The following is a 288,358-nucleotide window of genomic DNA, read 5'->3' on the forward strand; positions in this document are numbered from 1 at the left end:
AGGGCAGTGTGTGTACATGCCACTGCAACACCCCAAACAGCTCAGGATCTATGGCAGCAACTCCATAGTACAATGCAGCTTCGTATACAAGTCTCGCCATCACATTTGATGGGAATTACAGCTATCTAGCTGCAAAGAATGCTTCAGGATTTTATCATATAGAGAGTGAGATTCATTCTTAAAGATTGTGGAATAAAAGCATGAACTTACTCTTTCAATGTCACCACTGTGTGAGGGATGAGGACCTGAGAGGAAACGAAAATGCAACATTAATCCAACTATTAACATCAAAGCACAATCAGAGTCCAGGTTAAGTGCTGCATAAAGAATATTTACACCCTGATGCTTATCTTTACATCTCTGGAAAAAAGCATGACTGAACAGATGAGATCTATATGAAGGGGTCATTTTAATAAGAGACCTCATTTCCATCAGTAATATCCCCCCTTCTGAGAGTTAATCGCAGTATCTCAGTTTGAACAGTAGATGGAGATCACTGCAATAAAAAGCAGCCTGATCAGGATGTAGGTGACACTGTGACAGTTTCAATTTCATTCGAAATTTTCTACAGAGAGACTCACTTGTAGGACAGATCATTGTCATGCACCTCTCACTGAAACACATGATACATATCACACCATATGAACCGTACATATCATTTAGAAGGACACCTTAAGAAGAAATTAAGGGTCCCCTTTTTATGTGATTTGCTCATTTTGTTTCAACAAACTGTTTTGACATCTTTATCAGACCGACTCCAGAGGCTTTGCTGAGCTGTGAAGGTTTTGCAAATTCATCTTTGGTGCACATCCAGACTTAAATGTCACACTAATTGGCCTTTTTTGTTGCTGAGTGACACAGCATCATGTGCAAATCACAGCCATACAGAAGACACCGTTAATACAAGCCTACCTGCAGAGTCCATGCATGTGACATCTGCAGGCGCATGCATGATTTCCTGCATGTGTATACAGTATCTTACCTGTGGGGTGGGGCCTCTCGGTGGGACTTGTCCTGCTGTGCTTGGAGCAAATGCCCCTTCCCTGCAACAGAGCCTGCAGGGGGCTGTGCTCCCTCGGCGGGGGGACACAGCGGAGCCCCCTGGCACAGCTCAGAGTGTACACACCACAGGGCTCTCCCTGGGCCAACACGGACGTGCTGCCGGCAGCATTATGGTCCCTGGGGGGCCGGCCTGCCCCCAGTGGATCTTTGCAGGAGGGACAGACCTTGAAGGGGCCCAAGCGGTTTGCCCCAGTCCAGGATCCGCAGTGAGCAATCAGCAACAAAGCAATGGTTGTTAAGTTAGAAAGGATAGGCATTTTGTGTCCAGGTCTCAGGTTCTCCACTCTGTCACTCTCTGTCAGTTAAATGTGGCTGATGCTATTTCTGGATGTATATATTTCTCCCTCTCTCTCTTTCCCTTTCTCTTTCCTTTCCTCCCGTTTCTATACAGTAGCTCTCCTTGGTGCTTTGCCGGTTGAGTCCCCTGCAGTGCCAGAGGAGACAAATGGAGATCGAGAGAGACACAGCAAAGCACCGGCTTTTAAAGATCTGAAAGGCGGTGATAAAGAGTGAGTGAGAGAGAGAGAGAGAAAGAGAGAGCACAGTTATGACACCTTCAGGGGCTGGGACTCAGAGAGAGAGAGAGAGAAAGAGAGAGAGAAAGGGAGGTGGCAGGGAGGGAGAGAGCAAGTGGGGGGTGGATTATGTTCCTTTCAGAAATTATCAAAATCTTCCCACCCCTTTTTGTTCTATACTAACACATACATCCAGCTCGTCTTCCTACACTTGCGCTCAGTGTTACAAACGCAGAAAGAGTAGTTGTCATATTCAGCTTTGTGCACTTTTCTTTCCAATGTCAGAGACCTTTCTGGAAAGATATTTGCCATGGTAACACATACAAATGTATATACAGTATGTGCTCAATGAGCCGCTCTACTGCAATGCCATATGTACAGCAAATGCACAGCTGTGTGAATTCTCCTTCTATAGGGAATACATTTCCTGCACATACATCTATTAGAGCTGATTCTGCACCTGAGAACCCTCTGTCAAACCACAGACACATATCAAAGTTCAGCAAATGAAGAGACAGTAAGTCATTAATCCCCTGAATATACTTCAGAACTTTTACCAAACACAAAATGATGTGAGATAACTGGATGTAGCATGCATTTGAACTGTGCCTCAGCATATTCAAATCACTGCAGAGTCAGTAATGCATTGACTCTACAAAAAAAGGCTAATCCGGTCTTTAATAGAGCTGTCCAACTTCTAGATTACATATCAGCAGCCTTCAGATATTAACTGACTTCATGGAGTGGTGAGGCCAGCTGAGGGTATAGCTCGCCAGTTGTTTGAATTGGAAGAGTAATCATCTGGATAATTAGGAGGAACGAGGGGGGGTGGGGGGACTTACTTTAGGAGGAATGCACATCGACCAGCCCGAGCCAAACTGCTAATAGTGTAATCCATCCATTGCTCTCCACTCAGCCAGTTTGGATTTTCCATCTTCAGAAAGACCAAAAGTCCTTTACCCTTCAGCTCAGCACACCATCCTGACTGCACATTTCTGTAAGGTATTCTGAAAGTAAAAAAGGTTATTTAGCTATTTAGGTACACTTATACATGCAATGCATAGTTATCTTATACTTAAAGGCAGTTTCAGGAAGTAAATTTGCTTGTTTTGGTACTAAAATATGCCAACCTCCATTTCTGGAAGTCTTAACATTAAATCAGTCCGTTGTATGTTGAGTTAATTTAGGGAGACATCTTTCATGTCTTCCACAGCACTAGAAGATAATGTACACACAGTGCATATTGCAATAGAAGCTGAAGAAAAGTCCCTGATCTAAACATAAAAACCTTTTAAAAAGACTGGGGTTTGAAGACTTTAGAAGAATTCCTCTCTTATCTAGACTCCCTTTGTCCCCTAGTGTTATCTGCTGTTTCCTTGCTGCCATGGGCGCTCTGAGGACAGATGCAACATGAACAAGAAGCCAAATATTTTCACAGAGCGTAAACACAATTTGGGTATCTCGTTGCTTTAAAAAAAAAGCAGAACAATTATGGGCAAACACAAAATGTTCTGGATGCCGTTTGCCTGGTAATGGAAGTAGTACTTAACGCAAACATGATGGATCACACACTGAGGCTGGCAAAACGTTTGGTATCTTGATACTTTTTGGTGCCATGTGCTTGAAAACGACGCAATCTCTGTCATTTTAATGACTCATAGAAGTGAACAGTACAAACACTTGAAAAAAACTTCATAAATTTCACAAGACGATTGGTAGGAGAGGAAAAGTGCAGACAAACTTCTGCATAATGTCACACAAAAACATTGGCAGGATTTTGGTGCAGAATCATTGCCAATGTTTTGTGCAATTTAGACAGTGTGCCTGCAATTTTTCAAAAGAGAAATTACCCAATATTGGGTGACTAGGACTTCTATTTTTGTTGCTGCTGTGTCAAAACAAGCGTTGATTTTGTTTGATTATGAGAATGGTATTAAAGTTTAAAATTCTATATGCTTTTCATTGGTGATATGTAATTTGTTACTGAAGCAGAATTTAGCACAATCATGACAGATCACATACCCACCAGCCTGCAGGAATTCAGGGCTATATGAGGCCAAAGTCTGTTTTGCCATCAGCCGCCTGTTGTTCTGATTAATCTTGGCACAGAGGGCAGAAATCACCTGCCGTCTTGTGTTCCCATCAGCTTGCAAGCTTCAGCTTTCCACATATCAGGAGAATGTTCCAAGACACACGCCAGACCAACGGGGGCTCTCCTTTCCTTTCCACCCTGGCCCTGGGTTGTACATTTTTCCTTCTCCAGCCAGCCACACAGTTTCTTCATCAATCTCTTCCTTCTTCTGTCTCCCAGCACAGGTCTGTCCCAGCTGGCTCAGAAAGCCTCTCTCCTGCCACTTCTGCTTTCAACATAGAAATAAAAATGCTCACAAACCTTATGATGGAACACTTAGCTGCCCTTTTTAACAGTATACCTCTGGCTTTCTAGTTAGGTGAACGACCACCTACCTAAAGACTGCCATTATGAGATGAAATCATTATAAAAATATTAAACTACACTAGTTTATAACCATTAAGTCCATCAGAAAGACATGTCGAAATCCTAAAGGTGAGGAAATATAGCATATTGAGGCAAAGTCCTAACAGTCCAAACATATGTATATATTTCGAGAAACACGATTGGCTGATTGCTTGTCACCATTTCCCAAAACTACACCCCATTGGCTCATTCACTAACGGTAACGTGACGTCACTGAGAAGCGCCGAACTCTAGTTTCCAAAGTTTTCTATGAGGAGCTATGGGCAGCTGATAATCAAAGGTGAGATTTTTTTCATGAACAGCAGTTTAGCTACAGGTAAGGGTAAGATTTAAAGACATTAACACCCACAATAACCTCTGTTTCAGCTTCCAGGAACAGTCACTCGTCTCTCTCTTTCTAGGCAGCGAGCCTCAGCATCAAGGAAAGAAGCTATCGTGTTAGCCGATGCTAACGTAGCTTTAGCTTCAGGTTAGAGTGACCCGTCGTCACCAACTCGTCCTTACATATGCAATGACAGTTTTCATATTAAATTCAACCGACAGTAGCTTCTAGATATTTATCGGTTGAAGCGGTAACTGTCAACAGTCAAAGCGTTCTTGCTAGCATAAGCTAGCTCTAACATTAGCACGGCGCTAGCCTGCTAACCTTGACAGCGCAGGATGTAAACAAAGGCACGCCCACCTTCCTCGTTGCTGCGTCTTTACATTTTCTGACCTAAAGTTAAACATATTTATCCTTTGAAACGCTGGAGTAAATTTCTGATGGTTTAAAAACTAAATTATACACGAACTGTAAGTTTGGCATTGTTTGCAATGATCTCACTGGAATACCTCCTACAACTGAAGCAGCCAAATTTATCCATGTACTCAGTTAATATCGATGATGGTAATTTGGTGTTTGTGAATGCGCTGCTCTAGTAATACCTGATTCTTTTTTTAAAGTACATGGACCAGGAGGGTTTTTGAATAATCCTCTTTTGTAAACCAGTGAATAGTAATAGCATGTAATCTGGGAGCAAGAAATTTGAAATGGTATTATTCTTCATCAAAATCAGCTTTATTGGCCAGGTATGCTTACACAACAAAGAATTTGACTCTGTTGAGCTTTGCTCTCAATATAATAGAATGACATATTTAATACAAGAATACATAACACTGGAAAAAAGTATTAATAAAAATTAAGATTTAAATATGTACAAACTTTTATAGGTATATTTTCGAGTATATATAAGTACGTGTGCATTGATAGTGTGGTTGCAAGATGTGCAAAGGGTGCAAAATACTGAATAGACATGATCAGGATGAGTATATGTAAGAATGTGGGCATATTTGCTTGAGGCAGATAAGATGTTTTTAGATAGTTTACAATGATTGTGTTGGAAGTGGAAGTGAGCATATGAGGCGAGGCATTTTTCCACTGTGAGCTCCCTTACAGTATTTGAGTTGCAGTGACAGATTTGACTATTGTGACAGATCCAACCCAGACGGTGATGAACGTGCAGAGAACAGACTGGACGATGGCGGTGTAGAAAATGATCAGCAGCTCCTGAAGCAGGTCGAAGTTCCTGATTGGTGATTATAAATCCCAGAAAATTGAAGGTTTCCTCAGTAGACACTGTGATGTTCAGGATCGTGAGGGAGGGTAGAGTAGGGGGCCTCTGTCATCTCCACAGTTGAGCGGGTTCAGCCACACCAGAGGACCAGCTGTTCCACCTCCCCTTGGTATGCAGACTTGTCACCGTCACATATGAGACCAATTACAGTGGTGTCGTCTGCAAACTTCTGGAGTTTCACAGAGGGGTCTACTGAGGGACAATCATTTATGTAGAGTGAGAAGAGGACAATCATTTATGTAGAGCAAAAGAGGTGCTGGATGTGATGCTCTCCTGCTTCTGCCTAGATTCCCTGATTGGTGGAGGCTGGCACTGTCAATGCCTCACTTTAATACCTGTACACAGAAAAGAGATGCCATCTGCTTTAGTGTTGAATGTAGAGATGGGCAGATTGTAAAGATCAGGGATAATGCCAAAACTGAGGTTTAAAATAACAATTGAGCCTAGGGATGCACGATATTGGATTTTTGCCGATATCTGATATGCTGATATTTTAAAAACCATTTAGGCCGATACCGATATTTAATTACATTTTTTCCACTGTAAAAAACACCAATTCCATTCTGTACTAGATATGTATATATATATATATATATATATACATATATATATATATATATTTTTTTTTTTAAATTGGTGTCTTTTTTTTTTTAAACTGACAAAACATTTAATTTTTTATCAGAAATGAAGGATGTTTTTTTTTTTTTTTATCTTTTCAAATATAGCCATACACTAATGAAAAACTTACATGGGTTACATGTGCATTACATGCTACATGTATTTTTGACAGTACAGCCAAAGTCATCTGCATCTTTAGGGGTAATAAACAGCAGCAAAATAACCTGCTGACACTGAGCTCTACAGTGCTAAAAAGAAATAGCTTATACATTTAGACTGATTCTCCTTATTACTCAGCCAGTTTACAGGATGGCTCCCTGAGATACTCCTGACAAAGTGCTTTAAATAACAGTAACAAAAAGACAGATTCTTAAATGCAAAAAATGTAGCTATAGTTCAGATCTTAAATATTCTTTAAAATTTTTGAGACTCAAGATGTACAAAAGAAATCTCCTGATTCTTAAATAGCACAAACTAACCAAGCAACAAAGTTTAATGGGCATTTCACTGTAAACAGCTCTGTAACAACACAGTGACACCCACATCTCCAATGCCAGACACAGAGCACCTACATGCACCATGCACGGGAGATTTGGCACACAGAAGTCTGTCATTGCTTTTGCCATGTTTCTTGCACTGTCATGTAGCACAACATGCGCCCTCTTTTTCTCTATTTTCCATATCTGAAACATGTTATCAAAAATGGCTGCAACTGCGGCTGCTGAATGAGCACTCCTGTGAGTGAAGGACAGACTTTTTAAAGGTAGAATATCTGACATTTTACACTTAAATGTAATAAAAATCAAACATATGCTATGTAAATGTTTTTCTGAGTGCAGTATGAACACACTGCATTAAAACTTAGATACCCTGTAGTTTTGTTTATATGAGATGTTTATAACTCTGTCCGGACCGGATTGGAGCGGTAACCTTCTCCTCTGGCACACGCCCCTCTCCTCCTAGAAGTGCCCCCAGGGGTATAAAGTCGCAGTGCTGCTGCAGGTAAACGTTTCACCCTAACAGCTGAAAAGAGCGCAAATGGCAGACTCCAGTCTGAAGTGTCCGACCGAAGGCCTGCCACCGACTTCCCCTTCACCTAAAAAGCCTCGACATTTGTCTAGGAAACCCTCTGACAAAGCGAAAGGAAAAACTAGAGTTAATATTCATACGCTAAAAAGCTCTTGCATGACTCAGAACTGGCTTTGCTTCTCCTGGATGTGTAGGTACAGCTTTTCATTCATTGTGCGCATTGTCTCAACATTTGTCCAGTGTTGATTTATTGACACAGCACTATTCTTATGGTTGGACATTTAAACTGAGTGTGATAGTGCGGCTGAAATGAATGGAAGCTAGGCATGCGGAGGTAGCTCTACTCAAATCAGGTAGTGTCTCAAAATATGTTTATCTCAAATCACCCAAGTCTTGTTTGAAGCTGATGTTTTCATGTTTAACTGATGCTGTAACATAACCGGCCAGGATAAGAAGAGCTTGTGAAATGGTTTAGTGCAGCTGAAAAACGATATTAGCAGTAAAGGTAGCGCATTTGCCTTGAACGTTACATATAAACTTGTATATGATCATTGTTTAGGATCAACAGAAGCTAAAGTGGCTAAAGGGGGAGGCTTCAAAATGGTGGAGGTGTGTCAAAAACTCCTCTTTGTTTACATTTTCAAGGCTGTGCTCTCGTACGACACCTAGGGGAAAAAAATTTGCATAGTCTACCTTTAAGAGCGAAATCCTCATCTATCCACTGAGACAGTGAGGCTCAACATGCTAACAGGACAGACGCTTGATGTCCATATATCCGTGGTGAAGCTAATATGTTTAGCTTTAACATGGAGCTTCTCTGTGTGACTGGAAACAAAGTTTTGAAGTTCAGGTAAGGCTATAAGCGCCTGCTAGGTAAAAACGTAGCGGGACTTTAAATGCATCATTAGCCCGCGGAAGCCAGTATGTTCTACCACGCTGAAAGGCTGATTATCAAGAGCTATAAATTCAATGATTTTCCTGTTCAGCTCCTTACCTTTGGGTGGTTGCTGCTGTATTTTTTAGCTTTGTCAAATGACTGAAGTAGAGGCTGTTCACGAGTTTTCCCTGGCACAAAGTTTTGTCATTCTTTATCTTAAGAAAGCCCTTGTAGTCATCAGGGTGACAGTTTTTAAGATGCAGAATTAAACTGGTGGTGTTAAAGGCGTGTTGTCAAGTCCTCTTCACATCACATGTACTTTACAAGAAATGCAAACAGCTACTTTGTTGTCTTCTTCCCACACCTCAAACTTCTCCCAAACAGCTGACATGTTGAGTTTGTTGTTGCTGCACATCTGGCGTCATAGTGTGTCATAATTATGAGGTAACATTATCTGCTGTACAGATTGGCGTAAGTTTTATTATTTGCCGATACCGATAATTAACTTTTTAAGCTATTATTGGCAGATACCAATATACTGCCAATAATATCATACATCCCTACTAAAAAGGGAAATGTACAGATGAGGCAGGGCAGAACTGCCATCTCTACTGCCAAGGTGAAGTGTCACTCTGGGAAACACTGTCTTTGTTAATAATATCTTTCTTCTCTGTCCTCGTAGATGGATGACATCAATGTACTTCACCACAGATGCCTCCTGAATTTGAGGCGTCGGATCAGAGATATCGGGGATGGGCGGCCCGCACAGGAACGATACATGAGGTTACACAAGGAGGGAGACATACTCAGGTCAGCCTGTGTTTAAATCCACCTCTCATTGAGTTCTGCAGTATGAAACACTTTTAGAGTCTAATATTTGATCGTTTTAGTAATGCACAATTACTCCAAAGGAATACCTTGTGAATGTGGTTCCTTATTCCAAAGATGCTGTCCTTTTATCTGCTTTATAAATAATCTGTTTAACGCTCAATACAGTTGACTGAAATAAGGCTTCAGAAACTCCAGTGGTCCCCAGCATGGCTGAATAATATAGATAGAAAACTCATATTTATGAGTTTGAGACATGAAACATTTGTGAGAGTTTGCGCCAAACATAAATGTTTTCACGAGAAATTCTTTGGCCAGGACTTCTCAGCAGCACTTCAGTACCTGAATATAAAATGACATAATAGATTTGAGTAATCTGGCCTATTTCGAGTCACCTATTGTTAACCTGTCATTTCTTCCCCTTAGTTACCAAGGGAACTCTGAGGAGGTGGGTTGCTATGTGGCTGGCCATCCTTTATCAAAGGGAAATTGCTACTTTGAGGTAAGACTCATTGATCAGGATTCTTTTAGCATCTAAAACTGTAACTGCTAACTTTCTTGGAGGATTTTTGTGTATCTTTAATTCATGATTGCTACCGATTGCTCCGTCCAACTATCTTTATGAGTTTCTTCTTTTTTCAGCAGTATGGTAATCATAAGAAAATAAGAGCACTGTTGTTCCTTTTCACAATTTAAAACAGTAAGGGGTGGGTGGGGGAATTATTTATGATATGATACCACATACCATGGTCCACGTGTGTGGTGTGCCCAAGATTGCTTTACCATCCAGCAGCAAGCAATTTTATCCCCTGGAATCCCATCGCTGAAGATTTTCTCAACTTCATATTAAATTCAGAGTGCCCCCATGCAGTCCCAGTTCAACAGTGTAAAACCACTACCTCAAAAATGTCCTTGCTGCACTGGAATGAGGAGGAGGGTGTGGGTTAGGTGGTATCTTTGAGCACAGAGATTAGTCTAATACTCGGTGTTTCTAGCAGACTAGCAGACAGACTGACAGCAGGAGGATATTTATTTACAGGCTCTCCAAACAGCTTCAAAAGGATGGGTTTTGGTTTTGTAATTTCTAGACAAAAATGGAGCCAAAGAATTGCTCTGATTATTGTTTAATTTTAACGAGTTTCAAAAAAGAGTGTTTTGATCTAAATAGCCCTCAAGCGGTCTGTAGTTACATTAAATCTTACTCTTTTGCTTCTTATTGCTGATATCTAATATTCCAATATACAGATTCATTTGAGCTAATACCTGTATTAGTGTGAATATATAAAAGTAGTTCAGACCTGAAAATTCAGTTCAACGAATGAAAATGAAGACAACGAAAAGGCTTTAGCTGACATACGTCTGTTGGTCCTGCCTAAACTCCACAAACTTATTAGTACAGAGAACCAGTATTTACGGCCGATATAGGCTACTGGTTCTAAATATTGGCAGAAATGTTGGTACTGTTGGTATTGATGAATAACTTTAAAGCTAGCATCCGCCGTTACAGATATCATGCTAATAATAGTGTGGATCCCTGCATGCGGATATTGGAAAATAAGCAGCTGTCACCAACAAAATGTTTTTGTTTCTGCACAGAGTGAATCGCTTGACCAGCTGGCAGAGTAATAAAGCATCATCTGATTTATGGCAGAACACAATGTCATTGGAATACTCCTTATTCCACTCTACAAGCAGAGCCAGGTAGACTTTAGTTACCACAGAGCCTTGTGTCAAAGCGGTTTACAGGGACAAGTTGAAATTTTCAGTTGCTACAATTTGATGATGAAAAATGTTGCAGTTTAGACCTTAAATGGAACAAAATACGACTGAACAAAGAGACAGGATAATCAAACATGGTATAAAGTGCATAGATACAAATAGCATGCATACATTTTATTTTTACTCCCTTTTCCCTGGACAGCATACAATTTTAGTAAAGCTAAGCTGTTTCTCTGTCTGTGGCTTTAAATGTTAATGAGCTGTCTGACTCCACCGCTGGCCACGCCCCTCGCAGGAAATTCATGTAGCTTAATGGATGTGGCTCTCCTGATGGAAGCTGAGAGGATAGTCAGGAGAGGAGGGTGGAACTTTCTTCCAAGAGGGGAAGGCCAACCGGGCCTGGGGGCGGGGCTAACTCCCCACATGACTTCATGAGGGGAAAATCTGAGAGTGGTTTGTTTCAGCACACATTTTATGAAAGGTGGAGAAAGAGAGAGGGGGAGGGAATGGATTTTTCTGATTCTTGGGGGGATTGTGGACAGGCCAGGGGCACATATTTTTGTTAGAAAAACCTGAAAAAGTGTATTTTACATGATATGTTACCTTTAAGTTGTTATTTTTGGTTCTTTATATCACTGGTCTGCTATACAGGCTGTGGAATCCCCTAATTGGTTGATCAGATTTAAGTATTCAGAACAGCCTTGGAATAATTTTCATTGTTGTGATGTATTTGGAAGAATCCTGGAGATTTACCTCAGGAGAGTTGCAAAAGTGCAGTCATAAGTTAAGTGAGGTCTGGCTTAGGTGTATTATTTATAAGGCAGCTTGTTTGTGGAGGGAATGGACTTTGTGATGTGAGGCAGACATGTTTCCTTGTTTGGATTTTTGGGTGTTAGGAGGACAGCTTTGGGCTACACATTACCCTGTGAACCGACATCATTCTGCTGACCTGCAAACAAAACCAGACAGGACTTTGGTGCAGAGGCACAGTTTGTAGCTTTAGCCAGCTCTCTTTTTAATGAGTCACTTCTCCTATGAAGAGCCCTACTTCAGACATGCGTTGAAACATTTCAGATCTATTTTAGTTTAATTTTAAACATGATTTTTATGTTTTTGTAATCTGTAAAGCCCGTCTTAGATTTGTGCTGGATGTGACATTTATTTTTAAACGTGATGTCAAACTCTTACCTGTCGCAGGTCTCTCTCTCCTTCCTCCAGTAGAAAGTGTGCCCAATAAGAAAGTTTGTATTAAAATGAGATTCACATTTGGAGCTGGATAGATCTCCCTGACATTTAAACAAGGGGATTGTAGTGTGGTCATTACCCAGAGTTTTATGCTACAATATGCTCCACTCAGTGACGCACACGCCGTCAGTTCCCAGATATGTTGAATTTTTAAGGAGAGTTTATTGAGGTAAAGGTCAGGCCTCCGTCAACAAATGCGTCATCGGAATCCTCGTGCTTCTCCCCGTTCTGCTTTCGCAGGGAATCTATTTCACCTCCGTCATCGCTGCTGCACATTCCCCGGCTTTCGTCATCCATCTTCTTCAAACGCAGCCGAGCATCTGCAGTGTTCCACTTGTTTTAGTAGATTTATTAAAAAATCCATATAAACCCAACTTAGCGGCTCAAGAGTGAGCACATTCCTCCTCCTCCTAGATCTCAGGTATTTCACAGGTTTTTGAAACTGATTTATATCAAACTGACTCAAATGGTTTTAAACAGTTTAAGTGTGCAAGTGGTAACCTGCCAAGGCCAAGAATTCAGTTCTCTAACAAAGCAGGGGTATAGAGTTTTATCCTTAGAGTACCTGGAAACTGGAACTGAATCAGTACCTGGAATTTTCAGTTCAGGAAAATGTAGAGGTTTGGTTTCACATGAATTGATAGCGGTCTTACAGGATTAGTGATGTTTGAGTCTGGGTTATGAGGGAGGTAAAGGAGAATGGGGGCAGGAAAGACAAAGAATGGGAACAAATGCAGACTCATTCTGGATGGGCTATCCTCCTGTGTTTGCCTGCATTAACCTTTTCAGGAATTCAGCTGGTGTGTCATTTGCTGTGATTTAATTAAACTAGAATACTTTAGGGATCTGGAGCAAGGATGAGTTAGTTTAACTTTATCATGACTAGAATGGGCTGCTTTTTTATTGGAAAGTTCATATTCATGAATAATTTGATTGAATGAAAATGATTATCAGACATGATCAATGGATGCATGAATGAATGGATAAAACATGCACCATAAATATGAATGCCCTTAACAAATTTCATCATAGCACCTGTTGGTTGATTGGATATATTAGATGGCAAATTTACATTTTATCATCCAAAGTTGATGCATTAGAAGCAGGAAAAGCGGGCGAGTGTAAGGCTTTAAGCGAGTTTGACCAAGGCCAAATAGTGATGGCGAGACTACTGGGTCAGAGGATCTCCTAAACTGCACCTCTTGTGGGGCGTTCCCTGTCTTTAGTGATCAGTATCTGTCAAAATGATCCAAGGAAGTGACAGTGGTGAACCAGCAACAAGGTCATGGATGGCCACACGTCTGCACATGGGGAGCGAAGGCTGGCCCGAGTAGTTCGATCATAAAAATGACAATCCCCTTCAATAAAGTAATTGATAACAAATTTGCAATATGAGAAAAAATAACTGCAGATATTTTTTACTCGTTCTGCTCTAGTTCATTGTATCTAATATTAATGAAGCTTAGCATTAGTTTACAGAAATCATACACCCAGCCACAATCAGCTGCTAGCCAAATGATCCCAATTATTGCCTCCCAGCACCCACAGCCAATCACAGCTCTTTCTTTCAACACAGCGGTCTTTTAAATATGATGTACTTTCCACTAATCCCTGCTGGCATTACTGTTGCTGCTGGCAAAGCTTAACCCTCTCCATCCCAGCTGCCTCCTTTATAGCTTAAAACTTGTTGCACCCTCATATTCATGCTACTATGGATTAAATGCTTCAGAAATAATGTAATTGTTTTCAATATCCATTGTCATAAATGTATCTGCTTGACAAACCCAAGGAGCTTTTTTTGAGCAGAGCCTTCTCCGGCATGTAAAACTGTATAATATATATATATATATAGAATGATTTATTGTTTGAATTTGTTGAAAAATATAAAAGATTAGGAACCTAAGAATAATCGCAATCACAATATTGGGAAAAAAAATTGTGATAAGATTATTCTTGCAAATCGTTCAGTTCTACATTACAGTTTGTTGCATACGGGGCTGCATAGCTGTAGACCAGTCAGGATGCTCATACTGACCCCTGTCCACCCCAGTAAAGGTCAACAATGGGGACGTGAGCATCAGAACTGGACCAAAGAGCTTTGGAATAAGGTAGCCTGGTTTGATGGATCACGTTTTCCTTTACATCACATGGATGGCCGTGTGCGTATGTGCCGCTTACCTGGGGAACACATGGCACCAGGATGCACTACGGGAAGAAGGCAAGCTGGCGGAAGCAGTGTGATGCTTTGGGCAATGATCTGCTGGGAAACTTTGGGGCCTGCCATCCATATGGATGTGACTTCGACACGTACCACCTAAGCATTATTGTGGAAACAGAATTCTCTGATGGCTGTGGCAGCTTTCAGCAGGATGATGCACCCTGCCACAAAGCGAAAATGGTTCAGGATTTTGAGGTGTTGACTTGGCCTTCAAATTCCCCAAATCTCGCTACAGTGAGCATCTGAAGTAGGTTCTGGACAAGGTTATAATGTTATTATTATTCCGTTGTTTTTATTGTTTTGCAAGAAAACGAACAGAACAGATTCCCCACAACATCAAAAGATATTGCAACCCCCCCCCCCCCCCCAAAAAAAAAAAAACTGGCAGACAAAAGGTGAAAATAAATACATTAAAAGAAACATGAAAAATGAAAATAATTACAATAAAATGGTATGAAACAAAACAGAGCAATAAATTAGGCAATAATTACATAAGACTTCCATAAGAGGTGGCAGAAAGCACTGATTTATTTTCTTTTAATGTATACAATTTCACAGTAGTCCAGGAATGACTGCCATATTTTGTAGAATGACCCATGAGTTGTACATCTAATCTTTTCCAGCTTCAAATGAACCATAACATCATTGACCCATGGACTATACAAAGGTGACAAGGTTATAATGTTTTGGATATTTAGTTTAGTTTTTATTTTGCAAAAATGCTTTGCTATAGTATAGTGTCATTAGTTTTAGTGTTAGTTTGATTTTTTTCTGCAAAATGGGATATCTGTCAGAGGCGAGACCCTGAAGAGCCCTTCACTTTTTTGTTTTATTTATTCGATTTTGATACAGCTCAAAACCTTAAATTATCATTGTTTGAAATCTTCAATCAAATCAGGCGGTTTTCCTCTCTCCAGGTTAAAAGCAAGTTAACACTATTAAAAACAACAAGCCTAAAAACCACCAAAAGCATGAATATTTAAAATAAATTAGCAAACAGGATAAAAGGTTATTGCACATTAAGAAGTCTGATGGCTGCTGACAGAAAAGACTTCCTGCAGTGTTCAGTCCTGCACTTTGGGGGGAAGTGCTCTGTTGAAACACCTCAAGGGCGTGAAGTGGTTGTGAGGAATTGTTTATTATTGAGTATAGTTAGGAGAGCACTGCTGAATCATCTGAAAGTTTCACAGGAAGCAGCTGTCGGAGTTGGAAGTCACATGTTAAAAGTGGGATCAGGAATGGATGCAGCACAGTTCCTTGAGGGGCCTCTGTACGGCTCAGGAGTGGACTGGACAAATGGTTTTCATCAAGAATCAGATAACTGATTCATTTTACAACATCTACATCATCTGTGGAAAAATGCACAACAAATGCACCGAGGAAAATGCACAACAAAAACTAGAATTTAAGCATGTTTTTGTCTAATTTCCTGTCTCATTATATCTCGTTACACTTTATTAACCCATATTTAACTGACAAGTCCAGATGAAAATGTTGGCTAAAGTAAAAATGAGTTTAAGAATAAATAGTTTGTAATGAATAAAGAAAACGACAAATAGGGCAAGCAGATCCATTTAGGACACCAAATGTCCCAGGTTCTTACTCAGTGCAACCCACGAGTCAATTTCAAATAATAAATTGTAAACATGAAGTAAATCCTGATTGAAATCAGCCATGAAAGCATTTAAAATATGAATATTTCCTTATGTCTTTGATTACTTGTAAAGAGTGCTGTGAAAAAGGATTTTTCATCTTTCTGATTTCTTATTTTTTTTCATATTTTTCGCATTTAAATGTTTCAGATCATCAGAGAAATTTTAATATCAGACAAAGATAACCCAAGTAATGCAAAATGCATTTTTTAAATGATGATTTCGTTTATTAAGGGGAAAAAGTCATTCAAACCTACTTGGCCCCATTTGAAAAAGGAATTCCCCTCCTTGTTAAATCATGAATTAACTGTGATTAACCACATTTTTTGGAAAGCTTAGTTCGGCTTCACTATCCACACCCAGGCCTGTTTACCGCCAGACCAGTTGAATCCAGAAATCCCTTAAATAGAACCTGTCTGACAAAGTCAAGTTATCCACAAATGGAGAAAACTGGGAACAGTGGTGAACCTTCCCAGGAGTGGCCTGCCCAACAAAATGACTCCAAAGCGCATCTACCACTCATCCAGGAGGTCACAGAAGACCCCAGAACGTCTAAAGACCTGCAGGCCTCACTTGACTCAGTTAAGGTCAGTGTTCATGATTCAACAATAAGAAAGACACAGCAAAAATGGCATCCATGGGAGACCGAAAAGAACACAAAGGCTCATGTCACATTTGACTAAAAACATCCTGATGATCCACAAGACTTTTGGAGAAATATTCTGTGGACTGATGAGACAAAGTTAAACTTCTTGGAAGGTGTGGCAACAAACTGAGACAGCATTTCATTAAAAGATCATAAATTCTTTAGACGCTAGAGGGGTGAGAAAAATGTTCTGTATTTAAGGACTTGGTGAGAGAGCAAGTTGACAAGTTGGTGTGAGAACGAGTTCACAACCCCTCAACAGCTTTGACGTACATGCACACCTTTAAAGAATATCAAGAAATACCAACCCCTGCAAAAAGGAGGTATTTGTGCGGCAGGAAAACCAAACTTATGCAAAGAGTACCAGGAAACAGAAGGAAACTTGGAAGCACAAAGACTTCAGCAATGAACCGACACAGAGGAAATGCAACATAGGAACTAAATCGACAAGGAGCGATTAGGATCGGGGAGGCAGGTGTGACAAACGAGACAAAGGAAAGGCAACTACAAAGCAGGAAACATGGAAAACTTCACAAGGCAACGATTGCAAGGAAACACACAAGAACCAAGGGACTGAAGGAAATACATAAACACATTAAAAGAGAACACTAGAATAAAAGGTGGAAGGTAACAGAAACAGGAAATACAATAAATCAGATTCTTAAATATACTTAATCAAAACTCAGCATCATGACAGTTCCAAAATGACTGCCCATCCTGTGAGGTGTTTTCACCTTGCATTTCTGCAACAGTGCCATAGTGAAGCGTCTCCATCATCACATTTTGTAATATTTATACTGATACCAAGAAAGCATGATGTTTAATGTCCCTGTCGGCTGGAATAAGTTTGGAAATTAATCATCACACCAGCTAGTGGCAAAAATAAAATGTCATGCATAAAGTGATGAATTATAATGACAGCAATAATTACTGTTATGCAGAGATGTGACTTATCTCTTGTGGAGTTACATAAGCCCAAACTATCCTGCTGTCTTCATATGTCGTCAGAAAATAGCGTTAATTGTTGCAAATTTTAAATGTTGGCTGGATTATCAGAGACAGGGTGTGAGAAAAATGACAGATCTCTTGTTATGTACAGTTGTAAATCTGTGCAGAGGATCAAAGATCTGGGGGATGTGGGCTTAGAACAGGCAGAGATTTACTCTTTTTTTCCTGAGTGGATCTTTCATATTATTGAGGATTTTGGCTCCTTGTCCTTGTCTTTGACCTCTGTTGGATACTCAAACTGCTCAGCCTCTGTTTCAGTTCTGTTTAAAGGATTCTCTCTCTCTTTTTGTAGGTGACAATAGTGGACACGGGGGTGAGGGGGACCATCGCTGTGGGCCTGGTGCCTAAATTCTACAGGCTGGACCACCAGCCTGGCTGGCTGCCATACTCTGTAGCTTACCACGCTGACAACGGCAAGTAAGTGAAACCACAGTCATCTATACTCTACTGTACAGCTTTGGTTTCTTGCATGGTTTGACATAATGGATTGTGGCCGATTGACTCCGCTTCCACATGTACAGTAATTCATTCTCCATTGCTCTTGCTCTTTTTTACATCTTAACTGAGAAAAAAGATCCTGGTCACAGAAAAAGAATTTTTGGCCGTGGGGCTGTGAACCTTGCACAGTTAATAATAGTTTACAGGACTTAAAATAATGATTATTTTTATTATATAACTTACTCCCTTTAGATTTACTCTCTGGTCCTTCACAGATGACAATTTAAAAATACTTTACTCAAACATTTCTGGTAAAAACAAAAATCAAGACCACGTTAGATTATAATTATTTCTTTTAGATATGCAGATGAGGATGAAAACATAACCCCCCTATAAAAATGTCAGTTTTTCTCAGGTATTTCCCCTGTTGTTAAATAGAGCAAGGAATTTTTAGTACAGCTTTTCATAATTTTCTAGTTTACTTTGGATACTTACATTATTTTACTCTGCATACAGAAAGAAAATTATTTCACAACAACTAAAAACTACCATGGTCTAAATTATTGGCCTTCCTGATGCCAATAGTTGTGTTGCCAAACATTGACATGGTTATCAGCCTGCAGTCGTTTGTTGTAGTTATAGTCTCTGATACGTCTCTTGAGGAATCCCAGCCCACTCTTCTTTGGTGAATCTCTCAAGCTCCTCCAGATTTGATGGTCTTCTGGCATGATCTTGGTCTTCAGTTCACTCCACAGATTTTCAGTGGGATTCAAGTCAGGGCTTTGTGCAGGCCAGTCAATATCATTCCCTTTGGTCTTCTGGAGGTATTTCTTCACCAGGAGTCACGCATGTTTTGGGTCTTGAAAGACAAAGCGACTACCTAGACCCAGTTTTGCCACTGACTGCTTTAGGTTTTCTTTCAGAGTCTTCACATATCCTCCTTTCTTCATGATTCCTTCTACCTTTATGAGATTGCCAGTTCCAGATGCAATGAGGCGTCCCCACAGCATGATGCTGCCACCACCGTTCTTCACAGTGAGGATGTTGTGTTCGCAGTTATGTGCAGCGTTTGGTGCCCGCCAAACATAGCGTCTTCTCTGATGGCCAAAAAGCACCATTTTGGACTTTCTTTCACTGGACCTTTTGGTGAACTCTTGAATTTAAAGAGTTTTCGTCACCAGCTTTGGCTGCTGAAGAACCCGGGAAACAGTTGTTGTTTGCAGAGTCTCTCCCATTTCAGCTGCTGAAGCTTGTAACTCCTTCAAAGTAGTCATAGATGTCTTTTCGGCCTCTCTCAAGGTGTTTTCAGACAGACACAGTTCTGATTCTGGCTCTGGCTCTGGCTCTGGTTCCGTTCTGGAGTCTCAGAACCTTGGTGCTGAACATGCCAGCCTGTTCAAAATTAGGTTCAGGAACCAGAACCGCCACGGAGCCCTGCCAGTCTGAAAGGCCTGTTACTAGTCTCCTTTTTGCATGGTCACTCGGTTAGTGAGGACCGTCTGATCTCAGCAGATTTACACATGTGCCATATTCCTTCCATTTCTTGATGATGGATTTAACTGATTTGGGGGATGTTCAGTGCCTTTGCTTTTTTTTTATCCATCCCCTGACTTATACTTTTCAATAACTTTTCTTTGAGAAGCTTGGGATGTTCTTTTGTCTTCATGGTGCAATGGTAGCCAGGAATACCAATCAACTACTGGACCTTGATGGTTGATTTATAAAATCATTAAAAGGGTAAAACATCCAGTTGAATACTTTTTATAGGCACTTTATTCTCCTGCTATGGTGGTGTTGAAGATTAACCAACTCCTACATTTGCATATTGCTTCACTACATCAAACTTTATATCTGTTCATTAATTTGCTCTTCAAACCCTTGACAGCAAGAAAGCTGTACTGTTTTAGAATATAGACAAAAATTAGCCCTAGATTTACATTTAACAATTTCTTGAATCTCAACCCAATATTTTAAACTTTAGAACAAATTTTAACGGAAGAAAACACAACAATTCTCCCAACCTAGAAGCTGCAGAGTGTTTTGTATTTTGTTTGACTTCTGTTTTACTTCATTAGTCCTGAAAAGCTGCAGGAGAAAACACAAGCAGGAAGCTAAAAAAACAGTTAATGCTCTCCCTGGCTGGAACGCTCTGTACTCGCTGTAGTTAAACATCTAAGAAAATGCATATCATCTACAGCTTAGCCCACACGCGTAGGCTTTGCTGCAAAGCCATAACCTCCTATTCCATACTCCACAAATTCAGCTTTAGGGTCAATCATATGTTTTTTAGAGAGGTGGGAATCACGTTACTGCACCAGGCAGAAAATAATTGCAGTTATAAAAACATTTTTAACATTAACTGAAAGGCGTTTGGGCACTGATGATTTGTTCCTCCTAATTCTCTGCAGGTTGTACAATGGGAACCCCGTGGGTCAGCAGTTCGGGCCGAAGTGTGCTCGTGGTGACCGAATCGGCTGTGGAATACACTCAGAAAATATCGAAGCAGGTCTTACAACAGTCTTTTTCACCAAAAATGGAAAAGAGGTACATGTGACACTCTGTGATGTGCTGTTTCAAACATGCAGCAGTAGGACTGTCTGTACATTTCATGTTTTTTTTAACCATTATTCCATAATCCCTCCTGGGGCAGGTGGGTTCAGTGGAGGTTCCTGTGTCTGCAGAAGGGCTGTTCCCTGCAGTAGGGATGCACTCCATGGGGGAGGAGGTGAAGGTCGACCTGCAGGCTGAGTGGTTCCTGGAGGAAGACGAAAGTATGATGATGGTGGACAGCCACGAAGATGACTGGGGACGACTTCATGACGTCAGGGTGAGCGGCACGGTAAGAAGTACAATAAAATCCTTTTTTTCTCCGTCTCTTAAAGGAGTATGCTGACATTTTGGGGACATTTAAGTTTTGTGTATTGAGGACAGAAACAGCTGTGCTGTGCCACGCCGAGCCTAGCTTTGCATAAAGATTTCAAGGATTGCCCCTTAAATGATCATAAACTAAATAATCAGCTCAGAAACCCCCCTGTTTGATCTCATGATGCTGAATCACTGCATTTCTTTTAAGCTGAGTCATCGAACATGGAGCAGAGCAGGAAAACAGCATGGCAGGCTGTAAGCTTTTATGAACAAAGTTGTGTCTAATAAAGCAAAACTACAGAATCTATGTTAATGTAAAGAGAGAAGGGTAATTAGACAACCAGAGCACACAGCTCCCATCTATTTGGAGCTCAGTATACAGTATGTAAAGTATGTATAAACAACCTTTAAATCTGGTGTAGTAAACCTCCTCTTCCTCCCATCACTGAGGATGAGTCTCCTGCTGACAGAGCTGTCAGCAGCCCTGCAGGAGAAACATCCCCATGCTGTTTTAGGAATTTTATAACTGAATTATGACAACAATACTCGGTGAATGTTGCAGGTAAAACAGGCTTTTATATACTGAAGTATGGTTTTGTTGCTGTTCTGCAGGATAACTCAACTTTACTGTGCATGTGTTGACATAAAAACAAAATCTTATGATTGTTAGTGGGGATGTCAGGATATCAGCTGTCTAACTTTCAGTACAGTACCAATAAAAATCAATCAATACTGATAACTGGTTTGATACCACAGCAACCAAATAAAACAGTCGCCAACAACAGTTTCAATACCAGGATGTTTTCAGTGTATTTGTGCTGTTTAGACAGTTCCACCTCTTCTGCTACTGTTAGTTAGAGCCAAAATGTTACTGTGCATCTTCATGAGAGGCCAGTAGGGCTTGAGAAACACCACAAGGACAAAAAGGAGCACACTCAAAACAAGTAAACATGCCTTAACGTCACAATATGTCGATTTTTTGGGGGGGGCAAATAATTGAATAATGATAAATGATACAAATCTTCTTAAAACAATGAGTACGGTAGCTACTCAGTGACACAAAGTAATGCAAAAAGATAACCAAGTTATTTAAGTGTATAACCTTCACTTTAGATACCTTTCTTTTAATCAAAAACGCTGACTGTGGCTTGAATTCCAGGATGACCTACATACCGATATAAATTGCTGATACACGCAACGCCATTGCCACAAGTGCGTGCAGCCAAGGTCACCCATAAGGGGAATAAATTGGAGAGCTTTCAGGGGCCAAGCAAAATCAGGGGCCCATAGAGGTCAAGAAAGTCATGGTCCATTGTAAAGTTAAAGTTAAACAAAAAAAAAAAGAATTTTATTTATTTATGCTGTAGTATGGGCACAATGACTAAACCATATGAAAAGTAATATCAGACTTCATAGCTACAAAAAGGGGGAAGAAAGCACTAGCACCAGTGCACTTATATCATCAAAATCACAGCTTGGAAGGGCTCATTCACAGGGTTTTTAAGGGGCCCAGCCAATTCTGTCTTTATGCGTGTGTACAGCTGCCACCGTCACACAATGCACAAGACCTGACATCATTAAAAATTCACTCACATTTATTGTGTACTGCAAGCAGCCACTTTGCCTTTGGATGACACAGACCACACTGGCAGGGGCTGGTACCACTTTTTAACTGCTTTCTTCCTTGTCACGTCATAACTTTGTATTTAAAGAAAATGCGGACTATCCTGTTGGGTACATCAACTGCATGATGGACTGGTTTGACAGAAAACACCCCTCAGTGAGGGCAGTGGTTGATAGTTGGAGGAAGGCAGAGCAACTAGTGGTCTGAGTCTGTCTCATCAATGCAGAGCTCAACTACCATATTATAGCTAGAAGATGCACAAACTCTGTATGTCGAAAACAGATGGTGATTAAAGAGCAACACAGCTGCACAGAAACTGCACATTGTGGACTTTACTGTACCTGAGTAAACCTCAGTCCTTCTGGGAGAACATTTTATGGACAGATGAGTTTAAGGTAGAGCTTTTTGGAAAAGCATGTCATTCTACTGTTTACAGAAAATGGAGGCCTACAAAGAAAAGAACACAGTACCTACAGTCAGACATGGTGGAGGTTCAAGGATGTTTTGGGGTTGTTTTGCTGCCTCTGGCACTGGGTGCCTTGACTGTGTGCAAGGAATCATGAAATCTGGAGACTGTCAAAAGATTTTGGGCCGCAATGTAGGGCCTAGTGTCAGAAAGCTGGGTCTGCGTCAGAGGTCATGGGTGCTCCAGCAAGACAATGACCTCAAACATACCTCAACAAGCACCAAGAAATGGTCGGAGACAAAGCGCTGGAGAGCTCTAAAGTGGCCAGCAATGAGGTGTCATTTGAGCTGAAGGAGTCATCCACCACCGTCCTCACCATCAACACAGAGAAGAGCGTCATGGTGTCCATGTTGCTCCGAAATGTCAAGCAAGCTCTTGCCCAGGCACAGACTTCCCTTATTTTTTCCCAATTGTGTGCAACCAAACATTAAGTTGAGGGGGCCAACAATTTTGTCTGGCCCAATTTTTTGAGTTTTGTGTAAAATTATGTCAGTTTTGGCTTTTTTCTTTGTTTTTTATAGTGTTGTTCCAATGCACATATAGGAAATAAACATGTGTATACCAAAAGCATTTTCAATTGCAAACAGTTTCTGGGAGAAATGGTGTATTTTCTGGAAAAATTTCCAGGGGTGCCAATACTTTTGTCCATGATTGTTTTCCTGAGTGCTGACTCTTCCGTTTTTTTGTAAACACCAGTAATAGCCAATATGTGATTGGAATGGATCAGTGGGTGGGTCACTTCATCTGCAAGCAGATCACATTTCTACTCTGACATCCTACAACAAAATAAGATTTTATTTCTGAAACCAACGATCTGGCCTGTCTTTAAATCGTATCCATGACATCTTACTCCATATTTTTCTCTTCCTTTTATACTGACATCCTGCAAACAGCTGCATTTAAATGAAGAATAGCTGTGTCTTTCTGGGTTCTTAGACAAATGCACACACTTACCAGAGCAAGATCTTTAGGACTGCATGCATACTACTTTTCTTTGCAAGGCCAGTCAGAGAAAGGAAAAACACTTAAAAACAGATGTGTTTATTGGCTTCAAATAGGACTAAAATGAGGTATAGACCTATGAGTGTGCGGAGACGTCTGCCCCATATTGTGGGTTAATTAGTAAATGTTTTTTCAGATGGTGAGGAAATAACAGGGGATGCATACATTCTGTCAAATAAGGTAACGCAAACTGGTTGGCTTCATTGCCTTAAGCGGCTGACTCTGAGACATGCAAAGCCCTGTGTATGTATAGTTTGTTATTCTAACATATGTTGTCTGAATGAGGAGGATTAGAGAGTAGCTTGTCTTCTATGAGGCTGTTGCCAGTCCCCCATGTTTGTTTTGTACTTGTACAAGATCCTTCAACTGTCTGTTCTTCAGCAAATCCCTCTTTGTTGACAACTGTACTTAAAGCTCTCTGAAATTCAGGGGAAACTCTTGACACAATTACTCTAATAATATTTTGTCTCAGTCGATGTAGGGTCTTGTCATGACTGGATTTGGGTCACATTAAAGGAGTTTTGAAGACAGCTTCATTACATTAACCCTCCACGTTCTGCTGAGAGCAAGTTTTAAGATAAAGAACAGACTCAGAGAAAACAGTAAATCTGTTTTGTTCCCTCTTTGCTGCTTTAGAGTCAAAGATTATGCAACAGTTTGGCAAATTTATCTGCAAAGCTCAGGCACATAATCAGGGTAACAAGCTAACTTTTTTATCCATGTACAGAAATACAGAGAAAGCTAAATGAGATCTCCAGACCTGACATCAGACCTGGTCATATCCTCTCTCTCCTGCTATCTCTCTCTATCACATACATACAAACTAGGGCTGGGTATTTCCCTCAGCCTCACGATACGATTCGTATCATAATACAGAGACCACAATATGATATGTATTTTGGGGTCATAAACATTACGCAATAAGCATGTCCTACACTTCAGCAGCTTGTCATTATTGTAGAGCACAGGTGTCAAACTCAAGGCTTGGGGGGCAAATCTGGACCATGGAACGATTATGTACGGCCCGCAAGATCTTATCATATTTGTATTATAACTGGCCCACCAGTATGGGGTCTGCAGATTTCCTCAAGTAAAATAATATAAACTTCAACTTGATTATTTAAAATATCCTTGTTAAGCCATAAAAAACTGAAAAAGTAAAGAGTAAGAAAGATTTCATAAATAGTCAAGAAGGTGGGTAAAGAAAATAGTTTGTTTTTTTCATATTTTCAATTTTGCATCTCAAGATTACAACTGAAACTTATGATTTTGACTTTTCATTTCATATTTTGACCTTTTCAACTCCTTACTTTGGCTTTTTAATCCCATATTTTGACTTTTAAAAACATAATTTCAGTTTTTTTCTCGTATTTTGACATTTTAAATCAATTATTTTTACTTTTTATATCATATTTTGACCTTTTACACTCCCAGTTTTGAATTTAAGTCATATTTTTCACTTTTTAAGTCATCATTTTTAAATCTAGCTCATATTTTGACATTTTTAACTCCTAATTTTTGGCTTTTTAATCCCACATTTTGAACTATCAAACTCACAATTTAGAATTTTAAGTCATATTTTGACTCGTAAACTCATGATTTCAATATTGATTTCATAATTTCACCTTTAAACTTACGATTTCAACTTTCTCCTCATAAATTTGCTCTTTAAAAACATTCTTTTTCTATTTTTAGTATCATGTTCTGATCTATTGAACTAACAAGTTGGAATTTTTATCTCAGATTTGAGCCTTTAAATTTATCATTTTAATGTTTTTGAATTTCCAAACGATTTATCATCAGTGCTGTTTTTTATATTTTATTACTGGTGAAGGTTGACAGTTGTGGTTAAATATTGACCCTGCTAGGCCCTAAGGTTAGACCTGAATCCGGCCCCTGCTGTGATTGAGCTGGACACCCCTGTTGTAGACGATAACAGGAGAGGTGTAGTTTAAAGGTTTCTACACTTTTAAAGTCTATTATAATAATTAAGCTATTAAGAAATCCAAATACGTAATCTTTAACCTTTTAAACTTTATACTGCCCGGTGATCAATATGTACTGATATTTGGCCTTGATGGCGTTACGGTTAAGGGTTCAGGGTTGTTTTCTTCGAAGCTGTGATTCAAATTGTTGGTGTTAGCTGCTTCAGTGAAAGCCATTGTTGTCAAGAACTGCCGTGTCATCAGCGGTATCACAATGCTGTACTCCCACAGATGTACAGAGGTGAACTGTAGCACCTTTGTTCTGCGCTAAGGTGTGAGTTCTCATCTCCACCCTCCTCTGACTTTTTCTGAAAGTAACCACAAGACTTAAAACAGGTCTCTCATTGACATAAGAAGGGTGGAGGCCAGGCTGTGTGTGGGTCCCGTATGTGGTTACGTGATAAACGTGGCTGTCCGCGGCAGTACAATCATCTGCCACACACACAGAACAGAGGCTATCGTCTTTTCTCAGAGCAGACGGGTCATAAAAGCAGAGGGGGATGATTCAACTAGCAGTCTCACTCTCCGTCTCCCTTTCTGTTTTTCTGGATCGAGCGGCAGCGATGGCATGAAACCCGTCAGTGGAGCCAAGTGCCTGGCAGTCCACCAGGTTGTAAAAATTCAATAAGTGGAGTAACGGGACTCGCAGGAATCTTTTACTCTCTCTTATGTGGTTGGAGGTTTTCACAGCTGGGGTGCCCGGCTGCATGGTCCGCTCAGACGTCCAGAAGTTTTTGTTCCTCTCTCTCTTGTTGTTTTTCTCCCATGAGTAAGCTGCCATTAGCCCCAAGGCCCATGATGATGTGGTCATCATCCTGCAGGTGAAAATACTCACGCCGATAAGGCTGTCAGGTTTGAACAAGCACAAGTGTAGATAATGATGACAGGAAAGGGTGTGGGATGAACGTTTGGTTTGTGGAGCAACAGGAGGAAGAAAGGGAAAGTGTTTGAGAGGAAATGAACAGATGAGGGGAGAAGTGAAGGGAAAAAAGAGGTTTGTTTCCAAGGTTAGAAACCTTTGAGTAGCAGGATTAGTCTGAGGTACGATTATGTTTTAGGGCAGAACATTCTGTCAGCCACACGGTGGTCTCACTTAATCTCCTCAAAGGTTTAGACTTCTAGTTCGTTTTATTCATCGTGTGGTTTGAACCAGAACCTTAAACTGTCTCTGTTTGCCTCAACTTTTCCAACTTTGAATCTCTGAACAAACAGCATCTTCTATACCATCATCCCCACCACAAATCTCTTTACCTTCCTCTCCTTGTTCCCTTTTCTTCTGTCTTCTCCTACTCCATCCTCATCTTCATTTTCAGCCATCATATTTCTTTGTCTTGTCTGCCACTAGCTTATCTAATCTCTTCTATACTTCTTTGTTTATTCCCTGACTTTATCTCCTTTCTGTTTCTCTCTTGTATCCTCATTCCCTCTTCCTCAACAACACTGTCTCCTCTTCTCTTCTATTTTTGTTTTTCCTCTGTCTTCCCCTCTTATCCTACTGTGTTTCCTCTTGTCTCCCCTCCTAGAACTTTATCTTTGTTTCTTTCTGTCTTAACTTTTTTCTCTCCTTTCATCCATTCAGCCCTCCTTGTTCCTTTGCCTTTTCCTCTCGGCCTTTGCCTACTCTTCTGTCCTTCTCTTCTCTCCTCTATCCTCATTTCCTCTCCTGATTGCTTGTCTGACTGATGAGCATACATGCAAGAGTAAAGTGATCTCCAACTCTATCATCTGGCTGTAGTTGTCTGATTTGAAGGGATTTGATTCAGTTCAATTTTAGACAGACTGACATGTTTCCATGCATTTAAAAAGTTTAGTTTTAGGGGTGTGGATGGCTTAGCAGTTCAGGATCAAGCTGCAACTGTTGCTCCCTTCCTGCATGTCATACCCCAGTCTCATACCTGTTTTGCATTCCATATATATCATGCACATTCACAACCAATATTGGCCAATGATTACAGTTAATACAGGTCAATATCAACAGCTGACACAGGCATATATTTACAGCCAGTATCAGTTTATGTTTACAGTCAATATCAGTCATAATTATAGCCAAATAGGCCAATACTTAAGTATAAGTTTAAAATTTGCAGCCAATGCAGATTGGTATTTCCAGATAATATAGGTTGATATTAACAGTCTATAAAGATCAATATTTACAGACTGTACAGGCCATGTTAACAGCTGATATTTACAGCTGATATAGGCTGATAATAATTGCTATACAAGCCAACATTTCCATTTAATATGGGCTTTATTTATAAAGACAGATACTTAACGACCAGTATAGTTCAATATTTACAGCTGTTATAGGCCAAGATTTGTAAACAGTATAGTTTAATATTTACTACAAATTTTTGTTTGCTTTTTAATGGCAATATTGGGTGATATTTACAGTCAACCATGTAGGCAGATATTTATTGTCCATATTGGTCAGTGTTGAGAGCCATTATGGGCAGATATTTAAACCCAGTATGTGTTCTTATTACCCACGCTGATGAAATAAGCAGGGGGTTATGTAAAGGGTTCCGTATCTTTGTTTGTTTGTGTACAAAATAACTCGAGAACGGAAAGTCGTATCTTCACCAAACTTTCAGGGAATATTGGGATAGTGACAGGGAAGAATCGATTAGATTTTAGTGATGATCCGCGCACTGGTTTGGTTTTGCTCGGACTTTGAAATTTTGAACACCATAGTAATCAATGGGAGCGTGAGTTCCTCGGTGACGCTGCTTAGGCGTGGATCTGCCGCCTCAGACGGCCATTCTAGTTTACAGCTGATAAAGGCTGATTTTACATGAAATATAGACAGCCAGTATAGGTCAATATTTGCAGCAGATGTAGGTTAATATTAACATCAGTATTTACAGTTGATTAAGGACAGTATTGAAAACCAATAAAGGCCAATAATTCAAACTGATCTAGGCTGATATTTACAGGCAATTTAGGCCAATATTTATAACCCATGTAAGGCTAATATTTACAGCTAATACAGGTTGATACACTATATTGCCAAAGTATTCACTCATCCATCCAAATAATTGAAATCAGGTGGTGAGAGAGTCTCTTGCACTTCAGCCCCTCCACTAGTGGAGGTCAGTGCTCACAGAAGGACCAGCAACAAACAGAGGTGTTTCAGTGGGTAAACCAGGTAAACCCAATGAAGAAACTGGAGCACACGAATCACTTGATGACGTTTAATCAGGTGCAGAGGACTAACGTTTCGACGCGCACTGCGTCTTGGTTTGACTCTGATGAAGACGCAGTGCGCGTTGAAACGTTAGTCCTCTGCACCTGATTAAACGTCATCAAGTGATTCGTGTGCTCCAGTTTCTTCATTGGGTTTACCTGGTTTACCCACTAAAACACCTCTATTAATTGAAATCAGGTGTTCCAATCACATCCATGGCCACAGGTGTATAAAATCAAGCACCTAGGCATGCAGACTTTTTCTACAAACATTTGTGAAAGAATGGCTCGCTCTCAGGAGCTCAGTGAATTCCAGCGTGGTACTGTGATAGGATGCCACCTGTGCAACAAGTCCAGTCATGAAATTTCCTTGCTCCTAAATATTCCACAGTCAACTGTCAGTGGTATTATGACAAAGTGGAAGCAATTGGGAATGACAGCAACTCATCCACCAGGTGGAAGGCCACGTAAAATGATGGTGCAGGGTCAGCATGAGGCGCATAGTGCGCAGAGGTGGCCAACTTTCTGCAGAGTCAATCCCTACAGACCTCCAAACTTCATGTGGCCTTCAGATTAGCTCAAGAACAGTGTGTAGAGAGCTTCATGGAATGGGTTTCCATGGCCGAGCAGCTGCATCCAAGCCATACATCATCAAGTGCAATGCAAAGCGTCAGATGCAGTGGTGTAAAGCACGCCACCACTGGGCTGTAGAGCAGTGAAGATGCGTTCTCTGGAGTGACGAATCACGCTTCTCCATCTGGCAATCTGATGGATGAGTCTGGGTTTGACGGTTGCCAGGAGAACGATATTTGTCTGACTGCATTGTGCCAAGTGTAAAGTTTGGTGGAGGGGGGATTATGGTGTGGGGTTGTTTTTCAGGAGCTGGGCTTGTCCCCTTAGTTCCAGTGAAAGGAACTCTGAATGCTTCAGCATACCAGGAGATTTTGGACAATTCCATGCTCCCAACTTTGTGGGAACAGTTTAGGGACAGCTCCTTCCTGTTCCAACATGACTGTGCACCATTGCTCAAAGCAAGGTCCATAAAGCCATGGATGAGAGAGTTTGGTGTGGATGATTTGACAGGTCTGCACAGAGTCCTGACCTCAGCCTGATAGAACACCTTTGGGATCAATTAGAGTAGAGACTGAGAGCCAGGCCTTCTAATCCAACATCAGTGTGTGACCTCACAAATGTGCTTCTGGAAGAATGGTCAAAAATTCACATAAACACACTCCTAAACCTTGTCGAAAGCCAGAGGAGTTGAAGCTGGTATAGATGCAAAGGGTGGATTGACGTCATATTAAACCCTATGGATTAAGAATGGGATGTTACTTAAGTTCATATGCGAGCTAAGGCAGGTGAGCCAATACTTTGGTAATATAGTGTACGTCCATAATTACAGTAAATATATACCCGTAAATACACCTGATATAGGCCTGTATTTACAGCAGCTAATAGCTGATATTTATATCCAATATAGGCCAATATTTACAGCCAACACAGGCTGATATTTACAGCCAATATAGGTCAGTTTTAGATTTAATATAGGCTTATATGCACAACTAATATAGACCAATATTTACAGCAGAAATATCCTAATATGTACAGCCAATATAGGTCAGTATTTAGATTCAATAAAGGCTTATATATGCATCTAATATAGGCCAATATTTACAGCAGAAGTATCCTAATATGTACAGCCAATATAGGTCAGTATTTAGATTCAATAAAGGCCAATATTTACAGCCAATATAGGTCAATATTTACAGCAGATATCAGTATATATATACAGCTGATCTAGGTTGATATTCACTGCAGATTTAGGCCGATATTTAACTCAATAACTAATTTTTTCCCCAAACTGCTGATGAACTTCTTGACTCCTCTTCTATCTTTGACTTCTACCTTCCTTACGCATCTCCTCTCTTCTCCTAGTCTCTTCATATCTCCTTTTCTTCTGTGCTTGACTCCTTTTTCCTTTCCCTGCTCTCCTCTCCTCTGTCCTTATCTGTCCTCTGCTGTCAGTCCTCTTCCTTTGTCCTCCTGCCTTGAATCCTTGCCTCACTTCAAACATTTTAGCATTTTTGGTCTCCAAACAAATCTTTTGACTTTCTTTTAACATTCAGTTATCCCATACTGTAGTACTGTAGCTGAGAGGTAAACATATTTAACATATTTTATGCAATGGAAATATTTTTCTCATCTCTCACGTGCAGCTAAGCAACAGATATTTCCAGTCTGGGTGGTTTCAGATGACTTGGGGATCTATCATTGGGTTGTCATAGATAAATAAAAGCTCTCCGACCCTTCAGCAGTTTATTTCAGCTCCTCACTAAAATTCAGTCATAACAGAGAAACCGTTTTTACATGTTGCTATTTACCTATTAAGCGTTGCAGATCATAGCTGCCCTCACTGATTGTTCAGAAGGGGAAAGCGGGTGACGAAGAAGATGGCTGGAAGATTAATGACTTCTCTTTCTGGTATGCTTTTGATGAGAAAGCACTGACAGTGCAAAGCCGCAGAATGCACACAGGACAGTGGTGATGGCAGTGACTTGTCTGCAGCTGATTCTAGATAGAAGGGTATCTGATCACAGATTTCTGCCCACTATCATCATACCAGTGTTGCCCAATAATTTCCTCCGCTTGCTGCCTTTATTTGTTTGCCTGTTTTTGTAACTCTCTTCTGGCCTACTTCTTCTATCAAACATGGTTACCCTTGAAACCAAAAGTTAGTACAAAAGCAAACTTTCAGGGAGGTTTTCTGTCTGGCCTCCCTCGTTTTACTTTCATCATCCTTTATTTTGCTCTTTGTTCCTTTTGAGTTTTTAGTCTCTCATCTGAAGGCTGTTTGTCTGGGGTGCTGAAAATTCAGCCCTCCTTGTTCTTTTAGTCTGGAAACTGAAGTAAATGGAGTGAATTTTTAATGGCTGTGCTCTTGTTGGCTCTGTTTTTGCCTGTAAAAAGTTTCACTGGCAGCTTGATCTGTGATGAAAGCTCATTTGTCATTATGTGAACTGTAAACATAGTCATGGTGCTGCCTGCCAAAGCAACGAATTATATCAACTTATCAAATCTTTTAAAGAGATTAAAAGCTTGAAATAGAAGTTTATCTCTCTGTGGTGTTATGCCAACATGGTCAGTCTTAATTTAGCTTGTGATTGGCCATCAAAAAACACATGTAACTTGTGGGAAACGCTTACTTTTAACAGCAAAATCTGGTTTAAAGAATATGAAACACATTACTACTGCTGTGTTTATCTTAGAAGAGTTAGTAAGAAATTACAAAACATTCATTTGGCCAGCTTCGCAGAGGATAGACAGATGAGTTTCTGTCTTAAGTTCTCTTTTTTCATTTGTTACACAACCACTTGTGGCTTTTTTTCATGTTAACAATTGAGTGCAATACTTGAAGACCTTCCAGAGGAGAGCGTCTGAAATGATGCCCAGTATCTCTCCTCTCTATTATAGCTGGCTTTCCTCTCTGCCTTCAAGTGAGACAGTTTGGAAAAACTATAAACACTTTGGATTTCCAATTTTTCCGGAAAAAAACATCTTACTAAAAAGTTCTGTCAAAGCAGTACCCTTTTAGAAATAAAAAGATATCAGTTTGAGAGGTGTTGTTGGCTGATGCAGCATCACTATGGAGTAACCTCTGGGACATTTGGATTGAATTAATTATTGTAAATGTTATCCAGTAAACCAGAATTTTTTTTTTTTTGTAGGTTGTTTGCAGTCATGTGATTGGGATGACACGTGAGTGTCAGATGGGGGGCAGGAAGTGACGAACACTGGTTAGTGATCAATGGGGATGGAGGAAAGTTATAGGTCATTTCCATGCATTTTTTTGCATTTCCATAGAGCAAAAGTTGGAAAAGGTCCCAAAAAACTGACCTGTACCGTCCCACCTTTCAGCACCCTTCCGTAGGGGTACCAGCCTTACCTATCTGTACCAAAAAGGTAGCGCTACACACACAACGGTAGGGGGTTGCACTGAGGTCATGTCAGCGTGTGACACAGCTGCTCGGCTCTGGGCTGCAAAACACGGAAATCTGCTCTCTGAGTAGTGGGTGAAAACAGGAGTAAAACGGACTAATGTCTGCTTAAATCTGAGATATTTGGACTCGACAGAGATCCAAACTGATTCCTAGTCGATGGATATTCATATCTGGCCACAAATCAAGTTTCCTGACGTTTATCTGGACCTGATTTTAAGAACACAAAGCAGAGCCCAAAGGCTCACATCAGCCTAGTCTATCAGTGATGGATGTGAAACTAAATTGATGCTGAAGTTTTGTGAATATGAAGCCTTAGAACAGTTGATTCTCTGTACTGTCACTAGTTATTAATCTACTTCTTACGTTACGGTAACTTGTGAAAACATCGCTCTGTGGTTGTTGGACATGTTTGGAAAAATTCGGGCTGCAGCCTATTTTAAAATGAGACCAGCACACCCAGGATTTCTGACTTATTTCTACTTTGATTTTAACACCAGCTGAACTTTTACTTTATTTTTAATGAAGCGAATTCTCACAGTACAGCTCTGAACTTTTATATTTGGTTGTGTAAACTGTTATAGACTAGATATATTCACTTATTAACGTACAATTAGGACTCAAACCATCTCTGTGCACTTAATCCATCAGCTGAGGAGCTGTACTGACAGCGGTTAACGTCATTAAAATGTAGTTATTTTTTAAAAAACAACTTGCAGCTGAAATGAAGCTATTTAATGGTTATTCCATTACAGTACTGATTTCTGTCACTCATTTTTTTCTATAACTCTGTGGCTGGACCAGCTGACTCGCACTGACTGTGACTTTACATTCATAGCTTTTACAGCTGCCCACCAAGTGAGGGCACGGGTGTCTGTGGAAACGCTAACTGTTTTGGGGTTTAGTGTACCAAACCATACCAAACCATACTGAATCAAACTGGACCCCCTGATCGAAACACAGCTTTAGAAAGATGAAGCTGTAGGTGGAGCTGCACGCTGCAGTTCATCTGAGTCCCGGTCTCAATTAGGGCCTGACTGATATGGATATTTGGGAGCTGATGCCTATGCCTAATGTTAAGCTAACTTATCCTTTAGCTTGCCAACATACATAGATAAGCCTGAGTGACACAATGAGGCACGTCATGACTCATGGAGTGTTGAACTGATACAGGGAACTTATGGAGTTATTGTTAATCTCATAAACTAGTTAAAAACGTATAATGATTGATGCTCAGCCATGCTGCTCTGAGCTCTAGTCTCTTTGCTAAAGGAGATAAATATGGAACGTGTGCCATGAAAAGAGTCAGAGCGCCCTCTACTGGAAAAATAATAGAACTTGGACTGAGACATCACATCTAAGCGAAGCCAGCCTGCGCTCATTTTTAGCAAAATCTCTGGTGTTCACATTGAAGTCTATTGGCAAACTTTTGGCTGATTACTGATTATTTTTAATAGGCTATAATTGGGCGATTAAATCGGCAGTGCTTGAGTTCAAAGACTTGCATCTATTTTATATCCCTCAAATATAAATACAATCTTCATATTCACAACTATGTTTATTGAAGTTTCTCGTCAAAAACTAAATTTTCCCATTTTTATATGTCATTTAAACATATCATAACACATAGAATATAGTCGTCTAATTTACTGAGGTTACCTGAACACATCATATTTTCTGTTATTCAACTCGTTAAGTTCACTAATTAACTTAAATTCTGCTGGTTCCACCACGGATTTCTACAATGGATTAATATTTTTGACAAACAAGTCTTGATACAAAGTTTTGGAACACTTTTCAGCATTTATCTGAGCAGCTGAAGAAAAAAACTGTCCTGAAGTAGCTGAAGAGTGGCATGAGTGTCTATTACTCCCAGCACAGGCAGATATGATTGAATGTGACTTGCAGGCCGAGTCTTTTTTCCTGTAGCCGACAGTTGAAGGTACCACATTCTGGTTTAATGTGATGCACAATATTGATGTGCATTTAGTTTATGTTCCCCTTGAAAGAACTGATGTATGTTTTTACACCAGTTGTAAATTAAAACAACATTATGTCACAGAGCCTGTGAGACTCGATAGCATTGTCGATAAGCTAAAACATTATTGATTTTCGGGTATTAGATAAATACATAACCAGGTCCTTACGGACCCAGGTTTCGATCCCTGTCCCTAGTCGGCATATGTGCAGTGTGAGGGATTTATCCATAGTTCACCTGTTAGCAAACGCTATAAAAGCAAAATGAAAAAAGTGAATGGTAAACAAAAACATGGAAGGTGCAGTCAGCGTTGATGCTGCAAAAAAAAAAAAAAAAAAAAAAATCCTTTATGTATATTATATAAACCAGCCTTCTTCCATGGAGGAAATAGGTCTATAGGCAATGCACGCTTGTTTTTATCTTTGTTTTTATCCCTTGCAGCCTCATGCATTCAGTCACTTTCCAGGTAAAGTAATGAAGTCCATAAGGGCTCAGGGTTTAGAGAAGAGATTGAGATTCAGTCAGAAAATTACAATTTTACTGTAGTTTAACTGACCTGCTCTGCATAGAGGTGATCAGTATCACATATGACTTGGTCCTGCAGACTTCCTCCTTCATATTTGACCAGGTGAAGGTAGACAGGAGTCTTAAGCAGTCTTGCACTGAGCTACACACCTGGACTAAATATTTGGTATACCCTTCCATTAAAGAATAAAAAAACACAATGGTCACTGAAATAACTTGAAACTGACAAAAGTAATAATAATAAAAAAACACAGAAAATTAACTACTGCTTTTGCTATATTGCTTTTGAATTGTGGTTCAATAGATTCATTAAAAAAAACTAATGCAGCTGGCCTGGACATGATTGATTCATTGAACATCTGTGGAAGGAGCTGAAACATGCAGTCTGGAGAAGGCACCCTTCAACCTGAGACAGCTGGAGCAGTTTGCTCATGAGGAGTGGGCCAAAATACCTGGGACCGGTGCAGAAGTCTCATTGAGAGTTACAGAAATTGCTTGATTGCAGTGATTCCCTCAAAAGATTGTGCAACAAAATATTAAGTTAAGGGTACCATTATTTTAGTCCATTAGTTTGTTTATTAGTTTGTTTTTAAAATGGTTCTGTTGAAACACAATTCAAAAGCCACAGTCACCATGAAAGTGCTGTGAAAGGCTCCCACACTGCTTCTACTAGGAATACTGATGATAATGGTCACAACACTTAAACTGTATATACAAATCAGCAATGACAGATCTGATTGACATAAGCATTATCACCAGTAAGTTAAACACTTCTCTCCATCTGATCCGACATCTTGATATTTTAAGTCTAAATTGTCCCCAGGTGTGTTGTTTTGTGTTTGCTTTTTCACGACTTTCAGCCAAAGGTGTCTTCAGGTGAGCATGTTTGATAAAACTCCACATGAGTGGTGTTTGTCTTTTGCCTGCCACCATGCTCCTGCTCTGCTGTTTTTCTTGAGAGGAGACATTTGGCCTGCTCCCCCCTGCGTACGTGCTGCTCAGTGCGAACACGAGCCTCCAATCCTCTGCCTCCTGTTGTCACAGCAGTCGCTTTGCCCACTAACTTAATCCCCTCAGCTGCGGATGAGCGGGCCCATGAGTAAGTGGACAGCACCTGAGTCTGCAGTTATCAGTCTTCCGCGGTCCCTCACTGCCCATATCTCGCCTCGCCCTCTCTACAACCCTCCTTCATGGGGAGATTAAAGGTCCTCAGGATGTTTGTGTCTTAACCCTCTCACACACTTTCTTGTGCGTGTATAAATGCACAAAAGTTTTTCAAATGCCTCTCCAGGAATCCTCTGCCCTGGCTGAAAGTTTATCAGTGTCAAGCTACAACTATGACTGCTCTGTTCCTGGTTGTGCCTTTCCAATATCCAGAGCCCGTTTGGTACCAACGCCCCTCTAAGGTTGCCTGCTTCCTTCCTTCCTTCCTCTGGAAACAATAGTCATGATTCCCAACAAGACACTGCTCTTGAAAGAAAGTTCACAACTTTCTCATCATGTTGTTGTGGTTCAAACCTCCCAGGCAGAGCAGTGGCACCATCACAGTTGCCACCAGTGCTGTGAGCTGAGAAGCGTGAGAAAAGAGGAAATTTTGAATAGTTTTATCCAAAGAAAGTCGGCCAAGAGGAGACTGGAAGGCTGCTTTCAGCAGAGTGATCTGCGTCACACAAGTGGAACAGAGAAAAACCTGTTTAACAAACTCAAGGGGTTAACAGGATCCCTATTGGTGGAATTCCAGCCCTAACCGCACAACACATATTTATTTGTTGATCATGACAAGGCAAGATCATGTTGCATCTTACCAAAAGCTTTGTGTGCCTTTTATTTTCTTTATAGTCCGCCAAACACAAACTTTGTTAACCACATGTTAGAAAACAACTATCACTGAAACAAGTATCTGTGACCACAAATGAATTCTTGAAATGTCAATATAATTTGGCTTTTTTGACACAAAAAATGACAAAAAAGCCCCTGTAATGTGAGAGTGAAAATAAATGACTACAATGTATTGTGCCAATAAAGATATGTAATGTAAAATAAGTGCATAAATCTTCAACACCTTCAAGTCAGTATTTATTAGATACACCTTTGGCTGCAATCACTGTACTGACTCTGTGTGGATTCAGTTTTACTCCATTCTTCTTTATAAAACTGCTCCAGTTCTGTCAGGTTGCATGGGGATCAGGCATAAACAGCCCTTTTCAAGCCCAGCCACAAATTCTCTATTGGATTGAGGTCTTGGTTTTGACTTGGCCCCCCTGAACATAAACCTTGTTGTCTTGAAATGATGTCTGTGTAGCTTTCACTTTATGCTTTGGGTCATTGTTTTCCTGGAAAATAAATCTTCTCCCAAGCTGTAGTTCGACTGAATAAGACTAACCTCAAGGAATTTTCTATAGTTGCTGCATTCATTTTACCCTCTACCTTTACAAGCCTTCAGGGCCAGCTGCAGAGAAGCATCCCCACAGCATGATGCTGCCATCACCATGCTTCCAGAAGGAATGGTGTGTCTGATGGCAAAAACAGCACCACTTTGGTCTCATCAGACCAAAGAACTTCTACTTGGAGTTTCTCACATGCCTCTTGGAGGACTCCTGTCCAGATTTGATGAGGGTTTTTTTCAACAGTGGCTTTCTCTCTGTTGCTCTCCCATGAATCTTTGACTGCTGAAGAACCCGGCCAACAGATGTATGCAGAGTCTCTCTCATCTCAGCGGCTGAAGCTTGGAACTCCTTCAGAGTAGTCATAGGTGTCTTGGTGGCCTCTCTTACTAGTCTCTTTCTTGCACAGTCACTCAGTTTGTGAGGACGGCCTGATCTAGGCAGATTTACACATGTGCCATATTCCTTCCATATCTTTATGATGGATTTAACCAAACTCTGGAGGATGTTCAGTGCCTTGGAAATGTTTTTGTATCCATCCACTGACTCATACTTTTCAATAACCTTTCCTCTGAGTAGCTTTGGGTGTTCTTTTGTCTTCATGGTGTAATGGTAGCCAGGAGTACTGATTAGACAATTACTTTAGATGCATTCACTGCACTCAGGTGATCCCCATTTCCCTAATTGTGAGACTACTAGCACCAACTGACATATTTTTGTGTAACTGACACTTTGTAGAAACATCCAGTGGGGAATACTTTTTATAGGCACTGTATATATGTGATATAATTACAGTTAATTTTTTTGTGAAGTCATTTAAATTAAACAGCTGTCTTCGCCAGAACTAAAGAAAGATTCACATGTTTTTAAGACAATGATAGACAATGATTGCTGACAGGTTTTGAGATTGTTATTTCCTTTTTTACTTCACATGTCCTCTCATAAAAGTGTCTTCTCTGGGCTCACTTGTTTTTCAGTGCTGCAGCCATCCTGAACAACAGCAGCTTTCCTGAAAGATACAATTAAATCAGAACAGGTCAATATGTGCTAGCGTTGGAGTTACAGAATGGTTTGGGCAGCACCATCCCATCTGTGTTAATGGAGATAACAAATGAAGTGAATTAAAGGGTGATGAAAAGCTGCAGGTGGCCAGTGAATAATGACGTGACAGTGAAGAGCAACAAGGCTGTTTTTTGGTTCATACAGGTTCCAACAGAAATCTCAGAGGGACGATTGATTGATTCAAAGTGATCACGTGTCTTTATTGTTTCAGGGCGTTGTTTGGTTAAATTGCTTGTGGTGGTTGCATAGTGCTCAAATGTTTTTCCTAGACATACCACATGCAATCTCAAAACATAAAGGTTGTCACATGCAGAGTTTAAACTATGTTGATGTGGTGGTGATGTTGCTGCATGTATCTGGAAAATATCTAGTCTTCCAACACTCATACATGTTCACTTAAGTCTACTAAATTTTCTTTTCACTGCTATGGTAGTAGTTTCTTTTGTTCAATGTTTTGGTAGAAAGCAACTCATTAAATTCTTGGTTATAAAAAACATCCACACTTGTGGTTAAAATAATCAAAAGAGTATTAAATATTAAGGCACAGTTAGGTTATGAGTCATGTGAGAAGACTATGGTCTTCCATGTGGACAGGCTGGACTCAAGTCTTAATCCCTGGCTCCTTTCCCACATCATTCCCCAAGTTTTCTTCCAGGTTTCCCTGCTCTGTAACTGTACCTTGAAATTAAGGCAAAAAGGCCAACAAGTATGCCTTAAAAGATGTTAACTATTCAAAATTTTTGTTGGCAGTCAATATGGATTATTTTCAGTGACGTAGTTTAGCTTGAGCTACTTTATGCAGGGATGTTCCAAGCAACTAAATCCATTTGAACAAAAATTTGAATTGTTTTCAATCCACTCATCTTAAGTTAAGAAAACACTCAGAAAACAGCCAAATTTTAACCCTTTTTTCTCAACACAAGATCACGGTGTTAGGGTATGTGAATTTGATTTGCCAAATGTGGCTCATGTCAAGAGTGTTACCTTCAAATTCCACATACTCAGTGCTTATAGTGTTGCATGTGCACTTTGGTTTGAGGGTTTTCGACTTGCCCACCTCTTTTAAAGACCCAAAGGCTAGACCTGAGCTCTTACATGAACCTGCACACATGAGATGCTACCCAACCACGAGGCCATCTGTATGCAGACTGGTTGCATTTCTTTTTTATGTGCTGTGGAGCACAGTCCTGAAAAGCTGGAAACAAGAGATCACAAGAATTTGTGAGGTATGAATTCTCAAGCGGGAATGTGTGGGAATTGCAAGATTACACGATGATGATGAGTCAAGCTCAAAGTAGTATTAAACAACTGATTGCTATACCTTTTGTGAGGATAATTTTCCATTCATTTTAATATTAATGCATGAATTTTTGCCTCTACCATTCTAGAAGGAAGGAACGTCCATCTGTCTGTCTGTCTATCCATCCATCCATCCATCCACCCATCCATCCATTTTGTTCCATTCAGCCCAGTCAGGGTTGTGGTAGCAGCAGGCTTAGCAACCCAAATATCCCTCTCCCCAGTGACATTTTTAACTCTTCCTGGGGGATCCAAAGACATTCCCAGACCAGACAAGATACATAATACCTCCAGCGCAGAGAAGGCATCCTGATCAGACGCCCAAACCCCCTCAAAAGCCTTTTCCGATGCAAAGGAGTAACGGCTCTACTCTGAGCTTCTCATCCTATCTCTAAGACTTAGCCCAGCCACCCTCAACTTGTATTTATGATCTCATTCTTTCAGTCATTACCAAAACCTCATGACCACAGGTGAGAGTTCGGAGAGTGGATTGACCATGAAGTCGAAAGCGTTGCCTTTCAGCTCAGCTGCCCCTTTGCCATGGACTTACCGAACACCTGCAAAACTGTTGATGCCATACTCATCTGCTTGTTCATCTCACACTCCTTTTTACTGTCACTCGTAAATAAGATGCCGAGATACTCAAACTCCTTCATTTGAGGCAGACTCACTTCCCACCAGAGACCAGAAATATGGCCTAGGACTTGGAGGTGCTCACCTTCATCCCAACCGCTTTGCACTTGGCTTCAACCACCCCAGTGCCCACTGGAGATCCCCAGCATAGGAAGCAAACAGAATCACATCATCTGCAAAAAGCAGAGACGGAATTCTGAGGTTACAAAAAGGAAACATTCCTGTCCATCCTGTATTTTTCCATCTCAAAATTGAACCTTTCCTTCATCCATGGCATCGTTTTACCATCTGACCAGCTGATGACCTGTGGCTTGTGCTACAGTATGGGACGAAAGGTTGATATGGTGGTGAGATTTACTACAGGGAACTGAACTGTGGGCGATTTGCTCCAGAGTGCACAGATAGATTATGTGAAATGTGGGTGTTAGCACCGCCAGCCTTCAGTTGTCCCTGCAGGTTAACATCAACATGCCTGTGCTGACTGTGGCAATTCATTGCTTCAGTTTAGTTGTTATGCCACAATCTACAACTTTATCTCCATTTTCTTCATCTAAAGACTCAGAAAAAATCTGAATTCAGGGAGACAGTATGAAGGATTAGACACAAAAGGATACTTTTGTAAGGCCAACAGATAAATTTACAGTGGAATAAGGCTGCAAGTAAGACACAAGGATTCATTAAACAAAGGAGTGCTTTAAGAAGAGGCACCAGAGGCATTAATCTCAGTCATAATTTTTACATGATGTGTTAAGGGTCCAATTTCATTGGGGAACTTGGGGAAAACAAAATAAAGGAGATGTCTCTTAATTTCAGTCTCAAATTTCTTCTCCCATTAGGTGTGACAGGAAACTGGCAGGACCGCTCACTGGGCGTTACATCTGTTTCCCCAGCAGCAGCTTAACAAAACACAGCCTCTCACACCACTGTCACCGTCCTCACAATTACAGGAGCAGCTGAGAGGAGCTGTCTCAATGAGGCATGCTGCGCTCAAGGCTACGTCTCCCTGTCTCTCTCCTCCTCCTCCCATTACTCAGCAGCTAGAAAAAAAAAAAGGCGTGTCTGAGAGCTCATCACACCGAAACTCTTTCCTCCTCTCCCAAAAGAAGTGCAGCTGTTCAGGCATGAAAGTGCATCAGGTTAGGGAGACACAAGAGTACACATGACAGGGCAGTATTTAACTACAAGGTGGAGGCTAATACTGTTATCCACATGAACAATTAATCAGCCTACTGCTGTAAAGGAACTATGAAGAAATATAGCTCTGGTTCCAAGGAAATTTAAAGAGATTTTCTTTGTCTCTTTTAATTTAGAAATGCATAGCAACAAGCCTTGCCTGAGGACACAGGTTGGCATGAACCTGATCTCTATCTAATATTCTAGAGGTCAGCTCTCTTGTAATTGGAAACTGAAAGCTGAAATGAACAGACTAAAGCAAAACTAAATGTTTTTAACCGTGTTAACACTGCACAAATACATTTTCAAACATATCAGTGTTGTTGACATTGTGTCTGATAGGCCTCTGCTGTAGACTGCTACAGAATACTTCTGGGGTCTATGGGCCCAGGATAAATGCAGTTAATGACATAAACAGGCTTTAAGATGATGCAACGCCAACTCTGGAGTGTGCGCTGATTCTAATAGTGTTTTATGATCATGTCAAACGGTCTGATGCATTTATTTTTGAGAAGTCTTGTAAATAATGCGAAAAATTCTTACATGCTTTTCTTTGGAAACATCTGTTAAATTTCATTTTTATTCCAGTTTTTCTCAAAAAATGTTTCTTCTTGTTTTGGCCACCATGATAACGACAGACAGATGCTTTTTGTTTGTTTTTATTTTGGCCATCAAACAACTAACTATTAAAACTGCATATTGCTGACCTTGATTCTTTCACCATTAATCTCTTTTTTATTTCATGTGTTAAATGAAATTATTACGTATTTCAAAACTCACTTTCATAAGTTTATATTGGCAACTTGAGGCAATTCATACTAGGGCTGAAACGATTTCTCGAATTATCTGAGTGATTCGATACAAAAATTCCTCAAGGCAAATTATCTGCCTCAAGGCTTTGCTTAAAGGGGACATATTATGCAAAAATCACTTTTTCAGGCTTTTCTAACACTAATATGTGTCACTAGCCTGTCCACAATCCCCTCAAGTACCAGAAAAATCCATTCCCTCTCCCCCTCTCTTTCTCCACCTTTCAGAAAATGTGTGCTGAAACAAGCTGTTCTCAGATTTAACATCTAGTGACCTCACCAGGGGCCTAAGCACCTGCCCCCAGGTTTGGTTGGCCCTCCCCCACTTGGAGGAATGTTCCGCCTTGTTCCGACTGATCTTCCTCTCAGCTACCATCTGAGATGCTGGATAGCTCAGTGGGTTTTTCTGCTGGCTACAGTCCGGGAGAGTGATGGTTTGAGTCTCAGTCTAAACTTTGGGGAAAAAGTGTAATATCACGAGTTCTGCATCTATTTCCTGAGAGGGGTGTGGTCAGGGGCAGAGTCAGACAGCTAATTACCATTTAAAGCCACAGACACAGAAATGGCTCGTTCTGAGAAGGGCTGAAATAGAGGGGTTTTAGACATCCAAAAATCCAATACTGGGGTGTTTTTTCAGCAACAAACTTCACAGACATGTTTTGGGGACCTCTGAGAACAATATAAACTTGTCTTAAAAGCGTAAAATATGTCCCCTTTAAATCAGTCATGTATCCATGTGCGTCCATGCAGTAATCTTGGACATTGCGCCGTATGTTGCTGTGTTTCACACGGATGGCTATTTATGTGGCACAATGCACTTGTTTTGGCTTTTACTATAATGTAACATACATGATTCGAGGCATGGAAATCACAAGGGAAAAGAAGTTGATGCAGTGATGTTTACAGGTACCCGTCCTGCGTTTTCACACATCCACTGCCAGCCTTCATGGCAGATATAGCACTATGCCAGCACCGGCGAACCTACGCAGATTGCTGAGTTTATGCGCTACCTGCATGGCTCACTGGTGTGAGACAGTGCTCAGTTTGTGTCTGCAGACTTCAGGGCATTTCATAAACTTCTCTGATTGACCCGATGGTTTCACAGAACACCGTCAGGCTTCACAATTCAAGTCCTGTTTTGGTGCTTTTCCTCTCTCTCACTCTCTCTTCTGTGTGCGCACATTATACATTTAATTTCAGATCATTTAAATTCAGTGCACTGACGTCTTGATTACACCGTATTTTTCAAAAAGTTTCAGCATCCCCAATAATTTGATAAGACTTCTATTGATAATAAATTGACACTAATTAAATAGAAACGCCCTATTGCCACAGTGACTGAGACTAAATAGGTTGAAGTTCATCATCATACAGTCAGGATTCAACAGGTCATAGAAGCAGCTTTATCCCTTTAAATGTGTTCTCTGGTCTTAAAAGGTCATATTTTTATGGTGGATGAACTCACAAACAAAAATGTACAAAAATTGAAGTTGAACACCTTTTTAAAAAATCAACCATGTTCCTGTAATCTCAGGCTCACCTTTCAGACGTCATCAGGCCGCTGTGTGAATGATGGAACTTTATTCTTGCTATATTGTGAAATATGAGATTTATGCATAAAATAGAGGATTTTAAAATGATTGAGTGTCCCTTTGCTTTAATGGCAAATTGGAAAATAGAAATAAACTACAATAGAATAAATAAATTTTAAGCACCATTTCCTGGGAGAGGATCCCTACAACCCCAAATATGACATAATCTAATGTCATTATTTAACTTTCTTTCCTTCTAACTTTAAGAAATGTAAATTGCCATCAGAACTTCATTGCACTTTGTAAAATATATCTTCTTTGGAGAACTTGTAAATAGCATTTTTTTAATGTAGAAGTAGTTAATTTTAGGGGCCCAGCTTCTTTTCTCATTTGTCTAGTACTACTTCTCTTGAAAAAGCAAAAGTGACTGATTAAAAAAATGCAGTGTTTCTTATTAGAGTACTCGATTCATTACCAGAATAATCAATAGAATACTCCATTACAAAAAGAATCGTTTACTGAAGCCCTAATCCATACTAGCATCTTAATCTTGGAATTAAATAAGAACAAAGAAGTCTAAAATAAGTGCAACACTGCTACACTGGTGTGATTTAAAAACATGACTCAGAGACAGGAAGCAGCTTTATGGTGCTCACTTTGTCAAATGCCAAATACGCAACAGTGTATGTACAAAATGACTCACTAATGTCTAATGACCCCTGGTAAATGTGCCAACTTGTACACTTTCAGGAGTTTATAGTTATTTGCTTTCTCTGTGCAAGCCACAAAGTTAAAGTTGATAATTAAAATAAGGGATTCTCTCAACAACTTGTTTTTGATATGCTTTTACTTTATCACTGTCTTAAGCTAAGGGTTATTAATTTCCTGTCTGGATTAGCGTGCTTTTATTTTAAGAGAAAATAAGGAACTTCTGCTAGATGGAAAGTTCTGACATTAGCTTATCATGGAAAAAAGAGCTTGCTATGGATAGAAAGGTTATCGTACGTAGGGATGCACAATATCGGATTTTTGCCACTATCTGATATGCTGAGTGGGCTTCGAGTGTGGCGCCATAGGCAACCATCTATACCTGATAGTACAGTTGTTCATTTTCCCTATTTTTAGGACAGATATTAGATTTCTACTGCCAGATTTGTAGAGACATTTCCCTATCTGCTGATACCGATATTTAACATGTGTAAGTTATCTTCCAACACTGATATCATGCTGATAATATTGTGCATCCCTATATTTTAGGATTTAAAGTTAACAATGTAAGATAAAAAGTGTGATATCACATGGTGCAGGTTACCATCAAATCCAGTGTTTAACTTGTACCCTTGATACCTGTTTTTCATCTAAAATGTTGGCAGCAGCTTATACACAGATGTGACCTTATTACCATAGGTGGGTGCCGCTGCCACAATCACACACTGCGAGAGACTTGAAGCAATTGAAAATTTATCCCCATATATAGCAAGCCCGTTTACTCAGAATGTACTGGAATACATAACAACGGGTACCAGACCGGTGGGGATTGGTACCCCTTTTTAACGGCTTTTCTACCTTGTTAGGTCGTAAACCAACGTTTAAAGAAAACAGGGAGTATAGCATCAGAAAAATTAATCTTGTTGAGCATTAGTTTGTCTGTAAATATTCCTCAGTAAAGATAAATGACAGACAGAGGAGGACAGAGTGACTTTCCACAGGGTGGGCTGAGAGCTTAGCTGCCTAAATATAGCTAGTGTATAAGCAAACTCGATAAGCAATGTTTGCAAAAACCTATGCACTATTAAACACTTTTGAGGCATTTTATTTTTTACCCAAACAGCCTGTATGTTGCAAGGGCACATAACTGGTAGCCAAAGCATGCATTGCAAAATAGTGGCAAAACACAAAAGCTCTCTGGTTATGAAATGAAATGCATTATACATTTTTGATAGTGCTTACATTTTAGTCAACATTGTTTTGTGGCCCATTTTTATCCAAAACTCGCTAAATTCCATGGTAAAACTGTATCCATCTGTTACACTGCATAGCCGAGCTTCCTGGCCGGTACAACCAGTGAGTCCTTCTTAAAGGAGCAATGCAGACTGAAATCACTGGAGGCTAATGCCACTTGTACTGCTATGTACCTCAGACAACCCAGCTTGAGATGGGACATTAAAATAAGCAGTGGTAGTAGAGCATCATGCTGGTGAGTAGTATTCAGCTGCAGCTCTGCTATGGTAGCTTAGCAGCAGTGTGCATAAATGGACAAAATAGGACAGGATTAATGCCATTTAAATTAAATTAATACTTAAATTTAGGACTTTGTGATTTATGCAATAAGGCTGAAAGCATTTGTTTTTATCTGTAGAAGGATTAAGGTTGTAAAACTTGCTTTGAAAAGTGTGACTTATAAGGTTGAATTTTGTGTGAATTTTGTCAATATCCAAAACAGATGGAATAGGCAAAAATCAGGATGATAAGTTCCATGCCTGTGCTCTAGTGCAGTGTGACTCAACCCTGCTCAACCAAAGAGCCAAATTGTTGAGAAATACCTTTGCAAGAGCCACAATTTAAGTAGTGAAAAGTAGCAGAAATGGGTAGAAGTCGCAAATAAAAAGTAAGAAGTGGCAGAAATGGTCAAAAGTGACAAAAATTGGTGAAACAGGGATAAAATGAGGAGAAAAGGTGGGAAAAGGTCGGAAAGTAGCAAAAACAGGTGAGAAGTGACAAAAATGAGTTGCAGGTGGCAGTAAATGGACCAAAAGCAGCAAAGATGGGCAAAAAAATGAAACAAGTGGTAGTTCATGGCAAAATGTAGCTTAAATGGGCGAAAAGTGGCAAAAAAATGTGAAAAAGGGGAAAAATTGAGGAAAAGGGGCAAAGAGTGGCAAAAAAGGAGGAAAAATGCTTTACAGTGGGAAAAATGGGCAAAAAAATAGAAAACAAGTGGTATTTAATGGTAAAAGGTAGCATAAATCAGTGAAAAGTAGCAAAAAATTGTGAAAAAGGGCAAAAGTGTGATGAAAGCGGGAAAAATGGTAGAAAAGGTGCCAAAAAGTGGTGAAAATGGTCAAAAAAAATAGAAAACTAGTGCTATTTAATGACAATAGGTAGTTGTAATGGGTGAAGAGTGGCAGAAAAATTGTGAAAACAGGCAAAAATGGGATAAAAGTGATAAAAATGGATTAGAAGTGCCAAATGAAAAAAGAAAAATTGGCAAAAATTGCAAATAAGGACAATGAAAATACACAGACAAAAAATAAAGGTTGACAATTAAAGCCTTCTGTATAAATATGGGAAACAAACTGGTTAATGTTACTTGCAATGTTTAATTTCTGAGGTCAAATCTTCCTTTTTTGGGGGGGTTTCTGGGGGAAAAATTTTCAAATGAAGACCTTAAAAGAGCCACAAATCATCACAACAGAGCCACTTGTGGCTTAAGAGCCACACATTGAGTATCACTGCTCTAGTGATATTACTGCCCTGATAAGTCCTTATTATAAATAACATGTTAATTGTTTTCATTACATGCACCCAAAGTAAAAATGAGTGATACTAACAGCCCATCATATTCTGCCCTTTAATGCTGATTTAAAATAATTTAAAGTCTGTGATAAACAAATATTTTCAATACTGTGCAGTGTTCTGTCCATTTACAAATGACCTGATTTGTTGAATGTTCTCTTACATTAACTAAATTAGTTACATTTTGTAGGTGCTCTGTCCTCAGTGACCAGTGAAATCTATTTACAGATCAGAATGACTGTTTTAATGTCTGATGCATCACCAAGCAACAAAGAATAACAAAGGGATCAAACATGGTAATAACTGAGCCACTTTGTGCTTTTTATGACGTACTTGCCGAATCAGGTGTGCCCCTCACCTTCAGGTGTCTGGCCACTTAAGCGCACATTCACAGTGACTTCATTTTGTCCTAACCCTTTTTCATCATCCTAATTTTTCCCTTTGGGGGAGTTTGCTTCAAATGGCTCACACTCACATTCACTTGGGTGCACTCTGGCAGTGGAAACCCTGTCAGCCTAAAGGCTTGTGGTTGCCTAGCTGCCCACCTACTCACCTGTTCCCACCCGTCTTCACCTGTTCTGATACTTAAGTCCAGAAAAGACCTGAAGTTAATTGCGTTACCATCCGGTGCTCGACATGCAGCCTCATGACGCTGTTTGTACTTGTTGGAAAGTCACCATGGGCGGCCCGATAAGGGTTTGGAAGTGTCAGTCTGCCATGGTGCCCACTCATTTCGGACACTCTTGCTAAAGCTAGTTGCGTGGTAAGGTTGCACGTCTCTGGGGTGCGGATCCTGCCCAAGCTTGATCTGTTGTGTCTCCCTTCCACCATCTCACTTATGAAGGCTTGAATTAGCCTTGGGCCTGGTCGCCTTAACAAATAAGACTAAGAAGGAACAAAGAAAGTCAAGAAAACCTTATATAACAGCAATAAATAGGTTTACTAAGAAACTAAAGGCTGAGGTATGCTTGAGACAAAGTAGTTTGTACTGCATGTCGCCCCACCTTGTCTGAGGGCAATATCATTTATAGTTGCTCTGAATGGCCACTATTATAGGCAGGTTTGAACTCTGCTGCTATAGAGAGGGCGGAGGCACAGTGGGATGGTTTCTCTAAAGATTCTCTAGAACCAAGTTGGTGTTATAGCTAAGAAGCTGTGCTTATGGTAAACCCTGTCACAGTAGAAGAAAAGTCTGCTTTTCCCCCCCAAAAAGCCATGGAATAATAATGCTTTTAATTGGACTTTTAACCAAAAAAAACCCCTTTTTGCAAGCTCGTCTCATGCTTTCTCTCACCTGCACTCCTGAAAGTTTCTATAAATCATCCTGAGTTCCTCTTTCACACAAGTACCTCACAGAGGAGGACTTTATCCATTGGATGGGAGTCAAAATGGGTCCATGGTGGCCATGTGATCGCTGGAGCACAATCTAATTTCATTTTTGCATGCATGGTATAAAGATTATCACCCCTCAGATGTTTTACCCTTTTATTGATCGTATATGTTAATCATGGTCAATAAAATTATGGCCTTTTTTTTTAGCAAAAAAAATCTTTAATGTCAAAGTGAAAACAGATTTCTACAAAGTAATGTTGATTAGACAAAAATATGTAATGGAAAATAGTGACTGCATAAATATTCATCCACTTTAAAATGACTGACTAATTCAACAGAGTTCCAGCCAACTGGTGCGAGTAGTCTCACAGTTAGTGAAATGGAGATCAGCTGAGTGCAGTGAATGTGTGTCAAGTGATTGTAAAGACACCTGTGTCTGGAAGGTCCAGTCACTGGTTCATCAGTATTCCTGGCTACCATTACACCATGAAGACAAAAGAACCCTCCAAGCAACTCAGAGAAAGGTAATTGAAATGTATAAATTTGGGGATGGATACAAAAACATTTCCAAGGCCCTGAACATCCCCCAGAGTTCAGTTAAATCATAATGAAATGGAACGAATCTGCTTACATGTGTAAATCTGCCTAGATCAGACCGTCCCCTCAAACTGAGTGAGTGTGCAAGAAAGAGACTAATGAAAGAGGCCACCAAGACACCTATGACTGGAGTTCCAAGCTGAAGTTCCAAGCTTCAGCAGCTGAGATGGGAGAGACTCTGCAGACAACAACTGTTGGCCAAGCTCTTCACCAGTCAAAGATTTATGGGTGAGTGGCAAAGAAAAGCCACTGTTGAAGAAAACTCAGATTCAATCTGGACTAGAGTTCATCAAAAGGCATGTAGGAGACTCCATGGTCAAGTGGGAGAAGGTTCTTTGGTCTGATAAGATCAAAATGGTGCTTTTTGACCATGAAGCAAGATGCTCATCCCTTCAAATACACCATCCCCACTGTGAAGCATGGTGGTGGCAGCATCATGCTGTGGGGATGCTTCTCTGCGGTCATCCCTGAAAGGCTTGTAAAGATAAAGGGTAAAATGAATGGGACAAAATATAGGACAATCTTATTCAGTCTGCAAGAGAACTACAGCTTAGGAGAAGATTTATTTTTAGCCATGACAATGACCCAAAGCATACAGGAAAAGCTACAAATAAATGGTTTAAAGTCAATAAGATGAATGTTCTGGAAAGGCTGAGTCAAAGCCCAGCCTTCAGTCCAGTAGGGAATTTGTCGCTGGACTTGAAAAGGGCTAGTAATGCTCAATCCCCATGCAACCTGACAGAGCTGGAGCAGTTTTGCAAAGAATGGAGTAAAATTGCAGTGTCCAGAAGTGCAAGCCTGATTGAGACCTATCCACACAGACTCAGTGCTGTGATTGTAGCCACTTTGACATTGAAGTGTTTTTTGTCATGTATTTTGTCAACAAAGCCAAATTATATTGACCATGATTGATTTATAAAAAAAATAAAAAGGGTCAAACTCCCAGTGGGGTGGATATTTGTGGAACTATAAATGCTGATTTCTTGGCCAGGACCCCAAAACCAAAAAGCTTACAAACTTACTCATGACATCTACGCTGGTGGGCCTCATCTACTTGGTCCTGTAGAGATTCGTGCCTTTTCATGGAAATCCATCCATAGAAATTTTCCTAAAATCCACAAAACACCAACCTAATGGTTGTGCTGAAGGAAATGTGAAGGGGATCATCACAGTCAGTTGGCTGCTTCATGAAAGAGCAGAAATGCATTGAATAGTTTTGGTGGTGGACAGATTAAGTGCTGCTAGTTGGCTAACAAAGGGAGAGCTTGAGAAAGAAGAATCAATGCTGTGTGAAGTGAGTGTGATTGTTGGATTGGTTTTAAAAAGTCATAAAAGTTTTTAGATCTAGACCTTTTGAAGGTGTGAGGCGAGGGGGTTTGAGGAGATCTCTGAGACGGAGGCATCTGAGCTCCCAGAGCATGGACACAGTTGTATTATATAAGTTAGGGCAGCTTGGACAGTGATCTTTGTCTTATAGGTCTAGGGATGAATGAGTCTTATGGTTGGAGTTTATTAAGCCATAAAAAGTGGTAATGTGAGCCAACATATTAAACCACTTGTGTTAAAGTAGTCCATTTTGATATTTATTGTCCTAATATATTAACCCCTATACTTTTCTCTCTCTTTCCTTAGCTCTTGGAGTACGTTGGCAAAGGAAAAAGCATCATGGACGTGGGTTTGGCTCAGGCTCGCCAACCACTCACCACCCGCTGCCACTACTATGAACTGGAGATTGTTGATGCTGGGGAAAAGTGCTACATAGCCCTGGGCCTGGCAAGAAGGGTGAGCTTTCTAAGAAAAGAAAAGCTTCTGACAAATTTACACACACCTACGCTCAATATAGAAACAGGTCTGTTGCATTTGGCCTGTTTCCCTGTTTTTCCAAGCTGTCATATATTGGGCTGCGACTTTAAGACAAGTCAACTGCAGGAGGCCTGTATTCTACTCTCTCATGCTCCCTTAGCCTCTGATTGCCTTTTTTCAATAAGTCCTGAAGGTAACAGCAGACTAATGATGGAAAACTTTGATAGAAACCTGATTTGGGAAAAAGGCAGGTTAATAGCAAGTGCAAAACTTTCCTGTAGCCCTGACATGGAAATGGAGTAAACTTTTCCTAAATGAGGAGCAACAGAAACTCTTGTTATGTAAAAGGTAAGATCCCCCACTTAGTTCTTTATTAATGCAGAAGAAAAGTACCTACCTGACATTGAAATAAAGGCATCTACAAAGTCCAGAGTTTCCCACACATCCTCAGGCTTACTTACACAGGCTTGCCTAGGTGTATAGTTGATCACATTTAGGTAAAACAAAAAACAAGCAGCAAATTTATTTCTAAGGTTCAAGAAGAAATGTGCCAGTCGACCTTTTCTTTTACTTCCATGTGAGTGTCCAGAGTCGCTTTCAGATGGCTGACCCAGTGTGGGATTTTTGAAATAGGAATATGATTTAAACCAAATAAGAAAAATTGAGTGGTGTGAGTTAGGGCTGAACGATTTTGAAAAATAATCTAATAGCATTTTTTTTTCAATATTGTGATTTGATATGCAATGATTCCTTAACTGTCTTTTATTCCTAAACAAGGGCAGAAAAATTCTTTAAAAATATCTGATTACGATGACTTGGACTCGTATTGCAAACTGGATATAATTGTTGCATTGAAGGGGTTTGTCATTCTCATATTGAATAAGAAAAAAGTACAAAAATGAAGGTAGGATTTTTTTGTAGACTCTTTTAAAAGCAAAGGTACTTGAATGATTGCGTGATATGTCATGCAAAGCATCTCTGCTGCAAAAACAAAGTTTAAAACTGTAATTTTGACCCACATTTCAGGTCAACGAAATATTTCACTTTCTGCGATTTGAAAATTGCAGCAGACCAAATTGCAATTTAATCTAATTTTTGATTAATTGCCTAGCCCTAGTGTGAGTTAGTAAATAATTAATGTACAGTGCTGTGAAAAAGTATTTGTCCCACTTAAATGTTTATGATCAACATACAAACTTTATTATTTGACAAAGATAACCAGAGTTAATATAAAAGTCAGTTTTTGAATGGTAATTTTATTTATTAAGAGACAAAAGCAAACCTACCTGGGCCTATGTGAAAAGGCAATTGCCCCCTACATGAATAACTTGTTGTTACATCCTTGGTGGCAACAACTGCAGGCAAGTGTTTGTGATAACTGGCAATGAGTCTTTCACATCGCTATGGAAAAGTTTTGTCCCACTCTTCTTTGCTGTTGTAATACAGCCCCTTTGCAGGGTTTTCCAATGAACAACCTGCTCAAAATCATGCCACTGCATCTGAGTTGGATTAAATCCCGGCTTTGACTAGACCACACCAAAACCAACCTTTTTTTTAAGCCATTCAGAGGTGGACTTGCTGGTGTGTTTCAGATCATTGTCCTGTTGCATAAGCCAAGTGTGCTTGAGCCAGTGTTAATTTTTTTGACTGAAACTATGACAAAAAATGTTTGTCGACAGCCTTTTTTCCTGAGAAAAAATAGGCTGTCTAACCAAAAATAGACCTGTGATGACTAAAACTGTCTAAAAGTAAGTTTAGTTTTTTTCCAGATGACTAGAACTAGACTAAAATGTAATTTAGTTTTCATCTAGCACTTTGTATTTTTGATTGATTGATTGAACTGTATTCATGAATTTTAAGCCTTATGAATTAATGTTTGTTTAATTTTGTGAACTGCCAAGAGACAACAGATGTGAATTAGCATTTTTGCTAAGTCTGACGCATTTACAGTATGTACCTTGTATGTTTGTACATTAATGTGCACCATCCCTTTTAAATAAACAAATGAAACAAAATAAATAAAAATAAATCTGACAATCAAAATCCACAATATTTCTCCACTGTGGGTAAATATGTCAAAAACAATGTAGCTATATTTCTTTTGCCTCTCAGCTGCAGAGAGCAAGGACCCAAGGTTTGGCATAAAACACACCACCATGACTTGGTACCAGATTTAGGCAAGAACATAAATGCTTGAACTAAAAGTAATGACTGAAATGTGAGGACTTTTTATGGACTAAAATTAGAATAAAATGTTTTTGAGTTTTTGTTGACTAAAACTGTAAAGGTCGAAATAACTAAAATGTAACTAAAACTAAAAGACATGTAATCAAAAGACTAAGATTACGACTAAAATTCACAAACTGATGGCTGGACATTCTCTTTCATGATTCTGGTAGAGAACAGAATTCATGTTTACAACAATTTCAGCATGTCGACAGAGCAGCCCCAGACCATCACAGTACCATCATCATGTTTGACTGTTTGTACGATGTTCTTTTGATAAAATGCCGTGTTAGTTTTACTCCAAACATAACTGGACATACTGCAAACCTTCCAAAAAGTACAGCTTTTGTCTCATCATTCCACAGAATATTTGCTGAAGAGTCTTGGGGATCATCAGAATGTTTTTGGCAAATGTGAGAGGAGACTTTGTGTTCTTTTTGGTCAGCAGTGGTTTTGGCCTTAAAACTCTCCCATGAATGATTTTTGCCTAGTCTCTTTTTATTGTTAAATAATGATCACTGACCTTAACTGAGTCGTTGATGCGCTCTTGGAGTCATTTTGGTAGGTCAGCCAGTCCTGGGAAGGTTCACCACTGGTTCAAATTTTCTCCATTTGTGGGTAATGGCTCTCACCGTGGCTTTGTTGGAGTCTCAAAGCCTTAGAAAGGCTTTGTCACCACTTCCAGACTGATGGATGTCAATGACTTTCTTTCTCACCTGTTCTTGAATTGCTTTAGATCGTGACATGATGGTCTTTGTCAGCAGAAACCAGAACAGAAACATGTCAGGGCAAAGAAGACACCATACAGTGTGGTGGAAATGACGCTTTTATGTTATTGTTTTTTCTGGAAGCCCTGCTATTGTTAGATGTAAATACTAGCTACTTTTGGCCAACTGAAAAAGTTAAACAGTGATTATTCCCTCTTCTCAACATGTGTGCCCTACTGAGAAGGTATATAACTTACCAAATAACTACCACATCCTCTTTACCACCTTTAACAGACTCTGGCTCCTGGCTCTGTTTAATCAAACTCCCCTCATTGTCAGAGATGATACTACCCACTCCACCACATGGTGGTGGTGCTATTATAACCTTTCCTTCCCATTATCCAGCATCTGATCTGTTCTTTTAAGAAGATCTAATGGCCTACTCTGAGGAGATGAAAAAGCTCCAAGAGGAAAATACAATTAGATAAATTTTTACACCTCTCATTTAAACCCTTATTTCTTTTTCCAAAGAATGCACATGCTGTTCCCATTTCTGCATTAGCACTGCACCTCTGCAAATGAATGTTACCATGTAAAACTGCTTTAAGACAGGAAAACCTGTTATATTTCGAGCTTCAAGTAGATATAAAATCATTTATAAGTGCAGAGGAGGATCAAAAGACTTATTTATAGAGTGTATGCTGTAAACATAGAGGATCTTGGTGCAGTTTTACTTAAGGTTTTTTGAATCAAACTTGCAGAATTAAACTTACACTGATGTCTTTTCTGTCTTATGATAAACTCTCTTACATACCTATTTCCCTTATATTTCCTTGAGTCTCAGAAACATTTCTTCGACAGTATGGGGTCATGATTTGTGAGTTTTTTTAAACGCTGCAAGTTCAGCCTCGAAAGTGTTATGAATGTGAAATATTAGTGAGTGCCAAAGCCAAGGCCTGTGGAGCGCTGCCAGCACCGTCTCTCCCAGGGTCAACACTCTGCTCCTTTTAATAACAAAAATAAAAGATGAAACTTGTACAACAGCTTTCAAGGTCTCAGAGGCAGTTTATATAACACAGAGGGATGCACAGAGCGAGCTATAGATGCATACAGACAAGGGAGGTAGAGCAGGAGAAGTACACTGTCACTGTGGGTGTGCACCCCACCTAAAGCTGTTCATCAAGACTTTAGCAGAAGCATTCTGAACGGCTTGTTAGGTTTGTTTCCCTTACAAGTGTGTTGATGTCTCCATGACACCCTGTATGTTTACACGCAGTTAGACTGAATCGGTTTATTGTGTTAGTGTGACTAAACTCTTCTTTGTCCTAATGACATCATCTAAATTGTGTTTCTCAAGTTTGGAGTTACGCACCCTGATAACATGATTGAAAATTGATTTACTTTGCTTGCGCACACCTTAATTGGACCAGAACTGGGCTAGGCATCTTGTGCAGGCTCCACAGAGTACAGACTGGGCTTGGACCTGGAAGAGTGAAGTTGTACTGTCCCCTGCCTCAAGATATCATTTTTGGGTGCTTTCACAGAAGGAGCCCAGCCCAGATCTGAGTATATTCAACCCCAAAGACTGGTTTGTTTGGACATTATGAATGCAAACATTCCAGGCTTGGGCACCAGGTCCATGTCTGCTTGCATAAGTAGTCTTGGGCATGGTTTAAATGACTGCAACTCACCGGTTCTGCCGTTTGTCCACACTTTTTTTCAATTAGTCCATCCGTTATCTACCCCTTTTATCACATTCAGGGTCACAGAGGCTGAGCCAATCCCAGCTGGCATTGGGAAAGTGATGAGGTACATACAGAGACAATCACACTCTAACCTGTGGGCAATATAGAGTCACCAATGCTTTTGAGCTATTGGTGGATACTGGAGTACCTGTAGAGAACCAATGCATGCATCCGACCAGGATTCACACCAGCACAACAGTGCTAACCACTGGATTGCCATGCAGCCTCCTATTCTCAATGCACAGTGGAAATCCTTAGAATTTAGTCAATAAATAGTCTACCTTGACTCAGCTTTTGGATGTCCCAGACTTGTTGTCATTGAGTTGAAGAGGCAATTCTGAACACCTCCTGTCTCTTAAAAAGGGGCAGTAGGCACAGTCCATCCTCTGAGCTGCATGGTAGATGTGTAAGTACTAGGATTTTTGTTGTCGGCATCTTGAAAATGATTAAAAACCATCCATGGTAGCAGGATGGACTCCTTTGCTGGCAGCAGGTCATGATCTGAATGGTTGCTGTTGTTGCTTCTTTGTATTTCCTCTTGGTGGATTTGCAAACCAGCCTTGTGCATACTGCCATCTGCTTCATAGGACTGTGTAAATCTGCAAGTATAATCTTGCAAAGCAGATGAATTGGCCAAAATCCATCTCCATCCATCTTGAAAAGCTCCAATCCACATTGTTTGTGATGAACAGAAAACAATTCTGACCAATCAGAGTTGTTTGAGGAAAACAAGGCGGTAGCTTCAGGCGGGATTTCATTGTACTGTGGGCCAATAGCAATGGCTGCTGCCAGTGAAGCGGTTAGCTTGGATCTAGCTTTCGTATAGCAACAGATTTATCAGAACTAGACCACATTTTTTCTATTTGATAAAGAGCAAAGAACAGCACTGAAAGTTTTTTTTGACTGAAAAAATGTTTTCATTCTTTTTCCAGCCCTGACAACGTCATGTCGGGGGGGTTGATACGATAAGCCAGTAGCCATTAGCTTAGATTTAGCTGTGGAAAAGTGGCAGTTTATTACGACCCTCAACTACACTTCATTATTAAAACAAAAGCAAAGAGCCACACTGAAAGCTTCTCTTAGCAGAGAACATATATTTGAACATCTCCCAGTAAGCTTCAGCATGAATATTTTTTCAACAGACTATTTTCCCATGCACATGGTAATATGCATGCTCTGGATGTCCTTGCATATTACCATGCACATGGTAATATGCAAGGACATCCAGAGCATGGCTTGTGTTGTGTCAATCCCACCTGATGGGGCCCTCAGCCTGCTTACTCACCATATCTGCACCTTGCTACAACCTCAGTTTCTGGCCAAAACTTGCCTAAAAGTTCTGCGCTGTACTGTATTTCAAGCTAAAGAGGCTACGCTGCAGCTATTAAATCACTTCCTATAACACATAAATGTTCTTTCAGATGTCCTGACCACATACAGGTGGTGCTCCCATGGATGAAGACGTTGAGCGTTATCTCTCAGCGTTATTTCCTCCTTACAGATCCCTCTTCTTTCTCTCTGCTCCACTACTTCTCTCTCTCCATCTGGGTTTCATTACAAAGACATTAAGCTCAAGTCCAGGAGAGGTGATAAAGCAGCAAAATGAAGGTCTCGGGTAATGACTGTTTACTCAACAGCAGTCCCAACTTTGTATGCTGTTTCTTTTTCATTAATGCCCCCCAGGCTGCCAGATCCAGCCTGTCTGTTCCTCGCTCGCTCTGTCTCTCTCTCCTCTTTGTTGTTGTTTATGACTTCTGGCTCAACTTTGTGCTCGATTTTACTCACTTTAGAAATCCTCCCCTTCAATGCCAAATCGCTCTCTCTTCCTGATTTAACACCCTCAGTGGACGTCACCCTGCTCAGAGGGACATTTATTAATCTGAGGAATAGTTCTTGCTTTGGTCACTCCGTCAAAAAAAGCATGCGAGTGAATGCATCAGGACGATGCCTGAAGTTTGGGTAAGTCATTTAAATGAAACTACTATATTGAGTTTGTAGTTATAGACATAAATGTTGCAATGCTGACATGAATCCATTATCCAACACCTCTTATGATGCTGACTCTAAGTTGTAAGTTTGACCCGTTTTACTGCACCGTGACCTAACTATTAAAAATCCAGAGATGCCAATCCCATTACTTGATTTAAAAAAGGCGGAAGTACATTTTTATATCCCCAAACCCACTGCTGCCAGTTTCCTTTCCAAGAGGGAAGTCAGAGGAATTTGTGTTATGTGATAAGTTTGAATGCTCTGTGTGTTGGCTAAGTGTGTTGTTTTCATGTGTTTGTAATCTCACATCTGTTTTGACCTCACGGCAGTATCCAGACCTGGCATGACCTGTAGCTTCCTCCTCCATTCCTGTGAAGATAAGAGTCTCCATGAATGTACAGCATGCATACGCTTGGTAACACAGTTGTTTGTCATCCGGTACACACAGTGGTTGCTATGCTTTGAGACAAAGAGAGATCTCAGTTCAGTGATGTGGTGGATGAGTGGGGGGCTGAGGAGATGGGGATGCAAGGCAGAAAATCATGAGGTATAAAATTTAAGGGTTTGTATCAAGGTAAAAGAAGGTAAGGTGAAGGTGTAAAACAATAGAGGACACAGAAGTGAGGAAGCAGATTGAGGAGATGAAACAAGTCTTGGAGGATAGATTGATGGATGTTGCTGTGATGAATTCACAACGATGCAATACCTTTTATTCCCTCCTATAAACATATATATATATTGTCAAAAGTATTTGGCCACACCTGTTGATTATTGTGTAAAGGTGTTTCAATCAGATCCATTGCCACAGGTGTGTAAAATGAATTACCCAGCCATGCAGTCTCCATTTTCAGATATTTGTGATCCTAAATGGGTCACTCTCAGTGATTTTAAGCATAGTACTGTGATGGATGCCACCTTTGCAATAAGACAAATTGTGAATACTGGATATTCCACAGTCAACTGTAAGTGATATTATTAAAAAAATGGAAGCGTTTAGGAACAACAGCAACTCAGCAAAGAAGCAGGAGACCATGTAAAATCACAGAGCGTTTTTTTTGCTGATTACTATGGCATTAATGCAAGCACAAAAGCTGCAGCAGGAGCTTCATGAATGGGCTTCCATGGCTGAGCAGCTGCATGCAAGCCTCACATCACCAAGTCTAATGACACGCATAGGCTGAAGTGGTGTAAAGCACACAGACACTGGACTGTGGAGCAGTGGAAATGAGTTCTGTGGAGTGACAAATCCTGCTTTTCTGTTGGCAGTCAGGTGGGTGAGTGGGTATAGAGAACGTTACCACCCTGACTTCACTGTTTCAACTGTGAAGTTTGGTGGAGGAGAGAAAGTGAAATGGGACTGTTTTTCAGGGTTTAGGCTGGGCCCGTATCTCCAGTGAGGGCCAATCTTGATGCTTCAGCATACCAAGACATTCTGGACAATGCTATGCTTCCAACAGTTTGGTGAAGGATGTTTTTTTATTCCAACATGACTGTGCCCCAGTGCACAAAGCAAGGACTATAAAGACATGGTTTTAAAGGTTTGGTTTGCTATTGGGTAAAACAACACCACATGTTTGCATGCACAGTTAGGTTGAACTGTCGTGTCACAGTTATGACCCTGCTCTTGTTCCAGTATACATAGCTAAATATTTTTTGTGACTTAGCGTAAAATGACCCCTTTAATAATGTTACTATTGGCCCACCTGATAACTGTGTCATCTGATAAGTAATTTGCTAGTTACTAGAAATTATTAGGGCCTGGATTTGCTGCGTTTCATGTATGCTGCGCTTTGCCTTGCCCAGTGGTAACGACTTTACATGAAGGAAGACCTTCGCAGTGTGGAGCAGCTCAAGCCTGGAGTTTGGGGCTTATTGGCTAAATGAATTATCTAAATCAAATCAAATCAAACGTTATTTATATAGCACATTTCATACACAGGGAAACATAATGTGCTTCATCTAGGTGAACTGGACTTTAGAGATTCAACTTAGTATGACATCAGTGGTACTGAAATGTGTTAATATATTATAAAACATCCAGTTTTTAGTTAAACCAAAACAGTGCAATGACTTTTTTTAACATTATGTAATCATACCAACTATCAAGTGATTGCTGACATTTTTCCAACTTTAGATAATGTTAAACTCTCTACAGGAGCCACACTGTTTGATATCCTAAACCAGTTATCTAGAGATGATTAGTTGTGGAGTAATAGTATTGGAGTGTTCATTGGCATTCTCTTAGATTCCTGGTACAACATTTGAAGCAGTAGCAGAGTCTGATACCCATGTTGGTATTGGAAGAACTCCATAAGAGGCTGAAGGAGCAGCTGTGGTTCAGAGGCCATCAATGTCTGAATAAAATTGATGGTTTTCACAGTTCTCCCAGTACTCCCTTTAAAACTGTACTGACGTCTGTTCATGTATACAAAGCCATAAACCACACGCAGACAAACAGTTTGTACTCTCACATAAGAAACTGTTCTGGAGGCTGGAACGGCAGCGTTTCCTCTGTCCTAGTTTGCTCCGGATTTTCGTCTTGTGAACAGCTCTCTTCCTCTTCCTCCTGTGATACAGCAGTCCTGACCAAGTTTAAGTCCAGCTTCCGCCGACCTGTTTATTTTAAGGGGGTCATTTAGGAAAAAACAAAGGCAAGGTCACTGTGCCACTGGAAGCTAAGGAGCATGTAGAACAACCAGTACATCAACAATGTACAAGGTGTTCCTGCGTGTAATGGTTTCAGCTGTGGGAGGCAGCTTTCATCAAGGAAAAAGCTGTAAAAATGGGCTGAATTACCGCTCGGCACCAGACCGAAGGCGGACACAGGCCTCATCTGAATGTTCAGTGTTTTTCATCAGCATCTATTTAACTCTGCACGGGGATGAGACAGCAGATTTCAAGTTAATACTTTGGTGCCATTGTAGTTTTGCATTACCGTTGAGAAAAACAAGGCGGATTCTTTGTTATCAAGAATTTTGGGGCGTTAAACCAGTAAAGTCTGCACTTCAAGTTGAAACAATAGAAGTCTTCAGAAAGTCTGGGAACTTATTCATAATGTCACAAGTCTACAGGACTGGATAAGTCAAAAAATTGGGATTCAGCTGAGTTAAGTGGCTATCCAATGCAAATAAATGGAACTATTAAGAATCTAAACAAAGTGTGTTGGCACACCTGAAAGGCTGGACCAAGGTTTACTTTTCTGTTTCATTGTATATTTTTGGTTCGGTTGGTTTCGGTTTCTCACTGCAAGCAGACCAACAGACTTTACATGACAATATGTGATATCATCATCAACTGCGTGGATTGTGTGTCTCTATAGTTTACAATGATTGGTTTGTTGGATGGCGGAGGTCTGACATCACCATATTGAATAATGCTTTTAAGTTGTAAACAATGAATGAAATAGTGATTTTCAACATCATATTATTGTTGATTTACTTCTACAAACAGTGCCAACCTGTCCTGTCAGAGACAGGAAAGAAGACAACATTATGCAATCTTGCGAGCCGTAGAAATGCTGACTCAGGAGAGAATGTGAGTGTTGTGATTAGTGGAAGCACCACTTTTCCACAGAGCATCACACACACCTCCATAAACTGCTACACAGTATCTTTATCTTTAGGTGGTGCTGTTCTACCTTCCTGTCCTATCCTCTCTCTTTCATCCCTTGGAAAACAGTTGGAAAGTTCCCATATTTGTATGTGTTTTCCCAGTTGGCCCCTAAGAACACCATCTTCTTCCAATGTGCCTGTGCGGCTCATTCTGTTTTGGTGATGGATTTCCTTTTTCTGGTTCTCATTTCCTGTCATTGATATGAAGGTCAGAACCTTCAGAGTAATCCTTTTACATTGGGCATGAATTGGATTCTAGCTTAGTTTGGTCTTGATCAAGACCACCTCTTTTGGTCGGAGCAAGGTCTGCCCATTTGGTCTGGACCATAGTCCAGGTTTCACACCTACCATTTTGGTTTAGATCAAAGTGAAAGCTCTGGAAGTCTGAACCAAATGATGCAGATGTGAAAGCACCCAAAAAGTCACTTCTGATGACTCCTTTCTGAGTAACAGGCTGCCCTGGAAGTTATTTTCTCGTAAGAGGTAACCACGCCCTGTAGGTTCTTTGCTGATGACATCACACTGAAGCAGACAACTCACCTTGGGGGGCAGGTAGGGATTTCTGCATAGAGAAATGCAACCATAAAGACCATGTTTGGAACTGGTCACAACTATGCCAAGCTTTCAAAGTGCAAACATATAAACATTCTTATTTCTTAAAGTACTTTTGTGTTCTGAAAGTTGTGAAACATTCTGGCTTTTTTATTTTTATTTAAAGTTTCTTTAAAAGGCAGAAATTAAAAAAAAAAGCCTACATCTGAAGCCTAGTCAAACCTGTCACACAACATGCATGTAAATGGTTAATGATCTTGAGCTTGTATAGCACTTTTCTAGTCATCTGACTACTCAAAGCGCTTTTACACCTACCCATTCACACACACATTCACTCACTATGGAGAACTGGCCATCAGTATTAGCAAATCCCATTTGTACGCTTCCATACCCATTTACACGCCACTGACGCAGCAGTGGGAGCAAGCTGGGTTTAAGTTTCCTGTCGAAGGACACATTGGCATCGGCTCCCCAAACCTTCCAATTGTGAGACAACTGACTCTACCTACTGAGCCGCAGACGCCCCGAGTATGGTCTGTCTGTTATTCTAGTTTGGTTCAGTACAGTTTTGTCATGGTTTAGCTTTAAACTCTGATCTTACCTGTGCTTCCTCAGCTGACGTCCGTCTTCCCTCATCCTTTGTGATGGGAAATCCGTCTCTTTCAAGAGCCCCTGAACATTTGGCTCAGCTCAGAAGAGCTGGTTGTTTGGCTCCCTAAAAGCTTTTCATTTTGTACTAGTTGAATTTTAGATGTAGATTAAGCAACAACATGGGATAGAGGAAACTGGCACTCAGACAGAGGCTTGTTGAACCACAGGCTTGTTTGTGAACAGCTAAACATCTTTTGATCACTCACCTCACAAGGTTTATCCGGTTGATAGTGTATCACAGTTTTAATTAAAAGCATGTTTTTTATATATGTTGAAGGGGCTCAGCTAGCCTCTTAGCTCAGTACAAGACAGACTCTTGTCTCCCTTCATTTTTCTGGATAATGCTAGGAAGTCGGCTGGAGCAGTACTGTGATATTAAGTTTTATGTATAGTATTCAGTGTATGTAGAAATTTTCTGATGATGATTGCAACGTAGAGGTTCTTTTAGAGCTGTTAAGTGCTAACTTTCCTCAGGTCCCATTCATTCCATTCATGGCTGTCCCCCAGTTCCTGACCCCCTACGGACATTCTGGATCATGTGATTGCAAACAACCTATTTAAAATGTTGACTCTAGTCTATAGATACATTGTGTGTACTTTGTGTGAGATAAATGGCTGCAGAGTTGGTCAAATCCTCCAGCCAGAGTTTGAAAATATCAAAAACGCCAGTATTGACTCTGAGGCAGGAATTTTTGTGAACTTGGCTGGACCCCCAGCTAAAACCTTGCAATCAAATCACATTTAGGCTCCAACACTGAAAATGCAGATATTACCTCAGTAGCTACCCTAAAAGATTCCAAATGCATGAAGAAAATGAAATTAAGCTAATTATAATGTGGAAATTTGGGCAAAATAAGTTCAATACCAGTCAATTCCTTAATTTGTTTCAGTTTGTTCGAACACTAGACACTGAACAAATTGAGCAGCTCTATTTCAGCACAACAGCGCCAAGCCAAACACATTGTTGGCACTCTGTCCTGTCAACTTTTCCACCACTCAGTAACAATAACAGAACAAACCTGTTAATATTAGTCTAATGTGTTTGCATCAGGCAAGCACTTGCATCCATTAAGGGTGATGAACATGCCCAAACACAGGCTGTTGTTCTCCTAACTCCTCTCAGATCATCAGCTAATGTCAGACGGTTCTGCTATCGCGTGGGGAGCTGGAGGTTTGAGCCCGATGACACGAGGTTAAACAAACAGACCTGCATTAGTTCACAACACCGTCTGTGCCCAACCCCTATAGGTGAGGTTGTGTGGGCACGTAGGAACAGAAACACACTACTTTCCATCCCTAACTGTAGTTTCAAAACACACCCATACGCTCACATCTGCAGTAAATCATGACTTGAGTTATATTTTTAGACAGCACTGAGATATCCCTGAGTGATACCTGCTGTGGATGATGGTTATCAGCTTCTGCGTGGTACCTCACTCAGCCCGCACCCTCTGACTTGTTTACTCTGCCACCGTGTGGAAATGCAGGCAGCTCTGATGACACCGATGTAGCAGATGTGGATCAGATATTGTAGATTTTTGCCCAACCATGCTGTGGACACATTCTCTGGTGTTTATTGTTCTTGCATTTGCACTCATGGCCTCTGCAGGGCAACATGAGTAGTGACCAAAAGCTTATAGTACTTGAAAGTTGACCTGCTGCTTGACATAGCGTCCTCTCTGTAAAATGCATTCCATCATATGTTGATAGACAAGGAGCATATGCATGGTTTAGTGGCGCCACCACCAATTGGAAAACAGAAATCACAGCATTAAATGTTGTAATTTCCAAACCACAATAGGTTTCAGTGTTTCTTTTATGAAAGGGAAAGCCAAGTCCCACAAAACAATACAATATAATCTGCTTTACATAATCTATGGCTAGATATGAGTGCATGGGTAAGGAAAACATCATAAAAACACCAAGAAGAGTCAGATGATTAAAATCTTATTTTTACACCCTCAAATTGTTTTTTCAGGTACTTGAACATCCTGTATAAAAATGTTTTGCCCCTACATGCCACAGTGAATGATAAAGACTTGGCTAAAAGGAGAAGATTTCATAATGTTGTCTTTGTAATGGTGTTTCTGTTGTAACATAGCGCAGTGAATCATCCAGCCATGTCTTTTTAGGTGTCAGTCGACTTTAACAGCTGTGCTTTAAGAAATTAATGCAAAGATAAGATGCCTGTTTTTGTACTCGGTTGACAGAGCTGATCAAAAGTTTATATCACGGTATTTTTGTTGCTTGTTGCAGCCCTGATCTCAGAAGATAACGCATTCAAATGCATATTCAAGCGTTACTAGCCTCTTCTTTCTCTAAAACAAGCCTGTGATGGCATATTTATCTCATGTCTGAGCATAAGATAAGTCTCTGGGTGTTCAGTTTCTTGTAAACGCACCTGTAGTTTTAAGTTTCATTTCTCTTCTGCTAAGGTGTGTCAAGGTCAGGTCAGGTATCGGGGCATATGCTGATACTGCTCTCCTGATAGGCATCCTTCAGGGCTGCACCAGGCCCATGCCCCATCTCTCCAGGTATCCTCCTAGCTGTCCACTCCACAACGTATGCAGTCCTAGCATGCAGTGAGCTGGATCAGATCTGGGAAAGCATGCCAGGCACCCATAAAAGAGCAGCTGCTGTTCCCGTATCAGGCAGCTAACCCTTTCCATCCCTGCTCTTCTGAACACATCAGCATTAGGTTCAAGTTCTTGCCAACAACACCCAAAAATGCATGGAGATAAGTTGTCACAAAGGAGTCAAGCTGGCATTTCTGGCCATCAGTCAACATCCAGACCTCATAAGAGTATAGTAAGACCAAAAGGCTCTGACTTTCATCCACATGTTCAGATACCTGCCTGGTCAGTGAATCCATCTCCTCATACACAAGTCCAAGTCTGCGGTTGATCTCAGCCTCACAGTTAGTGGATGGAGGGATTATGCTGCCAGGGTAGCTTCCACTCTCTCACCATTCACACACAGATTCAATGGCAGCATCCAAGGCATCCCCAACTGCCGGGGTCTTTGTTTTGGTCCAGGAGACGTGTATTCCCAATGTTTCAGCCTCCTCACTCAGCAAGTAAAGAACCCCCACAAAGACATCTACAGTCTCCACAACAACCACAGCATCATCAGCAGAGTCCAGATCTGGACATCGCCAAATGACACTTTGCCGTTGGCGGCCCCTGTTACCTGCCCCATTATCCAGTCCGTGCAGGTACTGAAGAGTGTAGGGGCTAAGACCATAGACTGTAGAAAGAATTGGACAAACCCTGTGTGATGTCAGTCGTCTGCTTACAATAGGTGGCTCTTGAAGCCAATCCGCGGAGGCTTCCATACTGAAATCGCGGTCTCAACCAAACTTTGGATCAACCTAACGACCCGCCCACCAAGCGCAACTTCCTGTCAGCTAGCTAGCTAGCATTCTGGTTGACAGAAACGGAGCCTCTGCCTGCCGAGCTGTCTGTCAATCAAATGGGACACCCCAATCACTGTGAAGTGAGGTTTATCCTAAATATAATCCAAACAATCGTGGTACAAAAAAATTCTGCCCCCGTACATGGAGAGCACAATAAGCCACTAGCTAATGAGACATGTTTAGTTTTTTTGAATCAGGTTGTAAACCAGTTTATTTCTAGTGTAAAAACCAGCTCTTTAACAGGTGTCCAGACAGAACTTACGGTGTTCCTGCAGCCAGCCTCAAGTGGACACCCGTGGTATTGCAATTTTATTGCACTTCTGCATTGGCTTCATTTTTCAGGACCGGAGGTTGCCACTTGGCTAAGACCTTACCCTAGAATCAACTGGGAAGAAATCGGCTGTTGTGTCTGTCAAGCTGCTACTGATAACACATTTCCTGATATGGGTGTCCACAATATAAGCAACCAAATAAAATAACAACAAACTTAAATCATGATAAACCTGTTCCAAATAGTATGTTTATTATTTATTTAAAATGACATTCCGATATTTTTGAAGATGGATTGTATAAGGTACTTGTGGATAGTAGTAGCATTAAGCTACTTTAAGCATGGGGGAGCAAGGCTATACAGTGCTACAGATGGGTACAAGTTTTCTGTCAAATTTAGTGAGTTCAAGATAAAAATGCGCCACAAAGCAATGTTTGATCAATTATACGCTATATTGAAAAGTTTACAAGTGTTGTGTTTTTCACCTAGAAAGCCTCTGTGGTACTTTTCTGCAGTGTCAGCGCTGGCTACCAGCCACGTGTTCTTGTGCCTCAGGGTATCTGGTCAGCTGCTTGAGTCTGTATGCTTTGAAGGTGTTAACAACAACCAACTTAGCCAAAACCAGTAAACTGTGCATAGTTTTCCACTTCAACAACTGACGGATTGTTTTCATGAGGTAAACATATCTTGCTTACTGTCGTGTATCTTGCTATCAGCCATTAGCTTTGCTTCCTCTAGGGCAGCCTGTTTGAAGGGGCAATGCACACTGAAATCACTGGAGGCTAATGCCCCCACTTTTGCCAAGTACCTTATACAACCCGACTTAAAAAATACCACAATATCCCTTAAGCTAAAATTTAGCACTAGTACCGATGAGTGTATGGAGCTACCATGTTTACAGCTTTAACGCCATAGCCTGTGCCTGTTAACCATCATGGGCTTAAAAGAAGCAAATTATGAATTATTACACTCCTTTGAACAGTTGTTTAAGCTGTTAAAATACAAATCACTGCAGCACTGGGCTTATGTCAAACTGAGATGGTCCATTGTAGCTCACAGTTTGTGTTAAATCCCCAGAAAGGTATGCAGAGACACTTTGCAAAGTGAGAACACTTCCTGCATGCTGCTGTTATTACAGAAATCCAACTTGAAGATGAAAGAACACACTTTTTACCTCAGTACTATGTTGAATGTTGAATAAACTGACGAGTGGTTAACGTTTGGTCAGTTTAATTGCAGCTCTTAAGTGTCAGAACAAAACATGCTGATGATGCAGCTCAGATTGAGCTGTTGTCTGTCACGAATCACTCTGTTAATGTTTTTTTTATTTAACCACCACTTTGACCACTAATTTGAGCTACTGGTGACAGTAGTTATGCGTTGTGTGTGTACTAACAGTAATAATACATTTTATCCTAAAGTGCTTTTTCAAGTTTATGGTGTTTGGGGGCTTTATGAGTAAGGAGCAGGAAGCCAGCTGCTCAAATGATACCCGTTGTCAAAAACTGCTGTATCATCAGCGGTATCACAATACTGTTCTTCCACAGATGTACAGAGGTGAACTGTGGCACCTTTGTTCTGTATAAAGGTGTGAGTTCTCATCTCCCTCCTCCTCTGACGTCTTCAGAAAGTAACCACAAGACTTAAAACAGGTCTCTCATTGACATAAGAAAAACTGAGGCCAGGCTGTGTGTGGGTCCCGTATGTGGTTACATGATAAGCATGGCTGTCCACAGTGGTGCAGTCATCTACCACACACACAGAGCACAGGCCAGTGGGTAGCAGAGAGAGCAGACAAATTAACTGAATCTAAAGCCTCAGCCTAAGCCTGCATTACAGCTTAGACATAACATCCTTCTGACATTGTGGGCCCACATTTATAGAAAATATAAAAAGATAATAATTATTCTTAGCACAGCTTTTCCAAACATCCTATTTTATTTTGGATGTTAACATTATTTAACTTTGTATACAAAACCAAATTATCTCCCAACAACTACCAGGGTCTTAATTATTAGCCCTCTTTAGAACTAACCTTTTTGTTGAGCCATAGCACAAACTGCTGTTGTGCAATTATGTGTTTTAACTTTGTAATGCCCAAAGCTTGAAATATGAAGTTAAACTGAGGGTTATCTTCCATTTCACACAGTCTAAAAACTTCAGTAAGGGTTTGAGCTGCCACTGGAGAAAGCATCATAGCAAAAACAAAGTTTTGACTTGAGAAAAAGATGCTGATGCCTACAAAGCAGAAGGAAATGCTAAGTTATCACAGTGTTTCCAAGAGTCTAGAACTGGAGTGAGAAGGTTCAACAAGAACAGTCCAGAACAAGCCTGGCAGAGGTAGGGAGAGACAGATTTCAAAAAGACACTGGAAAGAAAACTAGTGAGAGATGTGTCCAAAGACCCCAGAACAACTGCCAGAACACTACTGAGGGACAGCCAAGTCAGGAATTGTAGCCTCAAAGAAGACCATCACTAGAGCCCTGCACAGGAATAGACCAAGAAAAACACTTCCGCAGAAGAAACCCCTTCAAGCCAGACTGATGTCTGCTAAGGACAACCTGCAGAAAGATTCTGATACTGGAAGCGTGTCCTTTGGTCAGATGAGACTAAACCATAGAGGGCCATAGGCCACCTCTAGGCCATAGTGGTGGCTTGTTTGAAGAAAGAAGAGAGAGGTAACCTGACACGCCAGATAGATCTTTTTCACACATCCATTTGGGAAAGCTTCATAGGAAACGTTTGAGAAAAGGCAGAGGCTTTGAAAAAAAACTGAGAGTGTGATTGGATGGACATTCTGTCTGTTGCATCTCTATGGGCCAATCAGAGCAACAAAACGTGTTGTTACAGCTATTGAGCTGCGTGTGCGCAGCTACCGAGGAATAATGCGAAACATGGCGCCTAAAGACATGTAAATACTCGACTTTTATCATTTTTGAACAGAAAACAACTCACTGCTGTTCTTTGTTCTTCTTTGATGAAGAAATGTTGTCAAGTTCTGATAAAACTAACCGGGCCCGAATGGTTCAGATGGGAGCTTAAGATGGATTCACCAGTGAAAAACAAGGAAACGGGCATATCCATTTGCTTTGCAAGGTTACGAGAGAGGCGTATCACCCAAAGAACACCGTCCCCACAGTGAAACACAGTGGTGGGAGTATTATGCTGTGGGGATGCTTCAGTGCAAACTGGGAATCAGGTACAGGTGGAACATATCATGAGGAGAGAAGGATATGTGAAGGTTCAATTGAAAAATTAAGTTGCAGTAGCTGGGTTTCAACCTGTAGAGGGCACTGGCCAAGCATATTTCACACAAAAAGTACAGTTTAAATACTCGAATGTCAGACTTTAGACCCTGACTGATCAACAACATGAATATTTTTTTTTTTCTTAAAGATAATTCTTTGGGCTTTTGGGCTTTATTCAGACAGCACGGCTTAAGAAAGACATGCACCACCTGATCTACCAGTATAGCTAAACTCGCACCCAACAACATGAATACCCTATACATTGGTTTTAATCTGATAGAAGTGGTCTCATAGTTTAGTTACAACCTAAGACATAGAACTTGGTGAAGCAAAAGTTGTAATATGTTGGTGTTTTATTGTTGACTTTGGTAAATAAATCCTGGTTGTAGAACTATTGTAAAGGGCCAATATTTCACATGAGGTCCAGCTCACTCCCACTTGTGTTATAGTTCTTGACTGAGTGGTTCTTACTGTAGTGTAAGATATTGTAAAGCTTACTTTCAGTGTAGCCACAGCAGTGCTGCTTCAGTTATGTGTACAAGTGATGAATCTTGCAAACTGAGTAGATATTTTGAATTAGAGATGATGGACACAACAATTACCCAGAAGACAGCTATGAAAACAGGCATTTAACAGTTGATCCATTTATCAGACACAAGTCTGCGGTTTAAATTAAAGCCCTGCAAATCCACCCATTAGTTTTGTTGCCATTCCTGGTGTTCGTCCTCAAAATGTCTGATTAGAACGGTGCCTTTGGGTCATCAATCAGGGAGCAAGACACCCAGACGTTCCCATCCTCTTCGTGGAGATGCTGCCCACATGCCAGTCAGCCAGAGGAATCCTCAGGCTTGTGGTCGAGACAAGGGGGGAAGAGGAGCAGACTTGGCGGATCAAGAGGCTTTTCAGGCTTGGACCAGTAGCTGCATTCCTCCATGTCTCTCTGTCTTCCTCTGCTGATGTCTCACTCCGTCCTTTTCCCTTTCTCCCTCTTGATTTTCCCCCATCCATCTCTATTTCCTGTTCCTGAAGCCCCAATGGGGTTGTCAGACAGGATCGTGGATGTTTCCCCGATGTCTTGTCCTCAAATGCTGAACTCCGTCTGCATGGCCCAACCAAGCCATCAGTCTGTCCAATCTGACCACTTAGAAATATTTTTTCCCATCCACACAGATGATTTAAGTAATAATTCAGCACTGTTTTGTTTTTGGTAATGTCTTTCCATCAGTCATCAGTGGCTGTGCTTTGGTTTGGATAAAAGCATATTTATCTTGACTATGACTTACTTAAAGCTGCCATTTCCTTTTTGGGCGTCTTCCTGATCCTATTTCTCTTTGCAGTGCCTCAAGTAAAGATGACAATGAAAATTTATTTGGATGACCTTGACATAAATATCCTTCCAGCATTTGTTTGCTGTTAACAGCTGCAGCCTCAAAACAAATAGTACAATAAAACTGTTAAATGATATAGTTGAAAGGACACTGATGAGAAATCTGACTGTACCATGAGCTCATAACTGCTGGTTTGTTGTAAAATGGACTCGTATTTAAACTGAAGGTCATTTGCATAAAGCAGTGTTTCCCAACCATTTTTCCTTGGCGTCCCCCCTACATGTACCTAAGAAAAGCAGACCCCTGGGACCAAAGAGAGAGGAAAAAGTGACACTGCCGCCAAAAATCAACATAGATTTTAACTGCTTCTCTGATAAAATCCCTAAAAAAGGCCTATGCATTTTATTTCTTATTGAAAGACCTTTGTATAAGCTACTTAATAATTGCTTTATCATGGTTTTAGTCAATATTTACAAATCTAATTTTGGCAGCTTCAGAGCAGACAAAGCCTCGTGCGCCTCCCCTGGGCGGTCCTGGACCCCAGGTTTGGAACCAATGGCATAAAGGACCACCTCATTGTTATCAACCAGTCATCAACCAGCATAACAAAGGTACAGCCAATTGGTGCTAGTAGTCTCACAATAAGTTAAATGGGATCACCTAAGTGCAGTGAATTTGTCTCAATTGACTGCAGTATAAAGACACCTGTGTCTGGAAGATCCAGTCACTGGTTAATCAGTATTTCTGGCTACCATTACACCATGAAGACAAAAGAATGCCCCAACAACTCAGAGAAAAGGTTATTGAAAAGTTTGTGTAAGGGGATGGACACAAAAATATTTCCAAGGCTCTGAATGTCCCCCTGTCCCCCCTGTGCTCTGGGGAACCTTCAGTGTAGCCTTCCTCAGATCTGTGCCAGTCAACAATCCTGTCGCTGAGCTCTGCAGGCATTCCTTTGACCTCATGGGTTAGTTTTTGCCCTGATATGCATTGTCAGCTGTGAGGCCTTCTATAGAGAGGTGTGTGCCATTCAAAATCATGTCCAGTTTGTTTGTTTTACCACAGGTGCACTCCAATCGAGACGTAGAAACATCTCAGGAAAGATCAAGAGAAATGGGAGGAACCTGAGCTGAATTTACAGTGTTGGTCGCAAAATTGTCAAAAATTCTGCTCCACTTTTCCATGATGGGGTACTGAGTGTAGATTAATGAAAATAAAAACTACTGTACTGCACTGTAGGCAGGTAAGGTAGGCAGGCGGGATAGCACTCATCATCTGTTGTTATTATTTTGATTGAGAGCCCCCCTGTGGCTGAAGTTACATGTGCCATTAAATTAAGTTTAGACTTGACTGTTATAAATTGGAATGTTATTGAAATTGTGGTTTATTACAAAATAAGTGTGCTACTACAACCTTGGTGAATATTTTCTAAAATGTATATTAGAAGAGGAAGATTACACACAATTGTGAACATGTATGTTTTTAAAGATGAAGTCCTCATAAAGATAGAAAAGCCTGACTTCATTACCTCCGCCCTCTCTTTCTGGGTCTCTGGTACAGTAGTGTGTTTCTACAGTAATAGAGGTGCAGCCTAGAAGACAGATAAAATCTCTGGTAATTATATCTGAGTCATACTCTGATCTTATCCGAGTATTGACTCACTGGTTATTTCTATTGGCAGGGCAAGACGTGGAGAAAGGCTTGCATACTGTACGGACAGATAGATGGAGAGAGAAAAACACATCCTCACTTCTGCAAGAAAAAAAAAGATACTGACAGATATCCAAAACATACTCAGTAAAATGACAACAGTAAAAAAAAAAAAAGAAAAAAGTACAGTAACCTGCTTTAAAGCTGTACTGGGAAACCCTCTACACTGGCTACTGGTTTTCTACTTTATAGTTTAGAGATGATTGACAGAGTCAGGATCTGGACTCATGCTGAAGTGGTGTGAACTTTTCTCAAACAAAAACTTTAGCAGATGTGTCGGGTATAAAGAAAACCATGTTTCAGGCTGTTTCAATCATAAACTATAAATATCAACATTCCCTGCAAACTCACTGTTCCAACATTTTTTAACAAGAGGAGTGTGGGATCTCTCATGTTCCTCCTTTCTTGTTTTCCCTGAGATCACCCTAAGAATTTTTTAATTTGAATAAGATCTGGAAAAAAGTACTTTTTAATGTTTTTACAGTCTTTTTTTTTAGCACTTTGGGCTGCACTTTTGACAGAGATTTGTTTGGACAGTGCCTGTAAAAAGTATTGACCCCTCTTGTGTGTTTTACCTTTTTTATTGATTTTATAAATCAATTTTGGTCTTATGGTAAAACTTGGCTTTTTTGACAAAAAAAACTTTTAATGTCAAAGTGAAAACAGATTTCTATAAAGTAATATCAATTTTAAAAATATGACAGACCTTCCAGACACCTGTGTCTGCAAGGTCCAGTCACTGGTTATTCAGTCTACCTGGCTACCATTACACCATGATGACAAAAGAACACTCAAAGCAGCTCAAGTGTCACTCAGGGGTGGATACAAAAAAATCCCGAGTTCAGTTAAATCCATCATCAAGAAATGGAAGGAATATGGCACGTGTGTAAATCTGCCTAGATCAGGCCGTCCTCACAAACTGAGTGAGCGTGCAAGAAGGAGACTAGTGAGAGAGGCCACCAAGACCACTATGACCACTCTGAAGGAGTTCCAAGCTTCAACAGCTGAGATGGGAGAGACTCTGCAGACAACAACTGTTGGCCGGGTTCTTCACCAGTCAAAGCTTTATGGGAGAGAGGCAAAGAGAAAGTCCTCATGGTGGCAGCATCATGCTGTGGGGATGCTTCTCAGCAGCCAGCCCTGGAAGGCTGGTAAAGGTAGAGGGTAAAATGAATGTAGGAAAAATCCTGTTCAGTCCTATCCTATTCAAATCTTATTCAGTCTGCAAGAGAACTACAGCTTGGGAGAAGCTTTATTTTCCAGCAAGACAACAAGCTGAAGCAAACAGCAAAAGCTACACAGAAATGGTTTCAAGACAGCAAGATGAATGTTCTGGAGTGGCCAAGTGAAAGACTAGACCTCAGTCCAATAGAAAATTTGTGGCTGGACTTGAAAAGGGCTGTTCACGCCTGATCCCCCTGCAACCTGACAGAGCTTGAGCAGTTTTGCAACAATTAATGGAGTCAAATTGCAGCCTGATTGAGACCTATCCACACAGACTCAGTGCTTAGATTGCAGCCAAATGTCCATCTATTAAATACTGACTTGTAAGGGGTTAATATTTATGCAGGCAGATAATTTATATTACATATTTTTGACATTGCTTCATAGAAATCTTTTCTCACTTTGACATGAAAGATTTTTGTTATTCTTTTGTGTTGAAAATGTCAAATATATTGACCATGATTGATTTATAAAATCAACAAAAGGGTGAAACATCCAATGGGGTGAGAACTTTTCATAGGCACTGTAAATGATGTTATTATTGACATTAAGTATACAAGCAACAATGTAAACTGTTTTGTGTGATTTTTTTCTGTGTGCAGGATTACCCCAGAAACAGACATCCAGGATGGAGCCGAGGGTCGGTGGCATACCATGCTGGTGAGTGATCCAAAGCCCCTGTCCTTTTTTGTTTAACCTCTTTATATACTAAGGTGGACACCTTTCACTAGGTTGGTCGATATGCTCTCATCCCACCAAGATTCTGCTGTTCAGTTGGTCGCGTATACAAGTGCACATGTGAGAATGAAACAGCGATGCAGCAGTGGAATATACAGGCAGAGAGGTACACTGTAAATCACTTGATAACAAAATCTTAAACTCTTCACAAAGATGCAGGCTGAAGCGCACAGATGTATGAATTATATTTTCTAATATCAGCTGCAGTCTGGTTGGCAGCAACAACGCTGTTAACCTCAGCAGCTATTTCCTTCCACATGTGGTGTTTCTGATTCACTTTAATGCCATTTTTCAGGCTGAAAAGAACAAATGTTAAACTTTCCTTCACTTCTCTGACCTGGAGACTGAAACCATGATAAAGGGAGAACAGTTCAGCCGGCCTCACACCCTAAGTTTAAATTACTAACCTCCATGTTGTAAACTTGGAGCGAGACCGGCTGAACCATGACTATTTAGGGGGTTGTTTTCATTGCTGTGATTGGCCAGATATGCATGTTCATAGATCACATGTGGGCCTTGAAGAAAGATGATTTTTACTCCCAAATCTGCGCTGGTTACTGTGCAGGCTTGTTAAACAATGAGCGCATAAATTGTGTGCTTTAGTTTCTGATCATAAACAATTCAGTTGTCCAGTGTTAATTGACATTAAACAACAGCATTACTGAAATTGTACGAGCCTAAGTGGAAAAGTCCACCTAAACCTTGGTATCAAAATTCCGCATAATCATGCCGACAGATCCCCTACTTTATTTGTACCTATAATTTGTTTCCTGCCTTTATTGTCTGTTGTCTGGCTATCAGTTGACATTTTGAAATTCAGCCGTACTTTATCACACAATCATGTTTTCCACAGGGTTTTATTTTCCTTCAAAATAAGTTGGTGTATTTATTTATTTAGAAAGTTTGGAATTCCCCCTGAATGACATAAATAACACAGACATACTTCCTCCGAAGCATCTCTGCTGCCTTTTTGATGGAAACATCACAGAGAACCATCTCTGAGGATGTGAAGGTGGCTGGCACAAACAGATCAAGGAGGATTACCCAGAGATAAAACAGTGACAGCATCAGAAAGAGGAGAAGGGTCTCATCTCCCTCGCTTCTTTCTCTATATTTTTTTACGTGGGAGTTCGGTTATCTCTCAGAGCAATGAACCAAAAAACACAAGACACAAGAAACCGAGTTTAGATATCTTTATCTCCCTATGAATCCTCCCACTCACACGTTTGTTTGTGACGACAGGCCTGTGAACGTTATCCATACAGGCATCTACAAAAGCTCTCTGTGCAGGCTTCACCCCCTCGCTATCAGCGCTAAGAGATTAGCTATCAAATGCTGCGCCGTGATCCGAGAATGGCGGCAGTGAGGTAGGTGGTTGTTATTACAGTGGACCACGTACAGTAGGTAGTCTTCTCTTTATCTGTGAATCCGCTGTCACAGTCAAGGTCGTCTTAGTTTCATCAGACACTGCCTCTTTTATTGGTGTTATTTTGGTCTGAAGCATCACATTGTTCAGGGATTTCTCCAGGATATCATGGACTTTTTCTGCAGTTATTGAGGCCTTTAATGCTTGATTTTGTTATTATTATTATTTATTAGAATGCATGTGACACACAAGACATCAACTGTGGGTGACTGGGACCACTGCTCTACTAAAAGCAGACTTCGGCTCACCAAATGTTCAATTTGTGTGTCAAAACATCCAGAAACTGATTAAAACATGAGAAAATTAATATTACAAAGTAATTCCATGCTGCAATTTTACATTTCTGTGCTTTACAGTTCAGCTAAGAATGAACTTAACATTATTTATCAGTTAGGCATTAATTGTGCGACTTTTTCTGGGGTGCTGTGCTGCTGTAAGACTTTAAAACTGCTGATTAAGTCGTTCTAAAATGTATCTCTTCAACACAGTGTTAAAGACAATCTGAGTCAATCTAAGGCAGCTTGTGTTAAAGCTCTGGACAGGCCATCAGAGACACTTGCCCATGTTACTGTTATTACATCAGTGTTAATTTCGTTGGCTACAACTATGACTAAAAATTTTCATCGACAGCCTTTTTTCCAGGACAAAAACTAACCGAAAATAGATCTGTGATGACTAAAACTTAAAAAAAGTAAGTTTAGTTTTCATCAAGATGACTAAAACTAGACTAAAATGTTTTTGAGTTTTTGTCGACTAAAACAAGAAAAAGTGACACACTACTGTCAAGAATCAACATAGACAGAACCCTGAAAAAGGCCTATGCATTGTTTTCTTATCTAAAGACATTTGTATAAACTACTAAATAACTGCTTTATCATGGTTTTCAGTCTGCCCTCCCTAGGGGGTCCCGGACACCAGGTTGGGAACCAGTGCCTTTTACTGCAACATGACATGCATATAAACTAGTGATAACAGTTTTACAAAAATCCATTTTACCAGTGACGATATTCATACTAGTTTACTGCTCCCAATTAGTCAACCTTACACCAATGCACAGCTGTTGGCTTTACATAAAGCACAGCGACTCTTTAGCATGCAGTACTACAAAAATATTAATAACAGAGTTAATTATAGAGTGCCTATAGAAAGTATTCACCCTGTTGGATGTTTTACCCTTTTGTTGATTTTATAGATCAATTATAGTTAATATAATTTGGCTTTTTTAAATAGTTGTTTTTAAAAAAACTCTTCAATGTCAAAACAGATTTCTACAAAGAAATGTCAATTAAATGTAAATATATAATGTAAAATAAGTGACTGCATGAATATTTCTTTCAACTCAGTATTTAGTAGATGCACCTCTGGCTACGATCCCAGCACTGAGTCTGATAGGTCTCAATCAGGCTCGAACATCTGGACATTGTAATTTTTCTCCCTTCTTCTATGCAAAACTGCTTAAGCTCTGTCTAGTTACACAGGGTTACACCCTTTTCAAGTCCAGCCACAAATCCTCTATTGGATTGATGTCTGGCCACTCCAGAACATCCACCTTGTTGTCTTAAACAATTTATGTGTAGCTTTTGCTGTATGCTTCAGCTCATTGTCTTTCTGGAAAATAAATCTTCTCCCAAGCCGTATTTTTCTTGCAGAGTGAAAAAGATTGTCCTCCATAATTTTCCTATATTTTGCTGCATTCATTTCACCCTCTACCTTTACCAGCCTTCCAGGGCTGCTGAGAAGCATCCCCACAACATGATGCTGCCACCTCCATGCAGTGTTTGGTGCCTGCCAAACATAGTGTCATGTCTGATGGCCAAAAAGCACCATTTTGGTCTCATCAGACCAAGAAACTTTCTTTCACTTGACCATGGAGTCTCCCACATGCCTTTTGGTGAACTCTAGTCCAGATATACTCTAAATTTTCTTTATCAGTGTCTTTCTCTTTGCCACTCTCATAGAGCTTTGACTGATGAAGAACCCGGCCAAAAGTTGTTGTCTGCAGAGTCTCTCCCATCTCTTCCGCTGAAACTTGTAACTCTTTCAGAGTAGTCATAGGTGTCTTGGTGCCCTCTCTCACTAGTCTACTTCTTGCACGCTCACTCAGTTTGTGAGGATGGCCTGATCTAGGCAGATTTACACATGTGCCATAGTCCTTTATTTCTTGATGATGACTTTAGCTGAACTTGGAAATCCAAGTGTATCCATCCCCTGGCTTATACTTTTCATTAACCTTGTCTTTGAGATACTTGGGGTGTTCATTTGTCTTCATGGTGTAATGGTAGCCAGGAAGACTGATGAACCAGTGACTGGACCTTTCAGACACAGGAGTATTTTCCTATTGTGACAGGTTGATTGAAGAAGTAAATCTGTTGACACCTGTTGGGATGATTGGATGATTTGTAAATGTGTAAAAGAAATGGAAATTGGTTGAAATTACAGGGTTGTGGAGAAATGTTTAGATAAATGTGGTTGAATGTGAGTAAATTTGACTAAATTTGGTAAATTGCTACTTCCTGGAGGGACAGATTTCAGCTGCTCTCACCGAGCATTTCATGTGACACAAATGTCACTTTCTGCTGCAGGTTTTTTTCTCTAAAAATGAGCGCGATCTTATTTTTAGACAAAAGTTTATACACTTCTTCCAGCTGACCTTCGAATCTATCGAAACAGTTTTTCTTGTTCACTCGGCACATTCCAGTCATGCTTCCAGATGATGTTTATACTCCTGAATCCCCGTATCCCTTTGCAGATTCCATTTATACTTCAGATACTTTAATAATAATAACAGTTGATGCTGTACGTCCTGCCGGGGCCACGGATGATACCTCACTGCTGAGTGACGGACGGGGCCACTCATTCACAGGGGCTCACCATGCCAGTCCCAGAGGTCTTACGCTGCGGTCTGCCTGGTTTGGCCGCTGTGCGTCCAACACCACAGAAATGTGCACGCCCCAGCACAGCTCCCATTAATCTTATTTGTTAGAGACTAAAATGATGTGTGCGGTTTTCCACGCTGTGCGTATGAGGTCTGCCTTCCCCATGCTTGGGTTAAGGTGCCGGCTCTGATCCAGCTACTTAAAATCAACAGCCGTGGCCTCTTCTTCATGTCTGCCTCTCCATCCTTCACGCAGATTTTCACCAAGCAGCTCAGGAACCTCAAGAATTTCATGCAGCAATCTTTGGCGTGGAGACAGAAACTTAATGTATACACAGTATTATATACCCCGGGTCATATAACCACAGCAGAAATTGCTTAAAGAAGGACTGTCTTTAGCTTTGTTACCTTGGTTTTCTTACTCAGTGTGAGCCAAGACTGCGGCAAAAAGGTGTTTTCATGTCACATGGTGTCTCTGTGTTAACTTTTATGTTCAGATTTTGTGTTGAGCTCAGTGTCTAATCTGCCAGATTACTCTTGGCAGACTTCAGCTTCATATAGACTGTTTAAACTCATTGTTACGTTTTATTAAGCTGTTCTCCAGTGCTCTCTGGGTGTTTGTAAGGTTTTTAACATCAGCTTTAAAGAAAACAGTGGCTGTAGATTTATATTTCACAGCCTGGAGGCAAAGACATAAATTACATAATGATCCAATGCAGCGTTCCTTTCTTATTTCTACTATGAATGTACGGATTGACCACTGAGCACCCTGATTTATGGTGCGTTATATTGGGCACGCGACCAGTGTTGACCTCGATCTGTGTATTATAAACTCTAAAGGTTGTGATTTTGCTCCAGATATATTCCAGTTATACACACAGGCGGCTGCCAACCGTATTGCTGCTCCTTTGTAAAGCTTGTATAGTTTGAGAGTTCTTTGGCCAGCGCTGGTGTTACCGCGAGTGTTTGTGTTGGGAGCCGTCCCGCCGCGGACCTCCATCCCATGTGTTGGCTTGGCCCCGGCTCCGCAAGTTAATGGGCCGTGGGGCACTGGCAGGCCCTCGTTGGGCCCCTGTGGGTCCTATCAGGAGCAACCAGCCATCCAACCAATGAGTGCTCCGCAGCAAGCCTCATTAACCCCGTCACCTCTCCAATCCCCTAATCAGTGACTCACACGTGCAGTGACTCAACACCCGCAGCTCACGGTGGCCGTCGTCACCCACCGGCCCGAGATAACAGACCTCAGTCTAAATTCAGATTACCGCCGACATGGTCTAATCTGATCCCAGCTCAGGTTCTGCAAAAACAGATATTTAACACCAACATATCTGCAAAGAGATTAGATTACTGCCTGACCTAATGGGACAAAAATGGATGACGATTTTCACGAAGAGATTGTGATCAGAGAATCTCACACCATCTGATCTGAGCGTAATCCAAAAAACATCTGATGTTCCTATGAGCTGTTGAAAGGATTATTTTCTATTAGTCTTATAATCTTTAGATATTTTTAAAATTTATTAAGGAAATTGGTTTAACATAAAGTGTTTAAGATGAAACCCTAGTTCCAGGAAAGTTGGGGTGCTGTTTAAAATGCAAATAAAAACACAATGCAATGATCTGAAAATCTCATAAATCCACATTTTGTTTTCAGTAGAACATAAGAAAACATATCAGATGTTGAGACATTCTACTATTTCATGAAAAATATGAGCTCATTTTGAATTTAGTGGCAGCAACACTTCTCAAAAAGTAGGGACAGGGCCATGTTTACCATTGTGTAGCACCCCCTCTTCTTTTAACACAGTCTGTAAACCTCCTGGAAGTGAGGAGACCAATCACTCGACTTTAGGGAGAAAATTGTTGTCCCATTCTTATCTGATGTAGGATTCTAGCTGATCAACAGTCCTGGGTCCCTTTTGCAGGATTTTTCATCTAACAATAATTCAGATGTTTTCTGTTGGTGAACAGTCTGGACTGCAGGCAGGCCAGTTCAGCATCAGACTCTTCTATTGTGAAGCCATAATGTTTGTGATGGATGCTAGGACAGGGCATTTAATCAAAAATGAGATTACAACATGACCTAAGCAAATTTCAAATCTCAGACAGCGCAGTATTTATGCAGATGTGCAGATGTTATGTTCTTCACATTGTGCAAACTACAAGCATCTTTTTTAGAATAGTTTGCCAAAATCCCAGTTTTCTTAATTTGTATGTTTTTCTTATTCTAAATGAGAATGCCATAAAAATGATCATTCCCAGAATGACAAATGTGTGTCATTGACAGTTTGAAAAGCACGGTTAACTCATTATTTGTCAGAAAAATTTAAATTTAGGTTTAAATTAAAGCTTAGAGGTCTCCTTTAAAATGTTACTAAATACAGATCTAAAAATATTCTTAAAAAACTCTGAAAAATGTCCTTGTGATGACCCGAAAGCAGGAAATGCACCAGCGTCTAAAAGGAAATTTCTAACAAGGGGTGGTTGACTTCAGCATCTGATAACTCTGACTCAGCTACCACTCAGGAAAGACTATCAGACCAAAACAGAAACAACAGACATGGACCTTTTCAAAAATTACCACAGTCCTTTGCCACCTTGTGAGGTACTGATATCTGGTCTAGCCCATGACTACCTCCATTATCAACCTCCAGCCTTGTCCATCATTCACAGAGATTTCTCCAGATTCTCTGAATGTTTTGATGATACCATGGACTGTAGATGGTGGGATATTCAAAGTCTTTGCAATTTTACATCGCACTTAATAATCAGATCATTGTGCAAAAAATGGGTGCCTACTTTTCATAAACCTCTATTAGCCTTTATTGCATCGGTTTTCAAAGTGTGTGATGGGCCTCCCCTGAGGGGCACCACCGAACTTCAGGGGAGGTGTGGAACCATAAAAAAGGAGATTTTGTTTGCTAAGTTCTGCTGTGTGTGGGACAAACTGGCTAGGTTTTTTCCTGCGTTGGTCCTGGAGATACTCGATGCCCACAGTGTTTAATTTGCAAAGATGTATAAGCTAATGACAGCTTAAGGCTGTGTGAACCCTGGGGTCATACTGAGACAAAAGCACCAAGTCTAGAGATCAAACCAGGGGGATTTTTTGACAGGAAATAAAAAAGAATTTCAGTCACTGAAGATAACTGAGACATTTAGCAAACATTTAGTGTTGTAAACACTAAGACAGCCTGTGCAAAAGCAGATTTTTGGAACCAGCAATGATCAAAAGTGAGGACCAGGCAAGGCTGAAGGTAGAGGATGATCTGTTATGCAATCCTACATCATTTGTAGAGATCCGAACTTAGAGTTCCCACTAAATTAGAGCATAAAAATCAGGTCTAATATGCAACAAGTTCAATACTGAAACTAGAACTGATTGCCTGGGTAAGATAGGTGTTTAATATGCAAACCAAAATATTAAAATGTTCAAAATAAAAATGTTTAAAGATGAGACATAAATGTTTGAAAATAAAGTTGTTTATGTTTTTTAAATCTTACTTCTACAGTGGTGGGGGTCCGTGGAATAAATGATTTCCTTCCAGGGGAGGCTCACGCTCCCACACTTTAAAAACCCCTGCTTTATTGAAATAAGAATATTTGAATATGCTGTTCACATAACTTCTTAAGTAATTAGGTAACTCCAGAAATCAGGTTGGTTTATGAGTGTGCATATAAACACGCTAGTAAATGCATGTCTACTCCACTCTCTTTCCTGCTTGATCCTTGTAATTCAAGAGAATAAAGGCAGAAAAATAACTTAAGATGCATTATTCCTCAAAAATTAAGTGGCCTTCATGGAAAATTATTTTTACAGCTGCCTGTCAGAAAAGATTAAGAAAAGTGGACAAGCCTGGTACCTAAGAAGACTTGGTTAAGATTTTAAATTTGTCTGGCATATCCAGCATAAGGCTTCAGCCAACAAGAATTTCCGCTTAATTTGGATTAATTTAGATTTTTAATGAAGGCTCTGCCCATTAATTTCTCCTGTAGAAACACAAACTGTCCATCAGTGTCTCAGAAATCTTTTTACACAGTGATTATTGAAATCTAATTCTGCAAAATAAAGAGATTTATTGTCACATTATCTAAAGAGTTTTCTTGTGAGAAAGTATTTGGAAAAGAAACTTTAAACGTTGTCTATTATTTTCTGCTGATCAGCTGCTTCGATAAGTTTGGGAAAGAAATCGAAAACCATAACCTTATAAACCAGCTCCCTGTATCTACAGCATTGGTACTGGGTCTTAGTTGCTCCTGGTACTATAATTTTATTTAGCACGTCTAACCAAAGATTATTTCGTATTTATATAAACTCACATGGCAGCCTCAAAATGGAATTTATAGTAAATTCTTAGAAACCAGTGCTTACACACGTGTGTATGTGAAATCATGGAAGGAATATAAATATTTAGTTTTAATTTCCTTGTTTTAGGAGTCTGTGAAGTCATTGTTCCCTGGGCAGGGAAGCCTGCTCCTTTCCAGACAAACTCTCATATTACCAGAAAGTCTGTTTTCTTCTTCCCAGCTGGTCTGAGTGCTCAGCCAGGTTCTCGTAGCCGTGGAGCCGTCCCTCTTCCTCCTGCGGGCCCGGCTCCAAACCCCAAACTCAGCTCCAGTTTTCGGCTTCCCATTGCTGCCTCGATCCCTCGAAGATTCGGCACCTGGTGGCGGTCACAGTAGCTGCCATTGTTAGCTTTACAGCTGCCGGCCTCACTTTATGATCTTGACTTTTGCATTAACACCATCACCAGACCTCTGCACCACACACTCACCAGAACCAGAGCCAAACCTTGGTCAACACCTCCATGCTAATTTTAAACTCTGCAGACTCCAACATAAATTATAACTTTTTCCGCCTCAGCTTTACTCCAAGTTTTGAGTCTGCTTCCTGAATCTCGATTTCCAGTAGTATAAGAACCAGAGCATATTAGAGAGAAAGACAGAACATTTTATTCTGGGAGCTAAAAATATAGCTGAGCACATCTGCCAGAGTTAGTTCTTGTATAACGAAGACTGTTTTAGTGTTCACTGTGCTGTTCTGCCAACGGAAACATGTATTTAAATCATTTAAGCTATTGTTTAATTCTTTAAAACAGTTAACCACATTTTTGTAGCTCAGTAACATCTTTGTGCAATAAACCAGTGGTCTTGGTACCCCTAAGGGGGCACCAAAGATCTAATGGTGGGGTGGTGTCTGGCCCCGTCTGCTCTGATGTGACAAAATGAGATGTGCATATATGTAAGCTTGACATAAGTCAACACATGAGTGTCTCAGCAGCCAAAGACAAGTTTGATGGCATCTCTTTACACCTCTGGTAATACACCAGGAGACTACCGTCAGTTTTTGGGCCCTTTGGACAGCCACAACACAGCCAGGGGTTCGTGGCTACCCTTCTACCCAGCCTAGGCCATGCTTACTCCCCCCATCCACCCCTACTGTGCACTAAAGGTGTGGGTTGTGTAATTTTTTCAACAGATTCTTTTCCCATGCCCTGTGGTGATATGCGAAGACGTCCAGAGTACAGGGGTTGTGTCAGTTCTCCTTCGCAACAAGGCCATTCAGTCAGTGAGAAATAGTGTCAGATAAATAAGAGACATATGGTGTCATTTTTCTGTTGATGAACCACAAGAACTTCAAAAACAAAAATTCCCAAATATACAAGACATTCTCAAGAATTTCTGAGATTTTTTTTTTTATTAAAAATCCAATCCAAAAAAATCTTAAATATTCCCCAAACGTTTCAGTAAAACTTGCTTAAAAGGCCTAATAATTTGAAGACTTTTTTTTTTTTTTTTTTACCAGAACTACCAGAAAATTTCACTGAAAATTTGAAGCAAATTCCCCAATATTTATAAATAATTTCCCTGTCGCAGATAGTCTAGTGGTTTGGTCACATACCTTGAATAAAGGAATTAAAAGCCCTAAAAATACATATAATACATATCATATTCCCAAATTCTATGGAAAATTACAGAAAATTTCAAGATTTCCTGAACAGCCAAAAAATCCCCTAACATATCCAAGAAAATTCTGGACATTTTCAGTGGTTAACCCCCAAAATCTCAATAATCAGATTCCTAAAATGTAAAAATGAATTTCCCAAAAATTCCTTGGAAAATTATGAAAACATTTCCAAACAAATTCCCCCATTTGGCTGAACAGTCCACTAATATTATGCTCTAATATTATCTCTGTACTTGGCCGCATTCATCTTTCCTTCAATTGCAACCAGTCGTCCTGTCCCTGCAGCTGAAAACACCCCCACGGCATGATGCTGCCACCACCATGCTTCACTGTTGGGATTATATTGGGCAGGTGGTGAGAGGTGTTTGGTTTTCTCCACACATACTGCTTAGAACTAAGGCCAAAAAGTTCAATCTTAGTCTCATCAGACCAGAAAATCTTGTTTGTCATAGTCTGGGAGTCCTTCGTGTGTTTAATAAATTTGCAAAAATGTCTACAGTTATGTATTTTTCTGTCAAAATGGGCTGCTGTGTGTACATTGATGAGGAAAAAAAAAATCAACTTTAATGATTTTAGTAAATTGCTGTAAATTAACAGAGTGAAAAATTTAAGGGGGTCTGAATATTTTCTGTACCCACTGTAAATTGTAGTAGGAAAGCAAAACTGTAATGTCCTCATGTGTACATGCAGGGCCTCAGGATGAAAGCATTGCATGGGTTTACACCTTTATTTCTGTCATTGTACCAACATTCTACAGTTAGAACACTGAGGTCAACACATCAGATGCTTCTTTATGTTCAAAGATGAAGTCTGAAAACCCGAGGTGACAGAGCGTTTGCTGTGGTCACTCCAAGACCGTGGAACAGTTTACCTCTTACCACTAACTTTCTACCTAGTTCTTTGGTCCGAAGAGACTGGCTTTTTGGCCATCAGACGAGATTCACTGTTTGACAGACACCAAACACTGCACAGCACCACAAACACACCATCCCCACTGTGAAGCATGGTGGTGGCAGTATCATGCTGGGGGAAGCTTCTCGGCAACTGGCCCTGGAAGGCTTTTTAAGGTAGAGAGTAAAATGAATGTAGGAAAATATATGAAATATAATGATGTAGGAAATCTAGGACTAAAGGATACTATAGAAAATCTATGTACTTTCTGAGTAATTTATTGAGCTTTTATTGTTTATCTTATTCTTCCTTTGTTAGCAGTGTTTGAAGCCTCTGAAGCACTTCAGTAAACTGAAGTTGTTTTAAAAGTGTTGTGTAAATAAACTATGACTTGACCTCTTGGACTTTAGAAGGAAATAGCAGGGAATGAGTTACACATTCGTCTTGTCCTGTCACCGTAACTGCTTATACAATTTAGCCTCATCACATGTTCCCAGAACCCCTGTTTAATTTGTCTGATTAAAACCCAATCTTCAGTTAAAAATAAAATGCTTAAAGCCATCGTGTCCTCATAAATGTAGAATCTATTCAGTTCTACTAGAGTGAGGTTCTCTCTTACGTTGACTAATCCTACCATCACTAATCTCATCAAGTATTGAGAGCACTGAAGAATTAAGACTTACAAACCCAAACAAAGTGATATTCTCATAAAAAATCACATGGGTTAAAAACAGAAACTTCTCTTAAGTAACAACAAAGACCAACAGTGATGTGCTTTGACATTATTTACAGGCTCAACACATCGATTTAGAATTAAACTCTTCAGGAAGTTGAACTCAATACCAAACAGCCATTAAACTGTGCATGAAATCTGAGGATTGGTCCAGTCACTGCAGCAAACGTCCCTCCTGCCTGACTCTTCCAGGCTTCTCCTCCCTCCTCTGATCCAGCCTCCATCCTCAGGCTCTAACCTGGACGTCCACACCCCAGCTCACCTCCAGATCCAACCCTTCTCTCTCCAAAGCCTTTCTTTGCTATTTTTAGATCCTCTTCGCCTGTGCCGGCGTGGCTCCACTGTTTGCCTAGTGTGTGGTGTTGTGACAAGGGCCCGCATGGGAGCCGTAATGATACAGTGTCTCCGTCTCCCTCACGGTGCTCAGATACAGATTGTTTAAACAGTATCCTGAGCCGGGGACGGGTCCCATGACAACTCCATAAATATTTACCAGCTGCAGCCACGCCGCTCCGCTTGACGAGCGTTGATCTGCAGGCTACCTCTGCGATGTTTTTCTTTTGCCTTTTTTTCCATTGTTGTCTCTCACAACTGTAGTATGCGTTGTTTTGATGATTTCCTTTGGATTGTTGTTGATTTTTTAAGTGTTTTTACTAGCGCCGCTTTCACCTTTACACATAATCGTCTGCCTGGAATGTCAGGATGTCCTGACTGTTAGCACTCCAGCGCAGCGCACATGTTGCATGCTTTGGTAAACACATTAAAAGACATGGAGTAGTGCATGTCTTGCAAGTCACAGTAAGCAGTAGGATCCATTATAAAAGGCGACCTCCAAGGATTTTTCCAAGACTTATGCTCTAGAACCTAAGGTGAAAAAAGTACTGAAATTTAAATTATCTGAATTTATTATTTTTTATGTAACAAAACCTTCCTGTTTCACACAGTTTGCACTAATGTTAGTTGCACAGTTTACTTATGTAATGTACGGTGTATGCATGGCATATGCAATGTGACAAAAGATTTCAGTGATTCCATTTATTGTTTGGTTCTTCTTGCTACTTTTGATTTTTGAAAAAACAAATTTTTATTAGGACCTGTGTTTACAGCTGCTGCTTTTTGTGCTGACAGGGCTGAATTTCAACAAGGTTATAAAAAGTATTCAACCCTCTTAGATGTTTTACCTTTTTATTGATTTATATATATATAATCAATAGTCAATATAATTTGACTTTTTTGACAAAAAAAACATATTTCGACGAAGTAGTGTCAAATAAAAATTTGTAATGTCAAATAAGTGACTGAATAAATATTCACCCTCTTTAAAGTAACTGACCTAATTCAACAGAGGTCCATTCACTTGGTGCTAGTATTCTCACAATTGCTGCAGTGAATGTGTCTCAGTGGTTGTAGTATAAAGACACCTGTGTCTGGATGGTCCAGTGACTGTTTAATCAATACTCCTGGCTACCATTGCACTATGAAGATAAAAGAACACACCAAGTAACACAAAGAAAAGGTTATTGAAAAGTTTAAGTCAGGGGTGGATACCAAAAAAATCCCCAGAGTTCAGTTAAATCCATCATCAAGAAATGGAAGGAATGTGGCACATCTGCAAGAAAGAGACTAGTGAGAGAGGCCACAAGATACCTATGACTACTCTCCAAGCTTCAACAGCTGAGATGGGAGAGACTCTGCAGACAACTGTTGGCCGGGTTCTTCACCAGTCAAAGCTTTATGGGAGAGAGGCAAAGAGAAAGACACAGTTGAGGAAAACTCAGATTCAATCTGGACTAGAGTTCACCAAAAGGCATGTAGTAGAGAAAGTTTCTTGGTCTGATGTGACCAGAATGGTGCTTTTTGACCATCAGACAAGACACCAAACACTGCACATCACCACAAACACACCATCCCCTCTGTGGAGCACGGTGATGGCAGCATCATGCTGTGGGGATGCTGCTTGGCAGCCAACCTTGGAAGGCTTGTAAATGCAGAGGGTAAAACGAAAGCGGCAAAAGATAATAAATCCTGGTGGACAATCTTATTCAGTCTGCAAGAGAACTACTACTACTGTTTTCTACTAAGACAATGAGCTGAAGCATACAGAGAAAGCTACACAGAAATGGTTTGAAGACAACAAGGGGAATGTTCTGGAGTGGCCGAGTCAAAGCCCAGACTTCAATCCAAAAGAGAATATGTGGCTGGGCTGGAAAAGGGCTGTTCACGACTGTTCCTGTGTGCAGCCTGACAGAGCTTGAGCAGTTTTGCAACAAAGAATAGAGTGACATTTCAGTGTCCAGATGTACAAGACTGATTGAGACCTTTCCACACAAACTCAGAGCCAAAGGTGACTCCTCTAAATACTGACTTAATGGGGGTGAACATTTGTGCAGTCAGCTATTTTACCTTACATGTTTTTGTTTAGCTAACATTACTTTGTCGAAATCTATTTTTACTTTGACATTAAAGAGTTTTTGTAGATTTTTTGTCAAAGAAGCCAAATTATTTTGACCATGATTAATTACAAAGTGCTGCCAGTGCTGGCTGTGGTCACAGATACTTATTCGGTGTCATGTTTTATCCCAAAGTGTCAGAAATTTTGATAACCTTGTAAGAAGCTCTTTTCCTGCATAGCTGGGAAGTGCTGATAAAATCTTAAATGTCTTTGCTGTATTGTGCCTGCTGGTTTTCCATCTTGCTACATCATAAAAACTCATGAAAGCAGTATGACACCACATTTTGTGTGATACTGATTATTAATAATTGGTTTGATTGTAACTTGCAGACTTGAGAAACACCCCTTACAGGAAATGAAGACTTTAAATCCCTTGAATGTCTCTCTTGTCTGATGCAGATGACGGTAAGATCTTCCATGGCAGTGGTGTCGGAGATGCTTTTGGTCCTCGCTGCTTCAAAGGCGACATCATGGGCTGCGGCATCATGTTCCCACGGGACTACATCCTGGACGGAGAAGGTGAGGGGCGAGGGTTTCAGGTGCTGCTCTTACAGTCAGTAATGTCTCTGTGGGAGGTTTCGCCCTTAAACCTGCTTATCGTGGTTTAGCGTAGGCAACGTTCGGTCTTAACTGAGCTTGTGCTGCGTGTGGGAAAGGAATTGGATTCAAACGAAGATCTCCCACATGGAAAAAAACAAACGTTTAGGGGAAATTCTTCAGCCCACTGCTCCCATTAACAGGGCATTTATAGGCCTTTTGGCTCTTAAGGGGGTTTTAGAACATACATTTTTATAAATAAACCTCTGAAACTATTCAGAAGTAGTACATTGCTCTAGTTTATGAATAAAATATTACAGGAATCTTATAAATCCCCCCCTAACAACACTGACGTCTAAGGTAGTGGCATTACCCAACATGTTTTGCTGCCTGTCTCTGTGTGCTCTCTGTTTCCTGTCCTGGAGTTTAATCAGCGAGTACAACCTGCAGCACAGCGGTCTGCTCTCACATGCTGAGCTCTGTTTGTCCTCAGGTGACATGGACGACTGGCTGGAGGTCCGACCGGGGCACGCAGCCGTCCAGAATGTTCTGTACCTCAACGATGAAGACGAGGACGAAGAAGAGGAGGAGGAGGAGGAGGAAGATGGGGAGGAAGCAGATCAGGGACAGGAGGGCAGGAAGGTCACGGTGAGGAACACTCATAAACATGCACACAAACAACTGTGGTTACCGTGGTTACATGTATGTAGAGATTACATATTTGAGAGTCATCATGCTCGTGGAAGACATGTCTGACTAAAAGTGGCTGTGAGGTAAATGAACCTGGAGGTGGAAAAACACATGAAAGCTGCAGGAAAGCTGGCTACAGCTCAAACACTTTATGATAAACATCACTGATCAACTATACATTTAAGGTCAGTTCACTTAGATTTATATTTTTTTTTACTTAAGCAATAAAATCAAAGTTTTTTTTCTTTACATCTTATTTCTCTTCTTGATTTTTGTAATTAGCCTGTGTTTGATAAATATCTAATAAATACATAAATTGTATAATAGCTGACAGACAATAAAAATCACACTCTGATTTTATAGGTGATCTTTTTATTGAAAGTTTATAGATGCAAGCATTATAAAGCTGGACAAAATCGTTTGTGAAGTATCAATAAAGCATCTGTAATATTTTCTACATAGCTTATTGATAATTTTTTTAAGGGTCTTTTGGTCTGTAAATCCTCTACAAACACAACTTGGACTAGAGACGCCACAATTGATCTGTAACCGATCATTATAATCGGCCTCGCTCTGAGCCTTCTTGTCTATGCTGTCACTCACAATTCCACACCCTTCTCAGTCGAGGCCACGCCCCTCATGCCAGAACAGGGCCAAAAGTTTGAACCTGAAAAAGTACGATCTGAAAATGAAACAAAAAAAGTTGGAAACCAAAAAGAGTGTGTTGAATGTGCAAGTCACAACTTGTCCACGGGAGCATTTTGGAGTTGTTGGATTGTGTATACATGTCAATATAAAAAAGTTTAAACACCACTTAATTCATATTCCATAGCAAAACTAATAATAAACAGGAGAGAATGAGCTCTTCATTTAAACCTCTAGGATACTCAGTCTGTACATGATGGATCCAGAAGGCCTGGAGGAGTTTTTTGTCTCTATCACCTCCTCTCAGGGGTGGCCCTCACAGATTCAATCCCCATGAACCTTAACATGCACACTCCATGTCCAGCTGAGTTCAAATTTCGGGCAACTACAACCAACAGTGTGCTGCTGCCCTGCTTTGCATCAGGTGTCACGTCAGAGTTGGCTTCACGTAACTTCCTAAAGCATACCGGTGTGGCAACCGCAACAGCGTCACCTGTAGAGGAGACGCAGAGACAGTGATCAGTTCTCTTACTGCTGATGGTGATTTTAGCTAGACTTCAATACACGTTGGTCACAGACACAAGAAAACGTGCGCTTTCGTTTAAAATCAAGACGCACAGAAGAGGCAGTCTAACGTGGTTGAAGTCACCTGACTATGAAAGTGTTGTGCAAGTACACATCACCTTAGTGTCTTTAACACATGTTACAGTGTGTTTAGTTGTTGAATAGCTGTATAAATAATGTATGGTTGTATAAATTCCCTCAGCACATCTAGATTAACATTAGTGCACGCTATCATGCCCCGTCACATTAGCTGAAAACTACTGTGTTAATGCAAAACAGCCTGAAAAAGCAGAAAACATTGTGTAGAGTTTGTTCCTACACTTGGTAAGAACAGGATTATCTTAGCAGCAGATTTTTTGTCTTAAAGCTCTTCTTTGATATTTATTTATTGTTGCATAGCGGGTTCATTGGAACCATTCTTCCACTGCCTGCTGCTGCTTGAAACTGGGTTAATGAGAGCTATGAGTGTTTGGTAGAGCTGAGTGGATCTGCAGAGCTGATTCATGTTATTAGATCCATTTTGCTATAGAAAGCATTGATCACTGCAGCTTCAAACATTAACTCCATGAACAAAATGTCAGTTTTTGGTCCCTAGTATATTCCAGACCACAACAGGAAGAGCAATGCCAAAAAATAAAATGTAAACAAAATCAGAAGTGACCACTGCATGAGAAAAATGCAAACAAGTAAACAGTACTTGGACGGATTTTCTAGATGTAATAACCTAAATTAGTGGTTACAGAATCTGTCCTGGAGGAGGATTTAGCCTGTTTTAAACTGATAATAATAGTTTGTGGCTCAGCTATGTATAATGGATTACATTTTTTATGCTTATGTAAAAATGCCTTTGACCACAGCTGTTACTGAGAAGTACTATCAATGCTAGAAAGCCAAAGTCATGCTTCTCTTCTTTTCTGATCTGGGTCAGATATCAGACTTTAAGGTCAACTCTTTACTTTCTGGTTTAAATTTTAGGTTTACCTTCACCAGATTTATTCATTTAGGTTGTAAAAAAAGTGCTCTGTTGTTGTTACTTCAGCAATGCTAGGTTTTACAAACCCCAATTCCAAAAAAGTAGGGACGTTGTGTAAAATGTGAATAAAAAAAAAGAAAACAGTGATTTGCAGATCCTTTGCAACTTATGTTCAGTTGAATACAGCACAAAGAAAAGATATTTTAGGCTGTAACTAATAAACTTTTTGCTTTTTTGGAAATATAAATATATTCTAAAAATGTTGGGACAGGGTCAAAATAAGAAGTGGAAAATTGGTATATGCTTAAAAACACATGAAACATTTCAGAGGCGAGTAGGTTAGCTGGTTACAGGGATTAGGAACATGACAGTAAAGTGTGAGGGTGTGTTGGTGCCATGATATGGTTAACATGCATTTCTGTGAAGGCACCATTAATACTGAGAGGTACATGCAGGTTTTTGGAGCAACGCTCCTATTCAAATGACATCTTTTCAGGGCCGTCCCTGCCTATTTGATTGAGACAATGCTCCCCACTCTAGACTAGCCTATATGCAGTCCAGACCTGTCTCCAACTGAAATGTATACAACAATGTTGATTAAATCTTAATATCTTTAACTTAGGGAGGGGTCTGGCTGCAGACTGTACATTTCTGTCGGTCACCCTTTAGAGGTGTAACAATTCATTGATGTATATTGATATATCAGTTGGTTTATTGATGATCCAATCAGATCGGTGGAAAGTGGAAACATCGTTCTAATTTGATGCTTCAAGCTACACTTTTATTTTGAAACTCCCCCTGCATGTCTGTTGACAGTTTCCGCCCCAGGCAGCATCCTCAACAAGCTAGCTGCAAGCTAGCTAACTAGCAGCAGAGGATTTCCTCTCCTCTCTCGGCTGTGGACATATTTCAGACAGACACTACTGCTGGACGGGTTTCTCCCCTTATTTTGCAGACTACGTCTACATCTTTATCTGAATATAACCGCCGTATGAGAATGTTCACAGATAAAAACACTCCACTCATTATGGCTGAGGTAGAGCGAGTGCTGTCTGCAGCAGAAACACAGAGAGGGAAAAGTTCGCTGTTGATACAATGATTTTATTTCACCGTCTCACGTTAGATTTATAATGAAAATATAAGTTGTCCAAACTTAACGTGGTTCAAGCAGGAAAGCTGCTCTCTTTATACCCCCCAGCCCCTCTCTCTTGTTATGAGGCTGCTCATCACAAAAGCATCTTTTATAATAAAATTTTGCTCCAGTCTGAACTCTCCATTTATTAAAATCAAGGTTGCAATAAATAAAAAATAATAATGTATCACTATAATGTCATATGCCCCATATTTAACCTCATTTAAATCTTATAAGATGAATAAACTACAAAAATGAACTATCTGCCACATTAATAGCCCCTGTGTAAAGTATGAATGGCTGATACAGAGCAGAAATGTATGTTGAAGTCCACGTGTATATAAATAAGTTTAAGAAAAAAAATCTAAAATGGGAAAACAGGCCAAACATTTCGATCATTATTATAAAGGGTTGCATAAAAAGTCCATATTGGTGCTTTAGAGTGATCTGAGGATGTGAGGAAATAAAAATGTTTGGCACTGAAAATGTTTGCTGTTTTAAATCAACATGTTTTAACACAAATGTTCATAGTTGTGTTCCTCATTTAAAGGTAATTTCAGTCTTTGCTGTTTTTGTAAAAGAGATGTTTTTATTAAATACAGAGACCTGTCTATAATTTAATTGCAGAAACTGTGTGAAATTTTTGCATAAAATTGCCTGATATCAATCCTGGGCCCTATATCGAATCAAATCGAAATCATATCATGGCAGAAAATATCCTATCGTTGTCCAAAATACCGATACCGTATCGGGATGAAACTGGTGATTTACACCCCTATCACCCTCATAGACTGTGCTTGACGGGGTATATCTCAGAAAGGCAATGTCATAATATACCAGAACAGCATATTTCCAGATTTAGATTTTTATTTTAATTTAACTTTATTCATAAACAAAGTCTGGCAGTAAAATTCATGAATTAAGCACATTACCAACTTCACAGACTAGGAAACATTTCATAAGCCTTCAGAGAAAAGGTCAGAGGTCTAATCAGACATTTAAATTATAGATAGACCCATTTTAGAAGTCAATACATGCATGGTGGCTTGCTTTAGCTTCATTAGCTTTAGCTAAAGCTAACATAGCTGTGCTAACTATGGATTTAACACTATTACATAAGCTAGTGTAACTAAGTTAGCTTTAGCAATGTGACCTTAGGCAAACATAACTAAAGCTAATGTAGCTCCATACAAAACCTACCTTCATAGCTTATATAACGGCTTTGTGAGCTTAGCTTCAGCTGTGTTAGCTACGTAGCCACATTTTCTATAGCTAAGTTAGTTTTAATAATGAGAGCAACATAGCTTCAACTAACATAGCTACTTTAGCTACGTAGCTCTGTTATCTATAGCTCAGTTAGCTTAAAGAACATGAGCTTTAGCAAATGTAGCTAAAGCTAACATAGCAATGTAGCTTAAGTAGCTGCTTTGTGAGCTTGGCTCTAGCTCGATTAGCTAACAGAGCCATCAGAGCTATGTAGCTATGTTTGACATGATCGCTGTGTTGGAATGCTGTCAAGGGGGACGGGCTTTTCTCCTGTAAGCAGACTGTTCATTTGCCTTCATTAAACTTTTTGTAATCAGGTGTTGCAGGTCAGATTTTTGACTTTTAACTTTTGGTATCCTAACTGCTCTTAACCCTAAACAGAAGTCTGATTTTATTTTGAAATTTTCAGCATGTATTTGCATTCTGCAAGTTTTTCAAAGGGATTTGTGATAATAATTCCTTTACCCAAGTTGGAAATGATGGGGGCTTTTCAGGCTTCCAGTAGATCTCTGAGACAGATGCCAGACCATCTGCTTTTGTGTTTTTAGACAAAGAAAGACCATGAACGAAGGACTGTGTTGGCTTTTTTAGACACCTGTGGATACCCAGAAATCTGTGCAGAAGTTAATTTTCAGTGGGGTTTTCATATTTCCTCTTTAAACTTTGTAATCTGCCTTTTAGTCCAGACTTTACAAATATTATCTACCAAAAAAGTTCATTTTCTCCTGAATAACTCAAGTTTTTCTGAACCATTCAACTAGAACACATCAGCAGCATCATTAGGAAACAGTTTCCTAAAAACATGTATTTCATGTCATCATAAACTGGACGGTAAAACAGGAGATTAATGTTATTCTCCATGGCTCCTAAATCATACAACAAAAACATCTTTCCTCCCCTGTGGTGGCATTAAACTTTTAATTGAAGTTTATAATTATGTCTTATTGTAGTCTTTAATTCCAACAAACACCAATAATCCAGTCAGGAGTGCAGATTTGACCTTATTTTATCCTGCAACCCTTCAGGGCCCAAATCCAAGTATACTGGTGTGTCAGCAGGTTTTAAAGTCTCTAAGAGACTCTTTAGACTGGCTCCAACATGTTGGCGTTCTTAAATATATGAACTTTTATTTTCTATAGGTGAAAAACAAGCTGGCAGTGGTTATGAATAATATAAAGATCTGCTTGAGGGTTTTCTAGGCTGTCAGCTGCTTTTGTGAATAATTTACTGAGTGTTTAATCCAGTTTATGAGCTCTAGCAGCAGAATCAGTGCACATAATTGAAGTGTGGAGACCTCAGCTTGCATCATCATGTGTTAGGACACTGAAACCTTAAAAATAGTTTAAGTATCTCACCACATTCATCCAGGCAGTAACTTCACACTGATGCTCTAACTGCTGAATGTTCTGTTTGTTTGTGATTGTTTTTAATTACTGCACTTGTTCACTTTGTCCTGACTCGCAGCCGCTGGAAAAAGTTGCCCACACTGTTGTGCAACTGTAAGGCCGGGGGGTCACTGAGCGGGTGTGAGCGCACGCAGCGTTGAAACCCAAGTGGGTGAGAATAGAGCAGGCCGAGTCGTAATCCAGGGATCTATCAATATTTACTCAGCAGGACAAATTAGCCTGAATGCAGCGCTGCTCGACTTTAGCGAGGTCTCTGTGGGCACGGCTGCACGTGTTGGGGGGTTACACTCGCCCTGCATCTGTAACTGAAAAGCGGTTAAGCCTTTCTTTTTTTCGAGTGGGTGGTACAGTAAATGTTTGATAAGTGACTCAGCCTGATTTATCGGAGACACACACTCCTCGGTACTTCACTTGTTGTTTCAGTGTGTCGGTATTTGCTCTCAGACTTGGAAAGAAGCCCTCGGTATTAGCACTGAAAAGCCTGTTGATGTTCGTTTGAGGACAGCTGGATAATGTTTGAACACTCGCTGATTTAGTAGAGACATGTACTTTAAACACTGACTCTTTTTCCTCCATAAGGAGGCAGACATTACTGTGTCACCTGTTTGTTTAACGATATTTCCTAACTGCACATAAGTCCTATCTCTATCTCCCTTAAATCAGGTTTCCATCAGTCATTTTTCACTCCTGAGGCTTTTGTGCTCATTAATGTTGAAGTTAAAATGACAATTGCTATTGTTTGAAAATTAAGCTTGTGCTAAAGTAAAAAAAACAAACAAACAAACAAACAAAAAAACTGCACTTCCTCAAGTGTCCACTTGGGGGAGGCTCCAAAAATTGAGGAATCCCCATCACGTTCCATTTTATAATGTCAATTTTTACAGCAGAATCTAACATGTTTAAAGCTTAGTGAAATTAACAAGTTTGTTCTTGATATCTCATTTCTTTAGTGGTTCACATTTTAAAGGGGAGGAAAAGTTTTATAACTTAGCTGTTCTGAGTACACCAAGGCTAAGATTACTGTATGCATTTTAGAGCCGCCAGTATATTCATGTAAATGAATTGCCTCGTGTTATCAAACGTTTACCTTTTATACCATTCTTTCATTTTCATTTTAGATCCCTAACACTTTCTTTTTGCAAGATTATGTAAATTTTATAATCTTTATCCACCAATAAATCTTTATTTTCTTCAAAATAAAAGCAGGTCTGCATAGTTTAGCGAGAAAAATGGGCCAAAAATCAATGTTGGTTCAATTGTACGCTACATCAAACATTTTGAAGTGTTTTATTTTTCACCCAGAAAGCCTCTGTGTTTGGCACTATTTTGTAATGCGAGCTTCAGCTACCGGCCATATGCTCTTCTGCCTCTGAACAGCTGTTTGGGTCTGTGGGCTTTGCCCGAGTATACAACAAATACCTAAGTTAAAACAAAACTAAAATGGGCGTCATATTGTGGCCTCTGTGTCACAATTCATATTATTTGGGGCCTTTTTATGGCAATCTGTATCAGATTGTGGCCTCTCTCTCTCTCAAAAGCTCAAAAACTTTTGGTCTAGTTTTAGTCCATAAAAAGTCCTCACATTTTAGTCATTACTTTTAGTCCAAGCATTTATTCTCTTGCAGGAATTTGGTACCAAATCATGGTAGTGTGTTCTCTCCACCCTGCCAAACCAGGGGTCCTTGTTTTCTACAGCTGAGAGGCAGAAGAGTTACAGATGCATCGTTTTTTGACAGCTTTACCCACAGGTGAGAAATTTCACGGAGTTTTATAGTCTGATGAAAACTAAATTACGTTTGAGCCTAGTTTTAGTCATCTTAATGAAAACTTAACTCACTATTAGTCAGTTTTAGTCATCAAAGATCTATTTTTGACTAGTCTTGTTCTAGTCTTTCTCATGGAAAAAAGGCTGTCGACGAACATTTTTAGTCATAGTCTTAGTCAACCAAAGTAACAATGGTATGGTGCTATACCATTAAACATGTGGCTATTTCTCTGAAATCCTAGAGTGATTTAAATGAGTCAGTTCAGCATTTTCGTATGTAGACACCGTCTTATCTGAGTGACATAAAATCCTGTTTAAATGAACTTCCTGTTTCTGTGGTAGTGAGAGAGTTCATCCTAAGGCTTCGAGCTTTATTTATACTTTGACAAAGGGTACTTCATCCAGCTTTTTGCTCCGTATGATGGAGCTGGTGTGTTGGAAGGAATTTTTTAAAGTCCACAGTGTATGTCTGTGTTTTATGCATGGGTAAACTCTTTAACTCACTGTCACCCCCCTGTGGTCCTGCAGGTATTCTTCACCAGGAACGGGAAGCTGATGGGCAGAAGGGAGATGGCAGTTCCTCCTGGTGGCCTCTACCCGACCGTGGGGATGCTGAGCAGCGGAGAGAAGGTCAAAGTGGACCTGCACCCCCTCAGTGGATAGACTCGGAGCCCTGAGTGGACTCGTGACGCCCTGCAAACAGCTGGCTGCTCTGTAGAGCTCACCCACGGTAGCCTAGCATGCTGCTAACACTCGCCAGAACACGTGCACGTCTTCCTGGGCACTGCCTCGGCTTTAATTTATATCAAGACTTTTACATTTCACATCAGGATCAGAGCGTCCTCCTGGTTGTGATGTAGCAGAGGATAGAGGATAGGATGTGTAGCCTGCAGATGCTACTCAAATATTGGAAAAAAAAAAAAAGCTCCTGAAGGATATTTAACAGTTAATTCTATGCAATCTGCACCGCTCTCATCCTCACATCTAACCCCCCTCTGCATGCACGCTGAGCTGTTAAATCCCTCTCATGAGGCCTGGCACACTTTTGTTTATTTTATTTGTCTCGACCCCAAGCAAAGCAGAGCGAGGCCAGGAGCTGTGCCGAGTCAGGGCTCGCTGACGGTTTATGTTTCAGGGAATACACCCTCTCTCTCTCTGTCTCTGTCTCTGTCTCTCTCTCTCTCTCTCTCTCTCTCTCTCTCTCTCGGGGTGAGGCTGCCCTCCTGTGAGCGATCAGGGACCTGCTGTTGCCCCACCTCGCTTGCTGCTCTCCCGGAGCTCGCTGGAAGTGAGCCGTGGGTTTGTTTTTCAGAAATGCATCCAGGCTGACTTTGTCTGAGATTATAAGAAAAGAGGATTTGTCCAGGTTTGGAAATCATAGTCGAATGAGACGTTTCCTCACAGTGAACAGATTTCTGAGTGTTTTTATAGTTTCATGTTGGAGCCCGACTCTAAATAAAAACACTTCAGGTATGTTTTCTACAATCAACCTCCAAAATATATGTTCAAATATACTTCTAGGGCAAAAAAATCAGGGAATGTGTTTTGTTTTTGCACTTTGAGAAGATTCTTGATGCAAGTGAGAGAGAAATACTAAATAAAGGTGCATTTCAATAAATTAGAATATTGTGGAAAAGTTCATTTTTTCTGTAGTTCAATTCAAAAAGTGAAACTCAATTATTATATTGATTCATTGCAAACAGAGTGGAATATTTAAAGTGTTTTATGTCTTTTAATGTAATGATTATGGCTCACAGCTAATAAAAACCCAAAATTCAGTATCTTATAAAATCAGAATATTGTGGTGTCTAATTAATGCTCACACTCTAATTAGCATCTCAAGTAGGGCTTTTCCACAATGACTTTTGGCCGTGCCAATCCAAACCAAGCTATGCATTTCAATCACCAGTTTGGCTGCACCAAGCCATATCCGGAATGGTGCTGCTCTGGAGCCCAAGCGCACCACCCCACCTCCAAGCATGCCCCAGTGACACCACAGCATTATGCATAATTCAGGACACCTGGCAGACGTGTTTAAGGAACAACTGTCACACCAAACTTTGAAATACCTCGGGACAACAGCATGGACAGCTGAACCAAACAGTACTTCTTCTTCCTCTGGCGAAACAAAACAATACTTACTGATGCCCAGCTATTTAACATTATCGATTCAAAATGAAGCACCATCAGCTCTACACGCAACCTCAAATGGGTAGCTCGGTTGTGGTGGAAAAGGAAATCCCCTGCTACGCTGGGCTGCTTTGCTGAGTCAGATCAAGTAGAGCCACGCTGTTCAATGCAATGGAAAAAACCCATTAGTCTGGATCAGTAGGCTGCACAATCATGGGGAAGACTGCTGACTTGTCCAGAAGACAGTTATTGTCACCCTCCAAAAGGAGGGTAAGCCACAGAGAGTTATTACAAAAGAAGCTGGCTGTCCAGAGTGCTGGCTCCAAGCTTAAGTAGAAGCAAAAGCTGCAAAAGCAACAGGGATAACTGCAGCCTTGAGAGGATTGTCAAGTAAAACCCATACAGACAGATCAAGGAATTTGGCTAGAACTGCCACATTCCTCGTGTCGATGCAATCCTGAACCAGAGACGTCAGAAGCGTGTCAGCTGGGCTAAGAAGAAAAAGAACTGGTCTGTTGCTCAGTGGTACAAATTCACGTTTTCAGATGAAAGCACAGTTTTATTTTCGTTTGTAAAATCAAAGTCCCAGAGTCTGGAGGGAGACAGTAGAGGTACAGGATCCATGATCCTTAACGTTCAGAGTCAACGCTCTCAGCTGTCTACCAGGAGATTTTATAGACCTTCATGCTTCCATCTGCCAAGAAGCTTTATGGAGATACTGATCTCCTTTTCACTTGCCCACAGTGAAGCTAAAACTACCAGAAACTAGTTTGCTGGCCGTGGTATTACTTAGGGATGCACGACATTGGATTTTTGCCGATATTCGATATGCTGGTATTTTAAAACTCATTTTGGCCAATATGATATTTAATTACATTTTTTCCACTGTAAAAAAAACACCAATTCCATCCTGTACTACAAATATATTTTTTTAAAAATTCATTGTCTATTTTTTTAGAAACTGACAAAGCATTTGATTTTTATCAGAAATGAAGGATGTATTGTTTTTTTTCAAATATAGCCATACACTAATGAAAAACTTACAGTAATGTTTTTGGGTTTCATGTGCATTACATGCCAGTACAGCCAAAGTCATCTGCATCTTTGAGGGTAATAAGAAGCAGCGAAATAACCTGCTGACACTGAGCTCCACAGTGCAAAGAAGAAATAGCTTATAAATTTGGATTGATTCTCCTTATTACTCAGCCAGTTTGCAGGATGGCTCCCTGATATATTCCTGACAAAGTGCTTTAAATAACAACTATAACAAAAAGACAGATTCCTAAATGCAAAAAATCTAACTATAGTTCAGAGCTTAAATATGATTTTAAATTTTTGAGACTCAAGATAAACAACAGAAATAAAACTTCAGCTGAAGTAGTTCTCCTGATTCTGCTTTAAACAGCACAAACTAACTAAGCAACCAAGTTTAATGGGCATTTCACTGTAAACAGTTCGGTAACAACACAGTGACACCCACATCTACAATGCTGGATACAGAGCACCTACGTGCACCATGCTTGGGAGACTTGGCACACAGAAGTCCGTCATTGCTTTTGCTGTGTTTCGCGCACTGTCACCTAGCATGACAGGCATGTTCTTTTTCTCTTTTTTTAATATCTGAAACATGTTATCAAAAGCGGCTACAATTGCGGCTGCTGAGTGAGCACTCCTGTGAGTGTAGGACAGGCTTTTTAAGAGTGAAATCCTCATCTATCTACTGAGGCAGTGAGGCTCAACGTGCTAACAGGACAAACACTTGATGTCCATATATCTGTGGTGAAGCTAATATGTTTAGCTTTATAACAAAGAGTTTCTCTACATGACTGGAAACGAAGTTTTGCAGTTCAGGTAAGGCTTTAGGTGCCTTCTAAGTATAAACGTAGCGGGGCTTCAAATGCATCATTAGCCCACGGAAGCCCGTATGTTCTACCACGCTGAAAGGCTGATTATCAAGAGCTATAAATTCAATGATTTTCCTGTTCCTTACCTTTGGGTGGTCGCTGCTGTATTTTTAGCTTTGTCGAATGACTTAAGTAGAGGCTGTTGACGAGTTTTCCCTGGCACAAAGTTTTGTCATTCTTTATCTTAAGAAAGTCCTTGTAGTCATGAGGGTGACAGTTTTTAAGATGCAAAATTAAAATGGTGGTGTTAAAGGCGTGTTGTCAAGTCCTTCTCGCATCACATGTACTTTACAAGCGATGCAAACAGCTACTTTGCTGTCTTCTTCCCACACCTTAAACTTCTCCCAAACAGCCGACGAGTTGGGTTTGTTGTTGGTGCACGTCCGGCGTCATCAGGTACGCTTAATTATGACGTCACATCGGCATATATCAGCCTATACGGATATTTAACTTTTCAAGCTATTATCGGCCAATACCGATATACTGCCCATTATATTATGAGTATTACTGTGTTGGATTGGCCAGGCAACTGGTCTGACCACATAGAGAATCGCTGAGGAATGTCAAGAGGAAGTTAAGAGACACCAGACTCAGCCATCCAAACAAGCTGAAGGTTGCTATCAGAGCAACCTGGGCTTCATAATGCCACGGACTGATCGCCTCCATGCCGTGTATCATTCATGCAATAATACACACAAAAGGAGCTCCAAATAATTACTGAGTGTATAAATGAACATAATTTTCCAGGTCAGCCTTAAGTATCCTTTTTATCAGTCTTGTGTAATATTCTAGTGTTTTTTAGATACTGAATTTTGGGCTCTTATTAACTGCAAGCAATAATGACAGAAATGAAAGGAAATAAAGATTTTAAATATTTCACTCTGTGTGTAATGAATCCATATAATATCAGTTCAACTTTATGAATTGAACTACTGAAACTTTTCCACAGTATTCTTATTTTTTAGAGACGCACCTGTATATTCTAAGTGTCATGCAGTCCAATATAACCTCTTAATTATAAGCCATTAAGAGTTTGATAAAAAAAAAAAAAAAACTATTTAACTGTGCAGACTGTTCTCAATGTGGACAGCTTCATACTGTAATACTTTAACTTTTATTATACTCTGTTTTCTTACCCTTAAATGTTTATTTCCCCCTCACTCTAAAGGACTGTTCCCCATCTTGGTTTTCCTTTTCCTCTCCCAAATATAAATATATATATTTTGTGGATAGCTGAGAATAATATCAAGAGCCAAGCCAAGAGACTTCTAAGGAATCAAAGTACTTTTCTGCTTTTATAATCAGAGGATTCTTTCCTCTCTGTGATGCCATATGTGATGTTAAATTAACTGCTGGATGCTTTTCTCTGTTTTGAAGATAAAGACAATGATATTTGGATGCAGTGTGTGATGCATGTTAAAAAAAAACACTTTGTAAATGTGTGACTGCAGCTTTGGGGTCTGTATCACAAAGCCACGAGCTGGTCCACTATGTCTGTTTTTTTGGACTTACATACTTTGTGCATGTCATGGTGTCGATATTAAGTAGTTTGATTTGGCCTTCCACTCTAAGAAAGAGGGGTTTACATTTTGAGGCAAAAATATACAAAGCAACAACATATACATGTTTTAGTATCGTTGCATGCTTGTGTTATAATGATGTTCCATGTGAGGTTAAGGTTTAGAAAGGCTCAGCATGAGTTTTATCCACCATACAACTCTAACAGCGCCTGTTTGCCAAGCTCACATTACTTCTCAGAGCTGAGCATGTCTACTACCTCATTTTTTCTTGTCACTCTGATTGGCCCAAAATGAATTTGACAGACAGAACGTTCGTCCAATCACCTGAGAATTTTTGGACAAGTCCTGCCCTTCCCAGACACTTCTTATGGGACGTTCCCAGATGGCTGTAAAGTGTGTCCCACAATGGATTTGTGCAATGGTCTATTTCGTGTGTCAGGTTACTCATGTTTCATCTTGAGTCAAAACTGCCCCATTCTGAATTAAAAACATTGGTTATTGTTAAAAATTTTAGAAATTTTGAGAGAGGTCTGGCTGCAGGCCCATCATCTGAAACTTTCCATCTTTTTTACAAATTCAGCTTTTTTCATGAACAAAGTCTGGCAGTTACATGCATGAAACAACCACATTAAAAACAATACAGACAAAAAAATAAAACAGAAACAGATTAGAGATCTAATCTGGGATTAAATTATGTATAGATCCCACTCAGGAGTAGTTATGCAAACAGTGATTCACTTAAGGCTAATATAGCTACACTAGCTACACAATAAATGTTACTACATAAGCCAATGAAGCTACGTTAGCTTTAGTAACATGAGTTTTAGCAAACATAGCTAAAGCTAATGTAGCAACTTAGATAAGAGCCACATAGCTTACATAGCTGCTTCATGAGCTTAGCTTTAGCTATGTGAGCTATGTAGCTATGGTATCCATATAACTATATTATTTAGAGCTAAGTTAGCTTCAGCAACATGAGCGTGAGTAAAAGTAGCTAAATCTAACTTAGCAACTCAAATGTATCTACGTGGCTTGCATAGCTGCTTTGTGAGCTTGGCTTCAGCTATATAAGCTATTTAGCTACATTAGCTACTTCGCTATGTTATGCTTGGCTCCATTCACCTTGGAAGTTGGATATTGGAACTGGGAATGACATCAAGTTTGTCGAAAAAACAGATTTCCCAGTTTTTTGCGTTCTTTTTGTTACAACCATGACAAGTTAGAAAAATGATAGATGTCGTCTTGCGTTAGCCTGTCATTGTTTTTAGCAACAATGACCAGTGCACCATTGCACTGGTGCAATCTTGCATTACAAGACTGTTGCTACACACTACATCCACCCGCAGGATATTGCTATGTCTACAATTTCTAAAAATGTGCTGACAAACAGCAAAAGGTTCTGAAAAGAGGTCTAAATTACAGCTTTTACTAAACTCAATGCTTTGTGCCGCCATGTTGTCTTGTAGAGGTCGGGGTGCTCTGTGAAAGAACGAGTTCATGAGTTGTAAATACGACTTACTGATGAGATGTTTCATTTGCCACTTCTGGTCAGAAATCAGAAAAAAAAGTTGGAATACGAGTTACAATGACATAAGAAATGCAGCATTAGCTGCATAGCTTATGTAGCTAATATAGCTAAGTAGCTACGTTAGCTTCATAGCTATGTTATCTAGTACTAAGTTCGTTTTAGCAACGTGAGCTTTAGCAAATGTAGCTAAAGCTAACTTAGCAACACATAACTTAGACATATAGCCTAAATAGCTGCCTTGTGAGCTTAGAGCCAACTACAGTAGCTGTGTAGCCAACTTAGCTACGTTAGCCACATAGGTTACACTGCTAAAGATCCTACAGAAGCTATGCTTGTGGTGTTTGGAGTGTTTTCATGGATGAAGTGGGTTTTTTCCTGTAATCAGGCTGTTTAATCTGCTTTATAAAACATTTTGTAACCAGGTTTTTCAGGTCTGATTTTTAACTTATTTCTTGTTGAATCCTAACTCTTACCCTAAACAAACAAAAGTTTATTCCAGTTTTATTGCTAAAGGTTTGCAGCCAGACGGTCTTGGAAATCTGGGGCACAATTTCTCATCAAAGAGGTGGTGATGGGTCCTGACACTGAGCTAGCTGAGAACTACTGGTCTAAATAAACATAAAAAGGAATATAAAGAGGTTTTTGCAGCATTTTAAATCATTTCTAATCTCATTATGTTGTACTGAAGTAAGAGATGACCAGCGTGCACGTTCCTCTACATCAACACAGCATGTTAACAGCTTAAAATCTTGCAGCCTACCGGTAGATTCAGTGTTCATATGCAGAATATGTTCATAGAGATTAGACTCCTGATGTTTTTGGCTGCTTTTCTAACCTCTTTCAAATTTTTTTACAACCAAAAACCAACACATTCATGGTGAAAATGATAAGCTTTGTAGCTCCTGTGCCCACCAGGATACGCCTGTGCTGATCTAAACAGAACCAGACCTCAGTGGACCGGCTTTGTGATAGAGACCTTGAGAGCTAAACCAGTCTGCAGCTGAATGAGAAATCCTGTTTGTTTTATTGTGAGTGGGAGCTGGTTTCCACTCAAAAAACTCAGAATGATGACTGTTTTCTTTCTGTCTGTTTAAAGGGAATGTTTTTAATGTTATTATAATAATGTAAGTTTAGACGGTTTTACTAACCTCTTCATGGTGTTTCCTCTAACATCTGTATCTGTCCTTTACAACATCAGCAGCCCCGAGCATAAAGTCAGCAGTACAGCCCTCTGAGCCTTGACAGGAAGTCAGTTCAGCAGCTTTATGTAGACCAATCATCATTCACGCTAGGGCTGGGCGATTCTAGACAAAACCCTGTCAAAAAATACTGTGTTATCCTATATCTCCTTTAAATATGTATCAGCTTATCTCCAGAACTGGACATGTTGCCCAGTCCTACTCTACACTAGCTCACTGTCATGTTAGATGTTTAATACTTCACTATTTGAAATGTGAAGTCCTATATCTGCTGGAGACTGCCGATTGCTTTAAAGCCGTTGTTTTGTGTTTGTTTTGGCTCCTTTAACAACGATGTTAGCAGATCTACGAGATGTAAAAATCATCAGTCTTCTCCTGCAGGGCCGGATCGAGACTTTCAAACAAGATTCTGCCTGAAACTCAAAGTTAGAAGAGCAGAGATGTTAATGAGACACCGATGTGGACGTTTGAGCCGTGTCAAAGTTCAGGGTATTAAAGTCTCTTCTTTTAAAGTTTACAAAACCAAATTAGAGCTAGATCAGATTAATGTTTCTTTGGCTTCACTCACCAAGGACTCCTGTAATAGTCGCTCACCTTGTTGACTTGCACTATAATGATCAGAACATGTACGACCATCAATAAAAACTTAAACATGACAGAGTGATGCATCCTTTTATTTTACAGCACTTTAATTTTGTCTACTTTTTAAACAACTTCTCAATTTTTTTAACCATCTATTGTACTTTAAAGACAACTGTCTAAGATGGTGGTTCCCAACCTTTTTGTCCCTAGACCCCCCCTTCTCATAGCAAAGATAAACTAAGCCAACTCCTGAAAAAATTAACATCAATTTCAACTGTTTTCAGTGAGAACGTCCCAACATTAAATGCCTATTTACACTTGTTTTTGATGAAAGATTAATGTATAACCCATTATTAATGAAATACCACTCAACAGTCACAGAGTTCCTCTGATGACCATTAGGCAGTCACAGGGATACTCTGATGACCACTCAACAGTCACAGAGTTACTCTGATGACCATTAGGCAGTCACAGAGTTATTCTGATGACCATTCAACAGTCACAGAGCTACTGTGATGACCATTAGGCAGTCACAGAGTTATTCTGATGACCATTCAACAGTCACAGAGTTACTCTGATGACCATTCAACAGTCACAGAGTTACTCTGATGACCATTCAACAGTCACAGTTATTCTGATGACCACTCAACAGACACAGAGTTACACTGATGACCACTCAACAGTCACAGAGTTACACTGTTGACTATTAACAGTCACAGAGTTACTCTGATGACCACTCAACAGTCACAGAGTTCCTCTGATGACCACTCAACAGTCACAGAGTTACTCTGATGACCACTCAACAGTCACAGAGTTACTCTGATGACCACCCAACAGTCTCAAATACTTTCAGAATAGTCACTGTGGTAAAAGCCTCATCTCATTTGCATATATTCTATCTGTAACCACTACTGTAAAATGATTCACCTCAAATGCATGTTTGCAGTAATTCATCCATGTACCATACTCATTAATAATCTAATCTACAAATTACTAATTGTATCTTTTTGTCGTGGTTATAACTGATTTTATCGATTTACTGTACCCAAATGCTGTAAGAAGGCTCTCTGTGTTAAAATGCCTGACCTAATATCCACATTATACTTATCAATCTACCAACTATAACTTAAATCACTGCTGTAAATGCTCATATGTAGATTTACACTCATCAACTTTCTTAAATTATCTTACCTCTTGTATGTATCTTTGCTATGCTATCGCTCGCAATTCCACACCCTTCTCAGTCGAGACCACGCCCCCCACGCAAGAACAGGGCCAAAAGTTTGAACCTGAAAAATACAATCTGAAGTGGAAAAAAAAAATCTGAACCCAAGAAAAGATTTGAATGTGAAAAAAAAAGATTTTCATCCGAAAACATTAAACCTGCGACTGAAAAAAAACATCTCAAATGTGAAAATACACACGTGGACAAAATTGTTGGTACCCCTCTGTTAATGAAAGAAAAACCCACAATGGTCGCAGAAATAACTTGAATCTGACAAAAGTGATAATAAATAAAAATTTCATTAAAAATTAACCATTGAAAATGAGACATTGCTTTTGAATTGTGGTTCAACAGAATTATTTTAAAAAACAAACTCATGAAGCAAGCCTTGACAAAAATGATGGTACCCTTAACTTAATATTTTGTTGCACAACCTTTTGAGGCAATCACAGCAATCAAACGATTTCTGTAACTTTCAATGAGACTTCTGCATCTCTCAGCAGGTATTTTGGCCCACTCCTCATGAGCAAACTGCTACAGTTGTCTCAGGTTTGAAGGGTGCCTTCTCCAGATGGCATGTTTCAGCTCCTTCCACAGATGTTCAATAGGATTTAGATCAGGACTCATAGAGGGCCACTTCAGAATAGTCCAATGTTTTGCTCTTAGCAATTCTTTGGTGTTTTTAGCTGTGTGTTTTGGGTCATTATCCTGTTGCAAGACCCATGACCTGCGATTGAGACCAAGCTTTCTGACACTGGGCTGCACATTTCTCTCTAGAATACCTTGATAGTCTTGAGATTTCATTGTACCCTGCACAGATTCAAGACACCCTGTGCCAGATGCAGCAAAGCAGCCCCACAACATAACAGAGCCTCCTCCATGTTTCACAGTAGGGACAGTGTTCTTTTCTTGGTATGCTTCATTTTTGCGTCTGTGAACATAGAGCTGATGTGCCTTGCCAAAAAGTTCCAGTTTTGTCTCGTCTGTCCATAGGACATTCTCCTAGAAGCTTTGTGGCTTGTCAACATGCAGTTTGGCAAATTCCAGTTTCGCTTTTTTATGATTTGTTTTCAACAGTGGTGTCCTTGGTCGTCTCCCATGAAGTCCACTTTGGCTCAAACAACGACGGATGGTGCGATCTGACACTGATGTACCTTGACCTTGGAGTTCACCTTTAATGTCTTTGGAGGGTGTTCTGGGCTCTTTTGTTACCATTCGTAGTATCTGTCTCTTCGATTTGTCATCAATTTTCCTCCTGCGGCCACGTTCAGGGAGGTTGGCTACAATCGTTAAATTTAATGTAGTCACAGGAACATCAAGCTGCTCGGAGCTGGTCTTATAGCCGTTTCCTTTAACATGCTTGTCTGTAATTTTCTTTCTAATTTCCTGAGACAACTCTCTCCTTTGCTTCCTCTGGTCCATGTTTAGTGTGGTACACACCATGTCACCAAATAGCACAGTGACTACTTGTCACCCTTTCAATAGGCCAACTGACTGATTACAAGTTTGTTGACACCTGTGATGCTAATTAGAGGACACACCTTGTTTGAACATGTCCCAATGGTCACATTATTTTGAATCTTTTCTAGGGGTACCATCATTTTTGTGGAAAGAAGAGGACAGTGGATAGAGTTGGAAACAGGGTCAAGAGTGGGGGAGAGACATGCAGTAAAGGGCCTTGGGCTGGATTTGAACCCGGGCCGCCCGCATACATGGGGAGCGCCTTTAACCACTAGGCCACCTGCTCCCGATAAGTTTGCTTTTTAAAATAATTATGTTGAACCACAGTTCAAAAGCAATGTCTAAATTTCATTGGATAATTTTCATTGAATTTCTTTTTTTAATTTATTTTCACTTTTGTCAGATTCAAGTTATTTCTGTGACCATTGTGGGTTTTTCTTTCATTAACAGAGGGGTACCAACAATTTTGTCCACATGTGTATATTCAAGAGTAAAAAGTGAAAATAAATTATTTAACCGAAATAATTACATGGCTAAAGAAAAAATATATTTAGATTGAAAAAACTTCTCTTATGCTTATTTGTACTTTCAGTTTGGTGGGTTTTTAAATTCAGGATCAAACCATACACTTCTAGTTTCAAATGTATTTTTTTCAGTTACATTTTTTCTTTCAAATTAACAAAAATTTTGGCATGTATTTAGCTCCATAGAGGATTCCATTTCTTGTGAGTGGATGTGGCCACAGCTCATTCAATCGACACGCCCACATGTCATCCTTTTACTGCCTCATTTTTCCTGATTTTGAAGCTTGATTTTATGAACTTAGAGATGTTTTATTTGCCTGAAATAGAGGGGAGAGCTTTCCGGGACCCAGCCTGGGGGACTATGGAGGTCATCAAAATAATGGTCTGTTGTTAAGTTAAACTGTGATATCCATATTTAATATTTAACCTGAATAATAAACACTATTAACATATAAACAAAAATACCCTTATACTTTTGTGCCATAGTAAATAGCCTTCTCATTAATGCAAATCCCTTTTCTTAAAAACAGAATTAAAATGGGTTAAATATGGCTAAAATTTGTGAAAAGGGGGGTGGAATGGGATTTTAGAAGTAGCAGAAATGGGTTACATTGGCAGCAATAGGATAAAAGTGGAAAGAAAATGTGTTCAAGTGGGGTGTTAAACAGGCAGGAAGAGTGGTAAAAGGGGATTATAAAGAGGTTGAAATAAGCTTCAAGTGGCAAAATGGGTGGAAAATTTGGTTGAAACCGCCAAAATGGGTTAACCGAGGCAGAAAAATAGGCCGAAATGGTATAAACTGACAAGAATGAGCATAACAAACAATGAAATGTGGTTAAAATAGGCAAAAAATTGTGTAAAAAGTGGTTAATTGTGGCAAAAATGGGTCAACAGAGATCAAGAATCGGTTTAAAAGTGGCAAAACTAGGCAGAAAAAGTGGTGGAAAGGGTTTAAAATCGACAAAAAAAGGGTTTTAGGTGGCAAAAATGGGTGTATAGTGGCAAACATGCAATTTAAAAGATATTTTTAATTTTCTTTTACCTCAGCTTGAGACCCCCTTGCAGTGTCTCGTGACCCCCAAGTTGAGACTCCCTGCTCTGGACGATAGTCCAGTCAACAGTCTTCCCCATGACTGCAGCTGTGTGAACTGAACCACAGAGAGAATGAAGGCTCAGGAGAACTTTGCAAACTGGACTTTTCCCAATATTCTAATGTTTTTAGATAGTGGAGATAGATTTTTGTGAGCTGTAATTATCAACATAAAAAATAAAGTCTTGAAATATTTTACTTTGTATGAGACGAATCCGGAATTTATAAAACTTTTTGAAGTAAATCACGGGAAAAATGAACTTTTACATGATATTCAGATTTCTTCAGATACACCTGTTTATATAAAGGCTTATTCTAAGTTAATAAAAATGAAACAATTTCATATATTCAGGTGATTAAACACTCATTTGGATAGGCCTACTTAAAACTATTGTTTTTTTTTTTACCAGGTTAAAATGAACATTTTTATGATTTCCTACTTTTCTAAGATGCACCTGTACTGATGGAGGGTCCCCTCCATGTAATCCACCATCTTGGATTTTTTGCATCTTGCACGTTTCTACAGGAGGGCCCTAATAACTGAAACTGAGTTAGGACAAGAAAAGAGCATCCTAATCTTGAATCTGGCTGTTACTAGTATTTTTAATTTACACTCTGTTCCTTTAAATATCATACAGACAGAAAGCTCTCTAACATCTGAGCAGATTTACATTATTGAAACAAAGTCAGGCGGTTCATTTTGTATACAACAATTTATTTAAACAGTATCAATCTAGGATATTTGGTCCCCTGGTTTAAAAACAGTACAACATTATTCAAATCCAGTTATAGCTCTTAAAATTAAAAAACAAACGTGTTTTTTTGACATGTACATACAGAATGGCAGCTGTAAAGAAAAGTGACAAACAAAAACTAACTAATCCCATTATTTTAGGTTCAAAGTGCTGGGCTTTTTAATAACAGAGGCCTTCAAACATTTCATCTTCCTGCTCTTCATTAAAGGCCAGACGAGTGACCAGGGCTACATCAGCCGTAGGTAAACCCTAGTCTGGTGTGATAACACCACAGTACGGGTTCTTCAAAGTGTCTTTAGATTAGGAGGCGTTTAATGATGACAGGAAATTACAAAAGTCACACTATAAAACTGGTCCTCTGTGTTTGCAGCTAACAGACATTTCTGATCTAAAAATATTTATTCCATGGGGCGTTCTTTTGAATATTAAAAACATGGTGAGAGCTAGAGGTTCTGACTGCTCTGTAAAAACGACGGAGGAGGAATGGCTTTAGAAAGAGGCACAAAGAGTCGACTCTGTTTAGAGAAGAGAAGAAGAAACAAAGAGGAAGAGTCTCTAAGAGTCCATGGCTGCTTCATCCGTTTATACGTCCTCCTCCTCGTCGTAGTATCGGTTCCGTTTGATCATTTCCTCCACTGTCAGCACCTCCTGCTCCTCCTCTTTGTCGTCCACCTCCTCGCTGTCCCAGAATCCCACATCCTGGGACGATCGGCTCGCCTCGACCTCGGCCTCTTCGGGAGAGGAGATGTTTGTGGGCGTCTCCTGGCCTTTCAGATCCGTTAGCTCCTCCTCCAGGACACCCCCGTCCTCCTCCATCTCCTCCTCCTGTGCGGGAGGAGCGTCGCCATTGTTCTCGATCTTCGGCTCCCCGTCCTGCTCCTCGTCTCCAGAGCTGGTCAGGACGTCCACGCAGCTGTCCTCAGTGGGGGTCTGGCTGTCAGAGGAGGAATGGTGCTGCAGCTCCATGGAGGCGGGTTCGGGACTGAGCTCATGGGGGTCCTCAGGAGGAGGCGGGGTCTGTTTTCTGGCCTCAGGTGTAGGAGCGGCTCCTCCTGCGATGGTGAAGGGCTTACTGCGCTCCTTCAGGGAGGAGGTGCGGCGCAGGCAGGGTGACTCTCCTCTCTGCTCGGTCGGGGAGGAGGGGAAGTCATCCTCTGGGGGCCACTTGGCCCGGATGGGTTTGGTAGCGGAGCCCCCATCGCTGGACTTGGGCGTCTCCTCCTGCTCTGCTCGTGGGGGCCAGGAGATCTTCAGCCTGCGGGCTTCTGGGGGTTTCTCGGTCCTCTCTGCCGAGCTCTGACCCAGAGCCTCCATGGTGGCCATCAGGATGTTGACCTTAGCCAGCGGAGAGTCCTCCACACTGGGGCTCTCCGGCTCTGACATGGGGGTCTTAGTTTTGGTCTGAGTGCTGGACTGAGGGGAGGAGTCCACGCTGTCGTTCTTGCTCTCCCACAGCTCCTTGTGAGGTCGGTGTCCAAAGCCCTCGTCGTAGTTTCCTTTGGCCTTGAACAGCTGGCAGAAGTGCGGCTTACAGTACACGTTGTTGTGCAGAGAGGCGTAGTTCGCCAAACTAGAGACAGAAAATAAAAGGAAATTAGAAAAACAATTCCAACAAGGTGAAAAATCATTCTCCTTAATATATATATTTATGCATTTCTTTAAATTCTTTTCTGATTAAGCACTGATAATACGTTTGTTATCACCAAGGAGAAATTTGTCCTACAGCCAGCAAAACCCCTTCAAAATCAGACAAATAGAAAGGAATCAGAAAACAAAGGGGAGGGACACTGAAAGGAAACAGTTGCACTACAAATGCCCACATTTATTTCAAATCTTTGGTGCTTTTCAGCAGGAATGGTGATCAATAACCTGTTGCATTGATTCAGTGGTCCAGTAGGGGTGTTATTTATGAGATCTGGCACAAGAGGGCAGCACTCAGCTGAGAGTTTTCAAGGGAAATTTAGGCTTTTACACTGTACAGTGCATTTTAACAGGCATTTTTTTGTTTGTTTGTTTTTATTTTTGCATTTTGATAACTAGTGATATTCCTTGATGGTTTTTGTTGGCACATCCTAGTTTGACATCTGATAGCTCAGAGTGCATACTGAGGTGGACTGGGATGTCTTCACCCTGTTTGTATTGGTTGTATAGAAGCAATGAGTACTGGCATTAAAGAGCACAGCTTTATCCATGTCCATCCAGCCTCACTTGTAATAATGGGGATTGCAGCTAATTTTAGAGATCTGGATTATTTTTACTCATCTGAGACAAAAATCTCTGAATTGTTCATCCCTTCAGTGCATTTCTGATGATTTGTGCACTAAGAATTATGCTCTACATGTCACAAAAGTGTATTAAACACCTGTAAACCCTCAGTAATCCCCCTCTTCAGCATCTTTCTCAGACACCTGTCACTGTGTGTGTTCCTCACCTGAGTTTGGTGTTGCAGTGTGAGCAGCGGAAGCAAGAGGAGTGGTAAATGCTCTGATTGGCCACCAGCCTCTCCAGAGGATAGACCGTCTTCTGACACGACACGCACGTCTCCCTCGCCGGCAGCTTGAAGCTCTAAACACAAAAAACACAAATAAAGGTTAACATTTAAGAAAAAACCCTATGGTTCTGTGTGAGAGTGAGTTCGATGTGAGGACTCACTTTGGGGGTCGACTTGGCCTGAGAAGAATCTCTCTGATTGGACGATGACGGCGTGCCGTTGGTAGAACCTGAAGAAAAGAAGTGAGAAATTGTAGCGACATATTCTGGACACTAGATGGAGCTATTTAATTTGTTTTAATGCTCTACTCCAGTCTGGATCCAGAGCATCAACATTTAAAGTTATAATGTAAGAAATGTATCAACTCATGTTCTTAAGTGGAGAAAAATTAAACTGGCACTAAATCTAATGTAGCTACCGATGCTGTGAATACATTAAAACATAAATCTTAACTCAGGGATAATTATAGCAGACCCTTACTTTTACCCTGAGCTTTCTACCTCAGCTACTTAAAGTTGTGTTAAATTGAGGTCAGCCTGGCAGGAGAAATTCCTGTTGTTTAGAGTCACATAAAGACAAAGTAAATAAAAGTTAATTACCGTTGCTCTCTGCAGTGAAAACTTTCCTGCTGTTTGGTTCAGAATCCAGACTCTGCAGAAAGATGCAAAGAGCACAAATTAATGCTTTAGTTTTAGTCAGCAGTTATGAATCACTGTCTTTTATTTTGACTTCAGGCTTTTAAAAGACAAAAATAGTTTACAAGGATTTAAATCATTCAAACAAACAGAATCAGCAGAAAAAGTCTGAACTTACCAGATCCAGGGAACATGGAGGAACGTTCTCCTTCTGCTTCCCTCCAAAACCATCCAGCTGGTCGCTCTGAGAGACAGAAACAATTCAGATTTAATACGATAACAGCCAACCCTCAGGGCTCATTAATGTATCTCTGGTTTGATTGTTTGGGCTTCCTTTCAATCTGAGCTTTTTGCTTTTTATGATGAGAATCTTTCCGTCTCCTCTTGTCTACTAGAAAGCTTCAGCGCCAAACAGAAAAGTTATATACACAGGATTAAATAAGCATTAAAACAGCTGTTTCTCAGGTGTGTGAGAAAGTTCCAACATCTGGCTCTGGAGTCATTCAGCTCCATGAAGGCTTCAACTCTCAACGTTCAGAAACTCCCAAGCAACAGATTAAAACCAGGATCTATTCCTGCCTTGATTGTTTGATTCTTACTAATCAGATTTTTGGTACCTTGACCCTGGATTCTTAATTCCTGTGATGCAACTCAATAATGTGATTTGTTAAACCCTGGCAGCCTGATAAAGGCCTTAACTTTTTAGAGTTTGTAAAGCGCAGCTTCACACGATCTTTGTTGTCAAGATGTTGATTCAGAAATAGAATAAAAACACCTGAAAACAGCAGCACACAGGTTTAAGTTTAAACTTTCATGTCTGATATTACCATCACAACATAACGATAATCTCAAATTTTCTACTGCAAAGACGATCGCTTTAAAGCTCTTCTTCTCTGAGCTGTACATGGTTCTGTTTTTTTGCCAGTTCTGTTGAATTTCACTGTTTCAGTTCAAACTTCACCTGGTCTTCTCTTTTCTTCCACAAACTCAGGTTGGTAAGGTATCAGTTTTTCTAAATGATTTGACCTTACAAATAGTTCAGATAATATTAATACCAATTTTGATACCATGGCAACAAAAACAAAGTCCTAGTCTCCAAATTTTTGATAATTTCTTATTTTTGATGATAAAAATTGAGGGTGCACAGATACCAGTACTACTGCCAATACCAAGCCAAAGTGTTTGCCTTACGTCTGCATGGCTACATTTTCACCTCACTTGGTGATGTCTGAGTAAAACAAACTTTAAAAATTGTTTCAAGTTCAGTGATGAGATCATCAAGTGCTCATATTTATTCTCGGTATCGGTGAAAACCAAAATGTAAGGACTCGTACTTGGCCTGTAAAAATGTGGCATCGGTGCGTCCCTACTTAAAAAAAAGCTGTCTAACTCTTGCACATCATCTAAATATCACATATTTGTTTGCAAAATTTGCTCTCTCTCTTTTTGCTCATGATGCTATCAACCTTATGTAGCTCTGCCAACTTCTTCCACCCTTGTGTCTTCTTCTCCAGTTGTTGTGACATATTCTTACAGAGCAAAAAATAAATGACATAATAATGAATAGTAATAGAAAACTTGATTCAAATAAGATAATATTTAATAATTTTCTGCGTTAAGTGAAAGTATGAGCCCCGTATTTTATGTAAAATAAGCTGAGTAGGTAAAAAATCATCACTGAAGATCTGTGGGGGTTTTTTCAAAAGAATGTAGACTTTTGACCTTTCTGTCACTTGTCACTGATACTGTCCTAAGATCATGAAATTAACTAGGGCTGTTAACATTAACTCTTTAACACCCATGATAAATCTAGAAACCTTCACATGTTTGAAAATTTATCATATGACCAAGTTTGACCACAGCTTCCTCCCGTAGTCCTCCAGCGTGGATGTTTACGTGTCTGGGGGTGAAGAGGTGAGAGTGAGGAGACAGACCGGGTCTGTTTAACGGCAAATTTAGATTTAAAAAGCTGCAGAGGGGACGTTCAGATAAAAAGCAAAGCCGAATGTTGGATCAAGTTGTGGTGGTCAAGCTATGCCAACGGAGAATAGCAGATTCGTCAACAAAACAACAACTAAGCTAACTGATGCAATCGCTAAAAGGGTCGCCAGAGACTGCAGAAAGTCAACATTGATGAAGATGACAGGCTTCAAGGCAAACAGTTTCATTTTGTACTTGATGTGTTTGTCTGCTGATTTATGAACGGTGTTAATCAGAGAATTACGTTATTGTTGTTTACAAACCATAAAAACTAAGCTGAGATGCTAAACAGAGTTTAAGAACTCTAGTTTGGGAAAGATTTCTTTATTTTACCTCAAACCAAATCACAAATAAATAGTAATATTTTGTAAATGTATAATTAATCACAGCATATTTATGTGATTAACTTTATTTTTTAACTTGTTAAAAGCAATTATAACAAATATTTCATGGTTTTAAACAAGTTGCATCAAAAAGCATCAAAGTATGGAAACATTTTACAATCCTTACTATGAGCCTCACAGTGTTCCTGTGAGTTGCATTTATATAAATATATGTCATTGAAAAAGTGCAGAAGAATCCTGTCAGCGTTTTAAATTCATCATTTAACCAGACAGCAGCAGTAGAAGAAGCAGACGTTGTAGAAGGTGCAAAACAAAGCAACAGGAGGTGAAGAAGATGAAGAGGAAGGAGAAGCAGAGGAGGCAGCAGGAGAAGAAATGGAGTAAAAAAAGAAGCAGAAAAAGGACAAGAAGAGTCAATCCCTCAACAGACTGGATCCTATGGACATGCACTAACAGAAAGATGTCAGGGAGAGGGGCCGCACATGAAACTCAAGGGCTCCTTGATGACGCTGGGAAGCTAACTGCCACTTTAAGATCCACTGGACCAGTTTCCACGCCTGCGTCAGTACCAGGACTCAAGTTTTAATGAACCGAGCCACATCTGTCTCAAAGAGCTACAGTTCTGCTAGAAAGTAAGTTTTTAAGAGTGTCAGTGTCCACCTTCTTCTAACGAAGAGTGATGAAGGACTGATTAGCATATAATGTTCTAAAACTTCTTATTTTTAATAGGGACTTTTTAATCGTTCATTTAAAGCTACAAGATTTATTTTGGGGCTGTTGCCTTTATTTGGAGAGGACAGGAGGGTGGATGGTGTCAGAATCAGAAAGAGAGAGAGTGGGGAATGCCATGCAGGAAAGGAGCCACAGATCAGATCAGAATTAGAAGACCAGCTCTGTACGAGGTGAGCAACCTAACCTCCAGACCAGTGGTTCAGCTGTCAGTGTCAGGACCAGCAAACACCTCCCTTACGATGAATCACAACACTATTCTATTACATTTTTCCACCACAGCCAATGTTTTTCATAAAAAAGGCACAGTTTAGACACGAGATGTAACTACAGAACTAAGAAATGGAGACATCCTTCAAAATAAAAGCACTTTTTGCCACATGTTCTTCCAGGCACATATCCAAGACCGACTGAAAAAGACCTCGCTGGCTCTTTTTGGGGTCAGAGTTGAGTACCAAGGTGCTAGGCCATCAGCGCCTCTATGCAATGCTTTGGAATAAATATGAATCCTGATAGAAAAATGACCCCTTTGCACTTAACAGCCAATCAAATCCCTCCCCATCCCTCCTGTGTTCTACAAAGCTCCGCCCTCTCAAAGTCACGGACGCACAACTCCAGGGAACTTTACCAAGCCCCTAAAAAAGCAGCACGATCCGGATCACCTGCTGGCAAAGGATGAGTCAGCCTCAATCAGGGAGGCTATTTCCATCGTTCATGATTAGGCTCTGTTCTTCTCAGGTGAGGACATGATCGGAGGAGAGAAGTCAGCTGAGGCAAAGGTCGGAGTGCCAAGCACGAACGCTACCTGGTGCCAAAATGACTGGAACCATGACAGGACACTTTCTTAGTTCCCCTTAAACAGATTGAGCGCTGTGTACAAACACAGCGAGTTTTTAGCGTATTTCATGAATGGCTGGTAGATACAGATCGGTGCCGCATCAGCGATACTGAAGACATTTGACAAGACTGGGAGACCTTGGTGGAGACCCAGAACTTCTATCTCTCCCTTCTGGCCTGCAAACAGCTTGAGATCGCCCAGGAGGTGTTGAAAATAATGCTGGGGAGGGCGATGTCTACAGCTGTCTGCTAAACTTGCTGTCACCATAATAAGCGGGAAAAACAGATGAATTGATGTTTGGAGATCTTTTTTCTCATTCTGCAACCCAGCCTTGGTTTGAGTATATTCACAGAGCCTCTTCAGTACTTGTGTGATTAAAAAAACGTTCTGATCACTGAAAAGATTCACTGGTGTAACACTGAAGAGTACACTCACTAATCACTTCTTAAGATATACCCAACTAATCATTAATGCAAATATCTAATCAGGAGCCAGTGCATTTAGGCATGTAAGTAATAATCAATATGATCAGCTTCTGATCCAGTCTGCAGAGGCAGCCTTCCTTAAACTCCTTTTACCCTTTAAGACATGGGGACGGATAGAAACATGAGTTTGTGACTGAATCCCAGCATGAAGACTGGAGCTTCCATGACTTTACATAGGCCTGAGTATCCCTGTTTCTGTTTGTGCATGTATTCCTCTTCAGAAACCAGGATATTCCAGTATCTTTGTTTAGAGAAACCCGGTTTTGCTACCTGGAGAACTCTAGAAAAAAAGCAGCATACTGTGCTATGTACATGCCGTATCCTGTTTCCTGACTGCTGCAGATTACCTGCACAGGTGTGACTTTGATTTAAGTTATTCTAACTTCAGATACTCTGAAATACTGCATCTGTGTGGCAGACGAACAGCTGGTCCGCTCTGCCCAACTGGGTGGTTGTGTCTACAGCAGATCAGTCTGTCAACTGACTGCAGTTTCATGAAAAAGGGAACCATATTTACATAAAATGTGAAGTGAACAGTTTAATTTTTCAGCCACAAATGAAACGTGAGCGTAGTTTACTGTGGAGACAGAAATCAGCCACTCAAGCTACAAGTTACTGGCAATGAAAGCTCTGTGAGCTGAAGATGGAGACTGCACTCAGCATGCATCCCGCACAGTCTAGAGAGTCCAGAAATGATGACTCTTTCAGTGTACTTTTCTAAATAAAAGCTTAATCTTTTTCAGGCCCACTTAGAGGTACCTATGTATTCACATGCTTTTATTGTGACATTTCTAGAACAGTTATTAAGCGAATTAAATCGACTGGAAGATTACTTCGCTCTTTCTTTGCATCTCTGTCAAACTTTTGTTGTGATTTATAATAATAATAATTATTATTACTACAATCGCCTTATGGTCATGATAATATAAAACATAAAGTTATATAAGCCTATTCATTTGTAATCTCTTTGACTCCTTGCCATCCTCTCAGTCTCTTTCCTGCAGTTGTTTTGTACCTGTAAGAACATGTTCTTAATGTCAATTAGTTCAGTTTTGTTCCGTCCTGTTGCAGGAACGAGGTGGATTCCATTTCTGCAATGTGATGTTGGAATTTAACAGAGTAAAGCCCAAAATAATCTTCAGTGATCTAACCTTTTCAATAAATTTCAAACTTACCTTGTTAAGTTTTAAAAATAACATACAGGGATATGAGTAACCAGGGATTTCTCTGTGCTCAGAGCATCCTAAATATCATAAAAACCGGTGTGACACTCATAACTGAGATACTCAAGTCCATGTAAACACAGTCAATGACTAGTCAGTGAAGGCCAACCAACTCAACCATACAGAGTACAATGATGAGCTAGAGTCTTTAGATTGGTAGTGAACCTCAGGCATAAGGCGTATTTCCAAATGATAACTGACGTTTTGTTTTGATTCATAAGTTTTTCATTACGAGGGAGAAAAGCACTTAAAAAGGCTCTCCCGTGCTCACTGCAAGCAGTTCCAGAATGCGCATGTGTGCTGGAAGCAATGCTCTAGCACAGTAGTTTACACTGGTATTTTGGATTCTATCAGTGATCAAGATTAACACTTTTAAACCCCATAGAATCATAAGGTATCAAAACATTAAAAAATAAGACAGCCTCTACAGACAGCTATATTTTTCTGTGGTATTTTGTGTATTTTTTTCACTGTGCTTTAGTTTAGTATGCACATATTTTGGAGAATTTGGCGCAAAAATTACTGTAAACAGGTACAAAAAGTTTGGATTGGCTACAGCAGATTGCTTGAATCAGTTACTGTGATCAAGGCGGGTATTGCAAAAAATTTGGCTGCAAAAACAAAAGTTTTAGCATTTGTTTATGTAATTTAGTTTCCCAAATGGTGGAGGGAGGCATGTCAAGGTGTACACTGTGTTTCAACCATGGGTCATACTGCAACTTGAGATATGATTTTGCATGGATATGAAGAAAGTGTGCCTTGTGCAAAAAATGTTTAAAAAAATCACAACTCTAGCATCAACATCCTCCTCTCCACAATCTGTTCGTTTGTCTAATTCATTGCTTTAGTTGTCACCATTCAAAATTTAAAAACTCTCTTCCATCAACATGTGATGACTGCTGTCATTTTGATGTTGAAGAAAGTTTGTTGATTTCAGTGTTTTCTCAGTAGCTCCCTCTAAACTTCAAAGGAACTCTGTTTTTTTTTGTCTCCACTTTCAGGAGAAGACTAGAGACTAGAGACTGCAGAGAGCTCGAGTTATGAAACACATTGTTTGGAGAATGATTGACAATCCGACTCACATTGACTGAAGAGGGAGAGACATCCTGTTTGGCGATGGCGGCCTGGTAGAGAGCCATCCTGTCCCGGAGAGGAGTGGACTCAGCAAGACTTCCATCTGTATCGACAAAGGCACAAAATAAGAAAAAAATTAGGTAAATAAATGGCGCAGAAACATGACAGTTAAACCTCCATGTTTGTAGATGGTTTATACAATTCCTCTTCTATTAGGATGTATTTATTGTGTATTTGTCTTTTGTTGCTCTAGTCGCTCTGATCCTGCAGTTATATCATCATAATGTCCCATTGAGAGATGAATACTACACAATCATCCATCAATACAATCACTCCTAGAAGATTTTTATCCTTCCAGACCTTCTTCTAAATTCTCCTCCAGCCTGTAACATCACTAATTCAGTTTTACAGCATCTGCTCTCTTTACAGCACTCTAATTGTTGGGAAAGTTTGGGGAATTCTCCATTACGAGACAATTATCCCCCATGACGATTTATGTTTTTCCACTCATGGCGGTTCATGCTGAGTGCAGAATGTGCCGGTTAGTCATGCAGGCTGTGGACAGGAACACGAGGTCAGGAGTCGTGTGTGGCGTTGGAGGGAAAACAGGCGTTCAGTCTCTTCCCGTCTGCTAATCACAGCGGCTCCACGGCCGTCTGTGTCGTCACTTCTGAGATTTTCTCTGCTGGGGAGGATGTAATCCATCCCGAGGAAATGACGATATGCTCAGGGGAAAGTGGTTGTGGTTAAGAACAATTGTTTAGCTTCAAGAGAAGGAAGAGAACAATTCCAAAAAGGCTGTGTGAATACATGCACAATGTATGAATGTAATCACCCTCAAACCTCATAAACCCACATTTGAATCACAATAGAACATAAAACATATTTCATTACAAAAACAAATCTTAAAAAAGTAGGGACGGGGCCATGCTTATTATTGTGTAGTATCCCCTCTTTAAACAACAGTTTGTAAACATTTGAGAAAGTGAGGAGACCAGCTGATGGAGTTTTAGGAGAGGAATTTTGTCCCATTCTTGTCTGATGTAGTATTCTAACTGTTCAACAGTCCTGGGTTTTCTTTGTTGGATTTTGCATTTATGGTGGGTTGGCTGGTTTAACACCAAGACTCTTTGACTGTGAAGCCATGCTGTTGTGATGAGTGTGGTATGTGGTTTATATAATAAAGGTCTTCCCTGACAGAGACGTTGTCTGGATGGGAGCATATGTTGCTCTAAAACCTTTCTCTACTCTTCAGCATTGATAGTTCCTTTCCAGATGTTAGAGCTGCCCACGCCATAGGCACTAATGCAACCCCATACCATAAGAGATTTTGAACAGTGCCATGATAACAAGCTGTAGGATGAGCTTTAGCCCAGAGAAGCCAGAGGTGTTTCTAGGTCCTGTTCACATATGGCGTCTTCTTTTCTTGATTCAGCTCAGACTTGGATTTCTGAATGGCACAGTGTTGACAGGCAGTGATTTCTGGAAGTGTTCCTGAGCTCATGCAGGGATTTTCAGTACAGAGTCATACCTGTTTTTAATGCAGTGTCCCCTGAGGGCCCAAGGATCACAAGCATCCATTCACTATTGACCTTTAGCCTTGTCCTTTGTGCAGATTTCTCCAGATTCTCTGAATATTTTGATGATATAATGAACTGTAGATGGTGGGACGGTTAACATCTTTGTAATTCTACCTGGAACATTTTTCTGAAATTGTTCCACAATCTTTCATAGATTTTCCCATCTTTATTTCTGAGAGACTCTGCCTCTATAAAATGCTTCTTTTATACCCAGTCCAGTTAACCTAATTAGTTTTAAAATGCTCCTCCAGCTGTTTTTTATTGACACCATTTACTTTTCCAGCCTTTTGTTGCCCTGTCTCTCCTTTTTTCGGGATGTGTTGTTGCCATCAAATTCAAAATGAGCTGATGTTTTTCACGAAATGCTAAAATGTTATTTATATTCTATCGTGAATAAAATATGGGTTAATGAGATTGGAAATCATTGCATCTGTTTTGATTGACATTTACACGGTGCCCCAAATTTTTAGAATTGGGTTTGTAAATCCTATTTATAAATGCATGTATGGATATGCACACATGTATGCATGTAGGCATGTGTGCTTAAACATGTTATATATATTGATATGCCTTGTGTGTTTACATTAGTTTCTCTTTTATTCCTTTTTTTAATTTAAAGCGATCTCTGACTTTTAAGGATAGATATTTGATTTTTGCCGATTTTCCAATATTTCCAAACTCATTTCATCTGTAACTAATATGTACATCACTTTCTGTAATGGTCAAGGAACATAAAGTGAGGCAGAGTAAAATGGAGCTGAGAGAAGAGGAGTGAGGAAGAAGACGGTCTGGGAGTAGTTTTATATTTGGAACTTCACTTAAAATGTTCAGGTCTCACAGCAGGAATTTTTGAGTGTGCGGCACCCTAAAGAAATCACCTATACCTGATGGTAATTGTACATTTTGCAGATAATTAAGGCAAATATATGAATTATATTGCTGAAATGTAGAGCAGGTATATTAGCTGTGAATATCTGCAGAGATGTTCAAATCTGCTGGTACAGATATTTAACTTTTAAAGCCATTATCAGCCAATAATCACGCCAAATAACAATGTGCATCCCCAGAACTGCACTGAAGAGTACAAAACTCTTAGAAAAGTCATATCTATTCCATAAGGCAGTTGGGATATATAGTTGGTATAAATATGTAAATATAAGAATAAACAAACATTTTTGGATGCATATGATGCTCAAACAAACCTATAAACAGATCTACAGTTAGTTTAGATATGAAGACATGGGTACAGATGTTTATCTTTCCTTTTTGAATCAAGATTTTATTAAAAGCATATCTATCATCACTCTTTGTCCTGAATTATGTCATAACATTTTGTATTTATTATTGATTTCTCTGCACTTTTATTTGTATTGTTATAAAAAGCTCAATAAAAACTACAAACTGTGTTAAAGTACTGGCTCCCAAGGACGACTTTTTCTTGTAAGCATGTTTCAAAACATGATGATTTTGTTTGATTTTAACTCGAATAGTATTGGAATTCAACTCTGTTGTACTTTGATGATGCTGTTGTCCTTTGAGTTTGGTAAAAAAAAAAAAAAAAAGGGAAAAATTTTTTGTATATGTCCTCAGTCTGAGCACAACTAGGAATATTCAATATTAAATCTATATTTTTATATAATCTATATTCAATAATTTCCTTTAATTAGATTAAAAAAGGAGGGAAAACTGCAAAGAAAAGCATTAAAAAAAATACCAACCTCCTAGTAGCTGGTCCATGTTGGAAGGCGTCCCACAGCTTCCTCTATTTATCTGCTCCTACAGAGACACAAACAAACACAGTCAGAGGAGCAGAAACAAACATGCCAGGCGATAAGCAGACATAAAAAAAAAAAAAAACAGCTCGGATGCGACTTGGATGACAGTGCACAAACACACAGTAACCCGGCCATCTGATGCTCACATGTTTCAGCTGGTTGAGCCAAAAGACTGGAAGCAACGGCGTCCATCACGAAGATCAAAGTGTGGCGAGAAACATGGAGACAAGCGAATCAGGGAGGTGAAGAGCCGTGAGTGTGTGTTGGTTCAGCTCACACCACTTTAATCCCCTTAACAAGCTCAGAGACGGGCAACTCGTCTGTCCACAGACACCAGCTAAGAGAAAAATCACTCACTTACTGAGGGTTTTCAGTCAAAATTAGATATATATCCTGTTAAAACAATATAACAGGAACTCTGAACCAGGAAACTTCCTTTAAAAGGACATTAAAAAGTGGAAAGGTTTGTGTCTCCAACAAGTCTTTTAGATAACAGATCTTTACTGCCACTAAATCTCTAAAGAAAAAGGATTTAAATGCTCAAATGTGCTGTATTTGACTGATTCTTTATGACTCTGCAGCAGCAGCAGTCAGAACCCCTGCACAAACACCTGCCAACATGAGGATTGCTCTCCTCCGAATAATTAAATCAGAGATTACACAACAGGTCCGATCTCCACTCTGACACGTCTTGGCTCAAAGAGCTGATGAAGTTTCACCTCAGCTGCAATCACAGCATCTGCAGGCTTCAGCAGGTCAGGAGATTTCACGAGAAAAGCAGGAAGCATACTTCAGACAAGTTGATGCTTATCACATATCTCATAAGATTCCTTCTTAAAGCCGTGAACTCGTTACCAGAGCTGCTCTGTGCTTTAAAGACAGCCTCTTTGAGTTAAAGTCACCTAAATCACCTTTTTTCCTCATTCTGATGGTTGATTTGACCTTCAGCACATCCTCTTGACCGTGTCTATGCCATGTGATTTGCTAATAAGATATTTGCTGTAGGGGCAGTTAAACAGGAGGACCCGATCTCAGATCCTTTCAGCGATCAGCAGCCATCGTCGTCTGATAAACACTTCACGCCTCCAGGAACAGAGGGGAATTTTCCTTTAGTTCTGGTGAGGCAGAGCTAAGGGTTGAATGACTTCCAGGCAAGAATGTTAAGACTGTCAATTCTCTTTTCCCTACAGAAGCACAATCCATCTGATGAGGCTCATTTCCAAAGAAGGCTGCACATAAATACTGCAAATAACGTTTTCTCACTTCAGATAGAAAAATAACTGATTTCTAGGACTGGTAATGCATTTTATTCACATGCAAGAAAGGAGTCCAAAAACTGGACTTGAACCAGGGCTGCATACATGGGGCGCATCTGCACCCCAAAAGAAACCAACTTTAATGTGATTTTGTCACAATTAAGGTGAGTAACGCTAGCTGAAATAACATCATTGTGATGTAGGTTTACAGCTCTAACACTTATGTTATCCTACGTCTCCATGTCTTCTTTAATCCTGATTATTAGATCTCCATCAGCAGACACTGGATATATTTCAGTGTCACCCAGAGCTGCACAATACTTAAATGCTTATTTATAGGGACAGGTCAGCTGTAAGTGGTGCTCTAAGATTTCAGATATTTGAGCTGCAGCTTTCCGGTGGTAGATGCTCCAGGCAGATGTGCCCCCTACTGCCAACAGGAAGTGACACAAATGGGCCATTTCCTCATTTTTCTCACTGAGCTGGAACTCTAAAGCTCAGATTTTAAACTGAAATCCTCAGTCATTCTCCACATGCATCATAAATGGACCCCCAACTGGCGCTGGTCATGAAATCCATTTCAAACACAAGAGGAATAAACCAAGTAGAGCTTGAGTTCCAACACTAAAAATGTCATGATTCCATCAGTTATATCTATTTTTTATTTACTGCAAAAAAACAAAACAAAAAACAGCAACAACAAAATAAAAAAAAAAAACACACACCCAAAACAATTTCGCATCCTCACAGCTGTATCCAAGTTTCACCCCAAAAACTACATTTTCTTTTTCTAGATTTGACATTCAAACTTAGTCTGTGAACAGATAAGGATTGTATCCATGATATAAACTAATTTCTCCTTATGCAATCCCTCAAAATCTCATTTCTATGTTTTTATCTTGAATTCTCAGTCCATCTTAAACAGAGGGTAACTGACTGTTCATGAAGACGTGCTTTTATTTTAAAACTAAGTATAGAACTTCAGGTAGACTAAAGACTATAACATGGACTTAACCACAGAAAAAGGAGCTTGGTATGGATTGAAAAGTAAAAATAAGAGCAGTAGAAAGGTACATTTTTATAACCATAAAGTACAGATGACTTCTGATTGTCCACTGAGCTGTCTGAGAGTTTTTGAAGTGAAATGAGGCATGAAGGAGCAGTGGTGGATTTATTTTAATCACTGTGGCTGCAGAGAGACACTACAGTGTGCTGTAAGGGACAATAAAGAATGTGACTAATGCACTAATTATGGCCCTTAATCGCATCATGATTATTGCATTAATGCTAAATACATCATGTAATTTTATCTACATCCACTTAAATGTCATTTTACTGAGCTGACCTTGAACACGTGATAATATCACCATCTGTAAGCTTTTAACTGAGCTTAACTTTTATTTCAGCATGGATATCAACAAGGGATTGATATTTTTAACCAACTAGACGAGCTACAAAGTTTGGGAGTGCTTTAACGGCCGATCCGAGCTGATCAGGAGGATAACTGTCCCGCAGCTGCTAAAGCCAGAATAATGTGCATGCTCCCTGCAGCAGTCTGCAGTAACTCTGTTGAAGCCGATAGATGAAGGAGCTGCATTTTGATGGTGTGTTTTTAGCTTAAGTTCCTCCTTATGAGAACTGATGTGTTTCTGTGGGAGTGATACGATAAGATGATGTTATCTCACAAAAATCTAAAAATGAAAAAAGAAAAATCAGTTCATTTTTGAGTAAAAAAAGCCAAAACTTGTGAGAAAAAAAAAATTGTGGTAATGTTGCAAATTTAAAGGACATCAAAGTCAGAATTTTTTGGGTTTAAAAAGTTTTAATTTTTGACATTATAAACTTGCAAATTTCAACTTCATTAAGTCAAACATTTATGGCATAATAAAGTTGTTAATTAAGAGAAGCTAAACTGGAAACAGTGGCTGGATGAGTCCAGATGTTAACGATAACAGAATAATTCTGGGCTTAGATTACTAGGGATGCATGATATTGCAATTATGCAGATAAGCCTGTATTGAAAAACCTTTTTTTAGCTGACACTGATATCAATACCGATATTTAAATGTACTTCAGACCTACAACATCAGTCCTTACATGAATAAATCAGCAAAACACACTTTTCATATCTGCTCATACAGATAATTTACTTTAAGATAATATTTTCTGCTACTGATATCATGCTGATGATATTATGCATCCCTAAAAACTCTGAAGAGCAGTTTGTAGCTTTAATGGAGCTCAGGGGAAGTTTAAGCAGGAAGACGGTTTCTGCTCATTCTTTAGTCATCAATCGTTCACATTTCTCCCTTTTCCATTCTTTCTATCTTCCCACTCTGGTGATCAGCTGATCATGGGCGTTCACTCTCCTAAGTACTCAGCCAATCAGATTCTGCCACAACCTTGTTTGACCAATCATCATGCACCTGTCAGATTCTCTATCTGTCATTGTCTCTCTCACAGTCAGCCAGTCGTTCTGTGCAGATGCTGCAACCCTCCTCCACCCCAGCCACCTCCATTCAGTTAATCAGCTTCTAGTCCAGATCCTTAAGGGTTTCCTGCTCATCTTATCCTGCATACCTCAGTCTCCTCCATGCCAAGTCATTGGTTTCTAGGCCAGCTTCTCAGAAGTCACCAAGGACTTTGCACATTTCTCTTTCATTAAATTTGTAAAATAAATCATTGTTAAGCTTGTGTTGATTCTCTCCTGACTGGTCTAGAGCTAGCTGTACAGAGACAACAGAGCAATGTAAAATATCGACCTCAAAGAGGAACAATACAGTCTGCAAAGGAGGAACAACATTACTGATATAGAATTTAAACAAAAACAGGACCCAGGACTGATCCTTGAGGAAACCGTTTGTCAAGGGTAAAAACTGATTGAATGTTTCCAGCCCTCGCACACCATAGTCTATTAAAAAGATAGTTGTGAATATAAAAACATAAAATTGAATCACATATTTGATAAAGATGCAGAGATCAGTCGTGAACGTACACAGTATATTTGATGGTAAAACATGTCTATGAGAAGTTGTATTTCCTGTAAGAGTAAAAAACTGTTTTCTGGTTGATATCTATAAGGAAGCTGGAGAAAAAACTATCAAAGAATTGTGGAGAAGGGTTGGGATTATATGAGTGTGGACTTCTTCCCACTGCCTTTCTAAAAAACCTCAGTGTTGCATTTTACACTCTTGTATTGCACATTTTTGAAAAACTTCAGATTTTTCTAGAAAATTAAAGGACCCTTTTCTTCATTTTCTTTTATCCCTTTTTTGGGGAGGTAGCCCTAAGACGCTGTTGTACTTTACAGACCATTCTGCACTTCCTGTTGATTTAATGCAAGCATAGATTTTCATCATTAAACACCAGAAGTCATTTGATCCTTCATCAATACAAAAACATCGATAAAAGCAGTTTTAGGCTCAGAAACCCTGAGCTAAAATGCTTCTCTTATTGGAGTCCATCTGGATCAGTCTTTAAATCTGAAAGTCTGAGTCAGCACTGATCATTAATAAAACATATCTATGACAGCATCCACTAACTCTGAGTCAAAAATGAACACTCGGACTGTTTCAGGCTCGTGTCTGGTATTAGAGAGACAAAAGAAACCACCACCATCATCATAATGACGGTTTTATCCCCCTGGGTGGATTATCTTCCCTTAGACCGGGGGTGCAGCTCTGAAGAGGAGGGGGCGTCTGGTCTGGTTTTTACATGTATGTGTGCGTACATGAGAAGAGGGGGCTGTAAACACGCAAGGGGATGTAAACAAGCAGCCGGTCCAAACGAGGTCTCAGGAGGATGGATCAGACAAAGATCTGCTGCTAATCCTCATACTGTTAGAGCTCTCTTTCAGACAGACCGGCTCACTTCCATTTCCCCTGATGACTCCTCCCCATCTCTAAACACACCTCAAATAAATGCAAAAACATTTAAAACAAAGAGAAGAAAACGGGGTTTACTTCAGGAGTTAAGAGCTTTAAAAAAAGCTGCGAATAAGCCCCGAAAAATGACAATAATGCGGCTCAAAGTGAGCCGACAAAGTTGATAAAGTTAGCCCATGAAGCAGCCTTTAAGAAGCTGTTTTTATCACTGCCAGGTCGTCTAAAAGGCCTCGTTCAGCTGCTCTAACACAGAAGTCAGACATAAAAACAGTCAGAGAAAGTGAAAGTCGACCGTCTGTCTCAGGGCGATGAAACCGCTGCTTGTGCAGAGGCTAAACAAAGAAAGCAAGAGAAACCAGACGAATGAAACACCATAGCTACCTCTCGTGCTGAAAAGGCAGAAAAAAGCCACCAGGGATGGAAGAGAGAGCAGAAAGGAGGTGAAGGAAGTCCAGACAGCGAATGAATGAATCCAGCAGAGGAGGCAGGGTCAGACTGAGCACAGCAGCCGGATCTGGAGCTGTGGCCGAGCCTCTGGAGATGGTTTCAGGGAGGAGGAGGGACATAAACTGGGAGTATAAAGGCGACAGGGAGCAGGTGTTCAAAAAGGGGGTGCGGCCGGATGAAGGTGGGGATGACAGTAGGAGGGTGGAGGCAAAGTGTGCCACGGTGCTAACCCCCCCTTTATCCATCTGTGCTTGTGCATTTTGTTTTGTCCTTTTTTACTGTGTCACGGTCCAGAATAAAAAGGAGGGGGCGTACAGGGCGGGACAGGAGGGGAGGTGGCGGAGCAGCTGGTGTAGAGGGGGAGAGAGAGATAGGGGTCAGGAAGGACGGGAGGGAAGGAGGGGTCTGCTCGTAAAGGAGGCTGGGGGTTAATGAATTTCAGAGTGCGTGATGACTGCATGCTTTACTCAGCCCAGTGGGGGGGCTTAATGGAGAGGGGGGTTATCAAAATACAGGCCAGGAGAAGATGAACAATAAAAGAGTCAACAGTGGGACTGCTTCTTTCACTGCTGTATATTTAGGAATGTGCCAACGAGGCTTAAAAACAAGATGGAAATTTAATGCAAATAATTGGTAGCAGAAAAGCAAGAAAAAGGCATAAAATAGTTGAGCAAAGAAACCCCAGAAATCACTAAATTCAAGGAAATATTTCAGGAACATAATGTGGATTTTATCTGAGATATGCCTCAGAAAAAAGGTGGAAATTACTGGAAAAACTGGAACTCATGCCATCACCTGAAGGGATGTCTTTGTTCTTAAAAGTTTGCTTTGAAATACTGTGATTTATTATCATAAGACTTGGAAGACGCCTGAAGAAATATAGACTTGTACGACCTCTTTTAACCAATCCAATCCATATTCCTACCTTATTCTTCAAGTCTTAAATATGCTGGCAAACATCCTGACTGTTATGATGACCCCATCTCAGTCTACTGTTGTACCCGTTTATTATAAAAGTTAAATTATAGAAATAAAGTCCAAAAAGGGGTCTTACAACATTTGAAAGTTTTCTAGATTGGTATAAAAAATAGGGAAAAAAACCCTTAGGTTTCTCAAACAGCAAGGAGATTCTGTTAAAGTCTTGTTTTTTAAGTTAAAAACAAGAAAAGACAAAACGTTTCTGATATTTATTATTTAAATCCAGAAAACCAGAATAACCAAGCACCTGGGAGAATGAAAAAAAAGCCTCTTCTGCTTTAAAAACTGCTTTAAAGATTAATATAGATTTGGAATTCCTCCTAAATGTGTTATTCTCACCTATTTAGCCTACAGCTTTGTATTCTTTTGAATGCAAAGCATACATATGGTTTTTGTGTGTAGTTATGTGCTATCCAAAGAACCCACAAGGCTAAAACTTGAAAACCTGATTAAATCTTAAATCCTGATTAATCTCAGAATTCCAATAGGCTATCATGATTAAGCTCCTTTTTGTTAGAATTGTAAATTCCATTAATTTGCATTTAAACTTTTATTTCATTTTGGATTTTTGCACCGTCATGAACTAAGGGCAAATGACTTCCTGATTGGATACAGTCCTGCTTTTACTTTGAAAGGAAAGAAGGAACAACAGGCTGATCAGAGATTACAGCATGAAATCCATATTGGATGCTGGGTATCTTGGGGCCTTCAGGTGGCACTGCATTAAAAACAGGCATGATTCTGTACTGGAAATCCCTGCAGGAACACTTCCAGAAATCATTGTCTGTCAACACAAAAAAGCTGGATCATGGAAAGAAGAAGCCATATGTGAACACAATCCAGAAACACCACTGTCTTCTCTGGGCCAAAGCTCCTTTAAAATGGACTGAGGGAAAATGGAAAACTGTTCTGTGATCACAAATCAAAATTTGAAATTCTTCTTAGAAACCACAGATGCCATGTCCTGCAGACTACATGGGAGAGTGACCATCCAGCTTGTTATCAGTTCTAAAGCCTGCATCTCCAATGGTATGGGGTTGCTGTGAAGTTAATTTACTCAGTATCATAGATGTAAACCTCATCGTAGCTGATCAGGGAGAGTCAGGAGATTTTAAATGATTAGGGACCCCTCTTAGAGGATTAAGAATGTGCAGATGACTCAATGGAAACTCAACCCATAAATCTTAAACCATTCAGTCTGAAACACTTCCCATTCCCGCAGACTGTCCTGGATTAGAGGAGGAGGTGGAGGTCTTTGAAGATGTTTAGAAGAATGAAGAGGAGGAGGAAGGAGGGCTGAGAGAAAACAGGAGAAAGATGGACTGAGAGCAGAGCAGAAGTGGACAACAGGGGTGATTGATGAGGTGGGAGGGGGTTTTGATGGCTTTAGGGGAGACGGTCTGAAGGGGCTCAGATCAGCTGTCTGCAGTCATGAGCCTGCCAGCTTGCACCATGACATCATCCGCCACAGACAGCTCAACAAAGAGGAGCAGGAGACCCGGCCACAGACATACAGAGGACACCATTGTACAAAAAACCCTCAACTATGTCTGAAAGATCCTCTATTACTCCACAAGGATTTCATTACACAGCTCTTCTGATGGTGAGACAACTGTGTAACAAGCAATAAAAGACTCTCCACATCCCTAAAACTCCCTGAAGCGTTCCCTGGTCTGAATCTTTAAGAGTCCACATAGAAGGTCAACGAGTGGAAACACAGAATTTTTGTTTAAGCAGCACATTTGTGCATACCTGCATAGCTACATACCCTCTTTGGTGCCTTTTGTGCATTCTGTCTTTAGACTGCATTTTTTCCATCTTTATAATTTCTTCCCCTTTTCAAGTTCATTTACAGTAGGTTATTCTACTGTAGACCCACCCTTTTCAGGGTCCTGGAACTTACAGAAGCATAAAACCCATATCACATTATAATAAAATGCCTCTTGAATGTAAATCACTGTCAATCTATTCTGAGAAAAATAAAATATTCAGTCCTTTTCCCTACAGTTTTCTGTAGCTTCAACATTTCTAGGTTTACAAAGCCTTAAATATCTCCTCCCTGGGCATCAAAGAGCTTCATCGTTGTCCAAAATGTATTAATCCCAAAAACATGCCAAAAATGTTTGACTGGGCAACACTGTCCCTCATGATGACATGGACACAACAGCGTTCATGAGTCAGTCTCATCCTGCATCAGTAAATGCCAACAGGCACTCTAAATTTGAATCCACATAGGAAAAGTCTTCCATAAACGCTCAATTCATCCGTCTTTGAGGAAGGGTCACTCTAATATTTAAAGGACTACGTTTGACTTATTTGCATGGACAGGAAGAGAAGATTAATGTTTCCAATGATGCAATACAGGAAATAAAAGCTTTTAGTTGAGTCACCCTGGACGCCCAGTATATATCCCCCTATTAAACCCATAGACCAGTGTTACTCAACCTTGCTCAAGCAAAGAGCCAAACTGTTTATAAATACCTTTGCAAGAGCCAAAATCTAAAGGAAACTGGCAAAAAAGGGTTAAAGTGGCAAAAAGTAGTTAAAGGTGACAAAATGGGTGAAAAATGACAAAAAAAAAAGGGCTACAGGAGGCAAAAATGGTCAAAAAGTGACAAAAACATTTTAAAAAACTGTGAGAAGGGACTTATGAGCAAAAGGCAGCAAAGATTGGCAAAAATGGGAAAAAATAAGGCAAAAATGGGAAAAAGGCAGTTTAAATGGGTGAAAAATTGCAAATAGCAAAGAACAGGATAAACATGGCAAAAATGGGCTAAAAGCAGCAGACAAGAGCAATGAAAACATACAGACAAAAATAAAGGTTGACAATTGAGTTTGACAGTTAAAGTCTGCTTTATAAGTGATTAATGTGACTTGCACTGGATAATTTCTGAGGTCAAAGTTGCCCTTTTTTAAAGTTTTCTGGGGAATAATATTTTAAATAAAGACATAAAATAGCCACAAATAATCATGAAGGAGCCACGTGTTGAGTAACACTGCCCTAGACTGTATAAAACATGACTGTTCTCAAAGTGATGCCATTGGAGTAGGTTAGTTAAACCACACCCATTTCTCTCGATATTTAGAACTACCACCACATGTATAAAAACTAACCTGACAAGCAAGATGGATTTGTTTCACACATCCATCTGGAAAACCTTCAGTACAAAGCATTTGGGAAAGGGCAGACAATTTGAAAAAAAAAAAAAAAAAAAACTCGGGAGGGTGATTTGCTGAACGTTCTTTACGGGCCAATCAGAGCAACAAAACACGTGACGTAGCCACTAACAAGCTGTGCCTGCGCCTCTGCCAACTAGGTTAAACTCCATAAAGAACTACATAACGCGAACGATGGCGACTGTAGATATGTCAGTACTCGACTTTTGTCTTTTTGAAAAGAAAACAACTCACTGCTGTTCTTTGTTCTTCTTTTAATGAAGAAATGTCGTCAAGTTCTGATAAAACTGGCGCTTGCATACGTCATGACTCTGCCGTGCCTGAAAGTACTGCCCCTCAACGCTGATTGGTCCTGTCACTTTCTAACTGGGCCCAAACAGTTCAGATGGGAGCTTTACAAGATGGATTCGCCAGTGAGAAACACAGAAGCAGGCGAATCCATCTGGTTTGCAAGGTTATATAAAAACCACATTATACAAGAAGCAGGTCAGACCAAGCTCTTGCCAGAGTACTTACACCCAGCTAGTGGAGTGTGCATCCCTGCAGGCATTTCACTCAGTCCTTTTAGAAAATGCCTGTTAAAACGATAACGATGTTTATTGCAGGGACGCTGGAAGTGATTAAGTTGGAGCGCTATTTTTCACTGTTATCTAGAGACTAAAAACTAAAAAGTAGAAAAATTCTCTCTTTTTGATGATAAGCATGAATTATTGTTTGTTTATTGCTCGTGGAGAGAGGGAGAGAGAGAATGGGAAAGGAGCGGTACAGCTTGATTTTTCTTTAAAATGATGTAAAGTCGATCAGATCAGACTGTGTGGAGAAATCGAGGAGGGCTCAGAATGCCGCATCATCAGCTCAAGACACGCCTTTTAAACAAGCAGCTCATGCTGGAGACGCAAATCCCCCGATGCACCTTTTAATGGAAAACCCGATACATGTATGGGGTTTTTGCACTTTCCTATTAGCTTCATTTTAAAACAAGAAGCATGCTGGTTTAACCCTGAGCTAGTCATGTCTAGACATCATTTTCAGATGCTATGTTTTTAGCATGACGCACTAGGTGAGCTTGTGATGTCTGCAAGTTCATATCTACTACTCAGAATAAGTGCGGTATTCAAATAGTGAGTATTCACCAAAGTGTTAATATAATCCTTTAAACACACAGACTTTTGTTGTAGGAGGTCACTAAAATCTTTTTAAAAGGTCAAAAACACCTAGAGGCTGAACATTTCCAAGTAAAGAGGTTTTTGTTCAACAGTTGTTGTTGCTCTTTTTGTGAGCTTATTATCAATAGAAAAAATACAGAATCGTCATTCATATCCTCTAAAAACACGGTGAATGATCAGGGAGGGGAAATGTTTCTGCCTGTTTATCTGCCAGGCTTGACAGCAGGAGAAAAAAATCATGTTCCTGCTCATAAGAAGTAAAATTTGAAGGCATGGATGAGCAGAAAATATTCAAGGAGTGGCTGTTAGCCTGGGGAGTTGGCTCTGAGTTTGAGGAGTGTGAAGCTCTTATCTTTTCTAATAAGACTTCTGCTATCTGCTGCTCACAGCGTTTGGTCAGGAGGATTCTCAAAAGCACACGAGTGAATTTTAAGAGTTTGTTTTTACATTTGTCTAAAAAGAAGTGAAACTTGAACCTAGGCCTTTTGTAGAGCATCTTGACTTATGTGTTATTACTTAAAGGGATACTTCAACAGTTTGGCAAATTCGCTCATTGCCATAATTCCTATAGTCTTAGTAATAAGTTCGTTACCCTTAGTTGTCGGTGCAAGCTGTTTTTTGATCAGTGCTGCCGAGTTCGGACCTTCTGTGCCAACTCAATGTAAGCAGACGGTATTCCGGCTTTCCCTCATCAAACTCACCAAATACACAATCCAACAACTCCAAAATGCTCTCATGGACAAGTTGTGACCTGCACATTCACCAAGCTATGGAATAATCATGGAACATTAGGAGACAGAGATGTTTTAAAGCTAAATGCAAAGCCGGAACTACACTCCAGACATGGCTGCTTCACTGTGTCACTCCGCCCAGCGGTTTACTCAAGAAATAGTTCTGAGTATTTTCTTCATGTGTCGTAATGTTACACAATTATATGTTATTATTTCATAGCGTGGTGAATGTGCAGGTCACAACTTGTCCACGAGAGCGTTTCGGAGTTGTTGGATTGTGTATTTGATGAGTTTGATGAGGGAAAGCCAGAATACAGTCTGCTTACATTGAGTTGGCACAGCAGGTCCGAACTGGCAGCGCCAAACAAAAGAACAGCTCACACCGACAACTAAAGGTAACGAACCTATTACTAAGACTATAGGGATTATGGCAATGGGCGAATTTGCCAAAATGTTGAAGTATCCCTTTAAATCAAGACTTCTGTCTACTCCAAGTACTCCCTGCTTTGCTCAGATTATGGGCAACTCCACGTCCCAGGGATAAAGTTTAGAGATACTGGCCTTATAAGAAGGACCCTGGCATTCATACATGTAGGCATAATAAAAAAAAAAACCTGGGTTGCCCTCTGGAACTTAAGAAGTCAGGGATTTCTTTGGCTTTTGCTGCTTCAAAGAAGGTGTTTCATACACTACCAAAGTCTTGTGATCAACCATAAATATAAAAGGGACAGGAGCAGTAATTCAGAAAATGATTCAAAGAGCATATACAGCTGACGCTTAGATCTGATCGATTTAAAACCGTTCTTGGTCATGCTGACTGGTCGTTGGTGTATTTCCAGGTTATCAATTCAAACACCCTGAATAATGAAACATCAGTTTTCTTCTTCAAACCTTCAAACCGACTGTGGCGTTCACTTCCTGTCATAAAAGAGCGCTCTGTGTGGAGGAAACACAGCGTGCCTGTTGTTAACACACCACACCTCCAGAGTGAGCACTTTACATTTTACACGCCCAGAGGAGATGCATGACTGGATGTTAAAGGACTCCACTTTTATGCTCAACAAAAAAAAAAAACAATTAGTCGCCTGCAGGAAACGAGAGCTTGAGTTACTGATGCTTGCAGAGAGGATGTGCTCCGAGTCAGCTGAGTGTGTGTTGAGGTGAAGGATGGTGAAGTGAAGCTGCACCATGTGACTCACAGCACGCCAGCACCGCAGGGAAGTGACCTCCCCGAGAACAAGCCAATTGTTTTTGCTTAAAGTGAAACTAATGGTGATCTTGTTCTGTTTCTGACTCTTCACACTTACATCTCATTAGCTTTAAACTCTGTGATGTTAAAAGTTAGACGAGCCAACATCAGACTCATAAAAAAAAGAAGAAAATGCCTGATCAGTTCCAGGAAAGACTCTTCATCCTGTTTAATCAAATCACAAAGATCATATCAAATTTCCTATTTTAGAGCGTGAACCACTGAATCTTTATCAGAGCAAACATGACTTCCTGTAATTCATAAGTAGTTATTAGCAGCTGTTGTTACATATTAGATGTAGTTAAAACTTTAATAAAAAACTAGATAAAAATATGCTGTGTGGCTATGTTATTTTTTAGCTAAAAACGAGCATGCAGTGTGCAACTTTCAGATGATTCAGGCACAGATTTTGAGCCGTATGACTCTTGGAAGTCAGGCTGATTTTCAGTGTGATGGTGCATCATCTGCTGTGTAGGAAAACGACAGCCAACCACGGTCTGACCAGCTGCTCCTGACCGGTCGGATGGATTTCTGGCATGTTTGATATTTTTGCCATATGAAACTCCCTCAGTGAGCCAAGACATGACATGACAGAGACATGAGCAGAATCCTCAATTTTGGGGCATTATTTCCTTCATAAACTATCAGACAGTGTCTTACATTACCATAAAACCAGCAGGAAGCCATAGAAACCCATTTCATGAAGCTCCTGCTGCAGAGTTTTAGTGTTTACTTGTCAGTGGAAGTTCAGAACTCTTCATTATGGAATGAGCAGAGTGTTGGTGACTTTTACCAGCCATGCTCCCTAGAAGTTGTTGAACCCTCTCTACGATTTGACATGGTCTTCCACTTCACGCCTTCACTTCTAATAGTTTACAGCTAACTGTGGAGTTGCTTGAATGAAAGCATAGCCAATCAGGAGAGCAAGCTGACTGAAGGAGGAAGCACAACAAACACCGCTATGGCAACGATGGTAAATTTGATGCATAAATTTAAATGGATGTCAGAAATGGAGGAGCAACTTCTTGCAGTTTGGACTTTAGATGGAAGACATGCCAGAACAAAAAAATGGAATCATATCCTTAAAAAAAAAAGCACATCATAGACTTATTGCCACATCATTTTCCCAGGCACACATCCATGTCCCACTAAAAATTATTTATTACCAGACAAGAACCATGGCTGTAAAACATACCACCCAAAGACTGCAATTTACTAAGCAGCTCGATTCAGAATCAGTCTCCATCTCTGAGGTACATTTGACCTGAATTATCTGGAATTATCCTGGTCTTATGGGCTCAAGAGATGAGGACAAAACCACAAAACAAAAGATGACAGAAAACTAAAGCTGAAAGAAAAACTCACCTTGTCTGTCAGGCTTTCTCCTTTCTCAAACATCATCTTGAGGCTGTTCAGAGGAACGCTGGGTTTCTCTGACTCCGGTACCTCAGCTGATGCTGCTGCTTCTTTGTGCTCCTCTGGATCTCTGCTGGGCTTCTCCTCCATGTCGGTCTGATGCACCGGCTGAGCTGGCTGCAGCAGGTTGGAGCTGGTGTCCGTCTGTGGCTCTGCGTCTCGGCCCTCAGAATGTGTGGTGGCTTTCACAGTGTCCAGATGGTTCTGGATCTGTGATCTCTGTGCAGATTCCGGGTCTGTTGAATGATTGGTGTGGGTTTGAGGTGCAGCTGGGAGGCAGGATGTGGATTTAGGTTGAGCTCTGAGGCTGAACTTTGGCTGCTGTTGTTCCCAACGTTTCCTTAAAACACTCAGGTTCCCACTGCGCAATGTGGAGGGAAGAGGCTCAGCAACCTGGAAAATAAAGGAGAGAAATATTGAGTGGTTATTAAAGAACATTTGTTTTTAATTTGAAAGCCAACATGTTTCATCTTTCTGCATTTTTTCTCATTTTAGCTTGAAGATGTACAATTTATTTAGAGAGTATAACTTGTTTAAAAATGAGTTGTTTGTACCTTAAAAAAATCCCTTTTGAAGAGCTGTTAATTATAACAAACTGGAAATATCAGAAAAGTTGATACAGTCTTTGATTTGAAATTTCTAGTGTATTTTATCAGCAATCTCAAATGTAAGACGAGCATCACATACAAATTTTGGGAACTAAAATTATTTTGGAAAATGACTTTAAGAATAAGATAAACTTTCTAAATTCCTTTAAGGGGGAATTAAATCTTAACATTGGCCATGACCACCCTACAAATCTGATCGCCTAAAATTCATATTCTAACTTAAGATTGTTTACTTGCTTTTTCAGAGGAGAGTCTTGCACTTTAAATCAAACTTTTCAAGCTTTTTTTTTGCAGGCTGCTTTAGCGCTCCTTGCATGGCACATTTACTTTTATTAGTAGTTTAAATTGTGAATTCTGACATTTAGCCAGTGGGACTCACACTGGACACTTGACTAGACTGGGTAAAAAAACTGATCTTTGGTGATAAATACTATGATAAAAGTAAGTTTAGTTTTTGTCAGGGACACTAAAACAAGACTAAAATGCTTGTGCTGGACTGTTTGATGTTCACAACCCATAATATTTCTCCTCTCTACATAAAATGTGTTTCAGTATTTCCATCAATGTTTTTAAAATCCACTGATGCATTGATATTGCATTAAAATTAGCATTTTACCATAACATTAATTTTACAATTTGGCTGGTTTGCCTAAATGCTTGTGACTAAAGGCAAATACTAAAATGTCAGGACTTTTTATTGATAAAAACTGGACTAAAATGTTTTTTAGTTTTTGTCAACTACAACTAAACTAAAACTTTTAAGAGTAAAAATGACTAAAACGTGGGGGCAGTAAAAATTATCGTTTTGACACTTCACATCTGAGGATGATTTGGGCAAATAATCCCCTGCAATAGGGCTGCTTATTAGCAAAACTTCTGCCGTGAAATTACAGTTTTTATACCAGTTATTCGTACCGGCAGAATAAATCACATATCGGCCTTAAATATCAGTACAATATAGAACTGTACTGTTAGGTAAAGGTGGTTACTCAGGGAGCCACACACTCAAGGGGGTCCACCATGCAACGTAAAACAACTACCAGACTGTCTACTTCCCTGCTCCTCTCTCAGCTCTGCTTCACTCAGCCTCTCTCTACACAGGAGACACTGTGTTCTTTACAATACAAAACTATGTACATCAGTATCAGTTAAAATGAGTTTGGAATATCTTGCATATTGGATTAAAGATGTTTAGAGGGGTCTTTTTCCCTGCCCGGCAAACGGCAAGTTAAATTGCATTAAACCAACTAGTCTAAAGAGAAGATGCTTAGAAAACAGTCAAAATTAATCACAGGGTCATTGTGTTGGTGAGTGTGATGTGAACCTGACATACTCTGTGTGGCGGAGCTAACATTGGCAGCTACCTCCGCCAGCCTTTGTTCTTTTTTGCTTTGATATGTAGCCTCTTTTCACTTCGGCTGAGTAGTTCTACATTAGTTTAATCCTCCACAGCCTCCATACTATTTTAGTTCCATTTTATACTTCTAAAAACGGTCATACCGCACTATTCCCAAACCTGCTAACTGCTAAGATGCTCATGTTTACGTCCGGCGAAGTGCCGCTCTGTCAGAGGGGCAGCGATCATTAACTGTACCTACAGCAGCCTCTAGTGGCAGGAGGCCTCATTACAGTTTAAAAGAGCATTAGACAGGGATTTCAAGCTTGTGTTTATGAAAAATGAGAGGTAAATGGTTTAAACGGCTCGTAAATCTTGTGCCCGCTAATTCGATACATGAATTCAACCACACACATCTCTATACTGGATATCGGCAAAAATCCAATACCATGGATCCCTAGTCCCTAAGTATGGAAGTGGGACAGGCCCCCCGATCATCAGAGCAACTAAATCTGGCCCATAGTTGGGTTTATAACTGAGTAATGTGTGGCCAGTTTAGAGTCGGTGTCTTCTTAACCCAGCTGATTATCTGTTAATTATCAGCCAATCAAAGACAGAGACAAATTTACTTCCTTAAATCTGCTCCAGCTCAGATTGTTGATATAAAGTGATGACATTTTGTCATCATATCTGATCGATTTTTCACCATAATGCATATAAAATAAAACCATCAGCTTCTAGTCACACTATGATAGATTTCATATTTTTGTGAAATCCTTTAAATTAAATGAAAGTCTTCACTTCAGTCACATCTTGATGTCTTTCTTTCAGAACAACTGTGGTGGTGATTAGGAGAAAAATTACAATCATTAGGTTAATTATTATAGGCATAACTTTATAAGACAAATAGTCCTGATCAAGGATTATTTCAAAGATCACCAAACAGCTCCAACCAGAGAAATACTCGACACACCTTTGCACAGAAATAAAATGTTACAGATCACTTCGTATTGATCAGAATATCAAGTTACTGGCTAAAAGCTCTAAATGATGTCAACAGTGCACGCTAAACAGGAAATCATGCAGATGCGCAGGCTTTAAGCTCTAAGAAGACTTTAAATGAAACAAAGAAAGAAGGGAAGGCCACACAAACAGTCGAGCATCCACAGTTTACATCTGATGACTCACTTTTTCTTCAGCTTTGTCAGAGAGGACTCCCACCGAGCGATGTCAGCCGCTCTCTAAATCTGCTTTTGGTTTGCTCACTGAATTCCATCAATGTTGGACTAGCGCCACCCGACCCAAAAACTCCTGAATGAAACTAAAAGACACTAAATCTATCACTCTCTGCTCTAAAAAGTTGGCACAACCCCTTTCAGCTCTGTGAGATGGAAGAACAGAGAAAGTGAAGAGAAGAAAAGGAAACAACTGCACAGAAAGACAAAGAGCTGTTCAGCATGCACGTTTGTTAACCTGGATCTACAACGGGAAAAGAAAGCCGGAAAAACTCTGAGAAAAGCGGCCAGAGTGAAGAGTTAAAAAAACCTGAAAAGAGGCCGAAGACCCGGCTGTCCAGTTGGCGCTGTGTCCCGTTAGTGTGAGCGCGTGCGTTTGTGTGGATGCGAGTCTGCTGGCCGGCTGGAAATGCTACAGCCGTCCCAGATGTGAGAGACTTGAGGAGTGATCAGAGCAGCATGAAGTAACAAGCCCACCCCCTACAACACAGAGGGGAGGAAACAGAGAGGGAGTGTAGGGGGTGAGGGGAGGGGGGAGAAAATCAGAAACAGAGACAGGCAGTCGGTGAGGGAAAATAAGTCCAGGAAATGAGAAAAAAGGTGAAGGTAGAGAGAGCTGGAGACTTTAACAGAGGACAGAATAACTCTTTCACACAGACTTAACCTGGATCAGCACACTTCTGATAAGCTCTGTTGACTGAGATCTCTCTGATGTTTGTTTTAGGGATTCCTCAGTGAGACCTCAGCTATCTCTACTGTCTCAGTGTGTTATTTTAGTAAAAGTAAACCTGAATACGCCGCAGAACCTTACTTTGTAAAAGTTAAAGCAGGGGAAACACCACTGACAGTATATTTATATGAACAGTGCATCTTCATCTCCTCCTATTGTGCAAAACTGAAGTAAAAACACTCCCATAACAGGCACCAGCAAACAGATGTGCACTTCTGGCATTATTTGGAGTCAGGACATGCAAACTTTAAGCTACTTGATAGAACTGAGGCGACATCCCCTTGAATCTACACCAGAGCAAACCCAACCATTAAGAGCACTGCATATTTGTGAGTTGGTGTGCCACTGTCGCTCTGCAATACTTTGCAAAAATGCAAATCAGCAGTTCAATTTTTGTGCCAGTTCCTGGCCCAGCTGCCACATTTCCTGCTTGTTTGTGTACAAGAAGCCATCATAATTGAAACCAAGAGTATTATGTTTAAATTCAAGTCAGGTGTGGTACGTTGGTTGGCACTTCCAACCTTGGTTCTATACTCCTCTGGCCTCCTGATGGCCGTCACCGAGGCCAGCACCAGACACATGCCCCATCTTTTCAGGTATCTTCCTAGCTGACCCCCTCCAGAATGCAGACCCAGATTTCAAGACCAGCCCATGGGGCCCAGGTGCTGGTAAAAGTGCAGCTTAGACACAAAGTCTTGCCAATGATACCCAAAAAAGTGCCAAGGAGAAGTCGTCACCAATGAGTCCAGTCAGTGGCTCTGGCAATGGATCAATGTCCAGGCCAGAAGGAACAAGACTGACTTTTGTCTGCAAGCTCAGATACCAGGAACACCACACCGTCTTGCTCAGTGAACCCACTGCCCTATGCACAAGTCCAAGTCTGCAGTTGAGCTCAGCCTCACGGTCAACAGACCGATGGATTATGCTGGATTCACAGACACAGATTCAATGGCAGCATCCAAGGCATCCCCAAATACCTGAATCTTTGTTTTGGCCCAGGAGACTTACATTCCCAACACTTCAGCCTCCTCACTCAGCATGTTAGGATCCCCCAAAAGGACATCTATTGTCTCCACAGGATCAAAGCATCACCTAATGGCACTTCACAGTTCACTGCCCATTACTGCCCCACTATCCAGGCCATACAGGTAATGAAGAGTTTAGGGGCTAAGACACACCCGCCTCACCCCAGAACAACTGGGAAGAAGTCAGAGGTGGAGCCACCACATTTCACGGCATTCTCTGTACCAGAGTATAGGGCAGACATCAGCTGGAAGTGGGATCCTGCTGAGCTCCAGAATCCTCCAGGGAACTCACCTTCTGGAAGTCAACTTAGACTGCAAGCAACCCTCTACTGAATTTCTGAAAGCGCTTAGTGACGACCCAAAGCACCAGTGTTAAACTAGAGCTGGTTATGTTTTTGATTATACTGCGGTTATTGCAAAGAAGAAGAGGAGATATCAGAGGAGATAGAAAGTACAGCTACTAAATCAGCTGAGGCAAAGGATTGAGGATTTTTTTGCACACACTAAAAGAGTTTTAAAGTCCTAAACGATGTTTAAAATAAAAAGGTTGCTACACATGACAATCATAATGACAGATTTAACAGTTTTGATATCAGTAAATCAGTAAATAGACTTGTTTGGTGTACATCTTGTTGTCTGACTGCTCAAAGTTTTGGCTTCACCACCAGACGACTGTCCCTCAGTCCATCTTAATTTATAGAGTCTAGTAAAGAGTTATACAGCCAATAAAGTAAGGTCACATGCCCACACTATTGAATGCCAGAAAAAAAAGCCATAATATATGTATGTGCAAGGTATGATCCCTAAAGTTCTTTAGTGTCAATAAGTCCCATGATGCTCTACTCGGTCTTTTACCCACTGAGCAACCAGGAGATAACTGGCACATACAGTTTGTATCTGCCTCGCTACAATTTTATTCAAATGCACTCCCAGCAGACAGATATATTTGCAAGAGGATCAAGGTCCACAGGGTGATGTTTTAACTCTGATTATATGCACACCGCAGGGAAAGTAGCTACTCTGTACAGCCAGCAGAAACACGGACCATAGTAAAAGGAAGAAATTATGTGTTTAGTAGAGCAGGGTGAGAGACTACACCCATGCTAGCTGCAATGTGAGACTACTTTTGGCTAAATGTGACTTTAACATGGGAGTATGTTAAGCAATCCAGTGCCAGCATGCTGACATAAATCTGGTTTAATATTCGTCACTTGCATCGTCTGTTTTTAGTTTGTTGGTATGCCAGCTCATCTGGAGGTCTTAAATTATGTTTTTTCCTTTTACACTTGAATTTTTAGGGTTTGATTGCATTCATACTGGAAGTACTGGATGCACAATATGGGATTTTAGCAGAAATAGTCATATTTTAGTCCATTTGTCAATATCATGCCGATATTATCATCTAGAAATGAACTACAAGTAGTGTACTCAAAAGCACCCCATATTTAAAAACTGATTAGATGCAACTACAGCTGATAGGATTATTACATGCTTTTACAAACATAAACCCCTCCACTCCCTAGAAAATGAGATCCTCCTTCTAAAAGGGCTAACCCTTTGATAAATTTCGAGTATTGCATTTCATGATGATGGTAATGCTAGGAAAAACATATTTGCCACCTTTGTTAGAGAGAATATTCCTGTAAAATTCATCTAGTTCAGCTTCAACAACGCTGCAGAATGCAAAACTATGACTTTACCAAAAGCTATGACACTAGCATGGCTGCAAAAACAGCTCAAAATAACACAATATCTCTGTAAAAGTTACAATCTCTGCAACAAAAAAGGAGTAAAAGTGAAGTCAGCTGTGCAAAAGAGCAGGAAAACTTTGAATCTTTCATTTAAATCCAAAGCAGTTTGAGTCCAAATGTGAAACTAACAAGACGCTTAAAAGCCATTCATCATTTTCATTTAAAACTTAAGTAAAGCAATAAAAAAAATCAAAGATGTAGCTGTGAAAAAGAAGAGCACCACACCTACCTGAGCCTGTAAAGAAACGCTCTGACCCTGCACCCTCAGCACACAGACGCTTTTCTAACACTCCCTCCCCCTCAGATCAGGTGGGACAGAGGCATCCTGTTACCACTGCGGCATGACAGCACACGCTCATACAGCTGCTTTTACTGCTTGTGTTTGTGAGTGGAGACGCCACTCAGTGTCGAACAACAGATGGCTCAATGATTTATGTCTCTGATAAAGGTATTTAAGCCTGAATTCTTGCGTATAAACAGATGTGCATGCAGCATTAAGTAATAAATGTCCACCGGTATAAGATGATACTGGAAGAAAGGTTTGAGCCAAGTTACTAGAATCTTCCCATTTTTTAAAATAATTTTACTTAACTACAACTACCACAAGGCAAGGGAAACACCAAATAATCCACTAAATAAATATGAAAGCTTCACTCCACAGGAAGTAGTCCCAAATAAAAATACATTTAAATATGGTTAATGTGGCTCAACAAGAATGGAAAGACCAATAACAAGGTCTAAAAGGAGCAGAACAAGGGAACAAAATCTATTTTGAAGTTGAGAAGACAGGATAGGATGGAGCTGCTTGGGTTTCTGTAAGGCTGACTAAACCCCAGACAGCTTTAGCCGTTGGTTTTTAGCGCAAGTCGCCTTTATTTTTTCTACCATTCAAAATTATAAAATTATTATTAAATATTCATAATAAAAGACCCACAGTCTCTTTTTTAGTGATGTCTTGAGGGAGCTCTGTACAACAGAGTGTCACCAGTTAATTCAACACCAGTCAAACTTTGACACCGATTCTGTACATTAGATCACATAAAAGATAAAAAGGCGAAATTTTAACTATTCAACTGGCAGTGTTTTTTTTTTTGTTCTAGGATTTTTTATCAAGTATTTTATGATCCATTAAAAAGGATACCAGTTTTAAAAAGGTTTATATTTTTTATCAATTGTAAATTAATTCTCCCAGCCCACCTGCAGTACTTTGGGGCTTTGCCAACACTTTGAGAAGCGCTAGTCTACAGGAAATGTCAGTGTGCATCAATTATAGTCTGCCTCTGCATAGATGCAGAATCATCCAGGGGGAGCAAACCCTTGACCCTCCTTGATTAGGGCAAACCCCTAAGTATTTGAAACCTTAAAAAAGAGATGGATTTGTCAGCCCCCATGTCTGTAATCTTGCAAATCCAGCTATGCTTCTCGTAAATCTCCAATCCAAAACATTTGTTTTGGTTCAGACCAATCAGCGTGATTTGATGAGAACAAGGCGGTGGTTACAGACAGGGATTTATTGTACTGGAAGCATATAGCTGCCACCTGTGTAGCGATTAGCTTGGATATAGCTATAGAATAGCAACAGTTTAACAGAACTGGAGCACTGGAGCAGCTTCATCAGAGAGCTGTTCAACATGAGTCTGGTCTTCTCAACAATCCTGCCCATAAAAGGGAAGGTTTATGTTGCACTGTAACAGGGCTAAATACTGCTAGTGCTGTGTTCACTGTGATTAACGCTAGTCTTTATTGTAATATTAATGATTAATGCTGGTCTACTATAGGCCACAACAGATTGCAGTCTAGACCTGCCCTCTTTGTAACGTCTTGAGATAACTTTGGTTATGACTGATTGATTTCTGTATTAAATGAAGAGCAAAGAACAGCAGTGAAAGCTTTTCATGAAAGTAAAGATATTTTTCACATTTCTCTGACCTGCTTCAGCATGGGTTTGCGATTGTTTAGGGCGGGGTTTCTGTACTGTAGGCTGGAATATACAATGGATGCTACTGCTGAAGCAGTAAGCTTGAATGTAGCTATAGCATAGCAGCAGTTTTATCACACATTTCTTTATTAAAAAGAGAGCAACACTGAAAATCTTCTCTTGGTGAAGATGCTTTTGCTCTTCTGCTGACTGGCCTCAACAATTTTCACAGTTCGTACACGACAGCAGCGTTTGTCAAGCACGTTTGTACCAGAGCTGTGCATGCTTGTAGCCTCAATTTGTCTTGTTGCTCTGATTGGCCCGTAATGACTGACAGAACATTTGTCCAGTCTCCTTCTGAGAATCTTTTGCACTTTCTATATCCATGCAACAGATGAAACAATCTATCTGGTGTGTCCAGTTAGGATATTTGTCCCTGCTAGCTCTGCACCTGTTTGGGGGACTACAATTTTAAAAACCAGTTAAAACTGTGCTTATATCTGTGGTTTTAAATATGTATTATTTATCATGATATGTGCTGCTGACCTCTTGACCTTGGCCAGGTCACCCTTGTAAAAGAGATCTCGATCTCAGTGGTTCTTCCCCTGGATAAATAAAGGCTAAATTTAAAAAGATAACAAATAAAACTTATATATATGATATATATATATCATATATATATATATATATATGATATATATATATATATATGATATATATATATATGATATATATATGATATATATATGATATATATATATATATGATATATATATATGATATATATATATGATATATATATATATGATATATATATATCATATATATATATATATATATATATATATATATATATATGATATATATATATATATATATATATATATATATATATATATATATATATATATATATATCATATATATATAATAAAGGCTAAATTTAAAAGATAACAAATAAAACTTATATATATGATATATATATATCATATATATATATATGATATATATATATATGATATATATATGATATATATATATATATGATATATATATGATATATATATATGATATATATATGATATATATATATGATATATATATATGATATATATATGATATATATATATATATATCATATATATATGATATATATATATATATATATATATATATGATATATATATATATATGATATATATGATATATATATATGATATATATGATATATATATATATGATATATATATATGATATATATATATATGATATATATATGATATATATGATATATATATATGATATATATATATATGATATATATATATATGATAAATATATATATGATATATATATATCTGATATATATATATATGATATATATATATGATATATATCATATATATATATATATATGATATATATATATGATATATATATATGATATATATATGATATATATATATATATATCATATATATATGATATATATATATATATATATATGATATATATATATATATATATATGCCACTGGAAGCAATTGGCTTTAATTGCAGTTGAGTTTTTTCGTATTGCTTTAAAATATTTAATGTTATAGTCTTACACAGTTTAAAAGTTAGAGGTAAGTCTACATCATCCAGCTACAAAAAAAATGCTTAACTTATTTAAAAAATTAACAAATAAAATTAATGTAAACAATCATTTTGGACTATAAAGAGTCTGGTTCACCCTTTTGATAGTAATGTACAACAGTGTCCTTCTCTGATGTTTTCTTCTGAGTGTCATTTTCCGTTCTTCTTCTCCTGATCTGCACGTGTTTAGAAGTTTTTCACCTGTAGTGACTGATGTACTTCTGCTTTTACATTCAGCCTGTTGACATACAGCTCAGCTCAGACGGTGCAGGAAACAGCACACCACATCAGCCTAATCTCTCTAGCACATCCAACCACAGCTGGCTGATGTGTGAAAATAGTTCCCCCCGGAAGTGTCGACAGTACCAAGAATATAATACCAAAGAATATGGTTGTGCAAGATCATTGATCAAAGAGCTACAGCCTTAAGAGCACTGTGCAAACTAATATATATGTATACTTTAAACACAGTTTGACAGGTTGGATTTTAAATGCAAAGCTTTAAATTCTAGTAAATATTGTAACTTCACTGTTTTGTTTGAGTTAAGGATCTGAATATTTTTTAATGCAGTGAACCATTCATAAAGACTTAGAATAAATGTACATACTGCTTTCTTCTTCTCTGCGTTGCCCTCCTCGGCCGCCATCTGGTACCTAAGAAAAAAAAAAAAAAAAAGGACAAGTTGTGAGCTGAAGATTATTTATTATCATCACAAACTGCTGGTCTTGTCTCGTCCTGCTGAACACACCCAGGAAATCAACATGAGATTTTCCTGCTCCAAAAACAGATGATTTCATGCAGTTATCCGAATGGAAAATCTTCAGCTCACGTTTGGACACACAGAGGAGAAACAGGAAGTGACCAGTCAATATAACGTTTGACCACCTCTGTTTATAAACTCAAAGAAAAGCCAGACTAGGTGTCTTTGACCTCCAACCACAGACTTGGAGAAAGATCCACTCTGACGGAAAGCTTTGACCCTAAAGGACAAAAAAACCTTGCACAAGATGAGTTTCATCATGACTGCTGCTCGATCCCACACCGCAAATTTAACACTTCTGACTCATTTACTTAACTTTTATTACTCCAAGTGGGACTTTTGTTTGCAATTCCCCACTGGAAATTTTTCATTGTGCAAAATTGTGGTTAATGTGAAAGCAACCTACAACCTGGCAAGAGTGTACTCTGTCCCCATGGTGATATCTGTCTTGGAGTTAAAGTACTACACACATTTTTCTGCCTCAAAGAAGAGCCAACAAGTAAAACAGAAACAAACAAAAGCCATATTCAAACAGAAGCACATACCAGTGCATAACACACATAGTCCATGATGCAGATTCACATAAAAACACCAGATACTTAAGACCAAGATACTGCACTAAAATTTTTTTGATCTAGCTCAGTTTGCATTTGGTATTTTCTACCACAGTGGTTCCCAAAGTGGGGGTTGGGACCCCCCCCCAGGGGTTCCTGAGACAATGGGTCACAAGATGGCTTCCAAAAAACAAAGAATGCTTTTAAATTGTAATATTTTACCCGTTTTTGTAAAAGAAAAAAATAATTTAAAAAAAAGCTATAGAATTAGTGTAAAAGTAAAAACATTGTCATTTGATGAGATTTCTGTTGATATCAATGCTGTTGTTTTTTAAATCCCTAAAATCTCAGTCTCAAGATGACTATTCTTGAATGTGAACGGTTGTTTAACTAGGCCTCAACCACCTTCAGGTACAGCCGGAGTCCCTGGTGCTGTTATTTTTGGAGTCGTGGGCTAAAAAGTGTACCAGAGGGGAAAAATTCATAGACCTACACACCATTTAGACTGTTTCGTATACCCATTAAATGGGATATATTTCACATTTACCTCGGAAACCTCCCTTTTAAAGCGTACATTTGCAGAGTGTGACTGGACGAATGTTCTGTCTGTCACAGTCACTATGGGCCAATCCAGACAAAATGAGGTTGTATGCATGTGCAGCTCCAGTAAATGACGTGAGCTCAGCAGGCGCTGTCGTAGTTTTCACGCAGTGGAGCTTGTTGGTGGATAAAAAACATGCCGATCAGGAGTAGGAATGGGTATCGTTTGGGATGTTTCTGATACCGGTGCTAAATTGATACTTTCATACATGCCTGAATCAATATTTTTGAGGGGGGTGAAGTGGGTACACTAAAAGTTGTCTGGGTATCTAAATGATTCACAGGAATCTCTTCATAACACGTCTGACATATATGGGATAAGAAAAGGGAACCAGTGTAACTTAACACATAAATCACACAAATTCCATGACTATTTTCTTGCCTCTTATTTGGGGTGGCAGGGTATTGAAATTAAGTATCGATATCTGTGTTGTAAATCGGTCTGGTAGGTATCGGATGTGTTGGTACTGGTACCATGTTGGTACCAGATTTCCATACTCATCCCTAGTCCGGAGAAATGCAGAAACATCTTCTATGCCAAGCTAAGCTTTCAGTGTGGCACTTCACTCCCCTTTCGATAAAGATATGTGATCCAGATCTGATAAAAACTGTTGCTAAAGCCACACCTGAGCTAATCACTCCACCAGTAGACATTGCAATTACCGGTTTACAGTACAACTAAAACCTGCTCTAAACCATCACAAATTCACACTGAAACAGATCACAAGAGAGACAACATCTTTACTTACATGAAAAGTTAACAGTGCCTTTATTTGCTCTTTATTTAATAAAGAAATGGGGTCTAGTTCCACTATCCTATAGTGACATCCTAGTTCAACGGTACACCTTTAGCAGTCCTTGCTAGCTGCTTCCTGTACAACTGAACCCCACCAGTTGAAAACACTGATTGGTCCAGTCCATTCTCAGACTGTTTCAGATTGGAGCTTTGCAATATTAACTGCTGTAACACGACTACTCTTGCTCTGTTTTTTTTTTATTTCACTTAAATTTCATGCTCTTATGTAGTTCCTGTTTCTTTCGTAGTGTCATTTTTAAGCTTCCTGGTATTAATGTTCCCTTCAAGATGCTAAAAATCCATCTAAATTCCTCAGCAAATCTTAAAGTTTCTTTTCTGCTTTTCTTTAGAATTCAGACCACTTCTCGTCGAACTATTAACTCCAGAGACTGGACTGAAGAGCGTGAACCCTTGACCTGGTAACACTGAAGCTGGGATTCTTTCCTCTTGCTCAACCCCATTGATCCTTGTATTCTTTCCCTTTCACTCCCACACCCACGTTTATGACTCTTCCTCTCATTATAATGTGAGATTAATTCATTTTGACATCAAAGACGAAGAGCTGGCTAATGTGGAAATGTTTGTTTTCTCCTGCTCAGTTGTTGATGTTGTGATGTTTAAACTGTTTTGTTGACTTTGGAAAACTTGATTAAAGTTTGTGTGGAATTTTCCTTTTTAATGAGATATGGCGCCCCCCTGTGGCAGGACTTGACTCCTAGTTGATTCTGTCCTGTCCAAATTAAAGTAGTGAAAAAACAAACCTCATCATGCTTATCTTTATTTAATTTTAAGTACTGAAAGGTTTCCATTCTATGAATATTTTAATAAAATCTGCAATAAGAATGAAACAAAAATGACGCTATTAATGGATTGATCTATTTTTGATTCTGACACTCTATGTCAGGGCTGTATTAAGAAATAAGCACATTAAACAAGACATACAAGACAGCCATGTTCCTGGCCTGTTGTCAGTTAACCTAATTAGATCTTAAATGCTCTTCCAGCTGCTTTTCATTAGTACCTCTTACTTTTCCAGCCTGTTGTTGCCCTCTCCCTACTTTTTTTTTTTAGGTGTGTTGCTGCCATCAAATTCAAAATGAGCTGATCTTTTTTCATGAAATGTCTCAGTTACAACATCTGTTGTATTGTTTACATTCTATTGTGAATAAAATAAAGGTTTATGAGATTTAACAATCATTTCATCCTGTATTTATCTATAACTTACACAGCGCCCAAGCGTTTTGGAATTGGGGATGTACAAATTTCCTTTTCATTCTAGAATTTAACTGCATAAAAACATGAGAATTTGCAAATGAACTAAATTTCTTACAAATGTTCAGGTTAATCCTGAACTGTTACTGTGCAATGTTTCTGCAGAGCAGCACTCTCTCCTAGTGGTCAAACAGAGAAATGCAGTGAGGAAATGGTCTACCATTTAACCCACTTCTCACTTCACACAGGAGCAACTTGATACATGAAAGGGGAAGCCCTCCATGAATAAAGTCACTGTAGTTTTTATCTGAACCAGACAAAACATGCCCTAAACTGGAGAAACTAGCCAGTCATGATGGTGTGATAGTCAGAGTTTTTGAGAAAAGAGGAACCTGAATCAGCAGATTGGTTAAAAGTGCTGAGAGGACTGATGACCTAATTTCTGATGGTCAGAGGAGACGTCAGGGATGAGGTGACGGATTAAATAATCTGCTGAGTGGCTGCTGCTGAATTATTAAACTCATGGGGGAAGCTGGAGAGGAGAGAGGACAAACTCACTTGGAGAACCGCTCTGCAATGGCGTTGTTTTTCCCCCGGGCAGTGACGATGGACAGCTCCTTGGCGGTGACCCTCAGAGACTGGGACGCCCACTGTCTGCGGCTGAACGGAGCGACGGAGGCCATCTTAGCTGCACGTCGGAGCTATCAATCTACACTGTCAGCTTGGAAGAAGCAAAGGTCGTAAGTCTGAGAAGAGAGGGGACACAAAAGAGGAGCAGGATTAGCCCAATGGAAATAAAACAAACGGGGGAAAAACAAGGTCTGATTAAGACCACGAAAATGTTCAATTCATTAACACTCATTAATTCTACATGCTATATATGATACAGTAGGTTATATTTATGATCAACAGTATTAAAGTCTTAAAAGTCTAAAAAAAATAAAGTACAAATGTATCATAGTTTCAACCTAACGCTACTCCAAGAAAATGAGAGAGGGCAATGTCTAAATCACAAAAATACACGGGCACATTGTATACTCCTGAATTTAGACAGTGGGCGGGAATCTGCTCAGAATTCTTGTTATTTCTAATATCCAAATATTGGGTGCCCAAGATGTTCATATTTGTTGCTGTGGTATCAAAACAGGATTCCATCTCACTCTATTTGTAGAAAAAAAAATATTAGAACCAAATTTGTGTATCAAGAAAACAACCCACAGTGGAGAGATTCCTCAGCTGTTTTTCTTGGACTCCTCCTTACATGTATCTAAGAAAAGCTAAGTTCCTAAATGACCTACACAAAAAGAGGACGCATTGCTGCTTGATGACCACTCGACAGTCACAGTTCCTCTGATGACCACTCAACAGTCACAGAATCGCTCTGATGACCACTCAACAGTCACAGTTCCTCTGATGACCTCTAAACAGTCACAGAGTTCCTCTGATGACCACTCAACAGTCACAGAGCTTCTCTGATGAAGTCAAGTTGAGATTATAAATGTATTTTACAAGTCACAAAGGACAAAATAGCAGCAAAACTCCCCCAAGCACACTAAAAAACAAAAACACAATTTGAATAAATCAAGGTTGCAAAATGTGTGTTGTTCATGCTTAACTATGAGAAAAATGTGAGTCGTTTTCAATTTTGTTACAAATTATGATAATGATTTAGACTGATGGATCACAACCTTATTATACATGGTGAATATGGGCAACATTAACAGTACTGCTGATTTATCATCTCCCTTTCTACTTTACAGTTCTGATGCTCTTATACTATAGAGAGAAGAATCATCCCTTGCTGAACACTACAGTTTCTCTGAAGCCCTCCTAACAATGCTCTATAAACTCGCTTCTTCCATCTTCAACATGTTTATTCACACGGTTAAACTGAGGCTTTGGATCTGACCCGGCAGTTCAGTTCCTTATATGGAAATCAGTATATTTTGCCACATCACATATTTGACTCTGTCATCATTGCAGCATGAACCAGCCTCAAAGTCTGAGTCAGAAAGTCAATAGAGCGCGTCACACAGCCATTGACCATCTGCTCCTCTGTAGCTCTGCTCTAACTGAGCCTCCAGGGTGACTACAAGATCTGCTGCATCATCACAAAACGACCTCCTCTAGTAGAGTATTTCACACTTTCACAATGTCAACACGTCTCTACCTGCTCTCCTCTTCAGTGACTTCTAAGTTTGGAGGCAGGGCGACAAGCAGACACATGCGGCAGCATCGTCAGCTTACGAGGAGTAACTGTCATCAGTGAGTTATACACGCTCCGGTTGAATTTAACAAAGAGACGATGAGCGGGTAGATGACGGAGCAGCCTGCGGGGTCCTGACGTCACTCAGCAGGTGGACTATTGTGGGAGATTGTGAAGTTAGGGACCGGCTCGTTAATTTCTGTAACACTGTGTCCTCTGTGTTTAATAGTCACCAGAATTAGTCATGGCTTCAATGACAACATATCAAAGTAGTATTATGGGCATATTTGCAAAAATTCAGCTTATAAAGAGAACTGTTTTTAAGAGTCAATGATAATGTTTTGTTCATGGCAACAGGCTAAACATAATTTTATTTAATATATTTATAATATATTCAGAAAATTCCATCATCTGCAACACTTTGAATCTACAAAATCCAAAACAAAATCCAGACTTTGACTTGGCAGTCCATCAGGACCAGTGCTCCAATGGCTCAATAGTCCCTGCCGCCACTGACTCCTTGATATGAACCCATGGCCAATAACATTTAGTCCAGAAGGGATTCCATGATGCACTAAGATGTCGTGGTAGACGTTCTTGTTCATGATACCATCAATTTTCACTAATTTGCACACACCATTTCCACTCTTGGACCCATATGGTAACAGAATCTCCGCTGTGTTTTTGCATCTGGTATCAAAACATTCTCCAACTTTTCTGCAGACATAAACACGGTAGTAATCAACACTCCAGTGTTTGTGCTCCCTGGTAAATCTGAGGCATTTCTGGTTGTTTGCGGGCCTCAATAATGGCTTCTTAGCAGCTCTTCTCCCCTTTCAGCCTTGTTCTGTCAGTCGCCTGCTTCTGGTAATTCTGGAAACTTTCTCAGACTCTGATCTAGAAGCATTCATCTCTGAGGGTCTTCCTTCTGTCTCTAGTACTTCAAATCTCCCTCGGCTCATTTTCTAAGTACCAGTCTAAAGTGAATTCACCTTTTTAAACCCAGATTTGAGCCGGCTCACTGACCTTCTCTGAGAAGTAAGAAATTATTCAAGCAGAACTTTCAAACACTGAAACTAATATTTCTGTTAAATAGCTATAATTTGATATCGTAATCAAGAAATAATATGCTCTAGTTTTTTTTTGTAAAACTGTATTTGAACATTCATTGAAAACAATAATAATCAAATCCTTTGAACAAGTTAGATCAAGTATGACCCCTGCAAAAGGCCCAAAACGCTCCAATTTTGGAGAAGACGCATCTGCACACCAAATTTCATAAAACTCAGTAAAACTGCGTTTTTGACTGTTTTCTGTAAAAGCGTGAAAGGTGGCGCTATTGAGGCAATTCCTGGGGGCCATTTTTGAAACCTAAAGCAACCTCTCATTTTTCAGAGTTCTAGGTGTGTGCCAATTTTCACGCAAATTGGTGCATGTCTAACAACCCAAAAAGGGGCGAGAGTGGGAACGAAAACAAAACGCCTGCAATAACAATAGGGCTCTCATGCTGTCAGTGCTTGGACACTAGTTATGGTTTTAGCATTAAAAGTATCAGTTTGGCTAAAGAGCATCTACATACTGATGTACTAACCATTACAGAAACATAGAAAATGATTTAGTAATTACCAACTGTGTTAATTTCGGGCAGCTGTGGCATAAACCAAACATTGGGTGGTGGTCTAATAAATTTATACAGCACTCTACTAAGAGGTCACATATTATGCAAAATACCTTTTTCAGGCTTTTCTTAAAAAAACATATGTGCCCCTGGCCTGTCAACAGTCGGAGAATCAGAACCCCCCCCCCGGAAATGTCTTCTGAAACAAGCAGTTCTCAGATTTTCTCCTCATGATGTCACATAGGGAGTTAGCCCCGCCCCCAGGTTTGGTTGGCCATCCCAGCTTGGAAAAAAAGTTCCACCCTCCTCTCCTGATCCTCCTGTCAGCTGGATCAGCAGAGCCACATCTATTAAGCTGCATCCATTTCCTGAGAGGGGTGTGGTCAGGGGCGGAGTCAGACAGCTCATTAACATTTAAAGCTACAGACACAGAAACAGCTCGTTCTGAGCAGGGCTGAAACAGAGGGGCTTTTACCCATGCAACAATCCAATACAGGAGAGATTTTTTTGTAGCAAAATACATCCCAGGCATGTTTTGGGGACCTCTGAGACAAATATGTAACCTTTAAGGACATTTTTCTTGGGAAGGGGAAGGGGTTGATGACTTTGTCCTCAACTTCATGTCAGCTAAAGTTTCATACACACATATATATGTATATATTTATGGTAAAATTCTCTGATTCAAGATCTTGAATTAAAAGTCCTACCTATGTGATTATGGCAAAATTCACTTTATAAAAAATATATATAGCAGAAGCTACAGGAGGTTTTTTCAGTATGGCTGGACACTGTAAGGCTTTCAATTAGCAATGCAGAGATGAGTCTGAAAGTCAGAAACCCTTGCCTCTAAAGGTAGAATATATTTAACTTTAGACATTACCCTTATCAGTAAAGGTGGATGAGGAAAACTAAACGTTAAGCACCAAAAAGAGATGCAGGCAAAGAAGCCACAGTAAAAGATGTTAACTGCTAAGCTAAGCTGGAGCATAAAAGAAAACACTGCAGCTTCAGTGCTGATTTACCATCACACATCAATCAGACAGTACATAGTACGGTGGGTGGGACATTAGGGAGACTGTGGAGAATAACACAGAGCCACAATAAGACCAAAAGGTCAGAGGTTAGATAGCGTTCTTTTTGATCAATAATGTCATCAGTGATCAGTGCAATAAAGATACAGATAGTGGGCTAAATAACAATAATCATGCCAGGACTAATACTGGTGGAGCTCTACTTAGGCTGAGAAGCACCAAATGTTGTAAATGGTGGATGATTTCAAGCGCTGACTGATTCTAGTGACTGTTTCATTCATAGTGTGATGCTAAAATGCACATGCACTACATCCATTTCAAACTTACATCAAATTTCTCTCCTTCAAGGTAAAAACTGAAATCAAGGATGATAGTTACTCTATCAAGGCTGCAGAGTTTAGATTACAAACAAAGCAGCATGTCAAACTGTCTAAGGTCCTGCAAAAACGAGTTTTTGAGTCCAGAGAAATGTCCAAAGATGAAATTTAGCACAGATATTCTCTCTCAAAGTTCAAAGAAACACCAGCTAAAGAAGCTAAGTCCTCAGACAGCTTAACCTGCCAGTCACCCTGAACACAAAGAAGAAAGCATTTCCTACCTGATACAATCAGCTGTTAAAACTCCCTGAGGCGTGTGTGAGATGTCCTCTTACTTGTGTATTCCCTTCTCTTTTTACTCCCCAGCTGCTTCCACCGGTGCTTTTGAGTAGATTAAAAGGAAGTAGGAGGAGTCCCACACTCTATTTAACTCCTTTCAGCCAATAAAAGAGCAGCATTCACCTTCACCTGGCAGGTACACGCTCTCTTCCCTCCCCTGTCCAATCAGCAGCTCCGTCTGGCTTCAGTGTGGCTGCAGAGCAACATGGAGGTATGAGAGACAAGCAGCCCGAGGGCCCGGTGTTGAGCAACATGGCAGACAAGCAGCATGGAGGGGGGAGGAGGAGACAGGGGGGAGGGAGAGGGGGGAGGAAGGGCTGAAGAGAGGAGGAGGAGGGGGGAATCCCACACTGGATTCCTGGAAGCTGAGCGAACTGCAGACTACAGACTGCCTACTTCTTCACAGGGTCAAGACTTTAGAGGATGTGAGTCACTCACAATCCTGCCAACGAGAAGAAGGGGGGTCAGAGAGAGACAATTAGAAGGTGCTCTAAAGATTCAGAGCTTGGTTTTAAAGACTAATGACCTTCTAACATTAAGGAGTTTAAAAGGTAGATGAACCTTTTTGTTTGTAAGTTTGAAATGAAAACTAAAATTTACTGTAAAATTAAATTAACAGCCTGGGAAACTTGTAGTCCATGAGGATTTGCCTTAAAACCCTGAGAATAAGACACTTTAATCCTTATTTGTTCATCTCTGCAGTCAGGTGCATCTTTTAACCTCCTACGTCCCTGCACGCACGGGACAGGACATGAATGAGGACGGTACATTTTGGCTTTCCTACAACACAACCGTCATTTCTGCTATTGGAATTTTTAGATAGTTGTCTGGAATGTCCATAGAAATTTAAATTATTTACATGAGATATTGGGAGAATTTGCTTTAAAACCTCAGAATTCTTCAGGGATATTTTTGGGAATGTATCTTGAAAATTCAAAATCTTAGGGAAATTCTGGGAAATGTTTGAGAGTTTCAGTTTCAGTTTTAAGGGTTAATTGTAAACTGTAAAATTTTTACAGTAATTTGGATGGTTTTTTTGGGGGGGGGGGGTGTTTGGGGGAATTTGGAAATTTAAGCATTTTCAAGGAAATCTATTTGTATTTGTTCAATGGGGGGTGCTTTGAATTTGGAATTATTAAGTATTTTCACAGATATCTGGGAATTTTGTTTAACATTTTTTAATTTTGAGAATATAATTGTGTTTTTTATGTTTGAAATTTCAAGAATTTTTATGCAAAGGTGGGATCTGAGATGTTTGAGGAAATTAGTTTGGAAATATTCAGGCATGTTTCTTGTTAATTTGGGAAACGCATTTGTATTTTTGAATTGTATACTAGTTTCCAGGGGGAATTTACTTTGAATATTTTAAGGTATTTCCACAGAATTTGGGACGTTTATTTTTTTGATTTCAAAATCTGACAGTGAGTTTTGTGTGTGAAGTTTCTGGGATTTTGATTGGATGTTTGGAAGAATTTTCCCTAAATTTTACAGAATCTGAGGGAATGTACTCGTACATTTTTGGACATTTGCTTTGAGATTTTAGGGAAAATTTGTGCTTAAATTTTCAGGAATTTTCATAAGTAATTTCATGTAAATTTAAGGAAACGTTTGTATATGATGGAGAGTTTTATCAAAAGTTTTGGGGGAAATCTGCAGTTAAAATCTTTGGGTATTTTTATGGAATTTGGGGTGTTTGGGGAAATTTGTTTGGAAATATCCAAGCATTTTTCTTGCAATTCTGGGAAATATATTTGTAATTTCTGTTTATTTTTTCTTTTAAGTTTTTTGTGATGGAATTTGCTTTGTATTTTTTTAAGGTTTTTTTCACAGAAATGAGGGAAATGTATTTGTTGAATGAATTTAGTGTGTGGGGGTCCTTTGAAATTTCCAAATTTTTATAGAAATTTCTGGGAATTTTTTTTTAGCTTTTTGGGGGAATATTCTGTTAATTTCATGGAATCTTGGGGAATATCTTTGTACATTTTCTAGCATTTGCTTTCAGATTTTAGTGGAGAATTTGCTTTGGATTTTTTTGTTGTTGTTGTTTGGAGAGATGCTTTGATTTATTTGAGGTATTTTGACAGAAATTGAATCAATTTAATTTAATTTAATAAATCTTACAATTATTTGTTAATTTGTGGAATTTGATGTTTTATTTGATTGTGTTTCTGGTCCTTTGAAGTTAACAGAATCTTTATGGAAGTTTGAAGGAATTAGTTTGAATGTTTGAATGTTTGGGGAAAGTTTATTTGTACATTTTTGGGCATTTACGTCGAGATTTTAAGGAGAATTTGCTTTGGACTTCTTGGGGAAATTGAGGTTGAGGTAGTTTGGGCATCTGATCAGGATGCCTCCTGGTTCCTGTGGAGGTCTTCCAGGTGCATCCAACTGGAAGGAGACCCTGAGGTAGACCCAAGACTTCATGGAGGGATTATATATCTCATCTTTCCTGGGAACGCCACAGAATCCCCCAGGGAAGAGCAGGAAAATGTTGCTGGAGAAAGAGAGATGTTTGTTGGACTTGCTTGGCTGGTTGAAATCTGCTTTGAAATGTTGGGACGTTTTCTTGTAGATTTTAAGAAACTGACAGGGAACTTTTGGGATGTTTTTGTTGGAATGTTGAGGCCTAATGACAAAGTTTCACTGAAAAATATGAGGAATATTCAGAGAAACTTTGGGGTTCTTTTTATGGGGAAATTTTGAAATAAAGTCGTAAATTTTAGGTAGTTTCTTTATTATTGTAGGGAATTTGTGCTAATCTTGGGCATCATTGTTGGTTAAACGTAATTCCTGTTCCTACTTACCCCAAATTAGGTGGATAAACTAAAAATACATTCCAGACTAAGGCTCAGGTCTCAGGAGGTTCTAGTGGTGGGTCAAATATCAGCTCAACATGCTGAGATGTACTGGAACATTTACATGCAGCCATCACATATAACATGTGACCTGATGCCTTTGAAAATTCACCACATTCATTTTTATGGCAAGCAGCTGCTTCACTCTAATTTCTATCTACAGATTTTATAAATAGAGATGTAGATATCTGTAGACATCTCTGCACAGAGGTCACGATCCTCGCTATGTTTAATGCTCTGGTAAATTTGTAGACTGAGCTGGATTGACCAGTAACACATCAGGAGGATTTGATGTTTTCAGGTAAAACACTCCATGTTAGAAACAAATGGGTGGATCTTGTGTTGCACTGATAAACTATCTCCCACATACAGTGTTTTGTTGATTATTATGATCATTTCGTCTCTGTATGTGGGCTAATGGCTTAACAGTCCAGTTGTGCCAATTTGCCCATGTCTGACCCAGGTCCAAGGCCGGCCTGCAGCCCCATTCCCCCATCTCTCTCCCCACTCTCTCATTCCTGTTTGACCATCCTCCACGCTGAATAAACAATATTTTGTTTCTACACAGATTTCTCCATAAAATGCAGCTAACAATCCTTTCTATATTTAAAAGAAATACATGAACACAAGCCCATTGTCTGCTTGGCACGTGTCTCTCACCTGTTTGGATACAGGCTCATCCTGCTCAGAGGTCTGCAGCAAGCTGCTGCTGCTGCTGCACAAAGCCATTATATTGAAGACAGACCACATAATTTTACAATGCCTCCCTCTGGATGCACGCTGCATCATGGGATGAACTTGGAGGTTTGCAGCAAGGTTCTGCAACATAGATGTCAACTGCTTCTATATCACATCATTGCAGACTGGCTAGTGCAGACACATGAGTGCAGTCTGCAGCAGGCTGCTGCCACACATCGATTTGATCACGTAGACATTACATATATCTGTTAAACAATCACATAACATGAAATGTAGCTGATCTGGGAATACTGATACACAACAGTAGCAAATTTAAATATTATCACATTTAAAGCACACTTGTTGCTTTAAAGCAAAAAGGGGCTTTAGTGATATAAAACACTCACTGGATTTTGTCCCCATCACTTAAAGCAGTGGTTCTCAACTGTTGGGTGGGGACACAAAAACGCTAACTACGGAAGCCTTAAGTGGACATACAGTAACTTCATACACGTTTACTGGTTTTTACCTATGCTTACAAGTAATTTTTCTTAAGATTTCTTCACATTTCTCTCAATTTTGTTAGGAAATTTAGCTGGTTTACCCAAAATAACAAGGAAATTCTTTCAGAAATGACCAAACATCTATGCTATCTGGAAAAAATTCAGTAAAATAAGACATATGCATGAAAATCCTTCAGTAATGATGTGCTTTCTAACGTGTTTGTTTTGTCAATTTAGAGTCCAAACATCAACATTTTTGGAGTCTTTTTATGTCTTCATGGTGTAATGGTAGCCAGGAATATTGATTAACCAGTGACTACTGATTAACCAAAATTCATGGAATGAATAAAGATTTATTTTCTGAAAATTGTGTCCTGATTTCTCTTAAAGAGGAGACGGTTGGTCCTGATGCCTGAGCAGTTGGGAACCAGTGACTTAAAGCATGTCAGGAAGTCATCACTGGAGAAAATATCAAGTAAAACCAGTTTCAGAGTTCATCTGTGCACTACACTTAAAATTTAGAACAGAAAAATGTTGACATATCCTAAAATTTTTTAATGGCCCTTATTGCTTATTTTGTGCATGCTTTTATTGAGCCTGATAATTATTTAAAATGCAGCATTTTTAATAAACTCAGGACTGAAACAGTGTAGACATTCAAGTTTACCTCTGTGTATAAACATGCAGGCAAAATTTCCTTATTAAATCCTAAAACCTTTAAGATTACTTCTGTCAGTTCATAAGCTTTTAATTGAAGTTAATTTTTTTTCCTCTCCATAAGACCCTTTATAACCAACAATCGGCAAAGGATATTTTTATTTCATTAATAGATTGAATGAAATGATTTCTGAACAGAAAAATTCTTGTCTTAACCACCACCAAACTCAGGGTTCTCCTCCTACAAAGTGAAAACAGAAATAGGGGCGCCGGTGGTCGAGTGGTTGGGGCGCGCACCATGTACACAGGCGGCCGGGTTCAAATCCGGCCTGTGGCACCATTTCCTGCATGTCTCTCCCCGCTCTCTTCCCTGTTTCCGATTCGATCCACTGTCCTCCTATCTCTGATGAAGGCACGAAAAAGCTCAAAAATAAATCTTAAAAAAAAAAAAAAAAACGAATTAAAGGATGACAGTAAACGATAGTAGTTTAGTCACAGAGATAGAATTACAAGCAAATCAGCATGTAAAGCTGATGCTTCCATGCAAAAACAACTTTAACAGTCCTGTTTTAAGTGTCTTTAAAGCCAAAGAAAATGAATAAATGCTCATCGCATGCAGACCAAGTTGCAGATTATTTTCTCATGACTTTTAGTTCATCATCTTTAAACTATTTCTGCTTCTTTTAATGATTTGCTAAATGCTTGCAGTGCTGCACGGACTCCTCGGGGATGATCAGACCTCAGCCCTGTGGTGGCCCTGAGAGACTTTGACCCCCATCAGTGTCACGTTAACAGTGAGTCAGTCTAATCCTAAACACATGACGGCTGAGCAGAGGGGCCAGCCTTATCTTAACTCTTCACTCAAGAAGCCTGGGAACTTTAATGTAAACGCTCCACTTAGTTTTAGTTTTATCCTCCACATGGTTGAAATAAGAGGAGATGCAGTTAGAGAAGAGGGCTGGAGAAGGTCATGTGACAGCATCACCTCAGGGTTTGACAAATTAGCAGAATTCTTATGTAATCTAATTTGCAGATTAATCAATAAATTAAGAGAAATAATCCTAAATCTCAGCCTTACTGTCTCAACTACAGAAAAAGATGGACAAAGAAACACAGTGAGCCCTTAGCACATGACCAGCACGATGTTTCATATTTCATATTTGATTTAATGCTGTCATATTTGTTGCATTTTGGGCACGGAGATGGAAGGGATCAGATGGATTTTTAATACGTGGGATAAAAAGAAGAAAAGACAGTTATCTTAGTTTGGAGGAGAGGGAGAGAGGAGAGTTGGACACAGAAAGAGGTGGCAGTTGGAAAAGGAGCGCTTGAGCCTGAGCTGCTCACATACATGGGACATGACCTAGCTGCTAGGCCGTCTGCGCCCCTTAGAGGCTAAAATGACTCCTGTTTCTTTAAAAATATTCAAGTTATTCAACCGTGGGCCCTGGGGCCAGGACAGGTCCCTAAAGACATTTTTAGTGGCCTTTTGAGTGGACTACTAATCATATTTGTACGATTTTGTGTCACGTTAATTCCCTAATTTATTTGTCCCACATATTTCTGTCTAGCACAGTGGTTCTCAACCTTGGGGTCGGGACCCCTTTTGGGGCCGCGAGACACTGAGAGAAGGTCACCATGGCTTTAAAAAAAACTAAGAATAATTTTTAGATTACACTGTTGCCACTTTACACCAATTTTACCGAGTGTTAATTCTCTTTCATCACTTTTTAACACCAATTTTGCCTTTTTTAGAACATTTTTGCCACTTGAAACCCATTTTGTCCATTTCATACCTTTTCTGTCACTTTTTTCTGTCTATTTTTGCCACTTCTAAACCAATTCTTGCCACTCTCTGCCTATTGTTGCCTCTGTTGACCCATTATTGCCTCTATCAACCACTTTTTACACCCATTTTTGCCAATTTTAATCACAGTTAACACATTTTTGCCAGTTTATATCAAATTTTCATCCTATTCTACCTAATTTACACCATTTTTTCCACTTAAAAGCCATTTTAGCAACTTTTTAATCCCCCTTTAAACTTTTTGTGCCCATTTTTGCCACTTTAACCCATTTTTGGTTATTTTTTGCCACTTCTAACCCAAATTAATTCTTTAAAAATCTAATTTCCACACCTCTTCCAATTTTTTTTGCCATTATTAACCAATTTTAGTAATTATGTTTTTAACAAAAGTTATTTTCATTTCAAGTCTATTTACTACACAACTGAATAAATAAAAATATTTGTTCTTTGATAGGAGAGGTTATTATTCAGGTCAAATATAAAATATGGCTCTCACAGGTTAACTTCGCAATGGACCATGGTTTTCCTGACCTTCATGGGCCCCCAGTTTACCTGGGTCCCAGAAACCTCCCCCTTTATCCCCTCTAATGGACAGCCTAGTCTGCACTATTCCTAAATGTGCATGGCTGTGTTCAGCCACCTTCAGGTACAGCGGGGGTCCCTGGTCTCTGGCTCCTTTATTTTGGGGGGTGCGGGCTGAAAAGGTTGAGAACCACTGGTCTAGAGAATAAAACCGGGCGTACACTTTGCAATTCTTAGCCAATTCAGACACGAATTTTGAGTCTCATGGCTAACTTGGAAGTCGGCCAACTTTCAGCCTGGTAGGGCGTTGTGTACATGGGGACACGATGTCCAGCCAGCCGCTCCTGAGTGCTGGGATGGATTCCTGGCATGTTTGATATTTTGGCTGTATGACTGCAAACACTCCCACAATAAAGCGGAGCCGTTGAGAATATCTGATGTACTGTCTTCGACTAAAATAAGCTAGCAGGAATCAGGCCCGCCAGCAGATATGCAGCTGAATATTTATTACTCTTTCACTGCTAGTTGTGTTAGCCTGTAATATTTATGTGTAAGAGAGATCTGATAGCTGGTTTTGTTTTCGTTTGTGATAGAAACACAGGCCTAATTGTAAGGAATCTTATAAATTTCCATTTTTTTATGCAGATGATTCTCAACAAAATGTTTCAATGAAGCCAAATGACAACAATCGGTTTAGCCTTGCCACTGAAGCCATGCTACGCCCCACACTTTAAGAAAACAACCCAAGTGTACTTGTTATTACAGCAGAACAGGATAAAACAAATTATATGGATGCATGTTCACTCAGAGTTTCTTTACATCAAACTTTATGCCACAAGTTTAATCCCAGGCACCCACAGACAACAGCTTCACTCCCACCTTTAGGGGTCAGTTACAACCACATCTCTGAGACATCTCTGCGGAGGAAGTACCAAAATATTGAGACATTCCAGTAAAGGAAGTCAAATGTGTCCCCACTTGAATAGATTCACATAATGCTGTTGATTACAGATCACACACAAGCGTTAGTCTGCTCACACTGACACAGTTGATCAGGTCTGTTATCTCTATCATGAGCTACGTGCTGTTCAGTAAAGACCAGACAATGAGCTTTAGGTAAATTCACAAACGTGACCGTGTGAGACATTCACCAGGCTTATCTAAGGTATGAAATCACAGGTTTAGATCAGCGGCTACGTCATGACTCCGAGTCATAAAGAAAGAGAAAGAATCAGTCGTTACTCATCATGCTCTTCCTGCTAAACACGTAGAAAAACCTCGAATTTAGACAGACAGAAAGTAAAAGTGCTCTGAGCAGATTCCTTTAAAATTAAGAAGGGGGTTTTTGTAACACAGAGTCCTTGTTGTAATATCTATCCTGGGTATGACTGACACTAGGGGGGAGTTCAGATTATAGGTCACAGGAAGTTTAAATAAACTCTTGTGCAATATCTGCTGTGGCTCCAGACGAGCCGTCTCATGTCTGGGAAAATATCCTACAATGATGTCATGATGGAGTGCACAACATGGGATGATGTTGGACCTGCTGAGCGGAAGAACTTGTGATGTTTTAAGAACTTAAGCAATACTAAAGGCAAAATGTTAGTATTCCTACTACTCTGCCAATTTGATTTTCTGGTTCTTCCGTTTTCCTTCAGTTACAAGATTAAATCTTTCTAGCAGCCCTTTAAAGGGGAAGTGCGCTGCCTCACCAGCTCTGTGAGCTGAGTGAAGACTGGGTGCATGTTGCTGTGTGAAAGCTGTAGCATGTGTCTGTTACAGCTGTGCAGTCACAGCTTTCATACCAGGTGCGTACTGTCACAGCCTGTCTATCTTTAGTTTTACCCCAATAAATCTCCTTATAGGAGACTTGATTTAAAGAAAGCCTAACTAAGGCTGGATAAATTCAGAATAAAAGCATTTGAGCACAGTTTCACCCCATAAATGCCAAGCTGGAAGTGTAACTGGATTGTGCTCATCATTCCGGTGACACTTTCTGCTGACGCAGCAACTGATAGCTCCAGCAACAATTTTTAAGAGCACAACCTTGTTACAATATGGCTTTTTTGAATTAAGGAATATTTTCAACCAAAAAAAACACCACTATAAATCAGCATTACCATATTAAACAGCAGGGCAACATTTGTGTTTCGTGGATGAATATCACAAATTTAGAGAGAATTGACAGATGTTTGGAATCTAAAATGGCATGACGCTACCAGCCACAAACTTCTGCACACTCCCAAAATGCTTTGTGTGCATCTCACATCTGATTGCAGTGCAAAGCTGGGAAGAAACCGCACTTTTAAAACAGCTTTTCTCCTTCGATATGTGTAATTTACTCATGAAACAATAATAGTGGTTTACTTATTAGAACCACAATATCAAGTTTTAATTGAAAAAAACTAAACGATTCAAAAAAGCGCGTAAGCAACAGGAGAGTGGAGCCGCACTCGTCTTTGATGCTTTCAGCGGGGTTGTACTATTAGACCGCCATGTTTTGGCCGCTGGATTGAGGGAGAGCTAAAGTCAGCATCATGGATGCTCGGCTAATATAAAGGAACTGCATTGTTCCACACCAGACAACCCCGAAGATGCAGGGGGCCAACATGTAAAGAAAGCTTACGTGACGGAGGTGAAGAGACCCCTAATGATTTATACATCAGGCTAGTTTTGGATTGAGTCATTACCTTCTAAGAAGTGGTTCTAAAAAAGTTTGGTAAATACTGATTCAAAAGTATCAAAAAGTACCAAAAACTGAACAAAGAATGAAGATCTTAATTCAGAGAGTGTATTCTAAACTGAGTAAGTATGGACTATGTAACCCAAGCTCTGAAGCTCTGTCAGTCTAATGAATTAAGATATTTTGATTCTTTCTGTAGAAGCAGTGGTCATGTGATTGACCAGTACTTTGAAAAGCATGACTTAAGGCCAGCTCAGACTACACAATTTTTTGGGTTGTTCCCGACAGCACCATGTCAGACTATGCAACAAAAATCTTGTCCCATCTTGGCTAACAACCTGGCCAAACTACAAGAGTGATCCTGACCGCTCACCGTATGCTGACGTCACCACTGTCTCCACGACTGAGTGCGAGTTCACAGGTTGACGGGGGCGGGTCAAAGAGTGTCAGTCACTCTAGAGGTCTTTTCCTAGTAAACAAGGAAAATAAGACACAATTATGGGTTGGATTAGCAGTTTTGGATGTCTCAAGAGGAGGACAATATGGACTGGCTCTCCTGCAGATAAAACTTAAAGTATGCATGTAATAAGGTAAATAAAATAAAATTTACACATTAGTTTTAGGGAATAACAGGAGATCAAAAGTGGTAAATCTTGTAAATGATGATGCAAAGATAAGGATCAAATGCCCTCCTGTTGGTAGACGTCAGGTCAGGGTGTCAAACTAGACGATGATGTCAGAAAATCTGACATACTAGTCTTGTTGAATCGTGGTCATGGGGCACCTTGGACGCACCATTGATTATATCACACAAGACCGTTAGTCGTTCCCGACTCTCTAAATCAGGCCTGGGTTTTGACAATGAGCTGCGACGTTGCAGTCCTGCTTAAATCTGACTGAATTTGTGTAGTCTGAGCTGGCCTGTACATGACTGAGGCTGTTAAAAGTCTTGGTGCCTGTGTTGCGATGCCTCGGAGAGACTAAACAAGGTAAGGGTTAGAATATCACAGTGATGGAGCGTTTTCATCTGATTAAACTATAAGATTAAAAATATAGGAACCTGAAGAAACACCTGCCAGAAAATGAGCAAACAACAAATTCTGTAGAAAACTGCTTTTCTTCAGAAATCATAAAGTGGAATTTTCAAAAATGCAGACGCCAGTTCTTATTTTAGCACTTTCTTATTTTGTCACAGTCATTCCCCTTATTACCCACATATGCCCTTCCTGCATCACAACTATCAGCCATAATAATAATAATAATAATGGACCAATCTGTTGGCGAAAAGCCTTTTTACACCAACTGTATAACACCTCAGAATATTAAAATGGCTCTGTAGATAAAGCACGTACTTGTCTACAGTCTTTTACTGAGGGGGACCAGACTAAATCCAGTTGTTGACATATGAATTTATCTTAATGAGTACGTTATCTTATTATAGTGCATTATATGGATACAGGGAGCACATTGTCTTACATGATTTATTGTGAAAATTTGAAACAGAGAGGTCTTGTGCCACCAACTAAATGGCTGCTGTGGTTTCCTTTTCCCACTAGATATCACTGTTTCCTGAAAATTAAACACCCACATTCCTGTCTTTTTACACTTGACTGAAAAGAAAAAACTAAAAACAAACTTCAAATAAACAAGTTTTGTGCTGATTTATAATGTCTACTTACAACAAATTTGTATTCTGTTCCTCTCCACATAGGCAAAAATGTAATGCAACTGCTAGGTGTCTTTGCAAAAATGAACAATAAAACACATTTTCATCGCATAAATTAACAACAGAGTCTCCCCCCCCCCCCCAAAAAAAAAGTGGAGATGCATTACTCAGCATCTGAAATATATGTGTTTTATTTTTGGTAATAAGAGGGAAATACTTTTAGTTTAATATGGCTACATAAGAGGAAAAGTTCTGAACAAAGTTGACAGATGGTCAAAGCTCATAAATACTTTGCCCAGATTAATTAGAATGCAGCAACATATGTTAATTCATGGCAGCGCTGTAAGAAAAGTATGGAGCTCACTTCTGCCAAATAAAAAGAAGCCATGTGAAAGTAAGGCAATTCTTGAAAATAAAAAATCCTAAGTCGTAATTATGAGATAAAAATTCGAAATTATGAGTAAAAAAGTCACAAAGATGAGACATAAAAAGTCCAAATTATGAGTTAAAAAGCCACAATTATGGTTTAAAAAGTCCAAATTATAGAGAAAAATCCATAGCTATGAGATAAAATTTATGAGAAAAAAAATTATAATTATAAAAAACATAAATATAGATATAGATAAACATTATCATACTTCTGACTTTTATCTCATAATTTTGAGTTTTATTATCCCATAAATATGACTTTTTACCTCATGATTTCTACTTTTTATCTCATAATTTTAAATTTTTATGTCATAATTTTAACTTTTTATCTCATAATTTTGACTTAGGGTTCTTTTTTTTTAAATTGCCTAATTTCCACATTATTCTTTTTTAAGTGGCGGAAATGGGCTTTCAGAGAAAAGAGCTGACTGAATTCATCCTCCAGTCACACTGATATATTGTTACGTGCTCTAATCTTTTTCACAAAAAGGGGGGAAACATGAAATAAAGACAAAAGACAAAAAAAAAAAAAAAAACTGAGTAACCTCGGTTTAACTACCTACAACCCAATAAGCAACACAAAGCATATCTGTGTCACATCCAGTGTTTATTTAAGAGTATATGTTTTAGGCTATGTAATGTATTTTATGCTGTGCAGGTAAAAATACACCTGTTGGTACTCAAAACAGCTTGATTTCTTCCGAGGGGAAACTGAGAACCAAAACAGGACAAACTAGCATCTTTTTCTTTTAAGACTGCTGGTGAAGGGCGCGGATGGATATCTGAAGTGAATTATCACAGCAGTGATGTTAAATTGCCATAAAAGGCTATAGCTGTTATCTGAAGGCAGTTGTTAAACCCACAGTCTTACACCTGTCTGCATTAGCCAACAGGTTCATCTCAGGTGAACTCTGACTCACGGTCTTGTCGCGACAGGAAAACGTTGATTTGTGATAAAAACTAGTGTCAACACGTTTTCTGCTTGCACATTTACTCTATTGCCTCAGCTGTTTTTCGTAATGTTTGTGTTACTCACCTGAGCAGACACGGGCTCGAGTCTTCCAGACAGTTACTTTGGGCTAACGGGAGGCGTAGTGATACAGCAAATGAGGGCCAACTTTTATCAACTACAGCTAACGTGATGGCGATGTATCCTTCCGCGATTTAGCTTTCCCGTTAGCTTGTTAGCTAGCTTGAATGAACAGTAAGTCACTGTATGCAGTTGAACTTTAATTTTAATAACATTTGCACTGTTGAATAGACGTAAAGAATAACTAAAACTATGAACAACTTAAACATATTTAAATTATAAAGGTTATAAAGGGTATGATGTAGTCCATATCTATCTATCTATCTATCTATCTATCTATATAGACATATACTTTATGGATAAAAGTATTTGGCCGTCTGACCACACCAACAGAGACTGTAATGATGTTGTATTTAAATACATGTACTTCATAATGGCTTTTATTATGTATTATAGACTTTGTTTGTAAATGTAGACTGTTGGCTATGTGCTTATTTTTACACACCTGTGGCGACACGTCTGTTTGAAACACCTGAATTGAATAATCAACAGGTGTGGCCACATATTTTTGTCCATATAGTGTACTAAAACACCTATAGATTGACCCAAGAAAGAAACGGTAACAGGCCTATATTGCTACACAAATGTAGATTTCCATGTGGGTTTGTCTGTAGATATGCAGTTTCTCTCGTTAATATAGCAGTTTTTGGCTCCTGCCTTTAAATCAAACAATACCTAACTCACTGATTTCTAAAACATGGCTAGAGACTGAAGCTAGCTGAAACATGCAAGCAACTGTTTATACTTTTTTAAGTGAATTGTCTGCATGTTATTTGATGGACTCGCATGATGAGTACTCAAAGTGAAGCTTATGTCCAATAGGGGGCGCTATGTCAATGTAATTGAAGCATGTACTTGTGTTATTGGTCAATGCTCTTATTGAGCCACAAGGTGGCAGACAACAACAACAACAGCTGTAGAACAGCTGCAGCCTTTCATGCATCTATTTATCTATCTATCTATCTATCTGTCTATTACGGTGGAACATCTCATGATATTTCAGTGGCTGTCCTTTCCTCTGTGTCATTTCACATACCTGGCATCCTTTCTCTGTACTTACCTAAGTTATGTCTACAGCAGATTTACTCTTTAGCACTATATTTAGTGTGTTTGGTTGGTAGGACAACCAAGCAGACACGAGACTGTGCAGGAACACTTCCAGAGTTTTTGCATACCAGGGAGAGACAGACAAAGGATCAGAGAGTTTATGGTTATGTTCACATCGTCCTTTGCAATAGTCTGCCTGTCAGTTGTTAATATAAAGCTTAGATTTAGAGAAATGATTCAGGGTGCTGTGACATAGTGATGGAATTGATGCATAAATGTATTCAGAGTTGCGAGTAGCTGGCACGCATAAAAAATATGGAAAAAAGGTTTTCCAACGTTGGGCCCCGTTCACTACCCCACCCTGTGGAGACAACTAACAGTTTGCACAACTTTAGATCACCATCTTGTTTAGAATAAGCACAAAAAATTTGGAGACAATCTGATGAATTCTGTAGGTGAAGATCAGGGCTGTCCAAACTTTTTCCACTGAGGGCCACATACAGTAATATAAAAGGATGTTGGGGCTAATTTGATATCCACAAGGTGAGGTATATAATAGTTTAGCTGAGGCAGGGAGAGAAGCAGCAAGTAATCCAGAGCAGAGCAGGCATCAATGACAACTGAACGGATTGTTTCAGATTGATTGATCAAGTCAGAAGCAGAATGAAGGAGGAGCTGGGGTGGAGGAGGGACAAAGATCAGCTTGCAAAGTGAGGCTAGGTAAGAGCAGTTTAAATAAGGCAGCATGAGAGAGATTAGCGAATAGCGTGTGTAGAGCAAATCAGCTAGCTGTCAACTGTTGAGGGCTTGTGTGAGATCAGCTGATTGGCCAGTGCTTGACTCCACTGCCCGTCTGACGTAACACCATATGCTCGATTTAATGGCTGGCAAGGCAAATAGACAATCATTTCCAGGTCTATGGGGATGCCAATCAGATTTCAGGGGGCCCTGTTTGGCCTCGCTACCACTGGCTCATGTCAAAAAAATATCTAAGAACACCTGCAGATACAAAAGGGTCCTCGCTCTGAGGTCAGTGCTCAAATATAGACCTCCAAATGGGTTCTTTATTATAAGGTGTGATCTAACCTAAAGTACAATTATACAGCTGTTTGGGGAGGAAATATGGAATCATTCTCTCCCTTTATGCATGTACTGACCGTCATGTGTTGTGAAAGTAAAAAAATTAGTCATTTTCATGTTGTTAGCAGAAAGCTTGGACCTTCTTGTTGTGGATTTTGGTGTTTTTTTTTTTTTTTTTTACTCCATACTCGATTTTAAAAAGGTCATCAAGTGTAAAACTCTACTAAAAATATATGTAGGTAAACGTTAAGTAAAAACTACTCAAAAATGAACAAGTACACAAGACAGCTACTTAATTGCAGTAATTAGAGTAAATGTAATTAGTTACTTTCCACTCCTGTATTTTACTATAGCATAAATAAATGAAGTTTTTTTTTGTTTCATTGATAAGAGTGGTTATAATTCAGGTTAAATATAGAGTATGGCTATCACAGATTAGCTTTACAATGGACCATGATTTTTCTGGCCTTCATGGGTCCACAGTTTGTCCCCGGAAAGCTCAGCCCTTTATCCCCCCTTATGGGGGGCCTTGGCTGTGTCCCTTCCCCTGAGGAACACCATTAGAGACTGAATGCACTGTATTTGCATTGTACTACTTAAATCAATTAATAAATAAAATACATATATGTTAAATGTCTGATTGCTAAAATGTCGGAGCAGATGTTTGACCATCTATTTAGTAAAATTTCTTTCATGTTTCCAGGTGAAACTCATTTAAGACCTCCTCAAGGACATGAAGACATGTAAAGCCTGCCTGCGTCACTTCTAGAGGACATTAGCACCATTTCTACAGGGCAAAGTGTCTCCCTTGTGAAGACTGACTTGCTGATTCATGTGTAAGTAAACAAACCTGAAGGAAAACAGGAGATTCTCATAAGTCTTATCTTCTCAAGTTCACTGCGGACACGTTGGAGGAATGTCTTGCAGCTTTACGGGGTGGGGTATGGGGGGGCGAGACAGAAAACATTTGGGAGTCACTGCTCTCCAACATGTGTGCGCCCCCTTCCACATGTATGAAATTCCTGTGCCTCTAAAAGACTTTTGAGACTTGTGTAACACATCTGCGCCCCCCTCTCTGCACAGACATAGATGTCTGACCTTCCTTTATGGCAGCCCCCGCCTCTTCTTAGCTCTTTGCTCATAAATTTCCTACTCAGCAGTAACATAACAACAACATGTGGACTTTAGACTCAGCATGCACAGTGAGAGCTCATACAATATTTACAGTTAATGACATTCAGGCTGTACAGGAGATCAGGAGGGAATTATTAGACCCTGACCATTAAATAACCCCAATGATATTATGAACCACATATTAGCTGTGGCACAAGTACACTGCACCTTTGTATATATTACACAAGTTTATATTTGTATGTTTATTCAAACTGCAACATGGTGAATGGAGGCAGCTTCATGATCAAACTACTAACTAAACTACTACTGTTAAAACATGAATATGTACATGGTGCAAGAACAATTGTAAGAGGTCGCAAGTCAAGAAACTTGTTGCCTTAGATCAAGTATTTCTTCAAAGAAAGTCATCCTGACATTTTGGATATTTGTATTAAATTGTTTTCAAAAGCAAATACAAAGGATGCACTGATGACATCATTTTTGAGGCCAGTATGGATACCAATCATCCAAAAGTCTAAGATCAGCTGATCCACTGCTGATACCGATCATGTCTTGTGTTTTTTATAGCACCTGGTTCAGTGGCTGTCAGTCTACTTAGCTTTGTAGTGCATTGGGACGTCCTACAGGTGGCAGTGTAACCTAATAAAAGGAACACAAAAGTCATCCTTATTTAGTCAACAACACTTTTTTTTACATCCTCTGTTGAACAGAGCAGTAGAAAAAAACTCCTAAGGAGCAATGAAGTATCCTACAGTAAGAAAAACTGGATCACACAATGTGAAGATTTATTCATCACATTTGTTCATTGATGTCATTTAAACAGTTGAAAAGGCAAGTTAATGCTGTGTCATGCAAAGAAGAAACCATATGTGAACACAATCCAGACTTGACGGCGTCTTCTTTTGGCCAAAGCTCATTTAAAATGGACTGAGGCAAGTTGGTAAACTGTTCTCTGGTCAGATGAATCCAAATCTGTAATTCCTTTTGGGAACCGTGGACACAGTAACGTGGAGACTAAAGAGGAGCGGGACCATCCAGGCTTGTGCTGGTAACAAGCAAGATGATCCTTCTCCTCTCTAGTCTGCAGGACATGGTGTCTATGGTTTCCACAAAAATGGATGTATAGGTACATATAAGTCACCTTGTTACTTCCGCCAAGGAGGTTATGCAATGGGGTGGGTTTGTTTGTTGTTTAGTTTGTTTGTTACTTTGTTTGTTTCTTTGTTTGTTAGCAACATAACTCAAAGAGTTGTGGATGGATTTTGATGGAATTTTCAGGAAATGACAGAAATGGCATAAGGAAGAACTGATTAGATTTTGGGAGTGATTCGGATCACCATCTGGATCCAGGAATTTTTTTAAGAATTCTGTACTATTGGGTGATAGGGCTAACTGTGGAGGTCTGCGCTGTTACCACTTTAACACCAGGAGATGGCGGACGTGGGTAACTTCAATCCCAGCAGAATTTTGGGTATGTTTCTATTCAAAGTTTTGGAGTTTATGGAGTTTGAAAGATGCACGCCTGGTCGAGGAGACGAGTTGGAGCGTAACAGAGAGAAAGACAGCAAATTGTAGCGAGAATACTCACAATGCTGGGAGGAATAGAGGAATATTCACCCTCTGCCATGACTTCCAGTCATCCGGTGAGACCATGTGAGACTGTCAGTGCATCTGTTGGCACCAGCAGGCAATGCTTCCGCCATGACAGTCCACCGGGGAGGGAGTAATCAGCGAGTGCCGTGGTGGGGGGCACATGGGGACAGATCAAGGAATTTTTTAAAGGTGCATTGTGTAGAATTTGGAATTTTAGCGACATCTAGCGTTCAGATTTTAGAATGAGCTGATCTTTTACCAAAGCATCACATCACTAAGCGACGAGAGCCTGTAAAGACCAAAAAGGATCGTGAGCCGGACATCATTTACAACAGTGATGAGGTGAGGGTTTATTCATTCATTTTTGTAACCATTATTTTTATAGATTACAGGTCAGTCTTCTTCTCCACCTGCCTTCCAGGTAGCTTTCAGGACCGGCGGGCAGGTTCGTATTTAAAAATCGCGTTTCGCTCTTTCTGTCCCCAAAACATTGCCGTAGACAACATGGCGGTTCGTTATGTCAGCCTCCGTGGGGGCGACCTGCGGTAATGTAAATTTAAAAAGCTGTTTTCTAATTTTGTGAAAACAAAATGAAAGTTTAAAGGGGATGATTGTGCACTTATTTTAACATACTTCACATAAATATATAAACATTATATCCCATTTACACCGTTTCTGTTTGGCAAAATGCAGCCAAATTCTACACACTGTACCTTTAAAGGATTCTTCACTATTGGGAGATAAGGCTAATGGCGAAGGTCTGCACTCTCTGAGTGCTTTTCTAGTTATCTGTATATTTAAGTCATCTGAGTTGTTGACCGAAATATGACAATGGTAAGGAAAAATTCAATGACATACAAATTATAAAAACAAAAACTGATTGCTAAACCTTTGCCCATATTTTCTTCTGAGAGATTCTGCCTCTCTAAAATGCTCCTTTTATACCCAGTCCTGCCACTAACCTGTTGCCAATTAACCTACAGTAATTAGTTGCAAATTGCTCCACAGCTGCTTTTAGTACCACAGACTTTTCCAGCATTTTGTTGCCCCGTCCCTACTTTTTTGAGATGTGTTGCTGCACTCAAATTCAACATGAGCTAATATTTTTTTATCTTAAAATCTGATGTACATAAAGTATGGGTTCACAAGATTTGCAGATTATTACATTCTGTTATGTTGACATTTTACACAGTGTCCCAACTTTTTTGGTAGGGGGTTGTAGTTTGTATTATATATAGATAGATTTTTCTCACTGATGAAGTCATCATGTCTCATATAGGTGCCTTAATATACTATCTGTAACAGAAAATGATTGAGAGTGAAGCACTGTGCTAAGTTTCTTTCAGCCTGATTAAAGCCTCACTGACATTTTACACACAAAGCTCTTTACATTAAACAGCTATTGACAGTTCCCACCATTAACAGGAAAGTGATGATAGCAGTAGGACTCTGGATTTATATCAGTGCATGCATACCTGTATTTGTTTCTTTTCCCACCTGACCTTTATTTTACCGTCATGTTGAACGAGGCTGCTGCAGACCTGATAAAACCGCTGCCACACAGCGAGCCTTTTCCAGGTCAAAAACAAGCCGATAATCAGCACAAATGTGTTTCTGTGACATCTCTGTTAAAATATGTATCGACTGCTTTCGGCTGTTATGTTCCTGCATGTGTGCGTGTACTTGTGTGTGTTATTATCCAATGCATGCAGGGTAAAGGACGCCGCCATCAAAGAGCTGCAGTAAAGGTCACTACCACATAAAACATGAAGGACAGGCCACCAGCTCACATGGTAACACACATGTTCTCATGATGAAAAAACAGAAAAGCTGAGTCGTTTTGCACACTGATGACCTAGTTTTGGAGGCTTAGACATTGCAGCTCCACCTCTGCTGTGATTGGAGGATTCTACAGATGGCTTTAATGTCCTTTTCAAGCTGCAAGAGTCATAAAGTTTAGAAAAATAAAGAATATCCGTGTAATAAATGAATTCTGAGAAGTCTGAGGCTCATTACTTGTACCATGTTTTGAATAATTGTGGCCTGAATGTGAACAAAGTGTCCTTGCCAAAGATCTGGTTTGAATCAAGTTTTATTTGCTGTTGTTGTGTTGTTTTGGCTGAGAGGAACACATACCTTACTTTTAATGTTACTGTGTTAATCAAACATTACGCTTGTTAAACGCTTCTTTCCCATTGTCTGGAAGCTGGTCTTCACTTGTTCTTCATCATTAGAGAGGAGAACTAAGGCAGATGCATGGCTGATTCTATTTAGGTAAATGGTACATAGACTCGAGAATGAAACGCTTTTCTAGTTGTCTGATACTCAGAGCAGTTTTTACACCCCAGGCCACACCACATTTAAACACTGATGGTGAAGGCTGCTATGTAGTTACAGACTGAACCAGTCAACCTGTATAAATTTACATATATTGGCCCCTATAAATACAAATAGCATGTTACCTCATTTTTAAAATGTTTGTAGGAAGTAAGGCAGTGTGTCAGTGAGCATGTACATAGGTAGCATCACCAAGAGTTAGGTGATTGATTAGTCAGCTATTGCTGGGGGGGTGGGTCGGTTAGTTAATCGACTGGTTGTCTGGAGAGTTATTTAGCGGATAATTGGTCAGTAATCCCAGTATAGTGTTCTACCATGGCTAATAAGTCAACATGAGGGTTAATTAGCCAGTCAGTCATTCAGCCACTTAGTCATTCAGTGAGTTCATACTTCAGGCAAGGAGTTAGTTAGTTAGTTAGGTAGTTGGTTAGTTAGTCAGGTAGTAAGTTACTCAGTTTGCCAGTTAGCCAGATTTCAGTTTCTTAGTTCTTTAGCTTCTAAGTCAGTCAGCCATTTAGTTAACTGCTCAGTCTGCTTGTTAGTGTGTCAGTTATTCAGATAGCTAGTAAGTCACTCAGTCAGCCACTTTGTAAGTTAGTCAGTCAGTCAGAAAGATAGGCAGTCTGGCAGTTTTTAGTCAGTAAGTTTGTTGATTAGTAAGTCACTTATCCACTCAGTGAGTCATTCAGTTTATTAGTCAGTAAGGCAGCTAGTTAGTCAGTCAGTCGATTCATTTATTATTCATTCAGTAAGTCAATTAAATGGTAGGTCAGTTCATTTGTCAGTCATTTAGTCATTCACTTAATTAGTTAGCCATTCTGTAAGTCAGTTATTTAGTCAGTCAGTCAGTTAGTTGGTCAGTCAGTTACTCAGTCATTCATATAGTTAGTTAGTTAGTCAATCAGTCATCTAGTTAGTTTTTCAGTTTGTCAGACAAGTAATTTGTCACCAAATCAATTAGTCAGTTAATTTGTCAGTCAGGCAGTTTATCAGGTAGTCAGTCAGTCAGTCAGTAATGTGGTTAGTCAGTCAGTTAGTTAGATATTATTCAGTCAGTTACTCAGTCTGATGATTAGTCAGTCAGCTAATTAGTAAGTAAGTTTGTCACTTAGCTAGTTTGACAATTGTTCAGTCAGTTTTCACTTAGTCAGTAGGTCGGTTGGTCAGTTAGTTAATTAGTCAGTCAGTCAGTCAGTCAACTGGTCTGTAGGTACAGTATAGTGTGCTACCGTGGCTAATAAGTCAGTTGGTCGATCGGTTGGTTGGTCGGTCAGATGGTCGGTCGGATGGTTGGTGGGATGGTCGGTCGGTCGCTTGGATGGTCGGTCATCAGATGGTCAGGCCGATGGTCAGTCCATTGTTTGGTTGGTCAGTTAGTTAGCTAGTTAGTTAGTTAGTTAGTTAGTAAGCCAGTCAGTCAGCTGGTCAGTGAGTATGGTATAATGTGCTACCATGGCTAATAAGTCAACATGAGGTTTAGTTAGTTACTTAGTCACTCAGTTAGTTAGCCAGTCAGTTAGTAAGCTAGGTAGCTAGGTAGGTGGATAGGTGGGTAATAACTGACTGAATCCAGGATAATCGATACAGTGTGCATATTGTATTGCTTGTCCTGGGTTTCCTGTGGGTGAATGTTAGTAATACAGCAAACAGTGGAGTTTATAACAATAACTTTATCACTGATTCATAGAACAAATGTTTTGCCGTGGATCCAGAGGAAGAGGGCTTTGTTGCATGAAAATAGCAAACACAATCAAATTATCACATAGTGTGCTCATCTAACCTTGGCCTTAAGTGCTGTATTATTCCCTCTACACCTAGTCCAAGTCTTTCTGTGAATGTGCCACCATTGCAGATAAATGTCACTTCACTCTTGTGTCAAAGAGCAGAGGTTTCAGCTTTGAGCTTTTGAGACCACGGAGCCTTTCTGTTCCCCCTTCTCCTTTTTAACACTCAGCATTCTCTTATTTTTCCTGCTTACATGTAACTCTAAATACAGCATTTCCATGTGCCAACAGATACAAAACACATGATTCCAGTGTGGAAAAGGAGGAATGTGCTGGTGATTGTGTTGTTCTGCAGCAGTATATCATTGTGTTGATTGGTGCAGTGATGGCAGGGTGGTTTCAGCCTGAATGAACAGAAAGAGCTGTGGGAGTTTAGTGACCGAGTGTTTTCAGAGAGACAAATCTCTGACCTGGTTACTGTCTTACACGCTCACGACCAGGGGGCGAATACAGATAACTGTTCAGGATGAGAGTTGGACTCCATCCCACCAGGTCCGCTTTAACCAGTAACTGTGTAGGCTGCAGAACTCTGGATGAGTTGGAGATGATGAAGGGATTTGTGAGGGAGTCCTAAAACAAGGGAGATTTAGTCAAACTGGGGACTGCCCGAGTGTGAGGGAGAAAGGTGTAGATGAAGACTGCAGACCAAGTCACACAAGTGCTTTACACTGCATCTACCCATACACACCTTTTCCCACCACTCACTCCACAGTCACACACTGATATGGAGAATTGTATTAGCTTATCTTATCCAAACGTGTCCATATGCTTTTACAATGACGCCAATGACGAAGCTTTAGAAGCAATTTGGGGTGCAGGAGATCAAACCCTCTCCCCTTGTCTGTAACATCAGTCTGTGCCCGGGCACACTTGCATTTGTAGACAGTCTGATGCAGTAGATAGTGATAAGTATGTAATTTGTTTGAAAATCCACCAAGAAGAAGGAAGAGGACTTTGGCAGCAAATCAGGTCAACATTTGTGTAAGCTCCCTGCAGACAATGGTGTCCATCCTGGCGGCAATGATGGATGGTTTTTGTTATGTTTAAGGCACCAGCATCAGCCAGTTTCCTACTTCCACAGCTACTGTGCTGCTCAGAGGATGAGATGGGCCTGCTCTGTGCAGTTACACTGGTTTTTGAAGGGACAGGAGACAGATTTGCCTTTATAGCTTCACTCACTGATCAGTTCACTGTACTTGGGCACAATTGCATTCACATGAATCATGCCCATGTGAATGGGCTCTGACTTTCCTTTTCTTGTGACCTTCCTTCACCTGGAAACAATATTGTCATTGTCAGTTGGGGAGCAGCTGGAAGAATGATCCTATGGGATCCACAAGGGTTGGTGTTGATTTTTAAGCCAGCAGCTGGGACACACAAACTCAGTGAGCACAATAATCCAACTGCAAGAGCTGTGCTCCCATATGATGATGCATGCATTTAGGGGGCTCTATTCACTCATTCTTCCTGTTCGCTCTGAGGCTTACAGCAGGAAATATCCCTGTGCTCTTCATAAGCAGGCTGAACCTGCTAACAATGCAGTTTACAGGTTTAAAAATGCGCCATGTCCTCACAAAATAAAGCAACTTCTACTAAATGTGTAATTTGTCACACCAAACAAGACATCAGGTAAGAAAAACTCATGTAAGCATTAACAAACAGAAAATAATATACATTATAAAGTGTCTTACTGTGATATCATCATAATTTGTTGCTTTGCCACACATGTCCAGGGTCACACATCTTAGTGAACTGATCTGACAAAGGTGGAATAAAAGTGTGTAAAAAGTAAGTGGGCCAGAGGTAAGAGGGTCTGTAGACGGCGACTATCTGTAGGACAAAGGTGGGTGAAGCCATGGAGTTCAACGTCAAAGTGAGTGAGACAAACAGATCAATACTGTTTGACCGGTTTCAAGCTATGACCTAAAAAACTCAGGGTTCCCTGATCTTTCACACAGGCTGGATTTCATAACATTTTAGGAGAGCGGTGCAGACAAGAACAGTACACAGTTTCACTGACGTTTGTGGAGACTGTTTGTAGAAGCATTTGTCCTTTATTTTTTGTCTGTTTTCTGTTTGACTACTCATGTAGGATCCCAGTAAGATTGAGATTCTATTAGAACAACAATGCAGATGAAACAGAATCTTTAAATCTAAAATCTAAGCCCCCAAATACCCAACAGCATTCCAAGAATTTGGAAAAGCAATATAACTTAAACTCACCACATCCTAACATTTCAACACGTCTATAAGCCAGGTGTACTTCTGCATTTAAAAGTATGCTGCTTTTTGAACATTTTTGCCACTTTTTTATGTTTTTTGACCTTTGTTGCTACCTTTAACTTTTTATTGCCACTTTAACCTATTTGTGCCACTTTTTACCCACTTTTTGTCCTGTTATGCCTATTTTGCCCCCGTTTCACCAATTTCTTGCCACTTTTTGACGCTTTTGACCATTTTTGCCACCTTTGACTTATTTTCATTGCTACTTAAACCCATTTTTACCATTTTGTTCCTATCGTGCCCCCTCTGATGCCACTTTTTTAACCTTTGTTGCCACCTTTAACTTATTTCTATTATATTTCTTTTCACCCAGCATGTATATTTTGGCCCTTTTCAACCATTTTATGCCACTTTTTTGACACTTTTTGACCTTTGTTGCCACCTTCAACTTTTTTTATTGCCACTTTAAACTTTTTGTGCCACTTTTCACCCCGATTTCTGCCACTTTTTAATGCTGTTTGACTTTAGTTGCCACCTTTAACTTATTTCTATTGCCATTTTTCACCCAGTTTTTGCCATGTTATGCCAATTTTGCCCCTTTTCAACTATTTTATGCCACTTTTTTGCCACTTTTTGACCATTGTTGCCAATTTTAGCTTATTTTATTGCCACTTTAACCCATTTTTGCTACTTTTCACCTCATAGATTGTGGCTCTTGTGAGGTATTTTTCAACAATTTGGCTATTTGGTTGAGCATAGTTGAGTAACACTGGTATATAGGGATCTACCTTACCATAATATACTTGTTAGGAGGAGTTCTTGGCCTTTTTGGGGGCTTGAACCTTGCTGTCAGGGGTCATCCTCAGGGACTTTTTTAGAAAATCAAAATCTTCAGTGATGCTATTTCATTCACTTTTGGCACCTAATTTACTTTTTGATATGTATCTTAGTTACTAAAGGTAATTTTATATGTACCCTTTTCTGCATATTTGATGCTCATTTGTAAAGACTGGATCTTCAGGTCCAATGGAGCATGATCCCTCAGGCAATCACCTGTCAGGGCCTTATGTTAAATCACCTTTGCATGACAAAGAAGTGGAATGATAATGAACAACGCAACAAATATTCTTTGACCAGAGGTACTAAGATAAAGTGATTCATCACAGCAAATCTGTGAGTCAGAATTTGGATTTCAGTGTATTTTTTGCTACAAATTATTACCACTTAAACCTGGTTGGTATCTGTGGTGGAGCAGCGCTCCTTGAATGCATCAGAGATGGACCAGAGCACATGCTGTGGATTTGCAAAGATTGATGAGAGAGAGTTATTTGCTCCAGAGTGTGCTTCACATGTGCAGAGTATGTGGAATTTGAGGGTTAGCATATCTTAACTACGCTTGATTGGTTTTCACACTTAAATCCACAAAGTGTCAATCAAAGTGGCCCCGTCAATCTTCTATTTTTCTGTAAGGGGCCCTGAATGAGAAAAATTTGAACACGCCTGCTTTAATAGAAGCATGCAGGCCTTTAATGACACCTTGGACTCTGCACTGTGGCACTTTTTATGGTCTCAAAGTTTGTGTGGTTGTGATAGAGTACACTCTTTGAAGACATTGTTCTCAGGGTGCTAAATGACTGAGATCTTCTCCTGTGCAGAGAGAAGCACAGATAGATTTTCTTGGACAAACAAACATAGTTTTCACTCTCAGCGTGCATCCTTCACACCACAGAATCTCCCACTGAACGTTTCCAAAAACAAAATCTGTCTCTCACTCTCAGTTTGTTTCCTGCAGTTCCCATCCCCCTCATCCTGACTTTGTTTTTACTCTTTAAGACTCCCCCACGTCTCTATGTTTCAATCTCAGATGAAGCAACAGCCATGTGTCTCCTCATCTTTGAATAGTTTATTGTCTTATTTAATCCTGTGGACAGACAGGCTGAGACTACTTGTAGTATGATACAGAAGGTCAGATAAATATTGAGGAGAAACCCGCTGCCTGGCTGGAAAGAGTCCAGTAAAGGACATTTTCAAAGTCAGATTTGTCCTCACTTTTTAGCCCTACCGTTGCATTTTTATGTGTCCTTATACAAACTCTGCTCCCGCTCTTCCCCCCTCCTCATTAGCAGAAACAGAGAATATTCCAATTAGGGACTGTCACATCGCTTTGCCAAAAGCTCCCTCACAAGCTGTCAGCTGGAAACATTTGACAGAAAATGGCGATGGTTGCAGTAATTATACAAAAGTACATTAACACAGGTGGAACCGATCCAAGTCCAGATACTTGATCACTTCCCGAGAGAACGGGGAAAAAAGTCAATCTTTTTCTGAGGTCTTTGGAGGGGCAGGATGGATCACATTTACTGTTACAGAAGCATGTGGTTTCCTATTTTTCTTTTTGAGGGAGGGGAGGAATGTTAATTCAATAAATGGGGACAGTCGCTTGTTGTATGTTGGGGAAATGTACCACAGAAGCAAGAAAACTAAGAGTTATGTTACATTCTTGGGTTCCTCTGGGTTGAACAGAGGCTGTTACAACTTTATTTAGTTTATGAGCATCACTGTGCATTTATATGGTGCACAGGGTCGTCACAATACCAGATTTTTAAACTTTGCCAGAATCTAACAATATAAATACCTGTTTTAATAATATGGGAACAGCAATAGAAGGCGTAACACCCAATATTTGGTCATTTAATGGTGTTGTAGACATGGAAAGTAGATGGATTGGCCAGTATTAAATGTTTGTCATCAGGCAGATTCACATTGCAAAGCTTTAAGCTGATAGGCTTGTTCCTGTCAGAGAATGGACCAATCAGCATCACCTGTGGAGAAGAGGTGGAAGCTAGATGGGGTTTAGTCCAAAAAAATCATTTAGCGAGTTGCTCCCTAGTATGTGTGTGGTTCTTGAAGAGCAAGACAAAGTTAGAGGGCAGACGGCTTGTTTTATTGTATCATCGTATCGCATCGTATCTTATCCAATTGTATTGTATCTTATTGAATCGCATTGCATCGCATCGCATGGTATTGAATCAAATCATATCGTATCAAATTGTTTTGTATCGCATCGCATCATATTGTATCGTATTGCATCTTATCATATCGTATCAAATTGTATTGTATCCTATCATATTAATGGTATTGTATGTATGATTTCGTATTTTTTCATTTTGTATCATATCAAATTGCATCAGATGGTTTTGTGAGGGAAGACTGACTTTACTTACTGATCCACAGCCACCCCGGCTGTATCAAATCACACCATATTGTGACCTCCTGTATCATATTGTTGAACCATCATTGTATTATGTAGCATGTATAGCATGGTAGCTTGGCAATCCTTTTTTATTGTACTGATATATTTTGGGACGTTTGATGTCTTTATTGGAGAGAAAAGACAGTAGATATAGACAGAAATCACACAGAGCGGTTTATGACATGCAGGGAAGACCCCTAAGGTTGGAGTTGTACCTGGGCTGCCCACCTCTAGGACAATAGCATGATCTTGGATATCTGTGTGAAGCTTGAAAAAATATCCCTCAAAGCATTCTTGAGACACATACAAGACTGGTCAAGCTTGATAGATGGACATAATGCCTTTGACCTTTGACCTACTGGTGTAGAGGAATAAAAATGTTTCCGTATTTCTCACCGGCGAATCATTGTTGCAAAGCTCCTGTCTGAACAGTTTAGGCCAAGTTAGAAAGTGACAGGACCAATCAGAGTCGAGGGGCAGTACTTTCGGGTGCAGCGGAGTCGAGACGTAAGCAAGCTGCGACAAAAGGCCGGTCAATTATAGCAGAAGACATTAGCGTGAATGCTGCTAAAGAACCAGTTTTATCAGAACTTGACAACATTTCTTTGTTAAAAGAAGAACAAAGAACAGCTGTGAGTTTTTTTCTTTTCAAAAATGGCAAAAGTCGTGTACTGAAGTGTCTGTAGTCTTCTTGGTTCGTGTTATGCAGTTCTATACAGAGTATACTCTTTCGGTAGGGGCGCAGCTTGGTAGCGGCTACGTCACGTGTTTTGTTGCTCTGATTGATCCGTAAAGATGTGACAGACAGAACGTTCATCCAATCACCCTCTGAGTTTTTTCAAACCTTCTGCCCTTTCCCAATCGCTGTCAATGAGTGGTTTTCCAGATGTATGTGTTTCATCCATCTGGTGTGCCAGGTTAGCAGTCTCACTAAACTGATAAATAAATCAACACATTTGCTTTTTCCTGTTTTCATCTGCAGTAAAGAACTCTGCAAGTCCACTACTTTTTGCCAACTTTCATAATAGTTTTTATGACTTTTTTTCTTAACCACTCTGACATAGCATGAATGCTTAATGTTTTCATAAGGCTGCTTCAAGAGATATAATATTCGAAGTCTATACATTACATATCATTACTGCTCCCTGTGATTACAGTGACAGCCAGCATTGATAAAAGGGTCAGAGTGCAGCATTTGATTTAAAAATCATTTTCTTTCTGCAACACACCCAATCTTGACCTTGAGTAACTTCCCATTTTTACAATTACCCTGTACTATGTAGCTGAGAAAAGGGTGAGGAGGGAAAGAGCAGGATTACAACACATAACTCATCAATGGAGACAGCGCAAGTGTAAAATATTGTGCAATAGAGTCCAACACGCCCTGCAAAGACGTGCTCTGCTATTGCACTGTTGAAGCTTGTAATTTTTTCAAGTAATAGAGGTGATGATTAAACTGTAGGCTACGTTATCTTACCATCCACCTTCAACTATACTGCTTGTCCTGTTCAGGGTTGTTTGGGGCTGGAGCTGATCCCTTGTCTTTAGGCATGAAGGTGGGGTACAGCCTGGACTGGATGTTAGTCAATCACAGAGAAGAGAGAACCCAATACGCATGTTTTCAAACTGTGAGATGTCTCATAGAGAACCCAAGCCCACTCAGGAAGAACATGCACACTCCACATAGAAAGGGCCTGTCTGATGGGGAATCAAAGAAGGAACCTTCAGGCTGTAAGATGAAGGCATTACTGCACTGCCAGAATCTAAATCAGTCAGGTTAGCAACTTCACTCACTGTGACTGACATCAAAATATGGCGCTACAACAATACCTGACCCTCACTTGGTATGTCCACCCGTAGCCATGAAAACACACAGCTTTACTCATGTCTGCACACCCTACAGAGGAGCGAGGGGGGTGAGGCGGAGCTCATTTGTACTTTTGAAGCCCAGTTCAGACGGAAGATTCAAAACAAGAAGAGCTGGAACTCACATCTGCTCTGCAAGATTCTGAAACTGCAACACTGCTGCGACTGGGAAAGACAATCTATCATTTTACTGACTCTCACAGTCATTCAAGTTAAAGCGATTCAAGTGACTGCACAATAAATCCATCTCTCCAAGAAGGACAGTGCTGCACATACACTGTTGTTTTACCATCTTAATAATCTTGATAATGTGTAACATCAGGCTGTAGAATTCCTGCTCATGACTAATTTCTTTGTCATCACATTTGAAGCACTGAGACAAAATTTTATGGCACAGATAAACACAAAAATGCTAAAGCTCAGGCTTGGATTAATTAAGACTAGCGTCCTGTGTGGGACTCTTTTCTTAATCACGCCCACTCCCACTGGATTTCTGACCATTACTGTCATGTGTAATGGTGCCACAGTCTCAGACCGTTTTAACTCCTGGTTATGGCTTAGTTATATCAATGTCAGAGTAATATCTTTTAACCTTATTTACACATTATTTATTTTAGTCATACAGATGCTAAATTGTTTACTGATCACTGGAAAGTTTGTGCGGCAGATCATTTCCATCAGCGCTGGCAGACAGTAGTCTAATTTTCACTCTCTGTGCTATAAAGTGGTGCAGGATTGAGTCCTAAAATGCAGAAGTGAGCTAGCATTTTACTACTTCTTGTTCTTTCATCTGGATGTCTATGGGTTTTTTGACTGAGTTCGGTTAGTGAGATGCAAGAGAATTTAACGTGTTTTTTCAATGCAGACTTGGACTCATGCACAGGGCGATGGGTTTGCTGAGCAAGACAGTGTAGCGTTCCTGGTATCTGAGCATGCAGACAAAGTCTTAAGGTCCCTGGTCCTTCTGGTATTACTATACTCTTGTGAGGCCTGAATGTTGAGTGATGGCCACAGGCGCCAACTGGGAAAACATCTCTTCGGCACATCTTTGGGTACCGCTGGCAAGACTGTGTGTCTAATGCTGACGTGCTCAGGAGACCAGGGATGGGAAGGGTCAGCTGCCTGATGCGAGAATGGCAGCTGTGCTTTTACAGGCACCTAGGTTGGCTTCCTGGGCCTGATCCAGCTCACTGCATACTGGGTGCCCAGGACCTGGTGGGCTGGTCCAGATGCTAGGGATGACTGCTTGCATCATGGAGGGGCAGCTGGGAGGAAACCTGGAGGGATGGGGCATGGGCCTGGCACAGGCCCGAAGAGTGGCCATCAGGAGGCCAGAGAAGTACAGGACCAAGGCTAATGTGGGGCATATGCTTCCATACCTGGCCTGACCTGAACCTACATCAAAACAGGCACATGTAAGTATGAGGGCAGTGATGATTGTAAAGTTTAAAATGCACAGATCTATTTTTGTAGAGCATAATTGAGCCTGAAAATAAACTTGTAGCATCATAAATCTTTTGTCTGAACTGGGCTTAAGGCAAAAACACACAAACAGACTGCTCTTAAAGCTCTCTAGAGCTGGTTATATACAGGGTCAAAAACCTTCACTTGGTCTTGATCTGTATTATATGAATAATACATAATGAATAATGAATATATGAATGATTTAAACACAACAAGCTCTTTGTATTTTAATTTGAGGTTTCATTTTGATAAGATCTTAAATTTTGACGTGACAGGACAAAAAAGTCCACATGTACTATTTTGAAACTCTTTTTTTCAGAATAAAACTAGCTGAATGTGCATTTTTCATTGGCAAAGAGGAATAAAAACAGGTTAAAATGACATTTAAAAAGTGAAACTGAAAAACAATAATCAGCAGTTTTCTTCAATGCTGTAGAGAAACTTTACTCGATAAATTAATGTTAATAAAGCCAGTTTATATTGATGTTTGACAGAATATTTTTAATCAGGTCAAAACCACTGACACATCCTTCATGTAGAAAGCAACACAGTTGCAGGGCTGTTACACTGGATTGCATTAGCCTCTTTATACAATTAGTCTCCACCCAGGTTGTTTGTCATTGGAGACACACAATAGAAGGTGAATTCTCAATGACAAACAACACTGATGTGACAACTTCTGCTTATCTATAAACATTTAAAAGGGATATTTCTCTTAATTTAAAACTTTTAGAATTGGTTCTTTGGGTATATTGCCCTGATAAAATGCTGTATTTCTTCAGGAACATTAGTTTAAAACAGTTCCTATTAATCCTTGCATTTACTTTGAGGCAGCTTTTAGACTACACAAAGACAAAAATAATCATGTCGACGTAGGCTCCAACAACTACCTATTTTAACTAAAATACACTATGAAAATGGACCTAAAATACGTGGTTTTACGTACATTTGATGAATAAACAGGCGGAAACTTTTCCATGTAAGGCTTTCGTATGTGATGAAGAATTTTACAAGGTATCGCTACTTTTTCCTGTTTTAGCTGCTTCCTCCACCACGCAGTACAGCCCTGTCTGAGCCGTACTGTGAAACCTAACAGCTCAACAGCTCGACTCTCTTCCCCTCAATACGCACGTGCAGACTCTAGTCAGATTCCTCTACTGGAGCTCGAGCTCTCGTACGCATGCGCGTTGGCTGGAATGTCATCATCACCATCCCAGAAGTTCTCCAGTCTGGTACCCTGAGCCGCTGGTGGATCTACGTGTAGCCATTGTCAAGAACAAGGACACCCCGGACGACGCTCTCACAGAAGCCCGTCTGAACCTCTCCCGGACGTATAGAACCTCGACAGAAGCTCGGTGAGTGAACGACTACACGGTGGACCAACCGTCCTCGCGTGCTGTATCGAAACAAAGAGGCTGCTGCTGAATTAAACGGCTGTTTTAATTCAGCTCCTATCCCAACTTGAGCAGCCAAGTTCGTTAATTAGCTATCTCATTTTCCTTCATTAGCTTCGCCTTTCCTACTCGCTTCAGTTATTATTTTCTTTTCTTACGACAGGGCGCACATGATTGAATTAACGGCGTTTATAGGGCAGTTTTGAACTGACGTTTCATTCAGTGTGGCGTGATGCTGGCGCTATTTTTACATTCACATGTGAGGCAGGCTGCTGCCCGCATCCGACCGGCCGGTGCTGCCGTGTGTGACAGCTTGTCGCCCGGGGACACACAGCGAGTGGGGTCGGCATAGAGCCAAACCCCAGCCAGCTTATAGACAGAGGGAGAGCAGAGGAGGAGATCCTCAGCCAGAGCTTTGATTTCCACTTAGCACAGCAGTGCATGTGACCGCGGCCTCTAATGTGCTATCTACTCTGCACAGAGCTCAATGAGTTTCACATGCTGGCTCTCTGTGAGGGTCAGAGCCAAGGGTGTACGTTTGGTGTCAATGTCAGAGGGGGCTAATTGTTCATTCAGGGGGCAAAGTGGTCCTTTAACAGGCAGTCTTGAACTTCAACAATGACAGCACAATAAATGAGTTTTATCTTTATAGCAGCAGGCTTAGGGTTAGGGTTAGGGTTAGGGTTATGCTGCCCTCTTCCTCACTCAATATGGCCTGCAAGTCAATTTGAAATATCAATAACGTGTTAACATAGAAAAAATGTGACGAAATCGGCAATAAAGGAGTTCAACCTGACATGTAAATACAAAACCATACATAAAGAACTATTGCATCAGAACATGAAAAAACAAAATATGTGTATTATGGATTTATTTAAAATCTAGAAATGTAAGTATAATATGATAATGGGATTGATAAAATTGCTGTTATAAGCATTAGCTACTATTTCCATTGGATTCTGAAAATATAAATGAAGGTGTAATACATTTATAGTAAAGATATATATATATATATTTGTCCCATTCTTTAAATTTTAAGCAGTTGGAACAGCTTAAGTGATCTTATCTCATAATTTGCTTCAGTCTTGCCTTCTTGCAATGATAATAACACAAACATGTTCCCCATGTTAACTTAAGTTCTTATGTCAACACATCAAAGTCCTGAGTTCTTTACATTTAGATAAGAAAAACTATTACATGCAAACAAGGAATTCTTTCTCCCTTTGCATGTGTACATGCTACATGCCATTTTCATGCAGTCACATAAAACTTGAGGTTTCTTTCAGCTATCCTCAAAGTAATTCTTTCTTGTTAAGTGGGAAAAAAAAACTTGATTAAGCTTGGATTCATAACAAACATGTCTCATTAAGTTGCAGATAAACGGGATTCGGATTCAAGAGGTTTATTTATTTTTTAAACATACTCAATATCAACATCACAGTATCAAAAAAAAAAAAAAAAAATCATAGAGCATCACATTTTGACCTCATTTAGTGCTCACCATATTTCCATATTTCAAACAATAAAACATTCAGTGCAAATGAGAGAAATTAATTGGTAAAAATGTGCAAAGTGAGTTGGTGCAGAATCCTGCAAACTGTTGAAATCGCCCAAAAACAATGGCAAGTGATTGCCTAGTTGTGTTTTATACTGACATGAACGTCCAGCTATGATGTACTTCTAAATTTATCAGGCAAGTCTAGTCATAATCATAAACTGGTATTGGCAGTTAATAGCTTAAAAAGTGAATTATTGTATTGACAGATATGAAAATTTATCGGGTACCAATACTACCAATATTTTGGCTATAAAAATCTGCCTATATCAGCTGTAAATATTGGCTGTATGAACTCTTCTTTATTCATCATAATTCCATTCACTTTAAAGTGTATTTTAAGGAATAAATGTGTTAATTTATTCAGTCCTCAAACTTTGAATAGTTTTTAAGGACAAGTTTTAGGTCTGAACAAGGGCTGAACAATGTACAAAATTAATCTAATTGTGATTTTTTTCCCCAGCAGGCCATATTGCGATTTAATCTAATTTTCAATTAATTGCCCAGCCCTAGTCTGAACAACATTTAAGGAACAGTTTTGGTTAAATGTATTTTGTAAACATTGGCATTTCTGATATCAGCAAAAATATGATATCTTGCATCCCTTAAAAACTGTGCATGTTGCCTGCTTATTTAACGTATTCAAAGCAACCTACAACAACACAACATCATCAGCATACACTAACACCAGAAAATAGTAATAGTTAAATGAATCCAATCAAGATACAAGCTTTGTCAGTTATTTAATGAAATATTTACCTTTTTTGATAGCTTGTTCATTTTTATAAAGTTCCCTGAAGTTCTGAGGTTGAGCTGGTAAGACTGACTGATGTTTGGAAAATGCTTGACTTCTTTAGAACCTAAAAGTTCTGAAGTTTCAGCGTATTTTAGACAAAATTCAAGACTTTGCCTGCAGTTTGTGTCACTTAACATTTAGACATGTCCCTATTTCGGATGCTTAAAACTCTTTTTTTTTTTTTTTTACAGTATGTGAACAACGCTTTTGTGCTATTTAGAAAGTGTACTGGAGTCTTTCTTTTATATCTTTGTAATTCAAATCAAGAAATGATCCAATATTTAGTATGCAGAAGCTGACTGTCTTTGTTGATTTTGCCTTTTTTTTTTTTTTTTTTTAAGATTTCTTTTTGGGCATTTTTGCGCTTTTATTTGATAGCGGAGGACAGTTGATAGAGTCGGAAACAGGGACGAGAGCGGGGGAGAGACGTGGTAAAGAGCCTCAGGCCAGATTCAAACCTGGGCCATCCGCGTACATGGGGTGCGCCTTAAACCGCTAGGCCACCGGCGCCCCGATTTTGCAAAATTAATCAAAGTTTAAGATTCTGGTATAATGACAGTCGTACTTCCTCCACTAAGTTAAGTTTGTGTAAGATTTAAGCAGCCAATATCAAATTAGCCATTTTACTTCTTAGTCCTTTGTTGTAATCAGCATGCACTGAAAAAGTCAGAGAAGCAGAGTTCAGTTTACTCACCCTGTCCTGTAGAAATTCTCAAAAAAAAACAACAAATACCTACATTTAGGTGATGTGGTGTGGTCGCATCATTGCTTGAGACTGAACTGTGTTTGCATGATTTAGTGCAGTTATTCTTTATATTGGGGTATAACTTAGTATCTTAATAGCAAAAATGCAAATAAGATTGCTTTTTTCTAATTCAGTGGATATTTTTGCCTTTTCAAGACATTTGCAGGATGTTGAAACCCTTTCATAACCTTGGTTATGTGTTTTTGTGTTAGTATAGAGCTGTTGATCATTTAGCTATCAATATATAAGAGGAAATGATGCATGTTGCACATTAGGGCTTTATGCTATGTGCCAACAAGCTGTGCACACGTCCCAACATAAATAAAACATCAGGGCATTGCTATGTATTTGTAATATTAATACACAGGCCTACTGCACTTTGTCAGCTTTGAGTCTAGATATAGTTACACAGAAAGAAAATGTGCATGTATGTGGCCACAAAGACATGGAAAAAGCTGATTTGATCATGAAACCTGGTGTGACTCTGTATAACTCAAATTTATCAGTAAAGTTAATGAATGCCATTGCATCTGAGAGTCAGTTAACAAAAGCAAACGAGCAAACTTCTTCTTATATGAATGAGTCATTTGCTGGTCGAATTTATTTTATGTACTTTGTATTTAATGTTTGACTGAGGGACAGTTCAGTATTGTTGGAAATCAGAGGGGAAATGTCCCTACCAAGTCTGCACGCTTGTTCAGAGCTTATTGGAAGGACCACATGCAGCCCCCATTGTCCTAAAAACAGCCAGAACAGCTTGTTATCTATTAATAAGACAGTGACCAGGGGAATATTCTCTAATGGTGCTGCACTGAGTGAATGCTATGTCATTTTCCATCTGCAGGGTGACCTAAAGAGAGGAAAGCATGGGACATGGCTTCATGCAAACATCCAACCTGCTCAGGTTTTCCTTTGGTTAGGGCATGAACGAAAATAAACTTTATAAGCTCCACTGACCCCACAGTTGGAGAAGTTTACATGGTACACAAGCACGAGACTCAGTGTGAAGAAATGTATAACGATCAATAATAAGATAGTGATTATGATTACAGTATTAAGAAATAAACACACAGTAGTACACATTTTAAACAAATGTAGCAGATCTATGTCGCACAGGTATGTGTATGGGTGTTTAGTAATGTAGTTAATTTAGGGTCCACATCTTGACATTTAAATATTTAAATTCTACACATTGGGTTAGAAATGTGCATAGCAACTGCCCTCTTTAAGTTGAAACCCAGTTCCTGCAAGTGAATTTATCTGTTGGCTGATCTTTAGGCAGGTGGCATATTTAGTGCCAGTGTTCTCCAGAGATCAACAGTGACTGCTCACTTATCTATAGGCTCTGGTTTCACTAACAGCAGACATGAGTCCAACTTCATCTATCTGCTCACACAATGAGAGACTAGCTAGTGATGGCTGGTAGAACAGAATCAGTACTGTCCCTGGTAAAGTTTCTGCCATGGAGTGGACTTTTGCAACACTGTCATCATCTGTATAAGTGCATGTGTTGTGTAGTAGTGCAAGAACCAGGTATAACAGATGCAGCTGTTAATGTAGCAGAGTGATGTGTGATAGACAACAGCTCACTCTGAGTCCAGGTTACAAACATCAGTAAAGATAAACATGATGTTACTTGTTTGTGTCTGTGTAATTCACATAGAGCTTAGAAACGAGGTAAATGTGCATTCTCTCCTCTCCAAGTTTAATGTCTGTAATAACAGCAACATAAAGCTAGTGTGCTCACTTTGCAGAGCATCCCTGTTAGCCTGTTTGGAGCTTTAACACAAGCTATGAGCCGCAATGGATCAACTCGGTTAATCTGACCCCGGCGCTACAGTGATTCATATAATTATGATTTAAACTGTTTAAAGGTGTGTTTAAAGTCATCACTCTTTTCTTTTAAACCCACAATGGTTCAGAGAAGTGGGCTGTGTCATTAAACAAGGTTGGAGAAACAGCTTTAAACACTGTAGCTCCGTCACTGTTGTTATTTTGTTTGAGTGCTTTTATTGTGAACGCCCACATCAGGAAACGAGTTGTCAGTATTATCTTGACACATCTCAGCAGGAGAGAAATGAATTTTAAAACAGGTGCAGTGATTACAGACACTAAAAAAGATAACTTTCCTGTGAATTTATGCTCAAACATGAGCTCAGTATGCCATCACAGAAGGGGAATTTTAACTCCTAAACATGCATTTTAATGTGGGATCTCTTTTATTTTGTAATATCCTGTTTCAATATATGTGCAATAAAGGACAAATACTATGATATAAGTTTAGGGCTATGCATGATGCTGCAAAATGATGCAGTGTGCAGCATCTGCAACTTTTTATGAGCATGAGTACTTGATGTTGGTGCGTCGTAAACAAAAGGAGACTCTTGAGAATCTAAGGCCTCTGGTTCAAACCACATTTCTGTCACTAAGGGGTCATTGTTGCTTCTTAAGTCCCTTATGGGTAACCTAGATGTCATGATGCTGATAGTGATTGTTCGAAAGTCTGCGTCAGTGTGTCTTTATTCCCTCTTCTCTGTCCATACCATGGTGCTTCAAAAGATTTGTTTTTAATTCCAGGGTACATCCACCTTAGTTGGAGTTCAGTGGTTTAACCCTTTTAAATGGTAAATGAATAAAATATGTACAGCTGCAGCTTCATGGCTGTCATCCTCTGGACTCTGACACCTCTGTTTGACTGATAGCTAAGTGTGCCTGTATTAATTAATGATTAGCTTTAGACATATTCTTTGCAGCATTTAGACCTAAGTGTGTTACATAACAGAGTATGGATTTAAATTGGGTCAAGTTTCTTTCGTCATGGTGTTGCCGACATATTTCTTTTCTCAGGAAGTGGCTCGTCAGGGTTGTGCTGCATTGAAACTAATCTATGCAGTCATGGTTTCTCGCTCATACTCTGGTGCTCCAGCTTGGTTAGCTGTTGGCAGGAGATGTACTTTGTAGTTCTTCAATGTACAATGTTCATGGTTATATCTAATCTTTACTGTCATGACTTGTTTCTGTTGGAAGTTGTGCCAGTAAAGATTTACATGGGTGAACCTTTATCCATGTTATCTCTTGTCTCACCTACTGCTGTGTGGGTGATTTTGAACCTGTTATCTGGAATTTATGGATCAGCTTGATGACACAGATCAGAGGAGGTGTTTTGGTATTGGATGTGCATAAGAGTAATATGCAGAAAGCTGGTTAGTAATAAGAGAATTAAGAGGAATTTTGGCTTTGAGGAATGGCTAGTAAATGAGTGGAGACAGATCAGTGGTGGTTGTAGCTGCTTTTTCTTAGTGTCTGCATGTGTGTCAGAGGAGGGGTTATGATTTAGAAGGAAAGCCACAAGTAGAACCAGATGTCTGGAGCCTGAGGTTGTCGATCTCTGCCAAGCCTCCTTCATTCATTCCTTCTGTTATTCATAAGCCTTTAAATCTGAAATGTTAATCAGCCACATTTCACTATTTGACAGGTTCTTGCTGCCTTCATATAGAGTGTGTTATCTCACATTTATGACAGGGAAGTTGTGTACATGATTGTTGTAAAGTCTTGTAGATCCATATTTTGACTTTCTGTTGATTTGACTAGATCATTTATCAGCCAGTTGTTGCACCAATCCACACTGATGGATCTATACACCCCTACTGATGAGCAGCACACCTCAGGACTACAGACAGGTCTATCTCTGAGGTATCAAGGTAAAAACTAAGCATAATCTATATAAATTATATATAATCGGTGATATATACTCACTGTACTTCTTACCCCAAATTCCCATCCTGACTCTTCCTGTCAACTTGGCAAACACAACCCCACCAAAGGCGCCAGGAATTTAGTTTTAAGAAAGCCAAGGAAAGACGAGTAAAAGCAGAATATACTTAAAACACCCGTTTTATGAAAGGCCATGTCAAAGTCTGGGATACAGACTGGAACATTTTTTTTAATGAGCTCTTTATTTCTAGAGTGAAGTAACATGAAATCAGTGCACTTCAGTGTCTCTGCTCCAGCTTCCCCCATGTGTTTCTTTGTTTGTGTTCTTGTTGTGGCCTGGCACATGTCGCAGCAGGTGAGGACGTATAACCGTGCGTGCAATCGGGATTACATTACTGTGTGTGAGAGAAGGATGTATGGGGCCACATCATGCCTGTGAGGTTTAAAGGCTCATTAGTGCTAAGCTAGCAAGTATGACACAGCCGTTTAAGTGTTGAGAACAAATAATTCTTAGTAATAGGACTTAAATTTGCACAAATGGCCTTTTTTTAGTGTTCGAGCCCAGAAGCTAAGTGAGTATGAAAAAGGTGTTGTGTTATGTTTTATAATTGTCCTAGGAGCTTTTTTCCCTGTATTTTAGTGTGTTAAAGTTTAGTTTCAGGGGTTAAAGAAATCACACAGTCATGATGACTCTGTAAAATTTAAGTGATTGATGACAAGAGTGAACATTTCCCATTCTAACTCCCCTCTTCCTTCCTTTTCCCTCCACCTTGCCACCGGTTTTCTAAGCCTAGTTGTAATTTCCGGTCTTTTATGAGCACTTCTTGAGAATTTGGGGAAGCAAACAATCCGGACAGACACAGACAAAGCATCTTTAGTTGTTGTTGTGACAATAATTATCCTGCAGTTGAACCCTCTTATAGTTGGATTAGTCAGCTAATCCTGAAACAGTAAAGTAATTACACTTAAAGCCTTAGGCACATTTACATTTGTTGTCAAATTTGCAACCATTCAGCTGCTTAAGACTCTGTTTTGTCTGTTAGTTCCCAACCAGGAGGAGGCAGACATAATTTAAGAGTTTCTCAGTCTCTTTTTTTTAAACCATAAATGTAAATGTAGTTGGCAAAAGTAATTGTTGATGGCAGAGGTCAGCAGAGAATGACCAGTCTGGTTCAAGCTGATAGAAACTTGAATAACCACTCTTCAACATTGTAACTGTCTTGTAGTTTTTAGTTTCATTTCCCTCATGCTGACGTGTGTCAAACTGCTACTTACAACACCCCATTTCCTGTTCTAGGCCCTCAAAATAAAGTATTTGAGAAAATAAAAACATAATTTTATTATGAAAACTTGTTGGATAATGTTTATCATTGCTTTTTAGTCGAGGGACCAAGTGTATGAGGCTACAGTGTTACAGCCTCTCCTCCAATCTTGATTAACATGACAGTATGTTTCTTTGAACCATTTTAGACGTTAAACAAGCTAATCATGAGTGAAATTCAGTTGTAACTAGATCAAACTGCAATTTCAGCTGAACTTGCATGTGGATGCTAAGAGCTGAATTGTGGAAGAACTGCTGAAAATAGCCAAAAGGACAAAAATAGCTGAAAATAGCATAAAAATAGCATAAAATAGCATTCAATAGCTCAAAAAAGGATAAAAATAGCTGAAAGTAGCCATATATAAGCTGAAAATAGCATAGAAATAGCTGATTTGGGCCTAAAAGCAGCTGACAATTGCATTCAATGGCTGAAAAAGCATAGAAATAGCTCAAAATAGCATGGAAATAGCCATGTTTTAAAAATTATAAAAGTTAGAAATGAGAAAAGTCATAGCAGTTGAATGACAAAGAAACTGAATTTTTTAAAGTTTAAACGTGTCGATATGACAAAGTATGAAGGAGGAGATAGCCGGCGCGGAGGAAGAATGAACAAATGGCTGACAGAATATCAATAGTGTGGATGCTCAGCATCCCCACTAATAAGAATCATTGCATCATTGCACAGCTGCTCCAAGGTTGCGTTTAAGCTGCAGACAGGCCAGCAGAGACGCTCTGCAAACTGATGCTGTTGTTAAACAGGTGATGCTCGGTCAGTTTCCTGGCTGCTTCTGAGGCTCAGAGCAAAACACGATACCAAGAGGACTCAAACTGAGCTGTTACCTGTCGCATATCACTCTGCTAAGCTAATGGCGGCATTGTTTTTTTGTGTGTGTGCACTACAGCACAATGCATGTGGTAAAACCAGGCATGATTGTGTCGCAAAAGTCCATTTTGTGGCAGAAATTTTACCAGTGTCAGTTAAGAATATGAAACTGATGCTACAGTTCACACAGGCTTGCCAAAATTGGACTATAGAAGACTGATAAAGCATCCCTGGTCTGATTACCCTCAATTTCTGCTGTGATATTCAAGTGATAGGGTCAAAATTTGGCATTAACAAGAAAACCTGCTAGACAGCCAACAAGCATGGCACATTACAAGTCACTTAAATCACTTTACTTCTCCATATTGAGGCTCAGTTTGAGCTTTAGCATATCATCATATCCATGTCTGCATGCCTAAAAGAACTGGTTACATGCATGTGATTGGCTAATTAGTTATTTGTATTATTAAGCAGCTGTAAAGATGTACCTAATAAAGTGGCTGAGTTTATAGCTCACATATTGGATTTCTTCAGATATCCGATACTTCAATATTTACCAATTAATTGAAGCTGATATTGATGCTGACACTTTAAAGTGCAGGGAATGGTAATAAGTAAAGAAAAGGAATTCAGCTGACACAGGTCTGTTGGTCCAGCCTGAAACTCCACTAATTTGTTGTTTTCACAACCACTATTTACGGCTAATAAATTCTTAACAGCCAAAATATTGGTGGTAAATATGGGCAGAAATGTTCCTATCTGCCCATAGCCATAATTCACATACCGATGACATTGTGCATCCCTAGTCCAAACTTTGATCACAAATAATCAGCAAATGCTTGGATTGACTGGCTTAAATAACAAATAAATGGTAAAAAAAGATTTAAGTTGAATAATTTAACATTTGGAACTAACAGATTGTAGTTAAGGTTGTGCACATGTGTTTTTTTTTTTTTTTTTTTGCAGACTGCATGTTTAAAACATTACCATCTTTGTCATTTTACTGATTAGTTGTACTGAAAAGTACCAAAGCTTTAAAAACAAAATTCCGTCTGTTTCACAAGACCGGGCTGCAGGAGAGGAATAACTCAAACAATGATGATTAAAAACAAAAGTCCATCAAAAACTGAAAGCAAACTCTTGACACCATCTTTCCTTGCATAAAACAATCCATATGGAAATGTTGCTGATGTTTTTGTGCTTTTTAGACAATGTGCAAGAGTTAGTCTAACAATTTTGGTGCTTCAAAATAAGAAGTTAAATGACAATGGGTGTTTAGGACTTCAAAGTTTTGTTGCCAAGGTTTTTAATCATGCATTTACTTTTTGTTTGAGATTCTCTAGAATCATCTAAGTTTAGAGTTCTGGCATCAGTCCAGCCCAATCTTCTGTTTGAAAGCATAACAGGCTGAAAAAGGGGATAAATTAGTGCATAATTAATCAGCTAATGTCATACATAAATGGTTGAAAAATACTCAGATATAATAAGAGTACTGACTCTAAAACAGTTACTAGTGTTCTACATTTACAACGTGATGATTAGGAGTGAAGTCATCTGAGTGTGTGTGGGAACCAGAGCAGAAAGGTTGTAAAGTAATAGTTAGGATTTCTCAGGTAACTCCAGCTTTAGTAAAGGCAGTGTTTGTTACCGCTGAATGAAAGGCCTCATTGATATCACCTCTGGAGTCGTCCTGTTTCACTGGTGCCCACTCACACACTCACTGGCACACATACAAGGACACCTAACTGAGCTCCAGCACAGAGTGGTGAGACCTCAGGGGAGGTGGAAACAGAAATCCATTCCCAGTGGGGAAGCCTGCTTTCCATTAAAGCCGCCCATCAAACTGTATTCTCCCTCTGTCTTTTTTCCATTTTAACTGCTAATGTGGGTCTTTTCTCTGTGTGTGTCTGTCTGTGTGTGACATATAAAACTTCAAATAAAGTTTCTAGCTCACGCTGTGCCCCATTTTTCCACCCTTACTAAGGCTCTATAGCCTGAACATTTATTAGGTACAGTGATGTGACTAGAACTAGCTTAATCCCTTCCCCAATTAGTCCTCTCATGATGACGGTGGAGGATTTTAAACTCTGATAGGATACCAATAAATTTATCAAGAGGTTATATCTTATATGTGAATGACAGGAGCTGGCTCCTGTTTTAATGGTAGTGTCCTTTTTTTCCATTGTTGTTGTTACTAAATAAACATCTAAAAAGCCAAACTGGTACCAAATGAAGAGCTGAATAGCTGTTGTTCTGTGAGACAAAAGGCCAGCTCCTATTACTGATGTGCTGGATCTCTAAAAAGAGATCGATTTCATCACAAGATCAGGGTTTATCATGCCAAACAGTGACGAACTGTACAGAACCAAACTGTACCACTTTGTGGGAACTGACCACTTGTGAGCGTTCTGGGTGGTTGCCAAGGTGACGCTCTGCAAGCTGGAGGGTATTCAACTTTTTCAAACTGCTCCTCTACCGAAGACACAGTACGTGTTGAAACATTATTCCTTTGTAGCCTATTAAAGTTGCAATAAGTGACTTGTGTGCTCCAGTTTCTGTTTTGAATTGCCCAAGTAAGCAGTTAATTGAATCCTCCCTTTGACCAGTGGTTCCCAGCCTGTTTTAATCTAAGCCCCCCATGTATCTATGAAAGGCTGAGCCCCCTCCCACCTTGAACAACTTTGAAAAAAGTGATGCCTTCCTTTCAAAATGAATGGTTTTATAGTTTTCCCGATAAAACCCTGAGAAAAAAGTCCACACATGCTTTTACCAAAACACCTTTGTATAAACTTTCTTAGAAGTGTTTTAATGATTATGTGCACATCTAATTTTGACAGCTTCAGAGCAGACAAGTCATCGTGACCCCCCCGACATCGCTTGCGCCCCCACCAAGGCAGGTCCTGGTCCCCAGGTAGGGAACCAGTGCCTTAGACCACTGTTCATCAACTGGCAGCCCAAGGGCCAAATAAGGCCCCCCCAAAGCTCACTGCTTGGCCCCCAGAAGATCATTAAATTCAGCGAAGGAGGAAAAAGAAGATGTTGTGGTTTTAAGACTATGTTTTGGCTTTCAATGTCTGCAGCTGTTAAATCTACCCCCAAAAAAAAAAAAAAACAATAATATTAAATCAGTTTTAGAATGACTTCACATTTCATCTGTTTAAAGATTTTTAAAAATAGGTTGACACTGGCAGAAATGTTGCAAAAATGGCCAGATTAAGTGATGAAAAGGGATCAGAGAGTGGCAAAATGGGTTGTAGAGGGGCACAAAGGAACAAAACTTTGCAGGAAAGTGGTGAAAAGAGGTTAAAATGTGGCAAAAAATGTTCAAAGAGGAAAAAGAAGCAAAAAGTATCAAAGATTGGTTAAAAAAAGGCAAAAATGGTGCAAAAACAACTACTATAAAAGATTTTAAAAGTGGCACACAGCAATAATTGGTCAGGAAAGTTGCATAAAGGGGTTAAGAGGGGCAAAAGTTGTTTTAAAAGTGGCAAAAATGAGTTAATATTGGTGCTGAATCATAATTGGGGAGGGCCAGTTCTCTGGGATTTTCAGGGGCCCAGGGCCAGTCTTGCAATAGGGATAGATCTCACTGGTAGTGCCTAAAAATTTATTGCGTTTTGAAAGGAAATACAAATGCTAATACAACAATATGTTAATCAGACAAAAAAAATATCATCTTATTTTTGTTTATTTGAAAGTACGGCCCCTAGAGTCTCTGTCAAGACTAAATCTGGCTCTTGTGCAAATGTATTGATGACCCCTGCCTTCAACATTTGTGAGTGTTTTTTGACTCTGCCAGTCCGCCCTCTTTTTTCCACTTTTTTTTAATTACTTCCTGGATAAAGTGTCTCTACTTTGAGGACTTAGAAGTAGCTTTTTCCCTTTGTTTGAAAAGTTTGACATCTGATAGCTCTATGCAGAAACCACTTCCTGTCCCGCTCATTGTGATGTGATGGCATCTATAAGCAACCTATGCCTATTACTATGGTGACAAAGGTAGAAGTCCCAGGCACCCAAAACTGGTTAGTATTTTGGGGTTAGTATCAAAACTTACAAACAAACTCCCATGTAGTCATAAATTGCGAAAATTCAGTGAAAGTGTTATTGGTATTGGAAATTTGCTAATATTTGTGTGCAGTACGGACAGTTTTCAGGAGTTTACCTGCATTCTTTAATAGTTTTCTTCCGTCTTATTTATCTGTATGATGTCAAAGATGTAGTATTTTAAAGTTTTGATACTGTCAGTCCTAAAAATGACACAGATTGCATTTTTCAAACTGGTTAAAAATGTAAAAGTAATGAAAATTTGGGGTGCAGATAGCCTAGCTGTTAGGTCATGCCGCACTAATAGAGATTAGTCCTCCATGTGGGCAGTGTAGGTTCAAATCCAGTCTGTAGCTCCATCCCCCATATCATTCCCAGCTCTTTGTCCCTGATTTCCTACACTATAAACTGTCCTGTCCTCTCCAAATAAAGGCAAAAAACCACACAAAAAATGGCAGCCTTCTCAGAAACATTTTACTCCTAAGACTTTATACAGTTGTGAAAACAAGGCTTGCATAACTAGTGTCACAAAATATTACTGTAGCATTCTCTAAAAAGGTTACTTCCATTGCCTCTGCCATTTTTGAGATGTTAACAGTAATATCAAAACTTGTGCATTTCCACAATGTGGTAAAAATACTTGTAAATAACTCAAGATTAAGCCTCATGCAGCCTTATTCCATACCCGTACAAGTTTCTGCTGAAAAGATAAACAGTTTTCCCACAGCACCCAAATATTTCTTATTTAAAAAAGCAGCAGTGTTATCTCTCCAAATTCTCCGTGAGTTTTTAAACAATCACTCCTTGTTTTCAGGGATGACCAAGGCTTCTCCCCACCATCTGGCAGCTGCTTGGTTGGTTGTGTTGGCTGGAAGACAGTTGTCTCTGGCAGAAGTATCAGAACTACCTGGCTTATCAAGCTTCAACTTAACTGATCTAATAATAAAAACAATTTAGATTTTTTCCAGTGCACTTGTTATGAAACAAGAACGTTGCCAAAGGAATCTGAAGACTGGAGCTAGTGTTATTAGAGGATCGATATCTGCGTAGATTTTCAGTTTGAATTCCCACAATAAAACCATGAAACAGGATTTATTCTTGTCTAACAGTTAAGGGCTACTTTACAGATGTGATCATGGAAAAGATCAAGAATAAATTATCTCTCTGTTAGCTGCTCTGGCTGTGTCTTTTGTATCCCAGTCAGTATAAAGCAATAATTTTGGACTTTGGTTGTCTTAAAAATTTCCTTGGTAGCGTAAGTTAATCTTGTGTAATGAACGCTGCTGTACCGTGTTTACAGTGCTTCACTAGGAATAAACTTTTGTTAAGGTCTCATGTACTCTCCCCCACTCCCTCCCCTCCATGAGTAACTGAGAAGGCTGCTTTGTGCATGCCAGTTTTGGCCTTTGATAACCTCACTGTTGCCAAGTTCATAAGCACCTCCTGGACCAGAGTCAGTCCAAACAAAGTCAGACGGAGGTCAGGTGGAGTTAAACTTTGGAATAAGGAAATTAGTGCCGGAAAGTTCATTTACTAACTTTTGTTTAATTCCCTGATATTTCCCAAACTGGGCTGTAAGCTTCACTTCATCTATTTTATCAATTGTTTTATCATAAACGGCACATTACAACTTCTCTTTGAATGAAGACACACCACACTGAGACTACAACAAAATTGATCTGAAAAATTGTAAATTTAATGTTTTCACATTCTTCCATGTCTGTCGCCAGGTAAATCCATCTTGCAAAGCCTCAGACTGAAACACTTCCTGTTCAGAGAATAACTGAACCTGTGAGTCTGGTTTTAGCAGAAAGGTTGTGACAGGTGTGGTTTAGCACTCGTTTCTACTTCCGTATGGTTATGATGGTGAGTCAGTCAGAATTCCAGTCATTCCTATGGGCATCTCAGTGATGTGTGACATGCTTTATAACCTCCTCTCCTCTGTAATATTGTCATCTGGAATATTTAGAAAAAAACTCAACTTTTATGTGGGATTTCATAGATTCATATGAAGTGTGCTAGCTGCTAACTTGCTGACTGGCTATGACAAATCATATATTCATCAGATTGATGTGTAATGCAGTCAGGTTGATAGGTTTGATAAGAAATATAGTAGGATTTGTGAAGTTTTGACAAACTGTCTTGACAGTTTAAAGTATTTTCATTAATTGAAGTGAAATTTTGATGGCAGGGTAAGGCAAAAACGGGTTTGTTGGCATATAAATTATAAGAACATCTGCATGGCTAAACAAGTTAGCTTGGCCTAGCTTGTTCAGCCTTTTATATGCCTTTTAATAAAATATTTTTAAAAGCATGCTTCGTTCTGGCAGGCCAGATTCTTCACTCATTTCTTGACTTGCAGTATTAGCCCTGTTTGTCTCAGTGAATGTCAAAAAACAGACTAGATTATCCTCTCCCCCAGGCTACAGGTACTTTCAATCCACCTGTAATAAACACATCTCCTTGGTATATTCCCAAATATACGGACATCAGTCACTTACATAACTGGAGATAAAGACTAGTTAAACTGCAAACCTGTAAACAATGGTGGCCAGTGAAGAGATTAGTGTGGGTGTTGCTACAGCAGCAGTTTTAGCAGAAGTGGACAACATTTCCTTATTGAATAAGAAAAAAGAAAAGCTTCTCTTGGTGGAAAAGATGGTTTTGCTCTTTTGACTGCCTCCGGCAAGAGTTTGATTCAACAGCTGGCTCCACTGATAGTGAACAAAGTTAATGACTGCCTGTCCAGCTTGCATTATGACATCTTTTCTCCTAGGTTAGCACCTAACTGTTATAACATTTGTTCTGTTGCGCTGATTGGCCAGTAATGAATGTGACAGACTGAATGATTGTCCAATCACCCTTCAGGTTTTTTTCTAAATAGTTTCTGCCCCTTTCAAACACCATGTATTGGCTGTTGTCCAGGTGGATGCGATGAGATATATCCTAGCCATGGATGTATGAGCATATCACGTTAGTTTTCACTCCAAAAATGTAAGAAATGTCAAGCAGACTTCCTTAAAAATCTTCCTTATTTACCTTTTCACAAAAGCACTGCAAAGCAGGGACTCTCGGAAGGCAATAGATGACAAAGTAAATGATAAAGATGACTGTTTCTGCCTTTACAACACTGGTGCATGTAATTTAACAGGTTCATATTAACATTGCCTGCAAAACATGACAAATCAGATTTATTATGTGCCTGGAGATCACACCAGTGTCATACATGCGTGCGTGCCAGTCACAGGATATAAACATCATCAATCCCACCTGTTGGCGATGAATTTTCCTGAGTATGTCCTGCTGTCTTCTCACATCAGCTTGCCCTGATATCACATGGAGATTTCAGTGAGGGCCAGCAGGAAAAATCCTGGTTATGTTGGAATAAAAAATTCGGCTCACCTAGAAAATTTCCCTATGTTTGTGCATAGGTGAATAGGGCTTAAGATGGCCATGCTTTATCACACCACAAGTCCAGAGCTCAAGGGTATAATATTTCTATTACATGTGCCTTAAAAAAGTTACCTATCATGCAGTTTCATGGAATGAAACATGCATTAATACACTATTTTTGGATAAATCAGATGTGAAATTTTGTCTTGTCAAAACGGCGAAATTCTGTTTGGATCAACATATCAAAGATCAACATTTTACTGACTTTTCTAAACCCCTTAAATGATCTCATTGCAGGACAGAGAAATCTTATAAATCTTGTGAGAATTGGAGCACGCCATTAAAATAGATGGACATTCTTCAGCAGTAAAACCTCAACTACTACAAAAACAACCAACTCGTTACCCTGTCCTGCCCCTCTCCATTGCCTTGCTGAGGTAACCATGAAGTCAAAGTGACTCTGAAACTGTCTTAGCTGTCAGTAAATGTTTGAAACTCTGGTCGGCTGAGGTGACTTTCAGTGCTACACGTGTAGAGGCACAAGCTTGCCACACGAGTGAAACACGAGACATTACCAGCTTGTACAGAGTTGCATATATAAATATGGTTGTGGATGACTGCCAAGAGCCTGGGCATGTATATGTATTTATATCATATAGGCCTTAATATGGCTAAAACACGTGGAGAAGGCCAGGGTGGAAAGAGAGAAGGGCAAAGGGATGGTATGAAGAGTGAGGGTCTTAGTAATCGAGGGAAACTGTAAGGGGTGTCTTTGGCGTGGTGATATTTTTCTGGGTGCACATCAGCTCTGGACTGTTGGATAACACAGCCCTCTGAGTCAGTCAGTCAGTCTCTTTCTGGGTTTCAGGGGAAATGTAATAACATTTTGGTCTTTTTTTTTGTCTCCCTTCATCTGGAGGTCAGTTCAGTTAGTAATCGGTCTGCAAAGTGTAACACAGGTCTGAAGTGAAACAATATGGTTGGATATCAGGTCCTTTTATTTGTTTTTGCTGCAGTGATTTTTGACAATTCTTTATCAGATGAGCTTTTCAGATTACAGTAGCATCCCTTCAAAGTCCAGATTTTGGCCCTAAATTGGAGCAACAATCATTAACTTCATGCTAGCATCATAACTGGAGTTGGCACATACTCATATCTGATATCGTCTTCCTGATCTGGCCTCTCAAACACAACAAATTACACAAAAAAATGAACATAATATGTATGTCAGCATGTGTGTGTTTGCCCTACTTCATGTGTGACCTGAAAAGAGTTTACATGAAAGTTTAGAAACAGTCAACATAATACTGCACTGTAGGTCAGCAGGAACTTCAGTGTTGTGGTTTGAGTTGCATCCTGGTTTTGATTTGCATTTCTTCATTTATCAACCTGCACTTTGTCCTGTGCAGTTTGAATAATGCATCCATTGTCTAAGTTTGCAAGCTAGTTTTAATGATTATTTTTAAATCTTGTATGTCTTATTGTGACAAAGCATGTTTGATGAGTGTAAGTACAAAAATACAGAACATGAACGCACCGTAGTCAGAACTAACTGTGACTCACTTATAATGTGTGGGATTGAACAAAGAGGAAGTGCCATAAACATCATTTAAGATGCATAAAGGAATTATTCAAGGTACAGTTTTGTGTGTGATCTGTTGACAAGAGCAGCACCAGAAAAATGAGCACAGGGAAGAGTTTTTAGCAGAAGAAGCTTCTAGATGTTTGCACACAGGTGGACTCAGAGGAAAGGGAAAGGGGCCAGTACTCCCCCTAATGGCCCTCTGAGTGGACAGAAAATTTAGGCCCCATCCACACTAAGACACATTCAGGAGTATACGCAAAAGTTACCATAACTTTCCATAAAGAGGCCGTACTTCGTAAAACCTACTTCATAAAACTGGGTCCCAGTGTGATCAAATCTGTAAACACTTACTGTTTCATCTCCATGTGGACAGCCAACCACATCCTTCTTGAAATGATTACATCATACATAGCATAGCCCACTTGGTCAAGCCAAAACAACAATGGCAGGTAACAAGGTTGTCTTCCTGCTGCAGAAGCTGTTGAGCTTAGTATGGCTTTTACAGCAAAATCTGATGCTCCTTTACCACCACCAAGAACAGCATACACCAGAAGTTCTTAGATCCAACACGGAAGGTAACCGGGATAAAGTTCTGGGCAGCTTTCCGTAATCTTCCTCTCTCTTTTGGTGCATTTCTGTGGCAGCGTTACAGCGCCGCTTACAGGCAGCATGGCAGCTTTTTCACTTGTTTTCAGTGGTTTTGTACTTGTGCTGACATTTCCTTGAACAATCCCGTGTTCACATCAAATCGAATTGGAAATTTATCGTTTTCGTCTCCATGTGGTCAAGACCTTAGAGGTGTGCTTTAAATTGGCAAGATTGGAAAAAGTCCACTCTAGATGGACAGAATTGACAAAGTGGCCTCTTTGGTGTTTTTAAGTGGATAAAAAATGACAAATTTCCCTCTTTGGTGCAATCTAAGTGGTCAATATCTGACAACAAACTCTCCTTGGTGCCATCTGAATAAAGAACATTTGACAAAATTCCCTCTTTTGTACTTTAACAAAATTTGACGAAGTTCCCTCTTTGGTTCTTGTAAGTGGACAAGGTTCATCTTTTGTGCCCTCTTAGTATTCCAATTCTAATAAAGTGCCCTCTTTGATGCCTTGTGGGTACACAAAATTGACAAAGGGGCCTCTGGTTTTTGTAAGTTGATAAAAATTGACAGGTTGCCTTCTTTTGTGCCCTTTAAATGAACACATTTTGACAAATTGCCTTATTTTTTGCCCTGTAAGTGAAGAAAATTTAACAAAGTGCCCCCTTTGATTCTCTTGGGGTTGACCAAATCTGACTAAATATCCTCTCTGGTGCCCTGTGAGAGGACAAAAGTTGGCAAAGTTCCCCCTTTGTTGGATCAAAGTGGCCAATATATAACAACAAAACCTCTTTGGTGCCATCTGGATTAGCAATATTGGACAAAATGCCCTTTCTGTCTCTCTGAATTAACAAAGTTTGACAAAAAATGCCCTTTTCTGTGTCCTGTGAGTGAACCAAATTTTACTAAGTGCCTTCTTTGGTTCCTTGTTGGTTGACAAAATTTTACAAAGTGCCCCCTTTGGTTCTTATAAGTGGTACAAGAACCAACAACTTTTTGACTTTGACTTTTTTGTGCCCTCAACACGAAAAAAAAAATGACATGGTTCCCTCTTTCATTCTTGAAAGAGAATTGGTAAGTGCCTTCTTTGTTGCTTTTGAATTAAAAAAAAAAGATAATTTCCCACCTATTTTGCCCTCTAAATGGAATTTCACAGTGCCCATTTGGTGCCATCTATGTAGACAAAATTGACAACTTGACCTCTTTCATGCCCCCTGAAAGAATGCAAATGTACATACTGGCCTCTTTGCTCTGGCACCCATCCAATTGTGGAGGAAATGCAGTTAAGTACCACAAATTTCTTTGTATTCACTTAATTTTATCACAACTGTATTACAGCTTCTTTTTTTGTGGTAGCAAACACCAGGTCCCCTTTTTAAAATGATTGTCTCCCCTTCCCTTTGAGCATTCTGAGTCTACCACTGTGCATGCATTTACGTTTTCTAAAGGAAACTATTGTAGGCTTTAGTGAACGGCAAGTGAACATTTGGTTCTTTGATTATGAAATCCTTGCAGACTATTTATCTTTTGCATGACTAGCTCATTAACCAGTTAACTGTTTTGTAACTGAACCACAGAGATGGTTCTGAACGGCCTTGAGAATGAACTGAAATCAAAAAAGCACCACTTTTAAAACATGCATTGTGCTGTTGTCATGCAGCCTCTTCCAGAGTGGTTAATGTCATCACCAAAGAGGCTCGGTTTAAGCATTACTCCTGTAGTCATCACATTCCTCCTCCGTACAGGAAGGCCGCTCTGCTGCAGAGGTCAGGACCCCATGATTAGCAAACTTCTGGTGGGTAGCTTATAAACCCATGTAGGACGTGTTTGTGTCCGTAGAAACGATCTATGAAGAGTTTGGATCATGCTGAGTTTCTTTTAATCTCCTCTTAAATTGTATCTTGAGAGGAAGAGACGAAAGCTTCAGTGACAGCCAGAGAGAGAAATGAATGAGTGTTTACACAAGCTTGTGAGAGTATGCATGTCTGTGTGTGAGTGAGCTCATTGGAGGAACAGCGAATATGGCAAACAATTCTGAGAGCAACATGAGAGGCCCAGCCAGTGTTTGCCAGTCTGTCGGCCTCTCTCTGCGGCCGCTGGGTGACACATAATTTACTCTCTGTAGTTGGCTGTAGTGGGGGAGTAGTGTGACATTCATGTGGATTTAATCGACGCGCTCTGAAGCTTAACGGGTGGACAGTTGCTTGTCTGATATTTCAGAATGGAATTGAACAAATATTGAAGCACTCCTATCTGATTGAAAATAGATTGGCTTGGTAAAATGACTGCTGAAAGCTCTTTGAATATTAGAGAGTTAGATGCTGTCTAGACCAGGGGAATCCAAACTTTCACCACTGAGGGCCACATACAAAACTATATTATAAGGATTTTGGGGCCACTTAAATATCCAAAAGGTGAGGTATATGACAATATAATGTAGGTTAAGACATGCTTAGGGCCTAAATTGCTAGTTCAGTCAGGAAACACGCATGATTTGTGGCTATAAATATTCCTTTATTGGCAGATATTAATCAGCACTTGTTGATGTTTTTATGTTTGGCGGTGTGGCTGTTCTGGGATCTCCCTGCCCTTCTATGAGCCTATGTGGAAGGATCAAGCAGGTACAGCACACGTTCTTACCCCTCCTTTGCTGATAAGGAAAGCCTAAGGCAGGAAGAAACGCAGAAAAAACTCCAGAGCAGAGCAGGCACCAATGACAGCAGAATAACATTGATTAAGTAAAAAAGCATAATGAAGGAGGAGCTGGAGTGGAGGAGGGTTGCAAGAGCAGTTTGCAGAGAGAGCGACAGAGCGGGGCCAAGCAAGAGCAGTTTATATAAGGCTGGATCAGCTGATCTGGGCAGAGCTCGACTCCATGGCCTGCCTGAAATAACGCCAAACATTGAATTTAATGGCTGACAAAGCAAAGGGGGCCTTGTTTGGTCTGAGCTGCCACTAGCTCCACCCCTGGAACATTATTTGTACTGCTATTTGCTGATGAAACTCATCATGGAGTAAGAAAACAAGATATTATTATTTTGATTGCCAATATTTTTACCACGCATAGTGTTGTCTTAGTGTAGTCACAAAAACACAACAAATTCTTCTAGCTGGTAGCAGCGTCTTGTGCTGAAACTATGAAGTATGATACAGTCAGGCGCAAGCTTCATGTTCAAATGTGGTTCATAATTCATTTTTTTCTATTTTTTTCTGTAGGCCAATCAAAACCTGCAACCAGGCCTGCATTTGGCCCACGGGCCATAGTTTGGACACCCCAGGTCTAGACCATTGGTAAATAGTAAATTAACTTGATCTCATGGAGTAATTTCTAGTCCTAGAGAACCTTCTAAAGCAGTGGTTCCCAACATTTTTCCTTTGGGCCCCCCCTACTTGTATCCAAGAAAACCCGTGACCAATATGAAAAAAATAGTGGTACTTTGTGGCCAAATTAAACATGAATTTTAATTATGTCTTGTGTAAATCCAAACAAAGTAGCCCTAAACACAAATTTTAACAACTAAGGTTCTACAGCGCAGGTCACGCTTATTTACACTCATTCACGCTAATTAACTTCAGTTTCACATGTCGCCATGTAGAGTGGCCATCAGTGTTGACTAATCCAATTCATAAGCATTCGTACACGTTCACACGCCACTGATGCAGCAGTGGGAGCAGTTTGTAGTTCAGTTTAAGGACAGACTGGCATTTGATTGCAAGAGCTAGGGATTGAACCCCTAACCTTTGACCTCTAGTTTAGAAACACCCTGCTCTACCCACTAATCCACCATCACAACTCAGTGTTCCACCCTTAGAACATATTTGCATTGGAGAGATTTTGAAAGTTTAAGAGGTTTTGTAGGACTTTTACTCATGAAAATACCCAAACAACTGGTCAACTGTTAAAATAGTTGAGTTGAATGTTAATTGAGAAGCAATCAGTCCGTTGTTTCTGCTTTAATAGGCGGTTTTGAGTGAGATCTGACATTTACCACACAGATCTAAACAAACATGGAGCGAGGAGCGAACAGCTCAAGGTCAGGTTTATTTTTTGTCTGTCTGGGTTCATGTGGAGGTCCGTGTGAGTGTGGTCAGCTGTTTGGTGGCTCAAATGAGTTTTCTGTAACAGACACCGACAGTGAGACGAGGATGGAGGAAGTGGGAAGTTCCTGTATCCTCGTGGGCATTACTGTGCATGCTGACTGTTTGATTTCCTTCGTCATCACAGTGATTGTTTCAGAGTCATCTGGTTTTACAGGTTGTAACTGGTTGACTTTCGTCAGACGTTTGTTGACCTGTATTACTGGCTACATGAAACAAAAATCAGGAAGGCCTTCTCTGTAATAAGACTATAAAGAATGAAGCAAACCTGCTAATTTTTTATCTCACATTTGTCTCAAAAAGAAAAAGAAACCATAGCTAGATTTTTTTCTGAATTGGATCTGGCAATTATGGCAAACTTTGAGTCCTCAGCATTTTTTTCAGATTCTTCCTTCATGTATCTGCCGATGAGTGTTGGCTGAAGATTCCACCTCTTTCTCTATACATATTTTATTACATGTTAAAGCAGCCAGTGTTCATCTGAATTAAGAGGCTGCCTTCCTAGGAACTGCAACAAATTCTCATTGCCAGATCAGTTTCAGTTTGTGTAGCAACATTTCAACCATCTGCTATGCCCATAAGACAAAATGCCCCATATGTTTTTGCTTCAGAGAGTGAATACAAACACAGACGGCTCTTTCTCAACCCACCCATCTTCATTGTCAGCCTTAATGTGTAGGTGGAACTGAAGCCCAAGCACTTATACTGCAATTCTAATCCTCTTAACAACACCTGAGTGACAACACTGACTTAACCAAACCAACATGCAGATTAAATACTATCTTTATGCATGAGGATGGAATCAAAAAGCTGTTTGCTGTGTAATTTAGAGGTATAAATGTTGCCCCATCCCACTTCAGAACTGGTTCTTAATCCCCCACATTGATCTAAAGCTTAATGTAGCTTGTCGGGTACTTAAAATAGTAATCCGAGCCTCTTAGTTGTAAAAACTTTTGGTTGATGTTTCTCATTCAGGTGCATCAGTCTTAAACCTGAAAGTTCCACAGAGTCTGTGTGCCCTGCCTTCATACCAGGCCACTCCATCCAGAGCTGATCACGCCCTCTCTAGTCGGTGCTTATTTGTCCACAGCCCTTATAAAATATTTAAAGGTAGCGTGCAAGATTTGCTGGTGTTTAATTTTTAATACATCTAACCTTCCCCAAATTTTTCTGCAGCATGTGGTATGAAAATCACATAAACAAGAGGCGGTTACAACCAAGCATTGGCCAGCGTGCAGACAGCGCCCCACTGTACACTTTTTCCTTCCTTCTACCAACTCTGACTAAAAATAAAGACACTTATCATTAGGAAGTGATTAATAGTTGTTCACACACTTTGCTAGTAAACTGAGTTGCTTTAATACAGAGGATCAAATTAAATTTTTTCAAGGACTTCATGGCAGAGACTTTTTTTTATATTTTGATCATGTTTAAAGCCTATAAAATTACTCACTGTGTGCTTTACAATGGGAAGTGCCCCATCCTTCTGTGAGCTTTCTTTTCATTTCTTATCACTGATTATCCCTAGAAGGAGGAATTAAAGCAGTTTTAAAATGTACCTTACAGTACATCATACAAGCTATGCATACAGTTTGACTTGAGGAGAGACCATGGAACGGTGCATGATGTGAGTGTGAGTGCATCTAAATAAGGGTCCTTACTTTTGGCATTTTTTTGTAAACATGGGCACTAGTGCTGTGAGATAAGTTTAGTTTCAATTACGATTTTAGCTTCCCACGATCATAAAATCAAGATAATCGAGGCTAAACGATTGTAGTGCCACATGGTGGAGGGCAGTAAACCTGTATCAGTACTGCCACAGGTGAAATTTCTGCTGTAGTAGTGATTTTTCCAACACAGTGATCACCAGTTAAATGCTAGTGTTGTGTTGTGTTGCATAGATGAAACTTAAATGAAGCCGCCATAAGCATAATGGGACGGACAAAAGCTCAGCCTGAGTCCAGTCATCGTAATGTGAAGCAGGAAAATAAGGCAAATGGTTCTCTTCTCTGGATGTTTGATGTCTGTAATAACAGCAACATGTAGTGAGTGTTTGCATGCACAGCATCCTTGTTGGCCTGTCTGTGGCTCCAAGACGGCTGAAGACGGTTCGTCTTAGCCAGGCACTGCAGTGACTCGTATTACAACATTTAAAGAAATGTTTAAAGGTGTGTTTAAACTGTGTTTGCTTATTTTAAGACTGTGATGATTCAAATAAGTGGGCTGTGACAAACTAACCTTGCAAAGCAGATGGATACACCTGTTTCCATGTTTCTCACTGGTGAATCCATCTGGCAAAGCTCCCATCTGAACCGTTTGGGCCCGGTTAGAAAGTGACAGGACCAATCAGTGTCGAGAGGCAATACTTTCAGGCGCAGCGAAGTCGTGACGTAAGCAAGCAGTGAGAAGAGGCCGGTGCAATCATGGAGGAAGACATTAGCGTTGATGCTGCTAAAACGCCAGTTCTATCAGAACTTGACAAAATGTATTCGTTCAAAGAAGAGCAAAGAACAGCAGTGAGTTGTTTTCTTTTCAAAAACCACAAAAGTTGTGTACTGACATGTCTGCAGTCGCCTTGGTTCGCGTTATTCCTCGGTAGCTGCGCATGTGCACCTTGGTCGCTGCGGCGTCACGTGTTTTGTTGCTCTGATTGGCCCATAAAGATGTGACGGACAGAACGTTCATCCAATCACTCTCCGAGTTTTTTTCAAATCCTCTGCCCTTTCCCAAACGCTTAGTTTTAAAGGTTTTTCACATTGATGCGTGAAACACATCCATCTTGCGTGTTGGGTTAACAATAAGCCTGAATGTTCATACTTTTGCTAAACAGTTTACAAAACATTTTAATTTACTTGTCACAAACCACAGGTCTGTTTAAGAATTGTGTCAGTTGCAGACACCGGTCCTTGTGGTAAGGGGCAGGAAATACTCAGGGTAGCATGAAGAAGTGAAAGCTGTGTTCAGCCAGAGCAGTGTTGACTCTTGATCACAGATCTGAGAAGTGCAGCTACCATAACAAGCTGACTGTGTAATGATTGCAGGAGCATGGTTGTTTACAGCGTGATCCAGGCTTAATGCCATGTAGGGCAGTCTGACACCTGGCTGTTCATTAGTCATCGAATAACTAAATTTGTGTTTAGGTCATGCTTGGTCTGCACAGTATCCTAAAAACCTGAATTTTTCTCTGTGTGTGTAAAAAAGATCCCACATTTTTCTCCCCGTCTTGTCTTTAAGGTTGACATCACTCCACTTCCCTTTAGATATAGATGCATTTTTAATGTGAAGTGCCTGCGTGGTTTGTGTATCCGTATCCAGGAGTCCATTTAAGGTAACTGTCCCAAACAGTGGCTGAGTGGATGTCAGCGTCGGCCATAAATAGCTCCATTATGTGCAGCCTGAATGGAAAAGAGGACATTTAGATGGATGCATTCATTAAACAAGCCCAGGGGCTTCCAGCTGTTTTTGGTGACTGTAAATGTGTTTGTGTGTCACTGAAATATTTAATCAAATGTGGCAGTAGTTCAGCTTCAGACGTGTGACCGTTTGGTGTGCAGCTTGCGTGCTGGAGCTGGATGTAAGATGAGGTCGAGCTGGCTCAGTCGTGGATAAGTTGGTGTTCCTCAGGCACTTTTTTCTATTTCTGCATGCATTTTGTAGCACTTATTATTCTGCTTTTATTCAATGTTAAGCTCTGCAAAAATGTCAGGTTGTCGTCTTTCTACAGGTTAAGGAATTGCTGCTTTAAATGCACGTTAACACCAGCAGGTATTTGGTTTCAGGGAATTTGCACCTTTGTTTTTGTGTAGAAATAGCAAGCACTTATTCCATTGTGTCAAAGTTAATCCTCAGTGATTATAGAAAATAAATCTGCTACTGTTTTGATAATTGATTAACTGTTGAAGGCATTTTTTAAACAAATAACCCAACACTGGCACGTTTCAGCGTTTAAATGAGCAGGATTTGCAGCTTTTCTGTGTCTCATATGATGCTAAGCTGATGATTAGACATGACAGAGCATTAATGCTTGTATCCTCCACCTTTGGGGAATCGTGATGACAGTTTCTACTATTCTTTGGCAAACAGCCCCGATTGGTCAGATGATTGTGCATGTTGGCACACTGTGACTGGGACACAAAGGAGCCATGATCAATGCTAAGTGCTGGGCTTCCTATTTTAGAAGTCTAATGCTGCATGCAGACTGCATCTCAAGTCCAAATAAGATTATATCCCTCATTAGTTATAGAGCTGGTCTGCTACTGATTATAGTAATGGTATTTATTAGCAATAATGCTTTTTAATCTCCATTGTTGTTCTGTGTACATTTAAGTTTTTCCACAGTTTATTAGGATGCAAAAAATACTGGATTTTTTGTTCAAATTTTGGTGTGCTGATATTTGCAAACCAATTAGTCGGTACCAATATCTGTTTCCTCTACAAGAACTGTCCTGTTCCTGTTATTATGGCAGTATGTTTCACAGGTGTCAAACTCGAGGCCCATGGGCCACATCCGGCCAACTAGCAGGTCTCATCTAGCCTGTGAGACATTTTGGGGTAAAGAGGGAAATTTTAAAAAATATATGAATTTGCCATATTTACTAATGCAAATATTTCTAACATAAAATTTCACCAATTAATTTGGAAATTTTTATAATTCCAGCAAAGGAAGAGCTAAATATGATGCAATGAATACGTTAAATATGGCATGTTGGACTCTTTTCAGCAAGGAATAACACTGCACTTCATGGATGTTTCATTACCCCACTGTCTATAAGAGACTGAGGCTGATACAGACTGCAAGCTTTTTCAAGAAAGAATGAAAGAGTATTTCTTTTGTCTTTTTAGAATTTTAACAAGATTTTATCGGAGCTGAAGAACTAACTGCCTGATCACAGCTACATTCTGCTCTCTAGTACCAATGCAGTTTTTTATGTGGTCTTAATTGCTTACTAAACGAGATATCATTTATAAATCCTGTGATGTATTAACCTACAGCTCTCATCAGATACTAAAAAATTCCTCTCGTCACGGTAAAAAGATCTTGAACATTAACTGATCATTAAATCCTAATCTGGACACAGGCTGTCCGATGATGTGAGGGGTCTGCTTGTCCGGCCGAGGAGCAGCGCTAAAAGGCGTGCAGATTACGCGCTGAGGTTGCCCAGTTAAAGGAACATGCAGGGATGTCAGTGGGATTCCAATAGAACAGACACGTAGAAGAACCACAGTAGAGGCTCCAATGAGTTTAAAAGTCACACTTTTACTCAGCAGGAGAAGGCTGGAACTTGTATAGGTATTGTGTAATGGGTTGCTGTTAAAGCCTTAAACAGTGAGGTTTAAGTTGAAGCTTTACACCTCAAAATGTGTTGATTTTAATCTTCTTTATCTACTCTCTTCTTCCTGCAGACCTCCTCCTTCTCTGAACTCAGCTGTCCTCCACTATACATCCTTTATCATCTTCATCATCCTCCTTGTGAGCAATCATGCCTCCAGCGATCGGTGGGCCCGTGGGGTACACTCCTCCTGAAGGTGGTTGGGGCTGGGCGGTCGTAGCTGGGGCTTTCATCTCCATCGGTTTCTCCTACGCCTTCCCCAAGTCCATCACAGTCTTCTTCAAAGAGATAGAGGCCATCTTCGATGCCACTCCCAGTCAGGTGTCCTGGATCTCCTCCATCATGTTGGCTGTCATGTATGCTGGAGGTGAGTTTTTTTCGTTTTGTTTTTTTTGGCATTTTTAATGTTCCTAATCCACAGAAAAGTTGTCAAACTGTATTTGATTTTACATGTAGCAGCTTCAGACTTTATTCAGGTCTTAAATGAGCAGTTAATCCAGCCTTGTCCGGTTGCGGATTTCTGAATCTCAGCCTGTAATCTCTGATTTGTTCGGATAGACTTAGAGGTGTGTTGTGACCGTTGGATGATCTCCAAAAACCTGACTGGCAAAGTGCTGTCTTGAGCTGATTTGGGTGTTTCTGCTTGACTTCTGTTTGGCACATACAGGAGCACATGCAGCTTATGTTAAATATGAGTCAGCACATAAATACATGCAAAAAGACAGCAACAGAAGAGTTTTTAATGAATAAAAAATAACAAATACAAGTATTTCACATGATGCCAGCTGCTCAAATAGATTTTTTTTTCAGAAAACAGTTTGTGTCTCTGCAGCTCAAGGTATTTCTTTTAACACAGTAAAGTCAGAAAAATTGCCAAATCTTCTTTAAGATTTATTTTGTTTCACGATATTCATTTTCACTCAGAAATATCACACATTGATTGTTCCTGGTGTCACCAGCCAAGATCCAAAGAAAGCAGAGCCAGTGGTGACAGATGATGTTAAAACACACTGGACCACTGATTTAAAAGAGAGAAATACCACTAGCATGACTTGACACTGTGCTGATTGCTCAGTAATTTAAAAGCAAGTTAGCAGTTGGCAATCTCACACTATGACTTATCAAGCAGGGACAGATCTGAAAAAGAAGTTCACAGCATGAAACCAAACACCTGTAGCTTTTGTCTAATGCCTTTATTGGCCTTGTTCCTGCCCGATGGTGCCCTCAGGCAGCTTACTTTCCACATCAACTCCTTACTTCAGCCTCAATTTTACACCCAAACATGCCCAAAAGTTCTGCACAGTACTGTTAATCCGCACATAACATTTAAAATGTTGTAGCATCAGTCATGTCTTCAACCCATTTTGCTTGCACATCAAGAGGATTTTTAAAAACAGAATATGGAAGTTAAGGTGAGGGAGAAAAAGCTGGCAGGTCTTGTAGTTCCATTGTGTCTTCATGCTAGCTGCTAATGCATGTGACTTTCCCTCTTTGTGTGTTTTATTGTGCCTGCTTCTTCAATAGTTGTTTAAAGAGTAACTAAACGTTTAGACAGTTTTATTCAGATAGGTATCTAGTAGTATTGTTGATCAGTTAGGATCAAAATCTTGAAATTTTAGCATAGGGTTTTGAAATTCTACGTGTTGTGTTAAGAATGTGCAACTGCTGAGCTCCTACACATCATCCAAACATTTAAGATTCCCTTTTTTCCTTTATAGTTTGCAAAACCTCTTTTTACTTTATATGCATATGTTTTTCTTACAAACATTGAGAATAATACAACAATTCATACTGAATAAATAAATATAATATTAAACAACAGGAGCTTAACCAACCACTTAACCAATCAGAGATGTTGCTGTGACACTCTGCTACTGTCCATTATAATAAAGCCTGGAGTTGTCACACACGTCAAGAAGAGACAGATTTCATTCAGAATTAAATAACTTTTGAAACCATAAATTGTTGCCACTTGTTTTTTCCTCTGAAAGCCCTCCATTGTGCCGTTCTAATGTCACTGTCCACGCTGGAGTAGCTTTTACAGGAATTTGGCTGACTTTCCAGGGTCTCTAAAGATTAAATCCACACTAGTAAGTACGATATTGAACGTCTTATGTCCATTTTATAATCCATTATTTGATTAGCAGCTAGCATGTTAGCCTGCCGCCATGTTGTCTGTTTGTATCCCAGAATGCATTGTGACTGGGCTGTGACAACCAATGGCAGGCTGTTCTGTCACGCCATGCTATGCCGCACAGCGCATGTGCACACGACTCATGATAGAGAGAAATAGACACAGAGAGGCTGTGATGTGTCCTTCTTTGTCACTGCAGATGGGAACTACTTTAAATAATGTCTTAAGTTCCCAAAAGCACAAGGACTTTTTTGTAAAAATGCTAATATTTTGAAGACTCTGTCAGAATTATTATTTTTGAACTTTTTGGTCCCAAAGAGATGGGAGATGTTTGTGCAAAACACCCTTAGGAGTTCATGGTTATTCAGGTTGTCATCAGTCTGTAGGTCAGGACCAGGAGACATCACTGACACTGTTCTAATAAAATCTGAAAAAAAGCATTATGGACTGAAGAATGGTGTGGCTGATAAGGGACAGCAGGAAGGAGGGCGTGGCCTATTCAATGATATTCTAACTAAGCCATTGTTTTAAATTCCAGGGTAGATGCACCTTGGCTGAAACTCTGGGGTGTAGTCACTCCTCATTAGCAGTTAGCAAACAGAGCATTACAGCCACCTGTACTGGGGTGCGGATACCCTGGGGGGGGTCATTTTTTTTTTTGTCTTTTTCTTCATTTAGATGTATTTGTCATGTGACTGTGTGCACCAAACTGACGTGTAAATGCTGTCACACCCCTAAAAAAATCATGGTCCACCCCTAGCTGAACCATGCTGTGAGAGCATGTGGCTTTATGATGAGTGAGCTGCTGTTATTTTAATGAAACAGGACTGCCAGAGAACTGTGCTGATATTTATATTAGAGCTTCTGATACCAGTGGTTATCATTCACCCTTCACTGAAGTAAAACAAACACAAACAAGCATATGTTTCTCTTTGCCAGTGTTCTCTCTTTTACTATCAGCGCTTTATCTCTACGCTTCAGTCACAGCTTGTGTAACACTTAATGCTAAAGGGAACACAAGCACAGTTTTGTAGCCAACTAAAGCTGCTGTATAAACACAAGAAACAGCTCACCAACATTACTGACTAATTAATTATCAGAACAGCTTTGACAGAATGTTGTTGCTGAGGGCAGAAGCAGCCCAGCTGCTGTGGTGGTGTTGCACAAAGCCAACCATACTTGCAACATATTTTAGACATGCACAAAGTGAGGGATCTCTTCTGCAGCACTGCTTGACCTAAAAAACTACTTTTAAATTCAACTGGAAGTTGCTGTTTTATTTGCACTGCTGCATCAAGAGCCTGTCTGTTTACATGAAAAAGCAGGAAAGAGCCTGGTCCAGCTTGAGATTAGGTAAGGTTTCAGATCAGGTTTCCCTTTTTCTGTGTCAAACACAAAGAGAGCTCTTTTCCTCATCCAAACACACTCCTCTTTCTCCCCCTGTGTTTTCAACTACTGCTTTCTATGAGCAGAGAAATCATCTCGTTCTTTCCTCTGTCCGAACCATAAAATCTCTTTAAAAGCTCCGTTCCTTCCACTTACTCATCTTTCTTTTTAGATCTCCGTGCCAGCTTGCTGCCTTACTCAGCAGTTTAAGTGTTTAGGGGAGGAAAATGCCGAGGGAAGGACAGAGGGGAGGAGGGGAGAGACATTGCGCAACAGAAGCCAGATGTCAGACTTTTTTTGGACTAATTTTACCAAATTTCCTCCTCCTTGTTACAGAATTCCGCCAGATCACCAGTCAATGACGCCTTATGGCCCTGCTGCAGAAGTGAGGACTTACTGGCTTAACAGAGGCATAAATTACCATAAACATATTACTCACTCGTTGTACATGAGGCAACGCACGTACACACACTTCTACAAAACCTCAGACACATTCTGATTTCATTCAGGCTGTGTGACGTCGGTGACAGCTGACTAATAAGGTGAGGCGGTTATAGTTACACAGGATGTTCTGAAGGAAGCTGATATGTAAAACAAGAGGGACTTTTCCTTCTCACCTCTCTTTATTAGTTTTAAGGTGAGAGATGAACCAGAACAAGATGAACAAGATGCATCACATTCTCCTGAAAACACAAAGCTGTTTTAAACCATTAAACATTAAAAACTATAAACAGGATTAGCTTAAAAGGAAGAAGACAACATAAAATATAACAGCATTAGGATTCCTAACTCTTATTTGTTTAGGGTTAGATTGTAGATTCACAAGTGAAACAATTCACGTGGCTTTTATTCCTAAAGGGGTGCAAGTCATGACACATCTGGATATTTACTAATTTGTTGTTCTGGCTGCAAAACTGTGCTTTCAAGGCACATGGAAGTATAGTACTGATAGGGGAATTGTTAAGATTAAACATAAATGATGTTGAAGAATAAAATCGATTAAAACTGGTTCTCAATTCCCATCCCTCCTCCAGAACGTGTGTCTGTTTCCAGCAGCAGCTTTGTGTGAAGATGTTGAAAATGTGATGATAGAACTCTTGTAAATGATGTCAAACAGCGAGCCAGTAATGAAAAGTGCTCGCACATTTATACTTGTGTGTCATGGCATGGTAGAGTTAGGGTTAGGGTTAGGCTGCTCTTTACATGGAACAGTGTTATGGTCTTTTTGTAAAGTCAAACTGTTTAAGTTGCACTGCTGGTTGTGATGTGATCCATGTCAATAAGGGTTTGATACAATGATGGCTAATGACCTGAAGTTTGTAGTTAATGAGTATATCTGTAAAGTGCAGCAGCAGCATTAGGTACCATTAAAAGCATTAAGTGTTTTCTAAACATTCAAACAGGTATTTACCCCTTTATGAGATATGTGGAGGGGCTGCTCAGCAGTGCAGGGCCTAGTGCTGTTGCCCCACAGCAAGAAGGTTCCTGGTTCACTTCCAGGTCAGGGCCTTTCTGTGTGGAGTTGGCATGTTTTCCCCATGTATGTGTGTGTTCTCTCTGGGTACTCCAGCTTCCTCCCACCACCAAAGGCATGCTTGTTAGGTTAATTGATGACTCTAAACTGGCCGTGATTGACTGGCGACCAGTCCTAGGTGTGCCCATCCTCTCACCCATGGGCTCCAGCCCCCTGCAACCCCCCTAACAGGGTAGATGGTATAGAAAATGGATGGATCAGATGTGGAGATGGATTTAACTGGTACTTTTTGATTCTTTCGGAAACCAAAGTACCTTTTATAAGCTTCCCCTACAGTGAACTTGAGTTGAACAGAGCTCAAGAGTGATGCACAATGCAAAAAAATATATATTTGTGGCCTATCTTTATCTGTTTAAAAACAGCTGGAGCTTTAAGTGCTACCAGTGCATGGACAGCCATATTTTTCCTACATGAACGTTGTGTGTATCTGACATATTCACCCCTGGCAAAGCACATATGTGAATTATTTCTTTGTAGATTGCTCACAGAAAAAAAATGAGATTGTGTGCTGCTTCTCTGAGTTCTCAGGAAGGATGAGGGGGGCTGTTATCTGTTAGTTACAATCTAAAGGCTCACTCCTACATGCTGCTAAATAAAAACACACGCTCTTCAAGAGTCTGGGAAAAACTGAAGGAGGGGATTATTTTTGAAAACTGGCCATCTCTTACTCCTCATTTGCTTAATCCTGTTGATTTAAGAGATGTGGTTGAATTACAAACACAGACATGTTTCCTAACTTCATGATGCCTCCATGCCCAGGCTCTTATGTTGGATAAAAGCCTTTTGTCACTTCATGTTCACACTGGTCTCAGAGCCTCTGAGGGGAACGCTGATATCTGATACAGCGTGGTTTGTGCGACCTCTCGAGTGGGAGGCGTAAGAGCCCGAAGAAAGAAAGATGTGTATGTCTGTGAGAGAGAGCTCTGCATGAGTGAACTTGGCTTATTTAATGTGGTAATGCTCTAGGTTAGTGGACACTGATATGATTAAGAATGGAGCTGTAAGGACAGAGACTAAAGTCATGGCAGGAGCTTCAAATTAAAGCACAGTTACATCATGTTTATGTCAAAGGAATATTCCCACTGTACATTATAGTCAGATTTAGTTAGACCTCTGCAATAAATGAGGATTAAAAATCTCTTTTTCAATAGTGCCCTGGCCAAGACAGCAGCAGTTAACAGAGTTTCAGACAAAGAGCAGCCATACACCGCATGTAATGCAAGAAATGTAATCTAGATACAGTAAGACACATTTTAAAAGCAGATATTTGTAAAGCATCTGCAGCCAGATGTGTCTGCTTAGGTAATTTATCTTAAAAGCGCCCAATGAGATCAGTTCCCTGAGTCTTAAGTCTTCTTGTAATTTTCTCCAAGTAAAAGGGGCAGCAACCCTAAACATCATCTTTCAAAGTTATGTTCTGAAAAACAGGAATATTCATAGCTCTCGGGTGACATCACACTTTTATAGAACCGCCGCCTGGTAAGCAAGAACAGCTTCCAGCTGCTGAACTCTACGGAGTAATTGACAATATCGGTTTCCATCCATGTTTTTGACAGTTTTTCGATGTAAGAAAGTTGTTCATCTGCATGTTTGATAAGTCTTAATCATCCCTGGAGGCTTGATCTATATGACCACAGCCTTTTTAATAAGAGGCTGGGCATGACTACCCTGTAAATCTTTACCTTTTAGATCAGAACTGATTTTAAAATGCCCCATTGTGCCAGAGTGTGGTTACTGCTGCTCCCCTTTATTCATTGAATTCACCAGCAACCAGAGTCTCCATTCTCAGAACTCTAAATCTCACTCAATATAACACAACTTTAGGGTAAAGAGGCTGAATTTGGCTAGTTCTTTGTCAGTTTTATTGTGGTATGTTTCAGGGATGCACAGATGCACGGTTTGATATCATATTGGCCAGACAAATTTTATGGCATGAACAATTATAAGTTATCAATGGTTATCTGTAGTGTCCAATCATTTTATCATGGCATTTCCATCCATCGATCCATCTATCCTCCTATCAATCGATGCATTCCCAGTTGATGGGATCTATAATCCCCCCAGTGCATTCTGGGTCTTCTCTTAGGTCTCATCTGCCTGGAAGACCTCATAAGAGAGGCACCTAGGAGGCATCCTGACCAGATGCCCAAACCGCCTCAGTTCAAAGAAGGACCTGCTTTACCTCAAGATCCCTCCCAAATCAGAGCTCCTTAACCTTGTTCTAAGGCTGAGCAGCTCCACCCTCAGGAGAAAACTTGTTTTAGCCACTTGTATCTTTGATCTCATTCTTTGTTGAAATGTTGATCTCTTGTCTCATATTCATATTTATGTGTCAAACCCAAATGTTTTTCATCTACAGCAAAAATAAAGGAATACTTTTGGAGGGGACTGTACAAGGACTCTTACACCAAAAGAATTAATTAAAATAAAACATCAATCCTGGCATCAGTATCAGCTAAATTGTCCATCTAAGCCTTTGCTTCACGTCTACTATCGTTGTCATGGCTGTGTTTGTTGTGCTTCCTCCTTTGCTCAGCTTGCTTCCTGATTGACACAGAACAGGATTTCTGATTGCATATAATCAACATGTTTAAAATGTATGATTTCAAGTTGAAGCGGCTCTAATCCTCTTCTAAGCAGGTTGAAGAGAGAAAGACTAAAACACTGTCAGGAAAATCTGTCCAGCTAATCATTAGAACCATCAGATTATGGGGCCTTTGCTGACTTTGGGCGGTAAGGGGAATCTGACTCAAAATTGTCATGATTATCTTGCGATGTGAGGCCTGCTTTAGTCCTTTTGTTAATCATTCTGTGAATCAAATATGAATATGTGCATTTTCCGAACGGTCCAGACAGAAAGATGTCCGTGTGCCTGCTGATTAAGTGTGATGCATCTAACTGTTGGGTTAAATCCAATCAGCTGTTTCTCCTGTCCCTCATCTATTCAATTTTGTTTCTGGCAGCACTGACTCATCAGCACCTGCTGCTCTCACTCATACACATCTAAAGCTGAACATTGATTGTTATATAGAATAAAAAAGGAACATTTTGATTCAACAGAGGCAGGAAAGAAAGCTAAATTTAGATGGAGGAGAAGCTCGTCACAGCTGGGCTCACTCCTGACGTGCGGTTTTGTTTTTTTTTATTTCTTACTTGTGGATGCTGCGTCAGACCAGAGCAGAGGGCCGATCTCTTCTCTCCTTCTCTCTGTGTTTTTGTTTCTGTCAGCGAGAGAAAGGGAGCAAATGATGAAGGAGGGAGAGGAGGGGGAAAGTTTATATAATATCTGAGAGAACACTACTCACTGCCCTCTTTGTGATTTGCCAAACAGCAACAAAGACTGTCGCTCCTGATTTATTTATGAGTGCATGAGTGTTGAGTGGATGCAGAGTCATTCCTGTCCTTGTACAGGTTCTCTTAGTGTACCGCACAGCTCAGACAAATTTAAAAGAAAGGCATTCATATGTTTTTTATCCTTCCTTTGACTTCAGCCCACTGCAGCACTAGGCTTTTTGCCAGACCTGCAGACCCTCCGCGACAGACACAACACAGAGACTAGGTGTCCCAGTGAGAGAGAGAGAGAGAGAGAGAGAGAGGTATTCAGTGAGTGCGTGAGTGAATGCTTGAACACTCAGTGCCCTCGGACATTGTGTCAGCTGCCAAGTTTCAAGGGCAAAAACCACCAAGCTATGTACCAAAGGCCTCAGCTCTCGCGGCATTAGAATGAAAAATAATGTAAACTTTTTGTGTATCTGTGTCGAACATCTTTGCATTTTCACCTTTTTCACACTAAATCAGGGCTGCAGCATTTTTTCATGATAAATGCTTTTGTTTCTAAACTCAGCACAAAAAGTAAGGATATTTGTTAGGTAAGGATATTTGCTTCTTAGCAATAAATCTTATAAGCTGGAAAGCCTGTTTATTTCCTTTTTACATGGTACTACATTTCTAAGAAGTATGCATTTGTGGGATGAGCAGCAGAGCTGAGTATGTGGATTGTATACATGAGATGTTTGCAGAATCTTCTCTGCCAATGCCAAACGGCTTATTTTGCTGTTGTTTTGAGCTTTGGGTAACCGCAAGTGCTCCTGATTGTCAGCACCTGTAAGTACGGGCCCATGCCACGTTTGACTGATCTGGATAGGGCCTCGCAATACGGACTCTTTAAGATGGTGTTCTGCAAAACCAAGCTACAGCATTATTTGGAGTGAGCCTTAGTACCATCTCCAAACTGAAAGCCAAGTTTTACATAACAACGGATGTCACAAATGGGCCAGGTAGTGGGCATCCCAAAAAGATGATGCTTCAAGAAGACGGCTTCCTCACCCTGTCAGCACTTAGGAAACGTAGGCTGTCTTCTACAGATTTGCAGTCAAGGTTTGAAGGACGATATGGCCAACGGCTCTCTGCCCAGACAATCTGTAACACCCAATCTCTGCTCACATAGGGCTGCCAGGACTGCCCTCCACTGTCGACCCGTTTGCACTGGTGGCATGCACTGAAACCTGAACATGTGGAGGAACATCATGTTTGGCAATGACTCCAGATTTCACAAACTTTTCATGGGTGCAACTCACATACTCAGCTTTGCTGCTTATCCCGCAAATGCATGCTCCTTACAAATACACACAGCCATTCATGTCCTCACATTAAGGTTCCTCAATGCCACCATCAACTTTTACATTGCAAAAATAATACTCATCCCATTTCACTGACATCTAGTTACGCTCTGTTGTACAAAACTAATGTACTGTTCTATCAATGTCATTTAAAACATTGAAGTACATACCATTAAAGCTCTGCAATTTCTGTTGTTTACTTTCAAGAGGTGAAATGACTTATGCCTATTATCATTTCACCCCTAATACTTCCTGTAACAACATCTGCCACACTCCACTGAAAATCTAGTGCACATCCCTGGGTGGGCACACCCCAAGTCTTTGGTCTTTATCTCCCTCCCTACTGATTAATTGATTATTAAATAGCTTCTAATGTGGCTCGATGTTTGATCTCCTGACATTCGTGCTGAGTAGTGTCACACTGAGCTGCTGACAGAAGCTGCAGGCTTTTACTTTGTATTCCCGTCCAGCAGAGCCAGTGTCAGCCTCCATCCATGTGAAGGCTCATTCATAGGGAGACTGGCACGCACACAGAGGCACGTGGATCGCTGTGACTTTCCTCCTCTCCTTTCTGCTTTTTTCTTCTCTTCCTTCTTTTTTCTTCATCCTTCGTTCTTTTCTGTTCTTCCCTTTATTCCTCTTTTCCCCTCTCTTTCCGTCTCTTCCCTTGCCTTTTCTGTACTTGTTTCACCTCCACTCCTTGCCTTTTTTCCCTCTCCTTGTGTCTCTCCCCTCCTTACATTTAATCTTCTGGTGTACATTACTCACTGTGACGTACGATTACCATACCTCGCACTGCCTGGCTCCCTCCCCCTCAGCACCCATTCCTTCGCCCCCTCTGTCCTTCCTCTTTTCCTCCCTTCGTTTAACATCCATGCAACAGGGCACTGTTACACAATCAGTCATGCTTGGCCTTGTATTTCTGCCACTGTAGCACCTCCTGTTGGTGAAGAGTGGAGTGGTGATCTGATGTAACTATAGAGAGTGTTACACAAGCAATTCAACATGCTCATTTTTGCTTTTTAGACATTTGACATGTTTTATTCAATGTTTAAATTGGTTGGTCAGTCTGTGAAGTTAGTAAATTCTCAAAAGACCTCCATTTGAGCCTCAAATGTCTTGTTTTTGTATGTGAAATATATTTAAACCAGTAAAACAGGGTCTTCTATGTTTATTTCACATCTTAAAAGGATAAAAAAATGCTTGAAAATGACCAAAACAGTGATTCCAGTGATGTCTAAATGAAAAACTGTTTGTAATTCTTTCACTTTTGAACATTTTTGACATGTACTCGAGAGGCTTCCTTGTCGAAAATATCGTCACAAAGTCTTCCAGCTGGAAGTCGACATGACAAGGAACGTAAAGAAAGTCATATTTCTAATATTAGTTTATCCCTCTCTCTCTCTCTGCAGGTCCGATCAGCAGCATCCTTGTGAACAGATTTGGCAGCCGACCGATCATCATACTCGGCGGCTGTCTGGCGGGGACGGGATTGATCTCCGCCTCTTTCTGCAACACTGTGGAGCAACTTTACTTCTTCATAGGAGTGGTGGGAGGTCAGTTGTTTTTAAACCATTAATAGTATTAGATAATATTAAAAGATAGAGACATGATCAGTTATATCAGTAAGGGATGCATGCTTTTTCTACTGCTGGTAGAGATGGCAATCATCTTTGAGTAAGATCAACCAGCTTAGTCATATTTTATGTTTTGATCTAGTTGTATATTTAGTGCTCAGTCAGTCTACTTAGCTTTGTAGTGCACTGGGTCCTCCTATAAGTGGCAGTGTATCCTGATAAAAGGAGTCACTAGCTTACATTACTGATTTTGTTCAGAACAAAAACCTCTGAAAGAGCTATGAAATAAGTATCCCACAGTGCGACCATGTTTACCTTGTGCTAGGTAGTAGCTATGCACGAAGAGGTAGGAGAGAAATGGAAACTGTCCTTAGGTTTTGGTTAACTTCTCTTTTTGGGGAGGAAATGGGGGATTTTTTTTCAGTAATAATTATATCTGATTGTAAAAATAATCAAACTGTGTTTTTCCCCCTAATATTGCGATTGCAATTTAATATGCAATTATTTTTAGGTTTCTCATCTTATACATTTTAATCATTCTATATTATTATCACAATGATAATAGATACATTAAACCAGGAATGAATGATTTGGAAAAAAATATCTAACTGCAACTTCGGCTCACATAGCAAATTTGACATCAGTTATACTTAAGGGGATGATGATTTTTTATGTTATTCTCAGTTGGATTAAGAAGAACATAAAGAAACAGGAAAAGTAGGATTTTTTTGTAAACTACTCTGAAAAGACACTTGAATGTTTGCATAATGTGTAGAGCATAAAATCTTTTCTGCACAAAAATTCTATCAAACTGGTATTTTGACACATTTCAGGTTATGGAAATGTTGCACTGTCTACGATTTGAAAATTGTGATGGTCCATATTGCTGATTAATTGCCCAGCCCTAGTAACATTTACTTTTGCAGAAAGGGTAACCAGTAACTGATTACTTGAATTGTAAAACTAACATGCCTCATTGCCTCTAGCACACTAAAGCATGCTGTATTTTGCTTCCTCCTATGTGGCATAACCAGTAAGAATATCTGTTTTTTTTCTCCTTTTGGCCTGTTAATGTGGGCCAGGGGGAAATACTCTAATATACCTTCATGTCAGGGGTAGACTCTTTATTAAAATTGCAACTGCTGAGTAAACTTTAAAAGTAGTTTGCAATATTTTGTCCATTAAAAAGCAACCTTAGGAGAAGATCTTTGCCTTAGCAGGGGTTTTGTTTTGTCACATTTTGCTTATGTTTCCATAACTTTTAATTGACTTGATTAACTTTTAAATAACATTTTTTAACTATATGAAACACTTTAAGTTGGTCTCTTTTAATTTATTTATTTTTTTAATCAGTGCTGCTTGTCATGTTTGGTGGTGGAGGGGGCTGGAGCTAAGCCCAGCTGTCATTGGGCAAAAAGTGGGGTACATCAGCTTCAGGGCTCTTGTATGAATGGTGCTTGATAAATAACCTGCCTGGCTTTGCCTAACCCTCCTTCTCTTTGCCTCCTCTTTCTCTGTGTCCCTCCAGGTTTAGGACTCGCATTCAACTTGAACCCGGCCCTCACTATGATCGGTAAATATTTCTACAAGCGTCGGCCCATCGCCAACGGCATTGCCATGGCAGGCAGCCCCGTGTTTCTATCCACACTGGCTCCTCTAAACTCCTGGCTGTACGATGAGTTTGGTTGGAGAGGCAGCTTCCTCATCCTTGGAGGACTTCTGCTGAACTGCTGCGTCGCTGGCTCGCTCATGCGCCCCATCGGACCCAAACCCCAACCAGCCAAGCCTGACTCTGAACTAGGCGAGGGCAAGATGGCAGATTCAGACCAGCCTAAGCAGAAGAAGACGGTCCTGCAGACCATCAACACCTTCATCGACCTGACGCTGTTCAAACACCGTGGCTTCCTGCTGTACCTGAGCGGAAATGTCATCATGTTCTTCGGTCTCTTCGCTCCACTCGTCTTCCTCTCAAACTACGCCAAGAGTATTGGAATCAGCAAGGAAAAAGCGGCCTTCCTGCTGTCAGTTCTGGCGTTTGTTGATATGTTCGCTCGGCCCTCTATGGGGATGCTAGCCAACACAAAGTGGATCCGGCCTAGAGTGCAGTACTTCTTCGCCGCTGCCATCCTCTATAACGGGGTGTGTCATGTTCTGGCGCCGCTGTCTGTGGACTACACGGGATTTGTGATCTACGCCATCTTCTTTGGGTTCGCCTTTGGCTGGCTGAGCGCCGTGCTGTTTGAGACACTGATGGACCTGGTGGGAGCTCAGAGGTTCTCCTCAGCCGTGGGTCTGGTCACTATAGTGGAATGTGGACCAGTGCTGCTCGGACCCCCGCTGACAGGTGAGAGATCTAGCCTTAGTTTTAATTTTGTTGACAAAAACTATGACGAAAAATGTTTGTTGACAACCTTTTTGTCCATGATAAAGATGGGGCAAGGATGGAATAAAGATAGATGACTGATAATAAAGCATCTAGCATTTAAAAAAAAAAGGAAAGAAATGTTTGTTTCCAGCTCTTTAAGGGTCATAATTTGCTTGTACATAAGTGTTCTAAGTGTTGAGCATCATGAGAGGAAAAAAATACAAGTTTATGTGTATGCATCTATTTATCTGTGCCACTTTGATTCAAATCTTCGTACACTCTGTCTTTGTGCCCTCTAGGTAGCTTCTATAACTACTATCACCACTATGACTACACCTACATCTCCTCGGGGATCATCCTCATAGTTGCCAGTGTTGTCCTCTTTGTGGGAATGAGCATCAACTACCGCCTGCTGGACCGAGAGAGGAAAGAAGAGGAAAGGAGAGAGAGGGACGAGCCCAAGGAGGAGCGTGCCGCCATGTTGGCCCCGCCCTCCCCTTCAAAATCAAACGAAGAGGCAGAGGAGAACAACGTACCAGCAGCTGTGTCGCTGGCTGAAATCTCCAAGATGGACGAGGACACGGTTTAGGAAATTAAAAAAAAAAATGAACTTGAAGGATGCACACACCTTACAGAAACACACAAGAGCTGCAGTTACTCAGTACAACCACACGCTGTCTTTATAGGGAGAAAACGACCTCATTCACAACCCTGAAGCCATAGAAATTACTCCGATCAGTAAAAACGGAGACATGCTGCTGCTTTACTGTCAGTAAAGCTTCTCAAGCAGCTTTATTTTCACCGCATTGAGACCTCTGTTTTTGGTATTTGACGTGCCTTTTGGTGAGTCCTCAAGGAGCAAACGCGCCGCTAATATGAACACCAGACAGACGCACAACAAGACAGAAAGACTGTAAGATAAAATACGAACATAACCAGTAAACTAATGAGGACTTTACTCTCAGGGTCTTGTGCTGCCGTTAAGGTTCAGAGCCTAGAAACACACAGAGTCAAACAGTGCAGTTTTTTGGTTACAGTACAGAGAGATACTGTACATTTCCCCTCATTCTACTCACTCACATTGCTTCACTCCTATAAGACTGGACAGAGATTACATTTTTAGAGTGGTCAATGATATTTACAGGTTTATGCAGTGGAGAAGATGGGCTGCACCCAGCTAAAGGTTTCCCCCCTTGTCTAATCATTGCTAAATGATTTATTTTTGTTATTTGTGTGGCTTTTTCTGTTTTTATTGATGCAGAACGCTGACATAAGATTGGATATTTGGAAAGGAAGGAGAGAGGGTGATTGATTTTGAAAGCCTTTGTGCAGACTGTTAACCCCTTGCTTTACTAGGAGAGACATCAGGAAGCCCTCTTGTCACATTTTTGAGTCATGATATCAGATATTTAAACCTAGAGCTAAGTTTATTGAAAATATAAACGCTATTGATATTAGGGATGCACCTGGTGGAACGATTGAAGGCCAGTTCATTTATGTTGAGAAAACAATAAAAAACGTCAAAACTAAGCACAATTTATTCAACATGGGATCATAGCATCAGTAAGTAAATGATGTGTTGTACGTCTGCAGAATGTGGCTAATGTTAGCACTATCTTTAATACTTTCTGAAGGCTAATGTCCTCATACCTGTGCTGAATATGGAGACATATTAGTTCAGCCAACACCAGTGTAACCTGACACAGGCTCAACACATCTTATCCTTATTTGCTTGGTCAAAACAATGCAAAACCATGCTGCTTTTACGATGCTATCGATGCTATCTATTCACTGTTTACATCTGGATAGTTGAGCATTACAGCAGCATGGTAGCAGCCATTAACCTGAGCTACAATGGCTACTGTTTGCAGGTGGCTGTGCTACAGTTAGAATAAACATTTGACTGAATTTGTGGTCCTGAATTGATCAAAAATTTGTAATTCTGGTGCCGACTTAAATCAAGGGGTTCAGCCTACGACCCCAAAATTACTGCCAGAGATGGGGGACGTCCCACTTTCCCTTGAGGAGGTTAAGGCATATAATGTTGCTTGCAGATGTGCATACTTACTGACAACACAAAAGAACAACCTAAACAGCCTAAAAATGTATTTTTATGTTGTAGTTTACTGTAAGAAAAGTTGAAGCAGAATGCAAATATTCTCCAGCACTGGGTGGACGTATTAAACTGACACAGGGGGGTGACTGTATGTTTCTGCCACCATGTGCAAACTTAGTTTAATTTCAGCATGAATCTCCTAAACTGACTGGTGGTGTTATTTCAAATCTAACTGATTTCAAGTATATACAGAACTGTGCTTAGGTTTTAGGTATTTATGGCCCTTCAATTGAGGCTGCAGTGAAGCCTAGTTGTGGTGAATAAGCTGTCAGAGGGCGCCATCCTGTTGGAGGGAGGATCGACACATCCCCAGTCATGCTCTGGATGTCTTTGCATATTACCAGGAGCATGAGAAAACTTTCTGTTTAAAAAAATAAGACAGTCCACCTTAGGAACCACTAGTGTAAGTGACTAACCATGCACATCCCTAATCAACACCTTTTTTATACCATGGCAACAAAAATAGAAGCCTTAGCCACCAAATGTTGGGCCATTTCTTGTTTTCAATTTCAGCACTGAACATGGACCGTTTTTATGCAATTGAGACAGAGTTCCCTCTCTTATCCTGTTTGCAGGACTTTTGGTAAAATGTGATGAGAGATCTGAAGATTTTCAAAAGCGTACTGATCATTAAAACAACAAAGACTGAATTGTTTTAACTTTGAAGTGTCAAAAATTAGGGTTAAAAATTTGACAACTGTTATTCAACCACAAAAGCTCTAATGATCAGTAGGTGAAACATTTCTATCAATTTAGTATATTATCATCCCTCATGTGTAGTTGGGAGAACCCTGGTAAGTTTAGGCTTATTCAGTTAGCTTTAGCATGCCATGTTTTGCTAGTTAGCAAGCTAAAGTGTACAAATCGTTGGAGTTACATCAAATAATTATTTAGTTAGTGTGAAAACTTAACTATCGGCTATTTTCAGAACAGCTGTACCTCAGCCTGACCTTATGTAGACTCTTCCTGATTAATACTCTTAAGACCCCATGAAAATCAGCACTTCATTGCATTTTGCGACATAATTCATTGTACTTTCTTTTACTGCACATACACTTCCCCTAAAAAACCTGCCAGCCCCTCCAACATGCATACAATACCAAATTTATTAAAGGGGAACCTTGATGGTAACACTACAGATGGACTGATAAGACTAGCAGCAGCTCCTGGACGGAGTTCGAGGCTTTTTAGTGCAATGAAAACAGATGATAGAAGCACTCGTATTCTGGACATCTGGGGACATTTTGGGAGAAAATGAAGATAATTGTGGGAGAAAGAAATGTTGACACTCACCACACAAGGAGAAGTAAACCAGAAAGAAGGAATTTTGTACCTTTAATTTAAAACGGCACTTAAAATGAGCAATGAGTTCAAAAATACAAAGATAGAGGAATGTAATGAACCTAATGAAGGAACATTTGAGGGGAAAAGAGGTCTAAAGTCAAAGATCTAAAAGGTCACAATGCCAGCAGTGTAGAAGGTGCTTCAACGCTGTGCTTGTACATAAATACGCGTGCACTTAGTGTGTGAATCACCTCCAACCAGAGCAGCTCTTTTTTGTCTTAGTGTTGTTAAAGACGAGACATATTTGAACAAAATCCGCTCACACAGTAACGCTTCTGTGCCCCACAGATTTATCTGCTGCACAGCTGTCAAGATGAGACTGCTCACAGTACTAAATGACACCACACGCCGTTCTTCTTTCTGGGCGACTAAGAGATTGTGATTGTATCAGATCAATGAGCTAACTGGGTGTGTTTGTGCATGTGTGCTTTGACCTGCCCGGCTGTGGTGCCAAAATAGGACAAATTTCACTCTGGATCACACAGGTGATCCTAACTTTGTAGGATTTTTGATTAGAGGAGTTACAGTACCCTAGCATTGTTTTTAATTATGAATAACACATTGTACTTTACAGTTATATCAGCAAAACCTTTGTAATTTAAAAGGATTCTATATTTTAGCTCAGTGTATAAAGACAATCTGACAGCGAGTAATCTTTTTAATGGATTTTGTTTTTGTGAATGAAAGGAAAAGAGTGTGACTGAGGTAAAGTGCGCGTGTTTAAACTGTAGCCAGGTTTTATTATTTCATTGTTTTGAGATTCAGATGCTGCAGTATCAACACGTCTCTCTGTGCAGTTCGTCTTCCAACTGTGCAGTGTGTCATATCAGACTTACAACACTCGATTAAATATGCATCAGTTGGTAACTAGTTTCACTGCCAGCGTTTGTAATTGAAGCTCTGCTTTGAGGACAGTTTTTGTGCAGAGGAAACAGAAGACATGTCTGTCTTTTTCTGCCTGTAAAAGCTTTCCTTAATTTCTGTGTGGGGAAAATAAATGGAGGTTTTTAATTCACATTTGATAAAGATATTTAACCTTACTAATGGATGAAACATTTGAAGGCAAAAACAAGGAAAGTAGGTAGTTTTTGAAGGAAATTCATGATGTTTTGTTTTGCTTTTCACTGCAGACTTTTCATTCAAACATGAAGGCTGTAGCAATGTCTAACCCTAGATGTTTTTGAAGTACTATAAAGAATGGTTATATTTTATGTTTTTCTCTTTTGTTAACAAATCTCACTAGAAATAAGAATTGCAAGCAAAACCAGTCATTAAGAAAGTCAAACCCTGAGTAACTGCTACATATAAGGCAGGTTTTATTAGAAGAATAAAAGTCAAAGGCTTGGAAATGCAGTGACATTTTAACTATTCTCAAAATGTCCTGCAATCTTTGTGGGACATATTTCTAGATGAAATGAATGTAAACCTCTCAATGCATTTCATAATTTAAAGGCTGTTAAAGATGGGTGCAATGCAAAATATCAATTTTGGCCATATCAGACTGGGTGAGAAGCAGCTGTCTCATGGCTTGTTTATTATTTTGGCATGCATGTTAACTAGACATTAGAAGACCAGTTGCCAGGAACAAAAACCTGCCACATATATGGTAGGTTTTTGTTATTAGAACAGAGGTCAAACTTTTGAAAAAGTAGTTAAATTTGCAGAATAAAGGTTGGGTTAAGAGCAGTCAAACTCTCCTGCAATCTTGATCAAACATAGTTCCAGATTAAAATTAATGTTGACCTCTCAATTCTTCTCATAATTCAAAGGCTTTGAAAGATGTGAGCAATGCAAAATACTAGTCAGGGCCATTGCAGATTGATTTTCATTTTGGCATGCATGTAAATAAATCAGGGCGTTTAGACTGCCTACTTGAGCGCCACATCTCAAGTGACCTCATGCATCTCTTGGTAAAAACAGACGGGACAACGACAAACAGAGAGCCAGATTTATCTTGTTTTAGTGGATATGTCCACTTTGGTAGAATATGTTTGCTGTCTGTTTTTTTGTTGAACCTCATGAAGGCCACAAGCTGAAATTTGCTGGTCTTATCAAGTTGATGTTTCCACATTTGTAGAATAAGGGAAGAGAGATCAAGGAAGAAGAACAGAGAAGATAAACACAATATGGTTACACTTAAGTTTTTTGCTTTCAGAGTAAAAGCCTCGTTTTACAGAATGCTTTTTTTCTGATTTTCCCGCCTCAGTTTTACAGTGAATCACTGTCAGGAGATTGAGTTAAAACTTATGATGAAAAACAGCGCTGTGACAACAAGGAGACTCTGCCTTTACCTAGCCGTGATGGCACGAGTCAGATTTGAGACATGCTGCAGCAGTCACGCTGCTAACACGCACCCAGTCTGAAACAGGCATTAGGATGATGCACCTGGAGGCTGATGAACTAAGCCGCTATCTCAAATGGACAATTATTACGGCTTCTGCCCCGACAAGGTTCTAACATTTTTCTGACTGGATCCTTCATGACTTGTCCTACTTTTATGTGTATTCATCCGCCACAGAAAACAGACCCCCTTAGAAGGGTCGCTTTGTGCTGTTTCGTTGGTTTTACTGAAAACTACAGCAGGATTCTGAACATTTCTTTCAATGCCTAATTATACCTATTTAATGCCGGAACATAATGAAGGACACAACAATGAATGATTTGTTTTCTTTTGAGATTTGTTGACACTAAAAGAAAAATAAAATGCATGACCTACTTTTTTAACAAAAGTAAATGGGAATCATTCAAAGGAAAAATCATCATAAAGAAGACAATATTTTTCTGCCTTTCTTGGCAGTCATTCAGTCCAAGATTTCTCTTTCCATAAAGTCTGTGCTCTCACTGTCACATTTCTATTTCAGTAGGTTTTTAAATGAATGTGCTGAAGGGTATTCATTCTCACAGTATGTGCTACCTGTTTGTTAGTTTGAACGTGTTTTTGTTGTTACTACTATGACCAAATGTAAGTATTAGTTTTCACATCATACATCACAGAGTGTAAGTTTTTGTCAAAGGTAAATGTACATTTGTCAGAAGTCTTCTTAGTTTAAAGATGTTATTGGAAAGGAGTTTCTCTCCTTCTACCTGAAGTCTCAACCTTTCTTCAGACATGAATTTAAAGCAAACATCTGTAAAAGTTAATGTAAAAGACAGCAGAAAACAGCTGTCTATGCTTCCACATTTCTGTGCTCCAACCTCAGATATTCCTCAGTTACATTAGACTGACTCATGATATAATGGTTGGATGATTCAAACGTAGGTGAAATTTTCTAAAACCTTCACTTATTTTGCCTTTGAGATTAGTATTTGACAGGAATGGTTGTACTTTAAAAGACTGCAACTAAAACCTTTGGTGAAACACTGAATGTGTTTTCAGAGTAGGGTTTTTGAAATGGTACTGTAAAAAACCTGAAACTTTCTAAGTTTAACAACAGCAAACAAATCCTCGTATTGCATTTCTTGATAAAAAAGGTTTTTATTTAGTTGAAGTAGATGTTTTTATGTTTGTATGTTTGAAATGTTTTTATGGCTGCTGAGAGAATGAATAAACAGTTTTTAAAACAATTTACTGTTTTGTTTTTTATTCCTGACAAAAATGTGAAAAACTTTTATTACTTAGATGAAAATCAACCAATTACATTTAATTACATTCTGTAAAAAAAACATTTCAGTAGTTTTTGTCTAAACTATCCTTAAAACTTAAAGAAATGTTTTGATTATTTTAGATTTAAATTAAGAATTGTTGCTTTTTCCTAAGGACAAACATGATTCATGTTGTGAAGCTAATTCCAGCAGTAACTCAGCCAAGCCTAGCTTAGCTCAGAAGTAGAAGTTGTCCATAGTTGATATATATATATATATATATATATATATATATATATATATATATATATATATAAAAACACCAATATTTTTTAAAAATTGAGTCAAGATATTTAATTTGTACAAAAAAAATTTGGGAAATACAAAACCCCAATTCTAATTAAAACAAAGTTGTGGCACTGTTTAAAATGTGAATAAAAACAGAATGCAACATGTTAGATGTTGAAACTGACGTTTTACCATTTCATGAGAAATATTAGCTCATTTTGAATTTGATGGCAGCAATGCATCTCAAAAAAGTAGGGACACGGCCATGTTCACCATTGTATAGCCTCTCCTCTTCTTTTAACTACAGTATGTAAATGTCTAGGAAGAAAACAAGTTACTGGAGTTTTAGGGGAGTAATGTTGTCCCATTCTTGTCTGATATAGGATTCTAATTGCTCAACGGTCCAGATATTCATTTTTATGCTGCAATAAATGTTTACTGTCGTGGAAAGGTCTGTACTGCAAGGCAAGCAACCAGACCCAACTATTGTGAAGCCATGCTGTTGTGATGGATGTGGTATGTGCTTTAGCATTGTCTTGCTAAAACAGTCAAGGCCTTCCCTTAAAGAGATGTAGTCTGGATGGGAGAATATGTTGCTGTAAAACTCCCTATCTACTTTCAGCACTGATAATGCCTTTCCAGATGTGAAGCCCATGCCTGAGGCACTTAAGTAACACATGATACAACTTTAACTCATTTGTGGATGTCACGGCCAACTGTGTTGACAGAAGATGATTTCTGGAAGTGTCCCTGAGCCTGTGCAGTGACTTCCATTACAGACTCATGCCTGTTTTCAGTGCAGTGCTGCCTGAGGGCCCCAAGATCACCAGCGTCCACTACTGTCCTTTGGTTTTGTCTCTTGATCAGAGATTTCTCCCGATTCTCTGAATCTTTTGATGATATCATGTGCTGTACTGTTTTTGACATAGTCCTAGGCAGATTGGTAAACCTCTTCCAATCTTTACTTCAGAGAGACTCTGCCTCTCTAAAATGCTCCTTTAATACTTAGTCATGTTACTGACCTGTTGCAAGTGAACCAAGTTAATTGCTAAATGCTCTTCCAGCTGTTTTTCATTCGTACCACTTACTTTTCCAGCCTTTTCTTGACTTGTCTTTCCTTTATTATTGCTGCCATCAAATTCAAAACGAGCTAATATTCAATTCATGATGGTAAAATGTCTCAGTTCAAACATCTGATATATAGTTTATGTTATATTGTGAATAAAATATGGATTCATGTGATTTTCAACTAATTGCATTCTGTTTTTATTTACATTTTACAGAGTGTCCCAACTTTTTTTGGAATTAGTGGTGTACATTTCTTGTTTTATTTTCGGCCTTCTCATTGCGAGAGCTTCTTTAAATAGTCAGGCACATCATCCATAGTGAACTTGCTAATTGATGTCTATCTGAGCTATTCCTGATGGAAGACTGTCTTTTATTATAGATATATATACCGTACTGACAGATATTTATCCATTTGTGTGTTTTACAGGTACAGTAAGGCTGATTTTCTTGTATTAATTTCTTGTTTTAATTTTGGGGGTGATTTCATCAACAGGAAGTCAATGCTAACGGCTTGGAAATAACCTGGCATAGCCTAATAAATCAACATATTTTGCCTCAAAAATGAAACGTGGTTCAATATCAACCATATCCTCTACAGGGCAGTAATTTTACAAGTGAAATTATTTAAGTCCCATTTTATAAGAAAAGAAGTGAGAAAACGATCATTACTGGCGTTTCAAGGTAGAAATGCACCTGACTATTTCCTGGATTTCAGCCGTTAGCAGTTAACCCGCACATGCTAACGTAGTAACGGTTATGTAGGTGGAGAGTGACTGACAGCGCTTTATCTAGAAAATTCCACCAAACCAAGAATACGCAAGAATAAGTTTCCACTGTGAATGGTTACAAAATAGATTTTTACCGCTTTTTTCAGTTTAATGTGAGATAAAACATATTACCGTTTAAGTTAGCAGGCTAAGATAACCTTAATCTGTCCCAGTGCTAACGTTAGCTTCTCTTCTTGGTTTTTTCATGCTAAGCTAACCAACGGTCCAATTTTATAGACGTTAGGAACAGTCCACGTCAGCTGCATTTCTTTTATGCTAGCACGATTTATTTTATTTCCTCTTAATTTACGGACAGATTTGACAGCCATATCGATGTAGTTCTTTCAAAACAACAAATAAATGTAGTTCCCAAATGTCAAACTATTATTTTAACAGCAATTTTAATGTGACATTAATAAACGTAAGCGCTCTAGTTGTGTGGCATTATGCTAATACATCATAAAGAGTGATTTTTGTTTCACATCGCAGGTTCCGTTGTTGAAATGTTGGGTACTGTTCAGTAGTTGGAGTTGTGCGTGGTGGTGGAGTCGCTCGGTAAGGAGCCCCGGCGTGGTGAGTGTTTTCGACAGAGCAGCAGGAGTCGGAGCTCCGGGGAGACGCTGCTGGAGAAGGCGGAGTAGATCCAGGGGTTTGTGCAGGAGTTCAGACTGGCTAGCAGCATCAGTAAGGTAAACACTGCACCTGCAAACAATAGATAAAGATTGTGTTAGTGACTAAGGCGGAGGAAAATCTAATGTTTTACCTGTGTTTTAGTACTAATAACACGATATAAAAATAAGCCATTAGAAGTCATGTCTTGCATGAAATATTTTCATTAAGTAAAGTGTATCACCAGTAAAAGAAACCTAAAAAACAACATATTATTATATTATCATTACCCATCAAGGGTAGAGCAAATCAGGAATGTTTGTCAGTATTATTATAATATTGGTAGGAGCAGATTATAGATAAAAAAGTTAGTAATTAGTATTGGAAGATAGGAATTCTGCTGACAAGACCAATAAATCAGCGCTATAAGAAACACTTTTTTATACCATGTGCTTTAAAACAGTACAATTTCTATTAATTTATGATGGATAGAATAAAAATTTACCAGACGCCCCATCCCCTTCCAAAAATTCCCCAAAACCTAGAGATCGTCAGTCTTAAGTTCATCTATGCTGCTTTGAATGAAAAGAGTTCAAGCTCTTTTGATCAATTTAGAAAGTGGGCTGAAGTTTCCCTCCACTTTATACTAATCAAAAACAACAAAGTTGTATTTTTCTATTCTTTCTTTGTTTTATTAATAAAACAAGAATTAATATTGCTTGATGAATCATGTCAGTGGTTAAAAATGTTGGGGCAGTGGCAAATCAGCTCTACTACAACTATAAACAGATGGATTGATCTGCAAGTTATTCTACTGAGTCCTTATGGCCAGACATAAAAACTGAAGAGGTTTTAAAACATATTTTAAAGTGATGACAAAATGTTCATAATGAAGTGCAGTGAAGTTGCAACAGACACTTCCTATTTTTGACCTACATCAACCCTTTTGATGATTTAAAATGTCAAACGATGAGCACATAAATGACATGAAATACAACCACAGCAGAGGCATTACATTGAAGTTAACCCGTGAGGGCACGGTATGCTATGGTCTGCAGCAGACATCTAAATTGCACAGATGGAACAGTTTATAATAACAACAGTTTCATTAAAAAGCATATGAAAAAGGAATGTGCATGCTACACAGAGTCACTGGAATTTAAAAAAAGCACACTTAAAGCACAGTATTTTTGGGAAACACCATACTCTGCACTAAAATAAAGAAAAATATCAGCATGATAGCTCACCCTTGTACGATCTTTGCTACAAGAAGCTTTCTTAACAAGTTTCACAAACCCTGGCAGCCACACTGGTGGTATGTTTTGGAAATTAATCAGTTATTTCTGCCCTTTCATCACCCCTAGCCAACATAATTTTTTCTTTTAGTTTTCTCTGCCCATCCCTTTGGCCATTTATTACACAGAATCATCTTCTTTAGCTGAGTGATGCTGTGTAAATATTAAATTTCAGTCCTGTCTTTGAATTTTCTGACCTTTCCACTCCCACACAGAAAAATATGTTTATTTAAACAAGTTTGATCCAAAATATTTTGGCTTTATCAGTCATGTAGCTATTTTAAAAAAGCATGACTGAAAAAAGACTTTTTTGCATAACTTGTTCCTGTTTATTTTACAGGGGAATAAGAAGCCATTCTTAGTGGCCCCAATTGTAGTTGGGCAACCATTCTGGCTTTTACCAGACATCCAGACAGCTGGTCTGTCACTGATGAAAGATTTTCTCTACTTTTGTCTCTGTTTTTGACATTATTTAGATATATTGCTTTCTAAGTCTATAAACTTGTTGAAAATATAGCTGACCTTTCATTATTAGATAAACTCAGAGGAGGGACATTTTCTCAGATACCTCAGATATTTTGACTATGTTCTTAAATTCCTGTAACAATGACCTTGACACTTGTAAATGTGTCCATAAATTTTATAACCTGATATGAAATCAACACTTATAGAGGGATTATTTCACTCTGCTATTATCAGAAAAATGAAGTAGTTAGAGGTTGTTTGGAGCACCGTTCTGTGGTGGGTTGGGGGCCCAGGCTGCCCACAGCTGCACACTGAAGAATGGGGCCCAGCAGAGCGAGTAGACGAGCACTATGACCAGAGTCATCCTCACTGTCTTTGACATAGCTGCTGTTACCTCTCCTCCACGGGCAGGGGGCGCTTTGGGGGGGCTGCAGGAGACGGCAGAGGGCGCTGCAGGGTCAGGAAGCACATCAGGCTGCAGCTCAACTGGAGGGAACATGCAAACAGAGTGTCAAAGGATTATCCTGCTGTTTCTGGAGGATTTACTCCTTTTCAACTCAAATGCCACATTTCGACAGTTCATCACATAACTTAAATTAGAGGTCTGTCAGGAGCTGATGGGCTAAAATCTTTCTGAAACATGATGAGCCTTTAAACATTAACCTTTCATAGTGTTGACCACTGCAACAAGCAAGAAACAGGGGTGTGTGTGTGTGCCATACTATGAGCTTGAATTGAAGCTACATCAGGAATATAATAAATTAAGTTAGCATAAAGCAAAGCAGCAGGGCCGAGATTGAAAGAGCTGTCTCTCATTTTGCTGAGGAGGCCGTACAAAAAAATCCCACTTTCCTCATTTTGTTTATACATTTCTGAATCAAATAAGAATTACATAAAAGGGATTGCAATTCATATTAAATATGCAATATGAGTCAAATCATTGCAATAAGATATTTTTCCAAATTGCTTGAGCCCTAGTTTAATCTATCTAATATTGTGTTGGTTATGATATAAAATGGTTTATTTCTTGTGTTTGCTGAAATATACAGAAGATGAAGATCTTAAAAAATGATTGCATGTTAAATTGCAATTGCAAAGTTCTTCTGCTGGCACTTCTAGTCCAGATCTGGCTTCTGTAATGCATCTGCCACCACCTATGAAGCAAAGAGAGGTTCACGTTCTTTCCCAGTCACACCCCTATGACAATCATAGTGAAGGTGAAATTTCCCAGGGGCAAAATTCATAACTTCCATGTCAGAATCAGAATAATTTATTGCCGGTGAACACAGGTACAATGAAATTGTACTACAACGAAATTGTACATCAATGTGACATCAAACTCCCTAGAACCATCTCCTGGCAAGCAATAATGACTTTTTTTCTGCCGTGCAAAAACAGAGGAGAGAACGCTCTCTCACACAATTTTAATTTTCTTTGAATGAAGTAAACAGATCTTTAGCTGGACACATTAACCAATGGAGACATGCCTGGGTTATAATTCCACAGAACCAAGTTCAAAGCTCCACTGTTCCTTTAGGGAACAATGCAGGAGCTCCACTCAGACTTCTCTGAAGACAGTGTCGAAGATAAAGCCCACAAAATGTTTCTAAATTGTCTCAGTTAAGCAGCAGTACAGTTTAGGGCACAGGTGTCAAACTCGCCAAATCCGGCCTGTGGAACAGTTAAATCCGGACTGCAAGATGATCTCATATTTCTGTTATAACTGGCCCATCAATATGAGGTCTGCAGATTTCCTCAGGTATAAAAATGTGAACTTATCCTTGATGATTTAAATTATCCTTGTTAAGTCATAAAATCTGAAAAAGTAAGGAGTGAAAATATTTAGATAAGAAGTCAGGAATGTGGGAAAAGGAATTAATCTGTGATTTGATTTCACATTTTCAATTTAGCATCTCACAGTTAGGACTGAAACTTAGGATTTTGACTTTTAATTTCATACTTTGAGCATTTTAACTCATAATTTTGACTTCTCATATAATTTTTTGAGCTTTAAGATTCATAATTCTAATTCTTAAGTCATATTTTTACCTTTTATACAATTACTTTGTATTTTACCTCATGTTTTCGAATCCAAACGTTGACTTCATAATCCCATAGTTTGACCTTTTAAACTAACAATTTAAAATTTTGGATCATATTTTGACTTTAATTTCATGATTACAAATTTTATTTCATATTTTGAACTTTTAAACTCACGATTTTGACTTTCTTTCTAATATGTTCAACATTAAAAAACATTATTTTTCAATTTCATGTTTTGGACTTTTTGAACTAATAAATGTACTTTTCTCAGATTGTGAGCCTTTAAACTGATCTTTTTAACTTTTTAAATGTCAAAACAGTTTATCGTCTGGTTAAGGGGTTATTGATTCATTGTGCTGGCTTTTGCCTTGACCCTGAATTATGTCTTTTAGATTTTCAGATTTTTAACAACAATGATGTGAAAAAATGTATTTGCCAAGTCTGGAAAACACCACTATCTAATGTGACAGGAGTTTATATGCTGTATCTGTGGATCTCACCTGGGTGAACAGCAGTGTAGGTGTGAATGTCACAGTGTGAGGTAAAGCTGTTGGACCTGAGTGGCCCCATGGGCAGGTGAACAAACGTAGAGACAGGCTCAAAGCTCGTCTGACTCCCAGGGTTGTTGAAAATGATTGGTGAAACATACAGAGAGACACTGGACCTCCCTCTGCCTCCTCCCCCTCCCCCTCCTCCTCCTCTGTGACTGTCCTGTCTGGGGGGAGGGACAGGGACAGGGGACAGACGCCGGTCTGACTTTAGGTACAGGTTGTTATGGATCTCCCTAAAGATTCTAACCTGAGAGAGGAAAGGCAAAAGATGGTCAGTAAAGTCCGTCCATCCATCCATCCATCCATCCATCCATCCATCCATCCAGCCATCGCAAACACAATCAATAAAGGGGCATATTCATATCTTTATTAAAGACTAAGATGATTCTACATTTAAGCTGTAAATTCTGTTTTCCTCTGGTCACTCCCTAGTCTCTCCCTGATGAGGTTGTTAAAACTATCATTTTCAAAGTCACATGTTTGTAGGTGGTACAATTTATGTTTAAACTTTAAAAAACTATGGATCCTTTGTAAACCAACAGAGCCTTGTCTAGACCAGTGGTTCTCAAACTGGGGTCTGGGAACCCCTGGGGGTCCACGATCCACAGCTTGGGGGTCCGCGAAATAATTCAAAATAAATAACCGAAGTAATGCCATGTCATTTAAAAGCAAATCAATACAAAAAAGGACCGCAGTGCTGTATAACAACCATACTAAACCAATGACTCCCACAGAAGTCAGCTTTGGACCACTAAAAAGTCAGATATGATTGTGAGATATCACATAAATCTATCACTCGTCACGCATCAGTCACTTTGCTCAAGACACATTTGGTGTGGTCCAGCTAGCAACAATGGATATCTAAGCATGCCCACTTCATCGAGTGATGCTTGGCCCAAACCAGCTAAACTGAGAAAATATGATGACAGCAATCTCGAGTTTGGTTTTTATTGAGAACAGCAACGGAAGACCAAAATTTGTTGTGTCTTCATGTGAAGCCATGAAGCCTGCCAAGCTAAAGGGTCATCTGATAACAAAGCCTGCAGAGTTTAAGGACAAAACAAAAGATTTTTTTTTTGAAAAAAGGGTGAGGAATACATCAGCCAGAAAACATGAATGGTGAACCTGACCACAGCCTCAGAAAAAGCACAGGGGGCTTTTTATTCAGCTGCTCAAAGGATCACAAAAAGTAAGAAGCCACACTCAGCTGGACAAGAGCTTGTGTTTAGGTTTAAGAGTTTAAAGTACAACATCTAGGAATAAAAATGGCAGTTAGCATATGTTTAATCAGTGTGAGGGTTATGAGGGGGTCCTTGGAAAATGTTCTGCCCTGTAAGGGGTCCCTATCCTCAAAAGGTTTGAGAACCCCTGGTCTAGACTACACACATTTTTTTTAAATGTTTTGATACTAAACTAGTGCCAATTCATCACTGCAATTTGGACAGTTTGCCTGACAATTTGCCTGAAAGTATTTTAAAATAAAAAACAAGTCCTACAACATTGGGTGCCTAGGACTTCCATTAGTTTTGTCAATGTAGTTAATAGAATGATATAGAAATTTCGGTATTGTGATGACTGTTTTACCTGGCAGACTGTGATGATGAGGACTGGGAGGATGAAAACAGCCAGGGTCATCCAGGTGACGTAGGCTTTAAGTCCCCACGACTCAGCAAAGTTTCCCCAACACTCATAAACGCCTGGAGCCACTTCTGAACGTGAGAAGATAAAAACCTAAAGAGGGTAGAGATGTATGTGAGTGGCCAGGTGTCAGTGTATATCTTACCTGTTCCAGTCTGCACTAAAACAGATTTTTAGAAACTTAAAAAATGCACTTCTCACATATGAAAGGTATTTTTTTATTAAACAGGATGAAAGTTATTATTTCCTGATACTCATAAATATTACAGAGGTTTTTCCTGATTCAAAATGAAGCAAAATTTGAGTGACACTAAGTAGTTACCAATGTTTTCTATTAAAGCAATTCCATGGCAGCCTGATGTTGAAAAGTGTTTTTTAGTCAACTTAGATCAGACAAAGAGGCACCAAGGGATGCTAGGGTGTAGTGGAAACTTCAATGGAGGGGAAATAGAATAAAAATCTTTGAATAATATTATCTGACTGGTCAGTGTAAATTGAAATATACTTTAGAAGTTGGATTAAGATACGTTCTAATACCTATTATTGCAAAGTTTGAAGGTGAATTACTTCGTGGGAAAGAGACAGTAAGAATGGTTGGAATTTTGTTGTACTGCAACCCAGTAAACAAAGGTGACTAGTGAAGAGAATAGTGGATGCAGCTGTAGTGATAGGTTCATCAGAACATGACATCTCTTTATGAAAAGAAGAGCAAAGAACCACACTGAAAGCTTTTCTTGATTAAAAAGATGTTTTTGCTCCTCTCCCAACCAATTCACCCACTAGCTCTGATAGTTGACAATTATAACAGCTGGCTGCACATGCCAACTATGTCATGTATTATTGATCTGATTGGCCCATAATGAATGTGACAGAACATTCATTCAATAAGGTTTCTCCCCTTCAGTGTTTGCTGAGTGATCAACCATACGGTTAGCTAGCAGGAATACAAACTCCACGTGTTTAAACAGATGATTATTGTGAACTTCACTGAACACAATGGAGATCATCATGCAGGAAGAAACCTGTAGGAAAATGCAGGAAATAATCCTTTTTTTCCCTCTGGGAGTCTTATATACTGGTGACGGAATATCCCTGATTTTACAGTATGTGTTCTTTTTTAATGCTAATCTTTCGCATTAGAATAATAGCATATAACATAAGTCATTCTTAAAGTAATGAATGAATAACCACAGCGCAAAAAATTCTGAAAGAAATGTGTTTATTGATAATGAAGCAGAAATTGCAAGACTGTGTATCAAAACAAACTGCATAAATTGACAACTTGGTTAACAAGATTATACTTTATTTTGAGAAAAAAGAAAGTGACCAGAACGTCTGCTATACTTTACCTTATTTTGGTTGCCATGTCCTAAAATGCACCTCTGTGCAGTTTAAAGGGTTAATAAGTTGTGTCCTCCTACCTGTGGCAGACTGAGCAGCAGCGACAGCCCCCAGGCCAGCAGTATGAAGCTGTTCCAGCGCTGGGTGGCCCCACTACGGTGTGCCTGCAGGGGGCAGCAGATAGCATAGTGTCTGTCCATTGTCATGGCAACAATCATATAAGAGGAGGCGAACATCCCAAGGACCTGCAGGTATTTAACGAGGCGACACAGGAAGTCCGGACCAGGAAAACGACCCTTAGCGTCCCAAACAAGCTGTGGCAACACCTGATGAAGAGGAGGGGGAGGAGTCAGACACAAGGAAAGGGTCAGCATCTCATCACCTGTATGAGCATGTTACCTGAAACAGCGCCACCACCAGGTCAGCCACGCAGAGGTTGAGCATAAACTGGTGCAGAGGGTTGTGATGTCGTCTCTGCCTCAACAGCACCACCAGCACCAGCCCGTTACCGAGCAACGCCATCACTAGGATGACCGCCAGCACCACGACTTCAGCCACAGCTAGAAGAGCGTCACGCTGCCGGCTGGTGACGTTTCTGTCTGGAGGGGTCACAGAGACTACCGACCAGTCGAGGGGTGGGTAGGAGTCTGTTGCCATGGAGACTGACATGACAGCTGGGTGGGACTGTTGGGAGAGAGAGAGAGAGAGGAAAAAGTTAGACAGGAAGGGGAAATCGGATTACAGAAACAAAGCGGCAAATGCTCCAGGGCCAGGACTAGGAATCATCCTGCGACTGGTGCACTGAGGACTATAGTATATGTATATCTGTATATGGGTGGCTGCTCTACTCAGTGAGCTAAAAGAGTGTCCACCATTCACTATTTTACAAGTATCAAACATCACCTGAAAGTCTGCTCTAACCTGAATGGGAAGCCAATGAAGGGAGGTGAGCACCAGAGGTCAGACCACAGGCAACTGTATTTTGTACCATCTGCAGACCTCAATAACTTATCTCTGGCAAATGTCACAAAAGGAAATCCAGTCATAATCAGGTCTGGTCAAGTATGGGGGCTTTTGCTGGCTTGGCACTACACTGCATCAACCTTGGTCCCGAACTGCTCTGGCCTCCTGATGGCCATCGTTCAGGCCTTAGCCCAGCCCATACCTCATCTCACCAGGTATCCTCCAAGCTGCACCCTCCACAACACACACTTTCGTTCCTGCTGTCTGGACCTGCCCACCGAGTTGACAATCATAAGCCGGGAAAGCTCGCCAGGTGCCTGTCAGCGCACTCTCCTGAGCATGTCAGCATTAGACACACTTTCTTTCTGACAGTATCTAAAGAGGTGACGAAGAGAAGTCATCACAAAGGAGTCCAGTTGACGTCTCTGGCCATCAGTCAACATCCAGGCCTCACAATATAGTAAGACTAAGAGGACTAAGGATGGAGAGACTGACTTTCATCTGCATGCTCAGATACTGAGAATGCTACACTGTCTTGCTCAGCGAAACCCATTGCTCTATGCACAAGTCCAAATCTGCAGTGGATCTTGGCCTTCCTGCAAGTGGATGGATTACGCTGCCAAGGTAGGTGAGATGCTCTGCAGCTTCCACACTCTCACCATTCACATACAGACTCATGGGAACATACAAGTCATCCCTGAATGCCTGGATCTTTGTTTTGGCCCAGGAGACGTAACCTGACATGTCAGATGGATGTGTTTCACACATCCATCTGGGAAAACTTCAATAGGAAACATTTGAGAAAAGGGAGAGGCTTTGAAAAATCTTTGGAGGATGATTGGGTGAATGTTCTGTCTGTCACATCTCTACGGGCCAATCATAGGAACAAAGCACATGACGTAGCCGCTAGCAAGCTGCATGTGTGCAGCTACTGAGGAATAACGCGAAACATGGCTACTATAGACATGTAAGTACTCGACTTTTGTCATTTTTGAACAGAAAACAACTCACTGCTGTTCTTTGTTCTTCTTTTAATGAAGAAATGTTGTCAAGTTCTGATAAAACTGGCACTGTAGCAGCATCCACGCTAATCTCTTCCTCCATAACTGCACCAGCTCTTGCTGCTGCTTGTTCACGTCACGACTCTGCTGCGCCTGAAAGTACTGCCCCTCATAGCTGATTGGTCCTGTCACTTTCTAACTGGGCCCGAATGGTTCAGATGGGAGCTTTGCAAGATGGATTCGCCAGTGAAAAACATGGAAACAGGCATATCCATCTGCTTGGCAAGGTTATAGGAGACGTGCATTCCCCATGCTTCAGCCTGCTCAGCAAATTAAGAGGCCCCACCAGGACATCTACAGTGTCTGCAAGGATCACAGCATCATTAATAACCACTCTTCAAACAATCTAATTAAAGCAAAAAAAAAATGTTAAGGATCTCAGCATCCCTAATAGACAAAATTCATCTAATCTTGGCAGCATTTGGGGCAAAAAATTGCTGCTTGTGTCACCTCTGCAATGAATCACAGTCACCCATAGAGTAAAATAATGACACAGAGCAGACTTGAAGGTCTGATAACTATCAATTCTGTTTTGGCTGGTTAGCAGGAAATATGCTGATGACTAGCTCATAACAGCAGCCAGACAGGCCTCTAGTTTAGCTGGATCAGACCCACCTTGTAGGACTACTGACATATACAATGGTAAATCATCTGCATAACAATGAAAAGCAGTCCCAATTGAATGCAGAATCTGATCCAGTAGTGCCAGATAGAATGAAAACAGCAATGGACCCAGTGCAGAACCCTGTGGCACCCCATGCCTGACAGAACAGGAAATAGAGAACCCACTGTTACACAAAACACAATGAGATTTGTCTGGCAGGCAAGATCTTAACCGCTGAAGCACCTAACATGAGACGCCGAAGTAATTTTTAAGTCTTTTCAATAATACGAAGTGGTCCACTGTGCCAAAACTGAGCTAAGATCCACCGATGACAAAGCAGATGCTGACAGACGATAATAAACCATCCACCACCTTTCTAAGAGCTGTTTCTGTGGAGTGATTTACACTAAATGTAGACTAAAATGGCTCAAAGAAATTATTTCAAGACAAATAATTCAAGAGTTGATTTGGGACCACTGTCTTAAGATTTTTTGACAAAAAGAGAGGTTTAAGACAGGTCTACAATTTGGTAGAGTCAGCAACAAAGCCAGGCTTCTTTGTTAAGGTTCAACAGCAGCAGCTTTGAAGCAAGCTAGGAAAACATTGAGCTTAAGACAGGTAAAACACAAGGATCTAATGTGGTCCAAAACGCTTGAACAACACATGATGGCAGAGTAAGTCATACATCAGGCCATGGTGAAAACCTCAGAGTGTTGAAAGGAATAGGCTTAAACTCAAAAACTAAACCCCTGCTTTGCCAGTAAAGGTATGTTTCTGCTGATGTGCTCTACCCTGTTAATAAAATACATGTTAGACATGCAAAAAGATCAGTGCTGTTGACCTAAAGATGTCTAGAAATGGTCAAGAGTCTAGAATTATGCTTGTTATTAGTAATCATTTTTTCAAATATGAGTCTACCTAAAACATGTCAATGAATTATATTTGCTTCCATAATAATGGCATGAAATGGACAAGCTGAAGCGCAGTGAAAAGTAAAGTACTCAAGTAAATGTGTGAATTTGGTTGACGGCTCTGCTGTCATTTATTGCATGATAGTTTACCCAATTAGTGAATTCCAATTAGTAATTCCCATGTGTCCTCTATAGTATGAGAACAAATTGCCCGTAATGATGACTGTTGTGATGACGGTGATTATGAAACAGGCGTTAGCGTTGAACAGCTTATAGCTGGTTTGAAAGGACTAACTGTAAGTCACTGCATCTGCCCCACATGTGTCTGCCTGACTCCATGTTTGGTGTAAAGTTAGTCCCACGTCTGTTTTATCCGACCTCCAGAGTACGTAAATATGACACAAACACCCACTCACACGTCCTCACAGAGCTGAATTTAACAGGGGTGTATGTGTAGGGTCAAGCTTCCGTGAGCAAATTATAATTGTAAAACAATGAGACGTGTTTACAGCAGTGCCTCACACACTTTTACAGTTCAGCACACACAGACACACACACCCCCACACACACACACACACACACACACACAGTCGCAGAGGCATGCAGTGAGGGCCCCTCATGTGGGAATATTTACTGAGAGCAAGTGAGCGCGCTCTAATAAGGTCACAGCCGTTTGACCAATCTGCGTCCAACAACAGTACAAACTAAGTGGCAGTTAAGGAGAAATCAGACAACTGCACTTAACACAAAGCTCAGCTGACAAGGAAGGGCTGAAAGGACTGTTAGATTGACCTGAAGTGGTACTTAGGCATTTCTAACCCATGAAATGTTCTAAGTTTCTGTTTTACCATTTTAAGTTAAATTTGTTGATAATTTTTTACCTTTATTTGGCTATTAAGATCAGAGATCACACTCAAACTTATACAGTACCTAATAGATTCTAACAGCAATGAGAAAACCATCAACTAAAACAATGGCATTCAGAACGTTTGGATCCAAGAGATTTCACTTAAGATTTAAAAGATTCAGAGTTAAGGCCGCCCATAAGGAGCATGACCATAATATGTATGAAACAGCTAACCTCCTCACTACATTTGAACTACATTTGATACATAAAGACGACTTCTCAGAGTTTATTGTATTCTGAAGATGATGTAGCAGCCTGAATTCTAATTCTTTTGCTCTATGACAAACAGATATTTGATTGGCATGCTCCCATATATCTATCCCTGTAGTCTCATCATTACCAACCTCAACCCCCCGACCTGTGAGGGGGCATCATGTCCTTAACTAGATTTGTAGAAGGCCTTGTTATCAACCTTTTATGAGCCTTTTGCTACACATTTTTGAAAGTAATTATTCAATTAACTAGTTTAGATACTAACTCAGTTTCTAGACCAAATTTAGTAACAGCTGTCTGGGACAACATTCTTTTAGCTGCTCTTGACAATGTTAAGAACATGAGTTTAGTTCAGTCTTAATTTAGAGCAAGTTACAACAGCTGACAGAGCTGATCTGGATCTAAATCAGGGGAATTTCAGTTGTTTAGAAGGTCAAAATGTTAGTTAAAATTTTACATTTTTAGGCTTAAAGGTCAAAATATGGGATTAAAACTCAGAGTTAGGAGTTGAAAAGGTCAAAAAATGACATAAAATAAAATAATAATGGGTTAAAATGTTTAAAATATGACTTTAAATTTAAAATTGGGACCTAAAAGGTAAGAAAATGACATAAGTCAAAATTATGAATTCAAAAGTGCAAAATATGAGAAAAAAAGTCAGAATTATAAGTTTAATTTTAATTATGAGATGCAAGATTGAAAATATGAAATGAAAACACAATTTCTTTTTCACATCCTGACTTTTTATGTTATTATTTTAAGCCTTTACTTTTTCATTTTCAATGACTTGAGGATTTTTTAAAATCAAGGTTAAGTTTACATTTTTATACTGGAGGAAATCTGCAGACCTCATACTGGTGGGCCGCTCATAATAAAGATATATGATCCATTGGGCCAGGCATAACTGTAAAACGGGATGGATTTGGGCCCTGGGCCTTGAGTTGGACACCCCTCGACTAAATCAATAGCATGCTGAAGAGTTGATGCTTGAAGAGATATAGGTGCAGAGTTATAGACAACTGCATCATCAGCATAAGAAATTGAAAAGAAGAATTTGGAATATTCCATCCAAGGTAGTTGATAGAAACAGGAAATAAGAACCGAACCTTCAGGTTCCCCTTTTTGGGACAGCTGCAGACACCCTGGGCTTGATTGTTCATAGGTATGCAGCCCTCTGGGGGCTTTTTTTTGAGAAATATAATGTTCCATTATTTCGCAGACGAACTGCAAATTTAAATTCCATTTGATTAAAAAGCAACAGCTCACTGCAGCCCTGACTTCAAAGTCTGAGACACATTAAAACATGGAGGAGTTGGAAATCCTTATTCCAAACAGACAGGGATTGTTGTGTTTGGACACCTGAGCTGTTGGTAGTGGGCCCTCTTAACTCTAATATGCAGTTTTCTTTTATTTGAGATTATTTTTGAATCTAGCAGTCTGGTCATCCTCCTCTGGCCTCTGCCTTTGTTAAAAAAATTAAAACCATTACAGTAATGCTGTTCAGTGTTTTAACTCCTGATACTTTGAGATCATTTTATTGGCAGTTCTTCAGCTTGTTCTGAGTGCAGAGCTCTCACTGAGAGGTGTTAGTATTCTGAGTCCTTCTGCACCGCTGTTAAGAGTAAGGCAGGAATAAAAAAGCTGCTGACAGTATCATCCATCCATAACAACAGAAAGCAGGCTTCCCAGAGCTCTCAGCTTTTCTTGGATTCATCAGTCGCATCTTGTAAAATAGCTTTCATCTCTTAACTGCACCTAAACACACGGCTGAGAATAGGAAGATCAGATATAACTGCAATAAAACATTTTAAAATCCTGTTAAAAGCTTTTTGAAGTTACCAACCTGCAAATCAGGTGGAATTAACTTTTCCTCCTTGTGATTCTTTTGGAGTACTCTGCAGAGTCTGCTGGAATAAAAGCTTTTATTGGCATCTCATAGATGTAAATGTTTAGTTTGAGGTGGGTTACTGTTTCCATCTAGCCTGGGTCTGCATTCAGACAGGAGTTAAAATCAGGACAAACTCCAGCTAATATAGCTCACGGTTTCTTTACCCACATCTCTGTATGGGTTTTCATCTTCAGAGGAGAGTTTGTTGACATGTTTTGGCTCTGTTAATCCAATTTAAAGATTAGACACCCTCTGTTCAACGCTCATTTTTCTCTCTTCACACAGAAACTTTGGATGTCTATTTCATAAGGCAGATGTGTAGGAGCCCACTGCCTCACTTCTAAAAGTACACGTACTAGCAACAGCTGGATAGTAGACCAAACAAGTGGAACAGCGTAAACAGAGAGTAGGTACAAGCCTGCAACCAATCATCAGTGAGACCACACATCTGAACCAAAAACACTATGTTGAATAAATCAGTGGTTCCCAAAGTGGGGGTTGGGACCCCCACAGGGCTCCGAGATGCCTTCATAAATCAAAGAATATTTTTAAATAGCTTTAGATTGTACATTTTTCCCATTTTGTAGAAATATATGCATACTATCAGTTCAGTTTGAAAAAAAAATGGTCATCTGATAAGATTTGTGGTGAAATCAAAGTAATGTTTACAAAATCCTTAAAATTTACGCCTGCAGGTGACTTTTCTTGAATGGTACAGCCATGTTCATCTATGCCTCAAGCACCTTTAGTGGTCATGGGGGTCCCTGGCATTTGTCACTGTTATTTTGGGGGTTGTGGGCTAAAAAGTTTGGGAATGCCTGGAATAAATAAGAGCTTTCTGACTGAGAGCACACAAACCAAAATGTTATCTAAAGCTTAAAATGTGATTCTAAACCATTTTTCAATTTGTGATTGTATTACTAAAGGTCCCAAAAGCCAAATTGCACGCTAAAACAGAACATAAGACACATTTCAATTGTCCAGAATTGTGAATTAGACATATTTTTTTCAACATCTGCATCTCCTCTCGCATCCTTCATCTAAAAGTAAACATTCAAAAATGCTCAGCAGGTCTGCTATGAATGAAACATCCTAGATCCAGAAAAATCAGCTTCTATCATAAATATATTCCAAGACAGGACTACGTCATGATAATCTAGACTGAGGACAAACATGTCAAATGGTTCGTAGTTAATTTGATAGGAATAATGTGGGGTTTCTTTGTTTTGCTTCAAGGGATATTTCAGGATTTTTGAAGTTGGGTCGTATGAGATACTTGGCTATAGTAGTGGCGTTAGCCTCCAGTAATTTCTGTAAAGGTAGCTCCTGTGGTTACTACTGTTGTGTCTATAGACAGGAACATTTTATCTGCGTGAGTTTAATGAGTTTTAGGTAAAAATGTGTTGGCTCGCCTGCACGCTGTGTTGAAAACATACAAAGGACTTCATTTCTTGTGTGTTTCTTTTTAAGCTTGTTTTTAGTCCCTGTGAAGTTTATATGTATTTATGATGTTTTTTATGTTCAGTGTGTTTTGTTTTGTTTTTTTTTTCCCTTGTTTTACTAACTGTGTAGCACTCTGGTAAGCGTAATGTTTTGTAAAATGTGCTGTATAAATAAAGTGGATTGGATTGGATTAGATTTCTCCCAGAAAACCCTCTGTGTCAGGCACTAATTTACGATGCAGCTTTGACATTTTGTCTACCCCGCGCACTTATCCTCTGATCAGCTGGCTTCTACAGGCATAATAACACCACACCAAGCTAAAACAAAGACAATGTGAATGATTTCGACTCCCTTTAAAGGGATATACAATTTTGAATTTTTGCCCCCATCGGTGATGGCATTCAGTACCTTCACAGGTCTGAACAGTGGCAAGAAGGTTTAAATCCTGGGCCTTCCTGTGTGGAGTTTGCATGTTCTCCTCATGCATGAGTGGTTTCTCTCCAGGTACTCTGACTTTCTTCCTCAGTCCAAAAACATGCATGTGAGGTTAGTTGGTGACTGTACATCTTTGTGAGTGTGCATGGTTGTTTGTCTCTGTATGTCAGCCCTGTGATGGATTGGTGGCCCGCTCAGGCTGAAACCTGCCTCTGGCCTGATGACAGCTGGGATAGGCTCCAGCAATGGATGGAATATGGTCACACGTTTTTCATTGTAAAGAAAGCCAAAGCTTTCCTAGACTAGAATTGAGCGTCAGACTGTTTGCATTAGAAACAGACATAAACAAGAGAAACTGACTCTACAATAAATAGTAAACGTGTTGATTTTCAAACCCTCTTTTTGCTTTTTTTCTCTTACATTTTCTGCCTTTTTAGTTGTTGTACTCTGATCTTATAATCACAGCCCATTTTATTTATTTATTATTTTGGTCCTGAGGTCTCTGTATGTATTAGGGTTTCTGTCTTGCCTGGATTGCTCAGGGTTATTCTTGGTTTTTATTTGATACTGGATTTTGTTTATGTCTGGGTTTTTTTTTTTTTTTATGATGTCTTTCTGGTTTTTATAATGTGACCCCCCCGGGCCATTTTGACGTGGCGTTACAGTGCTGGCTGAGTTTTTGATTTGTTCCTCTGTTATTGGGGTTTTGTCTGTTGGTCGTGTTGTGATGCTTATTTGTGATTGTGCCGATTGTCAAAGCACTTTGTAAACCTCTGTTTTTTCCCATACATTTATACATTTTAAACATCTAAAGGGTTCATCTTTTCCAACTGGTTAAGAACTGGTTGCCAGATCCTATAAAAGTTATCAGTGCATCCTCTTGTAGTGTACCTAATTTTCTATACGGTCAGATGGTACATGAGGTCTGATCCACGTGCTGAAGTTTGGAGGAAATCTGTCTTTCCACTTGCCAGGAGTGTAGAAAATGCTATCATTTTTTTATTGTGTGAATAGATTTTGAAATCATGCGGCACTGTTCCAAATATTGCTATTACGGCAAGAGGTTCAATGAATAATCCTACAATGTCAGAAAAAAAATTGAAAATATTTAACCAAAAATCTCTCAATTTTGGACAAAACCAAAACATGTGTGATAAGGTGACTGGTGTTGTTCCACAGAGATCACAGTTAGGGTCAACATCTGATGTACATTTTACCAACCCCGCTTTAGACCAGTGCAGTCTGTGAACAACCTTAAATTGTATGTTTTTATGTTTTAGACAAATTGAAGATGACTGTATCCTTTCTATTACTGACTGCCACACGTCTTCAGGGAAATGTGCATTTAACTCTTCTTCCCATTATCTCTTCAACTGGACCAGGGGTTCTTGGTCATAGGAAATGAGAAGAGTATAGAGTTTGCCAGTACTTGGATTGGATGGCACTTGGGATTGATGCATGTCTGAAAAATGTACCTATATATACATCTGCAGTTTTTTATGGATTTTCTTGTTCAGGTGACAGTTCATAGCATTTAAGGTAGCATATTATGCACATACAAACCTTGGAAGAAAGAGAGGAGGAGAAGAAGATGGGGAAATGCAAGTTTGGAATGGGATTGGAATTATGCACAAAAGCACCAATTCAACATTGTGCAGAAATAGTTTTACTTTTACTTTGGCTGGGTTTTAAAAGGTCTTAAAAAAGTCTGAAATTTGCTTTTAAAAAGTGTGCAGAAACTTTGCATTTATCCTGGAAAACCCAACAGGGATTAGAAATCCCTAAAGTGTCAGGCAGCAGCACAAATAACAAAGTTAGAGACATTAAACAGAGCAGGTACAGACGAAGATCAGCCAAATCCAGAGTCACAGAGCAGAAAGTCATCAGTCAAAACACCTTCAACCTGATGCATCTTTTTCCACTGTCCTCAATCTATTTTAGAAAAGACGTAAAGAGAGCAGCTCCCTCAGATACATATTATCCTACAGATTCCAGGCTGAAGGAGCAGGGCACCTGAAACCGCTTAAACCCACATCAAGACGGACTTTAGAGACAGATAGAAACAGTAAGAAAGTCTTGTGATGAGTCCTTACTTTCTATTCTCTTTTTAAATTGTGTCTATCAGCTGTTCATTTATTTTCAAATGGATTGAAAGGTTCAGAATCTTTCTGCCAGCCTGTTGAAGTAAAAATCGTCATATATTTTTATTAAGTAATATCACCCAATATTTTTTTTTTTTTTTTTAGCATTATTGCTTCCAGCAGTCACTTTTTTAAACACTCCCAGTCATCCTCCTCAGCCTCATTAATTCCACATCTACAGCCTCCACATTTTACTAGAAAGCAGAGAAAATCACAAGAGGAGAACAAGTAAACACAGCCGACCCACTCACCTCGTCCTGGTCCTCAGCGTCCCGTGAAGCATCTGTAGGAGCCGGGACAACCTGATCTTCTGTTGCACACACTGGCTGCATCCATGCTGTGTTTCTGTGTGTGTGTATGTGTGTGAGAGTTTTTCCTCTCGCTTATTACTCCGAGGCTGACCTCTGCCAGCGCTCTCTGCTGCCTCCCATCTCCTCATCTCCTCCCTTTCGTCCACTCTCCTCCCCCTCTGCCTCACATCCCTCCCCCTCCTCGCCTTCATTTGGACTTCTGTGAAATGTGGATGAAATCAGAGCACAAATATGCAGGTTAATAGGGACCATGTCACAATGCCAGATTTCAAACTTTGATATGATTCTGGTACAAAACAAATAATATAGATGCCTGCTTTGATACTACTGCAGCAAAACTAGAAGTAGCAGGAACTCAGTACTGGTGATTTTCTTATGAACATATGAAAACAAGGATATTAGGTGTTCCCAGTGGTAAGGAAGAGCACTCTGGGTAGAAACCAGTTGCTCTCTGATGAGCTCGGCATGTAGGTGCTGTCGAAGCTTAAGAATGATAGATCCTGTTGGCGGATAAAACTCATGCCGAACCGTTTGGGGAGAAATGCAACAACATCTCTGGCAAGAAAAGCTTTCAGTGTGGCTCTTTGCTGTTGTTTTATTCAAAGAAATGTGGCCCAGTTCTGATGAAACTTCTGTTTTACTAATGCTACATTCAAACTAATCACTACACCGGCAGCAACCCTTATGTATACTGGCTTACAGTACAACTAAGCCCCGCCCATGACTAATCAGCAAAAATTTCCTTTCTGTCATGAAAAGTTTTCAGTGTGGCTCTTCGCTTGTTTTAATCAAGAAACATGGTCCAGTCCTGACAAACTGCCGCCATTCTACAGCTACATCTGAAATAATTGCTACACTGACGGCAGCCATTACTTTCAGCTTGAAAAACCATTAAATCCTGCCTATAGCTACGCCTCGTTCTCCTCAAATGACGCCGATTGGTCTGATCCTCTTCAGATCTGGGTGGGGAGTGAGTCTCTGCCTCAGATGAAGGAGTTCAGGTATCTTGGGGTCTTGTGCACAAGTAAGGGTAAACGGAGCGCAATATTGATAGATGGATTGGTGCAGCATCAAACGGTTTGCAGGCGTTGTGCTGGACCGTTGTGATCTTCCTCCCAACCCTCACCTATGGTCATGAGCTCTGGGTAATAAGTGAAAGAATAAGATCGCAGACACAAGCGGCTGAAATGAGTTATCTCCTGAGGGTGGCTGGGTTCAGCCTTAGAGACAGAATGAGAAGTTTAAACATCCGGAGGGAACTAGGAGTAGAGTCTCTGCTCCTTCACATCAAAAGGGGCCAGCTGAGGTGGTTCGGACATCTGATCAGGATGCCTCCTGGCCACCTCCCTTTGGAGGTTTTCCGGGAATGCCTGACAGGGGAGGAGACCTTGGGGAAGACCCACAATGCACTGGAGTGATTATATATCCTGCCTGGTCTGGGAATGCCTCGGAATCCCCCAGCAGGAGTGGGAATGTGTCACTGTTGTGAAGGATGTCTAGGTTCACTTGCTCAACTTGGTACCGCCACAACCCGGCTCTGGATGAGCTAAATAAGATGGATGGTTGGATGGATGCAGTATGCCTAATTTGTAGGTTCTTAGCATATGACGTCACACAGCAGCGGGGAACACTCTTTGTGGGGCAAGAAGTGATTTCAGCATAGAGACACATAGCATTCAAAGTGAAAATTAAAACATTCTTAATTCTTGGGGCGCAGGTTGCCCAACGGTCAGGCCTCATGAACGCAGGCAGCGTACATTGGTCCATGGGGACTCTCTTATCCCTGTTTCTGACTCTATCCACTGTACTCCACTCTAGAAATAAAGGCATATAAAGCCCACAAATTATATATCTAAAAAAAAATATTATAATAGGAATTAAAAAAAAAACCTCTGTCTAAAGTCTGGACAAGCAGAGTCAATGAACGCTCATGTGTGGTTAGTTTAAATATTGGTCCAGTTTGATTCAGTACAGTTTCATCACGTTTTAGCACATTCAACTTTGATCTTACCCCCATTTCTCCAGCTGGTGTCCCGCTGACCTCCAGCCTCGCTCGTTGTGACGGGAAATCTGTCTCTTTAAAGAGATCCAGATCATTTGGCCCAGCTCAGTAGAGCTGGTTGTTTGGCTCTGAAAAGGCTCTTCATTTTGTAGCATTTCTATTTTTAAATATGGATTAAACAACAACAAAGGATGGCAGAAAGGAAACTGGCACTCAAACGGGAGCTAGCTACAGTGGCTGGCATAGCATCATAGCTCAGGCTCGTTCATGAGCAGCACATCATTACTCGGTCGCTTACCTCACAAGGTTTATTCAGTTGATAAGCTATAACTATATTCCAATTAAAAGCATGCTTGTGGGGGCTTATACAGCCTCTAAGCTCAGTATAAGACCCATCAAGACTCTTGTCTCCCTTGATCTGTCAAGAGGATGCTAGACACTAGGAGGTCCGCAGGACTGAGTAGTGTGATCGCCTCAACACTAGGTAAATCTGTTAAACTTCGGTAAAAAAATCTCTTTTTGGTGAACTGTAGAAATTTTCTGATGATTTAGAGCTGTGAAGTACTAACTTTCCTCTGTTCCCATTTATTTCTTATGATTTTCCCCCACTTCCTGACCTCCAAAGGACATTCAGGATCACATGATTGCTTCATTCAGAATGTTCAGGGTTCATGATGGGCCCCCTTGAGTGTGTGGCAGTCCAGGCAGCCACCTTCATCTGATGGTACAGTTGCACATTTAGCCATTATTTAAGGCAGATATATGATTAATACAACAGATATGAACTACTGATACTGATACCATGCTGATCATATTGTGCATCCGTGCAGATGAAATGTTGAGGCTTAAAGACTGTGAGTGGATTTTCCAACCACAGCACACTTGTGGGGGATTTCCAGGTTAGCTAAATCCACAGGAAGACATTCTGGGTTGGGTTATTTAAGCAGAGCACCATGCCTCTGTAAGGGAAACAGATCAGATACACATCATTAGTACTGTTTAATGCTCTTAAAGTTTTACATGTTCTGTTTTTAAATTTCATTAGCACTTTGAAATGCTTTATGAATGCATGGTGCCCTGTAGATGAGCTTACTCGTGTGGAAAGCAGGCGAGTTGATGAAAGGGGCGTGAGGGTGAATTAATGTAATTTCCTGCTGATTGTTTTGGATGCTGTTGGCCCGACTTTGATCCACATTCAGCACAGAGCAGATCAAATGAGACGTCTGTTGTTGTGATCAAAGAGCATCCATTCATTGTCACACACTTTAAACTGATCCGTGGACGTGTGATTGTGCAGCAGCGGGTGTTAGAGAGGGCTGGGAGTCGGATCTTGTGACAGATAGGTGTAAGGTTTTTAAGAGAAACGAGAAGCCAGCAACAGGAGGAGGGTTTTCTTTCTGTGTTTTTCCTCTCTCTGTCTCATGCATTCCTCACTCTTCCCGTCTGTCTGTCTGTCTCTCTCTCTCTCTCTCTCTCTCTCTGACGCTGCAGTAATCTGTTTGCTTCCCCTCATTTGGAGAAGCCTCTCATTATCGAGGGGCCCGCTGAGTGACCTTAAACATCCACACAAAATCATGAACACATGCACACTGACACATGAAGCTGCTCGCTGCTCACGCTGCGTCTCCCTTCTTCAAATGCTGATATTAATGCCAAACAGTGAGGGATGTCTGAGCCTAATTTTGGAAATAAGACACAGAAAATCAACACTGAGAATATGAAGCATGCTTCTTAGCACAATTTGAAGTTCTCTTATCACATTTCAGCCATACAGACCTTCACAGAAATGACAGTGTTTAGTAAAGAAGTGGAAATAAATCTGCTTGAGCCAATCCAGAAACGACTTTCACAAAGCTATTTTCTATTTTTACCACATAAGGAGCTAAATACCCTCCATTTTAAAGAGAAATTAAAGATTTACCTTTTTAATTTATGTTTTAAGAGCAGCAATCCCACATGAGTTTTTATCTTAGTTGTTTCCATCCCCCATAGTGGTTTTGATGTTACTGTACATATTTTCCTGTTATTGTGTCTTCTAATGCTTTTATATCTGAGTATTGGTCTTAATCATTGAAGTAACCTGCATAAAAGCTGAAACACAAATACAGTTACTTATTTCAAGTTATTGCAGAATGAAGACTGTTTCAGTCACATCAAACTGTACAGTATGTAGTGGTTTAACAGGACAATGTGGCCTCCCTGTGGTCTGAACCAGCCAGTGCTGCATTCATTCATAAATACAGAGGTGGAAAAGTACACACTTTCCTTTCTCTGCAGGAGTATAGTAAATACATGTGAAAGAAAGACTGCCAGAAGTAGAAGTATAACCACAAAACAAAAGAATAGCCCATCCCAATTTAAAGTCACAATATGTAGCTTATCCTCCTTAAAATAGTGGTCAATCTAACAACACACTTGTTAGAACAGCCTCTATTTGATTTTCACAGAGCACCTTCACTTTAAATGTAAAAAAGTGAAACTCTAAAGGGCATTTCTGCCAGCCTTTTGGATACAAAGCTAACTGAGATTTGGTTTTAACTAGTGCTGTTACTTTATAGAAAAAATTAATCAAGTTAATCACATCCCTAGGCTGTGATTAATCATGATTAATCACATTTTTAAAAACAGTTTAAGTATATTTTGGTTTTTAGATTTTAAAGGTTGTTATTGTCAAGTGTTTTTTCCTTTTTAATTCTATGCACAGCACATTGAAAGTCCTGATCTGTGTCCTTAATGATACCATTATCAATACTTTCTATACTTTGGTGGAAAGGTCAAATCCTCTTTATAGGGCACAAGTATCTTCTGTTTCATTCAAACTTTAAACTCCAAGTGGTCTTAGCTGAGTAGTGCTTGAGTTAAAAAGCTATGATTCAGTCTGTCTGGTCACACTGGAAAGCAGGAAGTGACTGCTTTGAACTATTAAAGAAGCACTCTTGAAAGCTGAAGGCTGGACTCAGACTTAGACGAATTCAGTCAGATTTTTGCTGAACTGCAGCATCGCAGCTCACTGTCAAACCTCGGGCCTGATTATGCATTTTGGGAATAACAGTGTTCTTGTTGTGTGATTGTAAGATTTTAATTTTTTAAGAGGTTGTCCAATTTTTCCATAGTTGGAGTAGTCGTTGTAATCACTTCAGGTTGTACAAATTCCCATGGCACACCTTGACATGCCTCAAGGCACACCAGTATGCCTTTCCACACCATTTGAGAACCACTGCCCTAGAGGTCACTGTCTCACATGGACCTTAACAGCTCTGTTGATCCTCTGTTGTCCTTCATCATGCAGGTGGAGACAATCATATACCATAGTTTCTATTCTAACTACTCACAATTTTCATCAACAGTTCAGAAAGGTCAAGTAAAGTTCTGCTTTTTAAAATTGCTATTTTTTGTTCTGTTTTCTTGCTCTGGCTTGAACTGTTGGCTACATTGCTCAACACTACCCATTGTTTGGGCCACATCTGAGAGAGAGCTCCATCCGTATCTGTAGGAATGTATAGCACAGCAGAGCCTCAAAATGTTAAATTTTGTCCTATTACTTTAGAGTTATTGGCTGTTATTTAAAAATGAGGCAAATATATTGATTAAAAAAAATTAGACTTGAATTCTGGAGGTTTTTTTTTTTCAAACCTTCTGAGCCCCTCTGGCTGCGGGCTTGAACTAATATGAGGTCTTTGTTAGTGTGAAGGTGTTAACAATCCACAAATTACCAGAGCTCTATTAAAACTGTAAAGGGGGAAACATGCAGATAATTGTGTAAAATGGAAGTAAAAGTATAAAAGGATTCGACAATTAACTATGAAGTACATTTAAACATTTTACGAAGTATTTTTGGTTGTTTATAAGGACAGAACCGTCTTTATTGAGGTCAAGGTCATAGTTGAACATTCAGAGGAGTACATTCAGCAGTAGGAGAGATGTACTGAGTTCAAAATCAGTTAAATACATACAAGAATGATTGATTGAACTCAAAAACACAATAAATAACCAAGGACAAACATGGAAAGACTTGAGGTATCTTGTAGTTTCATACAGTAAATAAGGATAAACAATCTATTTTAATATCAAACTCTTGCATAGACAAAGAAACTGTTTACCTGCAGTTTCATTCCATGTTACAATCAGTAGTTTGCTATTTTTACTAAATATTGCATAGAGGATTCTCTGAGGAGAGGACTACTAAAACACCACTGCGGTTTGTTTATTAATGTGGTTTTTCTACACACTGAGTCATCGGCCCGGTGCTCTGAATGGCGTTCATGATGGACTGAACCACGTCAGAGGTGGAGCCTTGGCCTCCCAGGTCAGCAGTGTGCAGCTGGAAAAAGAAGGAGAGGAGAGCAGAGCAGAAGGACAATGTGAGCAGAATTATTCTATTTTTTAAAATTTGTTACAACATGCATTAGGTAGATGTTTAATGTACTGCTTTCATTCTTGCTTGATTGTCTTTGTTTCCGCCATGAATGGATTAAGAATACAATTAAAAGCAGATCAAATTCTCCTGCCAGTGGTATCCAGACTTATGACCAGGGTTTTTTTTTCCACCCCTGGAGAGAAAAGAGATGCTGTTGAGCTTGAGCTTAGGTTGTGGGTTGACCCGGGTTGTGTCAATCCTCCTTCCCCTCTGATTGTGCCCTCAGGCAGCTTACTCACTGCATCTACACCTTCCTTTAGCCTCAATTTTCTGCCCAGTACTGTATTTATGCCTTAATAATTTAGAAAAACTCATGGTTTCCTCCATAATTTCGAGTTTTTTTCTCAAAAATTAACAGAGAGTGGCTCTTAATACACCATTGTAGATGTCCAGAAGAGGCCAAGTGCAGGATAGACGTATTTAACCATGCACTGAATTACTGATATTGACATCTGTTAGTTTAAGTTTGTATCACTTAGGCCAGGTAAAAGATACATTACAGTATTCATGTTGTGTCCTGTTAATATTTTAGGATAAGATGTGGAGTGATGGGGTCATACCCGTGTCTCTGTGACCGTTGAGATGATGGCTCTGCGGATCATGCTGGCATAAGCGTGGAGCTTCAGGTGATCCAGCAGCAGACAGGAGGCCAGCAGCATGGCGGTGGGGTTTGCCGTGTTTCGGTTAGCGATGCTCTTTCCAGTGTTCCTGGTTCCCTAGAAAAACACAACCAGAGTAAAAGAATGAAAGAGCATTTCAGGATTTAGAAGCTTTTTTTTTAGTCTCAGTAATTCTACAGCGTGATATGCTGCTTAGAAATTCTGGAAGAAAAATGATGGTTCTTAAGTGCTCACTTATGTTAGGTAGAAGAGATAGTCTGACATATTTTATCCAGATGAATGAATTTCTTTCTTTTTTTTTTTAAATACTTTTCAAAACTAGATTTTGCCTGAAATGGAAAATAAAAATCATCAAAGGCAAGAGGAACCATAAAAGCTTCATGGTTATTGCTTTTATGTCAAAATTCTTTTTAAAGATTTTTCTTTTCTGCCTTTATTTGGACTGGATAGCTAAAGATAAACAGGAGATATAGAGGAGAGAGAAGAAGAGGGAGACATGCACTTAATGGTGCCGAGACTGGGAAAAGTCCTGCGACCAGTGTGTTGAAGACTACGCTACCCACTGAGCTAAACTGGCTCCCAATGTGTCCAAATTCTTTAAATTTGGTTGTTCAACCCAGTGATTTTTGTGGATTGGTGTTTGTGGATGGAGTTTTGAGACCGTAGACTCTGGTTGTTGATGAATAATCTGTTAGTGTGTGGTTCGCTGTGTTAGATATCTCAGGGACTGTAAGGATTAAAAAATAAAGAAAGTGTTTTCGAGGCTTAAAGCTGCACAACAAATGTAAGTTTTATTGTTATCTCAATACAAACATTTGCAATGAAAATATGGCCAAAGTCAGACTTTATCCTTAAAAAATATTCTTCTTAATGCAAAAGGAATCGTCATGCTTAGTGTAAATCCTCTAACCGTTTCAAACACAGCGTAGTCCTCTCCATAGTTGGCTCCAGGAACCAGACCAGGTCCACCAACCAGCCCGGCACACACGTTGCTCACGATGTTGCCGTAGAGGTTCGGCATGACCATCACGTCAAACTGCTGAGGCCTGGAAACCAGCTACAAACGGAAATTTAGAGCATCTTTCAGGGACATTTTATTCGGATAAAACTGAACTGAACTATAAAAATTCTAACAACATGAATCAGAGTCACTTTGACTACCTGCATTGAGGTGTTGTCCACGATCATGCTGTCAAAGCTGATTTCAGGGTAGCCACTGGCGACCTCCTTACAGCACTCCAGGAAGAGGCCGTCACCCAACTTCCTGCTCCGACAAACAAACACATTAAAACCTGCCGTGTTTATAGAGAAGGAGAAATAATAATACAACGAGAGACACTGACATGATGTTAGCTTTGTGAACAGCAGTGACTCGTCTGCGTCCTTTAGCCCGAGCTGTCCTGAAGGCGTAGTCAGCGATGCGTAAAGATTTAGTCTTTGTGATGATCTTGAGACATTCAACCACGCCTGGGACGTTCTGCTAAGACAAAGAACGAGTGAGTGGTGGTCTTATTTTTTTAAAGATTTAGACACGACTCGCTGTATTTCACCATCACACCTCGTGCTCCAGGCTGCTGTACTCTCCCTCTGTGTTCTCCCTGATGATCATGATGTCGATGTTTCTGTGGCGTGTCATCACTCCAGGCAGAGACTGACAGTGCATCACGTTGGCGTACAGATCCAGAGTGGTGCTGCAGAGAGGGGAGGGAGTAAAGGTCAAAGAAGGAGAGAGAAAATAGAGCACTGTTTGTTTAACAATAGTGTGTGAGATGGTAAAAGATGTGATGTGGCAGACCTACCGGAGCAGGTTGTTTCTGGACTTGTAGGACGGTGGCAAGTTGTGGTTTGTTTCAATGTTTCCTAAATAAAACAAGAAGATGGCATTAAAAAGATGAAGATGCTGAAGTGGGTGCTTTAGAACGAGGCAAAATAAATACATTTCAAAAAAAGTCTGCACTTCTGTTTTAGACTTTAGTTATCTAATTTTTAAGAATAATTACCCTTACTATATTTTTTAACTAAATTATTTGCTTTTCATTAACTGCTTAACTGCATTAACTTTCATTATCAGCTTTTAAACCAATGAAACAACACAAACAAAAAAAGAAAGAAGTCCATTACATTATCTATCTATTCTCTAGCATTATGTATTATGTAAATTGCTGATATGACAGGATGAATTAAATGAACACTTAAATATTAGTATGCAAAAACATATGACCTAAATGTGGTTTAAGTATTAATTTAAGCATGCAGTGTTTGATCTTAACTGCAAAATGTTAAATTGTGAATCTAAATTTAGCCCATGTATGGAAGTTTTATCACTAGACACAATTCAAAACAATAAAAACCTATCCTCACACTGTCCAGCCACTAATTTTTTACTGGATTTAGGTCTGACCTTTGACTCGGCCACTCCAGAACATTCACCTTTTTGTCTTTAAACCATTTCTGTGTAGCTTTCTCTGTGTGCTTTGGGTTATTGTCTTGCTGGGAGATAAATCTTCTCCTAGGCCGTAGTTCTCTTGCCGACTGAATAAGATTGTCCTCCAGGATTTTTCTATATTTTTCTTTCATTTTACCCTCTACCTTTACAAGCCTTCCAGGGTGGCTGCTGAGAAGCATCCTCACAGCATGATGCTGCCACCACTGTGTTTCACAGTGGGGATGGTGTGTTTGTGGTGATGTGCAGTGTTTGGTGTCCGCTAAACCTAGCGTCTTGTCTGATGGCCAAAAAGCTCCATTTTGGTCTCATCAGACCAAAGAACTTTCTTCCACTTGCTCATGGAGTCTCCCACATGCCTTTTGGCAAACTGTATTCCAGTTTTAGTGAGCTTTCTTCAACAGTGGCTTTCTCTTTGCCACTCTGCCATAAAGCTTTGACTGGTGAAGAACCCGGCCAACGGTTGTGGTCTGCAGAGTCTCTTCCATCTCAGCTGCTGAAGCTTGGAACTGCTTCAGAGTAGTCATAGGTGTCTTGGTGGCCTCTCTCACTAGTCTCCTTCTTGCACGGTCACTCAGTTTGTGAGGACGGCCTGATCTAGGCAGATTTACACATGAGCAATATTCCATCCATTGATGATGGATTTAACTGAACTCTGGGGGATGTTTAGTGCCTTATACTTTTTAATAACATTTGGATTATCCAGTGACTGGACCTTCCAGACACATGAGTTCTTATACTACAATCACTGAGACACATTGACTGTACTCAGGTGATTCCCATTTCACTAACTGTGAGACTACTAGCACCAGCTAGCTGGACCTCTGTTGAATTAGGTCAGTCACTTTAATGGGGGCGAATATTTATGCAGTCACTTATTTGACGTTGCATATTTACTTGACATTACTTTGTAGAAAATTGTTTACACTTTGGCATTGAAGAATTTTGTATTTCTGTTAACTTTAGAACAACTGAAGTATTTCAAAGTATTTCTGTGTTTGAAAACTGCCCTGCAGTACCTTGTATGGGCAAAAAAGGGTGATCCTCTAAGCTAATTAGTAAAAACCTGAGGAAGATGGTGAATGGGGCCCAATGATCTTAGCCATTAGCTCACTGTGCTGCTGTGATTCAGTGCAGCATCACAGAGCTGCTAGCTTTACTGGAGACTGTTAGTCATCCTTTTAAAGTAATGAATACACTCAGCTGTCAGTACACTATGAACACTTTACTTAAACTGATCCAGTCCACTGAAAAGACCCTGCAGTAAATCCTGTCGACTTTAAAGAAACGATGTTCAGGTTTTCTTTAGGAGGAGTTGATTACACTCTCTGGTCATTCTGGAGGCTGCAGTATGTGGTGCTTTTGAATTCGCACATTATTAAGAGAAATTTTTTGTTTACCCCAACAAAACAGCAGGAACACCAGCAAGTTTTAAAATAGCACAGCTAAAGAGCAGCACAAACTAAAGCTGCAAAAATGATCTAAAATTTGTTCTCTGTTCAGGCTCTACAAGAGGTCTCTTTTACCTATGTACCTTATAGCTTGACAGTATTTTTTCATTAGACACATAAATAGTATATAAATCAATCCTGCGACCAATGCATTGAGGACTATAGCCTCAGCAGCCTGCTCCACTAACTGGGCTAAACCAGTGCCCCTGACTGTTTGCATCTATGCTTATTTTAAACATTCCCAAACCCTCATTGGAACATGATCACTCCAAGTCAGGGCAAATTTCAGAAATGTACCTTTCAGTGCAACTCCATTGCGTCTGATAGATACTATGGCGCTATTTATGTCATCTTCTGATGCCATGGTTGAGTCCACATTGGCAATTTCAAAATCCACTGGCACACAGCAGAACCTGATGATGAGAAACAGATGGAGGTCCTAATAGTCTCTGTGTAAGAGCTGAGTCATTTAGAGACAGTGGGTCAAATTACTGACCTCACTCCACCACTGATAGTGAATTTTTGTGTTTAGGATGTGTGAATACTCACCGGAAAAGTTCACGAACATGGTGTGCCAGCTCAGGTCCAATGCCATCTCCAGGAATCAGAGTCACGGTGTGCCGGCCTCCGTATCGTGCTGGAGGAGGCTGTAATGAAAACACAAACTCAGAAACTCATCCCAAAATAAACCCAAGTTCATCCCCTTTAAAAGCCAAGGCTTTAGGAAAGATGACTGTACACTTAAAAAATTCTTATTCATGACTTTTCTAAAAGCTTCTCTCTGTTTGTCTTTAGCAGCTTTACTTACGATGGTCTGGCGTGGTTGGGTAGATGGAGAAGGGATTCGGAACAGAGGAGAGAAAACAGGAAGGTTAGTGGGACAGAGAGGAGGGAGACACAGAGCCCAGCAGCTTCCTGGTGCCATCACAAGCATATTGATGAGACAAAAACAACATTGATATTCTTGTTGCATATGCAGTGAAGACACAATGACAAGTTTGATCAGGGAATTTCCTTTTGGGTATAACAGAGGGGATATCGGGTTTGAAAAGTCACAAAGTAAACCAGGTATGGCATTTATGCCACATAAAAACTCACAGTGTAAGTGGACTTGTGTCTCTGGTTGCATGCAGCTGCACCATAAACCTGTGAAAAGAAGAGCTTATTTAAAGAGAGAATGTAAGTATTCAAAATCGAGTAGTGAAGTTGCACCACGATAGATCACAAATCTGTGTCATATTTTCTCTTAGTCCTGGGATAACTTACTGTGTTTTTCCATTGGATTTAAAATGTAAGATGATGTATCCCTACATAGGCCTTTCAGATGGGCAGGGACCTGAACCGACTGGCATGTTCACACCGAAGTAATACGAGTTTCTTTCTCTTATGATCTACTTGCATCTTTTTAAAATATTTCTGCCAATCATTTATGAGAGCAGCTTTTATTTTCCCGTCTACTTTCAGCATTCTTTTCCCTCTCAAAAGTATTGATTCAGGCACGGTTAAGGCACAGTCAGGGTATAAAAAGTATCGATTTACAACTGGTTATCAGGAAAAACCCAAATCATGCCCAACCGTAATGATTGTAAACTACCTATATGGGTTTTCTACAACAGTGCAGTTGCACGCAGAGACCTTCAGTAGGCGCCAAAGCAAATCAAACTGAATTCCTACATATAGTTGCTTTAAAAGGGACATATTTTACCCTTTTAAGACTAGTTTATATTGGTCTCAGAGGTCCCCAAAACCTGCCTGTGAAGTCTGTTGCTGAAAAAACACTCCAGTGTTGGATTTTTGCATGCCTAAAAAGCCCTCTGTTTCAGCCCTGCTCAGAATGAGCTGTTTCTGTGTCTGTGGCTTTAAATGTTAATGAGCTGTCTGACTCCGCCCCTCTCAGGAAATGGATGTGGCTTAATGGATGTGGCTCTCCTGATTCTACTCTCGGCTGAGAGGAGGATCAGGAGAGGAGGGCAGAACTTTCTTCAAAGTGGGGAGGGCCAACTGAACGTGGGGTCGGGGATAACTCCCCACATGACATCATAAGGGGGGAATCTGAGAACGGCTTGTTTCAGCACACTTTTTCTGAAATGTGTGTGTGTGTGTGGGGGGGTTGGTACTTGGGGGATTGTAGACAGGCCAGGGGCACATATTTTTTGTTAGAAGAGCCTGAAAAAGTGTTTTTTTTTTTGTTTTTTTTTTTTTTTTTTTTTGCACAAGTCCCCCTTTAATATCTGGGATAATGATGCACTCCAGAAAATAAAGTTGCTAATATTCACATCTGGGATTTTGGATTGACCGAATTTAAGGCTTTTTCTTCCTTAGATGACTTTGTACTAAAATATTTTTTGATAAATAACTAATCAAAAAATAATTCTGTGTCTTTATGAATTTCTGTATGACAGAGTGGTGGGCTTGTTTGGTACTATGCAATTTAATATAAGACAAGTTTTGCTTATTTTATTACTGCATTTACTTGTGATGTTTTGCAAGAGTCTACTAAGTTAATTTGCCGTTCATATTAAAAATAAACTTTTGAAACACAGTGCCCGGTCTGTGTTTTACACTTGTGGAATTTCGAGAGCAGTATTTCTTGTTAACTGGAAACCACAAGTCTTTGCATAATTTATGACTCTGCAGGGAGCAGTTTCAGAATGCATTAACAGTCTTATCTCGCTTGGGAAAAAAGAAATGCTGCTACATACGCAGGATTTTCTCTCTGCAGGGATTTTTGGTTTAAATCACGTTGAATCCTAAAAGGAGAGTGGTGCTGAAAGGACAGCGACATTAACCCGGCTAGCTCAGTTAGCCAAATAACCAACCGTTAATCAGCTTAGCTTCACCTACCGCTGTTCTGAGAAAGTAACAGGTAAACCACTTCAACAAACAAACTAACAAAAAGTCTCTTTTACAGTTCATTTGCTACTCATTAACTCATACACTGCTCCTACCCTGGCCAAATGGCAGCTGAACAGGGGCTTCAGGGCTCCGGACAGGGAGCGCACAGACCGGGCCGTCATGTTCTCTCTCACCTCGGATGTAGCATTGATGGACGGGCGCGGGGGCGTGCTGCGCGCTCCCGCTTAATCTCTCCCCGTCTCTCTCACTGAAACACTCACAGCAGTATACTACACCAGCCTTCACATGATGAGCACATTCACTCCTCCACAAAGAGACTTTTATTCGACATAGTTCCCTTTTTAATCAGAGAGGATGCGAGGACAAAAAGATACGCACACAAAGTAAAGTTGAGGTCCTTCGAGTAAGCTTCCTGTCGTCATGGCAGCTCTAACAGAAAGCCTCGAGAGCCCGGTGGCCTAGTTAGTTTAGTTCCCATTTTTCCCGAAGCACTCTTTACCTCTATAATGAGCCACTGGGAGGCGGCATATTCGCAGAATTAGATTTAACGGCGCAGAATCATTCTACCTGTTACACCTATCAATACATTTTTCTGTTATTCAAGTAGCACCTAATTCATGCATGTTGCCAAAACGTAATGGTTTGCACTTATTACAGCCCACCTGAGTATTTTAGCAGGTAAAAAGGGCAAAAGGTGGAGTGTCAGTGTCAGCCTATGGTTTCAGCTGTTAGCTAGCATTATTTATGGAATATTCAACAGTTGACATGCAAAAGGAGAGATTATAAGAACAATGCTGGGGTGAGGTAACGGTCGAATAACAGCGTTAATACTTGAAACACTTGTGGGCCACTTGGAGAAATTACACTCAAGCTTTTTCAACGCCGTATAACCGTTGGTTTGCTCATACTGGTAGTTGTAGTTTTATTCTGGATCTAGATAGTGTTGCTACGCCGTACGTGACGCATCACAATACTACATTTCCCAGCGACCCCGCTGCCGCGCCTCCTCCTTCCACTCCCTCCACCTTCCCTCCCACTCCACTGGGCCGCGAGGAAGTCGCAAGATGGCTGATGTCGCTTGGAAGTAATGTTCCCCTCTGCAACATGAAGCCGTGAGTGTGGAAGAAAGCGAGGGAGGCACCATCGGGCTTTTATTTTTATTTTCTTTTAGTTACTTTTATTTTATTTCGTCAAACATCCATCTCATTCCGCGTCGTGTCGGCCCCGGACTTGTCTTCGGGAGTTGACGCGTCAAATCACGCCGGGGACCCTGCCAGCAGCTAAGAGCTAGCCACACAGTTAGCAAATGTTAGTGCAGCCTAGCAAGACAGCCAGGCACATAGCTTGTTAGTTTGTTTTAATTGATATTCAAACACATGCGAGCCAATAAGATACCTACCGCTGCTGAAATTTGGCTGCGTTAATGCAAAATAAATGTCAAATGTTTTAGCTGTCAGATGAAAGTAACGAATTTGCAAGCTGCTCGGTTAAACATCATGTCCGCGAACTGGCCATCCAGCCTATGGGTTGCTAACTAATGCGCAGTATTGCATCTGTTTTATGTGCACAAACCAGCAGCTAAGTTATTTTAGTGGCGTTTTTCAACAATATCCACCACCTCGCTGCATTTCCGTTGTTTACTGCCAACTACATTTGTGAAGCTGGTTCTGTTAAAGCCAAATTATGGGAGCAGGAAAAATGTTGAACTTTTTCTGGCTGTAGGTAGCTACACTGGCCTTGCTGGCATCTAACCAAAAATCCACAGGGATGGACACTAAACTGAGCAGCCACGACCAAAACTGAAAAATAAGCATTGGAATAAGGAAAGATAGCCGACACACTGGTACAACAGTGCATGGTGACACATTTCACAAGTGAGAGTGACAGAGAAGTTGTTTTGCAGGGTTAACTTAACCACAGTTAGTCACTACATCGGAGACCAGTTAGCTTGCCTGCAGTGCACAGCTAGCTACTGTCTCGCCCCACATCACATTACAAACACGGCGTACAGGACGTATTCAGAGCCCGCTCCCGGCCAGACACACAGGCTCAACAACACCGTCATGGGAGTTCAGGGTTTTCAAGAGTATTTAGAGAAGCGGTGTCCCGGGGCCGCAGTCCCGGTGGACCTCCTGAAGCTTGCCCGTACCGCGGCCCGCCAGCCCCCTCACCACCATCACCCACACCACCACCCACATCACCCCGGGCCCATGCCTCCCCCGCCCCCGCCTACCAGGATCCTAATCGACGCTGACTCCGGCCTGCAGCGCCTCTACGGCGGCTACCAGACGGACTGGGTGTGCGGGGGCGAGTGGAACGCCATGCTGGGCTACCTGGCCGCCCTGTCACAGGCGTGTCTGTACCAGGGCGGCCTGGAGCTGGTCGTGGTTTTCAACGGCACATTGGGGAAGGAGCGCTGGCCCGAGTGGGCGCGGCGAGTTCAGGGCCAGCGACAGACCGCGCAGCTGATAGTCAACCACGTCGGCAGCAAGGCCACCCCGCCCCCGCGGGCATGGTTCCTGCCCCCGGCCTGCCTCAGCCACTGCGTCCGCCTCGCCATGTTCCGCTTCCGAGTGCGGGTGAGCAATGTGATCATGGCTGTGTGAAGTTGTTGTATTGTGGTCATATGCTGTGTCATTAATTTAACGCTTGGCCTTACTTTTTGCACACCCAGCTCGCATATTGCATCACGTTGTGTTTTAACTTCTTCCAGTTAGGGCAGTCACACTCCCAGAATTTGAACTTTAACATACTAGTAAAAAAATCTCACGATCCTGACCAATGTTTGGATCCCATTGCAACAAATATGCCTTAGGAAGCCAGAATTGGATAATTTATTGCTTCTTATTACCAAAAATGCAGCCAGTCTTCTGCACCCTCTCTAAACAGCATACAACATTTTTGCAATGGCGGTTCTAGAGTAATTTGTAGGCAAAAATCTGAATATAAACATTTAGATGTTGTAAGTGCTGTCAGATAGGTTCCCTTTAGGGAGGTTTCCTACTGTCATTGCAAACTTTGCATATTGAGCAGGTGTTTCGGATTTTTGTTTTCCAGCCCTTGAGGGGAGGCCCTACTGGCCTGGGGCCATAAGCAGAGGTATATAAGTTTAAGACTGCTGTACACAAGTAAAAGTAAAGTTGCAATAGTCAAAAATTACATATTTAGAAGGGAAATTACTGGCCTATAAATCTCAAATAAAAGTGAAGTATTTCCATTAAAGTTTGCTTTAAGTACTGAGTAGCTGCAGAGGAGTTGTGCAGTAAAATGTGATCTTTTCTAGTTGGCAAAAACAACATGAGAATATCATTCTCCAACCAGGCTGTTCAGGTAAAGTTACACCTAAAGTGAAATGTAACAGCTGTTTTGGGATGTGATGTAGAATCATTCTCTTTCTATGTTAGACTGACAGTCATGTGCTGTCAAAACCGAACAACTTGCCAGTTTCATGCCAATGAAAGAAAGCTAGAACCTCCTGCTTTTTCACATTATTTTAAGTCAGTAATTGATGCTTTTAAAATTTGTAACAAAGTACAATACTTACTCAAAATATAGTGGAGTGAAGTTATTGATTTCAAGTTGTACTCAAAAAGTACAAGGACACAAAAGCTTCTCAGTTACAGTAATTTAAGTAAATGTAATTAGTTGCTTTTAACCCATAAGCATTTGCCTTTGCCTTAAGCTTTGTTACTTGATGCTATAAAGCATTTATTTAAGAGGCATCATTGTTAACATACTGTATGGTATGGTAAAAGTTTTGACGACTTCAATGATTCTTATCTGTTTGAAAACTGAAAAGAAGTCCTAGGCACCCTAATATACTCTTCTTAATCACTAAGAGTAGCAGGCAATTTTGCATTTCATTCATCTCCTTAGCACCTGTCTTATCAAACAGACATTTTATTGAATTATGAGTACGTTAAGATACTATTATATCTTTTACAGCGCATATCAAAAAAGATTGATGTATCAAAAGTAAGACAGTGGTAGTCAGTGACACCCCTTCAATACTACTACAACAAAAACTGTCCTGGGAAACCCATTGTTTGTTTTTTTTCTTGTTTAAACTCACCAAAAAAGCAGGACAATCTCCTGCGCACTATTAAGTGTAAAAGTAAATAAATAAAAACATAATTGATCGAATGAATGAATAAATAAAAATATAGGGACCATGTTTGTTTGGAATGAAAGAATGGAGTCATGTCAATGGAGTCAGTCCTCTCCTATAAGTTGTCTTACAAAATATAGGTGCAGTTTTTAAATCTATCACATTTGCTGTTTTGCGGTAATAGTCATTAAAAGAAGAATTTATGTATTTAAAACATGGTGTCATAAAAGAGTCAAAGCATCAAAATCTTTGATAACCTCATTGCATCTGTAATTTCTTTCAGTTTTGCAATGGGGGTTCATCAGCAGGACGTATTTTGACATGTCCTCCCTTTATATTAAGGCAGTGTAAAACCTCAATGCACCCTTAGCTATTCTCTTAAATTATTCTCTTTCATGTCAAAAGATTTACAGCTCCAATATCACAAGAAAAATTAACATAAGGCACTGAGCTTGCATGCAGTGCTGAAATAAATACATTAATCTACATAAAGCCCGTACATGTAGTGCTTGCTTTGCACACCGATCTGATCCAACAAACAGGCTGTTTGTAGCCAGCAGAGCATGGTTTTTCCGCCTGTAACTGGCCTGCCCAGCTCTTGTGGTTGTATTTCAGATGGTGGTGCGCTGGGAGGATGGATGTATTCAGCTCAGCCCATTTTTTTTATAATGCATGAAGCAACGGCTGCTTTCCTCCATCCAGCTACAGTACAACACGGGTATCTGGTTTAGCCTATATATTACATAACATGAACCCAATGAACCTTTCATACATTGTTGAACAACTGCTGAGTGTATGGACTATTTATAGGCCTCCGGTGCCTGACAGTGGTGCATTTATAATGAGTTATTTCATCCCATTCAGTCAAAAATATTTGAATAAATAGTACATTTTGTGCATCTGATTCATTGCATGCTATCATATTAAAAAACAGTCTGTGAAGAGAGGTGTAATTCTTCTGTCTTGCTCTATGATTCTCCTGCTCTACAGAATAAGAAATGCATCGGCTTGCCTCCTTGTGCAGGCATCTTATGGGTGGAAAGTGCATCTTAACATCTTAACATGTTTTATAAAGGAAATGACTCATACCGTTATGTTACAAGCCTTGTATAAGTGCAACTAAACCGTTGATAGCCTCTTAACAGCTCTTTTCGTTCAACTTCACCCAGCTGTCTCTTTATCTACTCTCCAATCTGCCTGCATGCTTGTATTAAAAAAACACAATGCCATAGTGTATCCTGTTTGAATAGAAAAAAATCCCACCCACATTACAGTAGAGCACATTCTGCTGCTCCGTACATGTGCAGCATCGTTACTCACAGTTCCCATGTGCACTTACTTGTTTTCACTGCTTGCATTCTGAGAAACTGGACTATTTCTGCAGCTTTAAGTATCTCATCTCTGCTTGAATTACAGTGTTTACTTACAGCATTGCTGCTCCTCAGCATGCCTTAATCCTTCTCTGCTTTACATGTGCTGCACATCCACTTAGTTTTTTGATAACAGATAAATCCATCTGCTTATTAAATGGTTATTAATTGTACATGGATATATGTATATCTGCTTGTTAATATGGCTATTTTTAATCTCATTTTGTGTGGGTAATAACGTTTCCAGCAGTCTTTCATCAAACAGTTCCCTTATAATGAGCTTTCAAGCTCCTGGTAGTGTATTTATATTATTAGGTTATTACCTAATTGAATATATTTTAATTAACTGAGTGTAGTTATTAAGTTTGCACATTAAATAAGTCAGCTGTTGATTAATTCTGGCATATTTTGAAGCTCTCCTGCTCTCTGGTATTAACATGCACCTCAACCTCCTGTTAGATTCTGCAGGACTGTGCTCTGAAGCAAAAATGCTGCTCTTGTTCAGGTATCTGCATTAATGTCAGCTATTCACAACAGATGGGTGGATTATGGTGCGTTTCCACCAAGCAGTCTGGTTCGGTTCAGTACAGTTTGGTACAGTAAACCCTGATGTCACTTGCATTTCCACATCCAGTGTTCATCTAGCCTCGATAGTAGTGATCGGAATTCCATCTCTTTTTAGAGATCATTTGGCTCCTTCCAGTAATTTGAGTCAGTCCTTTGGCTCCCACACAGCTCCTTTATATCTGTTAAACAACAAAAAAGGGAAATTGGAAAAAGGCTCTCAAACAGGAGCCTGATCTTATTATTGACACAAAAAAGTCTGTTTGTAGAACCAGCTTTCCTACATAACACATGTTACTTTGCCTTGTAACTTTTCATAAATTGTGTAGCCATTTCAATCTAACCTGCACTCCAAAAGGTCAGTTTGCTAAATGTTAAACCACTGTTTCCTTTGAAATTCTCTTCATGAAAAACTGAGGTTGAAAAGCTGTTCTGCTCAGTACAAAACATGGCACATTTTGTTTCTAAGTTATCACTTCTGTTGCATGGGAAGTGATGATTTTTTTTTCGACTAATCCAAAGATTACAGTGTCTGGCACCATTCTTTAGAATCAAATAGGTATGCTTATTACCAAAACAGAAGGGTGCCTAAAAAGTGGGACAGTACAGATCAGCCATTTTGATATTTTGTGGTACCATTCCCATCTTTTTACTGTGGAAACACAAAAATTGTGCACCAAACCAAACAGGACCAAGCAGAATCAGATCCTTGAGGTGGAAATGCAGCTTTAGAAACCCAACCCAAATGTAGGCCTGTTTGTTTGGAGCAAACAGATTTTCAATTGTTTCAGGAATGTGGAGGAGAAATATTCAAAGTGTTCAGCGTCAGCACTAGTATCTGTCTTTGATGTGTTTTATTAACAGAGTTCCAGCTGCAACAGGTTATTGATTAAAAGTCCACTATTAAGTTAATGGCCAACTCTTTTGATAATCTGTTGAGTAGATTAAGCACATATTTAAGGACAAATGGCATTAAATACTTTGGATACAGCTATGGAAAATGACAACTGTTTCAGGACACCAAGTGAGTTCAAACATCAGATTCTGCGGTTTAAAAACGGGGGAAAAAAAGGAAAAACTGACTTTGTGGTGTTTTTCACAGTCTGACAAATATAGAATCTTTGGTTTTCTTAACCAGTTATGTTCTGCAGAAAGAATATTTTATCTCCAAGTCTGAAATTGGGAACATTTATTTGTGCAATTTAATTTTGATAATGACTTAAAGCTGTCATGTTTTAATTTTGACCTGCTGAAGGACTGCATTTATAAACAGGTGCTTACTCTGCTACAGTGCATCAAGTACGTTTCTGTTTGACATTTGTCATGGTTCTTTACAAATACAATAAATTAAGCTTTACGCAAATCCACAAAGAGTAGAACAAAACAACCACGTTCTAATGTTATCTTTGTTTTTAATGGATATGTGTGGATTTTTCCTAATTCTTAGACCTTTTCTCACTGTAAAATTTAACGCTAGAACTGTAAGAGGTCCCTCTACACCTAAAACAGCCAAAGAGCACCGATCAAGTGTAATTATTTAACTGAAGACAATGAACAGCTGATTAACCGCAGAAAGAGAACAGGATCACTGTTGGGTAATAATCTGTCCCTTCCAGAGTCGTTTTAGAAATGATCACTCAGTCCTGAAACTCCCTACTATCAGTTTCTTCCTCACTCAAAGCACTGAGCATGTCTAATGACACTTCACAACACTGAATATCCTTTTTTCCTATGTTAAATGTTAGTATACGACTTTTGATTTGGCAATGCAGCAATTGAAAGAAAAACCTGATGTTTTCATCCATGGCGACATCAACCACTCATTTACTGTTGTAAAATTAAACAGAAGGAAATTCCTACTTTGTTATGGGGTCACTTTAACCCCCATGGCAGTTATAGGTATTAATGCTTATTTTTAAAAGCTGGATTTATGTAAACAACTGTCAACAACACCAGGTGCTACATTAAAACGATTTTTAGGAAAAGTCAAAAACTGACAAACTTTGTTATTGTGCAGAATTGAAGAAGAGCTATGTGTAAATTTTACATTTACACAGATTTCAAGACCAAACAAGTAATACAGCGATGGAGAAATTTTTTAAAAATCAACTGGTTATTTACTTGTTTGTTGTTCATTTGCACAGGGAGAAAGACAAAGCAGTTATACTAGTACACTTTACTGCAGCACTGACAGCCTAAGCTTACAAAAATGAATAGTTGCATCCTTGGATTGAAAATATTGTTTATATATTGACTTCCATTATGGGTTCTAACTTATTTCTTAGTTGCAGATGTAGCTTTTTGCATTAAGGTTATGCCAAAGAAAGTACTCTGAGATTGGAAATAGTGCTGCATTATTTGCTAATGTCCGATTACACTGGACAGTATTGTGATTATGGTATAATGCATAAATGGTATGATGAGTAGGGTTGCATGGCGATGCAGGTGTTAGCGCTGTTGCTAACACAGTAAGAAGGTCCCTGGTTCGCTTTTCGGTCAGGGCCTTTCTGTGTAGAGTATGCATGCTCTCCCCATGCATGGGTTCTCTCCTGATACTCTGGCTTCCTCCCACCACCAAAGACATGCTCGTGAGGTTAAATGGTGACTCTAAATTGGCCGTAGGTGTGAGTGTGACTGTGCCTGCTTGTCTGTCTCTATATGTTAGCCCTGTGATTGACTGGCGACCAGTCCAGGGTGTACACCACCTCTTGCCCAGTGACAGCGGGGATAGCCCAGAACCCGTGACCCTTCAATGGGATAAGCGGTATGGAAAATGGAAGGATGGGTGGTATCATGAGTCTGCTTGCTTGGTTATCAAGGAAAATGCAGAGAATAATGATAGTTTTAAAGGGTGTATTTCTCAACCCAAAACTTACAAATATTAAGAATGATATCAACAACACAAAACCTGAAGATTTTACAGAACTGCTTTCGATATATTCCAAAAAATAAGCTTTTTCTTTTTTCAAGGTGCTTCTATAAAGTGCAGCAGTGGCATTGTTGTAAAATTAAAGGCCTTTCTGCAGGCATTTTAGTAACCTTTAAAGTACTACTTAATACAAAAATAAATCTGTCCTTTTATGTGATTGTGTATTTGTACAGCCTGACATTGCAATTGTGTTTAGGTTAATCGTGCAGCACGATTTGGAACTGGTATATTTTTCCTTCTTATGCCTCATTAGTTGGGTATTTTCTTTATTAAGTGATGCATTTTTGGTCTGTCAAATATTGACAGTAGTAAAATTTATCTGATAAAATTTCTCAAAGGCCAGGTTGTCAGCTTCTTAGGTTTCTGTTTTGCTTGATCAACTCTAATAGCAAAATACTCACCACACAGGTGTGTGATACAGAGAAAAAAGGTTTCACTTGCTTCCACAAAAGATGGAAACTAGCTGAAGTTTAAAAAAATAGTGGTTAAGTTTCCAGTTGGTAACAAATCTTTACTTGTTGTGTCTATTAACTAAAATAGGGCTTTTTTCAAGATATATTCTTGGGCTTTTCATGCCTTTGTTTAGAGAGGAGGACATTAGATAGAGTGGGAGAGACTTGCAGGAAAAGGGCCACAGCCTGTGCACATGGGGCGTAACCTAACCACTATGCCATTTGTGCTGTTAAAATGCTGATTTTACAAGAAACATGTCCAACTTTGAAATGTTGCAAACACAATGTGTTCTTGCAGGATATTATCTGCTTTAAAAGAGGACACAGTGTTTGTTGTAGTTTATGCCAACAGAAGCCTGAGTGTGTCCCCTCTCTGCCTGCAGGTTGTACAGACTTTGGAGGACCACCACCAGGAAGTGCTGTCTCTGTACAGAGACTTTGGATTCGCTGGCCTCATCGCTCAGGATTCTGAGTTCGCCCTCTGCAACGTACCCGCCTACTTCTCCTCACACGCGCTCAAACTGAGCTGGAATGGCAAGAACCTGACCACACACCAGTACCTGCTGTCTGAGGCCGCCCGGCAGCTCGGGCTCAAGACACAGCACCTGCCCTGCTTCGCTGCTCTGCTGGGTGAGGAGCTGCAGACACATGCAGAAACACAAAATAAAACACTTAACCTGCATTTATCTTCCTACCTCTGTAGGACTTGAATAGATAAGAGAATAGTGATAACTGTTTTAATACCTAGAGAAAAAAATCCAAGTCCCCTGCACTTAATTTTGGGCATCTTTATGATTTTTAAGCACCAAAAAAAACATTTTCAAAATGCACAAAAAAACATGATGGTGCTCCCTCTTTCTTATCTGTCTATTTTAAAAGATACATAAATGTAACTTTAGCATTTTCATAAAATGCCCAAATGGCTACAGAACATCAGTAACTGCAGACATATGAACTTGAGTGTACCACTGCATCTCTCTGTTTACTTACAGCAGCTTGTGGTGAAAAGTATGACTGAAGTTCTGACTTTCTTTATTTGTGAAGCTTGAGTACCTTTTGATACTAATGAATGTGAAATAACAGATTGCATAATTTTAAAGCACTCGAAATCATTGAAGTATTGAAAGTTTTGACAGCCTCAGTCTCCTGTGAGTTGTATTTTTGGCCCCCTGTTGTGTCTGTTGTCCTTGTTCATTGATAGAGCAAACACTGAATTGTCTCTCTCTTGCAGGAAATCATATTCTGCCTGATGAGGACCTGGCTGCCTTCCACTGGAGTCTGCTGGGACCAGAACACCCACTAGCTTCTCTCAAGGTAACATATGTTCAAAAGTTCAAAGTCCTCTACAAACCACCGCTTCCTCTTTGAAAATATTAGTTAATATAATCTCTTAATACTGGACTTTGTCCAATATTGACTAAAGCTCTGATTAACCTCACATGTAAATGAAGCAGATCTGTACTTTTGGTATACTTTTATATGTTTCCTGTTTTATTATTATTATTATTACAGAAGAAAAACTGATTAAGAGATCAAGTTTCAAAGTGGCTTACTAGAAACAAAGTGCTTTTATTGGGGAAAAAATTGAAATATTGATTTTATTTACAGTCAGAGATAGTTTGCACATTTATAAAGGATGAAGTCTTTTTTTGTCCAGGGCCACCCAAAGGATGATAAAACATTTAAACTGCCCAAAAAAATCCACAATGTGCAGTTTGTGTAGGGCTGTATTCCAGTTTTATTATCATTTGTTTTCCCCAGGTAAAGTTGGTAATCCTGTTCAATTTCATGTACAGTGGTTGAGCACATTGATAGTTGTGAAGGACATACTCACATCCTGTAAGTCGCGTTTCTTACCGCCTCTGCTCACTTGTAGTATTTAACTGGTGAGCCTGTTCTATCAAAGCGGCACTCCACAAGGTTTTGTTTTACCTAAGTGTAATATTGTTTTCTGTATGTTTTATGGCCTTATGAGGGAGAGAAAATTGTAAAAGGTGAAACCACCAACCTGGTCCTTGTCATTATGCAAGTTCTGAGCAGTGAAACAGCCAGTTGCAGAGTTCATAGCTTTCAAACATGTGATTGATGCAGTGGCCTGGAGGGCAGAAAGAACTCAGGACAGTAGCAGCTTTAATTGAACAATATGTTGCACTGCAGGGCATTTTATTGTATAGCTATTCAAAATAATGCATGTTTATGTCACCTGGCAAATATGTAAAAACTAGTGCTGTCAATTGATTAAAAAAATTAATCAAGTTGATCACATCATTATGCTGTGATTAATCATGATTAATCAAAGCATTTCTTTAGTTTTATTAATTTTTAGATTTTTAAACATTCTTATTATCAAGTGTTTTTTTTTTCATTATTTTAATTTTATGTACAGCACTTTGAAGGCGCTTTTTACTAAAAATGTATCACTATTATTATTATCTTTAACATTTAAAATACTACCATTTACTTGCATTTTCATTTGAGATAAATTAGTTTAAGTATGGCGTTTAAATTAAGAAATATTAAACAAACTACAGTTTTTAAACTTATTTGTGATTTGTAAACCAGAGTGTCTTAATTCACTGAGCAATAATATTTATAAACTGCAAACAAGCCCAGAAGACAAACACACCAGGTACAAAATAACTTGTGCTGTGAAGTGAATGATCAGGTGTGCTGTTACCCCGAGGTAGCTGAAGTTGCTGACTGATGTCCAGCGGTCCCTCATCAGTGTAGTCAATGCAGCTCGGGCCAGCTGCTCCACTTTAGTTGCCTTTTTAGCTGTCATACAGTTCACGGATTCTTCTGACAGTAGTTCTTGTAGGTGTTCTGTGGTACGGGTCATCCGAGGTGACCCGGTTTTGTCTTAAAGCCCCTTGTTGTCAACGATGTCAATGGTCTGCAGTCTGTGGCGACCCATTAGCGATTGCAATAGTTAGGTTAGATGTCGTTTTGGGGAAAAATCAGGATCTGTTGGACTGTGCCGGTGTAACTTGATGTTAAGGCGTGATCCCATGTTGTTGTAAGCATCTTTGCTAACATTAGCAAAGACGCGCTTTGCCTGGAGGTGGTACTTCAGACTCGTGCTTCGATGTGAAGACAGCTTACTGCCGCAGTATGTACACACAACTTTTGTTTTATCCAGGTGTCCGTTAGGCAGTTTTTTAGATCGAAAGTTGCCGTGAAGCAGACCAGGGTCTGTCTCCTCACTCATCACTGCTGGCTGCGTTTAACCTGCCTTCAACCTTTATTATTCATACTTCAGTTATTTTTTTAACGCATTAAGCTTTCTGGATTAATCTCAAGCATTAATGCTTTAATTCTAACAGGCCTAGTAAAAACATTAATATTGATTTGAATTGTAACTTTTTCTCACTTTAGGCCCTTGTACAGCCCTTGGTACAAAAGAAAGCTAAAATGAGAGAACTTAAAGTAGGAACTTAGCCCCAGTAATATTTTGGATACCGTTGTATCTAGTGTAGTGAAGAATCTTCTTACAGGATTTAAGTCCATGAAATTAAAGCTTAATGCATTTTCGATGTGCTTGGGTCAGTTATGCTGTTGTTTTAGAAGTGAATGACTAGACATTCTCCTTCATTAAATCAATCAATTAGTGCATTATCTAGTTCACATTACTGGGCAATTATGGCAAAAATTTAAGCCACAATTAATTGAACTTTTAACCTTGTCTCCAATTAATGAGCGATTACCATGATTATCATGTTTTATATATGGTCAATATCTCTACTGACCTATATTTCCTGATTATAGATTAACCCTAGCTATCACATGCAGAGGTTTATGATTTGAAATAAGAGCATAAAGTTTCTCCTTTGCTGAAGAGCGCTGTATATGACGCTACAGCCGTCATCGCATTGTGCATTCAGGAGAGGTTTGTTTGCTGTACACGCAGCATGAAGCGGCTCGTGTGTGTATCCATGCCAGAACACCAGCCTTATAAAAGTGTGATTCTAGTGGGG

General features: G+C 39.8%; 7 protein-coding genes across 17 annotated transcripts in view; 3 read left to right on the top strand and 4 right to left on the bottom strand.

Annotated features, from left to right (window-relative positions):
- Positions 1–1,563, bottom strand: part of igfbp6b (insulin-like growth factor binding protein 6b) — a 4,019-nt gene extending 2,456 nt beyond the window's left edge. Inside the window, exons 1-2 of the mRNA XM_041798891.1 lie at positions 983–1,563; positions 211–245 (exon numbers count right to left, since the gene is read on the bottom strand). Of these exons, the coding sequence (XP_041654825.1) occupies positions 211–245; positions 983–1,319 (372 nt within the window). The 5' untranslated portion in view covers positions 1,320–1,563. The remainder of the gene's footprint in view (positions 1–210; positions 246–982) is intronic.
- A 2,716-nt stretch (positions 1,564–4,279) lies between these two features.
- spryd3 (SPRY domain containing 3) lies at positions 4,280–122,234 on the top strand. Of its 4 annotated transcripts, none has more exons than XM_041798889.1 (12): positions 4,288–4,354; positions 5,548–5,646; positions 8,894–9,021; positions 9,466–9,541; positions 17,820–17,944; positions 20,374–20,509; positions 20,616–20,804; positions 51,558–51,707; positions 75,008–75,065; positions 89,885–90,004; positions 90,516–90,670; positions 122,108–122,234. In XM_041798889.1, the coding sequence occupies exons 3-12, from the start codon at positions 8,894–8,896 to the stop codon at positions 122,123–122,125; spliced, it is 1,155 nt and encodes a 384-aa protein (XP_041654823.1). In that variant the 5' UTR covers positions 4,288–4,354; positions 5,548–5,646; the 3' UTR covers positions 122,126–122,234. The 4 variants fall into 4 exon arrangements, with proteins under 4 accessions (XP_041654822.1, XP_041654823.1, XP_041654821.1 ...); XM_041798887.1 differs by lacking the exon at positions 122,108–122,234 and adding an exon at positions 98,992–101,500; XM_041798888.1 differs by lacking the exons at positions 5,548–5,646; positions 122,108–122,234 and adding an exon at positions 98,992–101,500 and having other exon boundaries at positions 4,280–4,354.
- Positions 112,321–172,433, bottom strand: lima1a (LIM domain and actin binding 1a). Of its 5 annotated transcripts, XM_041798882.1 has the most exons (12): positions 172,346–172,433; positions 169,588–169,683; positions 154,557–154,744; positions 150,684–150,729; positions 139,789–140,232; positions 125,479–125,536; positions 122,189–122,283; positions 115,686–115,751; positions 115,472–115,523; positions 115,034–115,101; positions 114,813–114,946; positions 112,321–113,951 (listed from the first exon to the last, which is right to left on the bottom strand). In XM_041798882.1, the coding sequence occupies exons 3-12, from the start codon at positions 154,679–154,681 to the stop codon at positions 112,964–112,966; spliced, it is 2,076 nt and encodes a 691-aa protein (XP_041654816.1). In that variant the 5' UTR covers positions 154,682–154,744; positions 169,588–169,683; positions 172,346–172,433; the 3' UTR covers positions 112,321–112,963. The 5 variants fall into 5 exon arrangements, with proteins under 5 accessions (XP_041654816.1, XP_041654818.1, XP_041654820.1 ...); XM_041798884.1 differs by lacking the exon at positions 169,588–169,683 and having other exon boundaries at positions 172,346–172,420; XM_041798886.1 differs by lacking the exons at positions 169,588–169,683; positions 172,346–172,433 and adding an exon at positions 159,633–159,655.
- An 18,958-nt stretch (positions 172,434–191,391) lies between these two features.
- On the top strand, positions 191,392–240,206 carry LOC121517198 (monocarboxylate transporter 1-like). The gene is made up of 5 exons (XM_041798768.1): positions 191,392–191,535; positions 219,647–219,940; positions 230,659–230,802; positions 232,352–233,167; positions 233,488–240,206. The coding sequence occupies exons 2-5, from the start codon at positions 219,724–219,726 to the stop codon at positions 233,775–233,777; spliced, it is 1,467 nt and encodes a 488-aa protein (XP_041654702.1). The 5' UTR covers positions 191,392–191,535; positions 219,647–219,723; the 3' UTR covers positions 233,778–240,206.
- A 396-nt stretch (positions 240,207–240,602) lies between these two features.
- On the bottom strand, positions 240,603–261,191 carry LOC121516974 (vasopressin V2 receptor-like). Its single transcript, XM_041798442.1, has 7 exons — positions 261,113–261,191; positions 250,695–250,979; positions 250,376–250,621; positions 248,901–249,047; positions 247,266–247,563; positions 244,990–245,208; positions 240,603–243,055 (listed from the first exon to the last, which is right to left on the bottom strand). Exons 2-7 carry the CDS (start codon positions 250,962–250,964, stop codon positions 242,871–242,873), a joined length of 1,365 nt encoding a protein of 454 aa, XP_041654376.1. The 5' UTR covers positions 250,965–250,979; positions 261,113–261,191; the 3' UTR covers positions 240,603–242,870.
- Positions 261,192–267,020: 5,829 nt separating this feature from the next.
- Positions 267,021–275,183, bottom strand: LOC121517468 (isocitrate dehydrogenase [NAD] subunit gamma, mitochondrial-like). Of its 2 annotated transcripts, none has more exons than XM_041799259.1 (12): positions 275,054–275,183; positions 273,204–273,251; positions 272,914–272,919; positions 272,655–272,752; positions 272,403–272,518; positions 270,011–270,071; positions 269,770–269,902; positions 269,555–269,688; positions 269,373–269,475; positions 269,122–269,268; positions 268,152–268,307; positions 267,021–267,495 (listed from the first exon to the last, which is right to left on the bottom strand). In XM_041799259.1, exons 1-12 carry the CDS (start codon positions 275,120–275,122, stop codon positions 267,382–267,384), a joined length of 1,185 nt encoding a protein of 394 aa, XP_041655193.1. In that variant the 5' UTR covers positions 275,123–275,183; the 3' UTR covers positions 267,021–267,381. The 2 variants fall into 2 exon arrangements, with proteins under 2 accessions (XP_041655193.1, XP_041655192.1); XM_041799258.1 differs by having other exon boundaries at positions 269,555–269,691.
- An 826-nt stretch (positions 275,184–276,009) lies between these two features.
- The window catches only part of fam120c (family with sequence similarity 120C), a 49,652-nt gene continuing 37,303 nt past the window's right edge, over positions 276,010–288,358 (top strand). For all 3 annotated transcript variants that reach the window (XM_041799255.1, XM_041799256.1, XM_041799257.1), the window contains exons 1-3: positions 276,010–277,540; positions 284,768–285,014; positions 285,616–285,698. In XM_041799255.1, coding sequence (XP_041655189.1) covers positions 277,025–277,540; positions 284,768–285,014; positions 285,616–285,698 — 846 coding nt within the window. In that variant the 5' untranslated portion in view covers positions 276,010–277,024. The remainder of the gene's footprint in view (positions 277,541–284,767; positions 285,015–285,615; positions 285,699–288,358) is intronic.

Source organism: Cheilinus undulatus, linkage group 11, assembly GCF_018320785.1.
Source record: "Cheilinus undulatus linkage group 11, ASM1832078v1, whole genome shotgun sequence".
NCBI lineage: Eukaryota > Metazoa > Chordata > Actinopteri > Labriformes > Labridae > Cheilinus > Cheilinus undulatus.

Excerpts from the sequence above, each read along its gene's own strand:
- spryd3 (XM_041798888.1), top strand. The coding sequence starts at position 8,894 with ATGGATGACATCAATGTACTTCACCACAGATGCCTCCTGAATTTGAGG. Across the intron at positions 9,542-17,819 it reads AGGGAAATTGCTACTTTGAG|GTGACAATAGTGGACACGGG; the intron begins GTAAGACTCATT and ends CTCTTTTTGTAG. Across the intron at positions 20,805-51,557 it reads ACGTCAGGGTGAGCGGCACG|CTCTTGGAGTACGTTGGCAA; the intron begins GTAAGAAGTACA and ends CTCTTTCCTTAG.
- lima1a (XM_041798882.1), bottom strand. The coding sequence starts at position 154,681 with ATGGCCTCCGTCGCTCCGTTCAGCCGCAGACAGTGGGCGTCCCAGTCT. Across the intron at positions 125,537-139,788 it reads GAGAAAGCCTGACAGACAAG|GAGCAGATAAATAGAGGAAG; the intron begins GTGAGTTTTTCT and ends GTGTCTCTGTAG. Across the intron at positions 115,102-115,471 it reads TTTCACTGCAGAGAGCAACG|GTTCTACCAACGGCACGCCG; the intron begins GTAATTAACTTT and ends TCTTTTCTTCAG.
- LOC121517198 (XM_041798768.1), top strand. The coding sequence starts at position 219,724 with ATGCCTCCAGCGATCGGTGGGCCCGTGGGGTACACTCCTCCTGAAGGT. Across the intron at positions 219,941-230,658 it reads GGCTGTCATGTATGCTGGAG|GTCCGATCAGCAGCATCCTT; the intron begins GTGAGTTTTTTT and ends CTCTCTCTGCAG. Across the intron at positions 230,803-232,351 it reads CTTCATAGGAGTGGTGGGAG|GTTTAGGACTCGCATTCAAC; the intron begins GTCAGTTGTTTT and ends GTGTCCCTCCAG.
- LOC121516974 (XM_041798442.1), bottom strand. The coding sequence starts at position 250,964 with ATGTCAGTCTCCATGGCAACAGACTCCTACCCACCCCTCGACTGGTCG. Across the intron at positions 250,622-250,694 it reads TGGTGGTGGCGCTGTTTCAG|GTGTTGCCACAGCTTGTTTG; the intron begins GTAACATGCTCA and ends CCTCTTCATCAG. Across the intron at positions 249,048-250,375 it reads TGCTGCTCAGTCTGCCACAG|GTTTTTATCTTCTCACGTTC; the intron begins GTAGGAGGACAC and ends TACCCTCTTTAG.
- LOC121517468 (XM_041799258.1), bottom strand. The coding sequence starts at position 275,122 with ATGACGGCCCGGTCTGTGCGCTCCCTGTCCGGAGCCCTGAAGCCCCTG. Across the intron at positions 273,252-275,053 it reads TCAGCTGCCATTTGGCCAGG|GTTTATGGTGCAGCTGCATG; the intron begins GTAGGAGCAGTG and ends TTCTTTTCACAG. Across the intron at positions 268,308-269,121 it reads ACTACGCTGTGTTTGAAACG|GGAACCAGGAACACTGGAAA; the intron begins GTTAGAGGATTT and ends GTGTTTTTCTAG.